Below are 242671 nucleotides of genomic sequence, written 5' to 3' on the forward strand. Positions count from 1 at the left end.
ATATAAGGTTGCGTCGCATAGGGTCAGCGGTAAAAAAGTATATATTTCTAATATTTAAAGACGAGCCAAAAATTCATCGATTATACATTTTAATAATACATTGATTACAGAATCTTTTGGTACCATGCAGACACCAGCGTACAAATTTTTTAATATGATAAACATAAAATAAGGATGCGTCGCACAGGGTCCGCGTCAAAAAAGTATCAATTTCTAATATTTTAAGACGAGCCAAAAATTCATCGATTATACATTTTAATAGTACATTGATTACAGAATCTTTTGGCACCAAGCAGACAACAGCGTACAAATTTTTTAACTTGATATACATAAAATAAAATTGCGTCGCATGGGGTCAGCGGAAAAAAGTATCGATTTCTAATATTTAAAGACGAGCCAAAAATTCATCGATTATACATTTTAATAGTACATAGATTACAGAATCATTTGGTACCAAACAGACACCAGCGTACAAATTTTTTAACTTGATATACATAATATAAGGTTGCGTCGCATAGGGTCAGCGGTAAAAAAGTATATATTTCTAATATTTAAAGACGAGCCAAAAATTCATCGATTATACATTTTAATAGTACATTGATTACAGAATTATGTGATGCAAAGCAGACACCAGCGTACAAATGTTTTAATAAGATATACATAAAATAAGGATGCGTCGCACAGGGTCCGCGTCAAAAAAGTATCAATTTCTAAAATTTTAAGACGAGCCAAAAATTCATCGATTATATATTTCAGTAGTACATTGATTACAGAATCTTTTGGTACCAAGCAGACAAAAGCGTACAAACTTTTTCATTTGCTATACATAAATTAAGGATGCGTCGCATAGGGTCAGCGGCATAAATGTATCAATTTCTAATATTTTAAGACGAGCCAAAAATTCATCGATTATACATTTTAATAGTACATAGATTACAGAATCATTTGGTACCAAACAGACACCAGCGTACAAATTTTTTAACTTGATATACATAATATAAGGTTGCATCGCATGGGGTCAGCGGAAAAAAGTATCGATTTCTAATATTTAAAGACGAGCCAAAAATTCATCGATTATACATTTTAATAGTACATAGATTACAGAATCATTTGGTACCAAACAGACACCAGCGTACAAATTTTTTAACTTGATATACATAATATAAGGTTGCGTCGCATAGAGTCAGCGGTAAAAAAGTATATATTTCTAATATTTAAAGACGAGCCAAAAATTCATCGATTATACATTTTAATAATACATTGATTACAGAATCTTTTGGTACCATGCAGACACCAGCGTACAAATTTTTTAACTTGATATACATAATATAAGGTTGCGTCGCATAGGGTCAGCGGTAAAAAAGTATATATTTCTAATATTTAAAGACGAGCCAAAAATTCATCGATTATACATTTTAATAATACATTGATTACAGAATCTTTTGGTACCATGCAGACACCAGCGTACAAATTTTTTAATATGATAAACATAAAATAAGGATGCGTCGCACAGGGTCCGCGTCAAAAAAGTATCAATTTCTAATATTTTAAGACGAGCCAAAAATTCATCGATTATACATTTAAATAGTACATTGATTACAGAATCTTTTGGCACCAAGCAGACAACAGCGTACAAATTTTTTAACTTGATATACATAAAATAAAATTGCGTCGCATGGGGTCAGCGGAAAAAAGTATCGATTTCTAATATTTAAAGACGAGCCAAAAATTCATCGATTATACATTTTAATAGTACATAGATTACAGAATCATTTGGTACCAAACAGACACCAGCGTACAAATTTTTTAACTTGATATACATAATATAAGGTTGCGTCGCATAGGGTCAGCGGTAAAAAAGTATATATTTCTAATATTTAAAGACGAGCCAAAAATTCATCGATTATACATTTTAATAATACATTGATTACAGAATCTTTTGGTACCATGCAGACACCAGCGTACAAATTTTTTAATATGATAAACATAAAATAAGGATGCGTCGCACAGGGTCCGCGTCAAAAAAGTATCAATTTCTAATATTTTAAGACGAGCCAAAAATTCATCGATTATACATTTTAATAGTACATTGATTACAGAATCTTTTGGCACCAAGCAGACAACAGCGTACAAATTTTTTAACTTGATATACATAAAATAAAATTGCGTCGCATGGGGTCAGCGGAAAAAAGTATCGATTTCTAATATTTAAAGACGAGCCAAAAATTCATCGATTATACATTTTAATAGTACATAGATTACAGAATCATTTGGTACCAAACAGACACCAGCGTACAAATTTTTTAACTTCATATACATAATATAAGGTTGCGTCGCATAGGGTCAGCGGTAAAAAAGTATATATTTCTAATATTTAAAGACGAGCCAAAAATTCATCGATTATACATTTTAATAATACATTGATTACAGAATCTTTTGGTACCATGCAGACACCAGCGTACAAATTTTTTAATATGATAAACTTAAAATAAATATGCGTCACACAGGGTTCGCGTCAAAAAAGTATCAATTTCTAATATTTTAAGAAGAGCCAAAAATTCATCGATTATACATTTTAATAGTACATAGATTACAGAATCATTTGGTACCAAACAGACACCAGCGTACAAATTTTTTTACTTGATATACATAATATAAGGTTGCGTCGCATAGGGTCAGCGGTAAAAAAGTATATATTTCTAATATTTAAAGACGAGCCAAAAATTCATCGATTATACATTTTAATAATACATTGATTACAGAATCTTTTGGTACCATGCAGACACCAGCGTACAAATTTTTTAATATGATAAACATAAAATAAGGATGCGTCGCACAGGGTCCGCGTCAAAAAAGTATCAATTTCTAATATTTTAAGACGAGCCAAAAATTCATCGATTATACATTTTAATAGTACATTGATTACAGAATCTTTTGGCACCAAGCAGACAACAGCGTACAAATTTTTTAACTTGATATACATAAAATAAAATTGCGTCGCATGGGGTCAGCGGAAAAAAGTATCGATTTCTAATATTTAAAGACGAGCCAAAAATTCATCGATTATACATTTTAATAGTACATAGATTACAGAATCATTTGGTACCAAACAGACACCAGCGTACAAATTTTTTAACTTGATATACATAATATAAGGTTGCGTCGCATAGGGTCAGCGGTAAAAAAGTATATATTTCTAATATTTAAAGACGAGCCAAAAATTCATCGATTATACATTTTAATAATACATTGATTACAGAATCTTTTGGTACCATGCAGACACCAGCGTACAAATTTTTTAATATGATAAACATAAAATAAGGATGCGTCGCACAGGGTCCGCGTCAAAAAAGTATCAATTTCTAATATTTTAAGACGAGCCAAAAATTCATCGATTATACATTTAAATAGTACATTGATTACAGAATCTTTTGGCACCAAGCAGACAACAGCGTACAAATTTTTTAACTTGATATACATAAAATAAAATTGCGTCGCATGGGGTCAGCGGAAAAAAGTATCGATTTCTAATATTTAAAGACGAGCCAAAAATTCATCGATTATACATTTTAATAGTACATAGATTACAGAATCATTTGGTACCAAACAGACACCAGCGTACAAATTTTTTAACTTGATATACATAATATAAGGTTGCGTCGCATAGGGTCAGCGGTAAAAAAGTATATATTTCTAATATTTAAAGACGAGCCAAAAATTCATCGATTATACATTTTAATAATACATTGATTACAGAATCTTTTGGTACCATGCAGACACCAGCGTACAAATTTTTTAATATGATAAACATAAAATAAGGATGCGTCGCACAGGGTCCGCGTCAAAAAAGTATCAATTTCTAATATTTTAAGACGAGCCAAAAATTCATCGATTATACATTTTAATAGTACATTGATTACAGAATCTTTTGGCACCAAGCAGACAACAGCGTACAAATTTTTTAACTTGATATACATAAAATAAAATTGCGTCGCATGGGGTCAGCGGAAAAAAGTATCGATTTCTAATATTTAAAGACGAGCCAAAAATTCATCGATTATACATTTTAATAGTACATAGATTACAGAATCATTTGGTACCAAACAGACACCAGCGTACAAATTTTTTAACTTGATATACATAATATAAGGTTGCGTCGCATAGGGTCAGCGGTAAAAAAGTATATATTTCTAATATTTAAAGACGAGCCAAAAATTCATCGATTATACATTTTAATAATACATTGATTACAGAATCTTTTGGTACCATGCAGACACCAGCGTACAAATTTTTTAATATGATAAACATAAAATAAGGATGCGTCGCACAGGGTCCGCGTCAAAAAAGTATCAATTTCTAATATTTTAAGACGAGCCAAAAATTCATCGATTATACATTTAAATAGTACATTGATTACAGAATCTTTTGGTACCAAGCAGACAACAGCGTACAAATTTTTTAACTTGATATACATAAAATAAGATTGCGTCATATGGGGTCAACGGTAAAAAAGTATTGATTTCTAATATTTAAAGACGAGCCAAAAATTCATCGATTATACATTTTAATAGTACATAGATTACAGAATCATTTGGTACCAAACAGACACCAGCGTACAAATTTTTTAACTTGATATACGTAATATAAGGTTGCGTCGCATAGGGTCAGCGGCATAAATGTATCAATTTCTAATATTTTAAGACGAGCCAAAAATTCATCGATTATACATTTTAATAGTACATAGATTACAGAATCATTTGGTACCAAGCAGACAACAGCGTACAAATTTTTTAACTTGATATACATAAAATAAGATTGCGTCGCATGGGGTCAGCGGAAAAAAGTATCGATTCCTAATATTTAAAGACGAGCCAAAAATTCATCGATTATACATTTTAATAATACAATGATTACAGAATCTTTTGGTACCATGCAGACACCAGCGTACAAATTTTTTAATATGATAAACATAAAATAAGGATGCGTCGCACAGGGTCCGCGTCAAAAAAGTATCAATTTCTAATATTTTAAGACGAGCCAAAAATTCATCGATTATACATTTTAATAGTACATTGATTACAGAATCTTTTGGCACCAAGCAGACAACAGCGTACAAATTTTTTAACTTGATATACATAAAATAAAATTGCGTCGCATGGGGTCAGCGGAAAAAAGTATCGATTTCTAATATTTAAAGACGAGCCAAAAATTCATCGATTATACATTTTAATAGTACATAGATTACAGAATCATTTGGTACCAAACAGACACCAGCGTACAAATTTTTTAACTTGATATACATAATATAAGGTTGCGTCGCATAGGGTCAGCGGTAAAAAAGTATATATTTCTAATATTTAAAGACGAGCCAAAAATTCATCGATTATACATTTTAATAATACATTGATTACAGAATCTTTTGGTACCATGCAGACACCAGCGTACAAATTTTTTAATATGATAAACATAAAATAAGGATGCGTCGCACAGGGTCCGCGTCAAAAAAGTATCAATTTCTAATATTTTAAGACGAGCCAAAAATTCATCGATTATACATTTTAATAGTACATTGATTACAGAATCTTTTGGCACCAAGCAGACAACAGCGTACAAATTTTTTAACTTGATATACATAAAATAAAATTGCGTCGCATGGGGTCAGCGGAAAAAAGTATCGATTTCTAATATTTAAAGACGAGCCAAAAATTCATCGATTATACATTTTAATAGTACATAGATTACAGAATCATTTGGTACCAAACAGACACCAGCGTACAAATTTTTTAACTTGATATACATAATATAAGGTTGCGTCGCATAGGGTCAGCGGTAAAAAAGTATATATTTCTAATATTTAAAGACGAGCCAAAAATTCATCGATTATACATTTTAATAATACATTGATTACAGAATCTTTTGGTACCATGCAGACACCAGCGTACAAATTTTTTAATATGATAAACATAAAATAAGGATGCGTCGCACAGGGTCCGCGTCAAAAAAGTATCAATTTCTAATATTTTAAGACGAGCCAAAAATTCATCGATTATACATTTAAATAGTACATTGATTACAGAATCTTTTGGCACCAAGCAGACAACAGCGTACAAATTTTTTAACTTGATATACATAAAATAAAATTGCGTCGCATGGGGTCAGCGGAAAAAAGTATCGATTTCTAATATTTAAAGACGAGCCAAAAATTCATCGATTATACATTTTAATAATACATTGATTACAGAATCTTTTGGTACCATGCAGACACCAGCGTACAAATTTTTTAATATGATAAACATAATATAAGTTTGCGTCGCATAGGGTCAGCGGTAAAAAAGTATATATTTCTAATATTTAAAGACGAGCCAAAAATTCATCGATTATACATTTTAATAATACATTGATTACAGAATCTTTTGGTACCATGCAGACACCAGCGTACAAATTTTTTAATATGATAAACATAAAATAAGGATGCGTCGCACAGGGTCCGCGTCAAAAAAGTATCAATTTCTAATATTTTAAGACGAGCCAAAAATTCATCGATTATACATTTTAATAGTACATTGATTACAGAATCTTTTGGCACCAAGCAGACAACAGCGTACAAATTTTTTAACTTGATATACATAAAATAAAATTGCGTCGCATGGGGTCAGCGGAAAAAAGTATCGATTTCTAATATTTAAAGACGAGCCAAAAATTCATCGATTATACATTTTAATAGTACATAGATTACAGAATCATTTGGTACCAAACAGACACCAGCGTACAAATTTTTTAACTTCATATACATAATATAAGGTTGCGTCGCATAGGGTCAGCGGTAAAAAAGTATATATTTCTAATATTTAAAGACGAGCCAAAAATTCATCGATTATACATTTTAATAATACATTGATTACAGAATCTTTTGGTACCATGCAGACACCAGCGTACAAATTTTTTAATATGATAAACTTAAAATAAATATGCGTCACACAGGGTTCGCGTCAAAAAAGTATCAATTTCTAATATTTTAAGAAGAGCCAAAAATTCATCGATTATACATTTTAATAGTACATAGATTACAGAATCATTTGGTACCAAACAGACACCAGCGTACAAATTTTTTAATATGATAAACATAAAATAAGGATGCGTCGCACAGGGTCCGCGTCAAAAAAGTATCAATTTCTAATATTTTAAGACGAGCCAAAAATTCATCGATTATACATTTTAATAGTACATTGATTACAGAATCTTTTGGCACCAAGCAGACAACAGCGTACAAATTTTTTAACTTGATATACATAAAATAAAATTGCGTCGCATGGGGTCAGCGGAAAAAAGTATCGATTTCTAATATTTAAAGACGAGCCAAAAATTCATCGATTATACATTTTAATAGTACATAGATTACAGAATCATTTGGTACCAAACAGACACCAGCGTACAAATTTTTTAACTTCATATACATAATATAAGGTTGCGTCGCATAGGGTCAGCGGAAAAAAGTATCGATTTCTAATATTTAAAGACGAGCCAAAAATTCATCGATTATACATTTTAATAGTACATAGATTACAGAATCATTTGGTACCAAACAGACACCAGCGTACAAATTTTTTAACTTGATATACGTAATATAAGGTTGCGTCGCATAGGGTCAGCGGCATAAATGTATCAATTTCTAATATTTTAAGACGAGCCAAAAATTCATCGATTATACATTTTAATAGTACATAGATTACAGAATCATTTGGTACCAAGCAGACAACAGCGTACAAATTTTTTAACTTGATATACATAAAATAAGATTGCGTCGCATGGGGTCAGCGGAAAAAAGTATCGATTTCTAATATTTAAAGACGAGCCAAAAATTCATCGATTATACATTTTAATAGTACATAGATTACAGAATCATTTGGTACCAAACAGACACCAGCGTACAAATTTTTTAACTTGATATACATAATATAAGGTTGCGTCGCATAGGGTCAGCGGTAAAAAAGTATATATTTCTAATATTTAAAGACGAGCCAAAAATTCATCGATTATACATTTTAATAATACATTGATTACAGAATCTTTTGGTACCATGCAGACACCAGCGTACAAATTTTTTAATATGATAAACATAAAATAAGGATGCGTCGCACAGGGTCCGCGTCAAAAAAGTATCAATTTCTAATATTTTAAGACGAGCCAAAAATTCATCGATTATACATTTTAATAGTACATTGATTACAGAATCTTTTGGCACCAAGCAGACAACAGCGTACAAATTTTTTAACTTGATATACATAAAATAAAATTGCGTCGCATGGGGTCAGCGGAAAAAAGTATCGATTTCTAATATTTAAAGACGAGCCAAAAATTCATCGATTATACATTTTAATAGTACATAGATTACAGAATCATTTGGTACCAAACAGACACCAGCGTACAAATTTTTTAACTTCATATACATAATATAAGGTTGCGTCGCATAGGGTCAGCGGTAAAAAAGTATATATTTCTAATATTTAAAGACGAGCCAAAAATTCATCGATTATACATTTTAATAATACATTGATTACAGAATCTTTTGGTACCATGCAGACACCAGCGTACAAATTTTTTAATATGATAAACTTAAAATAAATATGCGTCACACAGGGTTCGCGTCAAAAAAGTATCAATTTCTAATATTTTAAGAAGAGCCAAAAATTCATCGATTATACATTTTAATAGTACATAGATTACAGAATCATTTGGTACCAAACAGACACCAGCGTACAAATTTTTTAATATGATAAACATAAAATAAGGATGCGTCGCACAGGGTCCGCGTCAAAAAAGTATCAATTTCTAATATTTTAAGACGAGCCAAAAATTCATCGATTATACATTTTAATAGTACATTGATTACAGAATCTTTTGGCACCAAGCAGACAACAGCGTACAAATTTTTTAACTTGATATACATAAAATAAAATTGCGTCGCATGGGGTCAGCGGAAAAAAGTATCGATTTCTAATATTTAAAGACGAGCCAAAAATTCATCGATTATACATTTTAATAGTACATAGATTACAGAATCATTTGGTACCAAACAGACACCAGCGTACAAATTTTTTAACTTGATATACATAATATAAGGTTGCGTCGCATAGGGTCAGCGGTAAAAAAGTATATATTTCTAATATTTAAAGACGAGCCAAAAATTCATCGATTATACATTTTAATAATACATTGATTACAGAATCTTTTGGTACCATGCAGACACCAGCGTACAAATTTTTTAATATGATAAACATAAAATAAGGATGCGTCGCACAGGGTCCGCGTCAAAAAAGTATCAATTTCTAATATTTTAAGACGAGCCAAAAATTCATCGATTATACATTTAAATAGTACATTGATTACAGAATCTTTTGGTACCAAGCAGACAACAGCGTACAAATTTTTTAACTTGATATACATAAAATAAGATTGCGTCATATGGGGTCAACGGTAAAAAAGTATTGATTTCTAATATTTAAAGACGAGCCAAAAATTCATCGATTATACATTTTAATAGTACATAGATTACAGAATCATTTGGTACCAAACAGACACCAGCGTACAAATTTTTTAACTTGATATACGTAATATAAGGTTGCGTCGCATAGGGTCAGCGGCATAAATGTATCAATTTCTAATATTTTAAGACGAGCCAAAAATTCATCGATTATACATTTTAATAGTACATAGATTACAGAATCATTTGGTACCAAGCAGACAACAGCGTACAAATTTTTTAACTTGATATACATAAAATAAGATTGCGTCGCATGGGGTCAGCGGAAAAAAGTATCGATTCCTAATATTTAAAGACGAGCCAAAAATTCATCGATTATACATTTTAATAATACAATGATTACAGAAACTTTTGGTACCATGCAGACACCAGCGTACAAATTTTTTAATATGATAAACATAAAATAAGGATGCGTCGCACAGGGTCCGCGTCAAAAAAGTATCAATTTCTAATATTTTAAGACGAGCCAAAAATTCATCGATTATACATTTTAATAGTACATTGATTACAGAATCTTTTGGCACCAAGCAGACAACAGCGTACAAATTTTTTAACTTGATATACATAAAATAAAATTGCGTCGCATGGGGTCAGCGGAAAAAAGTATCGATTTCTAATATTTAAAGACGAGCCAAAAATTCATCGATTATACATTTTAATAGTACATAGATTACAGAATCATTTGGTACCAAACAGATACCAGCGTACAAATTTTTTAACTTGATATACATAATATAAGGTTGCGTCGCATAGGGTCAGCGGTAAAAAAGTATATATTTCTAATATTTAAAGACGAGCCAAAAATTCATCGATTATACATTTTAATAATACATTGATTACAGAATCTTTTGGTACCATGCAGACACCAGCGTACAAATTTTTTAATATGATAAACATAAAATAAGGATGCGTCGCACAGGGTCCGCGTCAAAAAAGTATCAATTTCTAATATTTTAAGACGAGCCAAAAATTCATCGATTATACATTTTAATAGTACATTGATTACAGAATCTTTTGGCACCAAGCAGACAACAGCGTACAAATTTTTTAACTTGATATACATAAAATAAAATTGCGTCGCATGGGGTCAGCGGAAAAAAGTATCGATTTCTAATATTTAAAGACGAGCCAAAAATTCATCGATTATACATTTTAATAGTACATAGATTACAGAATCATTTGGTACCAAACAGACACCAGCGTACAAATTTTTTAACTTGATATACATAATATAAGGTTGCGTCGCATAGGGTCAGCGGTAAAAAAGTATATATTTCTAATATTTAAAGACGAGCCAAAAATTCATCGATTATACATTTTAATAATACATTGATTACAGAATCTTTTGGTACCATGCAGACACCAGCGTACAAATTTTTTAATATGATAAACATAAAATAAGGATGCGTCGCACAGGGTCCGCGTCAAAAAAGTATCAATTTCTAATATTTTAAGACGAGCCAAAAATTCATCGATTATACATTTAAATAGTACATTGATTACAGAATCTTTTGGTACCAAGCAGACAACAGCGTACAAATTTTTTAACTTGATATACATAAAATAAGATTGCGTCATATGGGGTCAACGGTAAAAAAGTATTGATTTCTAATATTTAAAGACGAGCCAAAAATTCATCGATTATACATTTTAATAGTACATAGATTACAGAATCATTTGGTACCAAACAGACACCAGCGTACAAATTTTTTAACTTGATATACGTAATATAAGGTTGCGTCGCATAGGGTCAGCGGCATAAATGTATCAATTTCTAATATTTTAAGACGAGCCAAAAATTCATCGATTATACATTTTAATAGTACATAGATTACAGAATCATTTGGTACCAAGCAGACAACAGCGTACAAATTTTTTAACTTGATATACATAAAATAAGATTGCGTCGCATGGGGTCAGCGGAAAAAAGTATCGATTCCTAATATTTAAAGACGAGCCAAAAATTCATCGATTATACATTTTAATAATACAATGATTACAGAATCTTTTGGTACCATGCAGACACCAGCGTACAAATTTTTTAATATGATAAACATAAAATAAGGATGCGTCGCACAGGGTCCGCGTCAAAAAAGTATCAATTTCTAATATTTTAAGACGAGCCAAAAATTCATCGATTATACATTTTAATAGTACATTGATTACAGAATCTTTTGGCACCAAGCAGACAACAGCGTACAAATTTTTTAACTTGATATACATAAAATAAAATTGCGTCGCATGGGGTCAGCGGAAAAAAGTATCGATTTCTAATATTTAAAGACGAGCCAAAAATTCATCGATTATACATTTTAATAGTACATAGATTACAGAATCATTTGGTACCAAACAGACACCAGCGTACAAATTTTTTAACTTGATATACATAATATAAGGTTGCGTCGCATAGGGTCAGCGGTAAAAAAGTATATATTTCTAATATTTAAAGACGAGCCAAAAATTCATCGATTATACATTTTAATAATACATTGATTACAGAATCTTTTGGTACCATGCAGACACCAGCGTACAAATTTTTTAATATGATAAACATAAAATAAGGATGCGTCGCACAGGGTCCGCGTCAAAAAAGTATCAATTTCTAATATTTTAAGACGAGCCAAAAATTCATCGATTATACATTTTAATAGTACATTGATTACAGAATCTTTTGGCACCAAGCAGACAACAGCGTACAAATTTTTTAACTTGATATACATAAAATAAAATTGCGTCGCATGGGGTCAGCGGAAAAAAGTATCGATTTCTAATATTTAAAGACGAGCCAAAAATTCATCGATTATACATTTTAATAGTACATAGATTACAGAATCATTTGGTACCAAACAGACACCAGCGTACAAATTTTTTAACTTGATATACATAATATAAGGTTGCGTCGCATAGGGTCAGCGGTAAAAAAGTATATATTTCTAATATTTAAAGACGAGCCAAAAATTCATCGATTATACATTTTAATAATACATTGATTACAGAATCTTTTGGTACCATGCAGACACCAGCGTACAAATTTTTTAATATGATAAACATAAAATAAGGATGCGTCGCACAGGGTCCGCGTCAAAAAAGTATCAATTTCTAATATTTTAAGACGAGCCAAAAATTCATCGATTATACATTTAAATAGTACATTGATTACAGAATCTTTTGGCACCAAGCAGACAACAGCGTACAAATTTTTTAACTTGATATACATAAAATAAAATTGCGTCGCATGGGGTCAGCGGAAAAAAGTATCGATTTCTAATATTTAAAGACGAGCCAAAAATTCATCGATTATACATTTTAATAATACATTGATTACAGAATCTTTTGGTACCATGCAGACACCAGCGTACAAATTTTTTAATATGATAAACATAATATAAGTTTGCGTCGCATAGGGTCAGCGGTAAAAAAGTATATATTTCTAATATTTAAAGACGAGCCAAAAATTCATCGATTATACATTTTAATAATACATTGATTACAGAATCTTTTGGTACCATGCAGACACCAGCGTACAAATTTTTTAATATGATAAACATAAAATAAGGATGCGTCGCACAGGGTCCGCGTCAAAAAAGTATCAATTTCTAATATTTTAAGACGAGCCAAAAATTCATCGATTATACATTTTAATAGTACATTGATTACAGAATCTTTTGGCACCAAGCAGACAACAGCGTACAAATTTTTTAACTTGATATACATAAAATAAAATTGCGTCGCATGGGGTCAGCGGAAAAAAGTATCGATTTCTAATATTTAAAGACGAGCCAAAAATTCATCGATTATACATTTTAATAGTACATAGATTACAGAATCATTTGGTACCAAACAGACACCAGCGTACAAATTTTTTAACTTCATATACATAATATAAGGTTGCGTCGCATAGGGTCAGCGGTAAAAAAGTATATATTTCTAATATTTAAAGACGAGCCAAAAATTCATCGATTATACATTTTAATAATTCATTGATTACAGAATCTTTTGGTACCATGCAGACACCAGCGTACAAATTTTTTAATATGATAAACTTAAAATAAATATGCGTCACACAGGGTTCGCGTCAAAAAAGTATCAATTTCTAATATTTTAAGAAGAGCCAAAAATTCATCGATTATACATTTTAATAGTACATAGATTACAGAATCATTTGGTACCAAACAGACACCAGCGTACAAATTTTTTAATATGATAAACATAAAATAAGGATGCGTCGCACAGGGTCCGCGTCAAAAAAGTATCAATTTCTAATATTTTAAGACGAGCCAAAAATTCATCGATTATACATTTTAATAGTACATTGATTACAGAATCTTTTGGCACCAAGCAGACAACAGCGTACAAATTTTTTAACTTGATATACATAAAATAAAATTGCGTCGCATGGGGTCAGCGGAAAAAAGTATCGATTTCTAATATTTAAAGACGAGCCAAAAATTCATCGATTATACATTTTAATAGTACATAGATTACAGAATCATTTGGTACCAAACAGACACCAGCGTACAAATTTTTTAACTTCATATACATAATATAAGGTTGCGTCGCATAGGGTCAGCGGAAAAAAGTATCGATTTCTAATATTTAAAGACGAGCCAAAAATTCATCGATTATACATTTTAATAGTACATAGATTACAGAATCATTTGGTACCAAACAGACACCAGCGTACAAATTTTTTAACTTGATATACGTAATATAAGGTTGCGTCGCATAGGGTCAGCGGCATAAATGTATCAATTTCTAATATTTTAAGACGAGCCAAAAATTCATCGATTATACATTTTAATAGTACATAGATTACAGAATCATTTGGTACCAAGCAGACAACAGCGTACAAATTTTTTAACTTGATATACATAAAATAAGATTGCGTCGCATGGGGTCAGCGGAAAAAAGTATCGATTTCTAATATTTAAAGACGAGCCAAAAATTCATCGATTATACATTTTAATAATACAATGATTACAGAATCTTTTGGTACCATGCAGACACCAGCGTACAAATTTTTTAATATGATAAACATAAAATAAGGATGCGTCGCACAGGGTCCGCGTCAAAAAAGTATCAATTTCTAATATTTTAAGACGAGCCAAAAATTCATCGATTATACATTTTAATAGTACATAGATTACAGAATCATTTGGTACCAAACAGACACCAGCGTACAAATTTTTTAACTTGATATACATAATATAAGGTTGCGTCGCATAGGGTCAGCGGTAAAAAAGTATCGATTTCTAATATTTAAAGACGAGCCAAAAATTCATCGATTATACATTTTAATAATACATTGATTACAGAATCTTTTGGTACCATGCAGACACCAGCGTACAAATTTTTTAATATGATAAACTTAAAATAAATATGCGTCACACAGGGTTCGCGTCAAAAAAGTATCAATTTCTAATATTTTAAGAAGAGCCAAAAATTCATCGATTTTACATTTTAATAGTACATAGATTACAGAATCATTTGGTACCAAACAGACACCAGCGTACACATTTTTTAACTTGATATACATAATATAAGGTTGCGTCGCATAGGGTCAGCGGTAAAAAAGTATATATTTCTAATATTTAAAGACGAGCCAAAAATTCATCGATTATACATTTTAATAATACATTGATTACAGAATCTTTTGGTACCATGCAGACACCAGCGTACAAATTTTTTAATATGATAAACATAAAATAAGGATGCGTCGCACAGGGTCCGCGTCAAAAAAGTATCAATTTCTAATATTTTAAGACGAGCCAAAAATTCATCGATTATACATTTTAATAGTACATTGATTACAGAATCTTTTGGCACCAAGCAGACAACAGCGTACAAATTTTTTAACTTGATATACATAAAATAAAATTGCGTCGCATGGGGTCAGCGGAAAAAAGTATCGATTTCTAATATTTAAAGACGAGCCAAAAATTCATCGATTATACATTTTAATAGTACATAGATTACAGAATCATTTGGTACCAAACAGACACCAGCGTACAAATTTTTTAACTTGATATACATAAAATAAGGTTGCGTCGCATAGGTTCAGCGTTATAAAGTATCGATTTCCAATATTTTAAGACGAGCCAAAAATTCATCGGTTATACATTTTAATAGTACATTGATTACAAAATCTTTTCGTACCATGCAGACACCAGCGTACAAATTTTTTAATATGATAAACTTAAAATAAGAATGCGTCGCACAGGGTCCGCGTCAAAAAAGTAACAATTTCTAATATTTTAAGACGAGCCGAAAATTCATCGATTATACATTTTAATAGTACATTGATTACAGTATCTTTTGGTACCAAGCAGACAACAGCGTACAAATTTTTTAACTTGATATACATAAAATAAAATTGCGTCGCATGGGGTCAGCGGAAAAAAGTATCGATTTCTAATATTTAAAGACGAGCCAAAAAATTCATCGATTATACATTTTAATAGTACATAGATTACAGAATCATTTGGTACCAAACAGACACCAGCGTACAAATTTTTTAACTTGATATACATAAAATAAAATTGCGTCGCATGGGGTCAGCGGTAAAAAAGTATATATTTCTAATATTTAAAGACGAGCCAAAAATTCATCGATTATACATTTTAATAGTACATAGATTACAGAGTCTTTTGGTACCATGCAGACACCAGCGTACAAATTTTTTAATATGATAAACATAAAATAAGGATGCGTCGCACAGGGTCCGCGTCAAAAAAGTATCAATTTCTAATATTTTAAGACGAGCCAAAAATTCATCGATTATACATTTTAATAGTACATTGATTACAGAATCTTTTGGCACCAAGCAGACAACAGCGTACAAATTTTTTAACTTGATATACATAAAATAAAATTGCGTCGCATGGGGTCAGCGGAAAAAAGTATCGATTTCTAATATTTAAAGACGAGCCAAAAATTCATCGATTATACATTTTAATAGTACATAGATTACAGAATCATTTGGTACCAAACAGACACCAGCGTACAAATTTTTTAACTTGATATACATAAAATAAGGTTGCGTCGCATAGGTTCAGCGTTATAAAGTATCGATTTCCAATATTTTAAGACGAGCCAAAAATTCATCGGTTATACATTTTAATAGTACATTGATTACAAAATCTTTTCGTACCATGCAGACACCAGCGTACAAATTTTTTAATATGATAAACTTAAAATAAGGATGCGTAGCACAGGGTCCGCGTCAAAAAAGTATCAATTTCTAATATTTTAAGACGAGCCGAAAATTCATCGATTATACATTTTAATAGTACATTGATTACAGTATCTTTTGGTACCAAGCAGACAACAGCGTACAAATTTTTTAACTTGATATACATAAAATAAAATTGCGTCGCATGGGGTCAGCGGAAAAAAGTATCGATTTCTAATATTTAAAGACGAGCCAAAAATTCATCGATTATACATTTTAATAGTACATAGATTACAGAATCATTTGGTACCAAACAGACACCAGCGTACAAATTTTTTAACTTGATATACATAATATAAGGTTGCGTCGCATAGGGTCAGCGGTAAAAAAGTATATATTTCTAATATTTAAAGACGAGCCAAAAATTCATCGATTATACATTTTAATAATACATTGATTACAGAATCTTTTGGTACCATGCAGACACCAGCGTACAAATTTTTTAATATGATAAACATAAAATAAGGATGCGTCGCACAGGGTCCGCGTCAAAAAAGTATCAATTTCTAATATTTTAAGACGAGCCAAAAATTCATCGATTATACATTTAAATAGTACATTGATTACAGAATCTTTTGGCACCAAGCAGACAACAGCGTACAAATATTTTAACTTGATATACATAAAATAAAATTGCGTCGCATGGGGTCAGCGGAAAAAAGTATCGATTTCTAATATTTAAAGACGAGCCAAAAATTCATCGATTATACATTTTAATAGTACATAGATTACAGAATCATTTGGTACCAAACAGACACCAGCGTACAAATTTTTTAACTTGATATACATAATATAATGTTGCGTCGCATAGGGTCAGCGGTAAAAAAGTATCGATTTCTAATATTTAAAGACGAGCCAAATATTCATCGATTATACATTTTAATAGTACATAGATTACAGAATCATTTGGCACCAAGCAGACAACAGCGTACAAATTTTTTAACTTGATATACATAAAATAAAATTGCGTCGCATGGGGTCAGCGGAAAAATGTATCGATTTCTAATATTTAAAGACGAGCCAAAAATTCATCGATTATACATTTTAATAGTACATAGATTACAGAATCATTTGGTACCAAACAGACACCAGCGTATAAATTTTTTAACTTGATATACATAATATAAGGTTGCGTCGCATAGGGTCAGCGGTAAAAAAGTATATATTTCTAATATTTAAAGACGAGCCAAAATTTCATCGATTATACATTTTAATAATACATTGATTACAGAATCTTTTGGTACCATGCAGACACCAGCGTACAAATTTTTTAATATGATAAACATAAAATAAGGATGCGTCGCACAGGGTCCGCGTCAAAAAAGTATCAATTTCTAATATTTTAAGACGAGCCAAAAATTCATCGATTATACATTTTAATAGTACATTGATTACAGAATCTTTTGGCACCAAGCAGACAACAGCGTACAAATTTTTTAACTTGATATACATAAAATAAAATTGCGTCGCATGGGGTCAGCGGAAAAAAGTATCGATTTCTAATATTTAAAGACGAGCCAAAAATTCATCGATTATACATTTTAATAGTACATAGATTACAGAATCATTTGGTACCAAACAGACACCAGTGTACAAATTTTTTAAATTGATATACATAATATAAGGTTGCGTCGCATAGGGTCAGCGGTAAAAAAGTATATATTTCTAATATTTAAAGACGAGCCAAAAATTCATCGATTATACATTTTAATAATACATTGATTACAGAATCTTATGGTACCATGCAGACACCAGCGTACAAATTTTTTAATATGATAAACATAAAATAAGGATGCGTCGCACAGGGTCCGCGTCAAAAAAGTATCAATTTCTACTATTTTAAGACGAGCCAAAAATTCATCGATTATACATTTAAATAGTACATTGATTACAGAATCTTTTGGCACCAAGCAGACAACAGCGTACAAATTTTTTAACTTGATATACATAATATAAGGTTGCGTCGCATAGGGTCAGCGGTAAAAAAGTATATATTTCTAATATTTAAAGACGAGCCAAAAATTCATCGATTATACATTTTAATAGTACATTGATTACAAAATCTTTTCGTACCATGCAGACACCAGCGTACAAATTTTTTAATATGATAAACATAAAATAAGTATGCGTCGCACAGGGTCCGCGTCAAAAAAGTATGAATTTCTAATATTTTAAGACGAGCCAAAAATTCATCGATTATACATTTTAATAGTACATTGATTACAGAATCTTTTGGCACCAAGCAGACAACAGCGTACAAATTTTTTAACTTGATATACATAAAATAAAATTGCGTCGCATGGGGTCAGCGGAAAAAAGTATCGTTTTCTAATATTTAAAGACGAGCCAAAAATTCATCGATTATACATTTTAATAGTACATAGATTACAGAATCATTTGGTACCAAACAGACACCAGCGTACAAATTTTTTAACTTGATATACATAATATAAGGTTGCGTCGCATAGGGTCAGCGGTAAAAAAGTATATATTTCTAATATTTAAAGACGAGCCAAAAATTCATCGATTATACATTTTAATAATACATTGATTACAGAATCTTTTGGTACCATGCAGACACCAGCGTACAAATTTTTTAATATGATAAACATAAAATAAGGATGCGTCGCACAGGGTCCGCGTCAAAAAAGTATCAATTTCTAATATTTTAAGACGAGCCAAAAATTCATCGATTATACATTTAAATAGTACATTGATTACAGAATCTTTTGGTACCAAGCAGACAACAGCGTACAAATTTTTTAACTTGATATACATAAAATAAGATTGCTTCATATGGGGTCAACGGTAAAAAAGTATTGATTTCTAATATTTAAAGACGAGCCAAAAATTCATCGATTATACATTTTAATAGTACATAGATTACAGAATCATTTGGTACCAAGCAGACAACAGCGTACAAATTTTTTAACTTGATATACATAAAATAAGATTGCGTCGCATGGGGTCAGCGGAAAAAAGTATCGATTTCTAATATTTAAAGACGAGCCAAAAATTCATCGATTATACATTTTAATAGTACATAGATTACAAAATCATTTGGTACCAAACAGACACCAGCGTACAAATTTTTTAACTTGATATACGTAATATAAGGTTGCGTCGCATAGGGTCAGCGGCATAAATGTATCAATTTCTAATATTTTAAGACGAGCCAAAAATTCATCGATTATACATTTAAATAGTACATTGATTACAGAATCTTTTGGTACCAAGCAGACAACAGCGTACAAATTTTTTAACTTGATATACATAAAATAAGATTGCGTCATATGGGGTCAACGGTAAAAAAGTATTGATTTCTAATATTTAAAGACGAGCCAAAAATTCATCGATTATACATTTTAATAGTACATAGATTACAGAATCATTTGGTACCAAACAGACACCAGCGTACAAATTTTTTAACTTGATATACGTAATATAAGGTTGCGTCGCATAGGGTCAGCGGCATAAATGTATCAATTTCTAATATTTTAAGACGAGCCAAAAATTCATCGATTATACATTTTAATAGTACATAGATTACAGAATCATTTGGTACCAAGCAGACAACAGCGTACAAATTTTTTAACTTGATATACATAAAATAAGATTGCGTCGCATGGGGTCAGCGGAAAAAAGTATCGATTCCTAATATTTAAAGACGAGCCAAAAATTCATCGATTATACATTTTAATAATACAATGATTACAGAAACTTTTGGTACCATGCAGACACCAGCGTACAAATTTTTTAATATGATAAACATAAAATAAGGATGCGTCGCACAGGGTCCGCGTCAAAAAAGTATCAATTTCTAATATTTTAAGACGAGCCAAAAATTCATCGATTATACATTTTAATAGTACATTGATTACAGAATCTTTTGGCACCAAGCAGACAACAGCGTACAAATTTTTTAACTTGATATACATAAAATAAAATTGCGTCGCATGGGGTCAGCGGAAAAAAGTATCGATTTCTAATATTTAAAGACGAGCCAAAAATTCATCGATTATACATTTTAATAGTACATAGATTACAGAATCATTTGGTACCAAACAGACACCAGCGTACAAATTTTTTAACTTGATATACATAATATAAGGTTGCGTCGCATAGGGTCAGCGGTAAAAAAGTATATATTTCTAATATTTAAAGACGAGCCAAAAATTCATCGATTATACATTTTAATAATACATTGATTACAGAATCTTTTGGTACCATGCAGACACCAGCGTACAAATTTTTTAATATGATAAACATAAAATAAGGATGCGTCGCACAGGGTCCGCGTCAAAAAAGTATCAATTTCTAATATTTTAAGACGAGCCAAAAATTCATCGATTATACATTTTAATAGTACATTGATTACAGAATCTTTTGGCACCAAGCAGACAACAGCGTACAAATTTTTTAACTTGATATACATAAAATAAAATTGCGTCGCATGGGGTCAGCGGAAAAAAGTATCGATTTCTAATATTTAAAGACGAGCCAAAAATTCATCGATTATACATTTTAATAGTACATAGATTACAGAATCATTTGGTACCAAACAGACACCAGCGTACAAATTTTTTAACTTGATATACATAATATAAGGTTGCGTCGCATAGGGTCAGCGGTAAAAAAGTATATATTTCTAATATTTAAAGACGAGCCAAAAATTCATCGATTATACATTTTAATAATACATTGATTACAGAATCTTTTGGTACCATGCAGACACCAGCGTACAAATTTTTTAATATGATAAACATAAAATAAGGATGCGTCGCACAGGGTCCGCGTCAAAAAAGTATCAATTTCTAATATTTTAAGACGAGCCAAAAATTCATCGATTATACATTTAAATAGTACATTGATTACAGAATCTTTTGGTACCAAGCAGACAACAGCGTACAAATTTTTTAACTTGATATACATAAAATAAGATTGCGTCATATGGGGTCAACGGTAAAAAAGTATTGATTTCTAATATTTAAAGACGAGCCAAAAATTCATCGATTATACATTTTAATAGTACATAGATTACAGAATCATTTGGTACCAAACAGACACCAGCGTACAAATTTTTTAACTTGATATACGTAATATAAGGTTGCGTCGCATAGGGTCAGCGGCATAAATGTATCAATTTCTAATATTTTAAGACGAGCCAAAAATTCATCGATTATACATTTTAATAGTACATAGATTACAGAATCATTTGGTACCAAGCAGACAACAGCGTACAAATTTTTTAACTTGATATACATAAAATAAGATTGCGTCGCATGGGGTCAGCGGAAAAAAGTATCGATTCCTAATATTTAAAGACGAGCCAAAAATTCATCGATTATACATTTTAATAATACAATGATTACAGAATCTTTTGGTACCATGCAGACACCAGCGTACAAATTTTTTAATATGATAAACATAAAATAAGGATGCGTCGCACAGGGTCCGCGTCAAAAAAGTATCAATTTCTAATATTTTAAGACGAGCCAAAAATTCATCGATTATACATTTTAATAGTACATTGATTACAGAATCTTTTGGCACCAAGCAGACAACAGCGTACAAATTTTTTAACTTGATATACATAAAATAAAATTGCGTCGCATGGGGTCAGCGGAAAAAAGTATCGATTTCTAATATTTAAAGACGAGCCAAAAATTCATCGATTATACATTTTAATAGTACATAGATTACAGAATCATTTGGTACCAAACAGACACCAGCGTACAAATTTTTTAACTTGATATACATAATATAAGGTTGCGTCGCATAGGGTCAGCGGTAAAAAAGTATATATTTCTAATATTTAAAGACGAGCCAAAAATTCATCGATTATACATTTTAATAATACATTGATTACAGAATCTTTTGGTACCATGCAGACACCAGCGTACAAATTTTTTAATATGATAAACATAAAATAAGGATGCGTCGCACAGGGTCCGCGTCAAAAAAGTATCAATTTCTAATATTTTAAGACGAGCCAAAAATTCATCGATTATACATTTTAATAGTACATTGATTACAGAATCTTTTGGCACCAAGCAGACAACAGCGTACAAATTTTTTAACTTGATATACATAAAATAAAATTGCGTCGCATGGGGTCAGCGGAAAAAAGTATCGATTTCTAATATTTAAAGACGAGCCAAAAATTCATCGATTATACATTTTAATAGTACATAGATTACAGAATCATTTGGTACCAAACAGACACCAGCGTACAAATTTTTTAACTTGATATACATAATATAAGGTTGCGTCGCATAGGGTCAGCGGTAAAAAAGTATATATTTCTAATATTTAAAGACGAGCCAAAAATTCATCGATTATACATTTTAATAATACATTGATTACAGAATCTTTTGGTACCATGCAGACACCAGCGTACAAATTTTTTAATATGATAAACATAAAATAAGGATGCGTCGCACAGGGTCCGCGTCAAAAAAGTATCAATTTCTAATATTTTAAGACGAGCCAAAAATTCATCGATTATACATTTAAATAGTACATTGATTACAGAATCTTTTGGCACCAAGCAGACAACAGCGTACAAATTTTTTAACTTGATATACATAAAATAAAATTGCGTCGCATGGGGTCAGCGGAAAAAAGTATCGATTTCTAATATTTAAAGACGAGCCAAAAATTCATCGATTATACATTTTAATAATACATTGATTACAGAATCTTTTGGTACCATGCAGACACCAGCGTACAAATTTTTTAATATGATAAACATAATATAAGTTTGCGTCGCATAGGGTCAGCGGTAAAAAAGTATATATTTCTAATATTTAAAGACGAGCCAAAAATTCATCGATTATACATTTTAATAATACATTGATTACAGAATCTTTTGGTACCATGCAGACACCAGCGTACAAATTTTTTAATATGATAAACATAAAATAAGGATGCGTCGCACAGGGTCCGCGTCAAAAAAGTATCAATTTCTAATATTTTAAGACGAGCCAAAAATTCATCGATTATACATTTTAATAGTACATTGATTACAGAATCTTTTGGCACCAAGCAGACAACAGCGTACAAATTTTTTAACTTGATATACATAAAATAAAATTGCGTCGCATGGGGTCAGCGGAAAAAAGTATCGATTTCTAATATTTAAAGACGAGCCAAAAATTCATCGATTATACATTTTAATAGTACATAGATTACAGAATCATTTGGTACCAAACAGACACCAGCGTACAAATTTTTTAACTTCATATACATAATATAAGGTTGCGTCGCATAGGGTCAGCGGTAAAAAAGTATATATTTCTAATATTTAAAGACGAGCCAAAAATTCATCGATTATACATTTTAATAATTCATTGATTACAGAATCTTTTGGTACCATGCAGACACCAGCGTACAAATTTTTTAATATGATAAACTTAAAATAAATATGCGTCACACAGGGTTCGCGTCAAAAAAGTATCAATTTCTAATATTTTAAGAAGAGCCAAAAATTCATCGATTATACATTTTAATAGTACATAGATTACAGAATCATTTGGTACCAAACAGACACCAGCGTACAAATTTTTTAATATGATAAACATAAAATAAGGATGCGTCGCACAGGGTCCGCGTCAAAAAAGTATCAATTTCTAATATTTTAAGACGAGCCAAAAATTCATCGATTATACATTTTAATAGTACATTGATTACAGAATCTTTTGGCACCAAGCAGACAACAGCGTACAAATTTTTTAACTTGATATACATAAAATAAAATTGCGTCGCATGGGGTCAGCGGAAAAAAGTATCGATTTCTAATATTTAAAGACGAGCCAAAAATTCATCGATTATACATTTTAATAGTACATAGATTACAGAATCATTTGGTACCAAACAGACACCAGCGTACAAATTTTTTAACTTCATATACATAATATAAGGTTGCGTCGCATAGGGTCAGCGGAAAAAAGTATCGATTTCTAATATTTAAAGACGAGCCAAAAATTCATCGATTATACATTTTAATAGTACATAGATTACAGAATCATTTGGTACCAAACAGACACCAGCGTACAAATTTTTTAACTTGATATACGTAATATAAGGTTGCGTCGCATAGGGTCAGCGGCATAAATGTATCAATTTCTAATATTTTAAGACGAGCCAAAAATTCATCGATTATACATTTTAATAGTACATAGATTACAGAATCATTTGGTACCAAGCAGACAACAGCGTACAAATTTTTTAACTTGATATACATAAAATAAGATTGCGTCGCATGGGGTCAGCGGAAAAAAGTATCGATTTCTAATATTTAAAGACGAGCCAAAAATTCATCGATTATACATTTTAATAATACAATGATTACAGAATCTTTTGGTACCATGCAGACACCAGCGTACAAATTTTTTAATATGATAAACATAAAATAAGGATGCGTCGCACAGGGTCCGCGTCAAAAAAGTATCAATTTCTAATATTTTAAGACGAGCCAAAAATTCATCGATTATACATTTTAATAGTACATAGATTACAGAATCATTTGGTACCAAACAGACACCAGCGTACAAATTTTTTAACTTGATATACATAATATAAGGTTGCGTCGCATAGGGTCAGCGGTAAAAAAGTATCGATTTCTAATATTTAAAGACGAGCCAAAAATTCATCGATTATACATTTTAATAATACATTGATTACAGAATCTTTTGGTACCATGCAGACACCAGCGTACAAATTTTTTAATATGATAAACTTAAAATAAATATGCGTCACACAGGGTTCGCGTCAAAAAAGTATCAATTTCTAATATTTTAAGAAGAGCCAAAAATTCATCGATTTTACATTTTAATAGTACATAGATTACAGAATCATTTGGTACCAAACAGACACCAGCGTACACATTTTTTAACTTGATATACATAATATAAGGTTGCGTCGCATAGGGTCAGCGGTAAAAAAGTATATATTTCTAATATTTAAAGACGAGCCAAAAATTCATCGATTATACATTTTAATAATACATTGATTACAGAATCTTTTGGTACCATGCAGACACCAGCGTACAAATTTTTTAATATGATAAACATAAAATAAGGATGCGTCGCACAGGGTCCGCGTCAAAAAAGTATCAATTTCTAATATTTTAAGACGAGCCAAAAATTCATCGATTATACATTTTAATAGTACATTGATTACAGAATCTTTTGGCACCAAGCAGACAACAGCGTACAAATTTTTTAACTTGATATACATAAAATAAAATTGCGTCGCATGGGGTCAGCGGAAAAAAGTATCGATTTCTAATATTTAAAGACGAGCCAAAAATTCATCGATTATACATTTTAATAGTACATAGATTACAGAATCATTTGGTACCAAACAGACACCAGCGTACAAATTTTTTAACTTGATATACATAAAATAAGGTTGCGTCGCATAGGTTCAGCGTTATAAAGTATCGATTTCCAATATTTTAAGACGAGCCAAAAATTCATCGGTTATACATTTTAATAGTACATTGATTACAAAATCTTTTCGTACCATGCAGACACCAGCGTACAAATTTTTTAATATGATAAACTTAAAATAAGAATGCGTCGCACAGGGTCCGCGTCAAAAAAGTAACAATTTCTAATATTTTAAGACGAGCCGAAAATTCATCGATTATACATTTTAATAGTACATTGATTACAGTATCTTTTGGTACCAAGCAGACAACAGCGTACAAATTTTTTAACTTGATATACATAAAATAAAATTGCGTCGCATGGGGTCAGCGGAAAAAAGTATCGATTTCTAATATTTAAAGACGAGCCAAAAATTCATCGATTATACATTTTAATAGTACATAGATTACAGAATCATTTGGTACCAAACAGACACCAGCGTACAAATTTTTTAACTTGATATACATAATATAAGGTTGCGTCGCATAGGGTCAGCGGTAAAAAAGTATATATTTCTAATATTTAAAGACGAGCCAAAAATTCATCGATTATACATTTTAATAATACATTGATTACAGAATCTTTTGGTACCATGCAGACACCAGCGTACAAATTTTTTAATATGATAAACATAAAATAAGGATGCGTCGCACAGGGTCCGCGTCAAAAAAGTATCAATTTCTAATATTTTAAGACGAGCCAAAAATTCATCGATTATACATTTAAATAGTACATTGATTACAGAATCTTTTGGCACCAAGCAGACAACAGCGTACAAATTTTTTAACTTGATATACATAAAATAAAATTGCGTCGCATGGGGTCAGCGGAAAAAAGTATCGATTTCTAATATTTAAAGACGAGCCAAAAATTCATCGATTATACATTTTCATAGTACATAGATTACAGAATCATTTGGTACCAAACAGACACCAGCGTACAAATTTTTTAACTTGATATACATAATATAAGGTTGCGTCGCATAGGGTCAGCGGTAAAAAAGTATCGATTTCTAATATTTAAAGACGAGCCAAAAATTCATCGATTATACATTTTAATAGTACATAGATTACAGAATCATTTGGCACCAAGCAGACAACAGCGTACAAATTTTTTAACTTGATATACATAAAATAAAATTGCGTCGCATGGGGTCAGCGGAAAAATGTATCGATTTCTAATATTTAAAGACGAGCCAAAAATTCATCGATTATACATTTTAATAGTACATAGATTACAGAATCATTTGGTACCAAACAGACACCAGCGTACAAATTTTTTAACTTGATATACATAATATAAGGTTGCGTCGCATGGGGTCAGCGGAAAAAAGTATCGATATCTAATATTTAAAGACGAGCCAAAAATTCATCGATTATACATTTTAATAGTACATAGATTACAGAATCATTTGGTACCAAACAGACACCAGCGTACAAATTTTTTAACTTGATATACATAATATAAGGTTGCGTCGCATAGGGTCAGCGGTAAAAAAGTATATATTTCTAATATTTAAAGACGAGCCAAAAATTCATCGATTATACATTTTAATAGTACATTGATTACAGAATTATGTGATGCAAAGCAGACACCAGCGTACAAATGTTTTAATAAGATATACATAAAATAAGGATGCGTCGCACAGGGTCCGCGTCAAAAAAGTATCAATTTCTAAAATTTTAAGACGAGCCAAAAATTCATCGATTATATATTTCAGTAGTACATTGATTACAGAATCTTTTGGTACCAAGCAGACAACAGCGTACAAACTTTTTCATTTGCTATACATAAATTAAGGATGCGTCGCATAGGGTCAGCGGCATAAATGTATCAATTTCTAATATTTTAAGACGAGCCAAAAATTCATCGATTATACATTTTAATAGTACATAGATTACAGAATCATTTGGTACCAAACAGACACCAGCGTACAAATTTTTTAACTTGATATACATAATATAAGGTTGCATCGCATGGTGTCAGCGGAAAAAAGTATCGATTTCTAATATTTAAAGACGACCCAAAAATTCATCGATTATACATTTTAATAGTACATAGATTACAGAATCATTTGGTACCAAACAGACACCAGCGTACAAATTTTTTAACTTGATATACATAAAATAAGGTTGCGTCGCATAGGTTCAGCGTTATAAAGTATCGATTTCCAATATTTTAAGACGAGCCAAAAATTCATCGGTTATACATTTTAATAGTACATTGATTACAAAATCTTTTCGTACCATGCAGACACCAGCGTACAAATTTTTTAATATGATTAACTTAAAATAAGGATGCGTCGCACAGGGTCCGCGTCAAAAAAGTATCAATTTCTAATATTTTAAGACGAGCCAAAAATTCATCGATTATACATTTAAATAGTACATTGATTACAGAATCTTTTGGCACCAAGCAGACAACAGCGTACAAATTTTTTAACTTGATATACATAAAATAAAATTGCGTCGCATGGGGTCAGCGGAAAAAAGTATCGATTTCTAATATTTAAAGACGAGCCAAAAATTCATCGATTATACATTTTAATAGTACATAGATTACAGAATCATTTGGTACCAAACAGACACCAGCGTACAAATTTTTTAACTTGATATACATAATATAAGGTTGCGTCGCATAGGGTCAGCGGTAAAAAAGTATCGATTTCTAATATTTAAAGACGAGCCAAAAATTCATCGATTATACATTTTAATAGTACATAGATTACAGAATCATTTGGTACCAAACAGACACCAGCGTACAAATTTTTTAACTTGATATACATAATATAAGGTTGCGTCGCATAGGGTCAGCGGTAAAAAAGTATATATTTCTAATATTTAAAGACGAGCCAAAAATTCATCGATTATACATTTTAATAATACATTGATTACAGAATCTTTTGGTACCATGCAGACACCAGCGTACAAATTTTTTAACTTGATATACATAATATAAGGTTGCGTCGCATAGGGTCAGCGGTAAAAAAGTATATATTTCTAATATTTAAAGACGAGCCAAAAATTCATCGATTATACATTTTAATAATACATTGATTACAGAATCTTTTGGTACCATGCAGACACCAGCGTACAAATTTTTTAATATGATAAACATAAAATAAGGATGCGTCGCACAGGGTCCGCGTCAAAAAAGTATCAATTTCTAATATTTTAAGACGAGCCAAAAATTCATCGATTATACATTTTAATAGTACATTGATTACAGAATCTTTTGGCACCAAGCAGACAACAGCGTACAAATTTTTTAACTTGATATACATAAAATAAAATTGCGTCGCATGGGGTCAGCGGAAAAAAGTATCGATTTCTAATATTTAAAGACGAGCCAAAAATTCATCGATTATACATTTTAATAGTACATAGATTACAGAATCATTTGGTACCAAACAGACACCAGCGTACAAATTTTTTAACTTGATATACATAAAATAAAATTGCGTCGCATGGGGTCAGCGGTAAAAAAGTATATATTTCTAATATTTAAAGACGAGCCAAAAATTCATCGATTATACATTTTAATAGTACATAGATTACAGAGTCTTTTGGTACCATGCAGACACCAGCGTACAAATTTTTTAATATGATAAACATAAAATAAGGATGCGTCGCACAGGGTCCGCGTCAAAAAAGTATCAATTTCTAATATTTTAAGACGAGCCAAAAATTCATCGATTATACATTTTAATAGTACATTGATTACAGAATCTTTTGGCACCAAGCAGACAACAGCGTACAAATTTTTTAACTTGATATACATAAAATAAAATTGCGTCGCATGGGGTCAGCGGAAAAAAGTATCGATTTCTAATATTTAAAGACGAGCCAAAAATTCATCGATTATACATTTTAATAGTACATAGATTACAGAATCATTTGGTACCAAACAGACACCAGCGTACAAATTTTTTAACTTGATATACATAAAATAAGGTTGCGTCGCATAGGTTCAGCGTTATAAAGTATCGATTTCCAATATTTTAAGACGAGCCAAAAATTCATCGGTTATACATTTTAATAGTACATTGATTACAAAATCTTTTCGTACCATGCAGACACCAGCGTACAAATTTTTTAATATGATAAACTTAAAATAAGGATGCGTAGCACAGGGTCCGCGTCAAAAAAGTATCAATTTCTAATATTTTAAGACGAGCCGAAAATTCATCGATTATACATTTTAATAGTACATTGATTACAGTATCTTTTGGTACCAAGCAGACAACAGCGTACAAATTTTTTAACTTGATATACATAAAATAAAATTGCGTCGCATGGGGTCAGCGGAAAAAAGTATCGATTTCTAATATTTAAAGACGAGCCAAAAATTCATCGATTATACATTTTAATAGTACATAGATTACAGAATCATTTGGTACCAAACAGACACCAGCGTACAAATTTTTTAACTTGATATACATAATATAAGGTTGCGTCGCATAGGGTCAGCGGTAAAAAAGTATATATTTCTAATATTTAAAGACGAGCCAAAAATTCATCGATTATACATTTTAATAATACATTGATTACAGAATCTTTTGGTACCATGCAGACACCAGCGTACAAATTTTTTAATATGATAAACATAAAATAAGGATGCGTCGCACAGGGTCCGCGTCAAAAAAGTATCAATTTCTAATATTTTAAGACGAGCCAAAAATTCATCGATTATACATTTAAATAGTACATTGATTACAGAATCTTTTGGCACCAAGCAGACAACAGCGTACAAATATTTTAACTTGATATACATAAAATAAAATTGCGTCGCATGGGGTCAGCGGAAAAAAGTATCGATTTCTAATATTTAAAGACGAGCCAAAAATTCATCGATTATACATTTTAATAGTACATAGATTACAGAATCATTTGGTACCAAACAGACACCAGCGTACAAATTTTTTAACTTGATATACATAATATAATGTTGCGTCGCATAGGGTCAGCGGTAAAAAAGTATCGATTTCTAATATTTAAAGACGAGCCAAATATTCATCGATTATACATTTTAATAGTACATAGATTACAGAATCATTTGGCACCAAGCAGACAACAGCGTACAAATTTTTTAACTTGATATACATAAAATAAAATTGCGTCGCATGGGGTCAGCGGAAAAATGTATCGATTTCTAATATTTAAAGACGAGCCAAAAATTCATCGATTATACATTTTAATAGTACATAGATTACAGAATCATTTGGTACCAAACAGACACCAGCGTATAAATTTTTTAACTTGATATACATAATATAAGGTTGCGTCGCATAGGGTCAGCGGTAAAAAAGTATATATTTCTAATATTTAAAGACGAGCCAAAATTTCATCGATTATACATTTTAATAATACATTGATTACAGAATCTTTTGGTACCATGCAGACACCAGCGTACAAATTTTTTAATATGATAAACATAAAATAAGGATGCGTCGCACAGGGTCCGCGTCAAAAAAGTATCAATTTCTAATATTTTAAGACGAGCCAAAAATTCATCGATTATACATTTTAATAGTACATTGATTACAGAATCTTTTGGCACCAAGCAGACAACAGCGTACAAATTTTTTAACTTGATATACATAAAATAAAATTGCGTCGCATGGGGTCAGCGGAAAAAAGTATCGATTTCTAATATTTAAAGACGAGCCAAAAATTCATCGATTATACATTTTAATAGTACATAGATTACAGAATCATTTGGTACCAAACAGACACCAGTGTACAAATTTTTTAAATTGATATACATAATATAAGGTTGCGTCGCATAGGGTCAGCGGTAAAAAAGTATATATTTCTAATATTTAAAGACGAGCCAAAAATTCATCGATTATACATTTTAATAATACATTGATTACAGAATCTTATGGTACCATGCAGACACCAGCGTACAAATTTTTTAATATGATAAACATAAAATAAGGATGCGTCGCACAGGGTCCGCGTCAAAAAAGTATCAATTTCTACTATTTTAAGACGAGCCAAAAATTCATCGATTATACATTTAAATAGTACATTGATTACAGAATCTTTTGGCACCAAGCAGACAACAGCGTACAAATTTTTTAACTTGATATACATAATATAAGGTTGCGTCGCATAGGGTCAGCGGTAAAAAAGTATATATTTCTAATATTTAAAGACGAGCCAAAAATTCATCGATTATACATTTTAATAGTACATTGATTACAAAATCTTTTCGTACCATGCAGACACCAGCGTACAAATTTTTTAATATGATAAACATAAAATAAGTATGCGTCGCACAGGGTCCGCGTCAAAAAAGTATGAATTTCTAATATTTTAAGACGAGCCAAAAATTCATCGATTATACATTTTAATAGTACATTGATTACAGAATCTTTTGGCACCAAGCAGACAACAGCGTACAAATTTTTTAACTTGATATACATAAAATAAAATTGCGTCGCATGGGGTCAGCGGAAAAAAGTATCGTTTTCTAATATTTAAAGACGAGCCAAAAATTCATCGATTATACATTTTAATAGTACATAGATTACAGAATCATTTGGTACCAAACAGACACCAGCGTACAAATTTTTTAACTTGATATACATAATATAAGGTTGCGTCGCATAGGGTCAGCGGTAAAAAAGTATATATTTCTAATATTTAAAGACGAGCCAAAAATTCATCGATTATACATTTTAATAATACATTGATTACAGAATCTTTTGGTACCATGCAGACACCAGCGTACAAATTTTTTAATATGATAAACATAAAATAAGGATGCGTCGCACAGGGTCCGCGTCAAAAAAGTATCAATTTCTAATATTTTAAGACGAGCCAAAAATTCATCGATTATACATTTAAATAGTACATTGATTACAGAATCTTTTGGTACCAAGCAGACAACAGCGTACAAATTTTTTAACTTGATATACATAAAATAAGATTGCTTCATATGGGGTCAACGGTAAAAAAGTATTGATTTCTAATATTTAAAGACGAGCCAAAAATTCATCGATTATACATTTTAATAGTACATAGATTACAGAATCATTTGGTACCAAGCAGACAACAGCGTACAAATTTTTTAACTTGATATACATAAAATAAGATTGCGTCGCATGGGGTCAGCGGAAAAAAGTATCGATTTCTAATATTTAAAGACGAGCCAAAAATTCATCGATTATACATTTTAATAGTACATAGATTACAAAATCATTTGGTACCAAACAGACACCAGCGTACAAATTTTTTAACTTGATATACGTAATATAAGGTTGCGTCGCATAGGGTCAGCGGCATAAATGTATCAATTTCTAATATTTTAAGACGAGCCAAAAATTCATCGATTATACATTTAAATAGTACATTGATTACAGAATCTTTTGGTACCAAGCAGACAACAGCGTACAAATTTTTTAACTTGATATACATAAAATAAGATTGCGTCATATGGGGTCAACGGTAAAAAAGTATTGATTTCTAATATTTAAAGACGAGCCAAAAATTCATCGATTATACATTTTAATAGTACATAGATTACAGAATCATTTGGTACCAAGCAGACAACAGCGTACAAATTTTTTAACTTGATATACATAAAATAAGATTGCGTCGCATGGGGTCAGCGGAAAAAAGTATCGATTTCTAATATTTAAAGACGAGCCAAAAATTCATCGATTATACATTTTAATAGTACATAGATTACAGAATCATTTGGTACCAAACAGACACCAGCGTACAAATTTTTTAACTTGATATACGTAATATAAGGTTGCGTCGCATAGGGTCAGCGGCATAAATGTATCAATTTCTAATATTTTAAGACGAGCCAAAAATTCATCGATTATACATTTTAATAGTACATTGATTACAGAATCATTTGGTACCAAACAGACACCAGCGTACAAATTTTTTAACTTGATATACATAATTTATTTATACGCCGTATTGGGTCCGCGGCGACATAGTGTCGACTTTTGATATCTTAAGACGAGCCAAAAATTAATCGATTATATTTTTCAATAGTACATCGTTTTTCATCGCTATTTTGTTATTCATCGCTTTAATATTTCGAATGGAAATTGTTTGCAGATTATTTCTATGTTAAACTTATGCGAGCCTGCAAATTTCTTTATTTAATATACATAATATGAATTTGCCTTTATGATATTATAACATTGTTTTACAATGTATTACTAACTTAATATTTTTAAATTTAATTAAAAAATTATTGTTTTATAAATATTTTGTGACAGAAATCATCTATTTAAGGAGTATATTTACTAATTACATTTTCTATTAATGTTACAAAAGTAAACGTAATATATTGTAAATAATATGTTATGTTACTTTAAACTGGATTAACATTTGTGACAGTTATCAGCTGGTTATTTTGAGAAAATATTTTTCGCGTAAAATACAACATATTATTTTACAACATATTATTATTTTAATATTTTCTATATATATATATATATATATATATATCATTATTTCAAAATTTAATTATCAAAAATGGTTTCTTAATATTTTTCAAAAGAAATCAGCTATTTAAGTAGTTTATTATTTGCCTGATTAAATTTTCATGTTAATAATACATGTGTAAAAGTCAAAATAATGTATTAAATAATATTAAGTCATAATACTAATATTATATTGTTAGTTATCAGCTGATTTTTGTCAAAAATATATTAATCGAGGATTAGGTATTTTATTTACAACATATTATTACCACATATTGCTATCATAATATTTTTAATATATTATTATTTTCATATTATTTTTATTTCAATCGTGTTCAATTGAGTTAAAATAAGTATTTATAACATATTTGTAACATTATTATTTTAAATCTTGTATCATATATGTAGAGCTCATTGTAGATTTCATTGTATTTTAATTATTAGTGACAAAATAATTATATTATTTTTCAAAAAATTATATTATTTTTAACAAAAAATTGGATAAAATAAGCGCGCACTTGTGTGTCGTCTTCTTCCACACAAATTGTTTCGAATTTGCTCTGCTTTATCGACTCAGCTATTCAGCTACTGGTCGCAGCTGTCTCTCTAATCGCGGATCAGCTGATTCACTTCTTGCCTGCGCATAACAATAAGAGATTGTTGTATTTAGTATTCTTTTTTATTTTGTACGTTATTATATGTACCTACAAGTGTCATTATTGTTCAATATTGATCAAATATTGGTCGTGTTGTTGTATCGAATGTGTTAGCAAAATTTTTTAAATATTTTAATATAATAAAGTGAAAGTGCATCACGTGTGTTAACACGTGTGTTTTTTTTGCAAAAAACGCGTTCGCACATTTCTTGTGTGTTCTAATAAATAAAGAAATTCTTCATAGAACGTTCTTCGTATTACGAAGCTCATTTGTATTCTAGTCATCATAGTTGCTGGATGTACATACATACATATTGATATAATTGACAAATTATATAGATTTTGTTGAGATGGATTTTAAACCAAGCAATGGATTTTTTGACTTATGTATAAATGTATCGAACGAGAATGAGAATCGTTTAGATGATATCTTATTAAAATTATATCAAAGTAAGTAGCTGCAAGATAAAAGATATAATAAATTAATTAATGTGTCTTTTTTGCATTTATAAATTTATTTGTTTTCAGTGGGATATAAGACAGTGATGTTAAATCAAACTATAGATGAAAGTACTATTGATAATGATAAAAAAAAGAAGAAGCGAGGCGAAGAGAGTAAAAGTGTGCCAGATATGGTGCCGGATCCTATTAATGTGTGCAAACTAAATGAGAAATTTGAGGGAAAATTATGTATACTTAATAGGATAACATTTATTTGTTCAAATCCTACAAAAACACATACATTGGTATAATTTTTGTTAACATTAATAACTTGTATTTGAATTGTTTATTTTGAAAGAAGTATAACTGTACTTTAAATATCTAATTTAAGTAAAATATTATTTAAATATATAATTCTACAAATATCTATTAAAGATAATAAATAATTTTTACAAAAATCTTACATACTTTTCAAAATAAAAAAACATTAGTGATACTAATATATTAAATAATTTTGTTTTTACAGGCACAGTGTGCAAATTTGAAAAAATATAACTTATATGCTATTGTTCCAACTAAACAAGATATGTTGGAGGTGAGATAATATTCATTTTTTAAATATAAATTGTGACTTTTTATGTATATATATATATATATATATATATTTCTGTCCTTTTATATGTAATTATTTTCTTTTACAGTTTGCTTGTTCACAATTAAATGTAGATCTTATCACAATAAGACCATCAATTTCTGGCATAAAACTGAAAAGAAAGCTATATCGTCAGGCAGTAGCGAGAGGTTTATGTTTTGAAATACAATATGCAGATCTCTTGAATCGAAAAACACGGATAGCAACTATTCATTATTCTCATTTACTTCACATGTATTATAAGTGCATGGTAAGTGCATATAATTAAGTACATATGTACACATCGCATTCTCATTGTCAGTAGTGAATGACTCTTAAAAATGATTATTATTATGGTAAATAAGAATGTGTTTACATTATATATATATCTATATATTTATATATATTTATATATTTATTTATTTTATTTTTTATTTATATAGAATGTAGTCATATCGAGTGGTGCAGACAATCCCAATTTAATCAGGAGCCCTTACGATATAATAAATCTGTATCCTTTAAATTAATGTGATTATATAACGAATAGTGTAATTATAAAATTGGACTAGTTTTTCATTAATTATTTTATCTAACTTTGCTTATATAAAATATTCTATGTTTTCCATAATTACTCCACTTAATGTACATTTATGATACAGTGGATCTATGTTAGGTTTAAACGAAATTAAATCAAAAGCAGCTATATTAAATCAATGTCAACTTCTTCTTTTAAGAGCAGGTAAGTCGTTATAATTAAGTATACATTTTACACACACATGACTGTATTTTTATTTTATTTTATTTATCGCAGAAAGACGAATATCCGGCAAAGCAGTATTTACAGTGGAATTTACAAAAGAACCAATAGAGGAAGATAACGAGGAAGAATTTTGATAATGAAAATGAATAAGAAAAAAAAGAAAATGTATGAACTAATACATATTATAAAATTTAAATTTACAATTTATTTTAAAAAATAATTTTTTTTATATTTTATTATGTATATTCACAATATATTGTTCTTTTCTAAAGCTAAATTAGTTTGAACTTTCAAATTTTTATTATTTATATATAATTCTGTGTAACATTTAATATTTTTATCTCTTTTTACAATCTTTTTTTCTACTTTTTATAATTCTAAATGCAAAAATTTATTTTATAGTCATCTCTCTGTTAGTCTTATTCTATACTTTCCTTGTAATACATTATATATACATTTTTACTGTATGTATAGCAGCAATCAATATTATAAAACGAACAATTATATTAACTAATAACAGTTGTTGAATACACATAATAATTTTTTAAAAATAATTATTTTAATATGCAGTATATTTTTCACACATATGTGTTTAAAAAATACTGCATATTAAAATATATCTACATCTCTATATTATATACACATGCCTCTATATATGTCATACTTTTATTTTATAGTAATATAATATTATATATATATATATCATGCTATTATCTCATAGTAGTGTCAATAAAAATGACGTCATTTTTATTGACATTATTATAAGATAATATGATCTAGAGGCAGTATTACTGTACCTATAGACGTTAATTATTCAAAAATATTGTAAAATAAAAGTAAGGATTTTTTTAGGAATGTGCATAATTCTTAACAAGAAGTTAGATGAATTTCAATCAACAGCTGATATAGCGGCTATATTCATCTCACTTAGATAAACGACTATCACTATAAGTTCAAATAAGGATTCTTTTAAATAACATTACTTTAACTTTATTACATTTAATCTGAGATGCATTTTGCTTGCAATATATATTATTATAGCGGCGTTATGGTCTTAATCAAGTAAATAATCATTTTCTAATGAAATTAAATGTGCGATGAGATATCAACGCGCAATTAATAACGAAATAACGTAATTTGACGTGCGAAAGACGTAACCAATTGCATTCCTGAAATAATTCGCAACGGTATTAAAAATTTAGAACAATAACGATTTCGATAACACGACATTGATATTGATTTTGTCGTCTAGTAGAAGCTGCTAACATCGACTCGGAGACGGTGGAGGATTCTGTTCTGATCTGAAGATCAAGCGGATCATGCGTCCAACAGCTGCACGATCAAATCGATCATCTGTATATCATTCTCGATCATCCCCGATCCCAAGCCCATCGACAACGTCCGTCCATCATCAGCCACAACAACAACAAATTCTGTATGCTCCTATCAGTAATCCAATGGTGACTCTTCAACCATGTGGAACAGTGCTTCATCCTTCATGCGTTTATCCGAGCGTTCAATCTCACGTTGGTTCACCAAATTCCGCTGCTTTACATCTTCAAGGTCTGAAAAAGAAATTAATTTTGATTAATATCGTACGATCAATTTTTTTTCTTATTCTCGATTCTTTCTCGAATCTGTTTCGAAACAATTCCTTGCGGTAAAAGTGATATTAAATAAATTGCAAACAATATATTAATCATAATTGCAATGTTATATAATTATATAAATTTATAATTTTCTGTTCTAATGTATTGTTAATGTTAATTGTGAGAATGACGATTATTCTTTCATGCGGATTTAGATAAGAACAATCGATGGCATTCCAAGAACAAGCCATCCCGCGGTCAACTATATTACCAACAACAACAGCCGCTCTCTTGCAATCCGAAACCCGTGGTGCTCCTTGATCAACCGTCTTCTAGCATCGCCACAATTCCGTCGTCGACCACGTCCTTCTTAGTAGCTTCGTCCACATTTGCTCATGCTGGACCGTTGTCCAGCGAACATTACAACAACAATTCCGGAGTGACGCATCTGTTACCGCAATCGTTCAACTTTAAACCGTCAAACGTACAGGCCTTCTGTCTCATCCAGGACCGACAAAACGCCCAGCAACAGCAGCAGCACCCGATGCAGGCTTCTTACTACAATATCTCAGCTACAAACACTTGCAGTCTGCAAACCGTCAACGCCAACTCGTCCTTCCCGCTTCCTTCCAGCCTCAATCCTTACACCAATTTAGCTACCTTCAATACCAATCAATTCCCGACGACGGTGCAATCCTCTCCGCTCTTCACGAATCCGCCTGTCGGTCTAATCCTCGCTCCAACGCGCAAGGACAAATCTTTGCCCGCATTAGACCTCTCGTTCAAGCATAACACGAGCAAGACATCATCAAGCATCTGTGAATCTCGAGTCGTTCCTGTCAATAGCGACAACTTCAACAGCTGGCCGCCTCAGATCGAGACGTCTGCCAAAAATTCGTGCGACGCGCAAACTGCGAGCAACAACAAGAGTCTTGAATCTGTTGATCGCGCTTTGCAGAAACCCATTTCCGCGAAGACCGACGAAGAACATTACTCCGATGAATCTTCGATCAGCTTCGACTTCACCATCGAGGCCGAGAAGATGGTTTCCGCTCTGTGCAATACCACATCCTCGAACGACTTGGGTAAGGAGGAATCGAAACCCGATAACAAAACTGATTCCGCGCCGTTGTTTAGCGGCGCTGGGGACAACGTGTCTAACAAGGCGAATTGGTTCACCGATTTCTGCTCCGAATACGAGAATGGAATGTCGATAGGTGTTCAAACAGATGCCTATCCGTGTACTGATAGATCACAGTATCCAGAGTTGATTCGGAAGACGGCTTATTGGGGATGCACAGAAGCCGAGATCGTGCTCGGCTCCAACGATTCGCAAACGGACGACTCCAAACAAAGCTGGTTAACATGTCTGTCATCCGCCACCAGGACGGCAATCACCAAGTCTTCGACATGTATCCCGGTCTTCGCGGGAGATCGAGTTCTCGCTAACGACCTTATAAACGCTCTTCTACGTATCAGCAACGGATGGCTGAGTCTCGATAATTACTTGAACAAGCAACACTTTTCCAATTTGTTCGACAAATTGGAGCCCGAGTTGATCGCGTGCTTTCATATGTGGGAAGAGAACACGTGCGAGCTGTTAAAGCAAATAGTGCGGACCTTTCAGAAGTTTGGAGAGAACAACGAAGTGACAGATCAAAAATACAACGCGATTTGCGAATCATCTTCATTTCCAGGTGACGTGTCGCTCTACACGAACTATAATCTTTTCACTCAGCCGTCTTCGAGCTCCTTTACTCAGCAGAACACAATTAGAAAAGCCTCTTCTCGAGAAAATCCACCTAGCGTGACGTCGACGCCACTGTCAACGAGCAGCCTGCATAATTTTCAGTACAATTCCGGCCAACAAGAGCAGCAATCGGCTGCTCAGAAAGAAAGTAAATTACGGAGTAAGTGGACGATTACCGAGAATTTATCGTCCGTGATTAATACCACCAAGTCCGTGCCTAAGGTGTATCATATGACGGATATCGACAGTCTGACCAAACTTCGTACGAAGAACGCATCCTCCGCGTCCCGAAAGTTCGAGTCCACTCAAAAATCGCTGAATACCGAGTTCTGCCAACTGAGAGACAAAGTGATGGAGAGCAGCGCGGATGCGACGAAGGACAGAAGACACGACTTTAGATCGGAAAATAAACTTTCAGCGTCACATAATAATACCGATCAGTCTATTCGATTGCAGCATCCAACGATGAACGCTTCTCCTCTAACTTACAGTGGGTTGTACGCGCAGAACTGTTTATCCTTCACATTTCCTTTGTCCAGTCACCTGAGTCCTTCATCATATCCCGTGTCCAATCCGGGAATCTTAACTTACAGCGGTCATTCCTCTTCTTCAGGATATTCTTATCCGATTGTCGATATTAATTCGAAAAATAATAGAAATCTTGAGCAAAACGGAACTAAAAGCGCGAACGTCCATCCGACTTACGTCGGCAGACCGCAAACCGATCAGACAGAATTCCCGGTTGTGCCCAGGAATAAGATGACCCTGCTCAGCCAAATCGAGCCGAGAACGTTCGACAAGGAGTCCAAGGAAATGGCTGCCAATCTGTCGGCCTGGTTCGCCAGCATGAGAAACGCGCAGCCTCCGGCGACCACGTCTACTTTCGAGGAGTCGAGAATGAATGAGAACTCGGGGTTGCGATTATTCGCCCAGCAAGAGATGCCGAAGTACTCGATGAACCTGCCCAAGCAGCCGCAGATCGACGCAAATCGACAGTTTCAAGCGTTGCAGAACCTGCCGAATATTCAGAGTACACCATGGGCCGCCAGTAATTTCGTCAATCGTCATCAGACGACGCAACATGCGCCGGAAGACTACGATAGCTCTGAGGACGTGCGGGTGTACATGAAACCGGGAAGCTACAATGTTCCGCGGAAGAGGCACCAGAAAAGATCCAATCGTCGATCGGACAACAGCAACTCGAGTAGTCATTACAACAAAGGGAAGAGTGTATCGATACTTGCGTCCTCGACACCTCTGTCGCATACAAACGCGTCGACCACGAACATCAGTAACTCAACGCTGATCAAGACGTCGTTTCCGCCGGCTTCGCAGCTACCTGTTCCTCTGTTCGATCTGGAGAACTCGCCTAGAATCTTAAAGCGTACAGAATCTTTGTCGCAGGATGCTCATCAGGATATTACGTGGAAAGCTGCCTGCGCTTCGGCCGAGATACTTCTCGAGGCTCTTAACGTAAAGGACTGTGGCAATACGTGTAAGAAAATCGATTGCAATGATAATACCGAGGAAGATTATAAGAACAAGAATGATGAGACATCACAGCAGAGCGATCTGAAATTACTAAAGCATAATAATGTCGATTATGCCTCGTCCTACGAAGCTTCCGAAGATGACTCGGGGTCCACATGCAAATTATCGCCCAGTGCGAGCGTCATATCAGCGTCCCAGTTGCATGAAGAAGAGAATGGTAAAGATGTTGCGATTTATTATATTAAATTCTCGAGTTTATTAATAAACATATAAAGTAGTAAATGTAATATCGTGAAGAGCATTTTATAATATATTTTTTATATATATTTAATAATATCGTCACAAAACATATAGTAGTTATGTGAACGTATGGTTTCATTATATCGCGCTGATTAAAATAAAAGATTTTATCATGTTATATTTTTTATAAAAAATAATTAAATCCGTAGAATAAGCCATGAATTCTAAGTTTTTTATCGAAATAATAAATCTTGTCGTGAGGAAACGTAAGCGCGTTTCATTATTCAGCTTATGAAAACTATTAAAAAAATATCTCGCGATCTTTTTGCAGGTGGTACCTAGTAATAAGCAAAACAAACCTTTTCTAAAAAGCATATTCAACAGCTCTCGGCATCAAGACCAACGTGAAAACGGACTCCTGGCTGATCAGGACTCTCAATAACGCGAGTATCGTCGGCAAACAGAAGCAATACAAGGACGACGAAGATCATCCACGAAGTTTGGAATCTTCGAATAGCTCGGAAATTGCCGATGTAAAAGTAGATCAGTTCGCAACTGCGGATGCAGATACGAAAACTCCCGCGACAATCGTCGACAGCGAATATCCAGCGATCTCCTCTCGCGAGCATATCTCTGCTTCTTTCTCGAGAAACGACGAAACGTCGACGAAAGAATCGGAAAGTTATGTTGGACGAGCTACGTATTCTGAGACGGTGCGAAGATCCATGAAACCGAACAATGTTTTGGAGAGAAAAGAGCCGAGTAAGTCTTGCACGACCAACTCGTCGACGACTACCGTAATACCGATTCCTGGCCGCAAGTGTCAGAGAAAAGATCCCGAACAATCTTATCAGCTTCTACACAAATCACGAAGATCAGCTGATAAGAAGGCAGTGAAGAGTGCAGGCGGCAACGATCTGCAATTGGAAGAAGGATCTTGCGGGAAAGTCAGCGGTGTCAATAAGTCGAATAACGTAATGTCAAAATTTCCAATCACCGCGAAAACGCATGGAAAAAAAGACCTGGAACACTCGAAAGACAAGTGTAAATTGAGCGATCGCGGCTGGTCGGTCTGGTACAGTTCTAGGAGAAAACAGAGCCTCAGTCCTCTTGCGCTCAGTAAGCTGGAAATGATTCATCAAACTGTCTGGCAAATGGACGAAGCGAAGATCTTCAAGTATCCACTCTCGTGCAATAATAAGGATGGCCAGTCTCTGTCCGCAGGAATAGTTAGTTTCAAAAAAAACTTAAATTAAAAAAAAAAATAAATAAATAGTACAGAAACCTATTTACATTTTTTCAGATATTATTTAATGAAAATATATTTTTTCGATTCGCAGATGGAGGATTACTGCAAGGTTGTTAAAAGCCCGATGTTTCTCGAGATCGTCGAGTATAAGCTGAAGAACCGGATTTATCATAAAGTCGAGTATGCTGTAAAAGATTTTCGTCGCATTATTCATAACGCGAGACTATATCATCAGGTTTGTAATCAACAGTATTATTGCATATAATCAACAATTTTTCTATTATATTTATATATATTATATATTTATATTTATATTTTCTACTATATGTATATTATATTATAATTTATAATTTATATTACATTATATTTATATATTTTATATATATTTATATTTCTATTATACTTTCTATTATACTTTTCTATTATATCTTTTTTAATTGATATGCAACATTCACGTGATAAGAATTTTATATACATATATATATATATATATATATATATATATATAGTGCAAAAGATTATAATTTAAATAATAGAATAATTATAAAATTTTGGATTTTAATTTTCATACACAAATCAAAGATTAGGAATATTATACATCTCAATATATAATTAAAAAAAATAATTTATATATAATTTATATTAATATTACATATATAATTTATGTATATGTAAATTCATAGCAAATTTCTCGATTTTTTAATATAAAGTTTATGTTAGATTAAATTAATATAAAATTCATGTTAGATTAAATATATTCTATTCTTAAAAAGTCGTTTTATTACAGCATGACGATGAGCGAACAAAAAAGATTGAGGTGCTCTCGAAAAAATTGGAAGACTTGCTCGAGGAACATTTCGACAATTGGGATTTTGAAAATATTCCTGGCAGTCCGAGGGAAGATTCATCGGTGCAGAAAACGCGATTGAAAATAACCGGACAGAAACCGAACGCAGGACGCTGCGATAGCACAAAGAAGGGCACTTCTTCTTCGTTGGCCAACGTGGAAAATTTTTCGTTCCACTGACTTTTTTTTTCATCTAAATACAAACTCCAAATCGATCGATTTCAAACACTATCGCACCCTGCTAACGGAACTAGTATTATCATTACTATTGACCAGGGAAGTATCGTAATAATTTCTTCTAGTCACGAGTCATTTTGTACGATTAATAATATCGTTTCTTTTCATTTTCGAAAATCGATAACAATAATGTTCGATGACTTGTAAACGCTTCGTTGAACTTTTCTGTCTCGACTTTCGAAGAGACGATATTCTGGACGATTTCATTGACTTTGAAATGTGCGCGCATGTATTCTGCTCATTGATATAACTCCATCCCATATAGCAATATTTTTACAAAGAAAAACCCTGTATTAAACGTGTGAATGTGTATCGACTGATATTTGAATTTATTCTCGTAGAAGAAAAAAATAATGCGCGATAGTGAAAAGTACTCTAACAATAATATAATTTCCACGTTTTATTATTACGGCTTTATTACTAATGAATCATTTCGATCTTTTATTAACTTCGATACTTTGGTTGAGGTATCGTTCGATCAGAATAATATGAATCATGAAATATATTATATTGACCAAATTTATCGTTAGTTCTCTGATTTTTTTTCAGCATGTGTTGTGTCTTTATATATCATAATATATATAATATAAGTTTATATATATATATATATATATAACTCTCTCTTTCTATATAATATATATATAATTAATATAATATATATATAATTTCTATATATAATATATATATAATTTCTATATATAATATATATATAATATGATATTATATAGTATATATATAGTTATTCATACAGTCGAACCCCTGTAATTAATATACGTGATTCGTAAGAAGAGAGAGAGAAATATTCAGATACTAGAAAAAGGCAGGAAAATGCAAGAAAATACAGAACGCGCAACTTTAAATAATCGCATTTTTAATCGATTTATCTCGAGTTTCCCGCCAAAATCGAGTCGACCGATGCGAGGGACTGGAGTTAGCGCGCATAGACCGGCCGGAAGATGGCGAAGATGCACGTCGAAGTTAGTCCACACGGATTATGGTAATGTCAAACATTGCACCAGCCAGGCAGGCAGTCAACCAGCCGAGCCGGAGATAGCGATCATCCGATACTTAATCGCGCACGGGGGTGTAGCTTGTAAACGAACGTTTCTCTCGCCCCGAGATCTCGCGCGACGAGATGTGACAGATCACTGACAGATCGGCTTCCCGCAAACCGTGAAGTAGACCGTGTCGCGCGAAGGAGCGGAGAAGGACGTAAGTAAGGGAAGAAGAAAAGAAGTTCAACCAGAACCAGAAGACGGTGACAGAAACCGGGGACAGCCGGGGACGTCCTCGACCGTTCAAGATGGATTGGGAGCTGATAACGATGGCGAGTCTGCATCTGACAGCGACCGAGCATCGCTATTACGGTGACATATTCATATACTGCTGCGAGAACACGGACAGTGATAGCGTATCCGTTATTAAAGTCGCCGAGTTGTTGCGCTCGGCTAACTTACCCAGGGATATTACGATAAAGGTGAGTTTGAGAGACGGCTGATTCGAGTCTGATATTTTTGGTATTTTTTTTCTTCCAGCGCGAATAGAATTCATCTAGTCTTCGAGAGATCTCGTCGTCTCGTTGTTGTTGAAATCAAATATAATGTAGATTAAATGTAGGTTGAAACGTCAGGTTTGTGCTCGTGGAGGTTATGTCGGGTAATAGTCAGCTGAATCAATTAATCCGCTGGTGGGAGCATATTGAATCATTTCCGCTTTCGTTATCTAGGGCATCGCACCGTTTTAAATTTTTATGCTCTAATACATTAAAGTAAAGTGCACGTTATTTTTAATGCAAAGCAGGTTGCTGTCATTAGAATGATGATCATGAAATCATTAATATTTTAAAGAAAAATAAATTTTTTAAATAGAAATTGATTTACTTATTAAAATATCTGATAAATTAATTTACGATGTACAGATATTGATATATTATAGAAATATATCAACTATATATTGCTATATATTTGTTAGTAACAAATGATTCTTTCAATTTATAGATATTGGATATTTGCATTGGAACTAAAAACAATACACATCTGGGCAAGAAGCAGTTTTATGCAGTATTGAAACTGATAGCGGTTCATCAGGCTGGCTTGGAAATCTCCAGAGATATGATAACTGCATCTTTGGATGTTATTACTTTACCAAGATTTACATGGCCGACCTCCGGTAATGAGGATGGCAGAAGGAGTTCAGATTCAACTAGAGGAATAAAGGGTAGACATCATCCTCCAGAAAGTACTACCGAAAGTGAAAGTGAAGCAGAATCTCCACGTGAGACTGGTGGCAGCACAGATTCCCCTACGCCAACAAACAGCGTGACTCAAGAGAGGAACGATGGTATGTTGGGTGGTGAGACAATCCTGGACTCTGTTTCTGGAGGCTGGCAAGGTTTACTGGTTTCCGAAGAGCAAAGACAGCTATTGGGTACAGAGGAGGAGAGTTCGGAACGTCATAGCAGTGATGAAGGTGAAGGGGAAGGCGATGGTTCGGGTTTCCCACCGGAAGAAGTATGGATTATCAGTGATGAGCAACGTGATTATTACGCTGCGCAGTTCGCGCAGCTGCAGCCTGATCCGGAAGGTCTTCTGGCGGGGCCTGTGGCCAGAACATTTTTCGAAAAGTCGCGACTTCCCGTTTCCGAGTTAAGACGTATTTGGCAGCTCGCAGATGTTACTAGGGACGGAGCGCTCAGTTTACAAGAATTTTATGTAGCCATGCATCTTGTGGTGCTAAGGAGAAATCATGTGCCTCTACCCGACGTTTTACCTCCGTCCTTGTCAATTCCTTTAGTCATGCAAACAACAACTGCCGCACCGCAAATTCTACCGGCAACAACCGCTCAAAAATCGCCGCCGAATTCCGCGAATGCCCGCGAGAAGAATAAGGAATGGACGAAGTTCGTAGATTCGCCGACCGGAGCGAGTAGTTCGGTCACCAGTCCAGGTTTGCAGCTAGTGAATTTCGATTTCCAAAAGTCAGCCGTCGAGAGAGACCCGAAGATTTTGCATCCGGTGCCGTTGCGTTTAACGCCCGAAGCGGCAATTCTTGCTTCTGGCGCCAACGGCAGCAGTAGCAGTTGCACTACCTTGGTGGACGATGATCTGCAACACTCTGCGGCGTCATTAGTGCAACGACCTCTTACGAAGAAATCCTCCGCGACTCCTGAAGACGCTGTAATTGTGACTCCCAAGAAGGAACCACCGCCTCCACCGCCACCCAGACCTTACAGAACACACGCTCGCAGTTCTAGTCTCGATCTTAATAAATTAGGTATGTGTTGCTGATAATTCGTTCAAAAATGTTGTTGCTGTTTTTACTCATGCACATATTCTTGTAGGAAAAAATGGTCAAAGTTTTCTTGGGGCACCACCACTAGTACCACCTAGAATATCTCCAGGAATCGTAAGTATTCTTTATATGTAATAAGAAACTCTTTTCTCATTTTTAAAGAGAAGCACTTTATATATCTTAAAATAATATTATTTTTACAACGTATTTAAAACAGATATTATGATATTTTACGAAAGATCTAATGATCCATTTTTGTTGCAGACTTCGCCTCGTAAATTAGTCGGACAAAGAAGTGAGGGCGAGGGACAAAGAACATTAAGTGAAAGTCAAGCTTTTATTGCTGACTTCTCTCATTTTTCACCCAAGAGTGAACTGCCTGAGACTACGATACCATCCATAGAAAATACGGTGCCACAATCTCAACAATTCACTGGAGTCTGCGGAGCATTTCATATTTATAGAAAACCTAGTCCAAGTAAAAAATCTCATTATTTACTCTCTCAACAATAACAATTTAGCATTTTCTCTTTATATTAATTATATAAAACTTTTTTTTTATATATATAAAATGTGTAAACTTTCTGATTAATATTATTATATTTAAGCTGGAATTTGGTTTTTTTTTTAAAGGAAAATGAATTTGCGAAGATCTTAAAAACATTTTTTTTTATAAAACAGATGCTTTAAATTATTTTTTTAACTCATATTTTTGTTTCTCCTAATTATACCTGATAGTTAAAATGTAATTTCTTGTTACAGAACGAGATGGCGGTGAAGAAGATAATAAAGACGAAACCGAGGACGGGAAAAAATTAACCTTACAAGAATTAAGGGAGAAGAATGCAGAATTACGCTTAGTCTGTGAAGAACTGACACGAGAACTAGCTAGCGCGCTCCAAGAACGTATAAATCTGCGTGCTAAACTTCTGCTCTTGACTTGATGTGATTACTATTCACTATCATTCATTCGATCAAAGCCACATGAGGTATTGTATCCTCAATTCATTGTAAACATCTGTATTTAATATGTTATGCTAGTCTAAAATTCTTCTTTTCCCAACGATATATTCATTCATATTCATAATAATCGATCAAGCTTGCAAAAAAGTTACACCAATTACTTTTATTTTCAGATATATTGTAGTAAATAGAATCTTAAATCATGTGCATTTTGAATTGTGCATATAGAGAAAAGTAAACTTTTAACTTACGCGGATGTATTTGCAATATTAAAAAATGCAATATTTTAAAGTATCTCAGAAACTAGAAAAGTCCGACAGATGATTAAGGATTCTATTGTGCATATGATTCAGGATTCTATCCACTATAATATATGTGCAAATTAAAGTGAACAGTGAGATATAATTTTTTTTGCAAATTTTACATAATAATCAATGTAAATGGGCAAATATAGCAAGGGAAATTCACAAAAAAGATTATTTATAGGTATTTTACTTGAGAATGAAAGAAGAATATGATATAAATTATAAATTGTGTATATACAAAACTCTAATTATACATAAATGATCTATACATATTGAGATTTATGAATGTTTATGAATTTGCTTTTGTCAAGTTGATTGTTCACGTTTATATGCAAGAAAAAGTGTTAAGAAATTCGCTAAAGCTTAATGCTTATATTATCAACTTCCTCTGTGATTTATTGACACTTGTGTGCGTGTGTGTTATATTTCACATAATAACTTCCTTTTTCATCGCTATAGATTTAGATGTATATTTCCAAGGTTGACGAGACCAGAGGGGAGAGACAGTAAATGTTACCGAGTCTGACAATCCGAAAGGGACTTGTAAGCTAATTTTTGTAACACATTTTTTAATAATATCAGTATTAATCGATTGGTTTTGATATTCTTGTAGGTTTTTCTAGGATGAGAAAGAATTAACACATCATATTGTCATCAATGCTATTTTAGTATTTGTTTCTTGCTTGAGAATGATCTTAAAACACGTTAAAGTTACATTGATTATCTGTTTTCATCAAAATTCTATCAATAACAAGGTGAAACAACTTGACAATCTAATAATAAATCTTATTCGACGAGTAATCATATATTGTATACCTAAATGCAATAGATATTCTATGATAATTTCTTTTTCTTCTATATTACATTTTTATGCATAAAAATGAAAAGATGTGGAGCTTTTTCAAATATCTCGCGTTCTAACTGTGAAAGTTTATCTAAATAATCAAATTTGTATAGTAATATTTAGGAAATATCGTTGAAATACTTATTGTTATACACATTGGAAGTCTTTTGCTAAACGATGCTTTACTCGTCATGACGCGTTCTTGGTAACATATACTTACTATAATAATAATAAGATAAGAAATTGAAATGCTGTGGATAGCTCGGGATTTATTAATATTGAGAATATTTGTCATTCGGCCATTTCAGGTTCCTGACGCTGTACATGAATTAAGGAATTTTAAGTGAAAATTATTACGTTGTCATAACAAATAACTAAGACATAAAAAATTCATTTGATTGTTATAAGTAAAAGATCTTGTGTCTAGATTAAGGGATGGGAATTCATAAAAAGAATCTTCGTTCCTTACAGTGAAATTAATTCCTTATCTCTTGATCACTTACTTTAATCACACAGTGGCCAATTCTCTCAAAAATCTTCTTAAAATTTCTCAGTTATACAAAATGGCAAGGAACTTCTGATGTAATGTTCTAATTCGAAAGTACTTTTTCATAATTTATTTTTGATATCTGCGATCGGGATGTGTATGCGCGTATAAAATTCTGGAGTATAGCAATATGTGATTTTTGTCATCGACAAGACTCTTCTGCTTTCCTTGCAGAACGAGATATTGTGTTTTACTACGAGAATACTGCTCACAAAATAGTATTTTAACGATGCGTGAAGTTTTATTTATTGCTTTTTATTATGTTATCTTGCTTTAAATCAATTTCTTACATATATTTTTACATATGTGTAAGCGTAATCTCTTGTTATCTTTAACTAAGTATTGTGTCCAGTTTATTGTGTAAAGTTTAAATTTACTACTGAGCTTTGTCAAAAAAGATTTGCACCGATGTCTTACAAGTCACATAATTTTGTACATCTAATTTTTTATTTTTTTCCATCATTTATCTTTTCAAAAATTTGCTGATTTGCATACCCGAATACGCATTTTTGAGAGTGTGTATATTTTTATATAACTATATAAAATCTTCACATAAAAAAGATAACTAAGGAACGAGATAATCAGGACTGTTACTTTGCTTCGCGTGATAACAAGAGTATAATCTATATAAAATACCTATTAAATGTTAAAAAAAGATATATGAGAAAAAAAAACATGAAATCTGCAGGAACAGAATATTTCGGAAATGAATTTATATATATATATATATATATATATATATATATATATACATATATATGATGTTCAGAATCAATTCGCGTTAAATATGTCGAGTTTAGTGTATTAATTCATTGAAATGATTATATCGATTTCTATTATATTGTACATTTAAAGAAATATGCGCTATAGTTAATACAGACTATTCAAAACATGAGAAAAATATAGATCTATCAGAGCTACAAAATCAATATAATAGTCTGTTTTCTCTATCTACTCATATAGATATTTTTAATAGCTCACACATATACGATTGCCTCACATTAAACATGTGAGCAAAGTTACTTTTACTTGAATAATACAATTTTTAAACCAGTTTTTTTTCGAAAATTTAGCCTTTATGTGGCGTAGTTCTATATCAGTCTCAGCACTCCATTCTCTCAAAAATCGCCATTTCTCTATATCTTTATATATTAATCCGTGATTATAAATGTAAAAGAGATTTTTGTCATGCGTTCATAAATATTTTCTGTTTACTATATAAATGGCAGATCAATAAATTTGCCAAGTGATCGTTGTTACTAAACTAATAACTCTTTGTGCCATATAACGCGAAATTTTAAAGTTTGTATTACTATCATTAACGATGAGAGCGATAGTATTATCTTGTTAAATACAAATCACGGAACCATTTAGAGAGATAAAATCTTAACAATGAATCTTGGGACAAAATAAATCTTTTGTAATTGTTTAGATACTGTGTAAAAATTGTATAAGGTAATGCTTATATTAGAATTATCTTCGACTTATCCGTCTGAGATCTTGTAAAAAAAAAAATATAATGTAGATTATACATATATACAAAATATCTGTCGAATATGAATAAAGGAACTACTTTAGTTTCATAATAATTTTTATTGATGTCATTGTATGAATGGAAAATAATGTTAATCGTACAGAAGAAAATTACAAGTACTTATAATGTATTTCTAGTGTACGAATGAACGAGTGATGAAAGGCGAGTATATATGCTTGTAATTCTATCACGGTAAGATACAAGTATAATAAAATCTCCGTACTCGTGACAAAGCTATCCTTCGTTTTCTGACAAATAAAATTGTTCGAGTTTATTGTGAATAGAATGAAATTTAACTTTAATTTCTATTGTCATACATTTCTCTCTACTTTTATTTCGCCTCGATTTTATGCAGCATAAATTTCGCGATTATAGGTAGTTGCATAATATTTATGTGACAATATTCACATTTTTATTTACGATTCGCTGAATCAACTCTGATACAGTTGTAACCAGATAAATATAGATTTTCAAATACGATAGATACTAAGAGCCTGTCTTATTGTTTTATATTCCAATTAACGATGAACACACCGCTTTATCTACAACTCTATTAACTGTGCGAGAAAGAACGTATGCTACACGTCTTACTTTATTCCGTGTATATCTCTGCTACAAGTTAGTAATGATGCTGATTAAATACGGTGTTTTTTACAACAGCTTTTTTTACAGTGATATGCACCATACAGCGATTGATTGAGCTATAAAGACGCGAATGAATAATCGAGAAACTGTTTAGTTGCGGAAACTGTTTAGTTGTCCTTGCTCTGCATGAACTTGATCAAGTCGATGACTCGACTGGAATAACCGAATTCATTGTCATACCACGAGATCAGCTTTACAAAGTTGTCGTTGAGAGGTATACCAGCCTTAGCGTCGAAGATACTGGAGTGGTTGTCGCCGATGAAATCGGACGAGACAACATCATCCTCGGTGTAACCCAAAATACCATTCAGAGGACCCTCGGAAGCTTCCTTTATTTTGGCTTTGATAGCTTCGTACGTGGCAGGCTTGGCAAGTCGAACCGTCAAATCAACCACGGACACATTATGTACGGGTACGCGGAAAGCCATGCCGGTGAGTTTCCCATTGAGAGCTGGAATAACCTTGCCGACTGCTTTAGCAGCACCAGTTGCAGCGGGAATAATATTTTGCGCCGCACCACGACCATCACGCCACAGCTGTCATCAAAAAAAGCACAGTAAAGAATGTTATATAATGACATGATGTTAATTTTAAATGATATTTTTGCTATGTGTAGTTATATGTGTCATATGTACCTTGCCAGAAGGTCCATCGACGGTTTTCTGAGTAGCCGTAATCGCATGTACGGTTGTCATGAGACCCTCGACAATCTCGAAGTTGTCATGGACCACCTTGGCGAGAGGTGCCAAGCAGTTGGTGGTGCAGGAGGCGTTGGAGACTACCTTGTTGCTCGGATCGTAAGCTTCCAAGTTTACACCGACTACGAACATTGGTGCATCAGCCGACGGAGCGGAGATGACGACCTTCTTGGCACCGCCTTCCAAGTGAGCCTGTAAATACGCCAAAAGACATTGAACTCAAAAATATTCGAGAACCAGTGAATTGAATGTAAATTATTTATCTTATTCTGATCTCTCAGGACATACAGATGCCTTCTCGATGGTCGTGAACACGCCGGTGGATTCGACGATGTACTCGGCACCAGCCTTCGCCCAAGGAATCGCCTTCGGTTCGCGCTCGCTGAAGACGGCAATCTTACTTCCATTTACAACGAGGCAGTTACCCTCGGCCTTGACTTCTCCCTTGAACTTGCCGTGGGTGGAGTCATATTTAAACATGTAGACCATGTAGTCGAGACCGATGAAGGGATCATTGATGGCGACGACCTGGTTGATAGAGATTTCGGAGTAGTAAAATGACAGCGATTTGGTACGATTCGCAAATCGATCAGCTGATCAATGTACCTGACCACCGCGTTCCAAGGCAGCTCTCAGCACCAGACGGCCGATACGGCCAAATCCATTAATTCCGATTTTGCTCATGTCGTCCTCTTGATTGCAACTGGAAAATCGATAGATGAGAGTATTATAAGGTGTTGCATGACGGCCGTGTATTTTCTGCGCGATTGCAGTCAGTGACGCCGGTATAGTCACGTGAAACAGATGTGAGAAAATTAATCTCATCATAACGAGCCTCATTATTAGATATGTAGGTTAGGCTTTAGAATGTGCGATTTATGATGACTGTGATGTATCATTTATTTCTTCGCTATTCTCGAGATACTAATTACTTTGCATTTCAAGGATATTGATAAATATCGCGTAAATTAAAATTGATATTAATTATCGATGCTGTTATTTTTGTATCTCACGTATGATTTAAAAATTATTAATTATGCATTACTGTACTTAGATAGATTATCTTGTTTTATTAAGTAAAGATTACGTTGTTTAAAGCGAATTTCTCACGATATTATTTGCATTCACAAAATATGTTATTTTATTATATATTAAACAGATAAATTAAAAATTTTTTCAATATTTGCGTCCTAAAAATACGATTAATAATAAAATGTAATTATCGAAGAGATTGGTTCATAACTGCTTACGTAATTTCCAATATAAAATTCGATTTAATCTTGACTTAACGACTTGACTACGAAAGCAGCTGTGACAGCAATATCTTGGCACAATGCTCGGGAACACGACGTCGGATTGGACAAGCAGATCTTGGAGGTCAAGCAAGGTTAAAGCGGGGTGTGTGTCTAAGTTTTTTTAACAGCTCGACATCCTTGAGGATGATCATGATCTGGCATGCATGGAATTATCAGATAGTATTTGATAAAATTAATATGAATCATATGATGTCGGCATCATTCGATAATTAGACACATGATCTCGCGATTTCATCTGATATAATTTGCATCGAAGAAACTTGGGATTTACGATCTCGTCAAACATATAGACGAATAAAAAGTTATACAAATATAATTACTTTTATGTTAATATTACAACATAAACACAATTAAATTTTTCGTGAGTGCAATCAATTTTTTTGTAATTATTATATGTATTATATCTTAAGAAAATTTTATTCGTATTCGAGTATCAAAATTACGATAATTTTGTGTTTATTCATATAGCTCGTACCTAATCTTTTTATTATAAATATTAATCGAAAATTGATTCTTACAATTCGTTGAATTACTGCATCACAAAATAATTTATTATGTTTAAATTTTTTCTTCAAATATTTGAAATATAAAATATACATATATGAAAATAATAAAGTGTAAGAACAGCACAGTTAAATAAGCAGAGATTAATTAAAGTAAATGATTGTATCTCTTACGATATTTAATAAAAATAATATTGTTACTAATATATCTCTGCAGTGACTTTTATATTTAATGACATAAAATCTTTAATGAAAATTGTGAAAGAATTATAATATGCTAATGCTACATAACTGATGCAATGTATGTAATACAATAATAATCTCGACATGCAAATTATATTTTAAACGACTAACAATATTCAATCAACTAGGACTTGTGATACGGTACGCCAAATATCGGTCCTATTAATAGGCACGTAATTGTTGAGCAATAATATTGATCGTGTAAGGACCATTTAACGATCGTCATCTATACGAAGGACATTTCTCGCGATTATAATTGTCGCGACCGGCATAAAGATATACTTCATCTCTCATCGTTACATCATCGCGACATATCGCGTTTCTCGAAAGTTCTCCTGTAGAAATGCAGGAAACTGATCATCTCTCGCATAATTACGATGGGATGATCGTCCATTCGACGTCATGAGAATGGCCGGTGCGGCATACATCGCGAAAATGGGAGACGCGACATTCGTACGACACATATGTACGTTTGACAGATAAACTCCATGTAACAGACAACAGACCGAACGAGCGACCGGCGACGATGATTCATCACGACGCATCTCAATGGAGAACATAAAATTAGGAGATACAGTGTAAAGGCGATAGGATGATACTCACCACACGTAAGAAAGATCAGTTCCGTCCGTCCCGGCTACTAACGAAGTAGTGTCATTTGAAGGGCACGGATCACTAATATAAACCACACCCGTCCTGCGCTGGCGCGTAACTGACGACGTCTCCTCAGTCTCGTGCATCATCGGCGACGCTCGTTGTCACGTGACCTTCGCCGTGTCACATGACCACTGACGCAGCATCACGTGACCGTAGTCGTGTCACATGACCACTGACGCGGAGTCACGTGGGTACTTGGGGGTCACGTGACCCGATTATCGCCTTGTGACGCGCCGCGAAGTTCGACCGACGCCGGTGTCGGTTGAAGTTTGATTTTTATCGTCTTTTCTCAGGTCTATTTCAAGAGTCGAGTCAGTGTTTCGAAGTAAATATGTACTCCTTTGAAAGCATGAGTATGATATACATACATATATATTCAGTTAAAAGTTAGGTTAGGTTGTGTGTTTATTATCGTTGTGTTTATTTCACGGTTCACGCGAATGAGAGAGCAAGGACGAGTGTGCATGGAAGGTAAGGACAAAAGTACAAAAATTCTCTTTCTTTTGTTTTGAAAGTTCCCTCATACTTTTAATTGCTCGTAAAGTGTCATTGATGTCAGACACATCAGTAATAGTCTATGCAAGATGTACAATATATGATGTACAATATACATAGTTACAATAGGAAAATTATAGTTTTTACAGCTTTTCATAACCTGCTTTCATAACCGGTATTTTATAACCTGCTTTTACATACAGAGACAAATGCTTTGACTTCACATATAGAATGCTTTTATTTTTCAATTTCTATTCACATCTTGGAGACATCTACTTCGATAAACATCAGCAGAAACATTTACTCTACTTTAATTATGTAAAGAAAGCATGCAATTGTGTATCCATAACTAAAGTAAATGTTCGAATTTTCATTATGTATGATTAAATAATCTTTAAGCGTCACCATACTTGACGGCTTGGTCCAGGTACAGGTTCAGGTTCAGGTACAGGAACAGGAACACCGTGATCGGCGTCGTACATGTATTGAATCAGATCGATTATACGATATGCGTAACCATATTCATTGTCATACCTGTAAAAAGATCGAAACTTTCAATATTAATACCATATATTTCTCTAATCGAGGAAAAATTAAATTCCTAGGATATAAATGCTATATATCGAACATAGATCGCGCATAAATTTTGAATATTATAAATTAAATATTTTATATATATTTTTAAATATTTTATTTATTTATATGATTTATAAGTTTTGAGAGAAATTTTTTTTATAACGATATTAATAATATTATTACCAGGCGACGATCTTGATGAAAGTACTGTTCTGTGGAATAATGCTTGCGTGGGCGTCGAACACGCAGGAATATTTAGTGTTATTGAAATCCGACGACACACAATCATCTTCCGTGTATCCCAGCACGTCTTTCAGGTTTCCATCGGCTGCTTCTCTCATCACTTTTTTCACTTTTTCGTATGTTGTCGGTTTCTTAATTCTGACGCGATATCGCGAAAAATCGGAAACGGTTTTCAAGCACAAGAATATCGACTCATATCTCGCATATTTAGTGTCAAATATGATCGTTTGAATCTTATCAAATAGATATATGTTAGCATTAAAGAAATCGTACATTGTTGTTTCAAACGGATTTTTATATATATTAATGTAATATTAAAGCTTATGCACGGAGAGAATTTTCTCTTAGAATTTACCCTGAAAATCATGGTAATCGTGGGACAATATGGTATGGAAAGAATTTTATGAGAATTTCTCTGATCAATATTTATCACAAGAAAAATAATAATATCTACACACACTAAAATATAAAACATGTTTCATTAATTTTACTAAACTGCATGGTAAAATTAATCAAACATATTTTATATTTTATTGTGATAGATATTATTTTTTATTGTGATAAATATTAATCAAAGAAATTCTCATAAAATTCTTTCCATACCATATTATTGTCCCACGATTACCATGATTTTCAGGGTAAATTCTAAGAGAAAATTTTCTCTGTGTGCCATTGTCAGATTTTATGGGTCAATTATTTGAAAAATTTGTGGCGAGTCTGCATGCAATGTTACCTGAATGTCATATCGCATACTGAAACGTTAGGGATAGGTACTCTAAATGCTGTGGCTGAGATCTTGTTCTTGAGTTCGGGGATAATTTTGGCTAATGACTTGTTGGCGCCGGTTGCAGTCGGAATGATATTCTGGAGAGCTCCTCTCCCGTCCCTCCATAATGCGCTAGGCCCACACTGCAGCAAAAATAATCGAGCGAAATCTAATGTAAAGCTTTGATAATTATTTACTTTTCTTGATTTAATTAAGGTAAATAAATCATGATGTTGTCTCTAAGAAAAAAAAATTATCGAAAAAAAAATTATCGAAGATAGAAACTCAAAAATATATATTGTACAAAAAGAATTTTCTCTTAGAATTTACCCTGAAAATCATGGTAATCGTGGGACAATACGGTATAGAAAGAATTTTATGAGAATTTCTCTGATTACTATTTATCACAATGAAAATAATAATATCTATCACAATAAAATATAAAACATGTTTGATTAATTTTAATATACAGTTTAGTAGTACTATACAGTTTAGTAAAATTAATCAAACATGTTTTATATTTTATTGAGATAGATATTATTATTTTTATTGTAATAAAAGTAATCCGAAAAATTCTCATAAAATTCTTTCCATATCATATTGTCCCACGATTATCATGATTTTCAGGGTAAATTCTAAGAGAAAATTCTCTTAGTGTATGATAAATACATAATTAAATAATCAAAAAAACATTAGCCTTTTATGCGTTTTCTTATAGATATCTTGTAGTAATTTTTTTGTACGCAAAAAATATTATTAGCATTAAAGCTTTATATTAGATTGCGAATAACCTTCTCTATCGGACCATCCACGGTCCTTTGATTTGCTGTCACCGCGTGTATACTTGTTATCATTGCTCCGAGAACCTCGAAGTTGTCGTGCATAATTTTGACGATTGGAGCTGCACAGTTTGTAGTACAGGATGTAGCAGAGACGATTCTCTCCTTAAGATCGTAAGACGTATGATTGACTCCGAAAACGAGCATCGGTACATCGATCGACGGTGCGGTGATAATAATTTTCTTCGCACCGCTAGAATGTAACTGTAAAAGTTATCACGTAGTGTTAGGATTACGATTTTAAAAAATAAAATTGCACAATATAATTCTTTAAATATATATATAATCAAATATTATATGTCTCAAAGATTTTTCAAGAGTTTGAATAAATCTGTTTAAGTCTAATGTAATCGTAATATTAATATAAATCTGATAACTTGATAAAAATAAATTTTTTTTCTTTTTTTCAGAATTTGGAGGGTAGCCTAGAAGTTTTATTTATCAACCTGTTACCGTGCGATTATAAAGTGAATATAAGGTAAGTACAAAGAAAAATATTAATTTAGGACCTTACGTTTGCCTTCTCGGAAGTTGTAAATACTCCACTTGCTTCTATGACATATGTCACTCCCTTTTCTTCCCATGGTATGTAAGACGGGTGCGCATTGTGCGATGTGGCAATTCTTCTCTCTCATTGAATATCCAATAATAAATACATTCATGATTTTTTTTATCACATAAAATATTATTATTATATTCTTAAATGTTAGATAAAACAAGAAGTGGTTAGAATATTTTTGAGAGTTTAGAAACTGAAATTTATTATTGTGGAAAACTTTTTCCATTAATTACTATGTACGATTATTTTTTATTATAGCTTTATAGATTATTAAATTTATCAAAATTTACATTATTTTAAAAATATGATTTACAGAGCAGAATAAATTTATTTTATTCAGAGTTTTCTCTATATTTCACTTTTTAAGCACTGAAAATTATAATTATATTTACCACCGCTAACTATAAACTCCTCTTCATACTCCAAAGGAAAAGGACATCGTCCGTGAGTAGAATCGTATTTAAAAAGATATATCATATGTTCGATTGTAAGGAATGGATCGTTGATTAATTTTACCTGTGATATTTATTAATGTATTGCTTATCTACTTTTGTCAATGTATTGTTTATCTACTTTTGTCAATGTATTGTTTATCTACTTTTTGTTAATCAGTGATATATTTATATTGCTCATAATTGAACATTTACTTCAATGGACTTTTCAAAGCAAGCACGAAGACACATTCTGCCTATTCTTCCAAATCCGTTAATTCCTACAACTGCCATGATTTGTATGTGAGATTGTTATTTCAGCTAATATTTATTAATTCTTATTCAGAAAAAAAAACAGTTTAAGAATTTTAAATGACATTGTCTCTCAAACGATAAACAGTGCGAAACTGATTACGAAACTTTACGAGAGAAGTTATATACACGTGTTACAGTTTTGTTTAATCCCTTTCTAAAAAAAAGGTATGTTAAGTCAATTCTCGAAAATTTCGAAGTATTGTTGTCTTTTTTCTTTCATTGACCTATACTACTTACATTTACTACATTATTTTATGTCACCATTTTGCATTTAACTTTTTAATTCATGCTGTCCAAATTAATTAATATTGCTTATTATTTATTATTATATTTATTGATTGATAGTATTTTTATTGACTTATATTACTTTCATCGATCTACACTACTTTCATTGACCTATACTACTTACATTTATTACATTATTTTATGTCACCATTTTGCATTTAACTTTTTAATTCATAATGTCCAAATTAATTAATATTGCTTATTATTTATTATTATATGTATTGATTGATAGTATTTTTATTAATTTATATCACTTTCATTGATCTACACTACTTTCATTGACCTATACTACTTACATTTACTACATTATTTTATGTCACCATTTTGCATTTAACTTTTTAATTCATCATGTCCAAATTAATTAATATTGCTTATTATTTATTGTTATAAGTATTGATAGTATTTTTATTAACTTATGTACACATTTATATATATATATATATATATATATATATATATATATATATACATTTATGTACACATTTATATATGTATATATACATTTATGTATACATTTATATATATATATATATATATATATATATATATATATACATTTATGTACACATTTATATATATATATATATATATATATATATACATTTATGTACTCATTTATATATATATATATATATATATATTTATGTACATATTTATTTCATTAATATACACGATTAATATATCCCGATTAATATTTTTGACAGTTATCAGCTGATTTCTGTCAAAAAATATTAATCACGGATAAAGTATTATAACATATTATACACTGAAAGATTTTTTTCTTAGAATTTACTTTGAAAATCATGGTAATCGTGGGACAATATGATATGGAAAGAATTTTTTGAGAATTTCTCTAATTAATATTTATCACAATAAAAATAATAATATTTATCACAATAAAATATAAAACATGTTTGATTAATTTTACTAAATTGTAGTGTACATGTTTGATTAATTTTACTAAATAGTAAAATTAATCAAACATGTTTTATATTTTATTGTGATAAATATTATTATTTTTATTGTGGTAAATATTTATCAGGGAAATTCTCATAAAATTCTTTCCATATCTTATTGTCTCACGATTACCATGATTTTCAGGGTAAATTCTAAGAGAAAATTCTCTCTGTGTATTACTTACAAAATATTATTATTTTAATTATAATAATATGTTGTAAATATGTAAATAATATTATACGAGTATGTTATAATATATACTTACAATATAAACTTATTTGTCCGCGATTAATATTTTTTGACAAAAATCAGCTGATAACTGTCAAAAATATGAATCGAATTTAAAGTATTAAAATATATATTATTATTTAATTTTATTTTATTTTGGATAAACTGTCTAACTACTGACTCTCGCGATGATAGATGATATTAATATTCTTGGCAGTTATATCATCTGATGTCAAAAAAAATTATTCGATTTTAAAGTATTATAAACATATTATTTACAACATTATTATTTTAATTTTTATAACATATATGTTTATTTTACAATTTTATTAGCAAATTAACACTTTAATAAGCTGATTTAAAAAAAAATATTATTCGAGTTTAAATAAACTTTATATTATCTTTTTAAAAATATTCTTTTTAATATAAAATTGAAGAATGGGGCGCGCGTAGCGCGTTTTTGTGTTGTTGTAGTTTGCTAATGAAATTTTAAAATAATAATATGGTAAAAAATTAAAATAGTAATATGTTGTAAATTGTAAATAATATGTTATAATACTTTATTCTTGATCAATATTTTTTGACAGAAATCAACTGATAACTGTCAAAAATATTAATAAAACGACAATTTGCTAATTCAATTTTAAAATAATAATATGTTATAAAAATTAAAATAGTAATATTTTATTTTATTTGTTACAGGTAGCATTGCTGCGCGCAAGTGCGAGATTCTCGAGTGTCGAACGGACGTTGATTCGTGTGATTATACTTTTTACATCGTTATTTCTCATTGCGCAATATACGTGTCGCGTCGGGAGTGCCGTGTAAAGTGTCGGGCGATCGTAATTATTCATGTTTTCGCGAGTGTCGCGAGTGCTACGAAGGACCAAGAGAGGAGGAGGAGGTCCGGGGAGGCATCGGGCGACAGCGGGGCAACTGTAAGGTATGCAATATGAATATATAATATTTCTTTTAAGGAATACATAGTTTTTGTTATATCTATTTAAGTATCTATATTTAATATGTATTTTATTTGTTATTACAGGTAAGCATTAGTAATAAGAGAGGAGGAGAAGGAGGCTCAGGGAGGCATTGGGCGACACTTGGGCAACTGTGAGGTAAACAAAATAATTATATAATAACATTTCTTTTAAGAAACATATAATTTTTGTTTAAGTATCTATATATATATATATTTTTTTTAAAATTTGTTACAGGTAGCATTGCTGATAAGCTGCGCGCGAGTTTGACTGCGAGATCCTCGAATGTCAAACGGACGTTGATTCGTGCGATTTTAGTTTTCGCATCGTTTTTTCTTATTGCGCAATGTACGCGAAATACGCGTGCGATTCACGCGTCGCGTCGGGAGTGCCGTGTAAAGTGTCGGGCGATCATAATTATTCGTGTTTTCGCGAGTATCGCGAGTGCTACCCTGGACCAAGAGAGGAGGAGGAGGCCCGGGGAGGCATCAGGCGACAGCGGGGCAATTGTGAGGTATGCAAAATACTTAAAAGCATTTTTTTCAAAACTGCATCGAGATATTCCATCATTTCCAGGCTTTTAAAACACCCTGTACACACACTCCATCCTCCCCCCCCACACATGTATATACATAATTTGAATATTTTGTTTTCAGATCAACGTGTGTGCTGTGTACTACAACTCCGCTATTGCACGTATCGGTGAGTGAAAAATTGTTTATTTTGATCAAGTGTTAAAAGTATTATAACACCGCTTTCTAAAAAAGGCATGTAGTCCATTCTCGCAAGTATTGTTATATCTTTTTCGCGATGCTCATTAACTATCTCAATTTGCATACTGTGCGCACATTGTTCGTTATATCGACTTAACATGCCTTTTTTTAGAAAGGGACTAAAATAACAAGCGCGGGCTACACGAGTGCCATTTTTCGATTTTATACAAAAAAGAATGACATTTTTATTGTATAATGTTTATTTAAACTTGATTAATATTTTTTGACAGAAATCAGCTGATTAAAGCGTTAATTTGCTAATTAAATTAAATTTTAAAATAAGAATCGGTTATAAAAATTAAAATAATAATATGTTTTAAATAATATGTTAATTCCTTAAACTTGATTAATATTTTTGATAGTTATCAGCTGATTTCTGTCAAAAAATATTAATCGAGGATAAAGTATAATAACATGTTATTTATAACATATTACTATTTTAATTTTTATAACATATTATTTTAAAATTTAATTAGCAAATTAACGCTTTAATCAGTTGATTTCTGTCAAAAAATATTAATCGAGTTCAAACAAATTTTACATTATTTTTTAAAAAATATCATTCTTTTTAATATAAAATTAAAGAATGGTGCGCGCGTAGCGTGTTGTGTGTTGTTCTATTATAGTATGCTATAAATTTAATTAGGGGGTAAAACAAAACTTGTATAAAAATTATTGCACTTTATTCTCACCCACTATAAATATTGCACATACGATATGGACTAACTTTGTTAGTATATGCTACAATAGACGAAGTTAATTAAAGTCCATTTGATTAAAATCAAATGACTCAGTTGCTATCAAAATTAATGATAGTAGGTTTATTAAAAAACTAAGTAAAAATAAATTAAATAATTTATCGTTATATAGAGGAGCAGTTAACTGATAATTTTGCATTATTAAATTAACGATAGTACAGTAATTAATATTTTATGACTATGTCACATTATAATATTTATTAAATAAAATATATATTATTAAAAATTATTAAAACTTACAAAAATGGATAAAATTATCAGTTCTGAAATAACCGAAAATATTTATTCTTGCGTTTACTAACGAGCTGTTTTAAGATAATAACAATGAATTATATGGAATCTCTAACAATAAGTAAATCAATGCGCAAGTCCTACTTTTCATCGTATAACAAAATAGAATCTTTATTAATTACAATCTTCTGATAATATGTACAATTGAACATTAAGTAATTGTAGTAATTGTAACACACATAAAATTTATTAATAGATGGTAAATGAATTTTCAAATAATTGCGCGAGATCCTCTTCCGATTGTTCTCGAGGCGCCAATTTCGTGATGCGATGCTGAAAAAAAAATAAATTCAGTATACACTTTCGAAATAGAGACTATATAACATCGATTGATTTTATCATATACTCACATTTTTTTCGTTTGATAAAAGATACATCACATTTTTTTCGTTTGATAAAAGATATTCGAAAAATATTTCTCGTTACATTATTACCTGAGGCAATGTTCCCTGAACTAGAGTAGGGATGTCTTCTTTCTTCAAACCAAGCTCCGTCAAGCCGTTTTCAATTTTCATAATGCGCATATATTCTTTCACCGTGTCGGCTAGAATTTTTCCGGCGTCGGTCTGTTTGGCATTTTTGACATTTGCGCCGAGTAATTCCGCAGCTTCCAGATGCCTTTCTGGACACGCGCTTCCGGTAAAGGAAAAAACAGCTGGCGCGGAAATCACTACGGATAGACCGTGAGGAATTATAGGATGATCGTTGCTGTAGCCCTTAAATAAAATAGAAGGAAATACATTTAAGTCGAAAAAAATATCGAAAAATTACACGTTCAATATAATACAGAAATAATTATATAAGTATACAAATTTAAATTTATTACCTTTGGCTGGAAATTTCGAACGTTTCCGCTGATGGGATATGAAAGTCCATGACAAAGATGAACACCAGCGTTTCCGAAACCAACGCCTGCCATTGAGCTTGCTAAATGCATATTACTTCTCGCTTCCAAATCGTTTGGATTGTAAACCGCTCGTTCAAAGTATCTGTACAAGAAATTAACTATTATTATTGATATATGTCGTTTCCTAGTTTATTTTTTAGAAAGCATGTGTTTTAAAAAATGCATATTTTTTTGGAGCAAATATTTTTTTCGGCATAAAAACTGACAAATTAAAATATTTTTCAATTTTTATAAATCAGATTTAGGCAAATTAAAATTGATTAAAAATTAAAAAATTAAGTTTTATCATTTATTTAAGAAAGAGACTTTTTTAAATGTTATACTATTTCATATTATTTAATATTAACTTTGAAATATTATTTTTAATTATTATATTTTTCTAGCTTGATAAGGAATGAACTAATATTTAATTTTATTTTAAATATCAATTTCGTATTTTAATTCGATTCCAAATCTCTATAATTTAATATAATTAAAGTAAATACGCAGATTTTAGGACATTTTGCATAAGCAATTGATTGATTCATTACTTGCGTATAACTTGTAGTGCATATCGCGCCCAGACATCGCTGATAGGATTGCTACCTTGATAGGTTGGTCTCAGAATCGGATTTGATGGGCACGGCGTCCTCTCTGTATAGGGTATCGCTGTGAAGGATTCTAAAGCGTGACAGAGCACATCAAAACCGGAATACACGCACACTCTCTCTGGTAGAGTCAAGGTGTGTTGGGGATCGATGATTCCCAACATTGGACGTAAAGCTCTGCGATAAAACCGTTAACAAATTAATTTTTCAGTATCATTTTCAATGATACGCGATAATTATTACCTGTTCGCGATTCCCGTTTTGGCCTTTAACGGTCGATAATCGAAAATAGATACTCCAGTTGTCTCAGAACCGGTACCAGAAGTCGTCGGAACGGCGATAAGCGGTTTCAGAGGAATCTGAACTGGTTTCCCTTTCCCGATCGGCGCGTTCACATAATCCAAGAATTCGGCGTCTGGATCGCAACTATATAGATTTGCCGCTTTGCACGTATCCATTACAGAACCACCGCCAACCTATGGCACTTTTAAATTAATAATTTACGAACTTATCTCTCATGTACAGAATTACCTGATTCTTATTTTATTTTTCTATCTAAAATCACAAATCTTAAATAAGGACTTTTTTACGTAAATCGCGTTATGCTTAATTATATATAGATTTTAAAAATTCTATAATCTTATGAAAAAGAACTTTTGCATTTTTTATACAATATATTTAATATAAAATTATTTAAAACATTTAATTTAATTATTTTTGATAACAATAAAAAATTTTTTTTTTTTATGCTGTCATGTCAATTGTGATATGAAAAAAGAACCATTGACAAAATTTAATTGATCAAGATTTATCGATGAAACTAAATTTTAATATAATTTTTTGCATATGTACCGCTATGAAAGCGTCGAAATTTCCACGCTTGGCGAACTCGATCGAATCTTGTAAGCTTTGTTCTGTTGGTTCCACGCGTACTTTATCATAAATCTCGAATTGAATACCATACTTGGCGAGACTATCAATAGCAGTTTTTACGGGAGCTAAAGTCACCAAATTAGGATCAGTCATTAGACATATTCTCTTTGCTCCTAAATTTTGTATGTCCATTCCCAATTCTCTTGTTACTCCTACTCCATATCTTACGGTAGAACAGGCCATCTAAAATTGTACGTAACTTTCAAATTGTATAAATAACTAACATATATATTAACTAAAAAATTATAATTATTATATATTATATATTTCGAATATTTTTTTATAAGGAACAAATATAAGCCATCGAAGAAAATCTTTTTTCAAGTATTTTTCAAATATTTAACAAATTTTTTTGCATTACAACTTACTTGTTCTTGCCGTACGTATTACTTCGTATAATAAACGAATTTTTAAAGTAGTTTTATTAGAGAAATTGTGTTGCATCTGATATAATTTGATATTTAGATTATTATCAGAAACTCGAAAACATGCGTCAGCAAATACAGCGATTTAAAAAATAATTCTTATCTGAATACAATACACATCTTCGATTTAATACGGTCTGCGATATAATCAACGAATTTGTCATATCTAATGACTAATGGCTTCTTTTTCTCTTTATACAAACTTTTCTAATTTACCTCGAATGCATATTCCTTATCGGGCGTGACATTTGTCGTGGTGCTTCGTGGTTTTCCGTGTTCTCTCACGCTGCTAGCTCCTGGATTTCCGTGCGCTGGACATCTGCATCTAAAAAATACGAGTCAAAATAATTGCATCTAAAATTTGTATGTGTTTCACGTTTACCGTCAAATAAATTTTCATTCTTCGTCACTAAGTATTACTATCCAGCTATTATATTGTGCTTTAATGAATATTACACGTGTAGATTCCTTTGGCAGATGGCCACTTAATATCATAACATTCTACATTTTTTATTTACAATTATTTATATAATATCTTTAAAAAGTTGATGCGAATTATTTTTATAATTTTGACAAAATAAAGTGCGATGTTATCGCAATTATCGCATTTATGGCTGTCTTTCTTATCGCGCGCATGTTTATTTATGGTTATCCATATTGATGCTATTAGATAAGATATAGTGTACCTTCCGATTTTTATCATTATTATACACTAGTCTATATGTATTATCGCGTACAATGAAAATACTCTGCGTGTTATTTGGGGCACACATGATTGCTACTCTTATTTTTTTCCATACAAAATTTTCGATAAACATTTGATTTACTTACGATTGAGTTGAGATGACTTGCAGAAGATCAATGACGCGTCGCCTTGGAAGCATTTTATGTACAATACAAATAAAAATAAAATTGCAAATGCCGGTTGGAGAAAATTAAAACAACTTTTCCGATCGAAAATATTACGAAGCAACGTTCTCTACGAACTCTCGTGCTTCACTCCATCTCATAGTTGCCTCGATACCACGGCCAGTTCATATTCCCCCTCTATTTACTACTGCATATTTACCACTTAAGCTTGCGATGAGGTCGTTTTGTTACGTGTATTCGTATTCATATGTAGACAGGGCTGTATCGATAGAATTTTATCATGCGTTTTATGATGCTTTCTGCTGTTTATCAGGTTCGAATTGTTAAGAAATTTCTGAAATCTCGTTTTTTGAAATTGGAACTTTAAATTTTAGGTGCAGTGTTCTGCGCATAATTTAAAAGTTTTGCAATTAATTTTCTTAAATTTCTGCAAGTTTATTTGCCTTTTTTAAAAACATTTTATTCACTTTAAAACTGATATATAATTGAAGAAGGCTTCGAATGATTAGATGTTTTAATTTTTCACATTGTAAAAGAAATATATGTATTGCATATTTAAAGCATATTTTATTTACTAGATATGATGTGTATATAATATATCTTATATATATAATATTTATTTTAAATATATTATTACTTATTTTGTTTTATATATGTATATAATATTTTTTTACTTATAGAATCTGTCAATAATTAATTTTATTTTGCGTATAAAGCTACTGCTCGATATGCGTCAATGATTCTAATCTGATTTTAATCAGCTATTCTTGTTTTGCATAATTTTATCGCGTCGGTTCTTGTTATGACAGAATTATTTAATCGAGCTCGTTCAGTTCACTTCATTTATCTCTATAAGTACATTAGCTGTTGTACAAGTTTTGTTTTCGTATTGAACCTTGGGTGAATATTGAGATCATGTATACAAAAACATAGTTAACGAAGTGTTTTCCGTTCCTAATCGTACGTTCTTGATTTTTCACATCTACATCTCTTTTTTTTAAATGCTCGCTTTTGCAACATATTCAATTGAAGCTGAAAATAAACTCCACTTTGATTTTATTTAAAATTTTATTAAAACGATATTTTTTAATTATTTACAGCATATATATATATATATATATATATATATAGTAGTATATAATAGCATTTGCGCAGCAACACAACATTTTGCAAAATGTTAATGTCGTATGTAAGTTTACGAACCTTTGCCGGATAAGAATATTGTCACCATAAAAAGTAATTGAAAATTATATTTATTTATAGTACTGTATTGGCATATATTACTCTGATTGGACATCTTACAAAGAGCTCTCTTTTATTTCGTTTTGTATAAAATTTTGTATCTGTCATACATAATTTCCTCATTCATTCACTTATCATTATCAATCACAAATTGACACGTTTTTGCTCAAATTTTCTACACGCAATTTTTAATATCAATATTATTGTTTAATATTAATATTAAATTATTTCTTTATACTTTCTGCATTGGATTATATTATATATATTTTTCTATAACCAAGTATATAGTACTGTTTAAAAAAACTTAAATTAAACTTCGACATTTGCTTAACCGGCCACTGCTTAACCGATTAGTAAAGTTACAAGCTTTAAATAAAACTTACAAATAATAAGTACTTCACTATAATTTTCATATACATATAAAAATTCATGTTCTGAACTGATTGTAAGATATAGTACTGCAGTTTATATCTAAATTATTGTGAATGTCGGTTTATCAGGCATCGTTTTTGCGTTAATAACGATAATAAACGTACTTATATATTAATCGCTTGTGTAAACTTCGAAAACGTGTCAAAACTCAAAAAATGTGATGCATTTCGATAAATTGTATAACGTTTTTACAAAGTTTAATAATTAAATGCTGATAGTTACTTCGATTTTGATATCCTTTCAATAGAAATGATGGAAAACTTGCCGATAAGATTACATGTATCGTCAGCTGTGGTTAAACAGAGAAGAGTCTGTTTAATTGCGTCTTAATTGGAAACTGTAATTAACGCATATTTTTTGCGAGATCGGTTTACTCTCTTCTCTTCCCTTATCGGCTTCATCGTTCAGCCAATAAACAGTCTGTTGAAGAATTTTCTTTTATTTGCGAAAGCGACGCAAAGTGGTCTTCGACGTGGTCGGGATCAACTACGTCGATCGATCGCTCCGTAATCGACCACTTAATTAATCAGGAAACGAGTTTTCTCTATACACTCTCTGGCACGATTTTATCGTAGTGAAACGTGCTGCTCGAGTAGAAACTACCTCGTTTCGGCATGTGAGGTGTGGCTATCTCTTCTTGCAAGGGTTTGTAGACCAAACCGCAATTCTTGTTATCGACCAAACCCTGACGAAGGATCATAGGTGGCCTTAGAACGGGGCCACGTCCTCGTTTGTTCGCCAAGCAGCAGGCAATGCGCGCTATTAGCAGGAAGACGACCAGAACGGATAGGGCAGTACCGGATACTAGCCAGATTTTGAAGTCTGGTCTCAAGTCGTACCAAGAGTGATATTTCGTGGTGATTGTATAATCCACGTCGTATTCCTGATCCTCCAAGAGTCGCGGGTCGTCGACATGTATACCGTGATCGATGTTCAGCTTGAGAAGCTCCTGTAACAAATGCATTTGACGTTATTGTGTCATTGTTTCGCAATAATATTATTTTTAGAGGTTGAAATTTGAAGATAATTAAAGATATAAATATTTTTTTTCTAACAGGCATGTTGTCGAAAAATATTCGCTATTGTTTTACCTCGTTCTTATCGAGCTCATTTCCGGATAGAGAATCGGAGTCCTCTGAGTCGTCGGTAAAATCATCCTTCGAAGGTATGCTTTTGCTGGGAACCGGTCTAGGCGGTGGACCATCCTCGATTCCATCGCAAGCTATCTTCGCCAAGTCCGTCCATTGACTAATCTCTTTCGAATCGACATCCTCGTCAACATTAACAAAATCATTGGCATATCTATAAAAAGCATTATGAGATATTGAAAGAATTCTTGCGTGATATATAAGTTAGACACTTTGAATTTGAATATTTACTCACCCAAGTGTTTCTGTCGGTGTAACACCGCGATCGGTGAGCCATTGCAGAGCATGATTAAATTCTTCGTCACAATCTAAAGGATTGTGCGACAAATCCAAACCCGACAGTTTTGGCATAGCTCTAAGTTCTTCGACAGTGATTCGTCGTAAAAGATTACCGCGAACCGACAAGAATCTGAAGCGGAACGAAGACATGAAATATTCCGATCAATGAATATCTTAATATCTTGTTTGTAAAAATACGAAGAATTTTACTAAACTTCTGTTTCTATCATATTAAGAGAAAATTTTAAGTAATCTTTAAATTTAAAAATTTATAAAAGATTACATATGTAGATAGAAGTTATGAAAAAATTATATATGTGAAAGAAAAAGTTTTTCTTTAAATCTCTCACCGAAGACTTTTCAATGGCACTCGAGCTTCGCTCCAAACACGTTCGAGATTACAACGACTCACGTCCAGCTTCATGAGTCCTGGTGTATTCAAAAACGGCGTTACTTGCAGTGTAGTCAATGGATTATTCGCGAGATTCAGCCTGTTCAAACTTTCGGCACCGCGGAGCATTTCGGGTTGCAAGATAGAGATGATATTATTGGAGAGATCCAATTCTCGTAGAGACGAAAGGCGTCCCAAGAATCCATTAGGCAAACTGCTTAGACGATTGCTCGCGAGGTTCAGCCGAGTTATCGCCGGCATTTCATCAAATGTGCCTGGTTGGAGATTGTCTAGGCCACAATTCGCGCATTCGAAACGAAAGACACTGTTAAATAACGATAATTATTGATATAAAAAAAATGACCTCGTTTCTTATATTATTTTAATATAACGATAAGTTGAAATATTTTACCTAAACGTATCATGTACCAAACCGTAAGTTTTGAAGACTGGTAAAGTTTGTAAAGTGGGATTATCATTCATCAGTAGAACCTGTAGTCTTGGATTAGCTTTGAAATGATGTTCTGTTAATGACGAAAGTTTGTTATCGCTGAGATCAAGATGTCGCAATTGATCGAGATCATTGAAAGCGTGTTGATGAATTCTCTTCAGATTATTCGATTTGATATATAGTGTATCTAATAATGGTACGTCATTTAGATCCTCTTTGGCGATTACTCTGATCTTATTCCTCGAAGCATCAAGCGTCGTCAGTTTCGAGGCACTTATAGTGGCCAAGGTCGTTATATTATTTCCTGAAAATAATTCCTTCTATATTAATCAGTTTTTCAACAATGAAAATAACTGCCTAATCTTATTAGTTTACTCATCGGTATCAATGATAAGTCGATAAAATAAAAATCTTTGTTCAAATATATTTTTTCTATTAAATTCAATAACCAATCTCGCGTTTCGCCTTCCGCTTATTTTTTAATTTAAATCACATCGCAAAATATGATCATTTTCTTACCAGCGACTCGAAGAGCTTGTATCTCTTTGTCAATGAACAGATCGAGCGGAAGCTCATTCAGGATATTATCCGACAAGTCCACTTCCATGAGCGAGTCCAGCGAGTCGAAGATCGCGCTATCGATCTCTCTCAATCTATTGCCGCGCAGATTGATATAATTGAGGCTGTGCATCTTGGAAAAGGCGGTGCGTTTGAGTCGCAGTATCCCGTTGTTCGAGAAATCGAAATCACTAATCGATGGTGCGTGCAGCAGATAGTGCTTCGTCGGCTTCAGATTGTGCGTGTCGTGCATGTGTCTCAACATGTTACCGGAGATTGTGAGCAAGCTGAGCTGCGTATTGTTTTGAAAGGTATTCGGGTGGATATCGTGAAGACCGTTGCGCGTCAAGTTTACGGCAAACAGATACGTGAGTCCGTTGAATGCAGTACGATCTAGATCGACTATCTCCGTGTCGACGATGGCGATGGACTCCAATTGCTGGAGACCGCGAGCTCGCAGGGCGTTCGGTCCCAGTTGAATCACGGGGGCGTTTTCGATTCGCAGATGTGCGATACCTGGTCCGAAGGCCTGTTCGTCCACTAATTTCGTGCATCTACGGGAAAAATAAATATAATTATTTTTAAAAAATTTACTGAAAAAATTTATCGATAAAATTATATTATTTGATTAAGTATGATTGCTCTTATAAATGCATTTATAGTCGAATTATATGGATGGCATTAATTAATCAGGATTTAATTATTCTAGAAAATCTCCTATGAAAATTTGGCAAAAGACTGTCATCGATTCTGTATAGCTGAGAAACTAAATGAGATAATTGTATTAATACTGAGGCACAACTACAAAATATAAAGGAGACCGCTGTAATATGACGGAATAATTATATAATTGCTGTTACGTTCAAATATATCACAACGTCATAATTTTTTAATTATCTTATTTATCACGTATTCGTGTATTCTCGGGTAAATTGCGCAAGTAATGACGTTTAAAGGGTCAAGATATGCGAGTTGCATAAAGTAAGAATGGAGTATTTATTCGAGCAATTTCTCGCGTTGATGTAAAGAAATATATATGTCATAATTATTGCTCTCTCTCTCTCTCTCTCTCTCTCTCTCTCTCTCTCTCTCTCTCTCCTCTCTGAGCAGGAAACAGTTTATCAGCAAGTTTTTTATCTGCTCTCACACTAAGGGACTACGTTGTTATTTCATTATATAATTATCCGATTAGAGAAGCTGCGAAACATACGTTGCAGTCATTGCGGCGGCGTATTGTCCAGCGCATTTGCAATAATCAGGACATTGCGTCATGACTTCTTCGTCGTCGTTCAGCTCTGAGTCCTCATCATCTTCCTCGTTTTCATCGTAATAGTCGTCATCGTCGTTGTCATTGTCGAGCTCGTCAAAGGGCGCATTGTCGAATTTTTTGAATTCTTCATCTTCTGCCGCAGGTTTTACTTTCTTCGTCGTTAACTTGCTCGGTTTAGCGGTCGTTTTGATTCGCAAGTCCGCATGGTCTCGTTGTGCTTCGGCCTTCAAGGTCTCCGCCACTTCTTCCTGAATCTGTATAATCGTTTTAGTCATGATTAAAAACATGGTGACGATCAGATTGAGACTTTAATCGTATTCCAGGATATTTCATATTTCGACTTCGACTTTGACATCATGTTTGAGAAAACGATTTTAATTCTTCAACGTATGTAAATGTATTAATTTACGATCTTAATGACTCGCGTAGTAAAAAAAAATGTTCGTCGAAATTGAATTTTCTTTTTAATGTGAGAAGATATGAGAGACTGATCACTATAAATCGTCAGATAATTAAAAATATGTGCAATGTTTTTCATGTAATTAAACACTAACCTTGGCATCGGAAGCGTCTTTGTCTAGAGTGCGAATCTCCTGCATCAATATGTCCTTCATATTCGAAAAAGGTCTGGCATAATCTATAAATTTGCCCTGCGTCTTCTCAGATTCGGTGGTGGTCGTATTCAATTCATTGTGAGCAGATTCCGTAGTAGATGGAAACGAAGTAGTAGATGTAGTAGTAACCTTGCCGTTTGTGACAGTAGTGATCGCCAAGAAGGTCAGCAGCCAAGCTGCCGAGATCTCCATGTTGTAGCTTATTCTGAAAAGATTAGACAAAGATTAGAAAAAGATTAAATTTTATTAGTAGACGATAAGAATATTTTACGAAATTTAGGCACAATTTTTTTTTACACGTCAACTAATGCTTAATGCTTCTCCGGTAGTTTCGAGACGAATTTTGAAGATTTTGATATAATAAACTTTTTTGTTATTAGAATTTTTTATTATAATTATATATTGAATAACTTTAGTTATGTATTGAGTGGCCATACAATAAATGTATGTAATTATTTTATAGACGATTGTTAGTGAACAATACACAGAATAGAAAAATAAATTTAATATTTTTTATTCGAATATAAATAATTATAACAATTCAAGACGACTTTAAAATTTATTCAAAATTTTTGTAAATTAAAAAAATACTTTATCTTACAAGAATTACTAGCTTATCCTTTGTGTGTTTTCAATGAATAATTAAATATGTTTTCTTAGTATGGTTTCTAAAATTTATGGTCCATAAGAAATGCACCATTTCTGAGTTATTTTGTGTAACGTGAAACTTTCTTTCATTCTTTCTCAAGTAACATCTGGTGGCCAGTTTGTTTCTCAAGGCAAACGGTGCTTTATTAGACTTCTTGAAACGTTACTGAACGATAGACCAAAAAATGAACAATGTATAAAAAAAAAATTAGAGAAATTCATATTATTAATTTTTATGACTGCTCTTATGTGCAACACAATTTGTAAGAGTACGAATATATTTTTATATTTCCCATGTAGTATGACAAATCTACATCAAAGTTTCAAGAGATTGATTGTCGAGTTGCTGTCATATTCGTAGCGCAATTAAGTGCAAGAGAGCGAAAGTTCTTGCAATTCCAAATAAACAATACTTTTGTCAGAACAAAACTTCTATTCATTATTAAGATTTCTTACGCTAAATTTTCATACGCTTTTTTTGACATTTAAAAAAATAGATAAATAGAATAATTAATCAATTTCTACGTTACTTATATCGCTGTAATGCAAAATATTAATTCTTCCTGTATACAACGCAGTTTATATATACCAGGACTTTGCGGAATTATCAAACTATCGTTTAAATAATGATAATTAAGATTCTGTCATTTTCGTGAGAATGTACCTTTATTCCGACTCAAGGGAGCCTGTGCTACACGAGCTCGAGGAACAATACAAACTGCGCTCCTTTCGCGGTATCAGAGATTTTAGCGGACGCGGTTGCACGCGGTGTAGCGCTGTTACTGCACAACGTTCATGCCCCACCTACGGACGCTGACGTTAGATAACCGTGACGGTTTGCAGACCGACGCGACTGGCACGTACGTGAATAGATCGGATTTGGGATATCGGATGCGAACTTTTCACCAGAGATGAAAATGCGGTGATGATGCGCGGTGAATTCTTGTTTGATGACTGCAGAATCAGAAAGCATTCGAAGAATGAAAAATCAGAAATATCCCGCGTCATTGATAGCAATTATTATTAAACACATTAGCGATACATTGGGCAATTATTGTTATTGCACAACATTGTTCTAATATGTTAGATGAGATGCGAGGTAGTATTTTACTTGGAAAATAAATGTCTAATACATCACTGGATAATATAATGTCAAATCACATTGTTCTTCATAAGAATGATGTCTTATTATTTTTTTTATATTAAAGTTTTAGTCATTAAATTTTTTTTTTTACAACCAAATACGTGTAAAGAATGCAAAGAAGTGTTTTCATTTTTAATAATCAAGAATTACATGTGATAATAATAAAATATTTGATTTACAACGACATTATACTAATTACAATAATTTCTATTGTAATAATAATTATATTATTTTTTTTATATTAAAGTTTTAGTCATTAAATTGCTTTATTTAGCCACATTTATGTCACGAGAGCTATCCCTTTTGCTCTAAAAAAGGAATTGATTATCATTATAATTATTATTAGAATAGAAATTATTGTAATTAGTATAATGTCATTGTAAATATTATATTATTATCACATGTAATTCTTGATTATTAAAAATGAAGAAACTTCTTTGCATCCTTTACGCGTATTTGGTTATAAAAATTTGGTGGGAAGAATAATTTAACACATCAAGGATGATGTGTGAACACTGTCTTCGAAATCTGTTCAGTTGTTGTGTAAAATATTATTACATAAACATAATTTTAACTTTAATTTAATTTTGCAAATAATCAACGATAGAAAAAGAGAAGAGATTCGTGAACATTTAATTTTTTTGGCATCTAAATTTCACTTATTTCATAATCTTTATATAGCGAATAATTTGTATAAATGTTGCTAATAATTTGTATAAATAATTTCTATAAATGTTGCTAAGTATCTTTAATCGATGTACATTTTTACATCAAGTATTTTTTTTATCAAGAGTTGAGTTTGCTTAGATAGGAAGATCGATTTTTTGATCGAGATCTTTTATCAGTCACAATTTTCAATGTTATTCGCTTCTGAAGGGTATTATATCCTATTAGCCGAAAAATCTGTTCGAAAAAATGTCGTAAATACGCACAGGTACAAATGGAAATTCGCAGAATAGCTAGGAATTTTCAGATAAGCATAGATTAAAATTGCGTAAAATAAGTAAGCAGGATAACATTTTTTGCTTTGTAACGTTTTGTCTTTACGTAGCCGAACAATTGATTTTTAAAGAACAAATTATGCTTCATCTGTTTAATTTAATATTTCTATATAGCCGCGTTATTAAAAGCAATTATCATAAATATGAAACTTTGCAATTTTCATATAAAGACATACATCCAATATTTAATAATGTATATAAACATTATTATTATAAAATATGATAAAATTCTCAAACGCATATCTATATTTTAAAATTCACAAAATGTTATCGCTTGTTTATATGTCGAACAGGCTTATTTAAATCGTATCTCAATTTTTGTGTCCCTTTAGCTGATCTGACTAAGCGCAGATTAAATGTGCATTAACTCTTGAAGCGGCATTTACATCAGTTGCTGCGTCATTCTTATGCTCTCTTGTGCGTAAACAATTTCTTGGCACAAGGAAACTATTCAAATGCAAGTGTGCGAAGAATAGTTATCACCGATACGTAAGCAAGAAGTACGTTAGCATGCGGTAGAGGAACATCACAGTGACGTGCAAATGCTATAAAATTGGGAAATTATTTTTACGCGTCAGAAATACGCAGATTCTGAATAATTCTCAATGTCGTATTATATAGATTAGATGCGACATTAGAATTGTAATTATAAAAGTGAAAAAGCAGCGTGATAAGACAGACAATATTTGCTTGACGATATTATCTCAGTGCGCGAATGAAAATCGCATGACTCACTCTCTCTCTCTCTCTCTCTCTCTTTGTTAGTTATTTTATTTCTCGGGAAATTTACAATACGCGTTTTAATCAACGCGCTGCGCAATAATCACTCGAGATGCTTCTCATCTCTTGAGGACAATGGAATTATATTACGTTGATGTCTCTCGTGTTTATCTTTCCCAGCAACATAAGCGATCCCCGACATATATATGTGCGATCTCACGAGAATTCGTTCACGATATTCATTCACGTTATATGTGTGCAGTGATTTCTTTGAATTGAACTGTGTTGATCGAGCGAGGGGTGGAATTTAAGATTAATGTTATTTTACATTCAAATAATCTTCATGAATTAAGAGATTCATCTTTGCTTGACATCTGCGCCAACAGTATTTTTTGTTTCATCGTCTCTCTGTTACTTTGTAATTTCGTTTTTTTTTTCTTTCGATCGAAAGAAAATATTTAGGAAACGTTTTTTTTGTACAAAAATTCAACTCTCTTCCTTTCTGTGTCATATGGGAGTCCCTTTCTTTGTAGAAAGGTTCTTTGGAGAAATTGCTCCGAAAAAAAAGATGTGACAAAACTCCAGGAGATCGAATCGTAAAGTGAACAAATATACGTGTGAATGTGAATTTAAGAAACGGAAGCTAAGTATAGGGCCCGCGAGTCTTATTCTTTATGGAGCCTTTGTTCGATCTTTGAAAGATAACTCGGTGGCTCCTCGGAGTTTGGGCCAGGTAATGTTACGTGCTCCGAGGCGAAGCCAAGCGCAGGTGGTCGAGCCCCTCCCTTTAAGTCCTAAATTGCCGACGGGTCTAGAAGCGTGGAACGCAAGATCAACCTGATTCGAAAGAGGCCCCCAGTAAATCTCGACATAAGCTGGCGTTTTTTTTTTTCGAGTAACAGGGCAGATTATATAGATAACTTGAATGAATTGCGTAGAAATAACGCGTCAATAGAGAGAGTTGAAACAGCAAATTATGAAAAAATATTCTTGGAAGAACTTCAAGATGGAAGTTAAAAATAAATTTTAAACTGGAAGTTTAAAAGAATCTCCATTTAGTTAAGCAAGCAAAATACTGATTATTTTTACTAATTGTAAGCTTAAAAATACTTGTACAGATAAACTCCTGTGTTTAACGAACATATTTTTTTAAGACTTCTTGGTTTTGTTCACGAAATATTCTTAAGATATTTTCAACAAGGAAACATTCCTACATATATATTATTACGTACCTATATATATATATACTTTATTGAAAAAGAGAATACTGAAAAAAAATGCCGAGAATAATTAATATGTTACGTAAAGCATTACGTTGTAAACCAATCCAGTTGTCAAACCAGTAATGACAAAACATATATATATATTTTTGTTTTATCCAAATAAATTAAACATTGACTGAATAAGTAACTCTTACAAAAAATATCTCTTTTTTATTTACAATGTTCTGTAAGATGTTCAAACCAATTATCAAATCAATTTATACACATTCGTATTCTCTTTATCTTCATAAAGTTGTTACGCCTTATTCAGGTATGTAGCGCGATTGGCCGATGGCAACTGTACTGTACATTGATCAATCTTTTCTTTTTTTATAACAAAAATTTATAATTACGCGACGCGGAAAATTTTGAAATTGCAGCGCGATTATCATAAATCGCGCGGTTTAATCTTATCCGAAAAAATAAAACGATGTTAAAACGCGATTGCTTTTGCAGTCTGATATTTTTTGCGATTGCCCACGCCACTTAATCACATTCCATCGAACGTACGCGAGCGTGTATTGCACACTCGTATACGTGTACGACGTGAATACGCCTCGAAGAGGCGTACTTTGCTTTCCAAATAGGAATTGCACATCCAGTCGCTTTGATCGCTTTGACGCTTCATCGTGAACAATTGTAATTCATTCAGGGAGCTAGCAAACATTCTTGTATTCTTGTACTATGTACAAGATGTATACGTGTTTTTTTATATCTTTATTAAATAACAAATAATTTCCCATGCGATTATCCGTATATGCCGATTAATAAAGATATACAAATTTAAAAAAATATTGTCACCAAATTGATACTCATTGTATGATTAAATGCATACATTAGCAATTTATATAGAAATCTTGTTTATTAGTAGCATTATGTAAAGAATTTACTGAGCTCGTTAGAAACCTTAGATTGATGTGTAAAATGTCATGCATCTGTATGTAGCACAACATGTGCAATCCAAACGGTTTGCGTGCCAGTAAGTATACGTAACTAACTGATTATTATTCACGCTCATATGCACATACACATCCACAACTTCAGTCGTCGAATATGTATGAATCGTGAAAATATATCATTTTTTATTAAACGTAGATATTAAGTACAAGAGTACATTTTCATTTTTTATGAAAATCGATTTCTATTTTTTCCCGTAAGCAGGATGCTCTTGTTTTATCACTATAAATGCTTATAGTATCATAATCGGGACTTATGCAATTACGCGATCGTTGTAATTACACTAGTAACGCGATAATGATGGATTATGCGTCTCCTCAGTTCAATGACTGTATACAAAGCAGATATTAAGTACATAATATATAGACCTGGTCATATTCTTTTATATTTAATTTCTTTTAACGGTCATATTGTGGTGAATATATATTGCATAGTTATCCGGTGCTGTGGTGTTGCAAATTAGTTTTCTATCGTCAATATTCCTTATTCAAAATATTAATAATTTAAAAGCAAATCTCGATCTAACACAATCGGAACTATTATTAAGTAATTATCGCTTAAAGATTTACGATATATTTATATTTTTATAAAAATAAAAATATAAAATAGAACAATAATAAAAATAAACTATTTATGCAATATTTTTTCTTGGCAATGTGGAATTATGAGACAATAGTTTCAGACTTGGACCTGCACTCTTAGAAAGTATATCTTTAATTGTATTGTTATCAATTTGTTTTAAAAATCTAGAGAAAGTTCCACGTGTAAATTAACTTCTTAATTAAATAATTCTTATCCTCATATATATAGCTACGTCATTTTAACTCTTAAGAACAGCTCTGCAATTTTCTTTTTATCACGAAAGATACCGTGTTTTATCTCCTCGTGATACCAGTATATTTATCTCTCGTACTCTGTACTCGAGCATATTTGTTTTGTCTCCGACTACGTTATTGCCTGTTGTAATTTAGTACATAGTTAATAAACGATATATGTGTATGTGTATATGTGTATATGCGTGTGTTTATGTATGTGTTTAAATAGCAAGCAGGTTGCATGCGCATATATCAGACTTTTCAAAATTCTGAACTTCCTTGAACCTTTTCCCTGTCTCTCTCTCCCCCCCCCCCCTCTCTCTTTCGCGATAATATAAAATTATTTTTATTGAGAAAGAGAGAAAATAGAAAAGAAGAAATAGTCAGAGCTTTTTGATCCAAATAGTTTATTTGAACAAAAATTCGCCGCCTATTTCTTCTTCATCTTTTTCACTTTTTTTCGAATTATCAGCTTCTTAAAAAATTCCTCTCTTTCCCTGAATCTCTAAGAAATGTTACTGCATACATTTATATAAATATAAACACATTCTCTTATTTCCAGACATTTTCGAATTTTCTTTGAAAATATCTGATGTCAATTAGTTTACTACATTTGCCGTAAGAGCTTCAATTATTAAAAATCATCAATTAATGATGATAGTATCTCACCAGTATCCAGGCTATTTCTGCTTCTCACATGACAAAGCTTTTTTCATGTCAGTAACCGCCAGTCTGCTGGAGGTCAATTCACGTCGTTGACCCTTTTGGTCTACGTGATTCGGCAGAACAGAAATGGAAATAGTGAGTGTGGATGATACGGCCATACATATCGATATTTCGTATTCGATACAGATGGAAGATATGAGGCTGTTCGGTTGTCCGCTTATGAATGACGCAAACCAAGGACAAAAGACATTACGTACTTTAGTCGAATGTAAATGCGATTCATCGAGATGATATCTTCATATGTTGTACGGAGCGCAGACGATATTATTAAAAATCACACGATTCTAGAATATTTCTGATCTCTCATTTGTTTCTATATTTTATTTTATTTCTTATATGTGCTTTATTATTAGTTTAGTATTTAATTTATATATTATATATTTAATTAATTTAATTAATTTGATCTGTTCGTTGGTAAAAATTAGATATATTATTCTATATTTTATGTGTTTCAAAACGGCTCTATAAAGAATGGTTATAAAGTATAATTGAATATGCAGAAAACACATGAATATGCAGCACGTGCATCCGTTACTTGATATCTGTGAGTGATTTTCTCATATATCTCGTTAAATCTTTTTGTATGGACATTTGCAATGTGCATACGTATTGATATACAATATATATGATAACTTAATCGCCTGCAATTATGCTTCATTAAGTCTTTTGTATTGTTGGACATTTTCAACGATACGACATGCTGATACAATTCTAAAATCTAATCGTCTGCAAGTATGTACGCTTTCAATTAGTACAACATCGCGATAATAGGAATTTATCGTTTTAGATTTCCTCATCCCTTGATATTATCAAAAACTTAGAGCATAAATTTTATTAAGACGATATGTGTGATTAAAAAATCATTAAGATTATATTCCTTATTATGAATTAATTAATATGATTATATTTTTTACTTTGATGTGATTGCTACAAAACTGCCTTTCTTGTCTTTCTTGTGAGCCATTAAAAAAGTATATAGAAACTTTATGTTTTCGTAATGTCGACATTGTCCCATCATCGTATGACCTCGTGTAATTGCGTGGCATTGAAAAAATTTCCGATGGTTCATGTGTCGAGAATCGAAAGCATATTCGCTGTCACGTGGCCTTTTATAGTTGCATCGTATGTGAATTGATATCTTCCGGGATTATACCGTCCTCATAAGCGTTCTTTGTTAATAATTCTGAAATCATCACACTGGAAATACTCAAGTCTGAGCCTCGTTGAATTATCACTTATTTTGGTCAAAGAAAAATTAAAGTGAGAAAAATTGGATGGAATATGCTTGAAATCTTTCCTGAATCATAAAAACGGCATTAAATAATAATTAGAACGAATAAATTAAAAACATATTTTTTAAATATCTGCGAAATATAGAGCTCATCGTACAATCTCAATTTACGCGTTATATAGTAATTGGATTCCGATGACTATAACGATTTTTCATGACGATTTCGCATGCATCGCTTGCTTTTATCGGGAATATAAGGAAAACGTGTTCGAAGAAAAAATACTCACGTATATTTAATTGCTCTCATTTCTCAGCGGACTGTTTTCTCATTATTTTAATTTTATTATAGATTAATGTAGTTTGATTTTTAAATTTTGATTATATGTATATAATATTTTTGGCTGATAGCGATTATATATTCTATCTTTCATATTTATAAATGATAATGAAAGCATTCATAATCTGCTAAAATGATATGAAACTTTAACAATGTGCAATATATAATGAGGTCTATTTTTTGCCTCAGAGTACTTTGTTCATCAGTGAAATCCTGAAACTCAGTATATCAGTACAATGAACGGCACGTATTAATCATTTATCTCTTTTATCGCACCGCATTATTCATCATGTAGATAAAAAGCTCAATTGGCGGGGCGCGTTGCATGGAACATCGCGTACGTTTTTCTTTTTGCTTGACTTGGAATAAAAAAACACGAAATAACAAAAAGAATAAATCAGTACATCTGGCGCGAACTGGCTCTTCCATTCGATATTTATGCGTCCGGGATGAATTCGAATAAAAGCATCGTGACGAGGAAAAGGTTCTACGCTTAGCAGCGAGCAGATAATGCTATATTGAAAAGTATTTTGAATTGATAATTTTCAAACGCTTTTATATAAATATATACATAACATTTTTTTCACATACACACATAAGTAACAGTAATTTTATTTAATTTAAAGATATTGTGGAAAAATAATATATTAACAGAAATTTGATGCATTATCCATAACAATATAACTTTAAAATAAAATATTTTAAGAGTACAAAAAAAATTTAAATTATAAATTTCTAAATAAACTAGTATTCTAGGGATGTATAGCTATTATTTTAAATAACAATGTTCTATATGAGATGTGCAATCGAGATAATGATTTGACATATTTTGTTACTATACAATAGCAATTTTACTCGCACCTTGACCGTCAATCAGACATTCGCCCGCTTTCACAACCAGACTCGACGGAGGCGCAATGGATCGCGCGCTTCTTACATGCAAAAATAGATCATCTGGTTGGACACTGACCTTGCTATTGCGTAATGACGCGATTCGCGAAGATACATAATCATAATAAAGTCAATCGAAATACGCTGTAAACATTGCAATGAACCGAGTAAAAGAAATCAGAAATTGCGTGTGAATAAGAATTTGTCTTTTGAATTAAAGCCAGCATCGAAGAGTTAAAAATTAACATGTGGAAAATAGATGATATATTGGACTTAATAAGAGGTTTTATAAACTTGATTACCTAATATCGCCAATAGCATACGTGAAATAATATCGCGATAAAAAAAGTAGACAGATAATATACATCGTGATGCCTTCAGGGTGATTAATTTTTTATATGATTTATCTATTCATTTTTATAAATTTTTACTTAGATAAACTTTTAGATAGGGACACGTTTGCACAAGAATTTAAATATTTATCGAGTGGGTAAAAGCGGATTGACCAGTACACACATTATTTAACTTTCATATCCTGTTATACAATTAGTATAGTGTGAAAAACTTTTTCTGTCTTTTCCTGGTTTATGCTTTTGAGAAACATGATAAAATCTTGTATGTCGATTATGTGCTAAATAAGATATGCATATCGATTGTGTATCAATTATATAAAATTAGGATATGTTAAATAAGATAATAAATCTTGAAACTCTAATATATAAGTCAAGAATTCTCTCTTAACAAAATTTATACTTGCAACTAAAATAGCTTATTTTTTACATACATATTTATGTTCTTGAATTTTGTATCTTAATTATATATATAATAATTTTCGAGATGTGAGATAATTTTCGAAAAGTAAAGAAGAGACTATTCGATGCTATCAAGGTGCTGCGCTTTGTTTGCGCGAAGAATTCACCGGTTTCCTCGCTCGATGTATCCTCGCGAGTGAACCTTATGGAAAGTTTCGTGAAAGTCAATGAGAGAGACCGGTCTAAAATCGAGAGTCTGACCGATCGAATTCGTGAATTCGAGATCCGCGCGTATATGACGTCTAAAAATATACGATGAGATCACTGTGTACACGTGACATTTCAAGTCAACAATCGCGTTGCGCTACGAGCGAGCAAAATGCGAATTTTCATCGACGGTGTCGCCGATACGCAAATGAGTCGAGTCAAACAAGCTCCAAAAGAATTCCGCGATCGTTCGCGACAGTCGACATCGACGCGATATATTCGCTGGATTTGCATTCGGTAATCAGTAGCGATTTCCAGGTCACATTGACATACGGCTGAAGGATGGAATTAGAAACACGAATGCCTCGAGCAGATAATGCGTCATAATTTTATTGTAAGCCGAAGGCAACGAGAGTGATTAGCAACAATTTACGTACACAATTCGTGGACATGTCAATGAAACTGCTAGAAAGTTTTAGAAAAAGTTTCAAAATAACACCGCATAAGAAATCACTTTAATGATTTAGAAATTTTTAATTTGTTTTAATACATTTATGTGCTTTGATGTTTGTGGAATTTCTAACATTTTTATGAAGCGTCAGCTAGTTTTTTGTGGATGAGAAAAATGCTAATAAGAAAACGCAAGTCTCGAAATTCCTCAGAATTATGAGTATTTCATTCTTTTGATGTAAAAATCTATACTATTAATGGTATACTTTAAGAAATATCGATAAATATTAAAATTAGTTGGCGTGTTACTCCGAAATGTTGGCAATTGGGAATAAATATACGAAACGAAAGTTTTGCGCAATTTCGATGAGGAAAGAAGACAGTTCCTCAAAAATTCGATAAGTAAAGGGAGAAGTACAAACAGATATCGCAACAAATCGCGCAACTCAAATGGGTCACAGTGATAAGATAATATTCCTGGCATCAAGCGATCAACGTCATCTCCTAACTTGACATGCTGATAAATCCTCAAAGAGATCGGAGCCATTTTGACGACCTGATCGCGTTGCCGATCATCGATCTCACCGTCGTAGTTGCATCGAAAGAGACCCGAGTTCGTTCTGTGACGCGATGAGCACTCACCTGGTCTGCGAGTGTTGTTGACGTTCCAGAGAGGTCAAAGGATCCGCTTATGCGACTTTACAGTGGAATATGCAGAGGTAGAAAGAGCTGGTTCACGTTACGTTATCTCACGTTTATTGCGCACGACGGAATTTCTGAACTAAAGCGGCTGTCGGAGCCGAGCGAACTATTCGAAGCGTACCTTCCTTCGGAGAGACGGAACGGTCGCAGAGCGTGGGGCCTCAGGGTCGGACGCGCCGATTGGTTGGGCTGATCCCCTGGACTTGGTGGGTCTTAGGTAAAAATTATGCTGACAGGTGAGCAGTGTGCGCCACCTGGTAAGAGCTTGGGTTCTCGAATGAACTGACAAAAGAGTGAAAGAGAGAGAGAGAAAAAGAGGTTGTTGGAGAACGGCTTCGTGGTTGCTGATCAGCTGCGTAGGTGTTGATGCGACAGCAAGAGACTGAATCCGGTTAGAAGGAAGTACGTGGACGACAGGAACGGGTACAGATCGAGCAGGTTGCATAAGAAATCTGTTTTCGATTTTTTACAGCATTGAGATGTCTATTACAGTCAACTACTAATATTTGGGCAACGATAAAAATTAGATAGACATGTGGATAAGAAGATTTATCTTTAAATTATCCCGAAAACTATCAACAAGAAATTGAAGAAAAATACCAACAATTTAATTGATCAAGCACAGAGATCAAGCTATCGCTATAATAATCAATAATTGTAGCAATTCTATCTTGAGGGATAAAGAAAAATTACAAATAAATTGATAAAATTATAATCTGAAAAATAAATTTTTTAAAGACGCCTAGAGATGATAATCAGATGATAATCAGAATCAGAATAAATTGTTATATATAATACCTATATATAAAAACTATAGTTTAAAACCGAAAGGATATGATAAAGGATGATAATAGATAAATTCTGAAAATATTATAGAGATAAAATAATGATAGTAAAGATAAACTATAGGTTGCGAAATATATACAATATATGTTTCATACATTTTATGATATATAATAAATATATCAATATCTATATAACCCGTGAAAAATAATTATAATCTCAAAAATATTGGAACGTTACAAAAAAGTTAGTTTTAGCGCGCTATTTTTTCTCTAATTGCATTAAATCAATTAAGCACAATTATAATTACATGCAAAAAGATATATTAGATATTAATAAAAAATTGTGTTATTTCTCTGCTCGTCTATATAAAAATATACGTGACTTATAATTAGAAACTTATATACGTCTGAAAAATACGTATGATAAAAACAATGTTGTTTACTCGGATTTATCATGCCAATGAGAAATTATAGGTCGATTTGAACAAGTCTGTCTTATCAATCAGCATAATATATTGAAGACTTTTAGTTATTTGGAAATAATATATTGTATATACACACATTTATAATATATATTTATATATTTTTTCTGATTCAATGCATTAACTGCAAGAATATAAGAATATAATATTAAATTTATAATTCTTCATATATGCAATAGAAACAATACGCTTCAAATAAATCACTCTTGTTTTTTCATGACAAAATTGTCTTAATTTTTTTCACTTAAATGTCATAGGTACAGTTAGTATTTATACACGATACGGTAACATCAGCTTAAATAGGTCAGATAAGATAATAATTTTGCAGCTATCACAAATAAAACTGCTATGCCACGTTCAACGTAGGACATAGTTTCTATCCAATATGTGTTGAAAAGCGCATCAACATTTTGTATAATATAAAACTTAAAAAATTATTTCTTTTTTTTTCCATACTTTAATATAAAAGAAAAAGAAAATAATGAAAATTAAAATGTAATAAGATAGAGTTAATAATAAGATTGAAGATCAAATTTTTTCTATATATCTTTTTATGAAGTTTTCACTAATACAATTTTCACTATCAAATTTTATGTGATAAATATTGATTATTATTGTTAATAATAAATTAAACATTGATATTCTTATGATATATGATGCTACAAAATTTTTATTTTTATATTAAAATTAATTTAAATGAAAATTATACAAAAGCAATTCTAAAGTAAGGCTGAAGTGTTTATTGTGTATAAAATACAAATTAATAATTATAATAACCCAGCCAGAAATAATCGACGTCGATTCGATAATCAATTTTCTGGCTGGGTTATTAATTTAATTATAATTATACTTAATAATTATAATTATATTTCAATTATATATATACATGCTATTCTATATATAACTATTGATTATTGATAATTTTGAGATATATGCGAATAGCATATATCTCAGAATAGAATAGAAATTTATTTGAAGCTAATTATAATTATTGCAGAAACGAACTTATTTACTTGTGAAACTGCTTTAGCATGCCATCTAGTGTTTAATCCTGTAAAATGTGTTGTATATGTTGCTTTGATTTCCATAAATTACCCTAGTCTAAAAAATTAAAGTAATTTATAAAAATCAGATTATAACATTAGAACACCGAGATCCTACTTTTCTCAAGATGTATAACAGATTTAAAAAAAAAAGACAGACTTTCAACAAGATATATATTACAATTATCTGGATAAAATTTAAAAAATAATAATATATGTTTATATACATATATCTACATATATATAAAAGAATAAAAGAAATAACGATATGTTCTTTCTGATATAATCTTTTATATTTATACGAAAAAAATGCCACTTTTAATGCCACTTTTGTTTTACATTGCATAGGTAAATATCTATGGACAACAATTTAAAAATTTCAAAAATTTAAAACTTATTGCATAATAGTGGACCGCGAAGACATGTTAATTAGTTAAACATGATGTGAGATTTCTTTGTATTTGCGGATACTTTTGTAGACGCCGTCATTTGTTAACAGATGATCGCGTGATCTTTTCTTTACAATCATTAAGATATGCTAAAACAAAAGATACACAAAATATGCGATCATCAGCAATACTTTTTCATCGAAAAATGTGTAAAGTGTATGTAATAGTCTTTGATATCCATTTGTCCGTCGATAGGATGGAGATCTGTAATCACTGTAGAATACAAAGTGAATGCTGTCCTCTGTAGAACATTGGCAGAATTTGAAATCATTATTGAGAATATTCTTACAAACGTAATTTCCTGTCTATCTCTTGATAAAACAGAGAAGTGAAATAACTTAATCTTATCATATTCTTATTTGAGTTAAGATACTTCACATAAAGATGTTTTATTTATTGCTAATGAAGAAAATGAAGAATTAATAGACACACGAGGAGATAAGAGTAACAGAAATATTACAAAATTTTTTTATCTGACAAAAGTGTCTTCTTTGAAGCTTTAATTGTAGTTTAGTTCCTGTTAGTCTTGTATCACATCATCGACCAAAAAAATGTTTTATCTGGTTTGAACACGTTATCATGTATCATAGTCTGTTATCTGATAACAGATTTTATATTTGCGCATATCACTTAGCCGATGCTGTTAGGAGTAACCAGAGATTCGTATTCGTATGATTCAAATATTTTCTAAAACGTTAGAAAGCAACGGGTTCTAATTATGCAAATTAATATGACGCCATGTTTTTTAAAATGCAAATACAACTACAATTTTATTGATTTTATTATATTTTAAAGCGGGAAAAATTATTTAACGATTAATAATCGTAAAATAATAATTTCAACTAACTATTTATTGTCGTATATATATTTTTTACGTGTAATAAATTTTTCTCGCTCACTTTACTTTATTGGTGAAATTTCAGATTTAAAAAATATTAAATAATTCCTACGCGCACGATATCAATTTTAAGACAGGGATTAATAATGTGACAAGTAGTTTGAAATGTAAAACTAAATGTTTATATTAAGTATGTAGTTTGAAATGTAAAACTAAATATTTATATTATCAATTCTTTCTGTTTATATTATATATTCATAAATTGATCAAAAGTGTAAGAGTTTACAAATTTTGCGGATTTGGTTGCTTCAATATTGAAAATCTTATATATATATTTCTATATATTATATATTTTTCATAAAATTACATATAACATGAAAATATCTCCAAGCATGTAGTTTCAGATGTATTACGCGTAAATTTCTTTTCACGTGTAAGGGTCTATATCAGTCATTAAATGTTTCCTTCTCTCACAGGCCATCGGCCGCACACAACACAATGTGTCCCTCCCATTTTCCTGTTCTATTGTATTGTGACAAGACAAATATTTAATGATCCCTCATATAAAAAGAAAAGCGTCCCGTTTACGTAGAGACGAGGAAAATGGAAAGAGTGATCACAACAGGAAACGAAGGGCGATAGCAAGTATATAATGCTGGAATGACGATCGATGATGATAATTCATTTATGCTTCCGAGAAAATCGTCCTCTCGTATTGTCCCTCGCGGCCACAAAATAGTCTCACGGATTTTTAAGGCCCCGACCTCAGTGTTCTGAATACTTATCAAAGATCATTTTGACCTTGTCTCGATATGTAGTATTGTACAGGCTGCATGTCTCGAAATGATGGTGTATATTTTAATAATTGCTTCTCTCTCTCCCCTTTTTGTTGCATCGATCGAAATTAATTCTTGTAGACGTGAGGAATTATTTGTCGCAACTTTTTTGTCTTTTTTTATATCAACAATTTCCAAACACGTTTCAAAAAATTATAGCGTGCATTTTTACGCGATCTTTTTTTCACGTCTATATAAATGAAAACAATTTAAACATGCATGACGCATATTACTCAATGTAACACGATTCAGCCAAATCTAAACACGCTATTTTAAATTATTTTTGACAGAATCATTGCAAATCTTCTCTTTTTAAGATAAATTGAAATAAATTTCGAAACAATTAGCGACTTTTGTTTACTCGCAATTTAATTTCGTTGACTATTGCGGCTGTCGCATAGAAGCGCGATCAAAGAGTATACAGTTGTACAAACAACTTGCAAATGGAACATGCATATTTGTAATGTTATCGTGAATACATATTACACATATCAGCAGTTACAGCTTGCAGTTATATTAACCGCGCTTGTTGAAATTTTAATGTATTGTAATCGTTGCTGCTTCGGTCCTTTTCTATGAAAAAATTATCATTGTTTATATCGATTATTTTGAACTAAAACTGTGCTAAAGATACTAAAATTGTAAAGTATAAATTGTTTGTTGTTTTTTTAATATTGTCACGCCTAACAATAAGCTATTAGTTTCTTATAATTATGCTGCTGTATTTTTCATCACGATATTTTTTTTGTAAGACGATTAAAGTGCGACATGTCAATAGAACGATAAAATGCGAGATGTAGATATCAAACAATCGTTAAAATCGCGAATACTAATTTAATTTCTTCGAATCCACATCCATCGCCTCGTGTTTGCAATCATAAACATGACAGGGAAAAATTTAATTTAATCCGGAAAGAAATTAACGCGCAGAAAAATAAGTGGCAAAAGTTCACGTTCTCGATATCCTCGGTGTTTGATTATATAAATATAATTATGCAAGTACGGGTACGGCATATTTTAGGTTAAAAAACTTTCCTCCGTGCTTCTGTCCTCGCGTGTCCGTCGCGATGGCGGATGCACGTGTTTTCAATCGTAAATTTTGCCTCATGCAAACGCCTCACTTACATATCTACATATTATACATCAGTCGCACGTTGTAATTTATACGGGCCTTTTTTTATATTCAGCCTCTCGCCTTGCATTTCAGAGCATGCATGCTGACTGGATCCGACTCTGTAGACCGATACGACAAGGATTTCAGTCAGTGATAGAAATCGCTTACGCGCCGCGGCTGCAATATCTCATGTTGCACACGCCTAAATTGCAAAACCATAGGTGACGGAGAAGAGATAAGAGCAGGCACACTGCTCTCTCTGGCTGCATACATTGCTAAGCGTACTGTGTAGATTGCCGATTGTACACGAGATGGAATAAATCGAAGAGAAACCGGTCTCGGTTTGTAAACTCTAACAAATAATAACACATGACGCGTATGCGGAAACATATTTTGTTAAAGGATTCGCCTTTCTTCACAATTCGCAATCGTCCGTGGTTTATTGCAATGCGCGAGACAACGTCAGGACTTGTGGATGTTAGATATAATTTTTAAAATTATTAAAAATCATGGTAACGATTGATTGTATATATAGGAATATGTTATTTGAAATATTATACAAATATATACAGAGAACAGGGGAGGTTGAAGTCGTTTCATCGATTTATAATTTCTTATTAAATGCAGACTCAATTCTATGGAAACCTGGGGAAAAAATTATTTTTCCTGATATGAGTTTATTAATTGTATATAAGATAACTTTTTTTTACATATTCTTTTAGAGGTGTACCTATTTTTGTGTGGATTTAATTGATATTTTAATTAATCTTTTATTAATTAAGTCCATGATTATAATAGCTGGCCATTATTGACGAGTAATTATCAGTAAGAAAAAATATTCAACGGTATAAAATTGATTAATTTACGTCTTTCTTGTGTTAAGTTATAAAGTTTTTGGTTATAGTCACTGTATTGTAAGTTAAACCTTTGTTCGCACCGATATAAAGGCAAAGTGCACTTCTTTGTGCGAGAATAATTACGTTTGTTATGCATCCATGCTACAATAATAAAATGTTAGAGTTGAGAATGTGAAAGAAAAACATGGATATATGGACGAGCATGAACAACAATTGCATTCACTATCGCGTTTCTTTCATTGTATTTTCATCTTATGTTAATATTAGATGAGAGATTGATAGATGGACAAATGATAATTCTCGCGCAAGGATAAGGCAGTCTTGCGTGTAAATTCTTCTTGTAAGGCGTAATGTTCAAGGTGTGTGAACTTTTTTTATCTTTAATGTGAGAGTTTTGTCAATCTTATCTTCTTATCGCTCATTTTTTGCTACGATATAATTTGACAGAACAAAATGTGCGATACCAATACACTAAAATAATTTTCTTGATTGAATATTTCTATTTAATTATATTTTCTATTTATTTATAATATATTCAGATATCGCAAAAGCAAATTTTGATAACGCTCGATGTGCGAAATAATTATGCACTGCGTGAATGAGAATTAATCAATTATAAAAGTATAAAATATTAGAGCATGTGTGAAATAACTATTATTAACATTGATAAGACGAACATGATTCTTGAAATAAAAATATATAAAGAAGTTTATTATTGAAATTTTAGTGAATTTATTATTAAGCTTTATATTACTGAAACAAGCTTTGATTGATCGATTCTTTTTAAAAATATCATAAGAAAGCTTAATAATTTTAAATATTTTATAGACGTCTTAATCTATGTATAATCAAATAGCTTATTTATAAAAAAACTAGAACAACACAAGCGCGCGCATAGCGCGCGCCATTCTTCGATTTTATGTTAAAAAAAGTAATATAAAGTTTGTTTAAACTGGATTAATATTTTTGACAGTTATCAGCTGATTCCTGTCAAAAAATATTAATCGAGAATAAGATATTATAATAAATTAAGAAATATTTTCATCGGCTCTCAGTATTTAATAAATAAATTTATTATAACATATTATTTAAAACATTATATTATTTTAATTTTTATAACATATTATTTTAAAAATTAATTAGCAAATTAACGCTTTAATCAGCTGATTTCTGTCAAAAAATATTAAAAAAGCGAAAATTTGCTAATTAAATTTTAAAATAATATTATAAAAATAAAAATAGTAATATGTTGTAAATAATATGTTATATCTTATTTTTGATTAATATATATATATATTTTTTGTGAGGTATGCAATATAAAACCATTTTTTCTAAACTATATTGTTTGAGATATTCGACATATGTATATACATAATTTGAATATTTTGTTTTCAGATCAATGTGTGCTGTGTACAACTCCGCTATTGCACCTATCGGTGAGTGAGAAATTATTTATTTTATAACATTTTTATAGCGATAATGGTGTATATAATATTTTCGCGCTCCCACGCGATCTTCTCTTTTCACGCGATTTTTTTCCCTTCTGTGTTATTTCTTTCTTTCTTCATTCATTTATCCGAAAGAAAATCTTAAATTGAGAAAAAATGCGGTCGAGAGAGATCACGATTCTCTCGCCGCTCGGTTGTCATCTGTAAGATTGTAATACATGTGAATTGTGCGAAGTAAATATGGAATAAATTAATCGATGGCCGATTGATTGGTCTGACTTGTCGACTTATGACTGAATCTTGATATCGCATATATTTAAGGGTTGATTGGGAAAGGGCGGATGAGATATATGGCTATATGGTTATATGATAAGGAAACCACCCGATGTGCCATGAGCCACCCGATTTTAAATAATGTTATAATATCTTATCCGCGATTAATATTTTTTGACAAAAATCGGCTGATAATTATCAAAAATATTAATCGAATTTAAAATATTATAACATCCCTTTCTAAAAAAGTTAAGTCAATTCTCGCAAGTATTGTTGCATCTTTTCCGCGATGCTGATGATTGTCTGTTTCGATTCGCATTGTGCGTTATATTCGTAGCATCAAGAGGCTGTCATCGCGAGGGTTAGTAGTTTAACAGTTTGTTCAAAATAAAATAAAATAAAATAATATGTTTGAAATAATATGTTATAATACTTTATCCGTGATTAATATTTTTTGACAGAAATCAGCTGATAACTGTCAAAAATATTAATCGAGTTTAAAGTATTATAACATTATTTAAAACTAATATTATTATTTTATTTAATTTTATTTTGAACAAACTGTCAAACTGCTAACCCTTGCGATGACAGTCTCTCGATGCTACGAATATAACGCATAACGCGAATCTTGACAGCCAATGAGCATTGTGAAAAAGCGACAACAACAAACTTCGATATATGCGAGTATCGACTTTACATATCTTTTTTAGAAAGGGGGGGGGATAAAATAAAATTAAGATTAAATCCAACTAACAGTTATTAGGATAATACGAACCGTTAGACACAGATGTACATACTATAAAGTACTTTGCAATATATTTTATATGTACGTAGTATTCTTCTCAGATTCTGCGGATCTTATTAGTAAAGATCGAAACTAGTACTACAGAAACTTAACTGCGGAGAGCGAGAACCTGAACGCGAAATATACGGCGGAGTATTTTGTAACACCTGTGCCTAACGGATCGAATTAACCTAATGACCATTACTTGAGGATATGTATCCAGATTTACATTATTTACCGCTCGCAATTATGACATTTATATTGCGTATTGTCGCAGATACAAAAGAGCGTTGCGAAAGAAATTCGCGGCAAGAGATTCGCGGCGTCTGCAACGTGACAATGTCATTGTCAGCTGACGATTCGCTGCGGTCGTCGAAACTCGTCATGTCCGGGAAGTTGGTCCATTAACGCATAACATTCTCGTGCTAACGCCGTCCGTATGGAGTGTAGGCGTATCGTAATACCTTCGCGCGATGCCGGCACTTTATCGGTTCATTTAAAACAACGGCTCGTTTCACGGGAGACGAAAAAGGTGGGACAGACATGCACAAGCATGAGAGCAGATTCGTGAAAAGCCGCGGAAACCTGTCAGTCAATTTTTTTCTGCTTTTTTGACATATATATAGATCCGTTTTTATTATTATTATTATTATTATTAATACATAGGGATTATCACATACTTATATTTTAATTTTACTTGTCTGTCGGCTGTAAATTATATCCATTGAAGATAATCATGGGTTAATTATATTTTTTATTATCAAAATACACTTATTGTACGATATTGTCTTCATAATGTTTATATTCAAATCCGCGCGAAATGAAAAGGAAATGCACGCATGCTTTAGTTGAGAAATTGTAAAGATGTCCGCGATTTGCGCATATCGCGAACGAGGCCACTACGATGTTGTAATTGTGATATACGGTAGATATAAAGTTAAATACGACTAATTGTAAGAAAAAAGTATGATAATTTTAATAATGCTTGTATCGAGGCGCATATTTTTTATGCACTACTAGATTTTATTACAAGACACACGAATGAATGGTTAAAGTCATCAGTTACTAGAATTAATTACACTTTTACATCGCTCATTTTCAATTTGTTCCCATTAAAATTGATTCTGTTTTTGCACATTATGCTATATTTTTCTTACTATGCAATTTACAGTTTATTACAATCACTTAATGTTTAATGTATTAACTTAGCAAAGAAAAAAATATATAGATATAATGCAGTTCTCTCTTTAATATTCAATGCGAAGTGATTTAGTGATTAAATCTTAAATATTAAATTCTGATTAAAATTAAAATTAAAGTACATTTTAAGTTACTTGAAGAAAATAATTCTCATCTATTTTTAATTCAAAAGTTGAGTAGGTCAAAATCTTCCAAAATTAATTGTATGTTTGTTTTAATTTATTAAATATTTTTATTTCTAATATATATACGAATATATATTATTTATGAAAATAATTTTATTATTTAATATTAAATAATTCTCTCTAGAGACATAATCTCTTCTCTTCTTTTTTCTTTTTTTCTCTTTTCGTTTTAAAACTGTCCCTCAACTTTCTCACGAAATCTATAGCAGTGGATCTTTGTAGATATTTAATAATTCATTAGAAGATATCATTATTATATCTTGTCACGCTTACAATTAGTAACAATCGTAATTTTAAATTAATCGCCGCTGTTTTACGATTAATCTCCAGTACAACATATTTTTCGCAAATCAGAGAACTCATTCACTAAGGTTTTCGTGGAACAGTAGTTGGAGGAATATGTCTTATCAAAAAAAAAAAAAAAAATTCCCCACGAGGATGTACTTGTGATCTCTTCGTCATTAAGCTGTCGCGTGCCAAAGTACATTTGATATGATCGGTTGCTTTGAAAGAGCGAAAAGTCCGATATAGCATCTCGACTAATGTAAACAGCTGATTCACTTGGGATACAAAGTGCCGTGCTACTTTCTCGTTAGCAGGTGTTCGGAAATCCCCGAAGTGCAAATGAATCGTGTATGAATGTTGGTCGAGCGACGTATTAACCAGGACAGTATATGATGGAGATCGAGATGAGCCGCGAAATTCTCTCTCTCTCAGCAGCTGAAAAACACGTAATGAGATTATCGGATTAATCGTCCACATTTTTTTCGCGTCGCGGATCTACATATGTTCTTAATAAAAATTACGATAAACGACAAACGATGACCTTGAATGATGGTAACAAAGATATAATGAAGATCTCTGAAATCATCTGGCGTCCCGCACTTGTTTCACGTCTCCGCTTTATTAACAAACAGCGCGAAGAGCTTATAATTCTCCGAGAAGCCGCATTTAATGTCGTGTGTCTCGTTGCTACGTAAGGCACGTAATTACTTGCAGTTAACAAGAGTATGCGTCGCACGCGCGTGCTCGGTATAAGAGCGGTGCGCTAAGTCCTACATAAGGACGACGCGTCATCCGTAATCGACGAGTATCTCTCGCGAGGAAAACGAGGAACACGCAAACTTCGATTTGTGTAATATATAATAACACCCGGTGTGGTGTATATTATTATAGCCAATATCTATTGCGTTATACATTATATGTATACGTTACGTGTGGGTTAGATGATGGAATTAATATATTGTGCGGGGAGGGGCACAAATAAAAATACAAACCGCGTGCAAATTGCACGTGGATAATTAATATGTAACACGTTTTCGTACGAAATTGCTCGTCGGACGTCGAGGTTTGATTAATCGCTCATCGGCGTGCGGAAAGATTATCAACAGGGAATTAACATAATCGCCGATTTATTTAATTCGATTGGTTCCCGCCGGATTATGTCACACTCCCCCCGCCCTCAATTTCCTGCTATCAACTTTATTCAATCTCTCAACGATCAAATTAATGGACATATTTTTTAAAGTTACTAAAAACAGGTGATTACTTCAATAATCACCGGTCCGGAGATTATGACTGAGAGTTCAAGCGAGATAATAGTAATCATTTGAATTTTTTTTATACAGTTAATGAAATTCAGAATTCAAAGATAATATGCTAGATGACATTGGCATTCTTTTAAAATAGCTATATTTAAATGATTTTGATAATTATATCGCAATATATATATATGTATATAATTATTTTCTTAAATGTTTGTAAATAATTTCATCTTTAATTTATTTGGCATTAATAATCTGTAATAACATATTACGCAATGATGAAAAAAATTTACTGACTGAAAGATAAACGCCGAAAATCTTGTCACGCCGTTTTGCGCTCGAATTGCAAGGTCAAGTTCAATCACACTAATTATCCAGAGATCACGCGTTGGATTGATTCGGCCCTCGTCGTCTTTAAGACTGATAAGACAAAGAGTCTCTCTCGTGTTTTCGCGACGAAGGGAACTTAACGAAAATATTGGAATTGCGTGACCACTTTGTGATTACTCTCGTCGTCGCACATCGGAAATTCACTATTTCGTACACAAATGTAAACTAACAAACCGGTGTAAATTTTTGTTTATGCTCGATGCATATATATATATATATATTTACATAAATATCTATTCTAATATTTCTTGATATATGTATTCTCTTCGCTGTTAAAGCAACTTTGTTGCGCTATCAATTTACAGCGCTAAATGTATAAGGATAAATGCAAATCTGTATACCGCAAATAATAAGTCGAAACGTTAAATAACGATGACAGCCTTTAAATCTTCCGTTTTGTTTACAGCTCATGACGGCGACATGACTTATGCTAGCATATGTATGTTTTTTTTTTATTTGCTAAATAAAGCTGGAGCTTGTCCAGCGTAATATATTGTATTGCGCATGTACGTGTTCTTCCGTCAGATAGCAATTTTTTATAAATCCGAAATTATTTCCTGAATGATTAGTATTCTTTTAAGCCTATTTTCGCCGATAACATCACGAAGGCTGCAACATTGTGGCGGGTATCATTATATGTATACGTATGTACATTGCAAATCGAATATCTGTGAAAGACCTATACTGCAGTGAAAGCACTGAAAGCGGTCATTGTATGTTGTATGTTTATCGAAGACCTGACATTGACGGTAAATCTGCATAGTCGCTCTTATGTGATAATCAGTTTAACGCTTACGATTTAGATTCGAACTAACTATTTCCTTTTGCATAGATAAATTGCAATTGAATTAAAAAATATCAAGAATATTAAGACTTAATTTTTATATTTACGTTTCTTCATATTTTTATTTTTTTTGCTGTTTTAAGTAAAAAAAAATCCTATTATCTCATTGGATACAAGACTATATAAATATTAAATTTACTATTGCTTTTATGTTCAGATCTAAATTATAAATACGCAAGAGAAGAAAGATGACTTAATGTGCGCGAGATGTAATAACTGTATGTATATTATTTTATATACATTTATTATTAGAATAGATTAAAACTGAAGTAAAAAAATATGAGGGATTGATCGAGGGTCGTCCGCACCGACGACACCTTCAAGGGCGGCCGGAAATTCGGAAGAGGTGGGTCTGTTCTCGAGAATTAGCACTGACCTAGGGAAGGCCTCGAGGTCGCCGATGGCACACATTCCGAGTGCGTCTATATTAAGTTAACTGCTTCATAGCTGCCGATTGGACTGCCACTGTCGGCCACTGTCAATATATAGATGGACGCAGGGCAATGCCAATTGCACGCATCCGCAAATTTGCCACCAACTGGCACGCTTATGTTATAGAGTTACTACGGCTCTATCTCCAAGTGGTCCTCTAAGACACTAGATGAAGGCGTCTCTCTCTATTGGAACAAAAATATATCATGTGTCCCCGTTTATAGGAGTTTAACAAAAAAAGAAGTAATACAAGGAGAATTAACTTTAGAAAAAAATGACACGTGTCTATATCGCAACTGCAAGTTTTTTTTATCTATAAATGGATAAGTTGCTGGAAATGAAATCAGGAAGTTTTTATGCGGAAAAAAAAACAGATAGCGGTGGTTATTTACTAGCGTGAGTCGACTATTAATCGTACCATTCATGTTGCTATTGAGTGTGATCCCAATGAAATAAAAAAGAAAAAGGAACATACAGACGTATAATCTCGCGAGCATTGCACCTGCATAGCTCGTTATCGTGCGCGCGAAGCTGTTAACACGAGCGATTGTACGTTGCAAACCTTTCGGTGATCCATGACTAATGAGGATGCGATTATAAATGCCATCTACATAGGACCTGCATGCGATAGATTGAGTTGCATTACTCAATAATTACGTTACTCGTTACGAGAGCTGACATTAGCCGATTAGCGAATAATCAGACGATTATTTGATCATCGCGAACATGGTTACCGTTTTTTAATTTTATTCATTAATATTTTTTTATATATATTTTTCTCACATTTTTTATATATATATTTTGATTTAATTAATTTTGACGGAGTTACGTGTTGTGAGGTACTTTAAATCGTACATATTTAATTAATTTGAATTTCAGATCTAATACAATTTCACATGTCGTCGAATTAAGTTACTATTACTTATAATTTCCTCAAATCATAATTTTTTTTTATTTTATGGAATTACGACATCAACAATATTCTACTTCAATTATTCGCATTAAGAGCTAGTTGCATTATTGCTATATAAATTTAATTGATGTAATTTCGTGAAACAAAAAAAATTACGATTTGAGAAAATTATGATTGTGATGTAATTCAATGACGTGTGACCCGATGCAATCTGACCCTAATCACCTGTATTTCATAACGTTTCATCGTAAAAGATTACTAGCTGGCCGTGATTGAGCGATTTTCTGAGCATGTCCAATGAGATAATCGTAATATACGTCCTTAAGGACGCACTTCCACTCGTGAGATTAAACTTAAGATGCTGTAACGCGAATTATTATGGACAAAGCCACAATTATTATTATTATGGACAGTTACAATGCTTAGGCAGTTAACGGCACGTTCGTAGTGTTCAGTCAATTTATATCTTCTAAAGTATAATAATAGAACAGTTAAACAGAGAGACAGAAGAACTTATCTAATCTACCTAAAAAAGAGCATTCTTTGTCGAGTTCTTTTTTATTTTTTTATCAGTACAAGTATTCCTTAATATTTCTCTTCGTTAAAAGAAGAACGGATCCTCAAGTCGGGGATAAGCGTCAATATTTTTTTAATGACTCGATGATTTTCGACGTGCAATAACGCCTTAATCGTTGATCCGTATAATAATTACATGTTGATAATAATCACGCTAGGCGTTTAGCTCGATTCGATTCTCCTGCTGGGTATTCCTTTCTCTCTATACATATATCGTGCCTTCTAGGAATCTCTTTTTAGATTAGAAAATACATGACGAGAGTACGATTGCCTCATTGCGATATGTATGACCGAAGAAGGATCCCCACATCCACCTGTATCGGTCGAGAGATTTCAATCGAGGTCATTTTAAGGCAGCATTTAGTTAACGCTCTTTGTATCTTATAATTCGCGTCTTGTTCTATTCGTTGAAAGTGCATTAATATATATATGAGGAATGGGAAAAAAAATTCAGTATTCTGAGAATCATTGATAGTTGATCGTGTAACGTATAATATCAGGAAAGGATTGTGCGTCATTTTTTTCTTCAAGTAATCGATGATTCGTGCGATATGCGATGTATTTAAATTTATTTTAAACATTCTATATTTGCTTTGTTGTATCAGAGAAATATCGAGTATAGGAAATTCCAGCAATGATACATGATGTAAATTCTAATACTTAACGATTTTTATATAATATCAATCTACTTTTTTAAATCTTTCGGTCTCTTTACTTTTACTTTTTTAATTTTCTTACTTTAGTTTTAAAATAAATAGAGATCATGCGTATGGCACTTATTCTTTCCTAAAAAAATCTGAGTGAGAATATTAAAATCAATATCTTCAAATACTGGTGCTCGTGCGATTCTATACTTAAAATATGCCAGTTTTCAATTTAAAAATTCACTCTTACAATAACAAAACTAGTTTCGACTTTTGCTCAGAACTAAAAGTTGATTATTAGTGAATCATAATCGCAAATGATTAACCTTTGATTGAGGAAGATCTGAGCAAAGTTCAAAAGTAGTTCTGTTAGTCTCGATAGAATAAAGACTTTAAGATACATGGAGAGTGTTGTATATTTTTTTTTTAATTATTGACAATTAATCATGCCATATTTTTAGTGCTTGAAGACTCATTGGTCTAAATATACTCATTTTTTTGACATTAGTCATAAATTTCTCTTCTACTTCGTCCGTTTACCTTAGTTATGTATTCAGTAAAGAATAAAAATGATTTCGCCCGTGCATATATACGTACGCGTATCCAGGTTCCTGTACATTCTCCAAGTACAGGAAGTCAAATCCTTTGGCATTGGTCGTCTCATTACTGTTTGCATTACGCGCTCATTAACATACGTATTAGCGGTTTTTTTTTGCAAAAGTACAACGCCTACTTCCTGTCGCAACGCGGATCGGAATATCCATTTTCTTCAAGGTTGTTTCTCGACGGGCAGCCCGACGGTTGGTGTCATCGTGGTTACGACAGGGTCATTTATTGCTGTCTAGTGGAAGATCCGCACAATCATGAAAGTTCTTGATTGCTGGACGAATATACCGAAATAAATGTGGACGATAGATCTTTCCCGATCGTTGCTCTCACGACAACGACGTCGTGTAATTTATTCTCCTGCGGATTATCTAAATGTTTTCCTCTTTGAAATGTTAACTTTAACGGAGATAATTAGAGAACCCAACGTTCATTTCCGGTATGATTATCGACAGCGTAACCGGCTACCTGATAGCGAGCGTTTCTTCGCACTGAAAGAAAGGATGCAATTTCCGAGTTTAACTTCTGATAAAAGCGATTCTTGTATAATTTATCAATTTCACGAATCACGTGCGAAATGTGTTATATTAGTTAACGATTGCATAATTGCAAATAATCGCTGCAATACAAGTCCAGCAATGGTGACGTGGATGATTTTTTAATTGAGCTTGTTAAAACATCTAAAACACATCTGCAGTTTTAGAATATTTATATAAATATTTATTAAGACGATCAAAATAGAAAAAAACAATAAAAATGATAGACTTTGTTGTAATTTTTTTATCTTTCTTGAATATAGATGTTATTATTGCACCTGAATATAAGAGATAAAAATAAGAAATAATTGGCGATGAAGCAGTTGAATTCTCACAGCCTTCATGATTAATTAAATTCAAGATAGCGAACACATAATACGTGCTTCTTTCTTCAAGGTTTTCGGAGATTATGTCAAAAAATTAAGATCTAACTGCCCTTTCTAAGCTACACATTTTTCAACGTATTCTGCAATTCAATTTTTACATTTTGATGTTGTAAAAACTCGGGAACAGATGCAATACATATCAAAGGTACATAAAATCTGCATAACTGAGTTTATATTAAGAGTTAAAGTGTAACTTAACTCGATATATTAAAGATATAATGTCGAAGCTTAAGGTGACAGATCGTCAGCTAATAACTAAATACAGCGCATGCTGCAATGTATTTCGTAATTAACGATGTAATGTATTCTGACAATCCAATTGGAGTTTACATTTATAAAACGATTTACATTTCTAAAAGGATTGAATTTTTTACAAAACTGCACACTTTATAGTGATTATGGTAAAATCGAGATTAATTAAATGTATGTCTTTTGTCTTCGACGTCAATGATTACTTAATTGATTGATAAACTTGCAAAATAATAATTATCTCGGAATAATAATTAATACAACAACAAATATTTCTATAAACAATAATTAAAAATATAAAAACAATAATTATCTCGATAAAGATATCAGATATTGATGTTATTCGATATTTTCTTTATTAAAAAAACATTTTTGAAATAATAAAATAATAAAAATTAAAGATAATTTACATACGATAGAACATAAAAGTACGTAAATTGTTTTATAATTATCGACGAGAATTTTGAACAATTAGCAAATAAAATTTGTTTTATTTTGATACTTTACATTAAATCATATATTGTATATTAATTAAAACTAACTATGAATTGAATAATCCTCTCTGCAGCCTCGTAATAAACAAGGAAGATAAAAAGAAATATTTAATTTTATTTTACGCAAGATTTTTCATACATCCCATCAGATCAGATAAAAAATATTCGGAAAAAGAAATTATTTTTTCTTTCCTTTCTTGGCTCATAGTACTAGTTATTAATATTGGAGAGAGAGAGGCTATCAATTATTATTTCGTGCAGCTCTAAACAGTTTCCAAAAATCTCATGGATGTCATATGCGCCGATCATAACTCAATAAACATTCCTTGAAATTATGCTGTTTATCAAAGCTGAAGATACATCGGTCACGAGTATTGCAAGCATTTCACAGCTACTCGGGCCACCTGGCACCACCACACACGCATGGCACAATTGCGCGTATAGACTCACACTTCTCCCCCGATGATTGAGTCGCGGCCGAGTGTCTCGCCGATTCCGCCGCGCCTGTTCACCAAGAAGAGAGCGACCGGCGCGGAACGGAACGGAACGGCCGTTCGCGCTCCTTCCACTTCGCCCGCGCTACCAGGCGTGCACCAGGAATCTGGTAGCGGTGGTGGGGTCGTTGTGTCGCGCCGCCGGCGTCAGGAGAAGAAGCGAGGTGCGAGGAGCGTGTTGGAGAGCGAGTTGGTAGGCCTGGTTACTCGCCGAGCGAGAGAGCGAGCGGGGCCTCGGTCTGTCAGAGTCCACAGTCCTAACTCGGCCTCAGGCTGCGATAGATCGTATCTTACGCGGCTCCGATCTGCTACCACGCGGAGAGGCACGAGCAGTCGTTCGATTCACCTGCGATCGAGTGTCACGCGAGAGTAATCGCGAGTCCGGGCAGCAACCCCTTTCTTCTATCATCCCATCACCGGATCGCTCTCTTTCCCGCGCTCGATCTCGACCGATCTCGCGACTAATCGAACGACCTTCGATTGGTGCGGCGCGAAAAGTTTCGCGCGGGTGACCCCTGTCACCTCTTGGCTCGTCGCTCTCCCCGCTTTTTGACCCTCCGCTGATCGTCGCGAAAAAAGTGGACACGAGGATTATCGTGTATAGGAGAACGGGATACCGGGCGATACTGTTACGGGAGGTAAGACCTTTCTTTTCTTTTCGCGCTTTCTTCGCAGAGAAAGAGAAAGGGGAAAGGGAGAGAACACGTGTGTAGGTGGTGTACCGGGTGGGAATACCGGCTTTGCGCGCGGTCAGTTTATTTGCCTTTTTTTTCTGATTTTGTGCGAATTGTGATATGCGTGTGTGAGTAGATGATGCGTGCGTGTGTGTGTGCGAGCTCGCGAACCCCTTATATGCGAACGAGTCAATGAATTACTTTTATGACGCAAGATCGTACGTGACAAAGTCGTGGGAATTTAGGAGCTGGACCCGTGTCATTGCGAGATACTCTGATCTCGTGGGGATCAGTCACGTGTAAAATTTTTATTAAATTTTGAAAAGTTATAGTTGAATAAAAATGATGGAATATATTTCTTTTCCTCCCTTCTTCTTTCTGCGTCTTTCGCATAATTTTTAACTACACAATATAATTTAGAAATTATTTATTGATTATTTATATTGAGAGAACTTTAAAATATCTTAACGAAATAAGAAATCTTTAGAAATACGTGCAAATCGTGAGATTTTTTTGTTGAGCATTTATGTTAACAGTAGTTTTATTTTTAAGACTATTTTTAAGAAAGACTCTATCAAGCTGAGAGAGTTAAAGTTACAAACCTATACATTGTAAAAAACAAATTAAAAATCTATACATGATGCATTTGATGCTTGATCAAAGTGCTGCTAACAAAAAATTGTCTGCGACACAATCATTAATTCAGTCATAATACATTTATAATACACTCATTAATGTTTAATATTTACTCTAACTTGATGCAAATCATATGAGACGTCTAAGAAATATATTTATTTAATTCAAATTGTATTGCACAGAAATGGGAGAATTTACATAATTTACAATATATTTATATAAAAATTATATATCACAAATTATATATAATTTTATATAAATTTAATGATTTCAGTGTATATTTAAATATTAAGCAATTTATATGCAATAATTATATTACATAATTTTACTCCATTCTTATTCAGCTTACGGAATATCTCTTCCGTTTCCGCTGCAATAACGTGGAGCTTTATCCGCGTGTCTCTATTCTGCTTTCCGTGAACCTATATTTCCGGAGTTAGTGGTTGAAACGCATTTTTTCTAAAATTAGAACAAAATGCTGAAAGTGAAATAACACAACCTCGTGGTAGTCAGAGTCGTGCCTCGGGAGGTGATTGCCTTTATTACAGGCTGTAGTGAATCTTCATAAAATTTCCAAGCTACCGTAATTAAGCCTAACTACTGCGAAACTCGCTTTTGAATAAAATTTATTCGAAGTAAAGATCAAAGTTTATTCGCAAAGTTTATTTGCAATATATCTTTGTGTGTCTTTATAAATGCTGAATCGAATGGTCAATCAATCTTTCAAAGTCAATACTTGCAAAGTCAATCAATCAACAATTTAAGTCATTAAATTCAGGCCCAGAAAGAAAATTTAATTGATACAACGATTTAATCTTCCTCTCGATTGATTGATCCTCGTTACTCCTACAATTTCATTCGTGAATATTCAATCATTATGTTTCAATTCGTCATTATCAATTATTATTGAGAGAGAGAGATAGAGAGCGCATTCTTGCTTAATAATATATTTTATTTTGAGCTACATATTCGTTTTGTGCAAGAAATGTGTATATGTGTGCAGCCTATAGCAGTAACTTCGATAAAGTTAGAAAAAATTCTTTTTCGTGAAAATTTTTAATGATTTTATTATAAGCTAAATAATAAGATTAAAAAAAAAATAAAAATTTTTAATATATTTTATATAAATATATTCAGTACACATGTTGAAGAAAATCGAAAAAATTAAGATTCACATTTTATAGTATTGATTTGTATTCGCTTCTCGCATATCTATCTCGCTATCTCGCTATCTTGCGTGCATCAAATTATTATTTACAATGATTCAGACGTACACATATGCACGTTTGATTTGATTACCACGCTTATCATGATTCGTCACGTCGCGCATCGGGCGCCAGGTATAAGCTTTCATTGATCAGCAAATAAATGATTTTTGGAGGCACAGTCTCTTGAAAGCACAGAACTTTTCAAAGTTTGCTGCTTTCGTTCTGTCTGTGTTCTCTCTGTAGATCTAATTACACTTTATGCTTTATGTGATTCAGATAAGATACAAATGAGAATTTTTATCTCCTTACTAATCATTCAAATTGATGTCATGTATTATCACATATAATAATTGTTTAATTGTTCCGTGGAAACTAGAATTCTATACAAGTAGTTCAGAACATACTTTTTCAGTTACACTTCTAGTTATTTTGCATAAATGTAGATTCTTCTTTTCGACAAAGAGATATTAATTTTGCCACACATATTCATTTTCAATATACTAAATAATCTGACAGCTTTTAAATAAGACTTTTACGAAAATGAAGGTTTTTTTAAAATTAAAATTAGATAAAAATAAAACATTCTAATATTAATTGAACGGTAAAAAACGGACCATTAATTGTCGTAGTAGTACTTCGAAATGTTTCGCGTTATACGTTCACAGGGAAAATTGCCTCGCGAAAATTCTCAGACGTTAATCGGGCGAGTCTCCACTTTAAGCGCAAGTGGCATCTTTCCGCGGAAATCTCTGGCATGTTCACGACGCGTCACGTACGCGTGCACGTACGCGTGCATGTACGCGTGCACGTATGCACGCGTTGGAAAATCGAGGGTTGCACACGCTAGGGAGAGATTAAAGTACAACAGAGTGTGAATACCTGCATAGCCTTCAGATACCTTCGGGATCATTCCGTGGCAATGCCACTAATTACGTAATGGCGTTGATCAGCGGTAGCGGCTAATCTCAAGCGGCATAAATCCAACGTGGAAGATGGATCATCCACGTGCGCGAGAAAATTAAAAGTCTGACACTAAATCACCGGCGACCTTGAGAATCGACGATGACGATGAAGATGTGTCGCAAGACTGACAATCGATGTTGAACGATTCAATTGATTGAGATCTATCAGACGCGACTTTCGCGACGCGAACCTCGATATATCATGAAATATGACAAAAACGAATTTCTTTTTTCCTTCGTGACGATATTTTGTGATTTCCTAAATAAATTATTATGCAAATATATGCCGCCTCTTTCATGACACACGTGTCCGCTTTCAAAAGATCGGACAGCTTCGCATTCCTCTTTCTCGTCTGCGTCTCTTTCTCCTCTCACTTTTTTTCTTCTCGTTAATCCACGAGATCCGCGCGAGATCTATCTCTATCTCGCTGGCCTCGTGAATCTGCCGGCATTGCAAAACACGAGCAATCATGACATATTAAATTTTCCCCTCGGGTTGATCGCAATCGGACTGCGCGTGCAAATGACAAATAGAAAAACACGCTGTCCGCGTCCGTCCGTGATCGCGACGTGATGACGACGTTCATCAAGAAAATCCATCGCTATTTATCAACGACAAGTCGTCTGGGCGACGTAATAAGCATCGAACTCAAAATTGATTTGCCCACATCTTCCGGTCGACTTTCAAAACGAATAAACGGCCTAGAGACGCACCTATTCCGGGCATGAAAATAGAGCACTCGTTATCTGTCAACCGACTCAGGCGACGATCCTCGGTCCGAAAATACCCTCAAAAATGAAGAAATGCTTCAGTCATACACACAATATTATGTTATTGATATTTGCATACATATAAGAGTAATCGTTAACAAATATTTTGAAATTGCGCATTTTTTTTAAATGCAGTTGCAGCGCTTCATGAATGGAAACATATTATGGAAAATATCTTCGAAATGTTTTCTCAACGATACTTGAACGAGTTTACCTCGAGGTTTTATTTCAACCGCCGCGACTGCAATGTCACGTACATATATAGCGAGAAACATATGTATCTCTTATTTTGAGCCTCTCTGCAACGTATATCGGAGAGGAGACACAGCCGCGAGACGTTTCCTCTCTCGTCACGGAATTATTTGTCCCGCGCATCTACTTGATGCCGTACAGAGGGGACAGGCCGAGTTGTGCAGTTGTCGATGCAACGGTCTTGCCGCGTCTCTATATTGTCACGATAACGAGTTTCCAGGTGTTTACGACCACGCGACGTCATCGAACCCACCTTTACCTTTTCAGTCTCGCGTCTCGCGCAGTGCACGACCGTGTGCATCCGTATGCATGTGTTGCGGTACGCCACGTTGTAGCCTCATTTCGACTTTGTGCCTTGCAACGGCATCGGGAATGTAGAAACTGGCCAACTGTTTTCAACATTCAATATTATTTGATATTATATTTTACGCACGTCTACATTCTTCAAGTTCTCTTTCGACGAATAATTAGATGAATGCGATAATATACGCGAATACAACGCGATGGTATAATTTCAAGATACAAATCATCTGTATATCAAGACAGAGAATATTTATAATGACTACTTTTTTCTTTTTTTTTTTAAATATAAAGCTCTTATTCTAAAAAAATGATACTTTAGAATGACTTTGTTAATGTTACGATACTGATTTTTTAAATATGAAGAAATTTTTGAATTTAATTATTTCTTCTCCATTTTTTGAAAATTAAAAATTATTTCGAAATAGAAAATGATCTATTGATTTATCTCTTATATAAGTTTCATTATTTATGAATCACACAATATATACACACAACATGAGAAAATTTTATCACAGTGAATAATGTGTAAAGACAACAATATATGGATTTTATAACTTAAAAAAAATAGTAGCGTTTTTCGAGATCATGCATGTTAATAATGCCGTCCATATAATTACTTATAAAATCAAGGCTTTGAACTAGGTATTAACCCAGGTATTAATTCTAGGTATTAACTTCGCTGTGAGAAAAAAAACCTGTTTTCTAAGTACGCCTATTGACGTAAGCGAATAAGTAAGACGCTTCTATACTTTTTATCAGTACTACATACTTTTTAACAGGAGAAATTAACAAGAGATAACATGCTATAATGCAACAGTCGTATGAAAAATAACACATCTATAAGATGTTTCCGATTGATCGCATTTTCTTTAAATTCCATTCAAATAATTCACAGATCAAGGGAGGCGCGGTTAATAGGACATCCAGTTCAGTTCGATATTTGATGGCTTGTTTTGAAAGTTAATGACAGCTAATGTGTATATAGCAGTAATAATTTCTGTACCACAGGCTCTTTTTCTCAGCGTTTAATATCCTGGCAAATGGACACATTTCTCGTTGCGTCCAATCATGCGTGAATGACGTAATAAAAGTGTATCAGCCTATGAATAAGAAATTCCGGTGAAACGACAGTGAAAACTTTCCATATCGTGTAGATTGTGTGTACAGAAAAAAAAAAGAAACGCGATAATGTATCCCGTCGCACGCAATTTAAAAATCACATACACGAGGCGTTTTACTGCTCCTCCGGAGATCGCGCGTACCCTCTTATCGCGCGCTTATCGATGTGATAACGTGAAACGCGCGCGCGAGACATCAAACAGATCGTACTCTTTTTATCTCTGTCATCACCTCTTTCGCGAATTTTGAACTTCTGATGACGTTCCCGCCTTCATTCGCGCGACGAAATTTGCGCGTGCCAAAAGGTCGTCTCGTAGACGTCTCAAGACGCGACAGACAGATATATTTTTGCTCATTGATTGCGCAATTTATTTACATATTGTGCGAACGGAACGGAGACGAAACGTCATTCTCAACCGCGAAGTCATACATTTGCATTAATTACGTAACTGACGCTTTATTGTTAATAGTTTTTATTACAGTTAGCCATTTATTATTACAGTTAATATAAATAAATATTAGTTAATTTTGTCTTACTTATAACATAATAATATAATAGTGGGTTTTTATTTATTTTTGATGAATGAATATAATCAATTATTATTACTCTGGTATTATTAATTGTGACTATTAATCGCTACACTCAACTTTTTTAAGTAAACATTTCTGGCCGATTTCTTATTTTTATGAAAACTCATTCTTATAAAAAATATGTTAGAGAGTTATTTTTCTAAGCAATATTTTAATTTCTAATTTCTAACTATTGATGATCGATGTTTAATTCAACTTTTATTAAGATAATATCCAATATTAATTGGAGAACTATTTTTTTCTTACCGGTTCGCAAGATTCGTCTTAAATATCAGTATTGGCTATCAATGTTTTGGCATGGGATCAATTATCACTTCGTCTAATCTTTAATATTGCGCATTAAAGGAAATGCAATGTTAGATCTCGAGAGAATATTTTACAAATAATATAATATTTCTACGTCAAAATATATCCATTTACAACGGTGCATTTCAACATTAAAGTTCCCTCGCAAACGTTGACCTGTAAAATATACAAAAATCCTGATTTGAAGACTTAACATCGCGAATCATCGATATTATCACGTCATGTAGCATCATTGTTTAATCTCGTGGATCAACGACATCTTAAATTGCATCCCGGAGAGAAATGCAGCTCATTAAATGCCATGCTCATTACTCGCCGCAGTGCCAGTTTAATTCGTGAATCTCGTATTGTTGGCTTCATGACGCATGTGTCATGCACATGAACCTCTCAGGGGGTCACGTGCCTTTCGAGAAAAAGATGGCAAGGTACAGTGACCGACGGTGCGACATAGAGAGAGATGGACAAGAGTCGGTTTGTGTGAGATTTTTCTTCGACTGGGCGGCGAAGGTCGTCACTAGCGACCGTCATTAGCAATGCTGATGTTTCGAAAGACGGCGGAAGTGGCCTGCGACCTCCGTATATTTATTTGTTGCACCTTCCATCGTTCTTTCTATTTTATAGTCTTCTCTGCATCTCTCTCCTTTTCATACTCTACCATACTCCTTACTTTTATACAACGTAATTATAGTTTCTTTATAGCAGGTTTACAATGTATGACGAGAAATCTCACAAAAAAGAGTATACCATTAATTATTATTTGAAATTATTTGAACAATCCATTGACAAACAGTGAACTTATTTATCTTTTAAAAAGCTTGACAATTTAAAAATATTTCAAAATTGAGAAAAAATTAAATATATTAAAATTTGAATATACATATATGTATGTGTGTGTAAATTTTCGCATTTTTTCTTTATTTTCTTATTATGTTATATCTTATTTTTTATGATTACTTTTTAGATAAAATTTTAATATTATTTAATTTATTTATGAACATAAAGCTAAAGAAAATAAAGGCATAAATATATGTATATGTCTTAGTTGTGCAAATATATTAATGTAATCTAGATAAATGCAATTAATGTTCTTACTTTGTTTTGTCAGAGATATAAATTACTATAAATTATATGGCCTTTTTGCAGTTCTCTGAAATTCTCTAAAATTAGAACTTCTCTGAAGTTCTCTAAAATTTTTCTCGAGCTGTTAACATTTAATACAGCTAAAGTATTTTATATTTTATAATTTTGATGAAATGGCTTCGTAATTTTCTGGGACGTTACTGCGAACTATTTTATTTGATTGAACTGATTTAGTGCTACTAGCTGCTTTTATTATCGTCGATAATGTCTTCTATATGGAACATCTGATTTGTTCATGGCCGATTACTTGCACCTATACATATAATATGCAAATATTAATATGTTCTGCTTTCTTTTTCTATGTTTTTTTACTTTTACTTTTTATACATCGTTTTTTAGACGTACAAAATGTCTTGTAAAAGAACCTGTATATCCTTTTTACGGTAGCTCTTCCCGTTATCGTTTCTACCTGTCGTTCTCCATCTCGGCATGTAGATCTTTTTATATATGCATATGCCAATAGTCGGTTTGCGGTCTGAGAAACCGAGAATGGACAATGAAAATGATCGCTATTGCCCAAGGCCCTTATGTTAGACGGGCGAAATTCTGACGTATCATCGCAATATGTTGCGTTACGTAACGCAGCGCACGATGGAGTTATGTGAACGTTATACATATATATCTCTTAGCGAAACCGAAAGGAGTCATCGGCTTATAATTAATATTAGGTTTTATTTTAAATAATTTGGAATTATTATCTAACAACTTTGTGAAATGTTTAATCATAAAATGTGTTATTTCATTATGAATGATAACTATTACAAATACTTATACAATATATATATCTAAATTTTTCTATATATATATAGCGCATGCTTTATATATATATATTTAACAAATTTAAAATTAATATAATAAAAAAAGAAGTAAATTACACATACACAGTAATTACAGTGCAATAATTATTTTAATTTTATATATATTCGTATAACATATCATGCGTATGAAATATTTGCATTTGCGTTTTCATTTTGTCGCCATGATAATCTGTTTGAAAACATATTTCAAAGAAATAACTCTTATATATATTTATTTAACTTTTTATATTATATCTGTGTATTAGAAAGAAAAATATACAACACAAACACTGAAATAACTTACCCAAGAGAGATCAAGAAATGAGTAAAAAAATAAACGAAATCTCATCGATGAACTATATCGATTAATATTACTAATACACATGTTTTTTAATGAACTTGGTTTTATAAAAATAGATACTTATAAAGATAGATTTTTCTGTTACGTCAAATATATTTTACAAGCGGATAGATAAAGTCGGATTACTAATAAGAAAATTAAAATGGCATTAAGTAATGTTTTTATACTCAGTTGCATTGGTATAGTGTGAATTAATTAAACTTTAAGAATTTATATTTAGATGAAAAATTTCAATTGACAACAATAAAATTATATTTGATATAGTATAATTGGTATTTAATCTTAAATTTGGGAAAAGAATTAAAGTTAAAATTTTATTATATAAATACATTATATAAATAAAGAATGAGGTACAATTTATAAATATTCTAACAATCCAGAATTTTTATTTCGTTTTTAATGAAAATTTTCTAGACTGGCTTAAGTGTACATATCGTGTGTGTATAAAGTAAATAAAAAATTATGATAATTAATTATGATAATTAAAAAAAAAATAAAATTTGAAAAGTCTAGGCAATGAAAAAGTGTGGTGCATTTTATGTTTTATACATTGCCAGATTTACAATTAGTATCAAATATTTAAACTTTTAGATTGCATTTTCAGATTTATGAATAATTAAATTTTCTCGCACAAATTGCTGATAAAAATACAAAAAGTATAAAATACGTACAAAAAGAAATGTATAATAAGATCGCAAACGTTACTCTTGCCATATGTCACTCTTGCCATATGACAGCCAACGAAGTGCAAAATATGATTGTTTCCGGGGTTTAACTGACCCTGCGACCAATTGAATATAAACGAAGAATATCAGCCAGTGCACTAACTATGCCGGTATTTAAGCCAGACTTTTATGCAAATCAAACTAACCACGTGTCGACTAACAGAATAGGTGCAATTGTGATGTTCAATTTTCTTTTGGCATGGTTTTACAATTTCTCAGTATAATTTTAACGGAAATTAAACAATCAATAAAGCAAAAAATTTTTAAAGAATGATAAAAAGAATTAAAATACATAAAATAAGAAATATTTCTGAAATTATAGTAACTTGTTCACATAAAATGTTTTACAGCACAAAGTTATAAATCTTATCATAGTAATTTTAAAATGTTGGTTTTAGAAATACACGTAAGCAACGTAGAATCAGTGATGGTAAGGTAAAGTACAGTCTTTCTGTAGTTTTGTAATTATTTTTATTTTAATGATCTTGTAATTGCATAAAGATATTGTTATTTTGATTACCCATCAGTTGACAGAGAAAACTGCATTCATTCCATTAATTATATTTGTAAACGACTTTTTTTCTTGAGTCAGTGTTTTCTTAAGAGTTGTACGCAATGAAAAGGTGAAGGTCGACCGGATTTTTACGCTGTGTTAGCGAGTGATGATCTCGAAATTTTATTGTAGAAGCGTCTTATGAAGAATGACACATTGTGAAAATATTATTCTCTTGATAAAAAATAAACACTTAAAAAATGTAACAAGTTAATTCTAGTTTTCTAAGTTTGATATTAAGTTTGACACTGAACGAATTTGATTCGAAATTAATCGATTACATTTGACATGCAAAAGTTAAATAATGTTAGTTTTAAAAAATTAACACATCACAAATATCGCAATATTTAGAAAAAAATGTCTCTCTCTCTCTCTCTCTCTCTCTCTCTCTCTCTCTCTCTCTCTCTCTCTCTCTCTCTCTCTCTCTCTCTCTCTCTGATATAGTTTGAATTTAATGCAACTCCTAGATGTGAAAAATTGAAAATTTTGCTGCGATACGATTAGCGAAAATTCAACATTTGACAGGACGTCATATTAGGTAGCTGTCAAGCAGTAACAGTACATTCAATGACTGGTACAAGAGAACTTGTTAGAAAACGCGTTAGAAATGTCGTTCTGAATTAGCTTTTGAATGACGTTTGCGACGATCGTGCCTACTGTCTCGTCACGAAATGTATGTCAGCATGGAGATATTGTTCCTAATTGCCTCCATTGGCAGGCAATGGATATTATTTCAGGAACGACGATCGCCCCTCATACGACGATGATCTTGAGTCTCTCGCGCGAGTGTCCTCGCTCCGTTGACACGATAAGAACGCTTGTTTGCTGTCGATAGTCCGTGAAAAAATTGCGGCGGAGTTTGTAATCTGATAAACAACTTCGTTAAGTTAACAATCGCTTTAAGAGCCAGAATATTCGAAAATACGCATTAATATTTTACAATATAAATCCACAATTCCATTTGTTCCCTGAATAAGTTATTTTTGATTTTTATTTAAAAAAAAAACTGAAACATGTGACAAAAAAAAAATAACTCCTCCTTAACATTGTTTAAAATTTTTATTTTTATTTATATTCTTCAATTCTTTCTTTCCTTTTGGGAAATGAAATGTGAGATAAAAAAAACGAGAAAACATTTCAAGTCACGTGGAATAAAAAGAAACGTCAATACATAAAAATGTAGAGAATCACGAGACTCGTTTCAGGGTAAATGTAAATATCGGAATTTCTTATAGTCGTCGTCTGAATTCCGCCGTTCGCGATCATTTCCTGAAGTTTATGCAAGCTGACAGCTTCGCATTCGAGCTATGCGCGCGAATTGATTGATCGTTATTGATCGGTTCGGTCATAGGCGATCTTGGAAGGACTAGTTGGCAATGTGAATCTTGTTCGTGATTACTTGGGGTTGAGTGACCTATCCTGACGACTCTAGCGTGATTTCTGGACGCATTGCGGCCTGTTAATCGTTTCGCACGAATGCTCGATATCGATACTTTAATATCTAGCGAGGAAGGAGGAGTGTCTTCTTGTGTGGTCTCTATCTATCTATCTATCTCATCAGTGTTGCTTGTTTAATAAATGTAATAAGTGTGTGAGAGAGAGAAATATTGTGGAATTTGTTAGATAATTGTGATGACGCAACAATTTAATACAATAATTCATGTGATACTCGTTTATTATTTAGAGAGAGTATAATATACACTCTCTCTTGTGTTTCATTTATTTCACAATATAGAAGTGAAACTCTTGTACAGAGAGTAGTTTGCTCTTGTGTGCCATATATTTAAAAAGCATTTCTGAAATACGTAATATGTCTCCGAAACACGTAATACATTTTAGATATCTGCTGATCGATGACAACGATATTGTGAAATATATACGTGAAAGTGTAATGCATACTTGTGCTCCAAACCATAATGTTTTGGCTGCATCGGGTGTTATTAACATTATCGATCGACGGCTTCAAAGTAACGCTGATTATGCATAATTCTCGAATTTTTTATAGAATTTGTCACGGTATTTCGATTTTTCCAAAAATTAAAGCTTTTTATGCTCTTCCTGCCAAACATTAAGACACATTTACGCTGGCAGCTGCTTTGGTTTACTTTGTTTATCATCGATGTAAACAAGTTTCTAATAGATTTATCGACCAACGAATGTTGTAAATCCAGTCTGATGAGAAATTCTTGGCAAGCTTTATTAAATCTCTGAACCTAGGTTAATACAATGAAATGTGTTGTAGCTTGTTTGAGATACATTTACGTTTTTACGATTTGCTTCAAATTCATTTATTCTGCATTTTAAATGTTTTATTACATATTAAATTATTATTTTTTATTTTACGTTTCTTTAAAAAAATTTATTTATTATTTTGTAATGATATCTTTCTTAGATTAGCAATCACAATCCATAAAGTATTATAAGATTGGCAAAAAATTTGTAATTTGGAAAAAAAATTTTATCGTTGTTTTTATAGGTCTAGGTAGAAGACTTTTTTTCGATCAGATCTCTTATATTGACGGACTCTTGAATTATTGATTATACGCTATTAAGTTTGCGAGTCCAATACAAGTTCAAAGTCCAATACAAATGGATTATGATCGATCGATTATTTCTCCATCCGATCAGTTGATTACTTACGCACATTGCTCGCGAAGGACAAAAATCGTCTCGTAAATTAAACTACAGACAGAGAAAATTGCATCAATATGGATTGAAAAAAAAAAAACGATTTTTTTAAGGTAACGCGACTCTTAGAAAAATTGTCAATGAAATTATCTTGTCATGTTTATTTAATAATTAATACTTGTCAGGTCTACATGCATATGATTCATTGCTCTCGTGAGTTCTGTTAGGAATAAAATGTAAATGCAGATAATTGATTAATTGAACGGGGTACGAAACGCGTTAATCGGCTAAAACGGGATGTCATTATGCATGAAGTATTATTTCACGGACGATACGCGGCGTTATTGTGTAGAGGAGAGTTCGTTAACAGCGACATTACGATACTGGCCCGTTAATAATAGTCCATTCATGCGCGCATGATTAATCGCGCTTTCTTAGATATGATGCTTCAGAAAATATCTCGCCGTTTCGTTTATCCATAATTATGCATTTACGTCACATCTGTTTTAAAGAGAGATCAATTCTTAAATATAATAAATTATTTTTTTAATTAATTTTAATTAAATTGATATTCAATTTTTTATATAAAATTTCGAAGATAAATGCCAAAAAGTCACGATATAATAATGGAGGAGACGTTTTTTTGTGTCGCAATTTCGCTTTCGTACGAAGCGAATTCATCAGAATAAATTAGGATAGGATAAGGATCGATTCGAAAGATCAACAGACGCTTAGAATGCGTATATTAACATTCGTATTATTGGTATGTATCGGACCAAGTTTCCGCTACTTTCAACTTCCTCCCATACAGGAGGAGGTGTATGACCTCTCCCGGAATGACTCCTCGAATCATCGGGCTCTCCTTGAAACACCTGGTGAACTGGACCATGAGGACGCGACGGTACCGTTAAGGATGGCGTCGGCAAAAAACGAGCCATACCGGACGTACTGGATGTTTCGGTGCATCGTTTGTTACTTGCTGAAAATTCGCGAATAAAAGATACAGTGCGGCCGTAATTCTGTAATGTCGATTTTTTACGATTTTATATTTTAAGAAAAATATTATTATTTGAAATATTTGATTCTAGTTTTCAATAATTAAACGACGATTCTAGAAAGGCAGACTTCATTTCATCGAATAATAAAATACTGAGAATGTAATTTCGATTTTTTATTCTCGGATTCTGCTGTTTAGTTCATGAGCTGTTTAGTTCATAGCCCACAGTGATTTATTATTCAGTGTACTGAAATAATAATATGTTACATTATCGACGATGTATGTTTGGCCGGTTCGATTAAAAATAAACTGCACTTAGTAACGTGATAAGAACACATTAAAATAACGTAACGTCATAAACGACGTAATCGACGTTGCCCCTTGAACTCGAAGAGACACGTCTTGTCGAATCTAGTACACGAACATGCACGAGCCGGCAGATATTTTGCAACGACGCGCGATTATGAAACGAAGAAAGATATGTGACGACGGGCTATATAAAATCCGGAGAAATGTGTTGTAATAATAATTACTGCGTCGCGCGCGTGTAATAAGCAATCGGCGACGCTATACAGGGCCGGAAAGTCAAGGACTAGAGATCTCGTGCTTGGAAAGTGAGTCAGCGGCCGAGGTAGACGCGAGGACTCTGGAGATGAGAAAAATTCACCGAGACGAATCTTGCGCAATAGACGGGGAACGAGAATGAAAGTGCGACCGTATAGTGGCGGGAAAATCTAAGCGAATGAGATTTAACTTCTTGGCATTCTCCTTCATCGATATACGAGGGTCTAGAAGGAGTAGATTATCGTCGGCCGGAGATAAGTCAAATTCTTCGCCAAATGATACTGCGATTATTTCGAGAACTGTCGCAAACAACTTTCCATGTCTTATATATATGCGATCGTATATATACGTTCGAATGTGTCATAAATGGTCGAGGCAAAGTCTCGATTGACGTCACACTTTAATTACTCGCTAATTTATGCTGATTAGATAAAATTTGTTTTTTATATTAGATATTTATTTCTCTCTCTCTTTCTGTGTGATGATTATCGATGCATTGCGATACTTTTTTTTACTGTAAAATTATGCTTAATTGAAAACACTTAACGTGTAAATTTATTTGTCTGTTTCGTGTATGTTTCAGATGCCCTCGAGATCACAGTGTTGTCGAGACCACGTCTGAGCAAACAAGTTGTAAGTGGTCGAGTAAAATTATTAAATCGATTGCATGATACAAGAACATAGTTTACTATGACTATTATCACGTTATCAGTTACGAATAATTACATAAGAGAATTATATTATGCGATACATAATAGAGGCCACTTTGAACAATCTATAACCGGTCTATATTCGCTACAACTTTCGCGATATAATTCATAATTTCATAACATCTTGTAACATTCAAAAACAGCAAAATATACACATGTACAAAATAGAATATCTCAGAATACACACATACATTAAAATAATATATCGGCACATAAAATCATAAATAGATTTGCCTCTAATTTCTTTGCCACGATTTATTTATCGTACAAAATGGACTTTTAATAAATGGACATGTTACTTTAATCGGTTGCGTTGGAATTTAACTGGCTGATTTCTCGCGCCTGCTTGCCATATTTGAATTCGCAATCAGCATCATCGGGTACCTTTCGCGAAATGTAAATACGTTGACGTAACTTTAAATAGACGATGTTGCTCGTCAAGAAAATGTTTGCGGGATGCAAACTTTTATCGTCGTCACTTTTGGTTGTACAAACCGTAGAGAGACTCTTTTTCCTTTCTGAGAAGCCAAGATTGTTAAGGCTAAGAAAAAAGTTTTACGTCATTATAGACACATTGTGTATGGAACGGAGTCACGTAGAGTCACTTTCGTACGGAAACATCATCGTTCGTGAAATTACAGGAAGTCGCTCTTCGCAAAACCATCGGTTACACATAGCGTGTGGATACGTCCACAAAGCACGGAATAGCGGATCGTCCTCGCGAGAGATCCACTGGCCCTGACCTGTCCTCCACCCACGCGAACGTGCGAAACGATGCGAATGCATTGCGTAGGTATTGAGGCTCATAGGGCAGATTGCGTCCGTTTGAAGATTAAGTCGAGAAATATTTTTTTACGCCCTTCATTTAAAATTACAAGATTGCTCTGACTGCGTCATCGTAAAAAAGCGAGATAAAAGAGATCTTTTTATAAAAAAAAATAATTTATATAAATTTTTATATTTTATTACTTGTATTTGAATCCCGAATAAGAACGGAAAAATTTATCGATAGTTACACGATGAATTTTTAATATTGATTTTGAGGCTGAAATTATATACATTTGTTGCATAAAAAATACATCGATTTTATTATTATTATGGTTAGTTATTGCTCGTCTATCAATCCGTTATCACGCAATGTATCAATTTTTTATGAGATATATAAATATATCTTTCATAAAAAAATATATTATATATTTATATATTCCCTATAAAAAAAATATATAGGGTGTTTCAGGAGGAATGGTCAGAATTCTAAGATATAATTGTACACATCATTTTAAGCAAAAAAGCTTTGCTTAAAATGTGATATGTACAATCAAGTCCTAGAATGCTGACCATTCCTTCTGAAACACTTTGTATATATCTCTCTTTCTATATATATATTTTATTTCCTCATTTCGTTTATCTAACCGAATATAATTATGCGCGCGAAGCGAAGTTATATTATTCTTTGATAATAAAATCTCAAAAACTGCAACGCATGCATAAACATTATTATTGCAATGCATCCATAAAAATATATTAATTAATTATGCAATGTATAAAAATACAATATTTAAATCTTTAACAGAGAAAAAAATAGAATTTTCTACAAGAATCTCGACCAAAATATCTGCGCTTCCATTAGATTCGCGCGCCTATACATACACGTCTACCACGCTGCAGCCGCTGCACGTCTCGCGCGAGACTGACTGGCAAGATTCTGAGCAGCGGTCGCCATCTGACGGCGAAACCTAACTTTACAGCCAAGAATGAATCGGACCCGGCGAAAACATCTCTCTCTTCCTATCCTTTCCATTAGACGCGTATGTCCCATACGTTCACCACGCTGCACGTCTCGCACAAGACTGATCCCCACCACCGACCGCAAGATTCTGCGCAGTGGTATCGCCAACTGACGGCGAAACCTAACGTCACAGCCAAGGATGAACCGGACTCGACGAAAACATCTCTCTCTTTCTAGCCATTTCCATTACATTAGTACATCCCATATGTCCGTCACGCTGCGCGTCTCGCGCAAGACTGATTCTCGTGCGAGATATCGCGGTTGCGAGACTGCAATGATGATCAGTCGCGCGAGTCGTGCAGCGTGGCGGACGCATGGAGACGTGTGAGTGTAATGAAAGCGTAGGTATTTTGATCAAAAGATTCTTGTAGAAAATTCTAATTTTTTGTTCGCACTTTCTGTTAAAGATTTAAATATTAAATTTTTATGCATTGCATAATTAATTAATATATTTTTTAATGCATTGATTGCAATAATAATTTTTATGCATGTGTTATAATTTTTAAGATTTTATTATCAAAAAATATAATATAATAACTTTGCTTCGCGCGCGTAATTATATTCGGTTAGATTAAACGAAATGAGGAAATAATATATATATATATATATATATATATATATATATATAGAAAAAGAAATGAGTGTTTCAGGAGGAATGGTCAGCATTCTAAGACTTGATTATATGTACACATCACATTTTAAACAAAAAAGTTTATATAAACATATGTACTACTCTGGACGGTTATAAAGATACAACGTTCAAGTTTAAGAACGAACACATTTATTAACTTATTAGAACTAAATTCTATGAAATACGAAAATTTAATATAATTGTTTCATAGCATTTGATTCTACTAAGTTAATAAATGTATTTGTTCTTAAACTTGAACACGTTGTATCTTTATAACCGTCTAGAATAAGACAAATGTTTATATAAACTTTCTTGCTTAAAATGATGTGTACAATCAAGTCCTAGAATGCTGACTATTCCTCCTGAAACAGCCTGTATATCCTATAAAAAATATATTGTATATTCTGTAAAAAAATATATGTATATTCTTGTTTAATACTGCCTCGCAAAATCTAATTTGATTGACTAATTTTGATCATTCATTACGCGAAGAGAATCGTGAGTGACGAAAGAAGGCGCTTGATTTTGAACGATGTGTAGACTGCTGATTATGCAACTCATGCAGAAATCGATATTGGTTTATCTTCAACACGCACAACGGAATCCATTATTTCATTGATAGCCTTATCTCATCTCTCAGAGAAGGCGGAATTTTTCGATCCCGGGTCGATCCGGACTCGTGGTAGAAGACGCGCAAGAAACGTGCGATGCCGACCCGGACAATTAAAAATCGTCGACTACGAGCGATCGCGCGAGTTCAATGCTCATCGTCGTCGTCATCGTCGTGCGATCTCGCGAGTAAACGCGAAAAAGGCATCGTCTCTCTCTTCTTTCTTCCATTCGCATTCGCGCTGTTTATACATGGAAATAACATCACATTATGCCGTCACATTATGCCGACACCGCGCGGACACAGCATGCAAAATAATGCAAATAACATGTTTAAACCGTTCGCTCTCCGTTCGTTCTGTCTATGTTTAGAACGCTCGTGGAAGTTTCAGAAGGTCCGAAGGAGAGGCATTTAAAGTGGCGAAATAGACGCACGTTGATTTCCTCCGTTCGATCCTGAGACGATCGAACGTAATGCCTAACTTTATGCAGCGGTGACTTTTAAAATGATCGTCCCTCAAGACGCTTATATGTTAATATATTCAGAAACTCGATATTCACGCCTTTTTATCCGGAGATAATTATCCCATATATTGTATATATGCCATATATTGTATATGTCAAAAAGAGAATATTTTTTGTTGAGCTGTAATCGGTAATTTATACATATTTGGAGAAGAGAGAGAGACTTTTGTAAGCAATTTCTTTCCCTTTTTGAATTTCGAAATATATGGATTCTTTGTGGACCAATATACTTTTTATTCTTACAGAAGATATATAATTATACATACATATATAGGTATATATATACAGGGTGTTTGTTTATAAGTGTCCGAGCAAATATCTCGCAACTGATCAAAGTTACAAGAAAGTTTAATAAGAGAAATTTGCACAGCTTTGAGTCAGCTACAAAGTGCATGTAAAACATTTTTTTTTACTCGTGACCTTTTCGAGTTATAAAGGTCAACATAGTTTTTTTAAATGAATACCTATAATTTTTTTTGCATATTTACATAGTAGAGGTTATTTGCAATCAAAATCATATCTAGTAAAAAATTGCTACTATGCATCGTTTACGAGATAATCGACATCTTTAGTATGTAAGTAATAAACTGGATTCTAAGGATTTTTGAATTTAGATTGATATTCGAAGAGGTGGAAAGACTGAAACAACTTTTTTATGAAACATTTATTAACCCATAAATTGCTCGAAATTTTGCCCATCATGTTCGATACAGCATTCGACGCGTTTTATAACATTTCTCATTGTTGACTGCAGCATTTCTGCTGTAATGCCTTCAACAGCTCTAGTGATCTTATGTCGTAAATCTTCTTCATTTTCAGGAACAGTTGCATAGACAATGTCCTTAATATAACCCTATCATACAAAAATTGTTTCAGTCTTTCCACCTCTTCGAATATCAATCTAAATTCAAAAATCCTTAGAATCTAGTTTACTACTTACATACTAAAGATGTCGATTATCTCGTAAACGATGTATAGTAGCAATTTTTTACTAGATATGATTTTGATTGCAAATAACCTCTACTATGTAAATATGTAAAAAAATTATAAGTATCCATTTAAAAAAACTATGTTGACCTTTATAACTCGAAAAAGTCACGAGTAAAAAAAAATTTTTTACATGCACTTTGTAGCTGACTCAAAGCCGTGCAAATTTCTCTTATTAAACTTTCTTGTAACTTTGATCAGTTGCGAGATATTTGCTCGGACACTTATAAACAAACACCCTGTATATATATATATACTTTTTTTCTTTTACGGCGAAGTATCGAAATGCACGACGAGAAATAATGCATAATGCATGACGTGCATGTCAAATAATTTGCTACTACATGTCGAACGATATACGAGTTATTAAATTGACTCTAATAGTAGAGAAATATTAAGTACAATCGTCGCGCTGTACACATACTTTTAACTCTTACTCTATTGTAGGAACTGTACCGCCTCTTATCTGCAATCTCACTTCGACGATTGCAATAATAAGGCAATGATAAAAATAGCGCTGATAAGAATCGCTTGGATGGGGCCCGGCGGTTTATCAGTTTTAACTTACGCGATTTAGTCTTTAGTCGATCGAATATTGGAACGCGTAATAACGCTACGGATCGACTTGGATGTCTTGCAGGTGCTGGCATGGTGGTAATTACTGTCGGGTGTGCGTACTAATTACAGACATTAGGTAATCAATTGCGTGTACCACGGGACGTTTTACATTTATTCTCGTACTGCTTGAATACGTGAAAATTATATAATCTCTTGCAAATTATATTATTACAAGGCGTAATAATTAATAACAGGTCTCTTTCTTTCTATCTATCATTATGAAATGTACCGGAAATAGGCACGCGATGAGTGTATATAGTATCTCGTTATCTGTGCTACTTTATCTATTTAATCATATACTTTCCGTCGATTATCGCGCTTATCTTCGCAGCAGATAACACGTGTGTGCGCATGTGCATCCAATTTAACTCTTAAAAGTCACTTCTACCTATAGCGGTGACCTCCTTTCGGTCCGTACATCTCTCTATACGCGCGAGTGCCGAGTTCACTTGGATTTCTACGGAGACGAGCTCTGCGTTTGCGATAATATTGATCGCTTTTTATTGCCATGTGGCGCGCCTGATTTCAGGGACATTCTAAATTACGCAATTCATCTCCGAGATGAACGATACATTTCATTGCTATCGTCATTATGAATATTCATCGCGTGACATTAAGCCGCGCTGTTCAAAACGCAAACACGCGTTGCTTTATCGGCAAACGTAATCACATGAAATTTCTCCCCGTTGCAGGTACATCAGATCGAAAGATGCAGGCAGCACCGCCTCTGCTGTCGTTCCTCCTGATTCTCCTTTATCATTCAGGATGGACCCACGGACTTTGCAAACTGGAAAACAGCACCGTAGCGTGGTGCGACAAGCTGGAGGATCTCGGGCAAATCGAGACGTATCATTTGGAGACGCTGACGGCTCCGACCGGACAGGACACCCTGGTCCCAGGTCTCTTCAACAATCTGACGAGTCTTAGGCATCTCGACATGTCCGGCGGCGATTTAAAAACGATCGAAGCAGGAAGTTTTCGAACTCTAAGTAATCTGATAAGTCTCGATCTCAGCGACAATCGTATCGAGTATCTGGAACTAGCTTCTCTGGAAGGCCTGACCAATCTGCGAAAGCTGAATTTACGAAAGAACGCCATTCGGCAACTGCCACCCGCGCTGATACGCCTGAAACATCTCAGACACCTAGACATCCACGATAATCCGCTCGATTGCAATTGCGCCACCCTCAAGGTTCGAGATCTTATCATGCAGAGAAAGGTATTCGTGTCGAAGAAAGCCATGTGCGCAGATCCTGGTAATTTGAGGGGTATGTCACTGATGAAGCCGAGCGCGACGATCATCTGTAGTTTCGAAGAGCAGGATCGCGAGATGCAAAACGATCAGGCGGTAGAAGGATCCGGGGTGTATTCGGGATCCGGAGACGACGTTCTGATCGAGTTCAATAGCGAAGAGGAAGAGGAGGAATACAGCGCAGGAACCAACGGCAACTCTGAAAAGCCTGAAGTAGAAACACCTTCCCCGATCGAAGAGATAGATTCGACAGGCTCTTCGATAGGATCTTCCGTGAGTGAACCCACCATCTCCTCGCAGGAGTCAACCGCGTCTGTGGAGGAGACTACCATCACTACAACGAATTCTTTGCAAAGTACCGCTGAAGACGAGGAGATCTTCTTCGACAGCGAAGAAAAGAAGGAGCAAACATCCACGACCGAGATGTCGCGGAAGAAGGACTTTAAGGACGCCCTGTTTTATCCGTCGACAGGCTCCGGCGATGGCGATGAAGATGGTTCGGGCGAAGGGTCCGGAATCATTTGGACGCCTTATGATGAAGAGAAAGTTGAGAAGGACACTACTAAGGAGGAATCATCATCGTCTCTCGCCGGAACTTTATGGGATATACTTTTTGGTTCCACAGCAACCACTGCCATTCCATCAGAGACCAAGGATCCGGATCTCGAACAAGAGCAATTTATAGACGCGTCTTCTACTAAATTAACCACCGAAGAGTCGAGTAAAAGTTCTCCAGTCGATAAAACTTCCACCAAGACGATTGTGATTGCCAGCGGCGTCGAGGAGGTGTTGAAATCCACTGACAAATCCAAATCAGGTAATGTCAAGGCCGAGGTGAACAGCCTGAACGACGAGCAGGCCGAAGTATCTCCGGCCAAACAGTCCAAGAAGGGCATGGGCTCGTATATCGTTTTGGCGATTCTGCTCGCCGTCGTGGCGGCATTGATCGGTTTTGCCGCGTACAGGGGCGATATATGCAGAAAGAAGAGGAAACGAGGCGACGTGGAGAATGGCACCGAGCTGAGGGACATGCAGAAGTCTCTTCTCCCGGACACCGGAAATTCGACTCAACCGAAAATTGCCTCGAATGGAAATCCCGAAAATGTTCCTCTCGTGGAAGGCACCTCCGATGGCGACAACGCGAAGATCGATAAGATTCAAAGCGATCACCATCCGATTCAAGAAACGCCGCGATCTCTCAATGGCACTGCCGATCATCTGGATCCCGTGAAGCCGCCCCGAAAGCTGATCAACTCGCAGGACGATCAGAAGAGCGAGGATAGACCTCGCGTGGACATAAATTCTTTGAGGGAGAACTTCCTGGCGGATAGGACGAGCCCCGCACAGCCATCCGATTCATCGTTAACGACGAATAATGGGCCAAGAACGGAACCCAACGGGCCACCACTCAGCCCCGGAGCTCAAAGAGTGAAGATCACCTTGCAAGAGAATCCTGACAGTGTGCCAAAGACGCCCATACTCATCACGCGAACAATGGCCGGTGAGAATCTAGTCAAGACGCCATGAAGCAGTGTTCTGAGGAGAGTCTACAGGACATAACGGACGTTATTGACCGTATTTGTCTGTCAAAGACGAAGAAAAAAAATCGGAGGGACAAATGTGTAGCGCGAGAAGAGAGCTTTTCGACGAATCTATCGTGATTTTTAATAACACCGTTGTTCCTACATGTAGAGGAGCCTCTTCGCGATGGATTTTCGTGATAAAAAAGATTACCAAGTCAAAGACCACATACACATATACATCACGTACACATATACATATACACGCGCCACAGTAGCAAGGGACACTATTGTTAACGACAGGAAGATGAAGGTGTGCGATAGGCTTGAGACAGGTGTGATCTCTCTTGAGTCGTTTCGTTGAATTATCGGATGCGCGAAATGGCTATATATGTATATATTTGCTATGCCATATAGGATATTTCAGATATTGATGCATTTCTCTTATTTTTCATTTACGATTTATTTTATTTTGTCCGAACATTCTTTAAAATTAAACCTTATATGCAATCTCAGCAATCACAAGTTTGAATAAAAAATTTAATTGAAAATCTATCTGAATAATTAATAAAATAAAATTATTATTCTTTTTATCCAATTGTACATTTCTCTTGACAATCGAAATTTTGCAATTTTCAATATTGAAGCAAGTATCATTTCTCTCGATTTTATCGAGAAAAAAATGCGCAATATTTATGACATTTTTACATTTACGTCATACACGTACGTAAAAAAATCCGCGAGTGAAATATTAACATCACAATACACTAGTCAGTCTTTCTGACAGATCTCGCGCGGGAACCTCGAGTATATATGTATATATCTCGCGGCATATTTGTTGTGTCGCGCGAGATTGCATTATGAGGATCCTTAAATTAATCGAAGATCGAATAAGATAGTGTTCGCTGCATGTCAGCGAATCGGGAGCATTCCAGTTCGCTGCCATATTTTTCTACGAAGCTTCGAAAGATTTTACATTTCTATTGGCCTTGTGTGCCGTCCTTCTATCCACCCACAAATTATATTCGTCAACTGGACAACGCGTACCTCGTAGTTTTAGCGCGGCGTTTTTAGGTGTCGCACACGTCTACGCGATTGAATTTGTAATTCAATGAGAGGCGGAGTTTGTCAATTATGAATAACGACCTTCGGGCCGGCTTATGACACGGAGTGCGAGTGCTTGGTGAACGATTTGTGTTACTACAGTTAACGTTATGTAAGACTCGTTATCCACGTCACAGAGAATATATACGTAATAATTCTGTTATTCCTTACAACGGATATACGCGATTCCCTCCCCGCGAAACGATTCCTTTAGAAGACCTTGTGGAAGGCCTTCCACAGCGACTCGAATTTTTTTTTATATGTAATAACATATTTATTCATTGTGCGCGGTGCAAATTAATTTTGCGGGAATCTACGAAAGAGACAGACCGACTTCGCGTATATATATATATACGTACGACACTCTATGGACGTTGATCGCGTGATTATCAATTAAACGAACGCGTCATATGGTTGTACGCGGAGTGACAAAACGCCACAATGTGTTATCATATTATCGTAATCGACCATTTTATTATTCTAACGTACGATTCTTTAAGCCAAATGTGTGGAACGCTCTGTACAGCGTATATGATTTAATCTTAAGATAGCGCGCGGATGATCCTGTTAGATCGATACTTGTCTCGACGACTCACGTCGTTGAATTTAATTAAGGGAATAGCGATAAAATACACGAACGGCTCAGTGAAGATTGAAAGACTCTATTTATATGTTTAGTCTTTGATCGAAATAAAAGAGAGTGTTATTTTGTTGATATCATTATTTATTTTAATTCTGCGTCTCTGACGGATAATCTGTTGTTTGATATTGCCTTTAACTTCGTTTATTCTTCATATCATCGAACGCGTCAGCGATATTGTCGCAATATTTGTTTTATACTCGATATATGATCAATCAACGAAACACCTGCTTTTGAAAAAATCGAGTAAGTTATGACTGTTAACATTTACAGAAGACGCAGGACAAATAACAAATATACAGATATATACGCGCCAATATTCTATAAATAATGACACATATCTGCATGTATTTATCGTATATTCAGAATAAATATAATTTTAACTTTGCGTACAAAAAATTTACATTGTATAAACAACTTAAATGAATTTTCAGAAATTTTAATTATTTATTTGTATTTCTTTCACAATAATCAGTCTATCACAAAGATGAATAATGTTGTGAGTGACATACGTAATATTTCTGTTATTTACAATTATTTAAAAACAGGTTACAACAATCAAATAATGAATTACTGGAGTATTATTGAAGATACTTCTACATAATTTAATGATGTAGTCATTTATAATCTATGCGTATTATGTCCGTTTCCTATGTGTTTTTCTTCTTTCTCCCATTCTCTTTTTATTCTTATATAAATGATATAGTAATTTGACGGACAATAAGTTTACAACCATAATCTCCAAGTATTCTAATTTTTTTCAGATTGACAAGAAATTATTAATCAGAGATCGACAAGAAATTATTAATCGGAGATTGACACCATTCGAACAGGTATAATTTAATGTTATTATAGATTATAGATAAAAAAATTCGATAGGAAAGATTTAAAAAAAAAACGCTCGTACTTTCGCTTTTCTTCTGAGCAAATCTTATTCGGTAATTCTATTTCATATTGATATTGTCATTTGTATTATTTCTTTTTGACAATAATAGGGTATTTATCAGATCGATTTCCTATCTTGTTGTTGATTGGCGTTAAATGTGTGATCGTATTATTCTTAGTTAATTTTTGTAAGAAAAGACAAATTTTACGCTCTTTAAAGAGGCACATTTTTGCGCGAAATGCAATAAAGATATTGCAGAAAACTCGCCATTTATTTTTTGTATTTTTATTGAAAGTATCAAACAATTAATCGTACGCGCTCGAAATAATTTAAGTAAAATAGTTTATGATCCGCGTTCTACGAATGAATCTCTGTAACCGCTTCTGGGTTCGCGTTGGAGTTCCCTGATGACGAAGGATCGATTAGAATCCATCATCTGAACATCAGAAGCCTCGTCATCGGTCACATGTTCGTCTCGGAACACCTGTCGTTTCTTTTTCCTTTTCGTGTTGGGGGTTTGCGGCTTTGGTTTGTCCTTACTACTATTGGATTCCAAAGAATCGTCTACAATGCTGTGCCTCCTAGATCTGCGCGCTGTCGAGATTCTAGAATTCCTAGGATTCGTATTTTGCGGTTGGTCCACGGTTTCGCAGATATTGCCGCTGGAATTGTTCCTCTCTCTTCTGATTCGTTCCTGCCGACGTTCTTCTCTCCTCAGCAGATCGTCCTCGCTCTGAATTCGTTTTCGGCTCGTCTTCGTCCTCCTCGGTCTCCTCTTCTTCATCCGTAGATTATCCACGGAACTCATGGGGCGCAGATTTTCATTTTCAATGGAGATCTCGTGCAAAGCGTCCATGGAATGAACTAGTCTGGGCATTTGAACCGCCTCCTCGTAGGTTGGTGGACCGATTAATTCCAGAGGATTAATTCTGGGTTCTGAATTCTCTAGTTCTTCATCCATTTCTTCTAACAAACGTTGATTTCTGAAAATACATTAACTTCGTTTGATTTTATCTATTTTACTATTGTTATAGTTGCAAAAAAATGTAATTTACAGAAAATGTTAAGAGATAATTGAAAAAATTCCTGTAGTAGTTTAAATTTATTTAAAAATATAACGTCGATAACGCGTTCTCTGATATCATCTGGGGAAACTAAATGATGTACCAGCTTACGAAAGTGTAATGTAAATCTGTGCGTTGGTCGATTGCAGTTCTGGATAGGAGAGATGTCTGTCTTATCTGTTGCAGATAGAGATGTTTTAAAGCTGATTTTAAAGTTGATACATTTTTTTTTATCACTTTATATGCGACTGTAATTTTTGAAAAATGTGAAAAACGTAACGCGGATATTAAATTAACAAAATTTTAATTTCGATTGTCATAATGCAAACGGAATTGTTGCGAATTCGCTGATAGTACGTGTATCGATTTAGATAAAATAAAACATTTTAGTATATATTTAGCAATTAATAATCTGAAAAGATTCTTACCGTCTTGAGTGAAAAAGTCGTAATCTTTCTCTCTCTTCTTCCAATTCAAGTTGTTGTCTCTGCTCTAGGACTCTTCTCTTTATTCTCACGGTGTGTTTGATCGAAACCACGCTGCCACATAGAACGACCAGGATAAGTAAGCTGACCATCACCATTCCCCAAGTTCTATCTTTGTTGTAATACAAGTCAGAGTTCCAGGCATCCAAACACGCGGTTTCCCAGGAGAAGCCAGAAACATTTGCCGGATTCTGGCATATCAAGCTTGATGGTACCGTTTTCTCGACAGGAATTGTTAAGTATTCAAAAATATCGTAGAGTTGAGTGCAGTCGCATCTCCATGGATTATCTCCTAAACGAATTACGGTCAAATCTCGATTTTTTTGAAATATATCAGGATCCATTGCCTCTGTCAAACGATTTCCTAAAAAAATTTATTTATTACATTTAATGCACAAGAAATATATATTAAAACATGTAATAACACATAAGAAACAATAGGTATAGAGAAAAACTATATTTTAACAGCCAATTAGAGAATATTTGAAAATTTAATTTAATTTATTTTTTATTTTTATTTAATTTTAATTTTAATTTAATATTTAATTTTATTATATAATATATAATATTATATTTATATATAATATTATAAATTTTTTTAATCAGAAGAATTGATGACTTTAATTTCCAACTTTAATATTTATTTGTAATGTACTATTTATCTGTAATTCATTATTTTTTAAAATTACGATTTGCTGTTTTTATGAGTGCTATTTTGTATTAAAGAAATTATTTCTCCGTTTACATCAATAAATAAAAAAATAATTAATTAATTAACGATCAAGTTCTCAAAATCAGATATCTCTTCGATATGTTCTTAGCTTTAATTTTAGAAGATGTAAATTTAAAGGTATATACCTGATAAGTCGATTTTTTGCAACGACGGTAATTCAACGAAGCTATCATTGTGCAACTGGACGAGTCTGTTTCTTTGCACATCCAGTATTTTTAATGTTCTCGATTTTAAACCTGGTGGCAAAAATTGCAGTTGATTGTCCCTCAAACTTAGACTTCTGATCCTAGGCATGTTCTCCAGGGAGTTTGCATTGAACTGGCTGATCAGATTGAAGGATAGATCCAGCGACGTGGCGAGAGACAAGAGATTTGGAAATCGGTGTAGAGAGTTGTAGGAAAGATTTAGCAGCCTGAGATCTATGTTCTCCTGGAACGTCATCGCGTGAACATCCTCGAGATTGTTCGCAGACAGATCCAGTATCTGAAGCTTTATTAGGCCGACGAAAGTGCTAGCGTTCAATCGCTCTAAATTGTTCGCGTTTAGATACAAATTGGTCAACTGCTTGTTTTTGACGAATATATGATCCGGCAGTATACGAATTGTATTGCGAGAGAGATAAGCGTGCGTCAGCGACGGGAAACCGTGAAGACCAGGTCTGTCGAGAGTACATCTCGATACATCCAATCTCTTCAGCTTCGGATGCTGCAATGTCGAGTATCTGCAAATAGATGATGTTTTCCATCACATGTTTAATTATTATTAAGGATGTTTATTAAAGAAATTATTAGATATCTCTTATACAATTTCTCCTACGATTATTTTTAGTAAAACGAGTTATAGTCAAATAAAGTTTTATTACCGAGTACTAAACACCAACGTAGGATTGTTAACCAAACGTAATTCTTCTAATTCTGGAAGTCTAGTTAGAGTATTTGGATATAGGTAATTCAAAACGCAATCAGACATGTCCAACCATCGCAATGTTTTACTGACAGGCTCGATAATCTTCAACGGATTTCCCGCGAGATTCAGTGATGTCAAAGCTGGCAGTCCATCCAAAGACGTATTACCGAGTTCCTTTATAACTGAAACGTACAAAGCTCTATTAATTTGATAAACATAAAACATATATGTTGTTCACAATCTTGTAAAAAAATTTGTTATATATTTATGTATAAAAAATAGACAATATATTGATATGTGAATACTTTTTTACATATTAAATATTATGTTGCATTTTACACACATATTATATATTATTAATATAAATTAATATTATAAATTAATATATAAATTAAATTGTATACATTAAAGTTATATACGTAATTTTAATTTCTAAATTGCCTTTAATAATTACTTTATAAAACTCTTCGCGCACACAATAAATATATATACTTATAATCATTTTAATACATACGGCAATGGCCAGCATCCACTGCCTGAAGTACTTCGCTGGTTAACCCTTTCAAGTCAAGTAATTGATTCTTTGAGATGTATAGAACCATCAGGGACGGTAGCTGGTTAATGGAAGCAATATCTGCCGCATTTGTGATAATGTTGTCTGATAGATCTAACCTTTGCAATTTTCTTAATTTTTCAAGATTATTTGGCAGGGAAGTGAGCTGATTCTTAGCCAGATTTAGATATTGCAGTTCGGTCAGTCTATTAATTTCGTTCGTGATCTCAGTTAAGAGATTGTTCGACAAATCCAGGCGTTCGACCTATTGCAGAAAAATTAATTTTATACAGTTGCGCACATAAACACATAATTATACTAATTTATTATAAATACTAATTTAGGGAGAAATATTGTGAATTAACTATATAATACTTGTAAAATACTTTTTTTCCATCAAATAAAATTGCACATCGATACTTGTTACTTTAATCAATGTAGTGATTCATTTAATTATCTTGATTACATATCATGATTTTCACTTTGTTGTACATTCACTTTGTTATCGAAGTAGCACAACTACTTTTATTATATGCTTATTTCGCATATTACGGACGTGATAAAACGCAATAAGCCAGTATTACCTTGTATTTATCAGTATGCTTAATTAGAGCAAGATTCACGCGCGGTTAAAAGAAAAAAAAACTCTATAAAAGGCTCTATAATAAATCTACACTCACAACGTCACTGATATTTTCGGGAAATGTCTGTAATCCTTGTTTCGAGCACTGGATAGTCCTGGGTATTTCATTGAGGTAGCATAAGCACCTAACGGGACAGACGCTCTGACAGCTCGCAATCGACAAAATCGTCAGCCACGTGATCAGTAACAGAGGCACGTCGCGATGCATCGATCGTTCCACCATGTTTCTTTTACCTCATCGAGGCGAGGCAGGTTGTCGAATAATTTCGCGTAACCCACATTCTCGCACAACTACGCACGATTCACTCCTCGTCCTCGTCACAATATTATCGAAACAATATTTGCGAGCCCTCGGTCGCGCGGTATCATCGCGCGTTGTCGTCGAGATCGCAACAAAATCGATCGCCGAGGACCTCTCCGTCTACGAAAATCGTTGACTGAGCGCGGTCCCGGTTTCTACGAACCGTGTTGAAAGAGCACTGAGTTGCTAGTTATCTTTGATAAGTAACGCCAGGGTATACGCCGCGCGATATCTCCGTAAGATAACCAGACTGCCGCGGTGTTGAGGTGTCGAGCACGTTATTCTGTATAAAAAGAACAAGAAAAAAAGAAATCGGACGAAGATAGAGTATGGTGGATGCGTTCGCATTGTCTGGCTGTGTGCGCGATAGTTCGTTCATTATGATGTGAGAACACATCAGCGGAATTTATCTATCTATTATTTCTGCGAGCGACAAGGTCAGTCTTGTCGACAGTTATCTCATTTGGTCAAATTTTACATACGCATTTGGAACACAAATATTTGATCATTAACTTTTTGATATTAATTTTAATAGGTTCTTAATGTACGATTTGTCAATTAGCAGTTTCAAATTTTCAGAAACAATCATACTTTTTTTATATGCCTATCCATAATTTATACGTTCCAACTTTAATCTCATAAGTTTTTCATTATTGGCATCAGTTAAATTATTGCGACATGGATATTTTAACGATCGTAGATCGGGGCGCTTCGTTGAAAGCGGCAATCCAGGAAAGCAGGCTTTTCCGTAGAGAAGACATGAATGGAAATTTGCATGGGCAGTGCCGCGGAAAATGTAAGACATTAGATAAATATCTCAAGTATCCCGAAAGCCGATATTGAAGCGGGCATCTCTGTGGTCTAAGCCTCTCTCGGCTGACCCATGCGGATATTTTCCCCTTCTCCTTTCGCCGCTGTCGTCGCATTACGATCTTTTTTTCGTCGTTTTTTTTTCCTTTTTGATCCGATGGAACCGTATCTGCGGTTCCTCCTTTCCGAAAGCGAACATCCAACATAGAGGATTAGGTCAGATATACAGGAGAGTTCGTTATATTTATATTGCATTATCTGTGTATGTGCGCGATTGATTATCAGATATAATTCAGGCTGCCTATTTGTCGCGGTTATTACAAAATTATAATTATAGATTTTATATTTTATAACAATCATGAAACACTTGAAGTAAATCTTAAATTATCCAAGTAAAAAGTAGAGTCTTAAAATTTTGCAAGGCTTTAAATTTTTTATTATACCATTAAATTCACATTTCGCATCTCGAATGTTCGACAAGTCGCAAGAAAAGAATCATAGATCTAATAAATAAAAAAAAAAAAAAAATACTAAGATTTATGGATGAGATTTTTGCTTCAGCAACAAGACGAATTGGACAAGTTGCCCAGCAGAAGAGATTAATGATACCGACGTTTTAATGCACGCAGAAACATGAGATTATAATGTGAAATAAAATTCGTCTCGATATACAATTGAATAGGAAAACATTTGTGCGAGAGTTTAAAAATCGGTCAGCTAATGTACAAATTAATCTAATGATGTATGCAAATTAATTTGTGCAAAAAGGAAAAAATGGCGGAAAGTTTACGCGATGAAAAACCTCGAAAGCTCCACCCCTCAGAGAGAGAGAGGGATTTAAAAAGACTCTATCCCGCGCAGGACTGACTCGCTCTCTTTTTCACACGTCCGGACCAATGGGGAGGGTCCACACCCTCGGAGGGTGAGAGGAGTTTAACCAGCGCCGGCGCTTAGCCCTAGGCTTATCCGGTGGGGAAGAGGACGTGCTCTACCTGTTGATATTAAACCAACCCCTTTGCTGCGATTTCGCAAATCCGGAGAGTTTCACATCGTACTCGCGGTCACGCCCTCCGATTCAACAGATATCCGCAATTTTCCAAGCAACCCCTTTTAAAATACACGATTTTACGGTAAAAAAAAATTATTATTCCATAAAAAATAATAACGTAAATTGTTTTATTCGTAAAATTAATTTTGTTTGCGAAAAAGAGAGAAAGATTAATCTACCTGACAAGCGAGATATTATTTCGTCAATTTTGTGTCGTGCTTATTTCTAAAAAAGAGAGATAAAATTAATATTTCTCTCTAACATAGATATAATAATTACACAACCGCTTAATGTTCCATTAAACAGTTAAATAATAATCGTTTATGTATCGTAACTTTTATTTAATATAATTACAGCCTAATGATAAATAACTAAATTTGTTTAACGGTATAAATACAATATAATTGAAAATTGATTCTCCCTTGTATCGATTCCCCGTAATTACATATTTTATAACAAGGATTGCGCCTTGTAATTTTAATCTATACAATCGGGTGGCGGTAGCGATAGCGGTTGTGAATATTCACGCAGTATCGAATTCGTGCTAAACGTGCAGTAACCACCGCGAAATGAAGATTCCAACCGCGAGAATGGCTTCGGGATCAATCATCTCGGCGCGTCGATTACTCACGCTCACCCTTGCACGCCCGAATACCAGCGAACCAGGTAGCAGATAGCTATAATTAAAAGTCGATCAGGCCGGGTCCTCCCAGATAAAGAGCCATCGCCCGCGCGAGCGTACAGTACGCGCCAATAATGATCATCTCACAGCCATCTCTGACTGATGCGAACTCTCGTCTAATCAGCGGAGTCTCAATAAATTTTAAATAACGATGGACTTTACATTACAAAAGTCAGTGATTTCTAATAATCACGTATTAAAAATTTGAAACAATTGTGAAAATACTGGTGTAAAATTTATTAACACAAAGATGTATCGAAGGATTAAATAAGAAGAGATAAAACAACATGATAAATGATTCATGATTCTATTGTATTGTGCAAACAATGTAAAATTATCTCGAAAAAATCTATCCTCTCTCTTGTCAGTAACTAAGTAACATATAGTTTTCTTTATTGTAAGATAGGAGGAGGAGATAACTATATCTCTTTATTATGACAAGAGAGAGGAATGATTGCGAGCTACTTTTTCTACGATTATCTCGAAATGAAATGATTAGAACTGCTCACCTCACCTTTAGCTTTCTTTCAACATCACGCGAACTGACACTATATACGACTTATCCTGGTGCACGTCCCTCCGCGTCGCAAATTGTCTCGCCGGCGGGTCGGTCCCCCATCGTCTCAACTATTGAGGGCACCTGTACCGGAGGAGAGGATATAATACCGGCGCGCGCTATCTGGAGTATATTTTTAACGCCTTCATTTCCGGCCGCGCTGGGACACCGGAAATAGCGGGACGATACCTCGCGGTGTTTCAGGTATTGATCAGTTCGAGGAGCCGGTGCCATCCACCCACTCGCCCACCTACCCCCGGCGGATGAGGCAGGGAGTGGAAGGGAGATGCACGGCTCTGCAGACTCGAAGCTTCGACCTCCACCCTTTTCCTCCCCTCGCCAACGCGACTCCCGCGTCTCTCCGCGTCTCACCCTCTCGGCGCCGCCGCCAACGTCCCGCTGGCGACGCCCCTGTCCTGCCACCCCCAACCGCCGGCAGCGGCATAACGTCGAAGATGGATCTTTAGGTATCTCCGCCGTCTGCGCTCGGATCTTCGGACTACGCTCCGCTGGTTCGGAGCAAACGAAAGGCGGGTGGGTGACTGGGGAGGGCGCGTTTTTAGGGAAGAAGCGAGAACGACACTCGCGAAGACACGAACACAGGGGTGGTATCGATGGCCGCGTTGATGACCGGAATATGACTTGTAGCAAACGATGAAAGGATTTGAAAGACCGAGAAAATTCGGATGGACAGATTCAAGCGACGAGAGTAAAGAAATTTCTCGATTTTAACAAACTAATAATAAAATTAAATGTAAAGGAACAAGTTCTTTGATATTAACAAATTATAATAAAATTGAAATTATTTATAGTTTCACAAATAATATTATATTTTATATAAACTTCTTAATAAGATATATATTTTAATAAGATGTTTATGGAATATCATTTGTAAAAATTATAAGTAAAAGCAAAAGCTATATAAAAATAGAAACAATAATCAAAGGAAATAAAGCCTTGTTTAATATCTCCTAATAAATACAAGCGCTTAAAAAGATTTACGATTAAAAATGATTTTAATAGTGAGCCGAATGATAAATAAAGATGTTATTTTTCTATAATCACATACAACGTGGAACTTATACAAGCATTCCTAAATGTACTAAGATAAAAAATATTTATTATAGTTAAAATTTAGAATGTACTAAATGCGCGCATTTTATTATTTTATTTGTATATCCTGAAAATAATTCCCGCTCATTCATGCTATCTTATTTTGCGACACAGGTGGACAAAGACATGTGGAGTATTATGCGCGCCGATTCGCGCGATTTCGGAGTGATTTTATTTTCCCTAAACGCGTCCCCACCTCTCTCCTTAAGTTGGGTTATAAATAACAGCTTATCTTTTGTCGGCTTCAACGCCGCCGCGACCCCGCACAAAGCCAAACTTTACCCCTCCTGGCTCATCCTCTCCGCCACCTTTTATGCCTTCAGAAGGGGGTCGCGCGCGAGAAGACGTCTCTTGAAACGTGCACTCATAATTGCTTCGGCGTGTCCCTAAATCAAATCCTGCGATTTTTCCGCGTTGAAGAACACCTACGTGTGTTTTGCAGAGGAATAAAGCCACGATCACAATAAACTTTCACCTCAAATATTCAATCAAAGCTTCAATCTGTAAGCCTTGTAGTAATTGAAAAGACATTTTTGACAAATCCCTTGCAACTCCATACCTAATTTCTAAAAATAAAGTTCTCATGATGATTTAATTTTACGGAGAAATAATTAATTCTTGTTATTTTTAATATTTGAAAAAAATTAGTAAAAATATGTGAAATATATTATATATATAAAAGATATTTGGAAACATATATGTACATAGATTATCATACAAATCATATTCGATTTGTTTCAACCGGAGCAAAGGATTTATCAATGATAGTTCGCTTTTACGCGATATTTATATTTGATACAGAGCAATATGTATACTGATTCTCTCAGACATTGGCGCCTGTAAGTAGTTAGACCTTTATGATGTCACGTATTTAGACTTCATAAGCGTGATTAAGCGCTAACTTGTTCGAAAGCTGCCATGTATGAAGCAACGACTGGTAATTTCGTATAGTTAGCGTCAAATACCGCACGTTACCACCGCTAGAACAAACTCAACTCGTGCTACGTTGATGCAAGCGGGCGCGTTTTGCGCTGAAATCAACGCGAGATCTTACGACAGACATTTATCGAGTTGTCGCTTAAGCGGGTTGCTGGTTGACGGCTCTGCGCGATGTGGAAGTAGCTTAAGTAGCTGGATTTCTCTGATATTTGAATGGATGTCGGCTATTTGTGGTTCACTGCGTCCTTAACAAGATCAGGGACATTGAAGTACGACACCCCCTAAGGATGAGATGCACGGCCCGCGTGTCTGCGCGACACCCTGATGTGTATGTGTACGCGAGTTTGCTCGCACATCTGTTGGCGCTCCCAAACCCCGGAAGAGAAGGACTCGCCCTCGCCAAACCTCAGCATCCTCAGTGTTTCCGTCGTATTGTCTAATCGCCTCCCGGTTCCATCCTCTTTTGCTCTTCTCCCCTTCCTTTCGTCATTTCTATTGTTTATTGTTGATTACCTGTTTTATAATATTCTTAACATTCGTATCGCGTCAGGAAAAAATCTAAATCACTTTAATACAGATTAATTAATTTGATTAAGATTGTTTTTATATTTATATCTTCTTGTTAAATAATTCAGATAATTTAATGATTAGAATTCTTTAGAAAATGCAAGGATGTACTCAATATTATGCAAGAATTATTTTAGAATAAACCGAACTCTTTAAAATCGACTAGTGTCTTATATAGATTCTCGCATGAATTTATGTGACGTTTATTTCTTTCGAATCACATTATTGAATCTATAGAAATCGATATTTTTAAGAAGCCCATTATATTTATTTGTATTTGAACACGAAGAATATGTTATATTTAATTTCTATTTTCTCAAATTTGATTTATTCTCTCTAATTCAAGAATGTATTATTTATTGAAATGCAAGTCGCTTAATAATTTTTTTAAACAGAGAGAGAGAAAGAAAAAATATTTATATAAAATATAATAAATTTCCCTATTTTTTTTCTCACTTCGACGCATTGATGTCTTTCTTCATTTACATTGCTTCTTTCAGAGAAGCGTCTCCTCTCCTTCAGATGCGATAAATTCGCATTCAAATTTACTGCTAAGTCTGTCGATACGCGGATTGTGATTTACTCATCTATCACGCGAGGTTGTTTCCGATCAAAGATCAACGAGTAACAAAGTATATCGAGAATGAGAGAGGAAATTCGCGAATTGTGCTCCATTAAGAATGGTAATTCAATTTATAGAGTTGCAAAACAAAACTAAATATATTTGAACAAAATTAAATATACTTATTCATGTTAAGAAAAACATTTTAAAAATCTTATTTTTTTCTCTCAAAGTTTATCATGTGTGTAATCTTCTATTTTAATAATAACTTTTCAAGATCTTTATATGTCGACTAACATGTGAATAACAGAATGTGAGCTTGCACATGCATTCAGAGATGCACTTTTGCTTAGTTACATTTATTTGTAGCATACGCCTGATGATTATTTTATTGTGTCACGACGGTATCGAAGGATGAGCATGTTTCTCACATTGATACGAACATGAACTCTGAAGACATGGGCCAACATCCGTGTTGCGTGCTTAAAAAAGAGCAGAGAGACGTCGATGCCGTACGATGGGCAACATGCCAATCTTGCACGAGATGTCTTTTATTGCCGCGATAAGCAACCGCACTGTCATCCTCCCCAATTTCAACCCTCATGCCAATGTACCAGTGAAACGTTACGAATGTAATCTTTACTTCTGCGTCCTAATGGGCATTTTCTCGCCGTCACGCCACGTGTTACGCGCTCGGCGATCCTCAACGTTTGGCAGAAGGTGTCTTCTTTACGGCCCCGGAGGAAAAGAAACGCGATAAGCACCCGTCGTCGACTCATGTACGAGTTGTATTACGAGAAACGATGAGATAAATGCGACCTCCTAGCATCTCGTTCGGTTTTATCATTGGTAATTCCACGGATAACTGCGTTATTCAATCGTTTAACGATTCACTTTCTGATCATCATTACAAATAACGCTTATTAATATATAAAAAGCTGGAATTGTCAAAGAGAATCTAATTAATTTTTAATTAATTTTTAATTAATATTTGTTTGATGCAATCGTTATATTTTTTTAAATTTTCTATATTTTACATATTTATTTCGGTTTATTTTGTCAAAGATAAAAAAGGCGTTTTGAATATCTCTTGCAATAAACGTAATTTTAAAGGATTAACGTTTTAAGAAAATATTAAAAATAATTTGTCAAATAGGTTTTACATTCTGGTATCCTCGACATAAATATTAACATTAATTAAATTATATTAAATTAATTAAATTAAATTAAATTATTATTATATTAAATTAATTTACAGATTTTGATGCGCCGATTAAACAAAAAGACATTTGTCATTTCTGACTATACTGTAATTGATTTTTTGATGTAACGGATGTTGTAACAGGATGTTCGAGAAATACAGCGCAGCAAGGCTTGAATTATACGAGGTCTCGTCAGTCTCGGGAGACTTAAAAACTTTGATCCATCTCTACCTATAAACCCCGTTCCGCGGACAAGACTTCAAGTTCCTCCTTAGACAAAACGCGGTTTGTGGCCCGTCACCCAGCGAAAGTATTAACGAGATTTCAGTCAATCTCATTCAAAGTAAAGCTCGCTTTTGTGTTAAGTAAAATTGCTTACAAAAAATGTTGATGTAACGAAATAGCAGTAACTGTATCAATTTGATAACGAAACATATATTTTCAAGTATTCTTATAAATTGCATTTTCTCTTATTCTTTTCGTTATATAAATTAGTGTCAATTAAAATATAATTAAAATAATATTAATTATGAGATCACGATAAAAATCTTCGCAGATATGCGAATGTGGACAGGGATGTCTGGTCCCTTTATTTATCGACGGCGGGCGGTTTAAGTTATAGATGCAAATTAAACTGCTCATTTATCTTATGGTAATTACACGGCTGGGATTTGCAAATCCCTTGAACTTTCTTCCAACTTTCTCCTCCCGTCTCTCGGACTGCTTGTAGGAAGCCTATACGTCGTCATAACGTATCACTGTAAATTAAGGAGAGGTTCATTGCATCTAACAGTGAAATAATTTCAGCAATTTTATCTATTTGTTAAAAAATTATAAAAGTAATATATTTTTAACTTAATTCGCTAATATAATTATTAGTAAGAATAATAAATTAATAATAATTATTATTATTTTTCTCGTAAAATATAGATAATACGAAGAATGTGAAACTGCTTAAAATACAATGAATTATATATCTTTATCTCGGATGCACTTTATCAATTCGCCGAGAGTTCACGTGCATCGTAACGGCGGAAAATCGCGGGATGATCCCGCAGGTTTATCTTGGTTAGAATAGAAGGGATTAGACGCCGGGCTTCTCTTCGCAGCAGTTATTTTCAATTATCCTTCCGCCCCCTTCTCGGGGTGGGGGGGGTGCTGGAAGCATCTTCTACCCCCGCGTCGTAGTCGTTCCCGCGTCCGCTCTCGGGGGTGTGTAATGTATGCGAGATAAAGGCCGAAGAGGCGCCGTAGACTAAGATATTACAGGGAAATGGTATAAGGTGTGGAACGTGGGATGCGCGGGGGCTGGAGGTGGCTGCCAGGTTCCCCACGTGGTGGAGAGGGCAAAGGGGTGCCCATAACTTATCGCAGATTTAAGGCTCTTAGACTTAAGGGACTCTAATAATAATATAGCGCCATTCCGACACCGTTATAAGGAATACGCGCGTATAGCCGGAATTGTGTACTTCGGCGGAGTCCAACAGATCGTATATGTGTATGTATGTGTGTGTATATTTCTCGGCATTATAACAAACATATCGCCGATCGTTACGGACAAGAATAATTTTTGCAGCGTTACTATTACAACTATTTTATATTCGTCTAATTCACAATATCATTTAAAATTCTAACAAAATTATCGTATTAGAAGAGTTAAGGATAAAATAATTCGAGAGAGCGAAATATAATCTTGACTTTGTTCCGAAAAATACAAGAAAACAAGCATTCATAATTGATATGATTGGAATGCGTATATCTGTGGAGTTTTTTATCTGTATAGATATTTTAAATTCATAACTTTGTATGCATATTATATTTTCATTTCTTGAACCTTTTTCAAATAGCTGAATATTCTTGAATAATAATGCATGTTCGTACTTTTTCCGGTATAAGACGGTTTCAAAATCGATGCAGTTCGTGGGAGATGTAGTAACGAAAGGCTACGGCCGGATAATGTAAAGAAAGTAGAAGAAGGGTGGACCGGTGACGAGGGGGAGGAAAGGGGGAAGGTTTAGATTTAAGATCGCGCGGCGCCGCGGTAAACAAAAGCCGCGATAAATTTCGTAAGTCGCCGAATTAATAAAAGATTACACCGCGGTTACTGCGGGCACCCGCGAGATAAGAAGACTCTCTCGGCGGAGCCTCGAGACCGCAGCTAAATCATCGGATATCTTGCCCTGCGATACATAAACCACCCTTCAGGCTTACTATACGTATACGTTGTATACAACCCCCGCGCGTTATCTCCGCCGGGACGACGATGCTTCTGGTCGATTCTCAAAAAGAAATCCGGATGTCGGCGTTTTCGCCAGAAATCGTGAAGCTGCGTATTCACTGGTATCGCAGTAACAGAATAGTATTTGCCATTCGTGTGCAAACGCTTGCTTGAATTAACGCTATAAGTTTCTTGTTACGGAATCAATACAGATAATAAAAGACTGTCTGACCTGTCATGCAAAATTAAAGAGATATTCTCTTAATAAAATATTAATTACTTTATATTTTTCTTCTTTTTCTGTTGAAAATCTTTTTAGCAAATAATAAATATTAATCATAACGATAAAAATTTTTAATTGTTTAACATTCAAGAAGTGTATTTTTATAATAAAATTAAATTTGATAGGATAAGTCGATTAATTTCGAGTTTTGGGAGACAAAATTTTGTCTTTACCAAAACTCATTCTTATTTTCGGAAAAATAGAATAACATAAAGTATTCTTTTTTCTCTCTATTATTTTCTGCTATTATATAATCTATTTTTTATAAATTACATTGAAAGATACGAGATTATATTGCCGCAGCAGAGCCAATTGATTTGTGTGCGTGAAATGCGTCGCGCGGGATCTATATTTACTTACTATTACGGGATAAGACGTCGCAGGAACTTGATGGACAAATATATAGGTCCTTTATTAATTGGCAAGCAGGACACTTTGACAGACAGCTAGGGATGGGTGGAAGACCGAAAGCTTCGCTTTGATGTCGAGGACCGCGGTCCATTTCATACTGCAGAGCTCAATTAATTAATTGGCAAGAGAGAGAACGTGCTTATGAGTTCGATAGTTTCAAGACAACGTTAAATCTTTCTTCGATAAATGGCTGACAATTTTTGATTTTCCGTTTATACAACTTGTTAGGGCAATACATTATGGCAATATCGCTAAATAAAATCTTGGGTAATCTTTAGACTACGGTTCAACCTTCTAAGATCCTAATCTTCCGCTTCCTGGTTGGAAACGATAGATTGCGAAACGAGGATCCTCTATACTCTTTTCCCTTTACTATATATTCATGATCATGTTAAACAATTTTGGTAAGCGATCGAAATGGATTTTTATATGACGGTTTGCTGTGCTTTTTTGTAAAGAGAAAAGTATGTTAATAAATTATTTATTATTTTTATATTTTATCAAGATGCTTTATTAAGATGTTTTATTCTTAAAGCTGATTTTTTTCAGAGATTAAATTTATTCAGAGATTCATCATCTTTCTCGATCCATTGTATTTCGCCAAATCTGCCGCAACATTTGCACGCATGAATTTCGATATTAATTTCAAATTTCGGCAGCGATTCTCCACACGTGACATCAAATGTTTGTCAAATTCGCGGTATTAAGACACGGTGGATGGCAGCAGGAAGGAAGTGGCCGCGAGACCGGACGAGAGGAAGAAAAGGAGAGCGAGAGGGAGAGCCCGAGCTTCTCGGGGAGCGACAGAAGAAGAAGAAGACGAAGAAACGAGCTCTGAAGGCACACACAGTGGCGGCCACCAGAGGCGGTGATCTATGGTGGGATTACCGGTGGCGGTATTTCTTCATAACCGTTTCTCCGGGTTCCTTCTCTCTTTTTCTCTTTCTTTTCTCCTCTTTCTCTCACCCTGGATACCATCCTCCTTCGGCGATCTTCTCTCTTCTGGACTGGCTGGCTGGTCCCCGCAGCTTCTCGCCGCGAGAAGCTCCTTCGGCTTCTTCCCGGCACTGCCTATATCTCCCTACGTCGGTAACGTGCACGCCCCCGCGCGCGCCATACAGCTCGCGGGGGGTTGTATCTTAATAACATTCATGAGCTCAGATATACCCGCCAGATTTATTGCTCCGGCACCCGCGGATTCTGCGAAGACCTGAAACCAACCTCCCCCTCCTTTTCTACACCCCTCTTTCTCCTCTCTCCCACCGTTCTTCTCGCGTGCCCCCTTTCTTACGCTTCCCTTGTCCTCCGTTTCCTTCGTTTTTCTCTGCCTCAAGATCACCCCTCGTTTTCTTAGCCCGCGCAATCAACCCTGCATGCTGGCGGTTCTACCCTCCTCGTAGCAAACGTACTACTTTGACGCTAACGGAACTTTGAATCGAAAGGGGTTACGATTTTGAGGAAAAAAATACACTTGCATGTGCTTACAAGCTTTAGAATAAATATACTCATTGAGAAATTTTGATATTTCATACTTTATAAATTTAACAAATTATTATTTTAATATGCATTGGCTGTGAAAAGCTTTAAATTGCACTGCTATTATCAACTCTATAGAATCTCTGTCATTTAAAAATTAATATTGAAAATTTTGAGACATTCTGTATATTTAAATATTCGAGATTGAAATAACTCTAGAACAATTAAAATTAGTAAAGTAAAATATAATATTGCTTAATTGCAAAAAGTAAAAATAAAATATTGTACACTGAAAATTGTATCGACTTTAATAATCATATTAACCAATTTCATTTTAATGCTCTCAAATACTTTATATCTTTCTTATTATTAGATTAAATCATACTGCGCTCATAAGTGATTTACGAACGGTTTCTGTAAACAAGTCCTTTCGATATCGGTTTTAAATACCGCTACGCGAACTTTAATTAGGTCAAACGCGCGTGGAGATGGAAAGCTACATCGTCTCCGTGTGATACGAAACCACTGTGGCTTCGCTTTTATCCGTTTATCAATTGAGTCTTCCCCGTGAGAGAGATACCCTTACTATACCTACCTATATCGTTCGTCTTTCGTGAGTAACACACACCGTCGACGGTTCTGTGTTTCGATATTTATGGCTTGCTGTATATTAGACATGAAACTCCGCATTTCTAGTGCCGTTGTGTATTTAGTATTAAATGCATAGCATTAACTATTATCGATGATTAACGATTGATTGCGGTGCGCAAAGTTGGATAAAAGAATAATATTAAAAAAAATGTTTTTCTCACATGATAGTTTGTGTAATATAATATTGCCATAAAAATCAAATTTAAAAGTAATGAAAAGTCAATTCGTTATTACAAATCCTGTTATTTATTTATATAACTATTTATATAATTAATTGTAATTAATTATATTATTATATATATAATAGTATAATTATAATTATTTGTATAATTATGATCATTATCATGACTATGCCAGTTTATTAGAAATAATTTAGGGACGTATCAAATTATCAATATTTATTGATTAAATTTATTTCTAATTCTCTATCGTAATTATTTATTAAATATTTCTCAATCTCGCTAAGATTCAGTTTTAATTAAAAAGAAAAATTGAATGTCAAATAAAACTTTAATTCCCTCTCTCAGCAGTAACGAAGCAGCTTTGACGAAAATTAATCGCCGCTATAACTTTTTTTTCTTATTTATTTGGAAATGCTTTAAGCCTTCTAGCACACTTTCACTTTTACTAATCTTTCAATAATAAGACGCTTTATTTGAAGGCTGAAATACTCGATATACGTAAGAGAGAAAAGGAGGAATTATTTCTCCGACAAGATTTTAACTCGACACACACAGAGAGGGCATCGACATTTCCTTTTTGGGGAACAAATCTCAACGTGGGTTACATCGTTCCCTGTGGAAACGCGCAATATATATTTGGCTGCGTGTGCGGGTGTTGTGCGTGTCTATGTGGGTGTATAAGCTCTTCTCGTGCTGCGCAAGGCAATACAGATTTATGTAAGTATTTAGCACGAGCTCTTTGCTTTATCGCGACTCGCCCAGCCAAGACGTCCTGCTCGGTCATACCCTGTCCCGCCCACAGCCTGCGACCGTCCAAAAATTTTCAATTATTTTTTCTCTCCTCCTTTCTTGGGCTTCCTCTCTATCATCTTTCCGTGATCCCGCGGGACATCGAGATGCTTGACCGCTGATCATCCGGCCGTCTGAACCGTGAAAAAAAGCCTAAATTCCGTTGATCTCCCCTCTGTCCCTCTACGATTGTAAGATAATCGGCTACGGAGATATATTTTTTATTCGAATAGAACGATTGTCGAGTAAATTCGCAGATGTATTTGAATTTAGGAGCATCATTTTGTCGTGTAACTGTTTTTATTAAAAAGAGAAGACTTTACGCGTTCTTTCTTTTTAATAAAAAAATATAATAGAGAGAAATCTTAATATCTTTAAAAATAGAATAATATTTATTTAGTAATATCTGCAATATTAATTTTTAATTAATAACAACTGCTAGAAAAAAGTCATATATTTAATTGTATTGGAAAAAACAGCAAAAGAATATTTCGTAATGTCATATAAAATAATTCTATGATAATTGAACAAATTACGAATATCACAGAGAGATTTTGAACATCTAATCAAAGTTTTTATTGGCAATGTAGTCAATCATTAAGTCGAGTTTTAAAATAGTGTCGGCTTGACAGGTTTTCCAGCTCACGAAAATATAGTCAGATATTACACGTGTAACGTTAAACCCGGCAATAAATAAACACTGGGGTAAGAAAGATCGCCTGGAGTCAGCCGGCGAGGAAATATGTGCGCAATATCCTGATCCTTCCACAGTTAGCTCCAGTCGCAGCTTCCGCGCGGAGGATACGAAGCGCTGAGGATCAAAAGGATGCGTGTGTGCTGGTACGAAGGATTCTGTTTGGCCAACCATGAAAAGGCTAAAAGCCATCGGTATCGTATCAGCAACCCCTCCGTCTTCTCTCGAATCCTGATCTCCTTCAGGAGGAACGGAACTTAAGCCGTATGGCATTCCTCCTGATCCTCATAAAAGAAGAACTAATCAGTGTTTTCTCGAATTTATCGAAGGCTTCGATACACACGTGACATTGATCTTCATCCTATCGCAATCCATCCTCGGACATGCTTTCGTTCAAATTGAAATTCGTTGGATATTTCGCACGAAAGAAATCTACTAGAGAAATCAAATTTAAAAGTTGAATTTAAATGTCCATGTCATCTCGCGTACAAGAGAATAAATTTAATAATGCACTCATTTACTGTCTCTTCATTTTCATCCGTTGAAAAATGTCAAATTTCTTTTGCACTTCTTTGCTAAATAAAGAATAATGTTTCATTCAGAGTTTACGAAACTTTGACACGATATGTCGGGAACAATCTACTTACTATCAAAGATTAAAAAAAAGAGAGCGCATAGAATATTTACTATAGTGTTAAGATAAAATTAAATGGCAAGTTTTAAGAAAGAAACTTTTTGCTTAATTATTATATCACAAAGTGCTTGATTTACTTTTTTCAGGTATCGATTTGTATACCAGTCGGTGTACTTTCCCCTATCGTGTACTCTCTCTCCTATCCTATACACGTTCACATTCACGAGCAGCCCCAATTCCATCCGGTGATCTATCCGCCTGTGAAGCGAGCTAATCGCCAGGGCCTCCGCACGTAAGCGCTTTCTTACCACGTGCAAATAACGGTCATGCGGATGCGGGGCACCTAGATCCCGCACGGGAGACGAAGGGATAGAGAGACGGAAGGGGGAGGAGATGGGCGGATGTGGCGGAGATGTTGGTACTCGGTCGATCTTAATGCTGTCTTAAGCCCACCGGAGCGCGACATAAATTATGTATCGTCCGGGCGTAAGATGCCGCCAAGATCCCAGGAGCACCTGGTATTCCTGGTTCGGTTCACGGTTTCTCTCCAGGACTACCCCACCCGTTCGTCCTCGAACCTCTCCGGTTTATATGTATATACCGTCGCGCATCCCTACCCCTACCCCTATCCCTACACACCGCCGGGGGTCCCTAAATTTTCTCGAAGTCTATAAGGGTTAAGGAATTAACTGCGGCTGCTGGCCGAACCGACCGTTCGTTCGGGCCTATGAGCTTCTGATACGCCGGGGTGGTTGCCTTCGGGGTTTAATAACCGGGGTGAGGATCGTTCGGAGACGGGCGAGGGGTGGCCGGTAGAAGGATCTTCGCCAAAGACCATTACAAGGATTTCTTTTATTTACGGTCGCGAAAGGAGCTCCTCCGTCGAGCGGGCTAAGTGGTATGATCTCCTCTCCTTAGGCTCTATACTCCCGCGATAGATCTTGGCCAATGACCGACTAAGCGTCCACTCTCCGAGGCTTAATACTCCTTCCCCCGGCTCCCCTATTTTCCCCCCCATCCTCGTAAAGTCGTGTAACATTTAGCTGTATAGATCAATTAAGACGTCGTCGCTGAGTCCCGTCCGGAATCACGGTGTACCATGATTTCTGGCACATAAAGATACGTAGTTTGCTTTCGTGGATTTCTCTAAGACATGCTTCAATATATTACTGTGCAATCTCTATCAAGTTTTTGAAATACTAGAACAACACAAGCGCGCGCCATTCTTCGGTTTTATGTTAAAAAAAATGATATTTAAAAAAAAATAAAAGTTTGTTTAAACTCGATTAATTTGACTCGATTTTTTCATAGAAATTAATTTGCTAATTAAATTTTGAAATAATAATATGTTAAAAATATTAAAATAGTAATATGTTGTAAATAATATGTTATAATTTATAATACCTTATCCGCGATTAATATTTTTTGACAGAAATCAGCTGATAACTGTCAAAAATATTAATCGAGTTTAAAGTATTATAACATATTATCTAAAATAAATTATGCAGAGATAAGGCTCTACTGTATTCAAATAAAGGATTGAAAGGAAGGGGTAATAAGAGCCGATGTGTTGGAAATAAGAACGCAAAAATTCGTATACTTATTTTTTTAGTCTAAAGAAATAAAGAATAAGTATACGAATTTTTGCATTCTTATTTTCGACACATCGGCTCTTATTAGCCCATTTCTTTCCATCCTTTATATTATCTAAAATATATTATTATGTTAATTTTTATATTATACACTCCGCTAAATAATTAAGGGATCACAAAAAATTGTCTAAAAAATAGGAAAATTTTAAATAGCTGTAACTTTGTTTCAAAATTTGAGAATTTAAATTATAAAAAAGGATTTCAAAGCTTGAAATCTCTACTTTCGAAAGGTCACAGCTTTTTTTTATTTGCTTTAATTCTGCTATCTTTTATATATACAGAAAACGACAAATTTAACGAAATAGAAAATTTTCTTGTAGACGTGTCTACAAAGTGAGACGAAAATTTTCTATTTTGTTAAGTTTTCTGTATACAAAAGATACCAGAATTAAAGAAAATGAAAAAAAGCTGTGACCTTTCGAAAGTAGAGATTTCAAGCTTTGAAACCCTTTTTTAGAATTTAAATTCTCATTTTTTGAAACAAAGTTACAGCTATTTAAAATTTGCCTATTTTTTAGACAGTTTTTTGTGATCCCTTAATTATATTTTGCGGAGTGTATTATTATTTTAAAATTTAATTAGCAAATTTTCGCTTTATTATAATATTATTTGACAGAAATCAGCTGAATAAAGAGTTAATTTGCTAATTAAATTTTAAAATAAAAATATGTTATAAGAATTAAAATAATAAAATGTTATAAATAATATGTTATAATATTTTAAACTCGATTAATATTTTTGACAGTTATCAGTTGATTTTTGTTAAAAAATATTAATCACAGATAAGGTATTATAACATATAATTTACAACATATTATTATTTCAAAATTTAATTATCAAATTTTCGGGTTGCCCGGACCGCCGAGCCGAGCCGAGCCGAGCTCCGAGCTCGCACGCCATACATACGCTGCGACCCCCACCACTACGACTTGGGACTCGGCCATCTTGTCGCAACGTGTGACGTGTTGCGCGTCTCGTAACTGGCAGTGTATGTATGGCGTGCGAGCTCCATCTCCATGGTTACGACCCCCACCACTACGACTTGGGACTCGGCCATCTTGTCGCAACGTGTGACGTGTGGCGCGTCTATGTATGGCGTGCGAGCTCCATGGTTGCGATCCCCACCACTACGACTTGGGACTCGGCCATCTTGTCGCAACGTGTGACGTATTGCGCGTCTCGTAACTGGCAGTGCCAGTCCGGCGTCCGTCACCTGTACAGCTGCTGTTAGGTGCATTTCGTTGTTCGCGATCGACGTTTGTGTGCTCATTGCCGGTCCGCGACAGTACGAGCATGAGTTTTTTACGTGCTTAATTATCGTATAAATCCGATCATGTCTCGAAATCGTGTATACCGACATCGTGATCGCGATCGCACGAGCGAGTCCATACGCAGGCGACTTCATTGCACAGGCGAGTCTACCGGTCGGATCGAATTACCGCTTTCGACGCGAGTTCCCGGAGTTTTTCGGCGTTGTCGATCCGCGATTTCTACGTCGTTGAATTGTGACATATAAAACATAGTGATCGGCGACTCCTGACCTAACCTGTGTGCGTCGCGGGGTAGTCGCCGCATCATCGTCGTTCGATGAGGTTAGGTCCACCTCCGATAAGTGGGCCTCGAGAAAAGCGGCGACGCGAAAACAGAGCATCGGTTCTATTCGCGCGCGAATAAGCTCTCGCGATTCTCGCATTTTAAAACGCGTCGAAAATGTAATATCTAAAATCCGGGCATCGCTGCGACGCGAACGAAAAAAAGTAACGCGAGTGCAAGTGTTTCGAAGCTTCTACGAGGAGGAGGCCCGGGGTGGCATCGGGTAACGGCGAAGCAACCATGCGGTAAGCAGATTGTAATTGAAAAAAATTTATATAATATTATATGAATATACAAATAAATATATAATTTATATAATTTTATATATAAAATTTAAACAATAAATTTATAATTTTATATATATTATATATAATTATAAATTTATTGTTTAAATTTTTATTTTGTATATACATATAATTTGTGTTGTTTATATGTTATACATCAACGCTTTGTATTATAAATCTCCGCACCATATCGGTGAGTGTATTGCATGTATACATATATGTATAACATTACCTGTATATGTAGATTAATCGTCAGAAATTAATTAGAGCGTAATTCCGACAAAGAAATCAAGAAATTATATGTTAACTTTATATAAAAAAAGATTTAAGAAAATATATGCTAACTTTTTCGTTAAAACAATGAAATACATAATTTTCTTTAAAAAAAAACTAAAAAATATATGACAAGCAAATAAAAGTGATAAATATTTTCGTTCTTTTTTGTTCATGTACATTTACATATTCATGAACAATCGATTAAAACTTTCTGGCGATTATTTCTGTTATATATTAAAATATACAAATATTGTGCTATTATGAAATGGCTCACTTTAGAAACAAAATAATTTCTGTTTGGTCCCGAAAAATTCGCGAAAACATAATACCTATACAATATTTAAATATATACTAAAAATTTAAAAATAAAACAAAATGGTTTTGTATAAAAGAGTTATTGATGTACAAGATCAAATCTCCATGAATGCTCTCTAAGAAAGTTTCAAACCTCAATCAAATTTAAGAGAGAGCAATATTTTTATTTAATCATTAGTTTTTTAAAGTAATTTTTAGGTAATTAATAATTAATTAAAAATAAATTTGTTTTTAAAATTTGTTTTTAATGATTTGAAGCATTTTACAGTCAAATTTCATTTCTATTTTTTTCCGCTCAAAAGTGCGTAATTTCTTCTATAATATTTTTATAACATAATTTATTGAAATCTGCTTGAACTAAATATGAAATTTTTGTATAATTTTAGAATTTATTTTCCATCTAGAAAATATTGATCTTATAGTTAGTTATCGAAAGATCTACATATTATCTACCGAAAAAGATGAAATCGTCAAATGTTCCGATTCGTAATAATTTGCGATAATTTTTCTATGAAATAAACCCGTGATCGTAATTTTTTGATATATCTATCATTCGCAGATCAGAGATTCTTCTCTTTCTAATGAAGAATATAATTATATATACACATATGAATATATTAATAATTTGCAGATGAAGTTATTAATATAATTTTAGAATTTATTAGCCACCTAGAAAATATTTATCTTATATAGTTAGTTATCAAAAGATCCACATTTTATTTACCGAAAAAGACGAAATCGTCAAATGTTCTAGTTCGTGATAATTTGGAACATTTGCGATAATTTTTCTAAGAAATAAATCCGTGATCGTAATTTTTTGATATATCTATCATTCGCAGATCAGAGATTCTTCTCTTTCTAATGAAGAATTATAATATACTAATATATAAATATAATAATGAAGAACTATACATATATTAATATACACTGAGAGAATTTTCTCTTAAAATTTACCTTGAAAATCATGGTAATTGTGGAACAATATGGTATATGAAAAGAATTTTATGAGATTTTCTCTGATTAATATTTATCACAATAAAAATAATAATATTTATCACAATAAAATATAAAACATATTTGATTAATTTTACTAAACTGCATAGTAAAATTGATCAAACATATTTTATATTTTATTGTAATAGATATTATTATTTTTATTGTGATAAATATTAATCAGAGAAATTCTCATAAAATTTTTTCTATACCGTATTGTTCCACATTACCATGATTTTCAGCATAAATTCTAAGAAAAAATTCTCTCTATGTATTAATAATTTGCAGATGAAGTTATTATTATTAAAAAAACCGAATTTTATTGAACAGATTATTCGAAATTTTGTTATTACTAGAAGAACACAAGTGCGCGCATCACTCTTCGCTATTATATTAAAAAGAATAATATTTTTAAAAAAATTATATATTTATTTAAACTCGATTAATATTCTTTGACAGAAATCAGCTGATTAAAGCATTAATTTGCCAACTAAATTTTAAAAATATATTATAAAATTAAATAATAATGTGTGGTAAATAATATGTTATAATATGTTATAATATTTTAAACTCGAATAATATTTTATGACAGAAATCAGCTGATAACTGTCAAAAATATAAATCGAGTTAAAACAGATTTATAACATATTATTTTAAATATATTATTTTAATTTTTAAAACATATTATTTTAAAATTTAATTAGCAAATTAACGCTTTAATCAACTGATTTCTGTCAAAAATTATTAAGAATTATATTATATATATTGTGTGTGTGTGTGTATATATATATATATATATGTATGTATATTATACTGTAGATAATATGTTATAATTTCTTAAACTCGATTAATATTTTTGACAGTTATCAGCTGATTTCTGTCAAAAAATAGTAATCGTAGTTAAGGCATTATAACATATTATTTACAACATATTTCTATTTTAATTTTTATAACATATTATTATTTTAAAATTTAGTTAGCAAAAATTTTTACTTTATTAATATGTTATAATAAAAATTGAAATAATATATTTTAAATAAAATGTTACAATATTTTTGACAGTTATCAGCTGATTTCTGTTAAAAAATATTAATCGCGGATAAAGTATTATAACATATTATTTACAATATATTACTATTTTAATTTTTTGCCATATTATTATTTAAAAATTTTTTAAATATGTTTTAAAAATTAAAATAATAATATGTTTTAAATAATGTTATAATATTTTTGACAGTTATCAGCTGATTTCCGTTAAAAATATTAATCGACTTTAAGGAATTATAACATATTATTTTAATTTTATACCATGTTATTATTTTAAAAATTAATTAATAAATTGACGCTTTAATTAGCTGATATCTGTCAACAAATATTAATAAAGCGAAAATTTGCTAATTAAATTTTAAAATAATAATATGTTATAAAAATTAAAATAGTAATATTTTATTTTATTTTATTTGTTACAGGTAGCATTGCTGATAAGCTGCGCGCGAGATTCTCGAGTGTCGAATGGACTTTGATTCGTATGATTTATAATTTTCGCATCGTTTATTCTCCTTGCGCAATGTATGTGAAATACGCGTGCGATTCACGCGTCGCGTCGGGGTTGCCGTGTAAAGTTTCGCGTGTCGGGAGTGCCGTGTAAAGTGCCGGGCGATTGTAATTATTCGCGTTTTCGCGAGTGTCGTGAGTACTACCATGGATCAAGAGAGGAGGAGGAGGTCCAGGGAGGCATCTGGCGTCAGCGGGGCAACTGTGAGGTATGCAAAATACTAAAAAATATTTTTTTTTAAATTTTATTGAGATATTCGATTGTTTGCAGCCTTTCAAAACACCCTGTACACACACACACACACACACACACACACACACACACACACACACACACACACACACACGCATACGTATATATATAATTTGAATATTTTGTTTTCAGATCAATGTGCTGTGTACAACTCTGCTATTGCACGTATCGGTGAGTGAGAAATTATTTATTTTGATCGAATTGAAAATATTATAATATCCCTTTCTAAAAAAGGCATGTTAAGTCCATACTTGCAAGGATTGTTGCATCTTTTCCGCAATGCTTATTGACTGTCTCGATTTGCATTGTGCGTTATATTCGTAGCACCGAGAGGCTGTTATCGCGAGGATTAGTTTAACAGTTTAATCAAAATAAAAGTAAATAAAATAATATGTTTTAAATAATATGTTATAATACTTTAAACTCGATTAATATTTTTGATAGTTATCAGCTGATTTCTGTCAAAAAATATTAATCGCGAATAAGTATTATAATATATTATTTACAACATATATTACTATTTTAATAATTTTTACATATTATTATTTTAAAATTTAATTAGCACTTTAACGCTTTAATCAGCTGATTTCTGTAAAAAAATAATAATAAAGTGTTAATTTGTTAATTAAATTTTACAATAATAATATAATATGTTAAAAATATTAAAATAGTAATAAGTTGTAAATAATATGTTGTACATAATACTTTAAATTCGATTAATATTTTTTGACAGAAATCAGCTGATAACTGTCAAAAATATTAATTGAGTTTAAAGTATTATAACAAGTTATTTAAAACATATTATTATTTTATTTAATTTTATTTTGAACAAACTGTCAAACTACTAACTCTCGCGATGACAGCCTCTCGATGCTACGAATATAACGCACAACGCGAATCGAGACAGCTAATCAGCATCGAGACAAAGAAGCAACAATACTTGCAAAAATCGACTTAACATGTCTTTTTAGGGATAAGTAGATAATTCTTTTTTTTTTTGTTTGAAATTCTGTTATGGAGAAGTTAAAATTTTAGACATTTTTCGTAAAATAGATTTCTCAGATTTATTTAAAATAAATGCACTTAAAAGGCGTACATTAAACAATGCACTTAAAAGGCGTACATTAAACAAACATTAAATAAAAATATAATTCTGCAATTTACACATAAAATTTTATTACTTTACAAATTGCAATTTAAAGTAAGTTAAAATTTAGGTCCAATTAAATCGATATAATTCTTTGAACATTCTTAATTAATTGGATTAATAAATGACTTTGGTCGGATATTACACATAATGTATTTTTCTTTCTTATAAAAGAGAAGAAACGTTAGCGTTTCTAGTTTGGTAAAATATTATTCTTTCTTCACACGTGGGACGTCAGGGTCGATGCCGATAAATTAACGGGATTAATTATCTCCGACTATCGGATTACTTGCAATGGAGAATACGGCCTACTCCCTGGGTAATTTTCCCTCCATGGCTCATTACTTTCAATCGTTGGTCTTCAGCCAGTCGTCCTCTTCTTCGCTACTCGTAATTTTTAGTATAGCCGCGCGAGCATGGGGGAGGGATTGGAGGGAGGGATAGGATTAAAGAATAAGAAAGGGAAACCGGAGTTCGTTTATATGACCTCATCAGCTACCCTTGGGAAGGAAAAGAGTAAGTGAGAGAGAAAGAGAAATATATTGTAAGAGGAAAAGAAAGGGGGAGAAATAAGAGCATGACAAGAAGCTGGAAGCCGCGTCGCCAACCGTAGCATCCCTCAAGGATTATGAGGCCAATCCTGCGGCTAATTTGCGAGCTTTCGAATTCTCAAACCCCACCGCTTATTCTTGACTTTATCCAAACTGCTTTGATTTTCTTTCTAGCCATTTTATCGTTGTTTCTTTTGTCTAACTCTACAAAACAATTGTTATATCTTTAATGAATTATATAACAATCTTTAGTAGAATTATTTGTAATTACAATATTTAAAAAATTTTACAGCTATTATAAATCTTATTTATGCATTATTACTTATATATGTATATATATATGTATATATATATATATATATATATATAAATAATATGAATACAAATTTAACACGTTAAAAAAATATATATAGACATAAATATATATATATTTTTTAACGTGTTAAATTTGTATTCATTTATGATTCATGATTCAAATTAGATATATCTAGTCAAGATATGAATTACTACCCCTCATTGGCATTTATAGCACGTGCTTTAGCAACTTTATTTTTGCGGGAAAAGTTATGAAATACCGCTTACATCTCTCCGACGTATGAATGAATAATTAATAGGAACGATGTGTGCTCTTATTATACGCGGCTAGCTCGGTACGTACATTCGTTACAATCCGATTCAGCGACGGAGGGCATTTTCGGTTCTTATCAATCGCATAAACAATCTAACCATCCTGGCCAACATTATCGAAACGTCCGGCAGCCGTATGGAAACAGAATAGTTAGGCATATCCTAGCTGCGGCTGATAGCAGAACCGCGTACTCCCTTCTCTCTCCTTTTCTCTCTCATCACATCTTTCTCTCTTCCCCCTTTGCTACCTATGACTCTCTCTCTCTCTTTATCTTTACTCTCTCACTCTTCCTCTCTCTCTTTCTCCTCCACAAGCCTCTCCGTTATTATTCAGGAACTTTGCTGACAGCTCCCCGGATAGGCAGATAAGAACGTCCTCTGAATGCCAAAGCACACACAATGCTCCTTTGGAGCGACGTGTACCCACGTCTCGCGGATACTTTTCGTGCGCCACGATCGTACGGGAATGTCTAGCTGGTGTTGCATATCGGTGATCCTAAATTCTCTTCGATCGTTTGCAATTTGTCGGGCGCACCAGCATCGCGGAGCTCGCGCGCATCCTGGATTTAATCCCCTATCTGTCTTTATTAAATCGTAACATTGCACGTGTGTGTATTTCTTCGATATATCGCACTTCGCAATTAAAGAAAGAGCTTTTCTCGAAATATATATTCGTTTAAACAAAAATACAATTCTTCTATTAATTTTTATAATTAATTAAACGATATCAAATTTTAATTAATTTTTATCAATTAATGAAATAAATATGTATTGTATTTATAACACGCAAGCAACACATTAGGCATGATTTTTTGTAAAAGAAATTTTATTATACGTGTCAATGACAACAGGAAGCCAATCTCAGCCAAACCGGCCATTTTTCATAACGATTTAATGCGGATGGTGCGGTTTAAATTGTCTGCGCGCGATTTGACAAATTAAGATCAGATAGAGGGATGATCCTCCAGGCTGCTGACTTTCAGATTTTCATAAGACGTTCCTTCCCCTTACCGCTGCTCTATCTCTCTGTTCCTTCTTGATTCTTCACACTCTGATTCGGCCCAGCAGCAATTTTCTTATCCGATCGACCAATCTTTCTTTTTCATTTTCTTCGAAATGAGGAACTTTGATAGTCATATCATGAAACGAAATTTTAAGGATATGATAACGATAATAAATCGTCGTTTAATTGTGCAGTTTTGTATATCAAACTCGACGATTGGTATAATAATTGAGAAATTCGCGAGTTTAAAATAGTTGAAGAGAAATACTATAAATATTTTATAATAGTATCGTATGTACAAAGCAAAACTATATAATTCCAAATTTGTTGAAAAAAATTTTAACGTTACACTCTATATGCAAAAAAATTAATTAGAAATGATTTCATTAATATTTTGAAAAAATATATATTTTAGAAGAATTGTTTACAATTTGCTTTGCATAATGCATGTAATCGAAAACAAATAACGTTGTGTCCTATAATATTGTGACTAGTATGTGACTATTTCATTATTTTTTAATAGACTTCTAATGATGTAACTTAAATCCGCTCACCTTTGCTCATGAATTGCGTTTTGCCCGATGACGTAGCGGAATCTGCACCCGCGGATTTCGACAACACTCGAAACAAGTTCCATAAATCCTCGTCTGCCTCTCCCGTGTTTCTCTCGGAAGGCAGAGTCCGATAACGATAACGAGAGAGGGATAACGGTATGAAGGCACCTGTATAGCGCGGGGATAAGAAGAGGCTGCGCTGCTGCGGCAAAGTCTAGATTCGATGTTTTGCGAATGAGCGCCGACCCGGATAGATCCTTGTAAGACGTTTTAATTGGACAAATCCGCCTATCCTCATTAAATCCGGGACGACCCCGCGGGCGCGGCAGGCCCACCAGGGGACACGGCAGATCCTGGTGTGCGTCTCGTAGATGATAACGATATATCCCCCTCTTCGGCATCATCTTTGCACATTGCTACTACGTACTTCAACGCCGAGTCTTCTATCTCGCGACGTAGCCGAGTAACTCGTCTCGAAAATCCGAAATCGCTACAAGGATCCGATTCCGCCTTAATCGTCTTGCTCTTTGAAAATCTACCAGCAGAAGAAGCGTCCTTAAATCCTGCTAGTAGCTCATTAAAATGTGCGATCAATGTGAAGGAAAACTCAATGATGTCTGACAAGAAAGATAAATCGATAAAAATATACGTAATAAAAAATGTCGGATATTTTTCTGAGAGATAGATAGATATTTTTTTTATATATTACATATACAATTACGCTTTCGTTTTATTTGCTATTAAATCTCTTCGTCGTACCTCGTCACCGTCGTACCGTTCTGAAATTCTCGCGAGTGATGCGAACGCGAGTAGACAGATAGTAGAGCGTCGCTTTTAGAGAAAGACTCATTGACTATTGTGACGTTTGAGTTAGGGTTGACTCGATGACAGCTCGGCTGTCTTATCTTAGCTGCGAGATTTCGGTCGGGGCGGTTGTGCTTTGTGCATTCGTAGACTTGGAGACAGTATCGTTGTACGCGCTTGTATGAACGCTACATCGTTCGTTTACATACATATATACACGTATGTATCGCGAGCTCTACGAGAGGACTCGTGAAACTCACCATTCGACGACTTATTGTACTCGTCCCTTGCAAGACAAACGAACGAATGGATACGGTATCATATCGCTCTTAAAGCTCTTTATTTTTCGTTTCGATCTTCTTGCGAGACAACCGCAAGAGGACTGCAAAACTGATGGCAAATCTTCGAAAAAAAAAAAAAAAAAAAGCAAATTCGTTGCATATGATGTTTCACTAAAAATTTTCGATAAAATAATAAAATATAATATCTTGCTTTTAGATTTTAATGCGGTGATCAATATTTTTTTTCTTTTCAATATTTCTTATAGAAAAGTATAGTTGATATATAAATTAATCATAAATATTATTGTTTCTTTCAAATGTGTTTTGCCAATTTGGACACAAGGGAAAGATGTTCAATTATATATATATTTTTTGGTGACGTATATTTTTTATTCGACATCATCTCGTATTTACATTCATGAAAGTCCATAATAATTATATTAATTGTTACGTGATAATTACAATGAATGAGCTGCGGCCGGTTAGCGTTAAGGACGCAGCGTGTCAACGATAGTAAGGAGTAACAGGTCGGTTAACGATTTCCCTTTATTTTGGCGCGTCCGTTGTTCGCTCTCTACGCGCTTCTGTCCCTCTAATTATTTTAAGGAAATTAACTAATCTGCGTGATATGGATGCTGTTGCGGCGATTCGCCCTCGAACAGCGCCATCTTCAGCCGCTTGTTCTTGGCCCTGCGATTCTTGAACCAGAATTGCACGTTCTTCGGCTCCAAGCGCGGAAACTTCTGGCGATACGGCATCTTGTTCAGCTCCTCCGTGTACGACAGAATAAGCTATGGACCGATCGTAAAATCTTTCTCAGCATACCAGCTGAAGCCGAATTTCTCAGCCAATACATCAGCATTTAAACCATAACGAAATTATTTAAGAAAATTTTAAGTAACGCGCGTGATGCACTCGTATTAATGCCTAATTATCGTCGTTTAATAATTAAAATAATATTTATAAAAGCGAATTAAAGTATACGTAAAACAGAGAATTCACTTTTACATGTGATACTTCTCTCTCTCTCTCTCTCTCTCTCTCTCTCTCTCTCTCTCTCTCTCTCTCTCTCTCTCTCTCTCTCTCTCTCTCTCTCTCTCTCTCTCTCTCTCTCTCTCTCTCTACTTTTATAGAATTAAATATTTAACACCGTAGGAGAGTAACTCTATCTACGATTGTGCTCTATTAATCTAACAGGAATTTCTCGCTGTTAATACGCGTTAATGTTGGGAAGGACAAATTATTGCGATAACGACACAGGGTGATTTATACATACCGCATGGCTCGGGTGTGTGCTGCGCTTGAACCAATACTCGAGCCTCGGCACTTCCGTCACGGGATCGATGAACGTCCGGTTTCTCTTCCTCCTCTCATCGGCCAGCATGCTGGTGGGACAGCCGGCTGGCCCGCGCGGCGGCAAATAATGCGACATGTACATTATGCCGTGGCCGAACATGGGGCTCGGCACCAGGGAGAATCCTGGCGGAATCGGGCCTGTGTGTCTCGTCTCGTCGTCCTCCGAACCGGACGACACCCTCGCGTCCTCCTGCTTCACCGAGGATGGGGTCGACGTAGGCGGCTGCTGCTGATCCTCAGGTCTCGTGGTCAACGACAGAGGACCGACTGGTGGGCTGCTCGGTGGACAGGGTGACCCGGACGTCGACTGCGAAAGCATTGATTAGAAAATTTCTCAACTCTTAGAGTTCTCGAGATATCTGTTTCACCTTGTCTGATGATCTCGGAATACAAAATGATTCAAAAGCTCCAATTTTTGTCTGATAATGATCTCTTTCTCTCTCTCAGTCGCGAAAAGAGTCATCTTGGTTTTTAATATTTTTGTAATGAACATGTTATCTCTTCAATCCTTCTCGTTTTTCTCTCGCTTTCAAGAAAAAGCACGTACCTGTTGCCTGGTGTCCTCTTCCTCGTCCGTGCAGTCCTCGCTGACGAGGCTGGCGCCTCTCGGGCTGAGCCCAGGCGGACTGCAGCCGTTCATGCTGGCTCTCTTTTGCGCCGCACGGGCGTTCTTGAACCAATAGACGACGTTGTTCGCGTCCAGCGGTTTCCTGCCCCGTCGCGATTCCAGAGAGTTCAGTTCCGCGACGTAGTGTTGTATCTGTTCGCGCGACGGATGCTGATTCTCGGCGAACCAGCGTTGGAGGCGTGGCAGCTCAAGCTCAGAGTCGAAGCTGGTCCTCATCCTGGTCTTGTGCGAATACTGGAGCAGCGCCGGATGCGGCGGCCCGATGGAGCCGCCGCCGCCGCCGCCGCTGGGCGCGATCGTGCCGCCGCTGTCGGGTTGTGGACTCTGCGTGTGATGATGATGATGATGATGATGGTGGTTAGAAGGCGGCGCTATCGGATTTATACCGAGACCTATCTGTTGCTGCTGCAGCCACGTTTCGAAGTTCCTCTTGGTCTCTTCCGACAGGTCGTTGCCGCCTCTGCAGAGGGACAGCAGAGTCATCTGCAAGGAAAGGGTTACACATTTTTTTTTTAAATCTTGTTCTTTTACATTGAGCTGCCGATTAATAGGTTGCCGTCCGTATGATCGCGACAATAATGCAATCTCGCGAAAAATATGAAATTGACACATGATTTGCTCTGTCTAGAAATCCCATTTTGTTTTCCCGCCTTATTATAGCGCCCTTCTATATTTTACAGAGAATATTTGTGAACAATTTTTATTACAGGATAATTAAGGGACTATCAATAAAGTGGTCCGGTGAAATGCTTTTCCTTTCGTCTTTTGTGTTAACTTTTAAGGTTTCTTTTTAGACGATCTAGATAATTTGTGACAAAATTCTATCTATAAAAGTATGCATTACATGTTCTAATGTATACATGTATATATGCATATACGTGTATCATGATATATATTTTTATTTGTATAGATATGACGCATTCTGTATTACACAACACAAAATTTATAGATAATAAAATTGTGTCTTGAATTTTGTCGCGAATTACAGATCGTTTAAAGCGGCCTTAAGATAACAAGAGGAAGAGAGGAAAAAAAGCACAGTACTATAAATCGAAACTCCCGAAACATATTTATTACATGAATTAAAATTCGTTCTCCCGACGATCGATTTAGCCAGTCGGTTGTTGACGCGGACAGGCGCCGCCGTCGTCACGGCATTAAGATGACAGATTATGGAAAAGTTTCGCGCCTCAGGAAGCAGTGCGCGAGTCTTATCTGGCGGATGATTTATAAGAACAAATATATCTCCGAGTTGGAGGATATCAGGCGCACGACGCCACCTTAATAACGCGGTAATCCGTCGTGTATCCATGGCACGTCAGATATTATCAAGACAAGACAATTATCCGTCCGCGACAGCGCGCGAGAGAGAGAGTCACCTCCTCGAATTCTCATCCGCCCTCAGTTTTACGACACCGCACTTAATCACTCCAGGTAGGCAGGTCTAAGGCGCGAGTCTGACAGGCGTTCGTTGAGATTTCAGAAATCGTTCGGCAAACAGTTGGTACGCGCCGTCGACCGGCTTATCTGACGACGTTGCGATATATTCGAGGCTGATTTACACTGTATTTATTATTCAAGAGTCATTGCGCACGCACACATACACATACACAAGACAATCGGTTGATCCGTAGAACAGTGGTAAATCAATCGCGATCACGGGACCGCGATCAAACAATTTGTGGGATAGTAACAAGTTCGCGAAATTGGCAACGCGTAATATCGAGAAGTGTCGCGAGCAGTTTGGCGAATTTTTTTTTTTTTTTGGTGAACGTATTTCTTCCGTAGGAAAAAAACCAGAATTGCAAAAATATAATTAAACGAAAATTATTTTTCTCTTCTCTATCCCATTTCCATTTTTTAAATATTAATCAAACTATAATTGCCTCGATTTCTTTATATGTGGAACCTTAATAAGAATATATCTATCGTAATCTTTCATTATATCGCGAATTTTATTTTGTAAAACATAGTATAAAGACTCGCAATCGATAAATTATCAAAGTAAACTTTCTTTGATCTTTTTAGTATTATATATATATATATATATATATATATATATTTATGTAAAAACAAAAACCAGATTTCGGGATATATATATGTAGAACAATTTTGTAAAAATATATATAGTAGATAAATCATATGTGTGTGTCGCTGTGGCGCTATAAATATGGTTAAGCCCTAATCCTGATATATCAGCCGACGTCTGTTACATCACTGTTCTACATTTCAAGCTAAATAGGATCCAAAATAGATTTCGCTGCTTTTTATTGTCTGTGTTGACACCGATGATTTATGTTCGCCGATTCCAATTAATGCGAATTTCACGTCCCCCACGAGCCCCTTGAAAAGTATTTATTACCATTCCGAAACTTTCCATCATCCCGAAAGAAATACGAGCGTATTTTTCACAAAATCTGTGTGTACTTTAACGTTACTCGCTTATATGTTTCTCTTGCATATTTAAATTTTTAATCGCTCTCTAAGAAAGCAACATTTTGATGTACCTACCTAAATGTACTGACGTCACAAATTGTGCACTTTATCTGAGTCATATACACTAGAAATAACTGGTTTTAATCTCATGACAAAGTAGTTACGTTAAGATAAGCAAATAACATTTGCGAAACGCAAAAGATGTTAATATTTTTCTTCCAATTATTTTTAAAGTAACTTTAATACATATATAATTTAAAGTTTTATTTCTGTTTTATTTCTAAGCCAAAAATTGATTGATTGTTGGAAATGAACAAATGCTAAAAAATAGTGTTCTTCTGTTTAATTATCTAAAAAAATTTCTTACTAATCAAATTATTTTTAAATTTTCCAGTTTTTTAGTAATAAAACGTAAGCGTAAAGAAAAAAATAAAATAGATAGGAAAAAGATAAAATAGATTTTCGGGAAGATACACTTTTGTGCTAAAGGATTATAGTGCAAAGAAATCGCAGAGAGAGAGAGAGAGAGAAAGGGAGACCGCTCGGCGGCACGTCTTCGTGCATCATCGTCAGATTAGACCAAATCTACGCGAAAGACGTCGGTTCTCCATCACGGCGGTTCGCCATTAGCCGTCGGGCTACGAAACTCAAGCAGGAAACGTTTGCCGGGGAAAATTGGTAATCATAGACCACCGCGAGCGGCATTAAAGTTCGGGGATGGGCGGGTAGCGGGATCTTCAAAGAGAGTGCACTTAGATAATGCCGGCCCGGAGAAGGCGGCAGGGTACCTACCCTCCTCCCCCACGGTACACCGATATCGAGGGGGCTTTTGATGAAGGCTGCGAATTTGGTTGAGTAAAGGGTAATCCTATCACACGCTATGAGATCTTCCGCTGTCGGAAGGGCACGTTTGCGCTCGTGCACGCGCGTATCGAAAAATCGCGCGTCTATTTCAATTTTCGTTGAACGGAAAATCGAGAGGATCGCGGCCGAGATAAACCTCCTCGAAAAGTCATCGCGAAAAAAAAAGAATTCGCGTTAGCTGGGTATAACCGAGATTACGTTATTTGGTTCCATCGCTGGGGACTGGGGGATTGACGAGAGCCACTAGTTCGCGCAACGTTAAACTTTCGTCGAATCGGCTTTTACGTCGAATCGTTGAAAAATGTTGACATTGTGATAAAACCTCTTTCTATGGTCAGATGAGATAATCGTTGTTCTTTTATTAAGTTCTTAAATTGTTTGAGGTATAGTTTTAGAGCACAATCCTCTATTTTTAGAAATGAGAGAGATAGCAAACGTTGTATGTAATGACAGTTAAACTGTTTAGAAATAAATTATTTAAAAATATTATGCATTTTTTACCGAGCTTAATTATTATGATACGAAAATATGTTGAAATAACATGATCATTGTTAAAGAGATCAAATATACCGCATATAAAATTCCGTGGAAAATTGCAAGAAGATTCAAAATCAGGGAAAATTTCGTTATTCGCGCTAAAACGCTTCGATTCGAGATGGAAAGCTACTAGAAGCGCGCGGTGACTTCTCGACTAGTGATTCGAAATCAAGGAAGAGCATTTATTCAAGGTGAGGATCAACGGGCCGCGAGCAAGAATCTACCAAAGATTACCACTCGCCGCGTTCTTGCGGGAGGTATAAGAGCACCGAGCCGGAGGACTTCTTAATGAGATTAAGTGCCCCGACGACAAACACTCTCTGGGCTAGATTTACATTTTATACATTTTTAAGCGGTCGTCTTACTACGAATATTCCCTGCTCCGATCTCGTCTTGAATGGCCCTTAAATTCTCTCGGTGCGCGGTTATTTAACCTCGTTCTTCAAATAAACGCGCCTTTATATATACAGCTTACGTATCTTTTTTCTCTTTTTTATTTTCACCGCCGTACTTTCGCTTCTAATAACATCAAGATATAGAAGAAGATATATTATGTATAGGTATATATTGCTGTCATTTAAAAAATTAAAAAAGATTTACTTCAAGATCGTATTTTTGTAATTGTCAAATGCAAATGTATGTGAGATACTTGTCAATTATGTACTTCCTTTTTCTCGATCGATACGTGATATGTCGAAAATTAAAAATATGGGGCAATCATACCTCGTCCAAGGGACATCCTGCGGAGACGAGAAGCGTATGGCTGTGCAACAGTAGCAACCTCAGTAGTTTATTTCGAACTTCAGCAGCCGGGCTGGGAGGTGGCGGTCTTGATCTGTACACCTGAATCTTCAGGGTCGCCACCGATGTCAATTCAGCTAGGATATCTCCTACTGTCAATAACGGTCCATCGGCGACTTTTTCCATCGGTAAGGGTTTCCAGTTCCGTATAACGATGCTGCCTCTAGCACTCGGTATCATATCGCTGGAATATCCTAAACGAACAAGAGCCTCGCCCACCAAATCCTGTCGACAAAGGATCATAGTTTTTAGTGACTATATTTTCTCTCTCCTCTCTCTCTCTCTCTCTCTCTCTCTCTCTCTATATATATATATATATATATATATATATATATCTTTATAATAATTTAAATCTATAAGAAATATCTCTATTTTTCAACAAAATACAATTTATTTTTAAATTTATCATTCAACATTTAGTTTATAATTTAAACATGAGTTTTTTTTCAATTTTTATTGTGAAGATTTAATTTCTTACAAAACAAAATAAAATTAAAATAAATGTCTAAATTTTAATTACAATGATTATATTATAACAATATAATGATAGTACTGATATATTATAAGAGAAAATAATTCTTACCTGAAAGGGCATAGCTACTGGAATGATAACGTAAGAGTCTGTCTCGACTTGAGGACTTCGCCATTTTTCGCGGCTGTTGCTCACATGACTTTCCACGATATTGTGAATCGTCTCCACCACACAATGCACCGGCAAATTTTTCGCTGCAACAAACAAAGGCGTTTACGTAAAGCAACGACAATCCTCTTATTACGAGAAACAATAGAATGATAAATTTACTATGAGTAATAAATTAGCTAACAATTGCATCATTTTATGAATGTGACTTAATTATATGTGTATTGCCAATTCTTAAGAATTCTATGATTATATTTGGAATTTGCTTAAAAGAAATATTTATAGCTTTCCATATATATAATTATATAAAGTTTAATTTAAAAAATAATACAATTATAATATTAATATATCAATGTTTCCTACATATTCTAAAACGACTTCTTAACTTTTAGATTGTTTTGAATTTTGAAAGAATTGAAGGATCTCTATGGAATATTATTATACGAGTCTTGTTAGCGGAGTCTAATTAATTCGATTCGGAAACCGGGAACCGAAGATATCTTCACGAAAGCTCAGTCTGTGAATGCCTTAAATCGTCTGGTAGCTTCGACTGAAGCACTATTTCTGTACATCCGGCTGACAATAGGTATAGAGTCTTTGGCGTTTCAGCATCCAAATTTGAGGAGCAGGATGATTCGCGGGGCGCGTACTAAAGATCGCCGAGAGAAGAGAGAAAGATGGAGAGATAGAGAAAGATGCGGTGCGAGAGAAGGAGAGATAGAGAAAGAGGAATTTAACTCTGGTGCTAAGCATATGCAGATCCACTCGTCTATCCCGAGACAATGGGACCTGCGCGATGGCACAATAGCTGCGATCCTTGTGTAACCCTGACTTAAGTCTGGGAGTCTATATCCCACTCCAGGTCATAATCCCAGAGTTCTGCGAAACCGAGGAAATGGAGTGCGAGAAGGAAGAGAATGGGAAACAGAAAGAGAGGGATGTTAAAAGAAAGAGTGGAAAGGAGAAGGAGAGAAGGGGAAAGTTTCACTCACACAATTCTCAACTGGCTATATAGTGCTATACTTATTCCTCGTTAAAAATCCGTCAAATTCTCGATGAATATTCTGTTTATCGAAATGCTCGTCTTTCATTGCTCGAGATACACCGTGTATGTGTATATATCTATATCGAAAAACATTACATTCGAAAAACGTATCCATAATGAAAAAATTTAATAATTCATCGGTGAAGAGTGTGAAATATTAATGTAACAGTTACTAATATTACAGCAACTTTTTAGATAGAGCTTCAATGATAATAAATTATATAAATTTGAGATCTCGCTAGTTAAATAATTTTAGACGAACTTAATAATAGTTTAATCCGACACTTAATATTACTAATTTAATATTTAATATTAAATTTAATATTTAACAAAAATCTTACGTTTTTAATTATCGCTAAAAGTCAACCCAAAATTTGTCAAAAAAAAAAAAAAAAAAAAAAAAAAAATGCAATTACATGTTCGATCCAACTTCTGATTAAATAAATTTAAACAAGGTTTAAGATAAAATAAATAAATTTATTTGTGAATATAAATATTAATATCGAAAGTGCATTCACATCGAGCATAATGAGCTAATCAAACTGCAATATTGGATTGTACCCGGATTGATACGGTCGAACGTCTCTTGATGCAAGGTGCTAAGTCCCCGTCAAAGATGACCAACAAAGGATTTACTGCCGGCGCGGCATGATATTAGGTATTAATGGCCAAAACTTCCATCTAATACGCCGGACATCATAGAGCGCTCCCGCTCTCCCTACGCTGCATAAGACAGGTCGTATCTAGCGGGTCCGAAGGCTGACCGGCGTCCACCTTAATCTAGGGACGTATAGTTTTCATTAAGGCGCCCCGTCCTTGCGTCGTCTTTGTACCGGGATCAGCTGGTTTAAGGTGGGCTTTTACGCCGTAGGATTTAATCGTGGGGACACATCGTATTACGCGCTCTGTTTATTACCGACGTATCGTCGTCTCGACGCGAATTTGCGATACACTTTATCTCGCGTGTCACAAAAGTGTCACAAGTGTGCCGTTTATATTTTTTATAAATTTATTTTTATATAAATTTATAACTGGAGACTGTAACGTTAACGAAATTGATTTTCTATTTCTATTTAGGCATCAAAATTAATTTTTATTGGAAAAAATAAATTAAAATTTTCTATTAATATGATTAATCAATAATAAGGGATTAATTAAACATAACATATTTCTATATGTTTTTGTCGTTTAAATAATTTTTAGATCCTGCAAAAAACATTGCGTTAAATGTAGGTTTATCATAGTAAACGTAAACGAAGAAATGAAAGAGGCAACCACTCATCCGCGAAATCTTTAATCTCTGCAAGCAAAGACATTTCTCATTTCTGGTGCAGGTCCTATCGGGCTTCCGGTTATCTCCCCGCACGACGGAAGCGTCATGCTACTTCGTCTTTGACAGCTCTCGTCGAAAGATAAGATTCATCCAAAGGGCAACCCTTGAAGAAGCAAAACCAGTTTCTCTCGATGGCTCTTTTTCATTTGCGACGTTTTCATCTTGCATTTCGTGTTAGCGATTTCTCGTATTGTTAAATCTTCCAGCGGCAATATTCATTTAATCTTGATTCAATCTATGTGTCACACTCTCATACAATAATATTCATTTAAAATTTAATAAACTAGAACAACACAAGCGCGCGCCATTCTTCGGTTTTATGTTTAAAAAAATATTTTTTTAAAAATAATATAAAGTTTGTTTAAACTCGATTAATATTTTTTCATAGAAATTAACTGATTAAAGCGTTAATTTTCTAATTAAATTTTAAAATAATATGTTAAAAAATTAAAATAGTAATATGTTGTAAATAATATATTATAATATTTTATTCTCGATTAATATTTTTTGACAGAAATCAGCTGATAACTGTCAAAAATATTAATCGAGTTTAAAGTATTATAACATATTATTTAAAACATTATTATTTTAATTTTTATAACATATTATTATTTAAAAAATTAATTAACAAGTTAACGCTTCAATCAGCTGATTTCTGTCAAAAAATATTAATAAAGCGAAAATTTGCTAATTAAATATTAAATATTCTAGCTTACATATTTATATTTATATTGTGTATGTTATATTGCTAATTAAATTTTAAAATAATAATATGGTAAAAGTTATAAAATAGTAATATTGTAATAATATGTTATATATGTATAATACCTTATTCTCGATTAATATTTTTTCTTTCTAAAGCTATATCTTTTCGAACGAATCTTTTTCGAGTTTTAATTAATTATTAATATTAAGTCATGTATATAGTATCGCGCGCGCACTATTAGAATGAAGTTGCCGATGTTTGTAGAATAGCGGCCATTACCGAAACGCCGCGAGTATCAGGTAGTTGGAGCTGCGTCCCGCTATGATTAATTAGTAAGCATAATCGTTAGAAACGATTTCTAACCTTTGTATTGTAATATTTATCAATCGCATATCATAATTTCAACGTTAATATGTAGTCGTAATTGTTCGAAACGCATATTTCGCGAAAAATTCGATGCAAAATCTCTTGCCAACATAACCCAACTTAATCTGTTTTCGCGCGCGCGAATGTGTTGCGATCCGTGGATATATCTATCGTTAATTACATATTTATATTGTGTATGTTATAATGCGAAATAATAAGATTATTCTAATATATATGTATTTTATTTGTTACAGGTAGCATTGCGATACACAGTGCGATTCACGCGTCGTGTCGGGAGTGTCGTGTCGGGAGTGTCGTGTCGGGAGTGTCGTGTAAAGTTTCGCGCGTCGGGAGTGTCGTGTAAAGTGTCGGGCGATCGTAATTATTCGTGTTTTCGCGAATGTCGTGAGTGCTACCATGGACCAAGAGAGGAGGAGGAGGCCCAGGGAGGCATCGGGCGACATCGGGGCAACTGTGAGGTATGCAAAACATTTTTTCTAAGCTGCATTGTTTATGAGATATTCGACACACATGTGTATATATATAATTTGAATATTTTGTTTTCAGATCAATGTGCTGTGTACTACAACTCCGCTACGTATTGGTGAGTCAAAAATTGTTATTTTATAACATTTCTGTAGCGGTAGTCGGCGTGTATATAACATGTTGAAAATAGTAACATGTTTGAAATACTATAATATCTTATCCGCGATTAACCTTTTTTCATAAAAATCAGCTCATAATTGTATATAAATTTCACTACTTATATGACGGATTAACTTAGCTATAACAAAATGTAAACACATATACAATTCATTAGAATTAAAATCGAACACGGAAATATTAGAAAATATATTGAAGGCATATTATAATCCAGAAGATAATAATTTCTGATTGGACACTTAAGCGGGTTAAATATTTCTTTTTTTTCTCTCATAAAATTGTCCGTTTTCAAGTTCGCAACGTTACTACTGCGCTTTCTCGCGACTTCGCAAATTAACAGAACGCCCAGTTTCGCCACCGAAGCGGTGGTGCAGATACAAGATAAAAAGTTGGAACATATTTTTCGACACCCCGTCACATCGCCCGTTCCGCACCGTTGCGATAATAGCTGCTACGTTCGGCGTCGAAAGCGCGATTCGAAGGGGCTGCGGCCAAAGAATCTCCGCCGAATATTTCTTTCCGCGTCTTCTTCCTCGACCCTCGTTCTCTCTGCGGGCGAAATGATTACCGGCGCTGCTCCGGGAGATTACCGAGGATCTTTCTAAATCACTGGCGGGAAAAGCGCGCGCCATTTAGATTCATCGACAATGACGTTTCCGTTGCTGTATCGTTGGTGTGTGTTCGAATGCGATTAAGCAGTGAAGGGAGGACTAAAATGAATTTCATTTCTCGGTGAGTCAAAATAGAGTTGAGATTTGAGATATTAAGAAGAGAGCGCCGTTCAAATGCTTGGCCACACATTTTTACTACTCTGAGTTGAGCGAGTTAAGTGGAATAAATAAGCTAAAAAAAATAATTATGTTAAACTATGAATAAAAATATCATGAAGACCCTTCTCTAAAAATCTCCAAGTTACAATCAATCAAATACGTGATTGAAAGTAAACTGTGAGTCGTCCAGGATCTTAAGTCTTAAGGTTTCTCCTCCGTCTTGATGACTCAAAATCCAAGACGACTCAATGCTTAATCTCTCGAAATCGAATCAGGCCATGAAGCCACGTTCAAATCGTCCAAACAATGCTATTTTTTCTGATTGATTTGCGTCAGTCGGTCGGCACAAATTTTCATGCGTCTGAGAAAGCTAATTTGCACTTTTGTGGGAAATAAATTGGGACCACGCAGCTTCTCTGGGATATTTAAGTCCAGCTATGCGCGCGACGGTATTCACGATCCCTGGAAGTCGACTACTTCCGTCCTCGGAACTTAGTCTAAGCGCGTCAAAAGGAAAGTGTGGGTGGTTTCGGTATCTGAGGCTGATCCGGCGGATGTCGGTCTTTACAGATAAGCGGCCGGCTCTTTCGAAGTCTTTATCTGCGACACCCGTTCACTCTCCCCTTCCCTTCTGTCCCTTCCGTGTCACTTCTATTTTCCTCTCGCTAATGAGTTAATTTGTTTATATTCCAGTCGTTTGATGTTTTTTCTTATTACATCAAAGTATGCTTGCTGAAGTTTCGCGCTATCACGTCGTTTATTCAACGCGTCTATGATTAATGTAAGAAATTAAAAGATATCGATACTCTCGCATTATTCGATGATCGATCGATTAATAATACCGTGGATATCTGGTAACTTTCAGCATCCCTAATCCAGTCATCGAGCACATGATGCATGTGCATGCAAAAGCCGTGCTTGTAAGCTCGCGTGCGATTTAAGCTCTTTCGATGCTGTTAGCCTTATGTCCGTCGAAAACATCGGATAAGATATAATGGGATAACTATCCGGTTAGCGCAGCTTATAAGATCACCGATCACGCAACGAAACCTTCTAAATCTTAGTGTTAACCGATTCTTCAAAGAGACTAAATCATGTAACGATGTATTTTAATAACATCCGAAGTCTTCATATTCGAGTGAATTGACATATCGAGATAATGCGTGAGAAGTATAAGTTAGTTTTTATTTGTCTCAGTTGTTATTACAAATTAAACAAAATCCTTTCATATTAATAATTTCTGATTAATTAATTAAAATTATCTAATTTCTCTGACAAAAAATTAAATTTTATTTACATCGTCATAATACTTAATTTGCCAAAATCTCATAATTTTTTTTCACCGATGTATCAAGGTAATTAAAAGGTTACTCTTGAAATAAAAAAACAGACATCTCTTTTATTCTCCGAAAACGGATTCGACTGATTCCTTCGCGGACAAGCGCAATCGCCGAAATCGCTGGTTCGACGGCAAAACGTACGAAGGTTGCTGCCGGGAAGCAAGGGTGAAAACTTGCCCTAAGATGCTTAGAGGGTAAGCTCTTATACAACGTGGAGAATAAGAGAGAAGGGTGTAGTTCTCCGATACTTCACCGGTGCGTTCCGTGTCTGCGCTCTTCGCACGTGCGTGACGCGTATTCGCACACACATGCGTGATCGATTGCACGCACACATACGCGTGTGTTTCGCGTGTGCGGAAGATTAAAATTACTTCGGTAAACTGCCTCTCGCGCAGGGCGAAAGGGGTGGCGCGAAGCGGCCCCCCTTTTCTCCCCCTTCACCCCTAAAAAGGGCGAACGTCTCGTAAATTTCTCGGCTAAGGAGCTTAATTTGGATTTTCGGTAACGAGTTATTGTGAGCGCCAACTCATTGGGAGATGATTTAGGTGGCACCAAGGACAGGTTCCGGTCGTCTATTACCGTCGCGCGATAGACGGATTATTCCTCGGATTCCTGAAGAGTAATATCTAGAAACTTCTTATCGCTACCGGGACCGCGTAACCGCCTGTCATTCTGAAAAGTTTTCCGAGCGGAAGCTCGCGGTGATAGGAGGGACCGCGAGCGTCGTCTCCGAAGAGCGTCGCGATCTTCTGGCGAATATTAACGCCAGAATCGAGAGAGAGAGAGAGAGAGAGCTGGGCTTTGTATTAGCATATTTATTGCAGCGAGCCTAAGAACTCGTATCACTCTAGCGCGACTCTTACGAGATATATTATCTCTCATAATTTATATACTTATACATACTTATTTCGGTAAACATACAAATCAGATGATACGATATGAAAGTGAGAGATAAAAAGAGGGAGAGAGAAATGATACTGCAATCCTTCTTCGTGTCATCATGAATTTTCCTTAAAAATACGATAATTTAATTTTGCGCCATTTAAAGCGAATATTTTTATCCATATTCTACAAATTTTACTCAATGTAATTTTAATATTAGTTAATTCACAAGTAAAATTCACAAGTAAATCTGCATCACTAAATATGAGAGAAGGCTTATATCTCTTTCTTATCAATTTAAAAATTTTGATAATCTGTCAAAGTTTTATCAATCGTTTACCGCAATAATACTAAGATTGCGAAGTGAAGAATATTATCTTTTTCGAGCAATGATTTTAATCTAACGAATAAAATTTGCACATATTGTATAATATATATTGTATTATACATTGTACATGATTATACTTTATATAATAATTTGTAATAATGGATTAATGGATAAAAATACGCGATATAAAAACGACGCTTGCTTTTTTTTTTTTTTTTTTGGAATCGTTCAGCAACGTCCTGTCATAAGTACGACGATGATAATCGCGCGAATGAAATAAGAACGAAACTGGCGCGCAATGACTCGGCTTGACAAGCTGATTTAGGAACAGGATGGAGTCTCCTGCGCGAAATCCTCAGAAGGAAGAGAGCTGATCCTTCCGGCGACTGGAGGAGTCCTGCAGAATGACATAGTAATCCCGGGGGAGAGCCTCGGCCTTAGCCTTAGCTTAAGCCGTGAGGGTTTGCATACACGTGGAATGGGGCCGACACTAAGACACCGGGCACATCCACCGGGCCGCGCGTGCACAACGCGGTCCTTAAAACACGGATATGCGCGGCCCCGGCGCCGTCTAATCCACGAGGGTCTCAAGCAAAACCCGAATTCCCATTGGCCGAGGAATACTAACGGATTTGGCTATCCCGTACAGTCGCTCTGGCCGATCTGAAATATTTAGCTGGATCGACTCGGTCGGCCGGGGACGAGTCGAGATGTGAGATCAAACAAGTTCGCGCCAGCGCCTAGGATTATATGGTATACGCTTTCGCTTTCCTTGTGACTTGCATTCTTCGTGACGATCTGATAATGAACGTTACGTCGCGTCTTACGGATAATGAGTTGGAATCGTAGATCGTTAAACAGCTCTGTGTTTATGGCTCTGTTTCTCAACGTCAGTTAAATATAATTTAATTGATTGAGAGATTTTTTTTTATACATCTATAGAGTAAGTAAAAGTGAGCAATAAAAATAACAAAAGTCGCGGTCCCTTCCGACACTCGAGATGACATCTCAGAGTATTTGCGAATCCGAGAGTGTAGGAGTTAATTGAAACGCAGTGTCGGGATGGTTCTTTTAAACAATAACGGCGTTTTAGCGACATTGCGCTAAGGTACGTAATCTTCCGGGATTTTCCGGGGAGTGACTAAGATCGAAGTGAGGAAGCGACAGTAGGAGGGGCGGAGGGAACAGCAGCCACTAGAGCAAGAGGATTCGTGATAGAAGGGTAAAGTCTTGGGTAGGGTAAAAGGGGAGGGTTAAAGGGCTCCTTAGCGGAGATCTTAGGCAAATCCAGCGTGAAATCGCATCAGAACATCCCCTTGCCAAAACCACCACTTACTCCTACCATCTTCGCCCGATATCTGCGGTATCCGACTAAGGAAATTCTTACTCCTACTTCTTCGACTCCGGCCGCGAAGATCGCGCGTGAAATTCGACGACGTTAACTCGCAATCCTTTCGGAGAAAAATCAGTATCAGTAAATTCGCGATCAATTAAAGTCTAATTATTCAAAGCCACGCGTATATCTGAACGCGACAATATTAATTAGAACGAAGATATTGTTGATGCATCAGTTGATGTTAACACTTTCTTGGAACAGTGTAAAGATATTCATTTTTAATTACAAGATTTTTTAATATTAATTATTTATTTTTATCTTGGAAGTCGATTTTTTCATTTTGATAATTTATTAATATTCTCTCTTCTCATTTAAATTTTAATCAAACATAAATTTCGATTATCATTTTTTTTTCTTCGGAAAAATTGATTCCTTCGAACCCACAAGGTTTGCCAACGAATTTAGAGATAGAAGTTTATCTCGATCTTCGTTCTTCCTTTTCTCAGGTAACCAGTTTCTAACGATCTGACAGTTACAAGCGGACAATTACTCAAAGCGCGCGTTCTTCCTCCCGTCTTTTCTCTCTCGTCGTATCTCTCGTTGTATCCCTCTTCCCTCGTCGCGATCGCGGAGCATTTTCCGGACGTTTCTCCGCTCTCTTAATCAAAACGCGGAGAGAGAAAAGACATTAAAAGCCGCAGCGAGACCCGCGGTATCTCGCCTCGAAATAGAGTTCTAGCCGACCAGGGAAGATAAGACTCCCCCTCGGAGCTGCTCTCTTTCCGGCGCTGTTATAGGATCGCTCTATATGCGCGCTCTATTATTACAATACATTCAGACGCGCGCCTGCGAGAGTCGCGTGCGATTTCCGCGCCCGGTGAGGAGATTATGTCAGACCCCGGCGAAACGGAAAAATGTTTCGGCCCGCGTGATAAACCGTGACAGATCAGAACAGGGGGACGCGAAGTATATAGCGCGTTTTTCTTAACACACTTTTATCTGAACGAAGAGTCTATGTGCGCGCACATAGACAGTAGTGTGCGATATCGGCAGTAGAGTTATTAAATATAAATCACCGATCGGATATAATTTTCTGTGTTATCGATTGCCATATTATTAACTCACTTAAGTAAATTTTTAATTTCATGACTAAGAAGAAACGTCGAAATAGATAGATTCTGTCTTTATTTCTCTTAATATTAAAAATTATCCAAATTTAATAATAATTACATCTAATGATGAATAATTAAATTTAAATGATCCTTAAATTATTGAATATAATAAATCTTATTTTATTAAGGTTGAGAATGTAAAATGTAGAATTTCGATCATTCATAGTGCTGAGATTCAATAGGACAATATTCCGCCGGTCGTTTCGACCTTGTTTAGCCATCCGAAGATTCGTAAATCCTCTTCCCAATCTTAATGATTCACAACCACCGTGCTCAACGTATCGGATTTTCTACACGATCGTTAACTACTCGCACACACACGCGATACTGACTTGCGCTTCTTACACATATTCGAACTCAAATTAGATCTACGTTCGAATACATCCAGGGGAATACATAATGTGTAATCCTCGGCGTATGCGGACTCGGCGTCTTAAGCTAATTTTGTTAGGCCTTGTAAGTCTCCGGCTGACCCTATAGACTTTTAATCCCTTAACACGCTAGGCGTACGGAGATTTTGGATAAGAAAAAAATAGGATTGTCCTGCCCTCGTCGAAGACGACGAGACGCGTCTTACGCTATCGTCTCTAAGTCTTTACATTGGAGCTGCTTTTGGTTTCTATCACCGAGTGTCATGCAATTTCTGTGTTATATTTTGAAAAATTTTTAATTAAGCATTTTTTCATTTTAGATTTTCTCGGTAATTTCTCGCCATTTATCTTTGTTTTTTTTTAACTTTCGTTCCTTGATATTAATAATTATAATTAATATTAATATTAAAAAATACAAAGAAAATGGCCAACTTGTTAATTGAGATAAATTATTTTATTTTTCTTCATACATAAGATGAAGAAATTATTTTAAACAATTCTTATTCTATCGTTAAAGCTTCATAAAATGAATAATCTTGTTGACGATAAGAAAAAAGAACGGTAAAAAGTAAGTAAATAATAGATAATAAATATATTATTCGAACAATATCAAAAAAGGAAAATTTCACATGCATATATCAATTTACACAAATTTATATAGGTGTACATTAGATACAATATAATATTAAACATAGTTCCTGATGGCATAAAATACAGAAAATAAGTTTGCTTAAATAGCTATGTAAAAAATATATATAAATTAGCAGCTCAGAAAAAATGGAGAATAAAGAAGACTGTTAAATTATCATTTTTTAAAAATTTTAAGATAAAACGTTCGATTATCCGAAAACATCTTATCCCCCAAGTCAATCCAGATAGCGATTTTACGCAATTTTTTAGGGTATAGCAACGTCTCATTGCGAAACCGTGAGATATTGGAAGGATAAAATTCTACCGAAAGAATGACAATGTTTTTCATGGATTTGCATGCACGCGTTGCGATCTGGCGCGAAAACGCGCGTGATGTTTTAGCAAGTGATTAATGCGCGGCCCCGCTACTCTCTATCGTGATACGCGGAATTGAAAAAGAGAGCAACGAAATGCTGCTACGCAGCTGTTGAAGTTAGCGGAAGACAAATGGATTCCCGGAGTACCAATATCGTCGCCGGCGAAACATTAAATAATAATTAATGATGATTACGGCGTATAATTTAACGCTCGATGTTCGAACAATATGCTGATAAGTAGTGGTCATTGTCAATATCATACCAATAGTCTCGCGCGCTGCATTTCACGGAACGAAAATTGCGACACGTGTCTCTTGCAAAGAATTGCGTAGTCGAAGCTGGCGTACGATTCGCATAAATCCAATTTACCAGTTCTACTTATTGCTTCTTAATGCTCAGCTTATTTTTAAGCTGAGACTGAAATCGATTTTTGCCATATGCAAAACAATTTTCATAAAAAAAAAAATCATGCAAATTATCTAATGACCCCTTTCTCGGAGACCTCAATATTAATATACTCAAAACAGGAAACGTCTTTCCAAAATAAAATTCTATGAAGATGAACGGGGTGAGTTTTGCGTTGCAATTGTCTTTTACGGTTTTAGCATAATAATATACTGTTGTATTGCGATGTCTATATATGTATAATTGTGTGTATATACATAGATGCAACGGTTAACAAATCCTATTAAAAATACATTCAGCAGCGAAGTCGAGACACAACGGCGTTTATGACAAGCCGATGTCGTGTCGCCCTCGATGCACAACACTGAAGAAGACACTCTCCTTGATATTGCCTTATATTTATATTTATAAGAGCCTTAGAACATTAAAAGCTCTCTGTCGACCATTATGAATGCACAATGGAGTCGCGGCTTCGTCCTCCTCGTGATTCTCGACGGGATAATTAAAAAGGGAGCCAATTCGACAATTCGGCTTACGAGAAGTCTCCCTTTGCGCCGCATAACTTTCTGCCCTTCTTACTTATCTCTCGATAATGTATCCTTAAAGCAACTCGCATCGATCGTTGCGAGTAACGTTCATCTCCCATCCTTCTTTAGATCAAAGGGTATCATGAATAGGGATAAGTTATCGATATTAATTAACTATTTCCTCGCGAATTTGATTATTCAATTTTTAGATTGTTAATAAAACATCGCAAATATTTGAAGATATTTTGAGATTAGAATATCAATAATTGTTGCGATATCATAAAGATAAGACTCGTGTTTATAATTGCCCGCGCGTTTTAATTGTGATAATAGTAAATACAATTTAATGGCTTTATGTATAATCAAAAGCGCGATTTCCATAATAGTTTATTTCAATAATAGTAATAATTCTCTCCGTTTTACTTTGAATCGTCGAAACCTGAAATTATCGATATGCCGTGGCACACAAATCACATTTAATGCATCTACTTATTAATACGTCTAATGTCAAATTCAGATTATCAAATTCAATATTTCCATAAAGAGAAAGGCGAAACCTAAAATTTCATATTATTCAGAAATAATTACGCGAAATCTCTTAATTTGGCCGACTCGCTATCACTATTTCGACCTATAATAACCGCGTTTATTATTGTTATCACTTTCGGATGATTAATCTCGGCGCACAACGAGATGCTACAAATAAATTTCAATTATCCGTCGTGTCAGCGTTCTCGGCGTTCATTTTCGACGGAACACAGACGTTTTTTTAACGATTATATTATCGGCCGGTCGGGGAGCTCTCTCTCCCATCGGCGACATCACCTGCCCGAGCCTGAAAGAGGAGAAAGATAAATCGAAAGCAGGATGCAGAGGCGTGGATTTTCGCGGAGGCCGACGCGACGGACAAGCGCACACGATTTCGCGCACACATACACGCACACATACACACACACACACACACACGATCCCGCGTGTGCAACATATAGGATAAAGAGGGAGAGAGAAAGAGACGGATAGGGCGACGAGGGTGGCGAAGCGAGAGGGAAAGGTGAGGTCGGTGGGATCGCCGTATACCTATACGCATCGCGATATAACACACCGGAGTTAATGCCACTAACACATCGCCACCATCTTCGGGGATTATCCTACGGGGGATATTTTTGATCGTGCAATAATCCCTAATACGATTTACACAGCTCGTGCTCGCAGGGACGCACGCACCAGCCCCGGCTAGCCGTTAACGATTCGGCCGGTTGCACCTGATCGTTATTCCAAGCGCGAAACGTTTTCGTTTTAATTATTAGAAAGTATTTTAGCGCGAAAATATTATATTATACGTATGTAAATGCGCGGGCAAATATAGATTGCGGCATCGCGCATTAAGTCGCACGCCATTTCGTTAATGACGACGAAAGGGATAAAGAGATCTCGCGCGCGGAGGAGGGTAAAAAAAATACTTAAAAATGTGCACAATTTTTTTTCGTATAAAAAGAATTTCTCCGTCAACTCTGCGTGAGATTGTATAAAGTAAAAATCATCAATAACAATTAAAGAAACGAATACACACATATACGAGGGATATAGGTATACGTCAGTTTCTTTCTTACGAGAAAGTGAAATGTGCTATATAGAAAAATTAGAGTGTTATCTTTTAGCGATTTAATTAAAATTTCCAATTGTCTCTACTGCATACACTATTAAATTAACGAAGCGATAGTATTTGATGGATTTAACTTCGATGGCAAAAAGCGTCTATGCGGAATATTAAATCATATTAACGGTGATCATCAATTAAACTTTAAAGCAGATAAACTTAAATCACTGCAAATATTACGTCCACTTGCCCTTTCCATTACACACAAGTTGCATACGTTCCAGCTGTTGCATTCCTGATTTACAGACTTATTTATGTAGATAATCCATATAGTGCAGCAAAATGCAGTAGTACAATTCTTAACATCTTAACATCTTATCATACATTTTCAAATATTCCATTAATTACACCCCATCATTTTCAACATTTCTTCATTATTGTATTCCCTGTACTTTTGCAAGGCTCTTGGAGAACATCTCTAAAAAAAAATAGAAAGACTCGCGCGAGAAAAGATTGTCGCGAGGAAGCTCGCTGGATCTCGCATCGATTATCATCGGCGATTAAAATGTGCGCGATAATCGTCTCCTTGTTAGAATCATCGAAGAAACGACGATAGAAGACAGAGTAAATGACACTCAACTCGCATGGTCGTTAGAGAGCGCCGGATAAAGATAAGCGTTCTCGACCCCCGTCCGTCGTCTCTTCGCGACGTCTGTCTCCTTCTTCGTCTTCTTCCTTGATCGCGCGGCCGCCAGATTAAGCCGGCAAGCCGTGGGCGCTGACCCGTGAAGATAACCACCGACCGATGTATTCTTCCTCCAAAGCCGATCTTCGATTCGTCGGCTCTTCGTCGATTCACGCGTGTCTCTTTCCCGCGCGCGGTTTATTAAAAGCCGCGGCATTTTTATCAACCCCCGCGAGCGCGTATAGTTTGTTGCATCTTCGTCTTCGTCGCTGGCTTTCGGATTTGCAGAAACCGCCGGTCGTTCATTGCACTTTGATCCCTGCAACGTGCTCGTTCGTTTTGTGACGCGCGAGGAATCACGGCGCAGATAACAACGCGCGGACGAGGAAGATGGACAAGGGGATGACGTTTCTTGCAACGCGGCGCATAACAGATTTTCCCTTATCGACGGATTATTCATCCGCGTCCGAGAGACAAGGCACAAGGCACGTGCACTCGGATTATTACATTTTCATTATACTCTTCGGCTTCAATAACATGATTGAGTCACGGTCGTGGACTGAATTCGCAGGTCATATTCCCCTTATTACGGCTGTTTTTAGTTAACAACAATACATATATCGAGAAATGCTTTATCAGTGATGCGAGATATGTACAAATTAAAATTTGTATACTCTACAATTACGTTAAAAATAGGATACACGCAAATTTTGCATTGAAAATGGCATAAATTTCAGAGATTAGAAAGTACAATAAATTTATATAAAAGTATAATTTTCTCTATAATTTTTATTTCTAATATCTTCTTATCGTTGCATTTAATTTTTCGGAATTGAGTAATTTTTTATATCGTAAAACGATACTTTGGCTAGCAGGGTACTTTAAATATTATATAATAGCGAATAAAAATCTATTTAGCGTCAAGATTTAAATCGCAAATACTGCGTACCTTTCCTAAACGTGGCGCTGAAAATTTTACAACTCGCGTTGTGCAGGATTATTTAAGCAAACAAAAAGTTACGTCCGGAGATTCAATAACGCGATATAGAATTAAGCACGATAACGCGACGTAGAATTAAATGCGATAAATAATGACGAGTATGAAGCTGAAAGAGGGGCGTCGAAAATCGTGCGTCAAAGATGAAAAGTTGCTGCTGCCGATTTCGGTTCGATCCCGATTTGATCTCGCACTCGATCGAGAGAAGCATCAGCTCGCGATCTGTCTCTCGGCGAAAAAGAGCGCGAAATTAATTCAACTCGCATTTTCTCCACATTTGGGCATCCGTCGATGACACAATCGCACATCATACATATTATACATCCTTGTGCACATATATACATACACACGTGTGGTGTCCGTGTGTGCGACGGTATAGTGTTACGAAAGTGCGCTTTTAATCCCCCTCGAGCTAAAAATCAATAGCGTGCCCCCTTGATGGTTAAAACCTCCCCCGGGATAAGCCCAGGCTGGGACCGTAGTTAAATAAATCCTGGATCAAAGGATAAGTCCTACCTACCGTTCTCTTTTTTCATTCGCATATACTTTTTCCCCCTTCCTTCCCTCCCTCTTCTCGCGCACGATCTCCTCTCTTCCTCCCAGTTTCCATCCCCCGGCTCGGTATTTCTCCCTCCTGGTCCTCCGTTTCCCGCTCTTTTCCATCCCGCAGCGGATTATTGCCAAGATCGTAAATTATGAATCTTAACCAGTTCGACCAAGTGAAATTATTTCCCATCCCTCTTTCTTCTCCCCTCATCCCCCTTTACCCTGTACATACAATCCCACCTTGTTCCTTTATTCGGCCGGCTATGACGGCTAAGCAGGAAGATCGAGATTTGTGACGGTCCCCATTCGACGGAATTAAGATCATGTTCCGTCCTTTTTTGCAACGGAGAGAGAGAGAGCTCCTTTCTCCCCTTCGTCCGTCTATCGCTCTTACTCTCGTTCCTCGAGTTTGCTTATACGAACGCGCTTCTCTTTCATCGCCGCCATCGCTTTGCAGCGTCCGTCTCTCGCGCGCCGAGAGCTTTAATCTCGGATTATTTCGTGCCATCTCCAGGATCGGGGGATTAATTCGAGAGAGAGGAAGAGTTGACTTATTTGCGAACGACGGCGTCTTTCCAGAAAACACGCGTCTATTAACGTCGAGTTTATAAGGGAGCTCGGCGATAAAAATTAATGGCTACTTTCACCAAGGTCGATTAACTTTATAACCGGTAGTTGGTCTTGCCCTCCTATCTCATTTTTATTCCGCAAAGAGAATGAAAGAATTAGTCAAAGCGCGAGGATCAAAGTCGGCCGACGAGACGAGACGACGAAGCCGGTTCGCAAATGTGATACCGACGAGGGTCCTTTGATTAATGAATTCTTCCTGGCCCCAGAGATGTGTCCGCGAATTTCTGAAAGAATACACGCGCGAGATACCTCTACGGTCCGTTTGAATACGCATTGGGAACAGGAGAAAAGGACACCGAGATTATCTAGCGAGCTTTCTAAGGATACTCGAGTCCTTAAGTCAGCAGGGAAACATAAAAGGAATCGAAAGTTTGTATCCGCCCGCACAGGATCACCCGAATCGCTCCCCGAGATTTCCGTTGAATTTGAAGGGCTTTTTGTACCAGGATCTTATAGGGATAAACGCGAACAAGTCGCGCCGATGTCTTCGGCGCAAGGATAACTATCGGCGAGACCTCGCTGATCCTGGATTTAGACGGAGTTTAGGGGGTTTTCATATCAGGAGTTCATGATTACAGACGTATCGGCCTTTGTCTGTTCGCGCCTTCGCCGCTAAATGGCAGGATCACTCAAAAGATCATTCCGGTTCCAACTATCCACGTCGATCATTTGGACGAAACATGCTTTTGCAATTAGAGCTTTCTTAAAGTAGGAAATTAAAATTAAATATTAAAAATGTTTAAAAATGTCAAACTTGAAACTCTACGTAAATTACAATAGTATGGAAAAATGTAATGCAATCGTGTCTCTTTCAGTTTAACGTCAGTCTTTCTAGTTTTTAAATCGCTACTTGAGATCTCCGAAGTATATACTTAACATGCAATAATCTTCTCGGAATGATCGATGCAAAGATCGCGGATTAACATCAGCCGCGTGTTCTCTCATGTTGTTTTTTTTTTTCAAAAATGCCTGAGAATTTATGGGATTGTATGATGTAGCGCTGTTTTGCAAATAGAGCAAGATATAAAAAAAAATTACGATGATAGAAAAAAACTATGTTCTTATATTCAACATCATCTTTCTATCACGTTGCGTTGCATGCATATTATCGAGAGAAAGGGAGAGAACCAGAGATCACATCTATCTTGCTACGCGAGAAAAGGATCGGATTCTTTGATTCCCAACCTCGACCGACGTATGAGAGAGAAAGGGATTGCAGATTAGCGAGTTCCCCCACTTCCGTTCGACGGATTTGTCTAGATTTAGCGGAGGTTTTGCCACCAGGACCCCATGAGGTAAGAATTTCGCGATACGCGTTCTCTCTCTCGAGAGAATCCTGCCCGAAGGACCTTCCGTATCCTGCCACCCTGGTATCGGTTCGTAGGTATATCCCCTCTAAATCATTAACGGGCTCTTGCCGGTCTACGAGTCTGGATTTCATCGTCTCTCCCATCCTCGCGCCTGTTGCCGGGATGATGGCGGGTCATCATCCCTGTCGGCTTCTCCCCACGATATCCCATGAGAATGTGGGTAAGGCCATCGTGTGACCTCTCCGTGCCAGGAGAGCATAACGCGGGGGAAGGACGGGGAAGGAAACGACGTTGTTGTGACGGGGGTGTCAAAGATCTTCGAAATATTCGTAATTGACTTCTCCGCCCGTACAACGCAAGATTGACGCAAGTTCGTAAGAGAATGAAATATTTAAGATCATATAGGCGCGCGAGTGCGCAACCCAGGGAGGAGATTTTGCAGACGGGAATCGATGATGAAACACGGGGGATGCTGTAAAATATTTGAAAAATTTTCTGTATAATTAATTAAGCATTTCCGTATCGAGAATTTTTAATTTCCGAGATGTCAAGATGAATGTTTATGCTCGCATATACATAAAACATATATTCAGAGAAAGATAATGAATAATTAATATTTTAGACACGTATATCTCTTTTAATAAATAAATAAATAAATATATATATATATATATATGTATGTATAAATATAATAGTTTATATAATAAATGTGAATGCTATTAATGTTTTACTTTTTAACGTACATTAGGTGAACCAACTTTTTCCACCATTTTTTGTGATAAGTGAAAGAAAAAATATAGTTCACAGTTTTAACTATATATTATCTTTCTCGTTCTTTTTTTCTTTCTGCAAAAAAAATTGTTTTCCCAATATATCAGCTATGCACACACAAAATTTAAAAATATATTTCTTTAACGCTTATCTTTATATTTATATGAGAATATATCATTTCTCATAAGCAGTATTTTGCCTTATAGTAAATTTAATGCATTCATGTATAAAGCACTCGGCGATAAGACTCGCTTCATCCTAGCTTTGTTTAACAGATATAATCATTGTGTTTTCCCCGAGATAAACACTCCTTTTAAAAAGAGCGACTGTTCTTCGACAGACGGAGGGTTGTTTACCGAGAGACTAGGAGAGCATCACCGACATTATTATTGTTTGTCTAACACTATCCGAGCACAGAGGTAGCCAAATAGCGTCGGCATTTCTCGGTGATGTCACTTTATTGCAATGATCAGGATTTCATTTTTGGTACTGGAGGTATAAGTTTGTCCGAGGTTTTCAGAAAGAGCGAAGAGCCGACGTCTGCCATCTGATTTTCGCACCCCTTTATTGTCTTCTAGCTTCCGTTTTCTTTCGTCTTCCGTTTGAATGATAGATTAAAAGAAATAGATACCAAAGCAGATATCAATATAAAAAAAATGTTATTTTAAAGAAGAAATCGCTCAATTTTTCTTATTAATAATAAAATTAAAATAATATTAATTTTTGTTCGATATTTCTTTATTATTCGCAAATTAAGAATAGAAGAAAATAGTATTATTCAAGTTTGTGAAACTACCTCTCTTTTGTAACTTTTTTGTTTCAATTTTAGCATAATCTTCTTTTCGCCGTATTGGGGACTAAAAGTTTTTATAGACTTTATAAACTTTATAAAATTAGATATCAACTTGTTCTTTTACCCTATGAATATAATTTACATCCTCTTCCTGTGCCTATAATTCATATAATTTCGTATATCTTTTCTTTCTCGTAATTTAAAATATGGGTTTTATATTGCAATAGAACTTATAATTACATAATTGATATATACTAAATCAATAAGAATAATAATAATTAGTGTTCGCTATAATGATTGCTAAATATATTGAAACAAGTGCCTCGTCCATGTTGCGTTTCGAACTGTCTCGGCTGTAATCCGTAATGAATTAACCAATCTCCGAGATTATATAACCCTGGCGTTTTGTTTGGCGAGGCCGCTTTGAGGATTAGTAAGTCTAAGTCCTAAATGACGGGATTATATAATCCGGCGGATTGCTTACGTTGGACTTACTCGAAAGATAGAAACGTGGCAATTAATTTGCCATCAGTATGTGAATTTCATGCGTAGCGATAAGAGATACGATTACATTTATTTATTTTAGATTATTTCAGATATTCTTTCGAAAAAAAAAGAAAATTATACGATTTTCACGATTTATATTATTTTTATCCCAAATATTTATACATTTATTGGTTGCATTAGATGATGAAAAAATCGATTCGATATTTTTTTATCGCAAAAGGTGATTGTATTTATTCATATATCAAGCGCAGAAAGTGTGTTAACATTTTTCATATTTACCGAAAAAAATTCATGCGACGTAAATCCTTTGACGTTATACATGCGAAAATGTGATAACCCATTAACGACAACAACTCGCAATTGGACCGGCTTATTTTTACTTGCGCGATGCAATACATCATCTTTACATTAACCGCATTGCCCTCCATTTTTGCCTTCACAGAAGTCGAACATCACTTATTTGATTTGCCTCGTAAAACAATTAGACCGAGATGATAAAGATGGAGATTCTGAATGATACTCGTCGAGCACAAAACAAACAGAACAGAGACATAATTAAAACAGCTGACAGCGAAGTATTAAATCTATTCTTTTCGGAGAAGAGAAAGAGAGAAAGGAGAGAGAAAAAAAAACATCTTACGTCATTTGATATTGAAAAAATAAATTTGTACGATAAAAAACTATTTATGATTGATAATTAAAAATAAAATGAGAAATAGTTTATAGAAAAATATAAAACAGCCAGAAAAAAAAAATATTTTTCGAGATATATATCCTATAATTAATCCGCAATCCATTCGAATAAAGGCTGCGATGAGCTGTCTAAAGTCTAAAGGATATCGTCAAATGCCGCGCAGGCTCATCCAACGCATTATCCCCTCCTCCGATCAGCCACCGGTTGCTAGGATTTTTTTTCACGACTCTCGTGCGTAAACAACTAGCAGGATAGCATACGCACCCTGTTGGAATCTGCGGTCCTTCGGGAGCCACAATTCGGCCGGGCTGACAGATAGAGCGAGAGACGGGAGGAAGCGCAAACACGGGACGAAATGGGAGGATGGGGGCAAAGCCGGGGATGAGAGAAGAATCTGGAGAGAGAGAGAGGCGCAGTCGGGAAGTACAAAGAGATGAAGGGAGGGAGCGAGAGAATGCGAGAGGGGGAGCGAGAAAGGGTGCGTGTGCGGCACATGCGTAAGAGCCACGTCCTGGTGTTCTGCTCTCCTGATCGCCGGGGTCCTACAAAAGCCCTTATTTGGGTCATGGGGCATTTCCGAGGGTCCGGGACGGGATGCTGGACACCTTCCTGCCGCTCCTGCTGTCCGGTCAGCGAAAATAAGGCGACAGGTATCGGACAAAGGACCTCATTTGCATATTTTTCGGCAAGATAGAGTCTCTCAGGAGTCGTGTCTGCCGAATAGGCGGTTCCACTGTGTCACAACGTGACCAAGAACGGGCAGCGACCGCCACTCGGCGTAGAGATATGCGTTCCTGATACGAGAGACGTCTATTAGGCCTATAAATTATCAGGCATCGATCGCGCGCAGGTCCAGCTCCAGCGGAGGCTGGCGAGAAAAGAGGCGCGGAGCGACCAGGTATAATCGGGTCAACGAACACGTATTGAAAAAAAATGAATCCTTGTATCATCGCACGTTGCAGTTGTTAATTAAAGTCGATAAAGTAAATACTCTTCAGACTCTAAGAAAGATGAGCTCATCGCGATTTAGAATTATCTTAAGTGTCTCTTTTTATCGCGTTCACTCGCATTTAATGTCTTCTATTTTCTCTCCTCTTCCCTCTTCTCTTCTTAATCTGTATCAGAATTTTATTATAAAATTAATGTATTAAGATATACTTCGTCCAAAATATATTGCATCTATATTTGTCTAAATTGAAACTAATGTATGCAATTTATCTCTTGATTAAATCAAATAGTATAGGGTTTCTTTAAATGCCGTCAACATTTCTCCTGTGTTTCAAACTTATGAGATGTTACTACATAGATGATATCTGTGCGTATACATTGTAATTACAAGAGTAAGTCCAGGTCAATGGGTCAATATTTACGAAAGATATATTGATGAAGAAAGATTATTTAATTTCAATAACAAACAAGTCGTATATAGTTATAAAACTCGTTGAACTTGAACTCGTTCTACTAGCCACTACTTTTTGCGACAAATAGAAAAAATTGACGGTTTATTAATAAACTGGCAAAATAAATAAATTTATACGTAATCACATATAAGTATAAATACAATTATGCTATGAAAGAATTAAATGCGTGAAAGATAAAAATTTGAAATATTATCAATACTTTTGGTTAAAATACATCTATTTTTCATAAAAATTTAGTAAAATTCAAAGAAAATTTTTATAAAAATAAAAAATTATATAAAATAATATATTTAAAATAATATAAACAAATATAAATATATATAAATATAAAATAATATATTGTCAAATGATATTTTCATATCACGTTGTACGTAAAGAGAAAATACTTTTTTACGTGAATGCAATTTTTAATGCGAGTAGTGGAAAAAACGCATAAATTAATTTTTTTCTCTCAATTATATAAATAATCATTACTATAAATAATCATTACTATAAAATTTTTCTCTTCTTCAACTCTTTACGCATCAATATTTTTAATTATCAATATAAAAGTTTCTAAAAATGTGTGTGTAAGAGTAAGACAGATATTGTGGACATTATCTCTCTCACTGCAGGAAGCAATATTCTAGCGCAGCTAGACTGTAAAATGCGATCGATAAAAGAACGGACGAGAGAGGATTTAGGAAGGTAAAAAAGGGTAGCGGATGACCCTTGAGCATCAGGAACACAGGATCCGGCCAAAGGATCGCCCGGAGGAAGCAAGCGCGTTTTAGGAGTCTGGAGAACCGGGAAGCCCAAAAATCCGCGAGGATCAGGCCTTCATATCAAGGGCGAGGAAGCGCGTTTTCGCGCTTCCTGCGAACCTGATTGTCGCCGCCGCTCCTTATCCCAATTCCCTTGCGCGGGGTCCTTTGGAGCGATAACCCCCGGAGCCGAGAGCGCCTGACAGAAGCGTCCTTGAACGAGCACCACGTGCGAGTCCTGCCGCCTTCTTTCGCGCAACAGGCGCGTTGCCGGCTTCTTTGATACGGCACGCACAAAGGATCTACACGTGGTCGTGATCCTTCTCGATATCTCCTACTATCCTGGCCCACGAAACTCGCCGCAATAATCTCCTGGGAAGTTTCTATCCCGATAGAGGGAGGAGAAACGTGGACTTGGGATCTCGCGAGAGATAGAAACGATCCTTTTCATTCGAAGAATGAGTCGAGAAGAAGAATCTTACAAGCGTACGAGAGTTCGATATAATTAATTTTGTTCTTAGATAACGTATGTGCGATACAATAACACTGTCGTCATGAATGATTTAAGTGTTCGCGTAATTAAGAAGCGCAAATTATGTCAAAAAATGTTTCTTTAATTCAAATTAATTAAATTCACTTTCTAAGGAAGGATTAAGATAGAGATTCTCACAGACAGGTTTTCTCTTTAGGAAAGTTTTATCGAATATTTTATATATTTATTTTATATATATTTAAAAATGAATATAAAATTTCTAAATGTATATAAAATGTATGTGCCATATTAATAATCGAGCCTCTTCGAAAAAAGGCTCGCTTATTAATATACCTATACTACTTGAAAATTTCAAATTATCTTATTTCGGAGCAAGAAGTTATTGATTATTATTTTTGCGGTCTTATTTATACCGTGAACCGTTAATCTCGAATCCTCCAACTAACCCGTTATTTCCATGTTCGACGCGAATTTTCGGCTTGTCGTTACATATAATTTATTTGCCGCTATAGCGTTGCACGCATAATCCTGGATTAAACGGCAGCGGCACGGTAATAATCAGAGTTTTGTTAATAGAACTGCAAAAGGCTCAAAGCCAGCGAACCTTGATATTACTTGGCGGTGATAAAGCGCCGCAATCCCGAAATCCCACTGTATCTTTATTACAAGGGAACGGGGGGGGGGGCGAAAGGGTGTGGTATGGTTTTTCTTTTTGTTTTTTCGAGGCAGGAAACGCTGAAAAGTCAGGTGACACACGGCGAAGACGTTAAATCTTTTTTATGAATCATTTATTACACGGCGTATTCGGCATTACGTAATCCAAGGTCACAATCCGCAGATTTATCGTCGGAGATGCCTCCACGAGGTTTTAGACTCTTTAATCCCAAGGCGCGCCTCGGAGACAAAATGGCAGGATTATACAAATCCCGTATCGCTTAATCCGGGAATTAAGATTATGGTCATAGACCGACGACCCCGATGTATCTTTCGGAATTTTTTTCCCATGAAGAGAAACCGGACTGAGTATCGCACCATATGCGTTATGAATTTTTTTAAGCATGACAAAATATTCTTTTGAATATGTATATGTAATATATATGTTATATAGGGAAGACAATGAACAAATTATTTGCAAACCTAATGTGGTGTTTAAGTTTGTAGAAAGTCAACTCTCATTGTCAGTCATAATCAATCATAATAATTCCCATTTTCTTAATTTGTATTATCATTTAACGTTTATATAAAATAACGTATCGTTAAAAATCGTTTACAATCGAGCTTTCCTATTAATGGTAAATTTTTTTTAAGAAAGTCAAGTAATTGCGATTAAGCACAGGAAGTGCCAAGCGGAATCGTCTTAATCGATAATTAACAAGATTATTGTGACCACTTTTGTCCGGCACCCCTATATTCGTCAAGTAAAAAATGACACGATTGTCTTTCAGCAAGAAAGGGACTGAATAAAAATTTTCTGTATAAAGTCGACGATTTTCCTCCGCAACCCTGTATCCTGTCTCGCGATTTCGTTCCTGCGGACGGATCGTTCACGAACCACGATCATCGTCCGCGCATTTTCCCGTCATTCTTCCATCATCCGCGCGCGACAAAGCGCGCCTTGTTCGAGATCTCTTTCGCGCCGACCAATATCTCGCCGATGCACAGCTCTCTCGACGTATTCGCGCGGATCCCGCGCATATACATACATACATACATACATACATACACTGACGCTGACGCATACAGGCGCAATATCTTTCGAATCGTTCGTAGAATTCCCGTCGTATCAGGACGGGATGTAAAGCTTCCTGGGGGATGAGCCGCTTAGCCTCTAAACCTTGTGTGCTCTGCCATGGTCCTCCCCCTCGCTCTCTTCGGCAGCCTCTCGACCGCCCTTTTGTACGAACCATCATCCACGGCGCGTGTATGAGTATATGTATATATACGTGTGCACGCATATATGTATATATACGGAACAGAAAGCGGGCCGTATACGCGCGGCCCCGCACGGGGATTATCCGGGCTCTGTATTCGTGGGGATTATCTTTGGGCGCCGCGCGTACGTGTGCGGGCCGGGTTGTGTGTGTGCGTGGCCAAATCCTTTAGTGGCTCCGGTCTGGTTCTCTCTCGTCCCTCTCTCTTTCTCTTCGTATATTCGTGTGTGTGTGTGTGTATCGGGGTGCACACACGCACACGTGCACTTGCGTCATCGGGTTTGACCGGACTGCATGTATGCACTCACGTTCGCGGGCGTCCTGTATGTATGTGTGTATATATGTGAGTCCGGGATTAATCCGGGATTATTGGTCGTGTGTGCGCCGCCCGCCGTCCAAATCCAAAATCCAACGCACACAACTCAGCTAATCCTAACTCCCCCCTATCTCTCCCCTTTCCTACCCCCTCGCTTCTTCCCCTTTTCACCCTCTCGCCGCCACCTCGTCACCCTCTCTCACCTCGTCTCCCTCACTCGACGTATCCTGTGTGTGCTCCATCGACGATGCCGAGCGCGTTGTCTACAGGGTGTATCCGGAAGTATGCGTTCGTTGGCCCATGTGATTTTTGCCCATCCGATTAAAGCGCCGATTTACGGCAGCGACGTATCGATCCAGGAAGAGGAAGGTTGACTAGGAATTATTATTTATTTACTTTTGTAAATTATTGGGTTGTTCGGAAAGTCATTTCGTTTTTTTCACATACAATTTTCATGCAAAAAAAACGAAATGACTTTCCGAACAACCCAATAGTTTTATTAATCTTCGTCAACTTGGTATTTTTGGAAGCGATGATGAAATCATTTCTCTTTGGACGCGCGATAAACTTAGGTAGAGGCGACTCGAAGATATTATTTTAGCGAAATTTATACAATTTTCATAGGGGACTGTGAGTTGATCGATATTTTCCATATTTTTCAGGCGCTGTATTATTTAAAACAATATGCATTTTATACACTCTATTGGGAATATAGTTTTAATATGCATTTGCATAAAGTAGAAGTAGAGGCTAGAGATGATTTCCGGTATGTTTTTTTTTTAAATCAAAATTGTGAGATTAAAAGTCATTGGACTAAACGTCATATACATGATGATCATTGTAGATGACGTTGATGATATCACGGATAATGCATAACATTGCATAACATATAAAAGGTTTGAGTCTTTCAGTTTTGTTACGTCCAAAATTATATTACAATCTTCTCATTATGCATGCTGTATTGCAGCAAATAATTAACTAGATTTCCATTGCAGTTAATATGAATTATAAAATATTCATATTTAATCGATACTTATGTATTCGAGTATTTGTGATTATCTTGAAATTGGATTTGTCATAATTTTCTTTCTAGCTCTTTCTAAAAACAGCATCCGAAAAAATCGATTTCGAATTGATTGGAAAACAAAAACTATTAAATAAAAGATAGAGAGAAAAAGATTTACATATAAAAGAATTTATAAACTTATAAATTATTTTTATAATTCCTTCTTAGAAAGAGCTATATCCTTTAATTTGACAACTTTAATTAACATTCATATATTGCATAACCAGTTACTTCATTGATGTTATTTATTTGAGAGCAAAATTTTGTAATGTTTCGCGAGAGTTTGTTCTATAAAGTTTAAAGTAATAATATTAAAAATAGACACGCGTATGTACACGCACTTGTATATATATGTGTGGGTAAGAAATATCCATCCGCAATATGGCCCACGATTGCTCTCCGCGAGTTATGATATCGATTTTGCCTTTAGCTTAACGTGTGGTCAGGTTGAAAGCTAGAACATATACAGGGCGTCCTGTGAGAGAATCACTCTCGAAAATTGTGAGAAAAGATACACGAGGAAAGATAATTTTTTTGTGTGCATTGTATTATTATATTTTTAATAATATAATCATATATAATAAAATATTAAATGAATTTTTAATTCATAAACGTTTTCAATAAATTAATTTTTAATTTTAAATGTAAAAAGAATTTCTTATGTGTTTTTCTTTTTTTTTTTTTTCTTTTTTTCTTATTTTTACGTTAATCTTAAATTTTAAATATTTAATTTCGCAAATTGTTTCGTTAAATTTTTATAAAATATAAGATGCTTATTTTTTCTCGTATTGGAAATTTTCTCGCAATTTATAATTTCTTCATTTTATATTATAAAAAATACGTACAAATTTCGCTAAATGCTGTCGCAGTATTATATCATTTATATTTTTTCAATATAAAGCTGTTATATTTCTAAATAGCAGAGAAGACTTCGAAAATTAAAATAAATTTAAACCGCAAAAAGAGATAATTTTTTTTTTCAATTTGTAACACCGTTGTTGATCAAATAATTATATACGCCTTTGGATTATATGCTATGTTTTTTCTACACTTTGTACAAATTTCAATTTTTTTTATTTCGAGTTTACAGAGTGCCAAACATTTATTGTGCGAGGTCTTCCCATCCGCGAGTTATATGAATATATATATTCCCCCGACCGAGTTTTTCTTCCTTGTGTATCGCGCAAGCTTAGAGATTACTAAATCAAAACTCTCCTTTATGCCACGGGTAGTTTCTCATTCTGTCGACCGAACGCGGGAGCGAAAACGGTGGGAATTCAAAGGCAAGCCCGCCACAAAAGGCGCTATCTCTCCCGGGAGGGAGTATCGCGTATAGGGTTAAACGGTGTAACGAGTCCGATCGTATGGCGCAAGACGCTACGGGTAGACGTTCGCAGGTCGCCTAGCCACATAGCCGGGGATTCGAATTTAATCCGGATTAGTTCGTAAGGGTCACAATATCCTCTCTCTCTCTCTCTCTCCTCCCCTATCCCCTCTGCCCCCCGACATCGCTTCTCTCTCTCGGAGGCTGCACCTTCTCGTCCCCCTCGGTCCGTAACACACGGATACGTATATAGACGTCCAGGTAAATCCGGACGGAACACACGCGGACGATTATCCTAATTCCGAGCTGACGCTTACGGCTCGCGGACTAAAAGGGGACAAACGATCTCATCTCTCTCTTTCTCTTTCCAGCTCACCTTTGAAACGTGCCGACGCAAAATCATTTTTTAACAAAAGATCTTATCTTCCAATTTCTTACTTATAGTTACTTCGATTAGTAAAGCTAAAATCCGAAATTAATTTTGATAATTATTTAATTATCAAAAATTGTAATCGTATTGTAAACCACGAGTTATATGTGTACATTTCAAAGTTTCGCATTATTGCATACGCGACAATAAAAATATTATAATAATATTTAATATTGGTGTTGTGTGCTTTTATTTGCGTATAACAATGTGTGTTTTTTTTTCTACGATATAAATTTTATCCCCCGCATTATCGTCCGAGTTAGGAATAAGTGGATCGCGCTTTTCGTAGGATTTAAAAAAAACCGTAGTCGACGAGGAAGGCGGAGATAAGAACTGGAAAAGGCAGGAAAAGGATCCACGTGCACAGAGAGAGGGGAAGGATTAACTATGACGCACGGAGATTTAAGGGGGATCCTCGAAATCCGTAGATTTAGGAAGTGCGTGCTTCTGTCCACCCGCATCCCCCATCGCGTCGCGCCACCCTTTTCTCCTCGCGTAGGTCGGGGCTGGAAAAGCAAATATGTACTCTCGGCTCCCTGCATTCCTGCATGCCCTCGTATCGTCACGATCAACAGTGAACCTTCTCTTAAGAATTCTTAAACCGATTTCTCCGAAAGTTAGTCTGAGAAAAGAATCATGGGGGAGACGCAGTTTAGCAATTTAGTTCAATGCAACTTTCCCATGATTTTTTTTTCCTAGTAACATTGTGAACAAGACTTTTATTGCAATATATAGCAAAGCTAGAATAATGATTTAACGGTAAATCTTATGACAATATAAATGATAGATTAGAAACGCAAACTCAATTATGATCGCGTCCTTTCGATTATAATCGTTTCTTCAATTATAATCATCGACTCTCTATACGTTGACTCTTTCCACTTGCAGAAACTTAATCTGTTTCTTACAGGAAATACACGTATAAAGAAAATATCATCTATTATATTATCCAATATCCAACATATTTAAAACAAGTTCAGACCCTAACAAATTTATTTTTCAGAAAAAGAACATTGTTATATTATATCAATCGCTAAAAATAATTGCAAAATAGCAATCTATATATTTTCCAATATATTGAGATAATTTTCAAACGAAGAAGAGAGATATAATTCTGGTTTAAATTCGAAGAAATATAATTAATAAGTTATTATCGGATGTTTCATTCAGCGATAAATGTTAAATTCTCTCACGGCCGTTGTTTTTTGCGAATTTTACATGGAAGCTAAACGTCGCGTTTCCGCTTATATGGCGTTTAATTCTAACTACAAACGAACGCGTGCAAATTGTTTCCACCACATTATCGAGGATCAAGGAAATTCCGCCGATAGTCTATCTCGTTTACGAGCTTTAACGACCCCTCTCGCGCGACCTCCATCGAGTATATACGTCTTCGTCATTCTCGGCGGAAGTGGGCTTTATGGCGCGACATGGCAACTAAGTTCATAGATTGTCGTGAATGAAATAAGGGCATTTTGAACTCTCCGTATTATTCATTTCATATTCTTGAGAAGTAAAACGATAGGTAGATAAATAGCAATTGACATTCTAACATTATATATAATTATATATAATTTATTCTAATATCACACAATATATATTCTTACTATTTATAATACATTAACATAAAAGTATGTGTGATTTTACTTTTTTTATAAAAAAAATATTAATTGATTAAATAAATAAGGCGAAAAATTTTTTTTTTTTTTTTTTTGAGATTGTGAAAGTAAAATTACTGCGAATAATAAAAATTAAATATATATTCTCTTATTTATTACGCAAAAGCTATATCGACCTTCGCCAGACGCGAGATGGTGACGACGATTAACGTTGCTTCCGTTCGGCAGAGTACATTAATGGACGTGACATCGGTGCATCGTTACCGCATTTTCCTCGCCATCGTCACCCCGAGCAAATCCCGACCGTGTTGTAAAGACGTTAAAGCTGTTTTCACACGACCCCCATCTCTCGTAAAAGGTAACTTAATTCGCCCGGCGAATTGACGATTTACGGCCGCGGGAACCCCGGGCAAGCCGTCAAACCCGGGATGCAGCCCGGGGTAATGTAGTGTACACAGATGCATTCGGGACTAGGGACTGGACGGTGAAGAAATACGAAGCCAACACATTTGATTGTACCAAGTATAAGAGTCAGACTCCGACTTAAATTTGGTACAATTGTAATTTTCTCTTTGCATTATTTCACAATTTTTCAAAAATTATTATATCAATTATATTGGCGTTGAGAGTGCAAAAAAAAGATCTAATCCACGTTGTTTAATAAATTGAGTTAACCACATCTCAGATTCCTTCTTCTTTCATCTAGCGCAATGGGAAAGCTAAGCTGGTCTAACCCACTTATTTTAAATCTCTGCGCTAAATTATAAAGTTAAGCGAAAATAAATAGTGTACAAACACGATGGTATATAAGTGTGTACTATTTTTTTTAAACTTCTAAATATCTTATAATTACAAAAATGGGGTCAAGCTTCTTTCGCGCTTAACGCCTCATACGTAATGGATTATAAAATAATGTCACTTTTTAATATTTGCAAAATTCTTAAATTTTATCAAAATAAAATATCGATAATTGATGTATCTCGTTGCGCATCGACAGATCAATTAATATAAAGTAAGTGATAAAGACGGAGGGAAACTTACCTGTGCTGGATTTGCTGAGATCGAAACCCTCCTGTTTGGGACTGGCGCTGATTTCTTGCTTCGGATGCTGATTATGCGCGGAGAACGGGGTCTGGGGTGCACTGAGAGGTGTCTGCGATTGGAGCGGATGCACCGACGGGGGTTGAGGTGTATTCTGCGGCTGCGAGTGCTGGGACTGATGAGACTGAGGGCTCCTCGGTAACGAGGACACGCTGTTCGGTCTCGATGGCGGCGAGGCCTTGTGTGTCAATGCCAACGCTTGGCTCTGTAAACCGCAGTAAAAACGCGTCAATTAACACTTTTATCTCGGATAATTAGCTATGATTTCGGTGCGTTCCATTCTGAATCATTATCGGCCATTATCGTATCTATTTTATTAAAGCGCAAGTATATATATATTTATCCTAACGTTATCATCGCGCACAAAGAGGAGGAAAGTAGAGAGAATTGATCCCATCCATTTCGATGATTAAAAGAAGATGAGAATGTAATATAGAGTAATTCGATAAGCTTTACGGTGTACATGATAAGAACATCTTTTTATATACTGCGAGAATGCGAAAAAATTTAATATCGGGAAGCATGATTTGCGCATTTTTACGCTTATTACTCGAGTAACAAGTTCTCTCCTGGGCTTTTTTACATTGTCTTTAGTGTAAAGTTGCAGAGCAATATTTTCTACGCACGTTATGTAAATTATTTTGATGTCTACTTTATCCTCTCCGTTTATGTATAATCTTGATGAGAGCGTGGTAATCGCCGGGGGTAATAAATCCTTCGTTGCTCTTAATCTCTAAAGATAAAATTTCCTGCTATACACATATATACGTACACACATCCGCATATGTTATACTTCTATCAGCTGCATAATTTTTTTCATACGATTATCATAAACATTTTTGCAGGGAAATATAGTTTAAAATTACCACGAGATTTTTATAATGGCCAACGTGTGTTCACGAAAAACCGCGCGGACCTAAAAAGAAATAAGCAACCTTGACATTTCCACGCAAAATTGGTACACGTGATAAAACGGTATCTCTCGTCGTGCAATTTATTTCTCAAAATCAGCTCGTGTACGAATTAACTATGCGCGATTGGAGGCAATGCGGCGATTAAAAAAGCCTTCGCCGGCAATTTACGGATGGGAGTGTCGCGTCGTCACCTAAACGCGGTCGAATCTGCGACGTTTCGGCTTCGCAACTTCGCTCGAAGAGAGGCGAGCCGGATGATCTAAGCGTTCTGTCGCCGATGAAATCTGAGCACGTGCTCAATTCCGCGCGGCAAAAAGTCAGGCTAAGGCATAAACGCGCGGGCTTAGATTTATGTATGAGTGAACTGAACTTAACACTAACGGCTAAGCCGTCCACGGTGTCAACTGGGGTCAACTGGACCCAGAATGCGACAATCCTACACCATCACCATCATCATCACCACCACCGCTAGCTGCCGATGTGTGAAATGCACCGCCGCTGGCAGACGCGATGATTTTCGTTGTCCGTATAAAACTGGATCTCGTCGATGGATGACGCTTCCGTGGAATACGAGTGTAAAAACGAGCCGAGAGAGAAGATGCCAGCGTTTTAACCCTCCGTGATTCCTCGCGACTTCCGCCCGCGTTTCGTGTTTGCTCGCAATCTGCGATTTTCGCGGCTATTTAATCTCGGTCATTTAATTACGAAATTATAGAATTTAATCGGCTGTTATATACTCGCGCACCATGACGCGGCGACCTTGAATAATTGACGACGACGAGAATTACTCATTTTTCCTAAGTAAGATGAAGATAATCTTAATTCTTAATCAAACAGATCGCGCAGACAGCGCACAGAGTGTTTTTTCGCCATTTTTTTATTTATGCAAATTAATTCCTTCAAGGTATGTTTTAATTAAATTATAGTTTCTTGATTTTATCTCGACAAAGTCAGACAAGTTGCTTGTACGTTTTAACGTGCAGAAAAATTTAAAAAAAAAATATAAGGTCATTGAGTCCAAATCGAGAGAAGATAAAATATTTTATTTCTTTGAGTTATCTCTCGATCCCTCGTTTCAACATCGTTTCAATCTAACGATCGGCTGCAAAGGATCGACCGGCGATTTTTTCACTTGCCCGGACTGTACCGGGGTACCAGCTACTGTTTCGGGAGCTGCTTCGAGGTATGCACTCGCAAAAAACACGTCAGACCGCTGAAGACCCGGGCCTGGAACGGGAGTAAGCGAGAAGATGATGAAGAAGAGAAAGAAAGGAGGGGTAAAGGGGGAAGTGGCGAAGAAGCGAGATGCCTAAAGGTGCCGAGAAGTAAACGAGAAAGAGAGAGAGAGAGAGATAAAGAAAGGTGGGTCGGCATCGTGCTGACGAAAGAGAGATGAGCGGGCCCCGAAGGTCCATACGTGGATCAAAAGAGGACGAAAACGAGGGGGCCCCCTCGGCTCTCTCTCTCTCTCGCCGCTGCGCGAGGAATGAAGACAAACGAAGCGAGATCGAAACGCGAGAGCGTGTAAGAAGGGGCAACAGGTGGATGGGGTTAGCGGCTTATCCGGCTAACGCCCCAAGTGATATCGCGGTAACTCTCTGCTGTGTGACGCGCGAGGGGTTACGACGGGCTGCTGTCGTAAAATCAGGAATTTCGGTTCGCTCATCGATCCGGCTCTCGCCGTGGTCCAAGATTCGCTTGGCCTCCCGTCGAATCGAGGAATCGCATAGTCCGAAGGTTTATAGGTCCAGAAGAGTTTCTCTCCTGCCCGAAATATTTCGCTCGCTCGAGCCGATAAAAATTATTTCCTTTCTCAATTAATTTTATGCTAATATATTGTTAATACAATTGCGAATTAGTCGATTCGTAACGATATATTAGCGCTCCATTTTTCGAATGAAATAATTTAGTGGGCAAATAAAGCTAAAAAGTAAGACAAAATTAAATTGAGGTGCATAATGATATTGTAATAATTGTCGAAATCTTTTCAATGACATGTTATTGTCCTACATTATTCAATTATTAACAAATTATACATGTGATATCAAATTATATTTTACTCACAATTAAATTTTATCGTATTCAAATATTGATGGGACAGTAATTGCTAAAATTGAGCAAAACAAAATGCATCCGCAAATGATTAAATAAAAAAAATTAAAAAAACTTATCAAACTTATTCAAAATTTACATTCGTTATTATTCGCCAATGTATTGTCAATAAAAGACGGTGAATTCTTCGAAGACTGGTTCCAATTTGAGCGAGCTATAGTGTGAATTCGCACGGATGTGTCCCGATCGCGCGGATCGCGGCGACAATAAAAATGAAATGCTAAATAATTAACCGCGATATCTCGCTCTCGTCGCGAACAACGACGATTCGGCGGGCGTTTATCAGCGGATCAGCTTATCTACCGGGTGTAACGGAGATACGCACAAGCGACGGCGTATTTCCTGTTGGTGTGTTTCCCGTTAAGGCGATAACCTTAATCGCTGACCGAGCACAGAATCCTCGTAGACCTGAAGGACCGCGCGGGGGAGAGACGGAAGCTTGACGGGATTCCAGAATTTAACTTGCGACGGTATACGTACGTATACGTTACTTCGGATCGGCGTGTCAACGAGCTTACGTAAGATCGAATCGCGACCGACGGTCTTTAACGTTTGGCCAATTGAACGGGTTGGTCTTTTTTCGGCATACATGTTACGTCAGCGACGCCGTCGCGTTTCTCGTATCGTTAATTCTACCCATTAAAAAAAAAAAAGAAAAGAAGCAATCCGCGCGACACACTCTCTCGCCTCTCTTCTTTCTCGCCTCGTCGTGGCGACGTTCGATGCGCGTAAATTATACCGAGAGCTCTCGTCTCCCTCGCGTCTTGATTAATTCTTCGAATGCCGCATTAAGCCGCGAGCGCTCGTGTCATGAAAAATCGCGCCGCGATTCGCGCCGTTCGGTGATTCTGAAGACGCGAGATTCGTTTATTTTAGCCATACTTTTTTGAGAACAATCAATCGCAAATATTTGGATGACATATAGTTGTCGATCCGAAATTTTTCTAAAATTCTGCAATTAGTCTCTGGCGTATTTATTTGTATTTTAATGGCCGAAAATTCAATAATTCAAGTTTTTCAATCTTGAAATTAGGCAAGGATTCGTTTCATTTGCTTCGACAGATTTTTTGATAGACATTTTACGAGTTTCTCATTGATTTATTAAATCTCGTCATTAAATAGACATTGATGATTTGATAGTTAGTCGGATATATTTGTGGAGTTAAACTTTTTCCACAATTCTAAAAATAAAGTATCGCGGGGACGCTATTCTAAATTTTATACAAAACTTTATAAAAATTGAATAATTAGTAATTGTTTTGTAATTGCAAAAAATCCACAATTATGAAGACGAACTATTTCTGATATACTTTCATGACACACTGGATACTCGATTCCTAATCTTCATCGGTATAATATAATATATAATATTATGTATTAATAATAATTCGCAAATCTCTCTCTATATCTCTTTCTAATTAACAAAATTTAACGCAATCCATTATCTGTTTCACCGCGATAATTTCGCTATCTTTCGGCAGTGATCGCATAAAACAGAATTAAATGTTGCGCGAGCCACATTAATCTGCAATATTCTAATCATACTTATCAAAATATCAGACCGAATGATAATTGGTTCCCTCTTCGCAACAGATAATCCGCGGATTGATGCGTTTGCGATCGTGTTACGTAAATTGTTGCCGACCGCGATGTCAGACACCTCGTTTCCTAAGTGCAAAACATGGTACAGGGTACAGCTAAAGATTAGAAAGCAGCAGAGATACAATCTTGTACTAGCTATGAGCATTGATTTCGAGGATTAACCAGAGAAAGCAAGAAGGATACGAGTATCATTCCAAAATTACAGTTATACATTTCAAGCGACATATGCAAACGATTCGTTAATATTAATGCGAAAAATAATCTGAAAATGCATTTCAAGTTTTTACGCGACTAGGGTGATATTCTTATTCATATTAATATTTAAAAGCAGAAATTAATAATGTCCTTCCACAAAAATTCGATGCAAATATAATAATGCATCGCAAATAATTCCTGAGAAAATCTTTTTTAGGAAAATATTTATCATTTATATTTTGATTCTGAAGGAGAAACGTGATTATCGCACATTTATCTTGATTTAAAGAATAATTATTATGTTATAAGAATGAGACCGTATAATTTTTATATGCAATAAAGTTTCGCTGGACGCGATTCCCTTTTAACATCGTAATTAATATTTTTCATCGCGTAAAATATTCGTCGAGAAAACACAAAAAGATCGTGACTGCGGCATAAAAAGGCAATATAAAAAAGACCTATACGGAGAGAGGCAAGTATACATTCTACCTGCGTTTGATATATCGGCTTCAGTGGCCGGATAGATGGATTACAATCATTCCGGCAGCTGGGGTGGTCAAATACCGTGACCATGCGTGCTTCAAACGTATCCTCGCGCACGCACACGTATACGCGACGCACTTTGGAGTACACACGTGGCGCCCGTGCGTGCAACGCGGTGCAAGGACGTATTTTCATATATACAATATCGGAATATACAAGAGCGAGAGATGCGTGCGCGGCGTGAAAATTTTAGATCATAAACTCTCATGACGTTTCTTTTTTTTCAATTTTTTTATGAACCTGTACGATTTAAGATCTACTATGTCTGTTAAATCGTCACACTCTTTCCGCGCGTTTTATCGTGAGAGATCCAGCTAGAATGATGGTGCGACCTTAATTAACACTCCGAAATGCCACACCCATAGGTATATCTTTTCGATTTTACTATACGATTACTACTACGCTAGAATCCATTGTTACGGCCGCAATTGCTATTATTCACGCATATTAGTTTGTTTCTTCGACGACATAATTTAAATGACCATAGTGGAGATTATAAATTCAAATTTTTTTCTCTACATCCTGTAATTTTAACCGAGTGTATTGTCCTCGAGTTTTACAGGAGTAAACTACAGAGATGAGTCTTCGTATGTTAATACCATGACCAAGCAAAGCCTCACGTATCTCCAAGTAACAGCATTACGGGATTATCTTTGGTCTCTCTGACTTCTTTTCTTAAGTACGCCTATGGACAACGCATTTCTCGGAAATACTTTCATACTTATACAAGTTGTACAGAGATCCTCTCCCCTTTTTAAAATGTACGACTCCTTTATAAGATAGTTCACGCGCGTGACGAAGTATGAATAAAATAAAAAACGTGCGCGCCCTAAATATCTACACGTGACATTCTAATATTCTCATTTTTAGACATCGTACAATCTTACAATCTATCAATACATGACGATTTTTTTAAATCCAATTATTCTTTTGCAATGATCACGAGGTGTGAATGATGGAATGTCAAATTAATAGCAAAATGATGTATTCTTTATTTAATTATTACCATGTGACTTACATAAATGTGAAATTTATCAATAATTCGTGCCATTTGTCGCCGATAATTTTTCGATAGTCATCGTCAGCCAAAGGCGACCATCGAGAGATCGAGCGGTCAATGGAGACATGCGGTCTTATTCCGCTGAATGCCAGAACATGAACATGGTCGTGGCACAGGAAGAAGGCAGAGGCACATCCGTATCGTGGTCAGAACCCGTGACCCCCCGATACGTACACGTGTAAACGTACGCGCCGTTCGTCCACACAGCACACATACGAGCCGCGGCTTTGCCAAGGATTATCCCCCGCCCTTCGTCGTCCTCGGTTTTCGTTGTGAGATCGCGAAGCGAGATATACATGTGTCGGATTCGTGTCTGAATTTCGGCTCGCGACTTTTAAGTGCGGAAAGTCGCGAATCTGAATAATATATTCGTTTTGCGACACTTACACAGATAATTTTCTTCTCTAAGTTCACGGTTTTTCAATGTCTCTAATATAGACCGCGTAAATGTGTGTGTACTTCAATAAATTTTATATATAAATATCATTTATAAATTCTATAAAAATCAGTCCTACGTTTGTTAATCCAAAACAATGTATGAAAGGCAAGATTTAGAAGAGAATTCATGTACGAAAAAAAATAAACATCTTTTCTTGAATATAAATTTAAAATATTTTCGCGGTCTCCTTTAATATTTCTTAAATGAGGCAAAAGTGACGCCTTGTTTATTTATTTTAGGTACCGGGATAATCGCGCGTTACACGTAAAACGGTCAGCCGCTTTGAGAGATGCGAAAGAATGTGCCAAATTGATGACGAGGATTTAAGGGGGCTGAAAGCGCGTTTAGAGAGAAAGAGAGATAGGAGCAAGAAGCGATAGGGTGGCCAATTGGCTGTGTAATGTCAGAAAGGGGTTGCTTCTCGCCCCTCGCACTCGTTGACACCGAATATAGACGCTGCGTTATTTTTATAAGTTCGGCAGACCGAATGCCAAAAAAGATATTGGCAAGCTAATCTACGACGTAAACCATCTTATCGAAATTTTATATACCACATCAAGATTATATGTTTATATAATTTATAAGTACAATTTTTAATCGTGCTAGCGTCTATATTTCTGTCTCTCTCTGAACTTTTTCCTATTTATGAAATATATTTCTATTGATTCTCTTGATATTTTTTTGACACATTTATTGACGATTATAAAATTAATCCAATCGATAAGTTGATCCTATATAATAACATATTTATCTCAATCAAGCTTTAATCTTATTGTTATAATTTGAGGATTTCATCTGCAAAAAGATGTTTAAAAATTATGAAATATATTAATTAATTCTATTGTCTCTATTTTTAACTTTTTATATTATTTTACAAAAAAGAGTTGATTTGCTCTTAATTATATTTCTAATTTCTACATATTTTTAATTAATATTATTTTTGAAACAATTTTTATATATATTTATCAATTTTTTAGATTCTTTTTTATTATGTATATTCTGCTTGAAACTTTCATGATGAACTCCTCAAGTTGCTTTTAGAGAAAGATAATATGATTATACGCATGATCGATAACGAATTATTCATGTTCCATCAAAGGATTACCTGTACTTGATCCGTCTTCGTGTTAGCAGCCATCCATGCCTCTACGAAGGTGTCCATTGCGCTCTGAAAATCCATTCCCTTCTGGGGCCTCAGTAATTCTCTTGAACCTCGCAAGTCGCCATTCGTGACATATCGCGTTATTCTCGAATCGCTCACAAATTCTCTTAGTGTCAAAATTTTCTCTCCGATATTTATTAATCGATAGTCAAAAGCGATCGAAAAAGCGTGTCAGCAAGCTTCTAAGTAAACTGTCTTAATGATCCTTTGAAATAGTTTTAAACGTCACTACGAGCATCGGTATGTCTATAGTCTATACGATATAATTGTCGATGATCGCGCGATGTGACATAAATTTTTTTTTTTTTGTTCACGATTAAAATCACAGACATGTAGAGACCGTGTATGAAATGTCCGCTTATTTATATAACAGTTTCTACTGTTGAGAGTTCTTAATTTCTAGCTACTGAATACTAACGATTAATGCGTGGATGATCATTTCTCTTATATCGAAACGAGTTACACGCCTACGATCTGCTCTAAGTTCTATTTGGTTAAATTATGCATGAAACGTTAGATACGATTAAACTGCGCTGTACTTCTGACTAGAGTGCGGAAAATCACACACGTGCTCGCAACTCATTACGATAAATATCGCCTGAAGTAAATAGAGCGATCTACAGTTTCGTCCCGTTTTCCGATCACTGATCGTCCCTCGTCCGTCCTTCCGTCCGTTCAGAATGTCACGCACACCGTTCTGAACACTGGCATCAAAGAGTTTCTCATCGATCACAAAATCAAGCACCGGTCTTTTTTTTTTAATTTTTTAAAAGTCAAACGCGCATCCCGACGCCCGCGCAATCAGCACCAAACGTCAGAATCTCGAACAGCTGTGCGTGTTTTCGAAGCTCGATCTTTTCGGATGAGTAATCGTCGATTCGGATCACACGATCACGTTCACATCTCTCTCCCTCTTACCGAATGTTCCTATTTACGAAAATCGACGAGATGTCATTCGCGCCGCCGAGGACGAGCGCGACACACGTTCGCAGTGAACGGCGTTCGAGCCGCGACTGTGCGCGTCGTAGCGTCGCGGCGCTCGATCTACTGCCCCTACGACGCCCTACCGCGTCGCGAGCGGGCCTTCAGTATCAACCCCACCATCTGCCGTATCGCGGCCGCCGCCACCACTCTGCCACTCCACCACCACCTCTATCCGGTCACCACCACCATCATCACCACTACCACCACCACTAACACCAACACCCACCGCGACATCGTCGTCTCTCGTCTACCGATTCTGGTCCTCACTTGGATGCTGCGCTGCCTGGTTCACCCTCTCGTCGGCTCCTCGCCGGAACCCACCTTCTTCGTCGTCCTCCGCGTCTCCCTTTTATCCTCCCCTGATTCCGAAGCTTGCTCGCTCCGGATAAGGCGTCTCTTCCTCGCGCGTTTGTCTCGTTAAATTTCTTCTTCTTTTTTTCCGATCACAGTTTCATCTGCTTTTTTTTCGCCATTTGTTTATCTCAATCGTACCTAAACACGTTCGTTTCCGTTGAAATTTATGATAGCAATTTTTCTTCTCAGAAATGTCTAATTTCTTTATTCCTTGAAAATCCTCTTTTATGTTTTATGTAGCATATACGTACACGCATATTTGGCAAAAATCTTTTCTCTTCTTCATCATCGATTCTCAGCTTCTCGTTCATTTCAGAAATTCCTTTCTCGTATCCATACTTCTTCCTCGAGTCACGGAAGATCCGTTCTCTCATCCTACACCTATCTCGTCCTCCCATCCTTTCGAAATCCTTCTTCCTTCGTCGAACTTCCCCACTCTCGTCTGCATCTCAACACCCCCACCACAGAATCGTGTTCCGGGGGTGTGTCTACAGATAAGATGCACGTACACCGTTGCAGCTGTTCACCTGCAACACGCTCACTGCGACAGACTCGCGACTGCCGATGACCGAGCTTATATGCAGAAGGAGCATCAAGCGATATCCATGCCATCGCATCGATCTCTTGCGGTCTCGATTGCAGAGCATCCCATTGGAACAAATCTTTGTAGACGTGTAACACAGAAATTTGTATCATACAAATGCGCGCGCGCGCGAAAGAATTTTATTATTACTTTGATTAGTGAAACTTGGAACTGCGTTTAATAGAAACGTGCAATGATATATTAATCTTCAAATACTAAATCTTTATTTAATGTCAAATATGTACTAATGTATATTATTTGTGAGATATTTTCAGAGAAAATATTTTTAAAAATACATTAATTTTAAAATCTTTTTACTTTTTTCTTGAACGATATTATCTGTTTATACGAGTTTAAGATAATATAAGAAATATTAAAAAATTATAGTAAAAATATGCAGTGCAAAGTATATGAAATAACTATATACGCGTCAATAATAATTAAATATACATTTAATCACGCGATAAGAAGCAACAAATGCGTATCCGGATTAAAAATTAATTTGGTAAATTTATTCTTTCATCTTTGTGATAAAAGCAATTAATATTCGAAACATTAAAATCTCATTCATCGATAAGCAAATATATATATATTGACAATACAGATTAATATGAAAATCTATTGTTATATGTAATTATAAAAATACAGGAGAGAAAAAAAATAAAGATATAATAAAAAGATATAAAAAATTAACACACATCTCTCTCTCTCTCATCGCATAATATAAAATTCACAAGTATACATTGCAAAAGATTTCAAACTTTAGAGTTTTTGTAATGCAATTTTTTTATCGCCTTTTTTAATCGATAAAAATAATTCTAGATTAAGTAGTAATTAATATAGAAGCAGCTTTCCCTCGATATGTCAACTTAAATGTATGTATGCGATTCCCTTCGCGCTATTAAAATGGATCGTTCGAATCTCGGAGAATTTCAAAGGGAATATACAATAATAGAGCATATGCGTACACATACGTATTCGTAGATTCCTGTAAATGTCACAGTCGGATTAGACGATTTCTGGGAATTAATTTCCATAGACGACGAATAATATCGGTACCGATCCTCGCTAGTATCCACGAATTTCCGGTGCTTCGCGAGCGACGTCCTTCCCCGATTATATCCTTCTACATTTATGTATGCGTGTGCGCACACACACATATTTTCATAATACATACGCACATGTACGATTTCACTTCGTCAGATGTGATGTGAAACAAAGATGCCGATCGTGCTTAAATAAAAAGCGCGTCATTATCGTTTGATAATCCGCTGGAATTGCATAAGTTCATGGCTCAATCGAATCAAATATTTGGATTATACGTTTTATCGAAGGAAACAACGAAATAAAGTATTTGTGATGTAATTGGGAATATCTATGAGCGTAGCAGATAATAAATATTTGGATTATACGTTTTATCGAAGGAAACGACGAAATAAAGTATTTGTGATGTAATTGGGAATATCTACGAGGCTCGCGTAGCAAATAATACGCTGATAAATCGTAAGAAAATTGATCCGTCAACTTCTTATTATCGATGATGTACCTAATCTATCATCTCTCGCTCAATGAAAATCTGTTTGATTCGATGTATCTTTTGTTTTTCCTCTTTTCTCTTCCGAGTGTTTATTCAAGATAAGATGATAGGAAAACGTCAATGACGAATTGTATACTATCTCTTGCGGTTTCCGGAAAGGCTAGACGATGCATCATAATTACGATACTTAAAATATTCTATTAACAAAGCTTTTCCTTAGGATTTTATTCGTTGCAAAGCATCTTTGCGAGTTTATCTTCATCACTTTAGTTACATCGAATTATCTACACATGATTCAACAAACAAAAAAAATACCATTATCTTAGTATATATGGCATATAATAATTAGTTCCGATAGCGTCCAATTGGCAGACTGGATAATCTTCAGATTAGACTGAGTGTTTAAAAGATAATGCCTTATCCAGTTGACGCATGTTAGTCGACATTGCCTTTACGTAATAGAACTGCTGCGTTAATATTTTGCCGTAGGAATTATTTAATTGTGATCAAAGCATATAAAAAAATGCGATAAATAGATTACGATAATGCACATTAGGCGGACAAGAAAACATTATGATAGGAATAATGATTTAACTCTACAACTTTTTAATTTTTTTTTAATCGAATTGATCAAATATCGCACTTGAATAAAATATTTTTTTATATCATCGATAACAAAATTTACAATTGCTTTCATTAGAATATCAATAGACTCACTATGACACATGTGCCTGTCTCCCTTGCTTCCACGTGTATCGTCAGAAGCCGCGTACGTAAATCTTCAGACAAATTTGTCTCGACAGTACAAGAGTTTCTAGCGGGAGATTTCGTTCACCGATACAGCATTTTACACTCGCCAAATCCGATCGCATTATTTCGCGGGGATAGACGGTAACCAGAGGCGTCATAAAACGCATCTGCATCTTATCCCACTCTATCAAGTCTTAATCCATTTCTGATCCAACCTGCTGTAATCTTAATTCTATCAAACGTTAAAAGAAATCCAGGAGGTTGTCAGTATTTTATCTAACAAAAATTCATTTAAAACTTTGTTAATATAATGTGATCAAGATAAAATTTTGTGATTTATTCTTGTTCATTTTTTTCACTTTATTGGTTAAATATATAATAAAAGTATAAATAAAAGTATAAAGAATATAATGATTATCTCATTTATTAGCACTTACGAGCAGAGCTACTTATGTTTCGGAGTTAACGAATACTCGGAACATGATTCACAATGCTATCTCGGCTATATTAAGCGCTCCGTTAGTTACTCATTCCCGTTGAATGTTACTCTGATCATCATACCCGTCGTTTAATCCCGCGTCGCTGATTACGACACCGAAGCCAATAAAGCATCGCAATCAAGAGCTTCGTCTCAAACTTCCCCGTCCGAGTGATGCGTCGACCGTTTCGGCATCAGTTATACCTTTCACGTATACCGTAACACATGCGCGCGCGAGTGCACCCTCCTCTCCCGAGGGAGAAAGACGCGGGGCGAGGAAACACGACAGTGGGGTAACGATTGCATCCGCGGATGCCTGTGATGCAATCTGTGTGCAAAGCGGTCTAAAGTTGCAACTCCTACAACGGAGGAGGGACGGGTGGGCACCGAACGCAGGTCGGAAGAAAGGGGGGAAGCAGGGGGAACAGGGGGTGGAAAAGGGAAGGTCGGCGAAGGAAGAGGGGAAGAGGAAGGGGAGAGGGAGAGGGATTCGAAGAACACGCGCGTCCTAGGTCGGGTCTGGGGGCGAAGAGATGCGCGGGCGAGGGAGGATGGTTACCGCGTTATCGGATGCGGTGGCCCTTGGCAAGGGTGGTTTGCCGGGGTCGGTACAGAATGCCGGATGGTGAAAGCTCTGGTACCCTGGGCGTGCACCGTGGAGCTTGCGGGCGGAGCTTGCGCGATTCTGCCCATCCTGGAACGAGTAGCTTTCGTGTCGAACCACGAAGCCGGCGCGCTTGTCCTACGTCCAGGACGGAGTATCTACCCTCCCCCTTTCACCCCCTTCTCAGGGTGAGCTTTCTCTCTCTCTCTCTCTCTCTTTCCTTCCGCAGCTTTTTCGAGGTAAGAGGGCGAGTCTCGCCACCTTACGACGGTCACACGGATATCTCACACTTCCGTGAAACGTGTACGTATTTATCCATAGTGTATGGGAAATGGTTGAGCACAGGAGGAGAAAGAGAAAGGGAGCTAACGGGAGAGGGAAATGGTCGAAGAAGCTGTGGCTGGCTCGCTCTCTATACGCGAAAAGCTCGATTTTCTCCGAGAGGGGCGATAAAGGCGAGAACGTCTAGAGCGGAGGAGAAGACTAAGAAGAGCGCAGGAGAGGGACAACTAAGGCGAGAGTAACGTATGCCCGGAGCTAATTTGCCAGAGCTTACCCGAGAAATTACGAGCATCCCGCGCGATGCATCCGAATATCCTCGTCGTCCAATAGAGATAGTCCTGGTTAGGCGATGCCCGGCTAGAATTAAGCAAGAAAGCTAGGTTCGCTTTTGGATCTTGGCTTAAAAATACAACAATGTGATTTTGAAAAAACATTTGTCTTTGAGAGAGCTAATATGTTTGATTTACATTCGTTCAAAGATTTGATATATACATATGTATTATGTAACATATGATTTATACATATGTTGGCTATTTAATGAATTTGAAAAAATTTTTAAATCAAGCAAGGCAATTCTTTGCTAGTATTAAATATTCTTTCTTAAAACTTTATATTCTTATTTTTCAAATCAAACAAAAAATTATATAAGATTCAGAAATTTAATAACTAATTAAATCATAGACATTTTATCTCTTTTAAAAATTATTTTGTGTTTTAATATTTAAAGCAAAATTTCATTGTTTAACTTTTATTCTAAAAGTTAAATACTTTATTGATTTCTGATACTGAAGAGATTTCTTTCGAGTATAGTTACCGATACAAAGATCTATCACGCATCCTATATATTGTTAGCCGTTACTATAAAGTACATCTACATCTCAGCAAAATAATGCGCGTCACTGCACAGAAGAAACATCTCGTGATACTTTCTATGGTAGCACTAAGAATGTCTCGTTCACATACTTTTTTGAAAGAGATATATAAAAACATCATATAATCACGAAAAATGAAAAAAATCACGTTATATCATTATAGATTACAATCAGTACATTATATCATGATTGTGAAAGAATCAATAAAATAAATTGGACTTTTTATCAGTGATACACAGATTTATATGTGTCAGATTTATCGCATTATCGATTTGACGGAGATCGTTTGCTGTCTGAACGAAGGATTATATTATTTGTATCATTTATACAATTTATGAGTTTGATAAGTTAAATCTTGCACATATAGACGAGGTATTTCTTCTAAAAATAATTAATTTAAAAAGATAAATTTTAATATATTTATTACACTTGATATATTAATTAATTTTAATATATGTAATATATTAAATATCAAATCAATTAAAGTATTATCTATAAGATGCAAACATATTGTGATAAGTATTTAAAATCAATCATATGTTCTATTATTAATTGTGTCTGCAAATAATTTTTATGAAGAGATAGCCTACTGAAATAAAATTATATATCAAAATAATATACAGCTATACTCTCTCCATTCAAAGTAATTTATATAACTCTCGTTCTTTCAAGATATTTTAACTTTTAATAAAATCAGATGTATATTAACAAAAAAAGCTGCAAACAAATTATATTAAACTGATTTACATTGCGATTATTTATGCAATTTGCTTACTCACTCGCAACTTTCGCGATTGATTAGCGGTATACCCGCAATAAAACAGACTTCCGCACGAATATGAATTTCTTGGGGTGGCTCCTCTCGCTCGCCTAATAATAAAGAGACACTTTGTACGCTAATAACTATAGGAGGGTATACGAGATATGTAGCTCTCGCTAGCGAGAAATACCTGCGCCTTGCGATATCTGTCGCGCCGAATCTGCGCCGAGCATGTGGTCTGGCGGCGTTAAGATACAAATTGAAAACCATTTAGCAAATCTCCCCGTCGTTCCAAGTGTTAATAAATTCAGGTTTACGAGGGTCGGAGGGTTACGTGTTATGGATCCGTGCGCCCGAGAAGCGCGCGGCGCTTTAACTTGCATAAAGGCCGCGCGTATCTACGATTCCTCTCTAACGTATGGGATCCCCGCGGAATATTCCGAGGCATCGGGACGGATCTTTTTATCGCTCGATCGAGTGGAAATTCGCGTGCGGAATATACGGCCGCGCAATTTGCTGAACCGAAGGTAACGTGCGCCCGCGCGGAGGAACGTTAATAAAGGTGGAGAGGGTGAATTTCGCGTAGGATAGACGTGTTTTATATACGTCATGCTTCTGCATCAGGTTATTTAATGCCCTTCCCACGAATCGATGGAACATTCCGTGAGGTTGGAAAAATTGTGATAAGCGAAAATTATACGTATGATGTAGCAGTGATATTTTCTAATTGCAACATTCATCGATCGTGTAGCTGTCACGAAAGACTTGCAACTATAAGAATTTAATAAATGTCATAAAAGAGAAAAATCGGAAAATATTCCCATTTGTTCCTAATCATTTATATGTCACTTAGAACGCGATAATATAAAAAAAGTGCGATTGTTACATCTTTTGAAGCAGTATATCTCTGAAAATTGTGCTGCGTATGCAGCAAAGGAACGTTGGATTGTTATCTTCGCGACGGACGACGGGCAGACGAAATTTACGCAAATATGCTCTCTCTCCTCCCCGGAAAAGTCGATCGGCTCGCAATCAGCTTTCCGGCCAGCCGGCTGCTTTATCTCCCTCCGGTTCCGGGGACCGCGAACGATACAGAATTTAATACAGCTTCAACATTCAATAAACTCCGGCTGCGGCCGCGCACGTGTGCGCTGTACATACACGTCGCGCGTGTCTCGTGTCACGCTAAATTCTAACTCATCGTAGGAGAGTTGTGCGCCGTAATCCCCCGTGTTACTGCCTCGACGCGAGTCCTTTGAGGGTGAAAACGTTACCGGGAAAGCAAAGGGAGGACCGGCCGCGCGCGAGCGAGACGAAGAAGAAGGCTATCGAAGCTATACGGTCGTAGTTTGCGGGAAATCTGTACATATAATACGACGTAATAGGAAAGAGGAGATTTCAGTAGGTATAAGGCGAGAAGGGACGGGGGAGCGAGTGAACATGGGGCAGAGGAGTGAGGGAAGTATTATCTGCGACGAGGACTCGACCATATATGCGAGTGAACATACGAGGAGGAGAGTCTGGTGGAGGGACTTCGAGAGGATAGGCGAGCGACTCAAAGGCAAATATGAAGTTTGGAAATTTGGATTAGGACCTTCTCTCGCGTATATACATATACCGCGCGGGACGAAGGGATGGTCCGTCGATGTCCCTTTTAGAATCCTCGAGAAGAGAGAGAGAGGGATCATGTGTGGATGTTGCGAGTTGAGGCTTTTCCTACGACCAACATCAAGCTGCTTAGACGACGATCGAGCCTCGAGTTAATTCGCGAGGATCGCCTGGATCATGTATTATAGACTGTCTAATCGTAAATTGTCAACGGGATCAGATATACTTCCGATCAATTTAAGATAATGATTTTGAAAAGAAAAAAAAATAAATTGCAGACTTAAATTAATAAGAAATTATTTTCAGAATTCAAATTTTAATTATATTAAATCTAATAATTAATTACGTTTTTCGCTGGTTAGTCATGGAAAAATTTTAGTTGCATAAGCAGATTCTAGATAGGGATTATCAGCAGAGACAAAGAATAGAGGGACGGACATGTGAATAAGTAATAGTATTTCTCTACTTTTATCTCAAGAAATCTGAATTATTACTCTTGAAATTACCTTCTACTACAATTGTAACTTGTAAAATTTATAATGTTATGATAATGGAAGAGCATCGTCGCGTATAGTATCCTCTAATGAATTATTCACTGTTTGCTCTTTACACTTCTAAAAAAGCGACGCTTAATATAATTTACAATTATAACTAAATACAAACGAAATCTGTGATAAGCGTAAGAATAAAAATTAAAAACCTTAATAAACCGTTCTATCTCTCTAATTGTAAGAGGAGAAGATGTAGACTCAATGCATCGGGTATAACGAAAGAATTATTATATACGAAATATATTCTCTCCTTTGAGAAGCTGCGTGAGAAAGAATTGAACTCGCGAGATGTGAAAGGTGTAAAGGGTCGAATAAATTCTGCCGCGAGGACACTTCCGGGAGACGTGACGATCGCTTATCTCCGCCACCACCGAGTGATTCAAATTCGAGAAGATAATGTGTCGGCACTATGTATATATGTATATATACACACCTACCTTTCCACGCCGCGTAGTTATATATAAGTTGAAGCGCAGCCATCCTTCCCGGGCCTTCTCACCCCTTTCGGTCCGGGTGGACGTAAGGCGGCGTGGTAGACGTGGGCTTCGCGGGCGCCCCTGTATACCACTCGACAGTGGGATGCGTTATATATCACGGGAGAAAACTTCCAGCATAGATAACCTACTTGAGGAGTTAGCCCGCGTACATGCAAATTTCTGAATTATTATGCCGCGCCGAGTACATTATGCGAGCTACCGCGCGCCCTCCGTCGCGTCGCCTCTTTCCGACCCTCCTCCTTCCCACCCCCTTTCATCCCCCTCGTTTCAGACTGTCTCCCGCCGGCTCACGACGAGACGTTGTTGCAGTTATCTACCCCCGCCCGCCTATCCTCGCCAATTGCATTTTGCAATTAATCTCCGATACCGCACGTGCGCCGGAATAAGGAGAGGAAACTGGCCGGAGTAAGGGAGGAGGAAAGGGAATCGGCAAACTTCGAACCGGAAGTTGGCGAACGCGTCTTTACGCTCCGCGATGCCTGCAAAGTTAATTTTGGAAGAAAATATCATTAATCAAAAAAATTAATTTATAAATATAATTATATAAATATAATAGTTAAGAGTTAACGAGATGCATTATGTCTCTACAGAATCGTATAATAATTAGATTACTTTATATACGCGATCATTGCAGAGCGCTGCGCGTTTTTATATTATAAATATTTAAATATATATTTGAAATAAATGAAAATAAGCGAAAGAATATATTATTTACCGTGACATATCATTAGTCGCTTATCGTGCCACGAACGAGACTGAAACGCCTGACCTACCGCTCTCTCAGAGCGTGTAATCTAATTATAATATTATTACAGCGACGAGAAGAGGGCCACGAAGAGAGGAAAAATTTATTCGGCCGGAGCGCGCAAGTTAATCGAATCTGCTGGACAGTTTCCGATATCGCGTAATGCAGGGCGCGTCATCGCACAAGGGCGCATTCGAGAAAGAATAGGCATATAAGACGCGAAGCTCTCCGGAAGAAAAGACTTCTCCGCGTAACACTTTCTCCGATTAATTGCGTTAATTGCCCCGGGGTAATATCAGTCGGCAATTAAGGCTGCGACGGCTAATTAAGTTCGGAACGGAGACATCGGTCCGAGCACTAACTCCCACCCTCCTTATAACCCTTCCACCCTTTGTCCCTCTATCTGTCTACGTGTCGTTCTATCGCTCTCCGTCGTTCGCGATAGCAGCACAAAGCTGCGGACTAACTGAATTTTCTTGAGCAGTCACAGGCGTCCATCAAAGATCCCGGCGATGGAAGGGCTCTCGTAAGGGCTCTCCTCCAAGAGTATGCCCATATAACCCGCTCGCATCCTTTCCGCGACAATTAGACAGGGCCGTGATCGATCCTTCGGCGGAATCATCAAAATCGCAACGTTTGCAAATAGACGCGCCATCTAAATCTCCCTTTCTCGATTTAAAAAAAGAAATACACCCCAATCTGCCGCAAATACCGACGGCGACGTTTATCAACAACGTTTTCAACGTCGCCGTTCTCGGTGATGTAACATCAAAAGACTGTAACGCAATTGTCCGAGGCGCGCGTTGCAAGACGCGAACGAAAAAGGGTATATAGGGAAATGAACGGAGAGAGAGAGGAAAAGGATGCTCATCGGCGTAGGATCGCGCGCGGCCCTGAGTATCCACCTCACCTATAGCTAAACGCATCTAGTCTGTATACTGGGTGTACGCGATAAGTAATTCACTTAGACCTCTATTGAGTTAACCCTTGCTCTGCTACCGTGCCTCCATTTAGCCTCTGAAACCCGCTGTTCCGGTGATACTCCCGCTTCCCCCTCCCCCTTTCACGGCTCTCTGCCCGCGTCTTCCATCGTGGGTTGTTCGTTGAGCGATATTAAAATTATCGACGAGAACGCACGTATACTTTGAACACCCCTTACACAGGGATACAGGTGCAGCGCGGACGCGAGTGAAGCGTCGCGTCTTCCTGCGGAAAAAGCCATCGCGACGGTCAGAAGTTTTAATATAAAAATATATAATTCGGTAAATCAAAAGCGAATTTGGAAATTTGCAAGCAAAATGAAAAAATAAAAGAAATATTAATTGTTAATTTGTGTGTCTCTTTATAACTTGATGTCAAATGCGGAAAATTGAGATTATCGGAAAGATTATGTTATTACATATTTAAATACATATGTATACATGGTGAAATATTTGTATACAATTGATATTTTTTTAACGAAATTATCCATTTTCTAATATCTTGATATCTTTTTATTTTTTAAAATAATTTTTATATAAACAAAGATATATGCAAATTGTGTTTTCACATATCCAACTCTGTTTCCTCACGCTATCAATTCTTCGGAATTTTTATTAGACTGTGAAATTTTCCGCTTTGATGGTTTCCTCGCGTGTGGCGAACGATTGATATCCGCTCGATTACGTAGGGTGGAGAACAGACAGATGTGTAGGAGGGAGGAGTAAAAGGTCAGGTCATATTGCGGATAGGCAAAGTAAGTATCTACCTCGTCGAAACGTCGGCGTAAGACCACTTAGAGCAAGGGTTCGTCTCTTTGGGAAAGCTTATGGCGGGCCCTCAAAGTGGCCATTACCAGCCGATGGTTGGCTCGTAGATGGTCAGTAAAATCGACGGCTAGCTCTTCCAACGCTCTTCCCCTTCCTTTCCTCCCTCCCTTCTCCGCGCTCTTACTCACTTCCGGTTAGCATTTCCCGGCGAACTTGTCCAATTAGGTGTGTCAAGGAGTATCGAATAATTATAGCGGTTTATGGTGGCGGCCGCATCCTCTACGGGCCCGATTGATATTCCGGAAACTGTCTATACTTTCCTGCTTTTCGACGAGATTCCGAAGGAAATAATATAATTTGAACGATCGTAGCGAGAGTAGCAAAATTTATTTCCCACTCGAATCTTGATTGAATCGTCGTTGTACTTTTGAGAAACGAGCACAGGCTGATTCTCCCGCCATCGGTCTTTCGCGATTCATTCGATGACAGTTTCGCGATGCGAGATGTTCAATGGACAACGCGTGTCACATCTTGTCGCGCAGGATCTACAAGGTCAAAACTCCGTTAACATACGCGAAGGGTTTGATAATTGACCTGTTACCTACCTACGTATATGGGAACATTTGACAGTTACTCGATAGTTCCCGCCTGCTGCTGCTGCTAACGTCCTCCCGGTAAGCCTCGGGTGTTACAGTTGCTTCGTAGTCGTCGTAGTAATAATGTTGTAGTCGCCCGGTTCTGTCATTGTTGTCACAGTTTTGGTACTACTGCAAAATTGATGTTTGCGAAATTATGCCGCCGTCCGTTTGTTTATACAATTACAATGTAACTTTATATGCGTTGAATTGGTAACGTTTTACATATCGAAAAACCTCCGATGATTATCTGCAATATATCCTCGAAATAAAAATATTTCTAGAAATAATAAAATTAAAATAACAAGCAGGATAAAGAGAGAAGAGAAAGGCTTGTCAATCTCTGTATAATTTAAAAAATAACAATTTATGATATAACGTGTGTAGACTACTTTTCAAGGAAAGAGAGACAACGCAGAGTCTCTTCATTCGCCTGCCACTTCAATTACAAAACCGCAGAAAAACATCGTGGAACAAAATTAATACTGCGAGCTCATCGGAGCGGAGTTTTAAAAGGACGTCTGTAACGAGGAAGGGTATCGCTCGCCTCGCGGCAGGACACGTTTAAAGAATTAAAGTATCTAATGCGAAAGAAAGATCTTCGAAGCCGCCGTTTGAAAGCGAAGCATTGTCTGCTTAAGCCCGGCATTCAGTGACCTCTCTCTCTCTTTCCGCCGCGCGACCTGTCTCTCTTCCTCTTCGGATATAAATTGCGAAAGGTAGGATATAGAGCGGAGGAGGGATCGGTGTGGAGGGAGAAATAAGAAATTAAGAGAGAGTCTTAGAAGAGAATAAAGCTAAGAATTAAGGCGGCGGAGAGGCCACGGTGAAGAGAGGCGAGTAGGAGGAACGATGGGGAATAAGAAGGACAGGGCGGAGAAGAAACGGACGCGGAAGTAAAAGAGAGAACGCGAAATGAACTGAAACCACTGCTCTGGCGCTCGCTTTGGGGCTTAAGTCCTCGGAGGGATTCTTACTCGCGCGTCATTTAACAAAACAATTAGAAGTTAACCCCTTCCTGCGTCCGTCCCATTCTTTTCTTCCGAATCTACGTCCCAAAATTAAGAAGATTTTTTAAAACCCTTTACGGGAAGGCATTTTTATTCGCGCGAGCTTACGTTCCTCTTCCAATAATTCTAGATTGATATATTAGTATTCATATACGGATATTTTTTCGCTATGTTAATCTGAAATATATAATACAGCGTGTAAGAAGAAAGGATTTCCGGAACAATATGAAGATAAAGTTTTATGCGAACTTTACATGAACGGTTTGGGGCAGTAATATGCTAAGTTGTACGGAGCAAACTTTACGCGAACACCGAGAGAAAAGCCGTATATTATTAATGAGATTTAGTAGTCCTTTTCCTAGTTTTGCAACTTAATCCGCGGAATATCATCTCTGAAAACAATATTTTATTATATTATAATCGCGTCTGATTTCTCAAAAAGTCTCAAGACAATTTTTTCGTATACGTATATAACGTAATACAATATAAAATGTGTTCTAATTATAATTATAATTGATAACGAGCGTGAGAGTCAGGCCTTGTGTCACGAATTTCTAAAAATAAGGCTCGATAAATAAAGGCTCGATCCAACAAAGATGTCAATCAGCGCTGTAAAAAAGAAGTTTCTTCTTCCACTGACTGTCTTCTGTATCATTCCGCGAGAGAGTTCGCCTTTCAAGATATATAAATAAAATTGTAGGCAAAGACATCCGGCGCGGCGCGGCGCGCTACCCTCTCGCTGCGTGAGACCGCACGGGTGGAAACCACCCTCGATCTCATTGCTGACGGGGTCTCGTCGTCCCCGTTCATCCCTTCCGCTCGTCTTCGAGAATTGCGTTGAGCTTCGAGGAGACAAAATAAATATGCCATCCATGTTTCCCCGTCGCGACCACCGTGAAATGTGCATAATCCTCAAACGAAGGCGTAGGAGGGGCGGTTTGAGGAGATCGGATGGAAGACCGGAGGAATCTTCGGGAGGGGCAGGGGAAGAGTAGAGATGGGCGAAAAGATTTCTACCAATTATCGACGGCGCGCCTTTTGATCTGCGTACACCGCCGCGACGCGTATGTTGATTCTTAAAACTCTTATTTCTATTTGAAAAACCCGCAGAGAGAAGAAAAACTCCCCGACTGCCTACCCCATCCATGCGATCCCTCTCTACCCATCATCGCGCTTTCGATTCCTGAGGGATATTTTGCTAAAGAGCGGTTATTTTTAGAGCCAAGAGAGAAGATGCCGGAGAGTACGTAAGATCCTCCGAAAAAAGTCTTTTCGTATTTGTCTCTTTATCTCAAAAGTTTTTAAGACACATTGTGGAAAAAAAAGAAAACATGTTTTTACGCTCTCTGCTGTGATTTCACCGCAATCACAAGATTTGCAATAATTCTTCTAAAGAAAATATCAATTGATGACAAAATTATTTTAAAACAATATATTCGTTATTGACATATCAAAAATTTCCTTATAATAAATAAAACAATTTAATATAATTATTTAATTCAACTCATCTGTTGTGATAAAATTTTTATCACAAACTATTCTAGTTGAAAAAATATTCTTGCCACGAAAAAACATCTGTATAAAATATTTTTATATAAAAAAATAGCTTTTTCTGCTTGAATAAGTATATAGAAAATGAACTCGGAGCGGCTTGGCATATTATGCAATCAATGAAAGGATGATCAATGCAAATAATACTCTTCGTATCGGGTCGTATCTATATCTAAAAAAAAAGTGCCGCGACTTTTATTAATAATGTCTCAAAGTGAACTCGCGCGTAGAAATCTTAGAAGTCGTAAAGACGATCGCGACGGAAAGCGATGCGAAAGGAACGATTCATCAAGATCTGCGATTCATAAAAGACTTCTAATCCCGAATCGCGACGGCGCTCTTCTGTGGGTGGGTAGGGTTGGGGTCGCAGCAACTTCGAGTGGCCATTGTAATGTTAAGCGTCCATCCCCTTTTCCCATCTCACCCTTCTCTACCCGCGCTCTTCTTACGACCAAGTCTGTTATCTCCACGGCGCTTTCACGGCGGAAACCTCAACCGTTCTCCTCATTTTCCACGAATGAGAGAGACTAAAACAATGACGAAGAAACGTAAAGATCGCGCTATTGTTATTGCGGTTATTAGCTAATGAATAATTCGCGCAAAATATCATTACCGTCTATTAAGGTCGAAGGTTATTGCCGCGGCCGCTACTTAGTAGCATCCTCTTGCAACACAGTAGCCGTAATTAGTAATAATCCTATTGAAGAATAATCGGGTATGCAATTGCAAAATGCGATCGTTACGATTCGAATGGCGCATCATATAAGTTGTTGAATCAGATTTTCGTAAAAATTTTAACATCAGAATGCTAAGTTGTATTCAATGCAACCTTTTAATTAATATTATTAATAAGATAAAAGATAATAATATAATAGTAATAAATATATAAATAGATAATAAATAAATAAATAAATATATATAGAATATTAATTTAGTTTGAAAAATTAATTTAAAAAATTATCAAACAAGAGAAAATAAAAATAATATACAAAAAATGGCGAAATTAAATAATATGAGTACATATCAGTTTATATAAAACTCTTAATAATTGAATTCTTTTGATATGTCAAATCTTCCATTCGAATAACTTTAGGCAATCTATTATATAGACGATAATCACTTATCCGACTTGGAGAAGCTTATAACGATCGCTATAGCTGAACGGGATCGCGAAGGTCAACGAAGAGGAGACAAACTCTATGCGACGGACTGTTCATGCGAAAGCCAGTGGGCTTTTTAATCGATGTCACCCCGTTCGTCTGTCCGGTCCAGATTAATTTCATCATGAATGTTAGCCCAACACTCGAGATCCAACCGCGAGCAAACACCCTCCAACGCGCTCTATTAACAGTTTAAAGCGTATTACAGTCGGGCCGCGCTTCGTACGCACGATCAACATCAACGAGCCATGATTCGCTCGTGAATGATGGCTTTACCCGGACAAAGAAAGTTTATATAGAGACACTTGCGTTTTTCCATGTTGATCCCTTTGATTGTCTAAAGCTAAATTAACATCAATATGTAAAATTTCGGTAAATTTAATTTTTGAGTGTGACAGATAAAAATATTTTATTAGTCTAATCACACGCACAGATAAATAATTTTAACATTTTATTTAACTCAGAGAAATTTATTTATCGGAGCATTTGATTTGAATTCAACAAAGAAGGAATAATATTTTGAAAGAGATTTTTATTGAAACGATAAAGTCACGAAATGCAGCGATGAAAAAATTAAATTTGACGGCGGTTCACATTAATGCGAAATTAATTTGAAGTCATATATATTATCAGAATTTCGACGAAAACAATAGCGTTTGCTTAATCGGTGCGTTTTAAAAAAAAACCTGCAACTTTCGGAGTCGATGGAAGCAGCCAATTAGGCGTGTCTGAAGCTGAAGGGCTGGCAGCTTCGTATGTACGTTCCACGTTAGTAGAACAAACCAGAACCAAGGCAGACAGAAGATAGACAGAGAGAGAGAGAGAGAGAGAGAGAGAGAGAGAGAGAGAGGGAGAGGAACAGAGTAAACGGAGATCGAGGTATCGAAAGACAAGGAAAAAACACGAAGCGAAATCTTCTTCTTCCTTCTTCCTTTGCCTTTTTCGGTGGAAATAAAACTGTTGTATCTACTAATAAAGGCGAAGTCTTACTTTTAAAAGCGCGCACTTCGCTACCCCTCTCTCTTTCTTTTCTTCCATCCATCTATTTCTCTTTCCCTCTTTCTTCTTCTTCGTCCTGCGTTAAAATAGGAGGGATTAGTTCCTATGGTAGCGCGGGGGCTTAAGCATTGATGAGGTTTTTAAATGGGTTCTTCTTTGATGACGGTAAGAGAACGCGAAAGGCGAATAAGGGTAGCTACGACAACGAGGGCAGAGCGAGAGAAAGGGGGGAGAGGGGGCGGGCGATATTTACCGGGAGATTAAAAAATCGAGGGAAAAATTAAGTGTTACGGGGGCACGCCCCTCTCCTGGACTTAATTCTACGTAATCCTCTGCTAAGATCGCCGAACCTTTCTCCTCCCACCCCCTCTCTCTCTCTCTCTCTCTCTCTCTCTCTTTCTTTCTCTTTCTCTCTTGTCTCGTCGTCTTACATATCATCCGCTTCACGAAAGGTCGATGGAGATTTTCATCTTCTTCTTCTGTAAGGATACGTTTTCTATCGCTTCTAATCGTCCAGGATTATGCTTGTTCAAGAAAACGAAAAGATTTCTGAGTTTAGTAAGGAAGAGTGTATTATCCTTACAATGGTGAGTTGAATGACTGGAGGTTGAAGGAAATCGCGAAGATAGTCTCGCTTTGTGTCTGTTCTGATAAATGAGTAATACTGATGAACGCGAAAATTGAAGGAAAATTTCGCGCGACTAGTATAGGATGGCCTTGTAAAAGAACTTTTTCCCAGCCAGTCGCGCTCAAATAATAATGGAGCTTAATTACATGAGGCCAAGTCGATATGGCGGTACAAATATTTAGAGGGCGAGCACGCGGTGGTCGTGAAGCGATGTTATTAGTAAATTAACTGACATCAAAGAAAATGCGAGCACTGGTCACTTACTCTGCTAATGGAAAGGTTGCATCCTCCTACGTGCGAGAGATATACATATATATTATATGTTTCATGTCTAGGTATTTACAGATATACACACATACACACTCTCATATATAATATATGGATTTTTGATACCTATATAATATAATAATGTATTCAATATAATATGAAATAAAAGTGTTTGTTAGTATAGAAAAAGATTATAAATAGTTTAACGCAATAATTTATTAAACATATATGACATAAAGAATTTATTAAATTTTCTTATTTTACTTGATTCTTAATGTGCTTCAAACACTTGTCAGTTTCTTTGAAACTAAATTAATCCTCCCTCGTTTTAGTTACTTGTGCCGCAAGAATACTTAAATGACCGCAATCTTTGCTATCGTCGTTGAGGAATGAACGTTTTAATGATCGTCACTAAGTCGTAATTCCAGAGATTGTCGTCATTTAAGGGGATGATAACGCGCACGTCTCCCGACAGGAAGCTGAAAGATTCGCGCGCATCCCGTTTCCTTTTTCCCACCCCTTCGCTCCTCCGTCTCATCTCTAGGACCGGCCTCCACTTCCACCGGGTGTCCGTTGCGGAGGGTCTTAAGGGTGATTTTTTCTCGTTCCTCGGCCTCGCCGGACTAAATTTCGCGCATTAAGCCCTCGGTGTAATCCCGCCCTTAATATTCAAAAACGTGATCGCCCTGCCAAGCGTGCCGTGGAACTAGCGCAGCTAGCTCGGGGAGGGAGAGCTTTTCATATGCTAATTGGCATTCGTCATTTTCTTATGGCACCGACTTAAGTGTGCTTAAGGCTGCTAACTCCTTCCTCGGCGTTAGAAAAGCCGGAGCTAGGCCTCGCCCGGAGTACCTATAATTGGACCTCTTGCAAGACTCGATCGGCGCTCACATGCCGGCGAATATGAAATTCGTCATTCCTCGAATCGTTCGAGAGCGCCAGTTTAGCGGAAATGATTCAATCGAGTTACAAGATGGAATTTCATATCGACGAGTCTTTCCATCTTATTGTTAGCCTATGCATTTTAATGCATGTTATTATTTGTGTTTAATTTTAAAAAATGTACACTTACGTAATATATACAGGATCTATAACTATTTATTTTGATTATTCGCTCAATTCATTCTTAAATGTCTTATCGAATGATTTTCAAATTTAATTAACATTTGATTAGAATCAAAAGTATTTAGTATAAAAATATTATGTACATTCGACAAAAATTATTATATAATTTTATATTGGAAATCTGTACGCTTCTCTCTTTGAGAAAAAAATATAGAGAATTTTTATATAAACTTAACTGAAAAAAGAGATCTAATAAAAACACGATATTATTAAACTGTTCATTAAATCATGTCGATAATAATAGTACCTATATATTTTTGAAATAGCATACACATTTTTCTACGAAACCATATTATCTGATTAAAGGGATTGATCTGTCGCAAACTTATTATCGGACAAAAACAAGTGTTAAGATAAATTCAATTGCACTCGTTTTCAATCCGAATATCAATAATACTGGGATAAAAAGAGCGAAAGCTCATGATTATCCCTTTTTTCTAGTCAATGCGAACAGCGCTAATTATAAATCGAATTATAAATCAAATCGGGGCACACCTCCGTGTCATATTGTGGTGTCGGTAATGCTATCCCTATATATCCCGGTACGTATGTGTTGCATACTGTAACTTTATCGGAAGATATCTCGGCGGCATATCTGTTAAGAAGATAACGTCAGTATTCGTTGTCGAGTAGTGCCGCGCCTGTGCGTTGTATCGCTACCATTTCTAGCTCACAGTTTCGTAACGAGAGCGTAAAAGGCGAAAAGAGAGTCTCTGTCAAAGAATGGAATTTTACGCAAAATGTTGTCACCATGTGAACGTACTTTGTGAGTGAAATATTAACACGACGAGACCGATGAATGTGTGATTCTCATCGCCGGAAAGTACTCCAGAACGGAGCAAATCTGAACAAACGTAAGTATATGTCTTTCCATATCTATGCGATATTTTTATTTTCTTGTCGTATAATCTTATTTATTCTTTGAATAATTATTACAAATATGTAATTTTGTAATTGTTTTACATTCATTAAGAGCTCGAAGCTTCTACGATTCCACTAACAGTGACTCATGATGACACATATAAGTCGATATCAGACACGTGTTATTCATGCATTTTTTGCGACTTCGTTTACCATAGATATATATGTATAATGATTATGAACCGTAATGCAAAATTTCATAGAGATTTCAGAGTGTAACTGAGAACACACATTTTATCTTTGGAATATTTATAATTGAATGGAAAATTGCGTTTGCACGTGGGTGCTGTATAAGGATTTAATATTTTGCCTAATTAAAAGGTGTACAATTTCGGGAAAATATGACGGTCCATTTTCCCGAAGTGATAAGAAGTGGATCGGAAGTGGAGGGCGGTTTGTCAGGACCGGCCAATCCAATACCCAGCCAGTCAATCGATTGCGGTTGCGGTCAGTTGCAATGTCCAAAGTTGGCGAAATTTGCAACGCGAAAACTCTTCGTGGGATTGTTGTGCTGGATCGGCGTGGTGCAAGCCGCGGGATATGCTTATTTCCACGTGACAGGATCCACGATAGCTAGAAGATTTCAAATTGATCCCCATTTAATGAGTGCGTATTTATAAAGGGATATATAATACAAAACATATATTTCGTTAAAGCAATTTCTGAAGAAACACTACAAATGCCATTTCTTCTCATTTTTATTATAATCGTGGAATTGTAAAAAATATTATTGATTCAAAAAAATATAGAATAATTATTAAATTTTATAAAATATTTTTATACGAATTATTGCGCTTTAATTGTTATGTATTCTCTATTTATATATTATGATATTTTTATCACAAACTATAAACTTTGCGTTGACAACATTTTTTTCTAGGATTGCTTCGAGTAAGAAAATATTTCTAAATTTTTCCGATATTTGTTATTTAAATAAACTTTTGATACACTGCAAAAATCTAATATTTATGATTTTCTAAATACTTATCTTTTTCAGATTGGATTCTTGTTGTAGCAGAGTTAACACCTTTCATTTTTGGATTAATAGTAGCGTTTTGGGGCGATAGAATTCACAGAGCTTCGTGGATAGGAGCTTTAACCCTTTTACAGAGCATCTCTTATTTTATTTTGATAATACCTCATTTAACACATCGCGTTCGAGTGATTGAGGAAACACAAAATGTCACTCATATGTCATTATATGCCGGTCAGTGTCCAGAATGTAAAACTCTAAAATAGAATATTTCTAATAATTTTACTTGTTTTCTTACATTGATATATTACTTTTTATTAGTGTTCATATCTCATATCAATTACTTTAGCATTTGATTTATAAGCAAAAAAAAAATAATTTTTTTTACGTTAAAAATATATCTTGAATTTTTTCTATAGATGACAGTCCAGAATTATGCACTTCCGGATTGTCTAGAGTCATCACAGAGGAGGACGAACCTTGCTATTTTACTATGGTCATCCTCATTTTAGTATCGATTATAACTGGTGCAGCAAATATAGCATATTTTGCTCTGGGAATTTCCTATTTGGATGATAATACAAAAATGAAGCATGTGACCGCTTTCATCGGTATAATTGTCGCTGTAAAAATTATCGGAGTAGTTCTTGGATACTTTTTAGGCTGGGGATGTCTTCGGTGAATAATTATTATTGTGTAACGTGTGTGTGTGTGTTCTTATCTTAAAATTTTTTAAAATTAAAAATACTTGTGAATTAATTATAAACTATAATGTATAGAAAAAAAATGTATATTTATTTCTTGACTTATCGCATTCAGGATAGACGCCGAAAATTTTGAGATCATAAATTCATATCAGGATCAAATCGGAGCATGGTGGCTTGGATTTCCGATTTTATCTATATTATTGGTGATTCCTGGTTTGCTGCTCTCGTGGTTTCCCCGAAGATTGCCCTCAGTGGTAATTAATTGACATTACATAAAACTGTATGATGCAAAAATTAAGAGTTAATATATTAAACTATTATACATTATAATACGATTACATATTTATTACATGTTTTTGTAAAAAGCATTTTCCAGTTTATTTTATAATTCTTCTATTTTAGGTTGTCGAACAAGCTGCAGCCTCTCTTCTCGATCAGGCTGCGATAAATAATCGAGCACCTCATCGAACGAACATTCAGAAAGTGGGTAGTTCCGATTTTTGGCCGTCGTTCTGCAGATTGATTACTAATAGGATTCTGATGTGCAACATCTTGACGACGATATTTTATGCAATAGCACTACTAAATTTTATGATGCACGAGGATATTTTTTTGGAATCCAGATTTCACATACCAAAACCGACAGGAATGCTTCTTGGATTTAGCGATCCTCTACCGTCTAGACTGGTCACCTGTAAGATTAATCAATGCATCTCTTAATATATGCATAAAAATAAAACATGGCATCTCTCAACGAATTATAGCGATATCAGCTTGAATAAGACGTTACGAAACTCTGCAATAAAAAAATAATTAATAATTGATTTGATACAGAGAGAGAAATAAAAAATTAAAATTTTTTTCCACACGATTGAATGTTTAGGATGTAACATTATACAAAACTAGGATAATTCCTTCTATAATTTGTTGCAAATTATGTGACACAAATGTAATATTTGTTTGATTTTAGCTATTGTGAGACCCATTTTAATTGGCCTGATCATAATCATCAGTGGTTTAGTGTTAGCCAAAGCGAAGCCACGGGCAAAGTTTATTGTTAGTTATAGTCTCGTCATTGTGCTTTTAACAGTGGCAATTATTGTTTCGCTGATTTTTGTTACCTGCGACAGGTCGCCTATTGTTAATTTGGACAAAGGCTCGTAAGTATAGCTTAGAATTAACATTATTTTAATGCTCGACGCTCAACATCCGTTAAATATTAGCGATAATAATGATAAAAAAGCATATATTACATCATTTTGCGACATATTTCCTGTGTTATATTAATACAATTATATTTAATACAAATAGACACAAAGTTTATACAAATATTTTCATAGCAGTGGACTATTGAGATACTGCAACAAGAATTGCCGTTGCTCAAAAGATTCCGATTTTCGGCCGGTTTGCGACAGCTTGGGAAAGTTTACGTACTACAGTCCTTGTTATGCCGGCTGCGCCTCGATCATTTATGTCGACAACGTCAAGATTTACAGTGGCTGTAGCTGTGTGGAAGAAATGACAGGATGGGGTAATGATCAAGCGAAAGACGGTCCGTGCGAATCGATTAAATGTCAGGCCGGCTGGATGTTTTTTGAAGTAATTTTGTTATGTTTATTGTTTATTGAAAATTAATATTTAATATTTCATTTTGCAAAAGTTTCTTCTCGCACAAGCAATAAAATATTTATATCGCAAAAAGTGAAAATTTGAAAGATTTTTCTTTTATTTTTTTCTTTTTACTTTTTATTTTTATTTATCTTTTTCCTTTTAGTTTGGATCTTTGTTGGCGTATGCGTTAGTCGCTTCCACCTTTGTAGGAGATTTATTGATCAATATGAGATCCGTCTACAAGCAAGACAAAGCCATTAGTATAGGTTTCTGGATGACGTGGATCGCGATTTTCGTTTACGCTCCCGGCAAGATCCTCTACGAAGTCGTCTCACGTGAAGCGTGCCGATATTGGGGCAATCAAAGGGCGATCTGCCATTTACACGATAGCGAAAGATTCGGCGACTATCTGTGTTACTTGACGATCCTATTCTTGTCCCTGTGTTTCTTGTTCAAAAGTATCCTTTGGTTTCTTTGTAAGGATTTACAATTATACAAGGAAGTCGAAAATAAAGAGGACCAAGGAAATATCGTGCTGCAAGAACTAATCGAACGATCAGGAACTACCGAACAACAGGAAACGATACAAGAAACAAGAAATGATAGTAAATATATTTTTTTTATAGAAATTAAATAATTAAAAAAAAATTCTATAATGCATTTTTCTTTTAGAAAAAAATTAAGTAAAATTACAAATTGAAATAAATAATTCGCAGATGACGCAACGAGACAAGTGGAAGTGATTATCGAGCCGCAATCAAGAATACCACCGGAAACAAGGCCGATAGATAATCCGCCAAAGGAGGAAGATAAAACGCAAAAGAGCGAACCTTTGAAGTATGGCCCGTTGGGTCCGGGCGATCGTCGATCGACGGGCTCGTATATACCGACAAATGACAATTCGCGATCTACGATTCAAAATCTCGACTCCGAGGACGAGCTGAACAGTTCGAGCGACGAGAGCAAGAAACGATCGAATCCGCGGATCGCTTACGCCCCGCTGGAACTCGACTCCGACGTCGAGAGCAACCTTAGCAGCATCGGGCCGAGATCGAGGAAGCGTATTCCGAGCAAAGATTACGACGACCACGATCACTCTTCGTCCAAGAGCTCGTCTATAAAACGCTGGTTCCCGAATCCCGATCACTACGAGGATCCGCTACGATCCAAGAATTCCAGATTCAGAAAGTCGAACGGTTATCAGGACGGCTTCTCGACAACAGGCAGCTTCGAGTTCTCGAAGAAGGGTCAAGAGAGCGACGTGTCCAAACAGGGCGACTTCAACGAAGTTGGCATACCGATAGTGGAGCCATTTCCGGAAGAAAAGGGCAACTCGGGCGACACGACGCACTCGAAAGACGTCAAGTCGTTGATCGATCGATATGAGCAGAACGCGAGTCAAGAAACTCTGAACGAAGATCGGTTATCGGTGAAGTCGGTGGAGGACACGAGGAGTCGACCGGAGAACAGAATGGGTATACCGCTGGTAGCGATGGTTCCTGGTAGGTCGTCTTCTTCTCGAGGACAATCCTCTTCGGGCCTCAGCAGCTTGGCGGATGTGCAGGACAAGAGTTCTGACCCGCGTTCGGAGAGACGCGCGACTCCCAGCCCGAAAAGTTCCGCCAAGGGAAACAAACCAACGTATCAGACCGACCTGTGAAATTACATCACTTTTAACGCGAGACAGATAACGCTTGACACACATGTGACAGTGACGCGTGATTCCGTGAGTATTTATGGACGAATGAATAATCTATTAATAGAATCTATCAAGTACTATATGTGACAAATTTATACGTACGAATAAAATTAGAGATTCTAACGATTCGAAATAACAGAAGCGTATGTATAATACTATCTCTGCCATTTATCGCGTTTGAAATATGGAAAACATCCGATTTAATTTTGATATTTAATAATAAGTAAATATATGTCGCAATGTCAACTATGTGTTCTTTTTTTAATTACTCAATATTAATTGTAAATCATTGTAATTATCATATGTATGTAGAATTGACAGCGATTGATGATTAGTCACTTTCATCTGTAAATCTAAATGTTTTCAATAAAGAATAAAAATAGTCAGTTAATAAATTTGTTTCTTTGTGTTTCTCTCTCATGGTATATTTCCATACTCTTTGTATATTCTTTCATATTGTTTGTAAAATAAAATATACATGTATATAATGCTGTCTATTAGAATTTGATTGTCCCTTTTTGAATATTTATTACACGATGGAAATTTATCGTATCTCTCAATTTTATGAATTATTTTATTTATCTGTTAATAATAACGTTTTTGTTGTTTTGTTGTAACATTTTACACATAGATTAAAATTCCTTATGAAATTATGCGCCGAGAAATATATTTCAAATATTTCAAACGGAGGTAACACACATATACGCACATACACACGTGACCTAAAATCGGATAGATATGTATTTTTATCGTGAGATAAAAGAGATAAATTACAGTGTTTCTTACTAATTTACTAGTTCAAAGTTCAAAGCATAGTCGTTATATGTACAATTATTTTATTTTATAGATAATTTACATTAACACGAATCAAGTTAATTTTATTATTATTATTTTCATCATTGACAGCAGGCTTTGCGCATACTATTAACTTTACATCAATTAAACTGTTTAATCCACATCGAGCAGAATAAATGATTTTTTATCGACTAAATAGTTTAATTGAAGATTCGCGCATACTATAGTCGACAGACAGTCAATCAACAGTCACATTCCAAGAATATAAATTTACATAAAATATAATATTTATGTATAATAAATATATAATATATATATTATGTATATTATTAATTAAATTATTATTAATATTTAGTATTATTAATAATATTTGAATATTATGTATAATATATATATAAGTATATATATATTTTTTTAAATATTATATAATTTAATTATTATATAAATAATATAATTTATATAAATTATATAAATGATTAATTTACATAATTTAAATTTACAGAATCGACACTTTTGTCAAAAAGCCATCGAGCTGATTTTTTAATCGTGTCGATATCAAATCAATAAGTATGTGCACTCTCATAATAATTTTAATCTTTTTAATGATCTTTAAAATCTTATTTTTTTTTTATTTAAAATTTATTTTTCCATGGATAAATCCAGGAATAAATAATCCATTATTTAAAAAAATTAAGGACTTTAAAATCAACAAAAAATCGATAATATGCGCCTAGCCTAAGCGATTTGTATACCGAATATACTAATTAGAATTAAAAATCGTCGATTTTTATTCCAATATTGAATTAGATAAAGATAAGGATCTATACCTTGCCGACAACAAATTGTAAATTCATACCCTTTATACAATAAAAGTTTACGATAAAATCAATAAGCTGAATTTGTTAAAAAGATCGATGATCGCTTTTCTTTTGCGAACACCATGGATGATCGGTTTCTATCTAAGGTTACTATTTAAATATCTAAGGAAGCTTAAGGTACTTGTAGAGTCTTTATTTGTCGATTCTCGCTTGCTTTGCGTTCTTCGTTCGATCCTGCTTGGAGATCTTCGATCGAAGAATTTTCCTTTCCTTCGCGTGACGCCCGAAAGAGGTAAACTTGATTATCAGTAACCGTTTTTCAAAGCGTCTCACCCGGCTCTTCAGCTATGTTCTCCAATTCGATCTCCTCGTCAAAGATCTTCACGTTTTTGACGAAGTACCAGACACCTATGTCGAAGAACGTGCCGATTGTTACGAAACCTGAAAACGACAGAGATTGTGACGATGCACGAATAAAATAATTGTATTTCTTGATCGTTCTATCAAGACACTCACTGGCTGCGGTAAAGTTCAGCAAGTACCTCAATGCCTCGCCGTTATACAGCCAGCAATTCCCCGTTCCTGAACACGTTTTGCCCCACACAAGACAGGTCTTGTCTGTGAAAGATAAAATATTAATCGATTTGTAAGTAGAAAACTAGAGATACGCTAACATGATTCGAATTAATAAAACATTCCGTAGGACTGCTGAAAAAATATAATACGTAGCTACTGAAAAAATATAAATATAAATGAACGACAAGTGCTTTATCTCTTCGTGTTTGTCTTCGATAACGCGCTACGAGCTCTGTCTCCGATTATTATCGCAAATGTGTATAAATGAAGATTTTTTTTATCACTAACCCAATATAAATCCAAACAAAATAGGAGACGGTATGAAGGCGAAGAGGCTCATTATCATTAATCCGAAGCCCATGGCAACCGTCTTGTCCTTCTCGTCGACACATCTTACGGAAACTAGAAAATTCGACGCTCTTCCTGTTGCGCCGCTGAATTTCAAAAAACACACCACCGCCAGAAAGATATAGAATTTCTGCATGCAGTCGACCTGACACGAACCCGGAACAGCCGTTCCCAGAGCTTCTATGCTGGGTTCGGTCGTATTCAATGGAAGCTCAGTGGAAAATGGGAAGGTGACGTTGGCAAACGGATGCGGTAGTGAGCGTGTCACCTTTGCTTTCACGCAGCTACAGTCCGTATAAACTTTGCTGCCATTACTGTGAAGCTAAACAAAAAAAAATTGCATATAAATTTAATGTGCTCCTAAGAGATCTATTCACATCATATGTGAATGTATAGGAAATCTCGCCTTTAGAGAATTCGCTAATAATTTTTTAAAAAATTGAAAAATCACATAAAAATTGCAAGAGAAGACTTCTAGGCCCAATTTCTTCCCCAAGGCGAGATTATCCTACGCAGCGTGATTGCACATAAAACGATATCGAACCTTGATGCCGCGACAGCCGGCGTGACATGCGGATATAAACGTCTGCCCGTATTCGGAGCACACTGGATTATAGGTGACGTAATCGCAGTAGCACTGTTCGTTGCAGGGTAGCTTCGTTTTCAGGACGCCGTTGGGCTGAATGGCGATCTGATTGTCGTTGGCGGAGCAACCGAGGTAGGCATACGAGATCATCCCCATTACCGATATAACGCCGATCATGACGTTCCACGCCGCCAGATATCTAGCCCTCGGCTTGTATTTGGAGATGACCAGGCCGGATAGCAGGATTCCAAATGCACTGAATACCAGGCCGACCGTGCCGGTGATTAACGACGAGACGGATGCCGATTGCTTGTACTGGGTCTCGATGTACTTGGGCATGAAAATCCAGTAGGGCATGTAGCCCATAAAGTAGAAGACCGTTGCAAGATTGTTGCACATCAACGTCGTGTTCGTCAGCAGTCGTTTAAATGTTCTAAACATATCCGGGATTGACGCCGGTAACTCCGACTCTTGTTCTTGCTTGATGCTGCTGGCCGATTTGTTGCGCTGTAGAGCGAGAACCTTGCGAGCGGCGGCTCGCGGCAGGGTCTTCGGAAAAAGGGCTACTATACTCGCGAATAGGAAGAGGAGGATCGCCAAAATGATCCATCCTAGCCACCAGGCGCCTAGCCACCTTGAATATCAATTGAGATTATGTTATTATAATTACGTTAAATTATGTTGGAGACAATTTTTTCTTTAAATACATTTTTCTTAAACACGTATTTTGACGAGGCAAATAATTTATCGTTAAATTATATCGAGGTCAATTCTCTACGTACCTCGGATCTTGCATCGTGATAGTGGGAGTTAAAGTCGGACTGATGTAGAACTTTAGAGCGAACGAGGCCAGCCCATAACCGATGGCGGGTCCCAGCATTCTCAGAAAGTACGAGAAACTGATCAGCGCCGGCGTCTTCGATTTCTGTATGTTATCGTCCATATAGGACACTCCGAGAGTATAATAAAGGGAGCCACCCACTCCGGAGACCAGCTGGGCTATGAAAAGTAGCACCTGCGGCGCAAAGTTCCCGTCTTCGGCCTCGCATTCTATTCCGCGATTCTCCTTTTCCAGACAGAGAAATTTCCGCTGTTTGTCGGAAATCACGCTCGAGTTTAGCGTTCTTTGTTTCGTTCCGTATTCTTTGGTCAGCGACAGGGCGTCTTCGCCAGGACCATAGAGAAAGTGCGGCAGCATCGTTAGACAACAGAAAAGTACAACCTAATAAAGTAAACAGTGAGTCATTTTAATGATTTAAAATAATTTGCGCTAAATTTTTGAGAGGAAACTATATTATTATGCATAAACTTATCGATTAATCTTCAAATTTATTCTTCTCATTTTGGTTATCATTTTTTTTTTTTTATTATTTATTATACACTTGAAATATCGCAGTATGATGTATAGAGATCCGCGCGCTTCGCGCAAGGGCCTATTCGAAGAATGAAGCGCTTAGCTAAGCATACGACGACGAGAGTACTCATGGCAAGAGGCATGAATGAACGTAGCTACGATTCTAACGCTTCCTAATTTAATTAAGAAGCGACCAATCGGTGAGTTATGACGTCTATAGCCGGCTCCGTTCCTCGGGGCGTGTGTCGACAGCTGACTTTTATTTCTTGCCGACATGCGATCGGAATGCATGACGCGCGCGAATGTTACGCGGTACATCACAAATTAATCGCAAACATGTCGAAGAGTGTGGTAATAAAAACTTACGGTGTAAATACCGAAAGCGATCCATCGAGGCCTGTGACCCCTTCCTGCGTAATACGAGAGAACGACGGATACGAAAAGCTGCGAGATGTCGTTACCCACTGTGATGAGACCTGTATTGAGAAGAGAAGCGCGCGTGTTTTCATCCGATCATATATACGTATACACGATAAATTTCTAGATCCTCTCGGGGGCGCGATGGTTAAAAATTGCATAGCCATTCGTTTGACAGTATCCACGCGACACCGTCTCGTCACATGTACGATCAAATCAATTCTATACTACTTACTTTTAAAGAATTTTAAAAATCCCAGTGGATTAATCGTACTTTAATCGAACAATGTCTTAAATCAAAAGTCATTAGCTGTATATACCGTATAATTTTATATGTTGTAGCAAATTTATTGTTTACAAAAAATTCAGGATAAGCAATGTCATTCTTTTTAGAATCTTGTACTATATTAATTTTTTATTTACTATATACTATGATTGCAAAATATTTAATGTATCAATTTTTCTAGTACATCTAAATTTATGATCGTAATTTTAATATTTAAGAATAATGTTTGCAAATTTATATAAAACAAAAAAACTTTGATACATTAAATACAATAAATTCAAGTAGAAAACGGGTTTTTAGCTCCTTGATTTTTGTCTTCAGTCGCTTTGAGAATTTACTAAAGACGTAAGACAGAGATGCGGATCAAAACTACTAATAAATAAATTTGTTGATCGATCTGTTGAAGATGATCCAAAGGAAGGACAAAAATGTTTAAATTAATGAAAATAAATTTTCAAAACCAAATTGCCCCTAATTTCTGCGCCTGGCTCTTATTAACCCGTTTCCTATCTGAACTTGTGTTTTTATCAATTTTTTCGGTGTGTTTATAAATTAAATTTATCATACGTAATATACAAAATATTCAAGAATAATGCAATACGCACCTGTCGTCTTGGAGGGTATCTTGAATCTTTTCTCGATGGTGGTGATGGTGCCGTTGAAGTATGCGTAACTAGCGGAGAATATACAGCCGAGGACACCATAGAGAAACACGTACGCTTTCTTATTGGCGAACTTTTGCAGGATCCGGCCCCTGAAACACCAAATGCCGCACGAGGTGTCATCGGTGATCGGCAGCTCCTTGAAGACGTCCTCGAGGTCCTTCGAGGTCGGCGTCGTGGGTGGCGACGGCGCCTTGGACGTTTTCGGCACCTGTAGCAGCTTCAGGTTCTCCGGCCCGTTCTCCTCATGGTTCTTAGTACTCGAGTTTCTCTTCATCTTCGACTTAGTCGTCGTCGTCGTCCGCCGCAACTGGCAAAGCACTTAGCAGCACCCAGCGGGCTCCGTGTCTTAGTACTCACTCAGTTGACCTCAATCACAAGTCGCACGGTGTTGTGACTTTGTCGTCCTCGCGACCCTTGGCATCGCTTTTCGCCTGCCGCACAAATTCGTTTTTCGGGCGCTTTTTCTCGCGCACGGAATCTACTCTTCCTCTCGCACTCGGTTCCCGTTCACTCTATCACGATCACGTGTTCTCCATGTTTCGGACGCATCCGGGCAACACCTACGCCGTGAGATCCGTGAGTTGACTGCGGCTGTGTGGCGCGTGCGGCTCGTTAATTTATCCTACGAGGATGCTCAATGAGCAACAATGGCGATGGAAGATGTTAAACCTTGAATCTGACCGAAGACAATACGTTATATGCAATATATTTGTACAGCAATTTTCAACTGAATGCCAGACGGTGTTATCGGATTGTAAGTAAAACAATATTATCGAAGTAATATATCTGTGATCAAATAGAGAAACTTTACTTATAAATAAATATAGAGAAGAGAGTTTAAATTTAATAAAGAAAACACTGTATTCTTAATTTGAATTATATTTTCATCTTGAGGTACATTCCGTTTCACGCATGATGCGCATGAAGTGACAAAAAATATATAGTTTACGTCACGCATAATATAGATCTTCTGTTGTTTCAGGCGCATCATGCGTGAAACGGAATGTACCTTTAATGTATACAATCATATATACATATGAGGTGATATGTGCCAAACATTAAGATGGTATTCTACTCACCATAAGGATGAAACGTTATATAAACATGGATCCGAAAATATTTTCTTTCTTAAGTTATAAATACTTTTTATTTACAAATAACATGTTTTGTATCGATGTCTCGTAGATTATCCTTATATTCATTTTCTATTAGAAGTAAATAATAATCTCCCGATTTAAACCTCTTGCCTTCTGATTTATGGAAACATCTTAAGTCTCTCGTTTATGACACGTTGCTGCTGTATAAATGCTCCGAAATCGTATTGTCGCTTTGTGTGATAAAATACAAAATACTTTGAAAATTTTTGAATATTTTCGACAATTCATGAGACGTCGATGCAAGACATGCATTGTTGCGGAAGGAAATCACACATTTCCAGTAATTTCTTTAATAAAACATTCTTATATCTATATATATATGTATGTGATATATATATATATATATATAAGTGTATGTGTGTATATATATATGTATATATGTGTGTGATTATAAAATTTTAATATATATATATATATATATTAAAATTTTATAATCACATAATATTAGACATGATTCGTGTGAAAAATTCACAAAGTCACCTACTATTTTCGAGACAGACACCGATCAAGTCCAAATATTCGGCGGCAAAGGTCCTTTAAAAAAAAAGAAAAAAAAATTTGTGGACCACCGATTACCGATCGCTTCGCGGCCGCGAGTCGATGTGATTCCTCACGAAATATAGATTCGCATCCGAAAACGACCGATATTCTTCCGCAACTGAGATGCCTAAGCGTAACAGAGAGCAAGCCATGTTCTGTACCCGTTGGAGGATCCCCACTTTTCGCCCCCGAGAAACCGATCGAATAAGAAAGAGAGAGAGACAGAGATCCACGATAAAAGATCTTCTTACACATACTGCTATGGTCGTCTCACCTACATGATCCACCGTGTCGTTATCAAGTAAATTCTGTCTCTTGCCTTCTATATTCCCCCACCCTCTCTCTCTCTCTCTCTCTCTCTCTCTCTCTCTCTCTCTCTCTCTCTCTCTCTCTCTCTCTCTCTCTCTCTCTCTCTCTCTCTCTCTCTCTCTCTCTCTCTCTCTCTCTCTCTCTCTCTCTCTCTCTCTCTCTCTCTCTCTCTCTCTCTCTCTCTCTCTCTCTCTCTCTCTCTCTCTCTCTTTCTTTCTCCAGTTGGTCTTCTCTTCTTTTCCCGCCTGGACCGATCGTGATTCTTTCGTTCCTTCTTCTACGACTAGGAACTCCAACCGTTCGCTCGACTCGTCTTTATCTGATAACCCGCACCTGCACGAATGACAAGAGGTAGGGATGATATCGTAGTTGACGCAGAGAAAAAGAGCAATTAATGGGGTAAGCGTTCGGCGCCCCCTTGCTATTGCGAAATCGGATGCATGGAATATTAGAGCAAAGTCATTGGAATGA

The 242671-nt window shown here is 35.1% G+C and overlaps 11 protein-coding genes and 2 long non-coding RNA genes across 23 annotated transcripts; 6 read left to right on the forward strand and 7 right to left on the reverse strand.

Annotated features, from left to right (window-relative positions):
- The first annotated feature begins 37201 nt into the window (after nucleotides 1-37201).
- On the forward strand, nucleotides 37202-45007 carry LOC145932465 (uncharacterized). Of its 4 annotated transcripts, none has more exons than XM_083031433.1 (6): nucleotides 37202-37314; nucleotides 38402-38712; nucleotides 38954-42196; nucleotides 42592-43448; nucleotides 43560-43703; nucleotides 44256-45007. In XM_083031433.1, exons 2-6 carry the CDS (start codon nucleotides 38469-38471, stop codon nucleotides 44493-44495), a joined length of 4728 nt encoding a protein of 1575 aa, XP_082887559.1. In that variant the 5' UTR covers nucleotides 37202-37314; nucleotides 38402-38468; the 3' UTR covers nucleotides 44496-45007. The 4 variants fall into 4 exon arrangements, with proteins under 4 accessions (XP_082887559.1, XP_082887558.1, XP_082887561.1 ...); XM_083031432.1 differs by having other exon boundaries at nucleotides 37203-37314; nucleotides 38405-38712; XM_083031435.1 differs by having other exon boundaries at nucleotides 37203-37314; nucleotides 38405-38712; nucleotides 42604-43448.
- A 367-nt stretch (nucleotides 45008-45374) lies between these two features.
- On the forward strand, nucleotides 45375-52088 carry Reps (RALBP1 associated Eps domain containing). Its single transcript, XM_083031445.1, has 5 exons — nucleotides 45375-46029; nucleotides 46550-47825; nucleotides 47893-47957; nucleotides 48108-48321; nucleotides 48606-52088. The coding sequence occupies exons 1-5, from the start codon at nucleotides 45856-45858 to the stop codon at nucleotides 48785-48787; spliced, it is 1911 nt and encodes a 636-aa protein (XP_082887571.1). The 5' UTR covers nucleotides 45375-45855; the 3' UTR covers nucleotides 48788-52088.
- On the reverse strand, nucleotides 52076-56195 carry LOC145932472 (glyceraldehyde-3-phosphate dehydrogenase). Its single transcript, XM_083031446.1, has 5 exons — nucleotides 56045-56195; nucleotides 53986-54082; nucleotides 53668-53907; nucleotides 53317-53571; nucleotides 52076-53217 (listed from the first exon to the last, which is right to left on the reverse strand). Exons 1-5 carry the CDS (start codon nucleotides 56182-56184, stop codon nucleotides 52789-52791), a joined length of 1161 nt encoding a protein of 386 aa, XP_082887572.1. The 5' UTR covers nucleotides 56185-56195; the 3' UTR covers nucleotides 52076-52788.
- LOC145932474 (uncharacterized) lies at nucleotides 56096-63116 on the forward strand. The gene is made up of 4 exons (XR_014424705.1): nucleotides 56096-56569; nucleotides 62495-62735; nucleotides 62838-62910; nucleotides 63010-63116. It is a non-coding gene; the product is annotated as an uncharacterized LOC145932474 (long non-coding RNA).
- LOC145932473 (glyceraldehyde-3-phosphate dehydrogenase) lies at nucleotides 56623-60301 on the reverse strand. The gene is made up of 7 exons (XM_083031447.1): nucleotides 60224-60301; nucleotides 59969-60092; nucleotides 59532-59647; nucleotides 58970-59221; nucleotides 58146-58321; nucleotides 57353-57550; nucleotides 56623-57127 (listed from the first exon to the last, which is right to left on the reverse strand). Exons 1-7 carry the CDS (start codon nucleotides 60299-60301, stop codon nucleotides 56995-56997), a joined length of 1077 nt encoding a protein of 358 aa, XP_082887573.1. The 3' UTR covers nucleotides 56623-56994.
- Nucleotides 63117-64678: 1562 nt separating the features above from the next.
- LOC145932466 (putative hydroxyacid-oxoacid transhydrogenase, mitochondrial) lies at nucleotides 64679-68476 on the reverse strand. 2 transcript variants are annotated; one of them, XM_083031436.1, is made up of 8 exons: nucleotides 68278-68476; nucleotides 67663-67771; nucleotides 66941-67204; nucleotides 66332-66564; nucleotides 66032-66265; nucleotides 65421-65583; nucleotides 65029-65310; nucleotides 64679-64867 (listed from the first exon to the last, which is right to left on the reverse strand). In XM_083031436.1, exons 1-8 carry the CDS (start codon nucleotides 68328-68330, stop codon nucleotides 64784-64786), a joined length of 1422 nt encoding a protein of 473 aa, XP_082887562.1. In that variant the 5' UTR covers nucleotides 68331-68476; the 3' UTR covers nucleotides 64679-64783. The 2 variants fall into 2 exon arrangements, with proteins under 2 accessions (XP_082887562.1, XP_082887563.1); XM_083031437.1 differs by lacking the exon at nucleotides 68278-68476 and adding an exon at nucleotides 67829-67946.
- Nucleotides 68477-69553: 1077 nt separating this feature from the next.
- On the reverse strand, nucleotides 69554-86684 carry Gp150 (leucine-rich repeat domain-containing glycoprotein 150). 2 transcript variants are annotated; one of them, XM_083031438.1, is made up of 9 exons: nucleotides 86485-86684; nucleotides 74642-74906; nucleotides 74028-74341; nucleotides 72779-73371; nucleotides 72221-72563; nucleotides 71768-72133; nucleotides 71374-71547; nucleotides 71082-71292; nucleotides 69554-70939 (listed from the first exon to the last, which is right to left on the reverse strand). In XM_083031438.1, exons 2-9 carry the CDS (start codon nucleotides 74891-74893, stop codon nucleotides 70535-70537), a joined length of 2658 nt encoding a protein of 885 aa, XP_082887564.1. In that variant the 5' UTR covers nucleotides 74894-74906; nucleotides 86485-86684; the 3' UTR covers nucleotides 69554-70534. The 2 variants fall into 2 exon arrangements, with proteins under 2 accessions (XP_082887564.1, XP_082887565.1); XM_083031439.1 differs by lacking the exon at nucleotides 86485-86684 and adding an exon at nucleotides 76014-76156.
- Nucleotides 85754-129993, forward strand: Wdp (Leucine rich repeat protein windpipe). Of its 3 annotated transcripts, none has more exons than XM_083031442.1 (4): nucleotides 85754-85786; nucleotides 94344-94384; nucleotides 120117-120166; nucleotides 126095-129993. In XM_083031442.1, exons 1-4 carry the CDS (start codon nucleotides 85769-85771, stop codon nucleotides 128179-128181), a joined length of 2196 nt encoding a protein of 731 aa, XP_082887568.1. In that variant the 5' UTR covers nucleotides 85754-85768; the 3' UTR covers nucleotides 128182-129993. The 3 variants fall into 3 exon arrangements, with proteins under 3 accessions (XP_082887568.1, XP_082887569.1, XP_082887570.1); XM_083031443.1 differs by lacking the exon at nucleotides 85754-85786 and adding an exon at nucleotides 93284-93307; XM_083031444.1 differs by lacking the exons at nucleotides 85754-85786; nucleotides 94344-94384 and adding an exon at nucleotides 105136-105584.
- A 386-nt stretch (nucleotides 129994-130379) lies between these two features.
- On the reverse strand, nucleotides 130380-135692 carry LOC145932468 (uncharacterized). The gene is made up of 6 exons (XM_083031441.1): nucleotides 135226-135692; nucleotides 134507-134810; nucleotides 133949-134174; nucleotides 133212-133807; nucleotides 132297-132717; nucleotides 130380-131787 (listed from the first exon to the last, which is right to left on the reverse strand). The coding sequence occupies exons 1-6, from the start codon at nucleotides 135409-135411 to the stop codon at nucleotides 131148-131150; spliced, it is 2373 nt and encodes a 790-aa protein (XP_082887567.1). The 5' UTR covers nucleotides 135412-135692; the 3' UTR covers nucleotides 130380-131147.
- Nucleotides 135693-156934: 21242 nt separating this feature from the next.
- LOC145932479 (uncharacterized) lies at nucleotides 156935-173208 on the forward strand. Its single transcript, XR_014424706.1, has 3 exons — nucleotides 156935-157182; nucleotides 157359-157397; nucleotides 173160-173208. It is a non-coding gene; the product is annotated as an uncharacterized LOC145932479 (long non-coding RNA).
- Nucleotides 162575-209771, reverse strand: Dve (SATB1_N and homeodomain domain-containing protein dve). 2 transcript variants are annotated; one of them, XM_083031453.1, is made up of 8 exons: nucleotides 209629-209767; nucleotides 208654-208716; nucleotides 200621-200885; nucleotides 169399-169541; nucleotides 168738-169040; nucleotides 164097-164660; nucleotides 163470-163856; nucleotides 162575-162984 (listed from the first exon to the last, which is right to left on the reverse strand). In XM_083031453.1, the coding sequence occupies exons 2-8, from the start codon at nucleotides 208708-208710 to the stop codon at nucleotides 162808-162810; spliced, it is 1896 nt and encodes a 631-aa protein (XP_082887579.1). In that variant the 5' UTR covers nucleotides 208711-208716; nucleotides 209629-209767; the 3' UTR covers nucleotides 162575-162807. The 2 variants fall into 2 exon arrangements, with proteins under 2 accessions (XP_082887579.1, XP_082887578.1); XM_083031452.1 differs by having other exon boundaries at nucleotides 208654-209771.
- A 19274-nt stretch (nucleotides 209772-229045) lies between these two features.
- Nucleotides 229046-234727, forward strand: LOC145932480 (solute carrier organic anion transporter family member 1A6). 2 transcript variants are annotated; one of them, XM_083031456.1, is made up of 10 exons: nucleotides 229046-229292; nucleotides 229681-229965; nucleotides 230357-230566; nucleotides 230752-231010; nucleotides 231152-231293; nucleotides 231442-231733; nucleotides 232010-232199; nucleotides 232383-232638; nucleotides 232814-233255; nucleotides 233367-234727. In XM_083031456.1, exons 1-10 carry the CDS (start codon nucleotides 229238-229240, stop codon nucleotides 234308-234310), a joined length of 3075 nt encoding a protein of 1024 aa, XP_082887582.1. In that variant the 5' UTR covers nucleotides 229046-229237; the 3' UTR covers nucleotides 234311-234727. The 2 variants fall into 2 exon arrangements, with proteins under 2 accessions (XP_082887582.1, XP_082887580.1); XM_083031454.1 differs by having other exon boundaries at nucleotides 229047-229292; nucleotides 232380-232638; nucleotides 233367-234725.
- A 178-nt stretch (nucleotides 234728-234905) lies between these two features.
- Oatp58dc (Organic anion transporting polypeptide 58Dc) lies at nucleotides 234906-242233 on the reverse strand. 2 transcript variants are annotated; one of them, XM_083031458.1, is made up of 8 exons: nucleotides 241836-242233; nucleotides 240135-240816; nucleotides 239193-239302; nucleotides 238255-238694; nucleotides 237431-238106; nucleotides 236827-237208; nucleotides 236479-236580; nucleotides 234906-236403 (listed from the first exon to the last, which is right to left on the reverse strand). In XM_083031458.1, the coding sequence occupies exons 2-8, from the start codon at nucleotides 240466-240468 to the stop codon at nucleotides 236282-236284; spliced, it is 2166 nt and encodes a 721-aa protein (XP_082887584.1). In that variant the 5' UTR covers nucleotides 240469-240816; nucleotides 241836-242233; the 3' UTR covers nucleotides 234906-236281. The 2 variants fall into 2 exon arrangements, with proteins under 2 accessions (XP_082887584.1, XP_082887583.1); XM_083031457.1 differs by having other exon boundaries at nucleotides 240135-240870.
- Nucleotides 242234-242671: the final 438 nt, after the last annotated feature.

Source organism: Prenolepis imparis, unplaced genomic scaffold, assembly GCF_030444845.1.
Source record: "Prenolepis imparis isolate NDT839.2.m4 unplaced genomic scaffold, iyPreImpa1.0 SCAF_2, whole genome shotgun sequence".
Lineage (NCBI taxonomy): Eukaryota > Metazoa > Arthropoda > Insecta > Hymenoptera > Formicidae > Prenolepis > Prenolepis imparis.

Excerpts from the sequence above, each read along its gene's own strand:
- LOC145932472 (XM_083031446.1), bottom strand. The coding sequence starts at position 56,184 with ATGATGCACGAGACTGAGGAGACGTCGTCAGTTACGCGCCAGCGCAGG. Across the intron at positions 54,083-56,044 it reads ACTGATCTTTCTTACGTGTG|TTGCAATCAAGAGGACGACA; the intron begins GTGAGTATCATC and ends TCGATTTTCCAG. Across the intron at positions 53,218-53,316 it reads TCGATGGACCTTCTGGCAAG|CTGTGGCGTGATGGTCGTGG; the intron begins GTACATATGACA and ends TTTTGATGACAG.
- Gp150 (XM_083031438.1), bottom strand. The coding sequence starts at position 74,893 with ATGGAGATCTCGGCAGCTTGGCTGCTGACCTTCTTGGCGATCACTACT. Across the intron at positions 73,372-74,027 it reads GCCGCCGCAATGACTGCAAC|ATGCACGAAATTAGTGGACG; the intron begins GTATGTTTCGCA and ends TTTTTCCCGTAG. Across the intron at positions 72,564-72,778 it reads ACAAGCTCTTCGAGTCGCTG|GAAATAATATAACGACCTTG; the intron begins GTAAGAAAATGA and ends AATTATTTTCAG.
- LOC145932480 (XM_083031454.1), top strand. The coding sequence starts at position 229,238 with ATGTGTGATTCTCATCGCCGGAAAGTACTCCAGAACGGAGCAAATCTG. Across the intron at positions 230,567-230,751 it reads TCATATGTCATTATATGCCG|ATGACAGTCCAGAATTATGC; the intron begins GTCAGTGTCCAG and ends TTTTTTCTATAG. Across the intron at positions 232,639-232,813 it reads CCGGCTGGATGTTTTTTGAA|TTTGGATCTTTGTTGGCGTA; the intron begins GTAATTTTGTTA and ends TTTTCCTTTTAG.
- LOC145932465 (XM_083031433.1), top strand. The coding sequence starts at position 38,469 with ATGCGTCCAACAGCTGCACGATCAAATCGATCATCTGTATATCATTCT. Across the intron at positions 38,713-38,953 it reads CGCTGCTTTACATCTTCAAG|ATAAGAACAATCGATGGCAT; the intron begins GTCTGAAAAAGA and ends ATGCGGATTTAG. Across the intron at positions 43,449-43,559 it reads AGTCTCTGTCCGCAGGAATA|ATGGAGGATTACTGCAAGGT; the intron begins GTTAGTTTCAAA and ends TTCGATTCGCAG.
- Wdp (XM_083031442.1), top strand. Across the intron at positions 94,385-120,116 it reads CTCCGCTATTGCACCTATCG|ATGCCCTCGAGATCACAGTG; the intron begins GTGAGTGAGAAA and ends TGTATGTTTCAG. Across the intron at positions 120,167-126,094 it reads CACGTCTGAGCAAACAAGTT|GTACATCAGATCGAAAGATG; the intron begins GTAAGTGGTCGA and ends TCCCCGTTGCAG.
- LOC145932473 (XM_083031447.1), bottom strand. The coding sequence starts at position 60,301 with ATGGCAGTTGTAGGAATTAACGGATTTGGAAGAATAGGCAGAATGTGT. Across the intron at positions 58,322-58,969 it reads TGGATGGTCCGATAGAGAAG|TGTGGGCCTAGCGCATTATG; the intron begins GTTATTCGCAAT and ends TTTTTGCTGCAG. Across the intron at positions 57,128-57,352 it reads TTCATCAAGATCGTCGCCTG|GTATGACAATGAATATGGTT; the intron begins GTAATAATATTA and ends ATCTTTTTACAG.
- Oatp58dc (XM_083031458.1), bottom strand. The coding sequence starts at position 240,468 with ATGAAGAGAAACTCGAGTACTAAGAACCATGAGGAGAACGGGCCGGAG. Across the intron at positions 239,303-240,134 it reads GATACCCTCCAAGACGACAG|GTCTCATCACAGTGGGTAAC; the intron begins GTGCGTATTGCA and ends TTCTCAATACAG. Across the intron at positions 238,695-239,192 it reads TCGCTTTCGGTATTTACACC|GTTGTACTTTTCTGTTGTCT; the intron begins GTAAGTTTTTAT and ends TTACTTTATTAG.
- LOC145932466 (XM_083031436.1), bottom strand. The coding sequence starts at position 68,330 with ATGCTTCCAAGGCGACGCGTCATTGATCTTCTGCAAGTCATCTCAACT. Across the intron at positions 66,266-66,331 it reads AAAACGGGAATCGCGAACAG|AGCTTTACGTCCAATGTTGG; the intron begins GTAATAATTATC and ends GTTTTATCGCAG. Across the intron at positions 65,311-65,420 it reads TTCGAAATTTCCAGCCAAAG|GGCTACAGCAACGATCATCC; the intron begins GTAATAAATTTA and ends ATTTTATTTAAG.
- Reps (XM_083031445.1), top strand. The coding sequence starts at position 45,856 with ATGGATTGGGAGCTGATAACGATGGCGAGTCTGCATCTGACAGCGACC. Across the intron at positions 46,030-46,549 it reads CCAGGGATATTACGATAAAG|ATATTGGATATTTGCATTGG; the intron begins GTGAGTTTGAGA and ends TTCAATTTATAG. Across the intron at positions 47,958-48,107 it reads CTAGAATATCTCCAGGAATC|ACTTCGCCTCGTAAATTAGT; the intron begins GTAAGTATTCTT and ends TTTTTGTTGCAG.
- Dve (XM_083031452.1), bottom strand. The coding sequence starts at position 208,728 with ATGGATTTTCAGAGCGCAATGGACACCTTCGTAGAGGCATGGATGGCT. Across the intron at positions 163,857-164,096 it reads AAGAGGACACCAGGCAACAG|TCGACGTCCGGGTCACCCTG; the intron begins GTACGTGCTTTT and ends ATGCTTTCGCAG. Across the intron at positions 162,985-163,469 it reads GCACACACCCGAGCCATGCG|CTTATTCTGTCGTACACGGA; the intron begins GTATGTATAAAT and ends ATCGGTCCATAG.
- LOC145932468 (XM_083031441.1), bottom strand. The coding sequence starts at position 135,411 with ATGGTGGAACGATCGATGCATCGCGACGTGCCTCTGTTACTGATCACG. Across the intron at positions 134,175-134,506 it reads AGTGGATGCTGGCCATTGCC|TTATAAAGGAACTCGGTAAT; the intron begins GTATGTATTAAA and ends TGTACGTTTCAG. Across the intron at positions 133,808-133,948 it reads ACGTTGGTGTTTAGTACTCG|ATACTCGACATTGCAGCATC; the intron begins GTAATAAAACTT and ends ATCTATTTGCAG.